Raw genomic sequence first — 278237 nt, forward strand, 5'->3', positions numbered from 1 at the left:
GCACATACCCAAGCGCGGGTCAAATCTCCAAGCAGGGATGTGATCATTTTCCTTCAGGCCGCTGTCAGCCGGCAGTGGAACGGACACCGTGATTGGCTCATTCACCTGCAGCTCTGCACCGTCGCTGGCCAATAGATGAACAGAGATGGCTGCTACAGGAGTCAACTCAAACTTCTTCTCAGTGCCTGTGAGAGAAGCAGGAGAGTGTAAGAGGGAAACATGCAGCAAAGAGGAAAGGCAGTGGGAGTAAGGTGCACAGGAGGGGGAGCAGGGAAAGGAGCGGGCAGCAGGGGGTGGGGAGTAACATAAAACAGCATAGATAAAGGCGAGTTGTCAGGGGAAAGACAGACAAGAAAGAAAACACAGAAAGACAGGAAAGAAGGAAACAGGGTGGAGAGTGAAAAAACTGAGTGACTAAGGTTGAAAAGTGTCACAAAGCACAAGCATGCTTGTGTTGCCCGGAGGGCAGAGATACGTGCTGTGGGGAGGGGGAGCTTTTGAGGGGTATTCAACCTGAAGGAGGAAGGAGGACACACAAACTCATATGACACACACATACACAGAAACACACACCACACACACACATACACACGCACCAAGACGAGGATGCCTTAAAAGCGTGCGGACACGGGGCTTGTGTTATAACGAGAGCACACACACAGGGGTTATTGTGTTTCAGGAGGTCAGATAGAGAGGCCTATCCAGGGTAGTGTCTCTCTGATGTACCACTGCTTCTACTCTTCACTCCCCGCCCCCTCCCAGCAGCCTTCTCCCCTGTCATCTGTGCCCCGATTCTCTTTAGCCCTCTTTCTACTATGATGTCTTAAAACTTCTATGTGCTGTTACCATTCGTCAGTTCAAGCCTTACCTGTGCCGTTGCCACCGAGGACCTGCAGGTGGGGAAAGTGCTGGATGTGTGAGGGCGAGCTGGCCACGGTGAGCAGAGCAGTCAGGTTGGCATAGGAAGTGTTGGAAGGGAGACTCAGAGCTCTGCGCTGGAAATGAACACTGGGCTGTCGTCTGAAACCTTGTGGAGTAACAGACATACAGAAGTCAAAAACCATGACATCTTGAATACTTATCCTGTGTTGTTAGATTTTCAGTATTGAAACAATTTCAAATTATTCTTCAAAGATTTTTTCTTTCATGACACAAACAAAGATGACATGAACAGGGGTTACTCACTAAAATCAAACTGGGAATGTGTGACTGCTTTGCATCTTAGACTGCAGTGCCATAACAATGAACCTAATTGTCTCTCAGTTTTTAAGATCACCCTGGTGGCCTAGGTGTTAGGGCACCGACCATGAATCATGACGCCCCGGGTTCAAAACAAGCCGAGAACCTCTGTTGCATGTCGTTTCCTGTCTCTCTGTCCACTTGTTTCCTGTCATCTCTCTACTGACAGCTCTATAACAAAAGGCATAAAATTCCCCATATACATTATCTTACTATGTGCATATATGTTAAAAATAATTTTGGAAAGTTTGTTCTGTGGGTTGTAAATAACAACATTAGTTATGTATTTAAACCATTTTCTGCACAAGATATTCAAGAATGTAATCTTCATTTGTGATCGAGTTATCACTTCTCTTGTGAAACTTTGTTCTGTGTTGCTGATCATACATTGGTCAGAGATGTTCTTATAAAATGTGTATAGATTTTTTCTTTATTAATAACAAAGCTGAGGCAGATCTCTTAAGTGCATCTTAAAGAATTAGGCTGAAGTCAAAAATTTTTGGGCAAATCCCAGAAACTCCACTGTAAACACCCACAAGAACAACAAATATTCTGTGGCTAAAATACATATGTGCATTTTTCAGTATGTATAATGTACACAGTTGTAAAGCAAACTTTACAAACAATAAATATTGTAAATACATAAAACAAATTCAACTTTCTAGTTCATTTTTCCTATTAAACCCAATAGAGAAATCTGAATTTAAAACCCCAAAATCCTCGACATAACAGACCTTGTTGCACACGATGTTTGTTTCAAGATGTTTAACAAGGTAATTTTATACTCCTCGTCTTTGCCTTATGCCTATTTATAAATTCAGCCATCAAATTGGTCTTAATGGAGGTTACTCTGGATCGATACACTAAAGACAATGCCTCCTTCATCTTTTTCTCTCAGCCAGTGTGAAGCCTCTTTCTGCTATTTTGCCCTGCAATTAATTGTTTCTTCGTCATTTCTCCCCGTCACTGCATCCATCCAGCCTCTGCCTGCCATTAACGAATTATGGATGTGCAATAAACAGTAAAAACTACATGTGGCTGAACTCAGCAAGGTGAAGTCATTGTGGTTCGACTGTGCCGAGCGCACATTCCTGAGCAGTGAGACACAGATCCAGCTGTATACGAGTGTTCACTGTGTTTGTGTTTCTAGTCGTACTCGACATGATTTTTGGCTCTGCAGTATGAGTGCATCTTTTTAACTTTCATGTTTCTGTCTAGAAGCTTGTTCCTGAAATTCAGGTGTAAATGTAATTTCCATTCTGTGGCTCTGTTTTTGTGAAAGGAAACGACCCTGTTTCTATTCTTTGTGTGTTCGCTTCCTCAACTCTTCTTGTCTTTTTTCCCTCCACTTTTCTTTCACCTCATCTGTTCCTCCTTCTGTTGGACACTGCTCTGCCCATCCCCCTTTCTCCCTCTCTCCCCTATTCTCTCCAACTACTCCACCCACAACCCCACTTCCCAGTACCTACTGCATCATCATCCTCCTCCTCCTCCTCCTCCTCCTCCTCCTCCTCCCCCTCTTTTATTCTTTTTCCTAGTGCCACACGCCAAGGTTTATCACTCCCCCGGGCATCCAAGTTCACGACATCATGACAAACAGTGTGTGTCGGACAGAGGGCAGAAATAATGCTCCACTCAGGCACGTGCTATAGGCAGTGTGTACTCAAGAGGTTTAACATGTTAATGGTGTCTGTATATTTATGTGTGTTGTGTCTCTGATGTTTTTTTTTAGTCAGACAACACAGCTGACACATTAAATTACTCCCTTGTCAGTCACAGACACACAAAAGACCCAGCAGACAAAAAGACTAAATTGATTTTGCCTGAGTGAGAAAACCCTATCTAATATAATTACAGGCACCTTAACAAAGAGGCTGACTAACAAAGACAGATTTGTGATTTATATTTGTGCATGTGTGGACGGAGGAGGGTGGATTTGATTATCTAATCTATGAGATCTTACTTGACAATAGGTAATTTAATGTATAGGTGGGGCTAATTAGCTTAGGGTTTTGGTAAAAACAAAGGAATGAATATGAATTTCTCAGTATTCAAAACGGGTAAAAATCTGACTTTAACAAGATTAGAGTCTCAAGCCATGCAAACTAACATGTGACATGTCAGGCAGATAAAATCTTTGCCATCTTAGTATAGCGTGTTGACATCCTGATATTTCTGAATTTACACTGAATACAAAGCCCCTCTGAGGGTGTCAATATTTTTCTTTGGACATTTTTGACTTTATTGTGATAGAGACAGGAAGGTTGAGGAGAGAGAAAGGGGATGACATTTTACACATTTTGCTGCACAAATACACTGTAGTTTAAGTCTATTTTCACTTACAAACACAGAAATGTAGAATACTCATTGCCATGTTCTTCCGAATGTTGTCTTCACTGTCTATTTCCTAAAGCATGCTCTGAGCAGTCCTCTTTACAAGAAGGCCTAGTTAACTGTAAACCACAGTGAACAACGTCTTCTTGCAGCTAGTAGCTTTTGGATGAATGGAAACACGAAGTACAATAAAAATTTGTGAAAACAGGCCTTTTCACAGCAGACATGTCGACTTGTTATAATAGAAAAAAAGAACAAGTGTAACTAATAACATTAACAGTACAAGTGCCCCAGTAAGACATGATGCTGTGATAGTGATTGAGTATGCATAACAACAGGACCCTAAAACTGAAGCAGCTTAATTTCGAACTAGCCATCTTTAATTTCATTATCTACGCCTGCGCTATCGTGAATGTGACATTTCAAATTGTCTCCTTTGAAAAAATGCCTATTGTTAAAAAGCAGTGATATGTATAGTTAAATATACAGACACAGGCAAACAAAAATGTATCAACATATATGCAAAACACTGCATTTACCTTGTAAGCCTGACACAATCTCCACGATATCTTCATACACCATCAGCGTAGCAGCCCTTTCTGGTAGCAGGACCAGGCTGATGGAGGAAAATACTGGAACACAAACAAAACCACACAGTGCACACACACTGCATTAACTGACAGAATACATTCACAATCAGATAGGAAACAAACTGCAATTAACCTGGCCACTTTACTGATCACTATCAGACATAACAAATCATTAATCCAGCTTTATACATTTTTAATAGTCCTGCTTTCATCCTGTCTGCTGTGCGGGACACAAGTCTGACCTAGCAAACTACACTTCTCTCCTCTTCCTTCCTTCCTTTCACTCCTCCATTGTTCAGAGCTGGTAAGCGTGATAATCCAATTGGCTGCCGTTCCGTTGGCTTATAATAACCCCCCTTCAGTTCTACCCCCCCACCGCAACACACACACACACACACACACACACACACACACACAACACACACACACACACACACACACACACACACACACAGTACTGTTGCCTCTTGGGAGGTATTTTGAGTGTGAGTGTGTGTTAGTGAAAGGGAAGCTTAAGCAGCCCCCTTGCTGGGTTTTGGCAGCTCTTGTAATAAATTAGTAATGGAGCACTCCACTTATTAGCTCACACACCTGGCACAAAGTCACACAATTTATATTTTACACACACACACACACGCACACACGCACACACACACACACACACACACACACACACACACACACACACACACACACACACACACAATCTTAGACACACATACACACATAACTGGCAGCACACACTGAAATCAATAACCTGCAAGCCAACACTCCCAATCTAAATGTGGGTATTTCATAACATCCCCTCTGTATTCGTCTGAAAATATCTCTCTCACTCACACACAGACACACACACACCTACCAGGTAATCTGGAGGGAGTCCAGGGCACAGAGTTTGGCACATATCCCTGCTTGGTTGCGGTGACGACCAGTGGTGTCCCAAGGCGGTAAGGGAAGCGCAGGTAGGTGTTGCCATCAGCCGATGAGGTTTCCGTGGTTACAGATGTGTGGTTGGCGAAGAGCTGTATGGTGGCTCCTCCCAGGGGCTGGTGAGTGCTGGCATCGCTCAGGTGAACCTTCAGAGTCACCTCTGTGAACATACAGAGCCTTTAATGAGCCATGGATACAGTATCTGTTGGTGTTTGCATGAGGAGGCAAAAACAAATCTGCAAGGAAATTCTAAACCACCACGACAGGGAATGATATACAGACATAAAAACACAGTGGTGTTATAATTACAGTCATCAAAAATACAAGCGTCTCTTTAACTGGGGTTAGTTTCAGTGCCAGGCCCTTTGCCTCCAATCCACGGAGACGACATTCCACATCTCGGCAAATCACAAAGAAACGGCCATCTGACCATTTCCTGGACTCTTGCCAATGGCACTTCCCCTCTAAAACAATGGGCCATTTCCCTCTCTCAAAGAAGCCTTGGACCAGAGGGGAAAAACAACTGTACATGTGGACACCTTCTCTAATGGAGATGAGGAACATCAAAATCTAACACAGACTGCCTGTTGATTGAAGAAAGGCTCACAGAGGCGCTATAGACTTCAGGATTACAACAATCTTACATTCATTGCCTGATACACTGACCGAGATCGGTCTAATAAAATCTTGTTCACAAATTGTGACTTTATGATATCAATTTTGAACTTTGTTCGATGTTGCAGTGAATGCCAGGTGAATTGTAGTGCTACGATGTCAAAAGAAAAAAAATTGCAAAAACTTTTGTCAATTTATCAATTAATCATCAATTAATCATTTTAGTCATTTTACAAGCAAAAATGCTAAATGTTCCGTCTTCTCAAGTGTGATGATTTACAACCGTTTCGTACAGAAACGGGCAGCTCACACACTGAGGTTCAATATATGACAAGCTGAAGAACGAACAAAAAAATCTATTTCAGTATCATATCCCAAAGGTATGAGAAAAACAAACTTGGTCCAAAAAGTGTATAATTTAACAACCGCACAAACCCACGCTGACTCTCTGTTTTTGGAAAGACAACAACATGAGCCCTGTTTGATCATTGGCTGCTGGCTGACCCATGGTGACCTTTCAATTAAGGCTGAAAGAGTTTCCACCTCCCTCTCCCTTGACCTAAACATACCCACCTCCCCCATACTCACTTCAACTGAATTTCGTTGTAACTCTTTCTTGTAACCCCACCCTCTGTGACACACACGCTAACACATACATACCCTGGCTAGACTAATCCCCCTCCCCCCGACTCAGGGATCCTGCGGTCAGCGAGGAACCACTCTGACAATATGTGGTAAGATAGAGAGTTAGAGAGTTCATCTTGAGTGCAGGCTCCACCTAAAAACAGAGCTATGCACCAAGTGAAACCTTTGAATGGCTGGAAGTTGTATGGTGCATTTGTAGGCGGTGAGGTTTGGCAAGGCAATGTGTCTCAAACCAAACACATCATCACCCTGAGAGGTCTGGTGCGAAGATCTGCTCTGAGACTTCACTTCATTCCTCCTCTTTATTATATTATTACTGTCACAGCAGAGAAAAAGAAGGCTGGATTTCCCCTCCACAGAGACTCCCGACTGCATTGAGTTTTGGTGTGTGCGTGCTGGAGAGATCATGACCTCACTTCCTGTCCCACTCCCACTGATATGTTGTTAGGGGTACCAGCTGTGCTCACTTTAAAAGAACTCCCCTGGGAGAATCCAGACTGACATGCACACACATAAATGCAACAGTCCCCTCCCAGTCCTCATCCAATAAATCTGTACTGTGGTGACATCATTGTTAAACAAGCTAGGAGTCTCCTCTCTGCTCCTACACACAGGAGAGAAGAAGACGGTTAGCTTGAATAATGACAAAGACTTTGATTCTGAGCCAGTGTCTCCATAACTGTTTCTCACTATATTGACCCATTATCTGTGTGTTGTATTGAGTACCATATGGAGGATGAAGGCATCAAAGAGAGTTCTGCCTGACCGACGCAGCGATCTCAGACCAATTATCTCAGCCAACAGCAGCCAAAGCAGCAGGGTGGTTGTGTGTGTTTGTATGCAAGTAGGTATACCCAAGACGAGAAAACAGTGAGGACACACTGAGTGTGTGCGTGCCTTTCAGCCCACTATAGCTTGAATTAATACGTGTTTGGTGTATTAATCAGAAGTTACACAGGGGCAAAGCATTTCTGCTCCATAAAAGTGAGGTGTGATAAACTGGAAATGCATGGCATGGCTGGCCTCCACTGGGTGTGTGTGGAGGGCTTTGGTGTTCTTCCAAACAGAGGACGGGGAAACAGATGCGTTCTGCACACGAGGCTGAGTGGAAAGCTTGCGTGTACACAACATTTAGTACTGTAGATGCGGTCACACTAGCGCTCACGCTGCTCAAAGATCTGCTCATTATTTAGTGCAACTTCTTGAGTGACATCTTCACATGTCTTATTTTATCAGATCAACAGTCCACAACCCGAACATATTCAGTTTACGATCCCATAAGACAAAAGCAGCAGCCTCCTCACAGTTTAGACGCTGGGACCAGAGAATGGTAAACTACCAATAGATTATGAAAATATTTGCAGATTAATTTTCTGTTGCTCTAATCATTTATAAAGTAACTGTTTTAGTTTTACTATTTTGATAGTACTGATATTGTAGTATGTTGATGCACAGTATTTGTGTCATGATTACATACAGCAGCAACAACAAGCATAGCTCAAAGCGAAATAAACATTGCTACCAGCTCATTTATGCTGCATATTGGTTGAATTGCATGCTTTAGTTTTCAGCTCCATAGGAAATTCCTTAGTTTTTTGTTTCAAATTGATAATGAGCAAAATATAAAACACATATGCTTATATTGACGGTCAAATTCGGTAAATATTACCAAATTGTGCAGGCCCTTTTTGGAAATCGCCTAGTAGTTTAACTAAAATCCAGCTGATTATTAGAAAATTACGAAGAAAAATTTCCAGGAAATGATCTGGAAAACACAGGACCTGTAAAATTAGCCGAGAAGCCTGTAACAGCAAAAGGGACAATGTCACCGTCTCAAGCAGAAACACATGGTTGATTATGAGAGGAGCCAGAAATCATGTGACAAAGAGTGAAATAGCGGTCTTCACAATGAAAACACACAAACTACACCAGCACAGCCTCGAATAGCCAAAACAGTGTGAGAGTTGTCTTAATAATTAAGGAAACAAATAATAAATATATTTAAATATATATATTTTCTGTATTTTATCAAAGCATTATGAATATTGTTACTGGAGAATTACCCAGCAATTTCAGATTATTAAAAGGCAGTATTATCCATACCTGCTGTCAAACAAACAATTCACCGTTACAGCGCTAAAAAAAACAAAGCAATTCAGTTCAGTGTTCAAGACTATGAGAACCACATCATGCCTTTTCAACCTTAAGCACCAACAGACTGTTGTTTGTGTTTCTGGATTTAATAACTTGTTCAGCCACAGCAAAAGAAAACACAATGACTGGAGCTATTTATTTACCATTCAGATGGATAACAAACATCTGATTTTCAGGCCGTTGATCTTACAAAAAAAAAAAGAAAAAAAAAAGCAAATAGAAAAAATAGACAAGAATAGACAAGATAGAGTATGAATCACCAACAGGGACAAGGGACACACAGAATGGCAAAACAACTCCTGAACATGCCACTGCATGAAACACAGGTGTTGAGACGAAATAAGGAAAACTAAAAGGAATACACAAACAGACTTATATCTGTTGAACTAAAGCGCCGCCATTATAAACAGACTATCAATAGGTGTTCAGCCTGCTATTTTCCCTCATCTGGATTAAAAGTAAGATTAGATTGCACTGGTCAATCCCATTAACTCAGCAGGGAACACAGCAATTAGGTTACATGTTTAGGCTGAAGAGCAAATGGACTCTCTTCATCTTACCTCAGTAAATATACCAGTCTAAATACTGCTCACCATTACTGGTTCTGCTCCTTGGCTAAGGAGCTAGTTGACCTCATCCCTAAATGCATTGCTTTCTCATGACCTGATATATCCTCCTCAAAGTGGGCTGCTGTAGGCGCTCACACCAGCATCCCATGATTAAAATTAAGCTCGGCTAGCTGGTGACAATATGATTTGACTGGTCTACTTCCTGGTAGCCTTTGTCCAGCATCAGCTGAACGTTTGTCTGTTGGAGATGCAGTGCCATGCCTATTATGGGCAGCAGTTATGTGAGTGAGATCTATATCTGCGGGTAGATTTCTGTCTGGCTCCACTCATCCATACAGACTGCTGGACAGACCAGGAGAAATCCTCAGTATCGACCTGAACAACCCCCCCTGGGGACAAGTGAAGGTCAGTCTGAGGCAAAGCGAACACCAGAGAAAGAGAGAAAGAAAGGGAAAACAGAGAGCACACAGAGGCTGGGACAGACTTCAAAGCATTGCAATCTTGTGAATTATCAAGGCATTTATACCTGGTTTTATATCTTCAACAGAGCTGCTTCTTGTGATTTTAGGTCATTTTCATGCTTGACGACAAGCCTTAAATATAAAATATCAGGGACTATCTCTACAATTTAGTCAAAACAAGTGTCCAGTGTTGTATTTTTCCAGCTCTGGCTGATTTACAGTGATAGTTACTGCATGTTTACATTCATACTGCTACTGTAAACACAGTTGCAGTGTGAGGACCAAATGTGGGTCGGCCAAAAAGTAAGCGAACACAGACGACTGAGTATGTGAGCATGTAAGAGAGAGATAAAAGTGAACGATAAAACAAATGTGGCTCCACTTTAGTAGAGAATGTGACAGAGCAGCTTTGAAGTGAGTGACTGAATGAGATGCCAACAGATTATCGTGATTCATGCGGGCTTTCACAACTTTGCATGTGTCTGCTGCTGCTGTGGTGACGGAATACCCTCTGACAATCAAATCTCCAAAAACTTTGTGTAGAGACCTGACTGAGGGGAAATCGCCCGCCACATCCCTGTTTCTATGGCAGCTTCTTTGTCTCCTCATTGTTTCTCACTAAAATTGTGTCAAGTAGTTACTATTTCTGTTTAGTGCGTATCAGGGTCAACTAATCATTGCAGCTCTAGTGTGTATATCTATTCTTTGAAGTTTTTCCTGTACTTTTGCTGCTGTGACACTTAAATTTTCCTGCATGGCGTCAATAAAGTTAATCTTTAGGGCTGCAACTAAAGATAATTTTTATTATCAATTAATATGGTGATTATATTCTCACTCAACCTAATATTTTTGCCTATGTTATGACATGAGAAAACCATCAAATCCTGACATTACTATGACTAAGACAAAATAGCTCTAGAGTTGAGTCGAAACAATTAGTCAATCAATTAATTAATCAGCAACACAGAAACAGAAATTTAATTGGCAAACGTTTTTATAATCAAGTCAAGTAATTGCTGAGATTATTTGTAATGCAAAGAAGGATTTCAACTTTGATTTTGATAAATGATGACAGACACTTTTATCTATTCTCTTACATTTTATAAACAAGATGGTCAATCAACAGATTAATAGATCATGAAAATAATAATTTGTTGCTGCCCTTGCACAAATGGCACCTATGAAGTTGAGCTTTGTTGATATTTATCTACTTGCTGTGGTACACCTGAGCAAGGTGGATGGTTGCAGTCATTGTGGCTTGAACCAGGACCAATCAACACACAGACAAAAATCAACCTCCTTAAACAGTGCAAGCTCTGCAGATTAGAGGAGCTGTACATGTACTGGTCATGGTGTTCAGTGTTGCCGGATGGATACTAAGACAGAGAAAGAGCTTTTTGCTGAAACGTAGCAACGCCAAAAATGACAAATCACAGCAGCTGGACTCACTCCTGCTCCTGCTCAGTTATTCCGGACATGAGGGCATGTTTTCAGTCTCTAAAAATCTGTTTTTCGCACATTTAACTGCAGTAGTTTGAAAATGGGTTGGTTTAAAGTGTTTTCCAGGTGCAGAAACCCCCGGTTTTAATCCAAACATTTCAGAGACGTTGAAGTTTTCGTGCTCTCCCTCTCTCTGTGACACCAGCTAACTCGCTAACGTTAGCTAAGTTTAGGTCACATCAGCATCCGAGCTGGCTAGCGGCACCATTAGCCACAAAAATAGCCTGCTAACTAGCAGTTTTCTCGGACAATGCGGGTAGACAAACACGTTAAATGTACTTTTACCTTCTGTCACTGTGTCCTCCGGTAACGTTTTGGTGACAGATTTGGAGACAAGGTATCCCAAAAGGCAGAGTACAATCGCAGCGGTCCTGCTCCAGTCCTCAGCCCGCATCATTGCAGATGTGTGTATCAACGCAAACGATTAAAAAAAACAAAAGTAGAAACCAAACCTTTTGCTTTTACTGACTCACTGACCGGACACATCAGCTAACAAACGGTTTATTCCGCAAAGGAGGCCACACTCCATGTTTAGCAGCTTCAGCATTCCTGTTTTTTTGCCTGCAAAGCTGCGATTCCTCTGTCCCGTTGTGCATCCCCAGCCCTTTTACCGCTCGGTCGGTTTTTTCATCGACTGGCCAGGGTCAGGGAGGAAGACGGCCCCATTCCTCTGAGCCACATGCCCCAAAACAGCACCAACAGGCGGCTTCTTCCACACGCAGCACCGCTAACATCTGCAGATCTCCAGCGCCACCTGCCAGCCAAATAATGGAAATATTCCTTACAGCTTTAAATTGGTGTTTTGGATCAACAGAGTGTTTCAGTCAGTGTCAAAACTCTTCATACAAAATGCCATCTCCTAATTCTGGCACTGACAAAATATAGAAAAAAGTTTATTTGTAGGCCTACTGTAACTGTAAAAAAAATATAATATATATATATAAAATGAAATAAAAGAAATTAAATGATTACATTTCAGAAATTATAACCTGGTGTGAGTCAGTTTGTATGGCAGACAGACTAACATGTCAAAGAAAGGGAAATTACATAATAGTAGTATTATGTACAGGTGTATAATAAAATAATTGGTGGCTGAATTCCCTTTAGCTGCTTCAGTTTTAGTGTATGCACACTGCCATGACTCACTGTGACAGCTGAGTAGAAGCTGAGCTATTGTTAATGTTAATATCACTGATGCTTTTCCCACTACGACAAGGTGAAATGTCTGCTGTGAAAAACAGACAGTGTGTAGCACACTGTCTGTTTCCTTGGCATGACCAGATTAAGATCTCCCACCTGTAATGTCACAGTGTGTTGCACATAGGCCAGATATGGTTTGCAGCTAACCTGTCAAGTCCTGAGCAGGTACAATTATTTATTATTTCACGACAAAAAAAAAAAAAGCGAAGACTAAGTTTAAATAAAAAGCCCTAGTCCCCAGGTTGCAAACCACTGCTATACTTACAATCCTTGTCTCAAATTACAGATCTGAACTGATTCAAAATATGTTACCTTCAAAATTTTAAGGACAGTGAAATTAGAGACTATGCAGAACAATAATAGGAAAATGTGAATTTTTAGTTAGGGCAGCATTATGGCTCCAAGGAAGGCAGTGTATAACTTTTAATTATTTTTGTATTTATGATTTTACTGATGATAACTTTGGTATTTATTGCCTTAGTTTATTGATGTATGAAACCACCTGAACTCATGAATCTTTACTCTTTTTAAAAAAAAAAAAAAAAAAAACTTTCTTGGTCATTCTAGACATTTTACAGTTGTTTGTGATTTAATTTCCTCCTTTTCATTATGTCAACCAAAAATCATGATGGAAATTATTTTGATGGAAATGCACTGAACAAAGAAAAAGTGTTCCACTGTTATATTATCTTTCAGCAATCTGGTTCCCCCTCTCTGTTGAATTTCCTCATACTGTGCTTTGAAAAGATTTTTTTATCTGGAAGATTAAATGTCTTTGCAGCAAAAAAAAAGTTAGACTACTATTTTAACATCGACATTTACATAATGGAAGTTGTGGCCAACCTCTCCTCTCTGAAAATGTTTTTATTTTAGATTTGTATCACTCTATTCCTTCTGCTAAATCACAGGTACATGGGTACAGTTTAATGATGATTCCCCTAGGACCAAGAATCCACTGCACTTTTCCTTTCATTTTACTTTACTCAAGCATAGCACCTGATTTGGTCATGTGATTGGGTGTGAGCTTTCTTATTAGCTACATATACAAGGAAAATAAAAATATGGTCCACGAGCCGTTCAATGTGATGCTCAGACATGACGCACCCTGCTGTTATAATCCTGATGCTCAACACCTTCTGTGCCTTTTCACAAAGTAAGAATGAGATTCAAACTTACTGCCTTTTGTTGTTGTTTCCAATGTTGTTTCCAAAAAATTCAAGGTAGTCTTGAGTGTTTTAAGTGTCTGTATGCCTAAAACAAAAACTATTAGAAAGCAGTTGTAACTTTTTCAAGAATAACATTGCATTATATGCTGTTTATTCATTTATAATTTTCTTGATTTCCATTGTTTTTCAGTTCCCCATGAAATTGTCTATATTTTGGGCTGCTTTGTGATTGGCACAACTGAGGTACAGTTTGAGTTGGACGCAGAGGAGCTTTTGTGGTGGTATGTGCATGTATGTATTTGACATTGTATACACTGTGCCCACTTTTTTTGATCTTGATCCAAGTCAGATTCTGGCAGGTTTGTCTATACTTAGAGATGCTCTGACAAACAAACAACTCTGTTCAGCATTTACAGCATTTGCTGCAGAGGAAGAGAAAATCCACCAGAAGCAAAAGGTACATTATCTTCAATATTAATCTCTGTGGTGATATAATTAATGAAATGCTGACAAATATCTTTATTTGTCTTTAGACCCACTAAAAACCCTCCAGACAGTGTCCTCTACCCTGCAGAAGAAGTTGAGGTGGGAGTTGAAAACAGCCTCAACTGCTTTGTGAATCATTTCTACCCACCTTCCATCAAAGTCAGCTTGACTAAAACTGATCGTCTGGTGTCAGAGGGGGACAACATACACCAGTGCTTTTTGCATAATCCTGATGACAGATAAGCAGACACTGGTGAAAACATAACCCGAGGGCTCTTTAAGGTCACCCTCCCCTCCCCGAAACTGACTAATCAGACCCCAGTGTGCCCTGATTGGTCAGTTTGCCGTCAACTACTCCGGCCCCGCCCACATCTTGCTTTCTGCACGCTGCTCTTAACAAACTGTTGTGGCTGTTACAATGGCGTCGGTTTGTTTTACAAGTTTAAGCCATGAATGTATTACAAAACCACAGTTTAAGACAGAGACAAATTTTGAACACGAAGATGATAGACCTTCGCACCTTTTGCTAACCCTAACCCTGATAAATTGGAGCATGAAAACAAGCATTCCCACTGCCAGTCTGTCAGAAAGAGGGAAGTGGTAGGAACAGTGAAGAGAAGTGCTACAAACAAAGTTGCTCCACAGTCTTTTATGAAATACCCCTTTGATTTTTTTTTTTTTTTTTTAAATCTATGGACTTCATTACCACTCCAGATGATTCAACGGCTAAGGCTTCAACATCTTGCTGGTAAATCTGAAGTAATTATACTTTTTTGCTCATAGTTGAATTGTGGATGATTTATCCGAGCAAACGATGTATAGCATGTCAATCTTGACAAACGTTCAAAGGATTTATCTTTGTGCATGTTGCAATGCTTCTTCCCACTAACATGATGAGGTTGCCAGCGACCAGATTAAAAATCACAAATCTACAAATAGTGATAGGCTACATACTTCTAGGTTGTGAGCCTGAGTGTCCTGTTGGACGACATGTGGGAACTGCCTAGTCCTTGAGAAATAACCATTAATTTAAAATATATAGTGTTGAACTGTGCACAGTGTTTGAAGCAGTTCCAGTTCTTTGTGTTTCTGTCTGTTGGCAGAGCATACAAAATAGATTTCTCCAAGCAACTGAGAACAAGGTGTCTTTTCAGCATGACTACAAAATTAAACAGTTTTTTTTTTTTTTTTTTTACTGGCCTTTATTTTAAGTTAAACCGTTTAAACCTTTGTCGTGTACTATGAGCCTTGCAATTTTGTGGACCATTACACAATTACACATAAATCTACACATAAAACACTATAGGAAAGGGAAAACTCGGAAAAGCATAATAGGTACTCTTTAAATTCATCATGAGGTCAGAGACATGACTTATAATGAAAGATAATGTTGCTCCATGTCTGCTGGATGTGAAATGATGTCAGTCAATGTGTTGTAGGTTTGTTAGGGGTTAGAGCACCATTTTGTTTGCCCAGATAGACTAACTCCTAACTAAAGCACAGATACTTAATAAATAGATAAATAACAATAAAGTTGTTAATGATATTTAAGTGTTACTCCCTAAATTAACACAGGGCTCTTGCTCAAGAAAAAACAAAGAAAAAACATTTGTGTTTAATATATAATTGGCCCCTCATCTGTTTGCTCAATATTGACAACAAAGCTGCTTTAAAACATTGGAAGCTTGTCAAACTTGTCCTGCTTTAAAAAAATGTGAGTGAACTGAACTAAACCTGAATATTTTGTCAAGTCATCTCATAAGTTCTTATAATGTATGACAAAACAAATTAAGGTCACTGAACTCAAGAACTCCCCAAGACCTGAAAGCAGACCTCGTTGTGTAAATTCTGATCAGGAAACATAAGTGAAAATTCCTGTGTGGGTGGACTGTGGGGCTCTGTTGAGTTAAGTGAACACTTACAGCAGTACATTCATATGAATAATCATTTAAGTCGCAAAACTTCAAGCTAGAAAAACAGATGTTTATATATATTTTTTTAAATGAATCTGAAAATGAAAACTACAAAGTTGAATTTACTTGTCAAGTCAATTTTTATTTGTATAGCGCTGATTCACAACATAAGCTATCTCAAGGCACTTTCCAAATAGAGCAGGTCTAGACCTTCTCTTATGATATTATTTACAGAGACCCAACAATGAATAAAACTCATCTATTTACATTGACATGAATTGAGAGTATGCAGAGAATGGCTGATTTAACCAAATTCGTGTAGGGTGTTTTACAGTTTATTTATTCCTCTACTCCTCTATTCCCCCAAAAACATTCACAATATCTTCAATAACTAAGGAGTCACAGAGTAGCTTTATGTAAAAATGCTCAAACACTGTCTAGTTTCGCTTTTCAGTGCTTGGGTATAAAATGCCTTTGCTCCCCAGAACTGGACTTCCAGCACCACCTGCAGTCTAACATGGGAAATCATGTTCCCTGTTCTTACATAAGTTGCTCTCTCAACTTGTCCATTGTGCCCGCAGCCTCTGTCATAAAATCAATAATATGTGGCCCGCCAGCTGTTGACCACAGTATAAAATACACGCGTACAAAAAAAGCTATTTTACATTTCACCAGAAGATGGCAGTAGACCTGAGGCCGTACTCTCGCCGCCGTGACCCTTGTGTGATCCTTTCAGCCCATTTCTGACATGGCGACTGTAACTAAACAAAAGAAAAGTTGACAGCGAGGGCCGCCGCTTCCAGGACAAGTGGAGATTGGAGTATTTTTTCGCTGAATTACGAAGCAGTCGCACCAACAGCTCCCTCTTATCAACTTCTACCGCCAGCTGCTAAGAAAATGCTGAGCTTGTTTGGCTCGACATACTTGTGCGAGAAGACTTTCTCGGTTATGAACATTAACAAGAGCCGCGTGAGGACGAGACTAAGTGACTCTCACCTGCGTGACGTCTTGCGCGTCAAAACCACTGTTTTTGAGCCAGACCTGGACTAGGACTACATACTGCAGTAGAGATCTCAGTATCACCCTTCACATTAGTGCAGGCAAGATGTGTGTTTAGTTCTCTGAGGTGAATTAATTATAAAATCTCAGTGAATTGATTTTTTTGTGATGATCAAAACCACAGTTTTGAATATGCACGGACCACTGTTTTGAATTTAGAAGTTTACAGTGAGCATTTAATAGTGAATAATATGTAATGTTTCAAATGAACCTAGATGTTTCACCTTCCAGAAAGTTTTTTTTCCAGACAGACTTTTTCTTCATTTTATGTGGTCTTCAAATATGAAAGGCAGAGTGATTTTGGCAAAAACTTGAAAATGAAAAAAAAAATGAAGTATCCCATTTGCAATAAAAATTTCATAAAATAGTTTGTTTGTATTTAATGTTAATGGTTCAAAGAATGTCAGGCTGAATGGTCGGCCCCTACACATTTTCACCTTACCAAATCTGGCCCTCTTTGCAAAAAGTTTGGACACCCCTGATCTACAGTCTTGACTGTTTTCTCTAAAATAAATGAGATGCCAATTTCATTTATGGCTCATATGAATAAACCAATCGCAACAAGACGTTTAAACAAAGTATCATGGAGTCGTTGTTATGTGCTTCTGAGTTTCCATTTGTGCCCAAGCTTTTCAATGCCATTATCCAATTTTATTACTTTCATTTTTCTCCCTCAACATGGGAGGGCCCATTGGCATGCTCCCAGTGCACACTGATTACAGATCAGTCTGTGCTTAGAGAGTGAATATCAACTCTCTTATAACAGCAGATGCGGAGGATTGTTAATTTTAATTATCTTAGAAAACAATACAACCTTCAGTGCTGTAGATTAGCAGTTTCCAAGCGAGAAGAAATATTTCTGCTTCACAAAATTATGTTGTTTTTTTTTTAAATCTTTGCTTTTTCATTGTTGGCTACTGGATAATTTACCTCTTGTGGCTCTTAAAAACTACTAATATGAATAATCACTTTGGATGAACTGCTTGCAACTCATTTACATATAATTATGTAATACACAAAGATGTGCACTACTTAAAAAATGTTAAAACTCCAAGTGGGAAATAACCTTTAAACAACACTGCTTGATGGCTAAAAGGTTAACATATTTTCTGCACAGTGTGCATTTCTGATGATGCAGGTACAAAAGCTTTATTCATCTACACTGTCATTTCTCAACAATCTCTTTAATGCACTTAAACTGGTTAAACTGCTGTGTTACAATCAACATTAACATAGCACAGATGCTGTGATCTTATTTCTTATTATTTCTCTTATTTATACAGAATAATAAGAATAATTTTGTTAGTTTTATTGTTCATTGATTTTTTTTTTGCTCATTTACCAAGGATTGGATTAATTTTGTTTTTCAGTATAGGTTAGTTATTTTCCTGACATTTATAACACTTTTATTGTGAAAAATATGCTCTTAAATCATGGTTTGTTTACATTTTGGTATTTATGATTTGACACTTAAATTAATTATTTTTATTTTCATCACACACCAACCTTCCCAAGCTTAAACAAAGGCAGTGCTGGTCAGACAGACCTGTCTCTCTTGGTAACAGAGAGACCTGCCTACCAATGGGTGGCACCCTCCGTGAGGCCACCACCACTCACCACATTACTTCCTCTGGTTAGTTTAGCATATGATCTGGTCATGTGATCTAAGGTTCTTTCAGGAAACAGAAGTGAAGATTTTTATGTCCTGTTGTCGAGTCTCCTGTCAATGCTGACGATCCTCTGCTCAGACATGAGGCACTCTGCTGTTATACTCCTGATATTCAACACCTTCTGTGCCTATTCAGAAAGTAAGAATTTCTTTAAATGTTCTACTCTGTTCTTGTAAAGATTAATTAGTTACACTTATGGAAACATTAATAGGGGAGTTTTTTAAGTTTCTGTTGAGAATATAAATGCTTGAACGAAGAAGCCACTTGTTTCTTAGTATATACCAATATTCATAATTTTCTTAATTTCTACTTTATTGTTTTTCAGTTGCCCATGAAATTGCCCGTTTTGTGGGCTGCTTTGACAATGGTACAACTGATGTGCAATTTGAATATGATGCCCAAGAGATTTTGTACATGGATTTTGAAAAAAAGGAACTTGTATACACTGTGCCCAAATTTCTCGTGTTGGACCCAAGTGAGATGTTAAGTGGCTTACATGTATACAGAAATGCTCTAAAAGGCAAGAGAATATGTACAGCAGTTCTGGCATACGTTACAGTGGAGGAGAAAAATCCACCAGAAGAGCAAGGTAAAGGATAACCTGTATACTGTATTAAGAAAAAAGTAAATTAACCTCAGCATTGATCTTCGTAGGGATGTGATTGATGAAATGCTGATAAAGGATTCTATTTGTTTTTAAACCCACTAAAGACCCCCCTGAGTGTATCCTCTACCCTGCAGAAGAAGTTGAGGTGGGAGTTGAAAACAGCCTCATCTGCTTTGTGAATCATTTCTACCCACCTTCCATCAAAGTCAGCTGGACTAAAAATGGTCATCCGGTGTCGGAGGGGGTGTCGCTCAGTCGATATTATGCCAATAGTGATCAGACCTTCCACCAGTTCTCAACCCTGACGTTCACACCGAGGGAGGGAGACATTTACAGCTGCACTGTGGCGCACTCAGCCTTGGAGATGCCTAAAACAAGAATCTGGGGTGATTGTTTTTACCTTATTAATGTACTTAAATATTAAAATAATACACTGATCTATTGTAAATTATTTCCTTGTAATGATGCATATTTTCTCACATTCCTCCACAGGACCTGAATTTAGCCATCAAAGTCTCGGACCAGATGTTTTCTGTGGAGTGGGCTTGACTCTGGGCTTTGTGGGGGTCGCAGCTGGAACATTTTTAATTGTCAAAGGGCACCAGAAGGTAACTTCTCATTCTTAGAAATATTATACACATGAAATTGATGATGATGGTACTGAATATTGCACAAACATAATAATATTCAAGTCCAATGCAAATTTGCACCATTGTCTAATAAACTGTGATTTGGTTCGAGAGAGATATGAATATCGAGCCTGTTATGGCTCATTCAAGAACAAATTAGATGTAAAGACTTAGTGTGGGAAATTTAAATTCATTTGTACACAAAATATTTCCTGAACACACAAAGAAGAGAGCCACAGCAAACAGGTTCATCAGCTGTATTTCAACATGGAATTTACATGAATACATACCTTAATGCACAATTCATATGACAGATCTATACTGTCTGTTTGGTTTATTGTTATTTGTAACTTGTATATCTGTTAAGAACATTGAGGTTTCTCATATACCTTTTTTTTGTATATTTTTATATTTGTATAACATGTACATAGAGACTTCTACTGTAAGTAGTATTGATTCTTTATTGTATTTACTTCACTGTTTCCATTTACTGCTGCTCTGTATTTCCACTACTGAGGTATGTGTCATTAGAAACTGGGTCAGAATCATTTATGTTTGAATTGTTTAACTTGAATAATTGCATTGAAAAACTGAATCTGAATAGCATATATTAAAATTGAATTATACGTTTGGAAATGAATTCCAATAAATTTGAAACTGAAGGTAATATGAAATTGAATTAATTTTCTCAGAAACTGTAACCTAATTGATCCTCACTGAAAATTCTACCCTCCATGTACTTCCACAAATACTTCTCACTATTCAAACTCACTTCTCGTAATTGAAATTCGATTTACGATAGTCACACAAAGGACCCATTGTGGATTGTGAAGAGTGATTTTGTTTCTGAAGTTCATATCCCTGAATGAGGGAAAAGGCCACACATGGCCATGAAACTGATTGTCAATCAATTGTCCAATTACTTCTGAGCCTCTGAAAATGGAGGGACTATGTATGAAAACGGCTCTAATTCCTAAACGGTTAATGAAATATTTTTGTCAATTAAAGTTGAATGTAAAGTTGATGGCTTCTCTTCAAATCCATTTTAGGGGTGTACAAATGCAGAACTATGAAAATTGCATTTCTGTCCAAATACTTATGGACCTGACTGTATTTGGTTTTTGAGAACTGTCCGTTAATAAACATAAAACAGGAGTCAGAGGGATTGCTGAACCAAACTAACGACTCTGGGCTTCTACAACGTTGAACCAGAATGGTTTTGTATATTCCCATATACAATGTAGAAAAGTTCCCACTTCCATCTTTCATTTCCAACACAAATTATCCTTCATCAGGTTCATTCTGTGGAATCTTACTGGGGTATGATACTATCTGATGATCTGATGTTCAAAGTTCCCTTTTGAGTCATTTACTTTTTTTTTTTTTTCACATTCTGTTATTATATTCAGACATTTCCCCTGTTCAAAAGATGAATTAAAACACTTTACAAGTGAATCAGTTAATCCATCAATACTAAGATCAAATAGTAAATCACTTCAATAACTGATATGAAATGGTCACAATAGATAACCAGAGCACTAACTATTTTGACTGGCATGTGACAAGCAGAGCAAAATCAATTTAGTGTGTAGAAAAAAGAAAATGTTATAACATAGGTGCCTGTTAAACCTTCAGGCCGTAGGAATCCATCATGAAAATATTAAAACATAAATGTACCACACCTGCTCACGGTGAAGAAATGTTGGGCGGGCTCTACTTTAGCTGATTCACTTCCTCCTTTTCCCTGTGTGAGATCAATTTACTTCCAGTTCTGCATATGTCATTTGATACCAGCCATGCATGCTCGCAGCTGCTTTTCACTACTCTGTCTGTTCCTGTCATTTTTAAGAGCGGGTAAGTAACATTAAAACAGCACTTGTCATTATCCTATTGTGTTGTTGTTGCAAACAGATACAGCCCAGGATAGAGCCAAACATTCAGTTGCTGCTAGAGGTGTTATGGATTATATAAATTAATCTAGCATTAGTCTTTAGATAGGTGAGCTCCTGACAGGGAGCTGCACTTTGAGGCTGCTGAGCTGTTCAACTAATGAACGGTGCTCGCACTGATCTGAATTACAGCTTGTTATCGCAACAGACTGAATTTACTCCTGCAGAAACTGACGACGGTCTGAGTCAATTACCGGTCCATATTGTCTCGGAGACTTTCCCCGTCTGTGTGTGTTTTTAACCTTAGGTAAATCTGAACCAAAACGTATCTTTAACCCCAAACACGAGGGGAAGGGACCCACGCGAGTTTAACATGCAGGAACGGAGCTGCCGGCTACCTCCCGTACATTAACATTGGGGAAGTGGGTAGCAATGTCACACAAGTTAGAGCGAGTTTTGCTGACTATTATTATAAACATTGCTTATTGTGTCACCCCTTACTTAAGTACCATTTGTCTGGTGGTAAAGAGGTGTGAGACATGACCTACATGTAAAACTCACTGGTTGCCATGGTCACACAGTGAATGGCAAGTTGATAAAAATGAGGAAGGTTGGGGTCAGGTGAAGCATTAGGGGCGGGATGACGGTGTTGGCCAGGTAAAGATGAGGGGAAAATAGCATCGGCAGGAAAACAGACTTCACCGTCCGGTTGCCTTTTGCGCTCACGTACTGTTGGTGATAAACATTGAGGGGTGCACCAACTAAAAATTCAATAAAATTAAACAAAATGAAAATATCATTCAAGTAAAGTTCAGGTACCTCAGAATTGTACATAAGTAGAGAACTTGGTAATCGATATAGGTCATTTCCACCACTCTGTGTCAACACATTTTTGAACTGAATGAAGGTATTTGAATCAGCATTGTGATTCATGGTTTCCACCTTTAGTTACTACAATGTAAATAAAACAGTTGTCAGTTTTAGAGTTTTGAAACACAGAGTAAGTGAGAACACCATGAAAGAGAAAAGTCAACTTATAATGCTTTGTGGCTTTATGTTACAGGTGCTCTCTTCGGTTACGGTGTAAGTCGTTGCCTGTTGACTTCCACTCATGAAGCTGTTTATCTGGAACAAATCTACTTTAATAAAGTGCTTCTTGGCCAATACAACAGCACTTCAGGAAACTTTACCGGCTACACAAAAATCGCAAAGGAAGTTGCAGACGACCTTAACAAGAACCCATCTTTTTTGAAACAAGAACAAAAGAATGTAGAAACATGCAAAACCAAAATGCCACCGGCAGTTGATCTCCTTTCAAAACCAGGTGATTTTAATGTGTAAACTCTGGTAATGCTTCAGATTACAGCCTGCACATGTATTTATTAAGTATATGTTGATAAAATACTTACTGGGTACCTGTTGCAGGACATTTACTGAATGTTAAGTACAAGGGAAGAAGACATGAGGTTATAGTGAATGAAGGTACCAACTGTACATGACTGCACATGTAATTATTTACTAAATTACAAAATGGAATAATTATGGGGCAAGATAACAAATTGTATTGAGATATATTACTGTATAAAGAATCAGTTCAACGAATGGCATGCCAATGTTTTCACCAACTTTCTTTGAAAAGCATGCATGAGGAATGTCGGTTGATGTAATGGCTGTTACATCACGACAAAGCATTGACAATGTTTGAGAGAGCTCCCTTATTACAAGAGCTGTAAAATAACACAGTCCTTTGTTCACCCCTTTTACACTGAATTACAGAGTAGTTAAGGGGTATATTGTTTGTTTGCTTATGATTTGTGGCTCTGGATTGGGTTGTACCAGCAATTCTCCACTGAAACATTTAAACTTTAAGACTTTCCTAAGTTCTCACTATTAGCTGTGATAGTTTTAAACTAGTGAATTACTAAACCAGGTTGCACCATTAAAACATAGGATATGTCTTAGCAGTTAAGACTTCAGTAGGAAATATCTGTAGCACTGACTCAACAACAATCAACATGACAGCATTACAAAAAATACATTTTTAGAGACACAAAATATATACAGTGAGGTCCAAATGTCTAGTCATATGACTCAAGGGTCATATTAGCAAGCTAATAGCTTTGTCAGTTGTTTCAGTTAACTATACAAAAGTTACACTTGGCAGTTGTAAATATTTAGTAACAACTAATCTAAGTAGTTTTAATTTCAAATATATAATTGACACTGCGCCAAATTGCACTGCATGTCTATGGCCCTTCTATAACTCCAAATTTGTTATTCTTTATTCCCCTTACTTCTTCACTTCTACCTATCGTTACTACCCAGTAAGTATTTTATTGGTATATCATATGTACAAAATATTTACACTGTATTCATGGGCTGTAATCTACAGCATTACAGAAACTCAATGTTACTGGTGTAATAATACGAGGAGTAATACAAGATCTATGATTTCATCATCTGTTTTGCCTTTGTTCATTCTCCTCTAGTCAAGCCCTACGTCAAGCTGCGGTCAGTTGAGACAGTGAGCAGCAGACATCCAGGCATGCTGCTCTGCAGTGCGTACAACTTTTATCCCAAACAAATCAGAGTAACATGGCTGAGGGATGGGAAGATGGTGACATCTGATGTGACGTCCTCTGATGAGTTGTCCAATGGGAATTGGCTCTACCAGATCCACTCCTATCTGGAGTACACACCCAGACCTGGAGAGAAAATCACATGTATGGTGGAGCATGCCAGCCTCAAGGAGCCCACACTTTATGACTGGGGTAAGGGAGTGACAGGAACCTTTGAACCTCATCAATAAGAAACACTCAACGCAGGAATATTTGTTTGAGAAGAGTTATGATAGAACACTTTTAATAGATATGAAAATTTGTGTTTGTGATAAATGTGTTTTCAGATCCCATGCCTGAGTCACAGCGGAATAAGATTGCTGTTGGGACAGCAGGGCTAGTGCTGGGTCTGGTCCTTTTTCTTGTTGGGGTGATTTACTACAAGAGAAATGCTACTGGGGGGGGGGTAAATCAAAGTCTAAAGGCCTCAACGTTAGCAGCTGAAGCAAAAATTGTGTAGAGATAAATAAATCTGTCACTGTATCTGTCACTTGTGTAATCACATATTAATGTAAGAACTAACAGCACAGAAACAGAAAGAAGCATGGCAGCACTCTTGGGACTTTTGAAGTGAAACTCAGACGTCATTGTATCGATGCGTTTCTGTGAGAAAAAAATGTATTGTCTCATTACTTTTAAAATCATAGAGCAAGAAGGTGAACCCCACCAGTGATTATTTGTAGGAATCTGACAGATTTAATGCAACACTTGTAGTTTGACAAGAGCCTCTAAGGAAACAACCTGTTTAGATTTGAACACTTCTCAACTACCAAACTCAAAATCAACATTGTTTGACTCGGTTTTTCTTTTTGTTTTTCTTCTAGATCGGGTGTTGGTGCCATCAAGTTAAGGTAGTCAGCAACTTTTGGCCGAAATAGTTGTCATATAAGCAATAATGTGAAATTATCCAAACCAAAATGGTAGGAAATAAAATGGATAAGAAGGTTTTTATGAGGAATAAGAGCTTTGCTCAGTTCCTGAGGATATTGATATGCTTTATATCTGCATCAATAATATATGTTTTAATATTAATTTATAAAAATTAAGCTTTTATTTAAGTTGTAAATATCTTGTCAACACCTAAATTAAGGACATATAAACACAAGTTTGGCCCTAAATCATATGTAATATTTTGATCAACTACAATCAGGTTGTGTGTTCTGTGTCAGTAAGGTAAAGTGGAAAGTAAGTCCCATTTTCTTTTGTAATGTATAAATCCTGATGACTTAAGAGAGCTAATCTTTTGGTTCAACTAAACAGAAGAAGGCAAGATAGACTACTTAACTGGTATTTACTTGAATTTGTCAGTGATACACAGATTTTGTTGTAGATGGTGAAAGTCTGAGGATAAGACTGTGAAAATTGTTTTCTTGTTTGAGAACATATACTGTACACTGCACTTTGGTTCTGGTTCTTAGGAACTGCTGGTATCTTGTAAGGCCTTGCAGGCTGGGCATAGTTGTATGCGTGACAAAATAATAAAACTTTCACTCGTTCATTACTTCAAGTTATAATAATCACATGATCTGATACATGTTGAGGACGAAGGAAAACTCACAGGCTCCAGATTATATTAAAGGAAAGATGCAAAGGATCTGTGTGTTATCAAGAAAGACAAAGGCACTCCACATGAAGTTACTCTAAATAAGATTATTGCCATGTATCTTATTAACATAAAGGAGATAAAACTTACTTTGACAGCACTTTTATGTTGTGCAAATTTTTGGCTTATATTAGATTATTAGTATTATGGTTAGATTATTTTGACAAATAAAGATGTTAACCATCACAGTAATATTCATTGTAAATTTCGGTAAAGTTTTTTCAAATTTCGATTATTGTATTTTAATATAAAACTGAGCTTCATTAAACCTCTGTAAAGAAGCATTCAACTAGAGACTAGAGCAGATATTTGCCATATAATAACAAAAAAGAGAAATAATTTATGTGGGTTGCACACATGTTTTTTTTTTTTAATCTTTCTTTCCTTGTTTGAGTTCACTTCTCCCTTATCTCCCCCATAAACATGTTAGCAGATCTCTTTAACCTCTTTTTATATCCTGTTAGTGCATTTTCTAGAGAGGGTAACATTAAAATTTGAAGAGACAGTCATTGTGTTGCTGTTCAATGTAGGACATGGACATTATGTAACCAAACCAAAGGCAGCTAAAAGCTTTTTTCAGGCAGGGACATGTTTTCAGCAGCTGATCTCTTTCAGCTAATTCACTGACTATAAGATAATTTTATCAGTTAAGACATTACATTCAACCATCTTATCCCATGTGTATACTGTAACTAATAGTAAACAGGAGTGTTATGTCTTGGCTTTGTTCAGTCTTTTCACTTGGGATTTGTTATTGCCCTTGTCTAACAAGATGTAGTTTGGCAGGTAAATTGCTTCCTAGTACACCCACACCAGTTTTATTTGCCAAAATAAACAATGGAGAGAGCTAACATTTGCTGATTTTACTTTGCATTATTTCTCTTTGCTCACACTGCAACACACTGTTGGTTTAATTCCAGTGAAGGTCATCATGCTGTGCACTTGGAGCAGTACTACTGTGACCAAATGTTAATAGGACGATACAACAGCACTTAAAAACAACTTCAATAAAAATGAAGTTAGATGTGAAATACTTCAGTAAGTCACTGTGCCAAGAAATAGTCTGTCACATAAACATCCATAAAACATCAAATTATCGTCTTTATGCTTTGGCTTTTGTATAGATAAAAAAAATTAGCTATAACATGTTTATTCATGTTTATATATCACAAACTATTACTTCACTGCTGATGTTAGTCATGATTGAATACATTAAATTAATTATTACCACCAGGAAATACTTGTTAAATCTTTTGCCAATCTTAAAGTGTATGTAGTGTGCTGTGGTGTCCTCGGCCTCTGGAATACACACAAACTGGGTAGGGACATGTCATTTTCCTCACATTAAGCAGCGCTGCTGCTGGGTCTTCACTTTTCACTTGCAGGGCTGATTTCCAACATGAGGGAATCTTCTGGTGTGAGATCATATCAAATTAAATCAAATTAATTTAACAAATGGTTGAATTTAAATTTGCCCTGTGGTAACAGCTGGGATGCATATACTGTATCTGACGAGCATCTGGAAATCTGATGCAGATGTTTTCAAAACCAACAAAAGGAGTTGTGTTCATTTTAATCTAGAGTTAAAAGAATAGCCTACCTCAAGTGCTGTGTCCCAGAGCCTCTTGAATGCAACAGAACAAACAAACTATCCAGTAAAAACTTCTCAATTTGGGGCAGAAAACTAGCAAATATTACAACAATTTTTGTATTCCTACATTACACAATAAGATCGTGTGTTGTGTAATGTAGGAATACAAAAATTGTATTGTATTTTTTTAAATTCCAAGTCAGGCATTGGTGCCAACAAGTTAAAGTAACCTAGGTGCTGACATTTAATAATAATAAGTTTGTGTGAAGCATTTGTAGTAGATAATTTATCTGCCTCAACAGTCACCGTCTTATGGGTTTAAATACAGAGCAAACACATAAAGTCAGAGGAAGTCTGTGGGAAGTCACAAGGTCTCTGGTTGAATCCAAGGGAGTAATTGATGTACTGATTACATTCGTCATATGCGACTGTGCAATTAATGAACCTGAAAATTCAGCAGTTTTAAAGAATAAAAATCAAGATCTTTCTCTATACACCCCTACACTACATAACATGATGTGACCCACTTTCATCTCTGCTCTCCTCTACTGGGTTGTTTGTGTAAAGAAGCCCTCATTACTGTCTTACAGTCAAGAGATAACGTTGCTGCTACAATTTTAATTTTATGCAAAAATGTCAAAGTACAGGTTTCATGTTTTGTTCTTGTTCAAAATGTGAATATTTGTTGATTTTTCCTAGTCTTCTATGTGTGTGTGTCTATCTGTGTTTGTGTTCATGTGTCTCTGTGTGTGTGTCTATAGTGCACTATATATCTTTGGGTAGCAAACTTTTCAATACTATTAAACATTGTCCTTTAATTAAAACAAAGCCTTAATAAATTGATTAAGAAAAAAACAAACAACATGATTAATCAATTACTGAAGTGACATGATTTAATATATTCTGATATTTTATAGAACAAATACGTAATGGAGACAGCACCCACAGATTAATCAGTAGCCTACTGCCGTCCACAAATAATATGTTTCCATTACAAAAATCACCTGTCATTATAGGCTGTCTATCTACAAATCTCATTTTGAGTTAAAAGTTTGGACCAAGAAGTAGAAGTGTCTGTAAGACAGCGCGCGGGGCTCAACACTTTGATTTATGCGCCTGCGCTCCTCGGAATAATGAGCCGCTTTGGATTCTATTGTATTTTTCTCTTCTTATTGATTAAAAGCCCAAGTTTGATTCTCTTCTTATGTTTCGCTATTTTTGTTTATATTCATTACAGAACGCGATAAAAAAAAAAAAAAAAGGAAAGAAGATGAGAGGGTACAAACAGAGGGATACTGATGAGGCTGGACAGAGAGCCTGCCTGTGATAAATCAGTGGATGTGCTATAACCTGCTCCAGTTTACAAACGCGTCACGGGATCTCTCGTCCTTGTCACTGCAGCTCTGGATGGCGTCAGTCTTGACTGAAGGACTGTGCTGTTCTTGTCCCGGAGGTCGTCCCGAAAACCAAAACACCGGAGCAGAGACAGAGCGGTTACGTTACCGAGCTGCGATAAGACGTAGGAGATGCTTGATAAGAGAGTCTTAAAAACACAGATACGGACACAGAGAGAGGATGTGTGGAAACAGCCTGTTTGTAACGACCAGAGGGAAGGATTCGTCAAAACAGCTGGTAAGACTTAAAAGACTATTTATTTATACTGATGTGCTCCAACAGGTGAAATCATCTTAACCATCTTTAAATGTGTAGGGACTTTGCTCTATTCTAACTTGCTATATCCCTTTATGTTACTTTATTCTATTCTACCTTACACTGTGGTGGAAACTAACACTAACTAACACTTACTGCATTCGCTCATTTAATCGTTTTAATCTCATGCTACTAGTACTGCACTACCTTTCAGAGGGAAATACTGTATTGAGCATATAAACTGAGATGTACTGTAAATTCAAGAACAATACATTTAAACTACCAGTATGTAAAATACTTAGACTTTGCTTCACCTGGGCCACAACAACATGATACTGCAAATACATCTGTATTCAACAAATAGTATCAAGTTTTTGTCTGAACAGTGGGTATTTTAACTTTTGTAGTTTAAGTAAATTTTGCTCAAGTGAAGTTTTTAATGCAAAACGTTTAAAGGAGTATTTTTACAGAGTGTTACTATGACTTTTCCTTAAGTGAAAGATCTGAATACAATCAAGGCCTGATTCAATTAATCAATTATGAAAATGCAGATACATTTTCTGTCACTTAACTGATTAATCAACTACCTATTTCTTTCAACTCTGCTTATACTTAACTGTACCATACCGGTTTTTAACACTCCTTTGTTTTCAGATACTTTACTTTCTTCTGCCTTAGCATTCAAATTCTTTACTACCTGTTTTCCTCTGCTCTACTGTACTCAATTCAAATTTACCTTACAAGCTGTACTTATTTCAATCTATTCTACTCCACTTCACCTCACCTTATTTTACCTTGCTATTTGCTATTTTAAACACTCTAAACACTCAACACCACTTGATCTACTAAAAAACCTAACCTTACTTTTCCTTACCTTACTTTACTCTCCTACTGCACTCTAACAATGTATGAACAAAGTGTATACACTTATAACTTGTATAAACTTGTTTTGTTTTCTGTCTTCTCCCCTTAGCACTGAGCCTGCCTGTGTCCAGCTCTGTAGACTACTGTACCAATGGGTCTCTCGCTGTCAGCTTGGTTGTACAGCAGGGCAGCTGACAGCCCTCCCTCCTCTTCATCAGCTTTCCCTCCACTGGCTGTTCCGACCTGCTCTCGCCTCGCTGTCACTCTGAACTCTTCACCAGTTCCTCCAGGAGACAGTCGCTCACACTGGAGCTCAGTCCACCGCTCTCCTCACTTTTTGCTCTCTGTCTGCAAACAGAAAGTGACACGTTCACCTGTTGAGCTTAGCAGCGATGGGGTGAGAGCAGAGATGGGGGTGAAAAGCGGGCTTCATGTCTGGGAGGTGCTGTGGACCCCCGACCACAGAGGGAGTCACGCTGTCATGGGCATTTCCAGGCAGGATTGTCCTCTGCAGGCCTCAGGTTACAACGTGCTGGTGGGTGGAGACGCACAGTCCTGGGGCTGGGAACTCAAAACCAATCAGCTCTGGCATGGTGGACAGAGTCTAGGACTTTACCCAGGAAAGAGGAGGAAGTGTGACTCTGAGGCTGCAGATTTTAAGCCACAATCTTCCTCTCCACCAGACACAAAAGTGGCAGAGACACCTCTCCACATCCCTGAACGTGTCCTGCTGGTCCTGGATGCTGACGCAGGGACTCTGGGATTCGTTGTTGATGGCATTTTTCTTGGCGTAGCTTTTAAAGACCTTCCTCGTGGAGTGGATCTGTTCCCAGCGGTGAGCAGTGTGAGAGGGGGAGCCACCATACGACTACGCTACCTGAATGGTGCCACATGTGAGTATCTAGTCATTATTAAACAGATTTGAATTGGTTAGAATAGCAATGTCCGGGACAATTGGGGTTAGTGTAACTTGGCTCTTATAAAAAACATACTATGAAACTAATACTTTTTTCTTCTCTTTCATTCTCAGGTGATCCCCCAGCTCTGATGGCTTTATGTGGACTGTCAATTCGTCAGTTTTTAGGGCAGCAGAGGCAAAGTCAAACTGACAAACTGCCTCTACCCCCTTTTCTCCAGCACTACCTGCTTTCTAGTCATTAATTTGCACACACACATGGACACAGTAGGAATGCTTTTGTCAATTATTGCACAGTGTACCGAAAACTTATGACGCATTTCTTTTTATATGAAAAATTATGTAAGTACATGTGACATTATGGCTAGACAAGTGTATTTACTTTTCATATTATTTATTACAATGTGATGTATACATAGTCCATTTATAATATTTTGAAACTTATTTGTAAACTGTGAGAGCACTGTTGTTTCACAAACTAAAGGCGTATATGAAATATATTCTGAACATTTCTTTATTTCTGTATAAAAAAATGACTCCTATTTCAAGTTGTCATTATTTCTGTTTTATAATTTCCATTCATTTGCAAAAGAAAAGTTTGGCAGTCTGGTGCTGTGGTGTGGAGGCTGTCCTTTCAGAAATGGAAAAAGGAGGTAAGAAGGAAGAAATAACTGTTATGAATGATTCTTATTATGACAATCCTGAGCTTCCCAAAAAATGTTACACAGCCAAACCTTTTCCTGCAGAGGGGTCAATATAAACTTACATCTGCTTTAAATGGACTTAAAGCCTGCTGGTTATAGGCTACATATGGCGGTGACACTAATAATAATTTAAATCATGGTGATGCCTGGGAAAATATGGTTACTTACTTAATTAACTAATTAATTACTCCTAAACAAAACTCTTTAATGATGCTTTAAATTAGCACCATGACTTGACGATTAGATTAGAAGCACGGATGACTTCAGAAAATGAATAATAAACGTGATTTTTAAAATATGATATGGTGATTATTATAGATAACACAATCCAACAGTACGCAAAGCAGTATTAGCTCCACCATACTGCCTACATTTTAATGTATGTATAATGATAAACCGCTAGTAAAATAGCTAACAATACAATGTTGAAATAAATGATTGATTTGATTGATTAAATCAAAAATATATTGAAGACTGTCCATGTTTCATCCTGTGTTAAGTCTTTGTTAAATTCCGTTTATCTACATTCACATCACTGTTGCCATGACAACAGAAGATATGAAGCCTACACAGCACGCAAAGTAGCCGCGCAATAGAAGAGTGCTAAAGCTAAAACCTTTATCAACCTCCTTTCTGTTATGAGTCGAGCCTTACCATCGATAAATAACTCTTGTTGGCTTTATTGTAATAAGTGGCAACCCATCCAGTGAGTATATGTTAGCTAACTAAATGCAGACTGCAAATAATACTGTTATTTTTCGCTAAACGGGGCTAACTTCCTTAAATTGACTCACCGAAGGTTAGCTAAAAGCGGCTATAACATTAATCAACTTTTTTATAATAACAGTGTGACAGGGTTTAATTGCAGTGGTGCAAAATAACCAAGAACATTTACTGATGTACTGTACTTAGTGCTAGTGCTTTATTTATGTATCAGCTATTTCCATTTTGTACTACTCAATACTTCTGCTACATCACATTTCAGAGGCATATATTGTACTTTATACTCCACTACATTTATCTGACAGATTGAGTTAATAGTCATTTTTCAGTTTAAGATTTTACATGTACATGTTTTTTTTGCATTATTATAGATTAAAGCACTCAATTGTATATGAAATTGTTCAATTGAGAGGCACTTTGACTAACTACACCGTTGAGTGCCGCTTTTACAGGTCATCATACAGACACAGATAGTGAATGCAGGAGACCAAAAATAGAGCTAAAAGACAGTGAATATTGCACTTACATTCATCAGGTGGACATAAACAGGACTCTGAATGAGTGATAATTTCACCCTGTAACTGCTGCATATGTAAATAAGCAACTGTTTGCTGACTTGTTCACCATTTCAACTTAAAAGGCAATGATATACCAATGTTGTCATCCCAACTTGTTTCCACTGCCCAACAGTGGGCAAAGAATTATTGCAGGATTGAATATTGTGCCTTTTTGTATTTTCAAATGACTGATGTTGAGCAATAATTACCTTAATTTGGCTGGTTCTTAGACCTAATTGTTCATGGCAGCACTGAAAGGTCTGAGAGAAGGAGGACGAGGGCGGCTAGTTTTTGATCCTCCAGGTATAAATGGAGATGAAGAGGAGGAAGACTCACTTATGGTAAACTGAGGCGTCATACTCACCAGCATAGTAGTAGATAGTTGCAACAGTCAGATGCACACTCTTGCATTTCTATCTTTATTTCTAGGTTTTACTGAGTGTTTTGGCCCAGAATGGACAGGTGGGCCTCTGCTTCTATGACAGCACAGACTCCTCTTTACACTATATGATAGACACTCCTGACAACCATGAGCTTCACCTGCTGGCCAGAGGTAAACACTACACCTGTTATTGACACGAAAGTCTCTTTTTCAAACAGAATTACGTTCATGTTTTTATGGATTAAATTGCCAAAATATTTGTCCGTAAAATGACACTTGTGTTTGTCACGCTCACACTTAATATACACCTCTTCTAATTTCCTTTGTTTAGTTATTCAGGAGGTTAGTCCCCATGTAATCATTACCAGTGCAAAGCAGGAGCGCTGCATGACCCGCTTCCTGCACAAACTGGGTGAGCTCTGGGACATTATAATCTATGCATAGAGAATGGGAAAAAGAAAAATGTCAAAGAAAGTTTTGTTTTGACATGGCGTGAGACAAGAAGTTTCTGGGTCAAGGCACTAAAATGAGATTGGGGACACTGCAGCCAGCTAGTTGTGATAAGGGAGAAAAGTGATTGTATAACTGTTAGAAAATGCTTTGCTTTTTCGAGCACACTATAGTTACAGCTTTACCATTAAACCACAACGATGACAATAACTTTTCCATTCAAACGACTAACTATTAATTTTCACTTCTGTTATATCCCAGGTTCAAACCCAGACTACAAACCAGAGGTGGTTACTTATCCATATGTTGACTTTGGTAAAGAAATGCCCATCTATAATATCCTAATATTCTCATCAATTTTTGGGCAGTCTGTTTGTATTACATTTGCATGATTTTCCATAATGAAATGCTTAATTTTCAATATTGCAGGCCTGGAGGTTGGTAAACAGAGGCTGCTCTCTGCCCATCTACCTTTCCTTCCTAATTCTGTTTCAGAGAGAGAGAAAATGTCCTACCTCTCCTCCTGTATCTCCTTTGACTCTCCCCTGATGGTGAGCCAACAGTTTACCTATCATCCTCAAACTGCCAATCATTTTCTTGTGCTTTTCTGCTCATTTCTGTTTGTGTGTGTGTGTGTGCGCGCGCGCATCTGTTACGTAGCTGAGGACAGTGGGTGCACTGCTAAAATGTCTGGACAGGAGGCGAGTGGGAGTGGAGCTGGAAGACAGCAGTGTTGGAGTTCCTATCCTACAGTTCAACGCCTACACGCTGTAAGACACACACACAGACACATATACACATGCACAACATTGTGATTACACATTTTCCATAATGAGGACACTGAAAGAGTTTTTTCAATGAAGAATGACTTTTTACTTCTCTGTGTTCAGCTCCACCAGTTTTAGTCTGTGAAACATGCAGCAGTTACTTATAGCAAGTTTTCAGAGTATATGCACATTTACTACATTACATTTTCCCTATTCTCTTTATTTCCTTACTTCTCTCTTCTTTATATAAGAGCAAACCAAACCTCTCAGTTTTCATGAATGAAAATTGTTGCTTAGAACTGATCAAGGCGCAATTGGCTTCATCCTAATACAGGAAAGGTGTGGTGTGTATTGACCGAGACACATACAGGTAAGAAGGCACAGTTTGCAAATGTCTATAATTGTGATAATTATATAAATGATCTCTGTTAAATGTGTTTGTTAGATTGTTCTAACTAAAATAAAAACTAAAATTGTTTCTAACTTTCTTATGTTATATCAGTCATTTTATGTCTGCTGTTCTTATTTTGTTGTCTGATGCATTTTGCTATGTACACTATGTACTGCATCAGATTGTATGAAATACCTTGTTTAGATCAGGTTTATCATTAGATGAGGCAGACAAACAAATACATAAAAAGAAGTGGATGAATGAGAGATCACAATGGATTTTTTTGTATTGTTCCAGTGTACTACAGATCTTCAAGTCAGAACTTCACCCATCAGTGTACAAGCTCCATTCAGGCGAAAAAGAAGGACTCAGTCTTTATGGTATACAGCTCAGACAGTTGCATTTCAGTTTTATTTCTTCTCTTGCTAATGTAATGGTGTGACCACTAACTACTTGTCCTATTGTTTATTACAGGTATACTAAACCGCTGCAGGTCTAAGTTTGGCTCCAGATTGCTACGGTGAGAATCAACTTAGTCCACAGAATAACACACAAAAGTAATAAAGGGTTCTTTACTCCATGAAAAGAAAATATATATGGCTGTTATTTCTTTGGACAGGTTTTTGGTTCCCATTAAAACTTAACTGATAACAGTTGTGCTAAATTTATTCAACAAAATAATTGTGTCATCTTTTCCAACATACTGCATCATTAATTCCTTGCTACATTATTGTGGGAATGTACATTAATTTAAATCTGCAATTTTTCTTCACACAACCATTATTTTTGCATACACACAAGATACTTTGGTTATTGTAAGAGATAGGATGGTGTAAAAGTTGTAAGTTTGCACTATTTACTTTATAGAAGTAAAATAGGTGTAAGTGTCTTCTCTCCTGTCAGCCAGTGGTTTCTGCGGCCAACACAGGACCTGGCCGTGTTACACAGAAGACAGGAAGTGATACGTTTCTTCACATCACCTCGGAACTCAGACGCACAGAGTACCCTGCAGTCCTTGCTACGCAACATCAGAAACATACCAGTAACAACTGTGGCCAATTATCTTCTTTTTGTCACATCTGTTTACCACCTTACCTGATGTGTCACCACCTGAACATTAACGTTATGTCATCTGCCTACAGCCAGTTTACATGCTTGTGTGTGTGTGTGTGTGTGTGTGTGTGTGTGTGTGTGTGTGTGTGTGTGTGTGTGTGTGTGTGTGTGTGTGTGTGGGGTAGACTCTTCTGCACAGGATGTCTCTCTCTCACACCAAAGTGACTGACTGGCAGAGTCTCTACAAGGTTGGAGCTACAGTATTACCATGCACACCTTTTCCACATGACAGGTTCTTTTAAATGTGTACAAAATGTTTTGTGTGTTGTGTGTCAGACGGTATGCAGTGCAGTGTGTATTAGGGACATGGTGCAACACCTGCCTCAATCCATTCAGCTCTTTCATGATATCAGTGAGGGGCTCTCTGATGACCTCCACTATATCTCCTCCATCATCAGCCGAGTTGTGAGTTCTTCGTATTATGTTGTGCCCTCAAATCCCACCCCAGACTTGTATGTTTTGCTGTTTTTTGTTTGTTCTTTCAAAGTAATATTTATAGCCTTTTGTTCTATTAGATAAAAGAAACAAACATTTAATAAAACTTGTTCTTATCTTTTTACCATTTTATCCTTGTCTCTTATCTGCAGTTTATAAATCTGGCAAAATATGTTTTCTGCTTTGTAATATATCCCTTTTTTATTGTTCTATGTACACAGGGCATCCATGCAAAAGAGAGTGAAATTGCTCTCATTGGACCACCCTGTATAAATAAACATTGTATGAATGACTGAATGAAAAGTATAATTGAGATTGATTCCATCTCTAATCTGGGACATAGGTCGATTTTGAAACCAGCATAGCCGAGAACCGCTTCACCATCAAACCAAACGTGGACCCCGCAATAGATGAGAGTAAGTACAGCGAAGTGTCAGTTTAATTTGTGGACCTATGTGACTTTACATTCTGGTTGAACTGAACTCTTAATTACTCTCTCTCCCTCTGTCAGAAAAGAGGAGGATGATGGGGTTGTCCGACTTCCTGACAGATGTTGCCAGAAGAGAGCTGGAACATCTGGATGCCCGCATCCCGTCCTGCTGTGTCATCTACATCCCTCTGGTCCAGTCTTTATGTCTATACATCTACTGGCTTATACACATATAAAAATGTTGGAATGATATATATATATATATATATATATCATTCCAACATTTTTAGTCACTTTGCTTTTGCTGCATGTAGTGTATTATGGGTGGAATTCAATATCAGATATGGAGAAAACTCTGGGGCTCCATATATCGTATAAAGGTGCTCATTATTTGATTCTTCTTACAGATTGGATTCCTTCTCTCTGTCCCTCGACTGTCCAGTATGGTGGAGAAGGAGGATTTTGAGATAGAGGGGCTTGATTTTATGGTGTGTTTGTTAACTTGTCATTTTTGTTTGTGTGTGTGTTTTTTTAAAATGACAAAATTGCTCATGTTTTTGTCATTTTTAGTTCCTGTCAGAGGACCGTTTGCACTACCGCAGCCAGAGAACCAAGGATCTAGATGACCTCCTAGGAGACTTGCACTGTGACATCAGAGGTATTTTTCCCACTAACAGAAAACACCTGAGATCTGTGCATCTGATGGCTTTACAACAATCACTGTACACCTCCCAAGATACTTTCCTGATGGTATGCTTCCTGTTTCTCAGACATGGAGATGGCAGTAATGACACAACTGCAGAACACAATCCTCGAGAGGAGCAGCTCCCTCCACAAGGTTGGTTTGCGTCATTGTGCACTTCCAGCCTCCGAGTGTTAAAAACATGACTCCCACTCTGATGAAATGACTGTTGGTGTGGAAGTAATGCTATAAATGTGTGTAGGTGGATTTGTTGTGATTAACTATGTGTTTCCTTTGGTTGGGATGTGTTGTTCATTTTGATTATGAAACAGGTCTTGATCCCATCACAAGTTCTTTTCAAATGCTGTCATATTTGCTACATGATCCATTGCATTCCGCAACTGCAATTTGTATTGTTATTTTTGAGGGCAGAATGAGCATTAAGGTCAGATGATGAAGTATTGTGTTTACGGTATTGTAGCTGTGGTTAGACGTCTCTACCAGTTAAGCAGATTGCATCTTTGCAATTAAATTAATCTAAAAGAAACACTGAGTTTTATTTGAAAACAGCTTTGTTAAAGTGATACTTCACTCAAAGTCTCTCTCACACACCCTCACTGTGGTTAAAATAATTTCTTAAAATAAAAAGTTTTTCAATTATCAAAACATCCAATGACAAATTGTGAACCTCTCCAGTAACATAACTATGCTGTGCATTTGCTCTTCATGTTCCAAATGCTCCTATTTTTAACAAAATATGATTAAATACACAGTTTCCAAATGAATGCTCATGAATGAATACTTTCATCACCCTGTCAAGAGTGAGAGAAGGAGTGTGTGTCTGTTTGTGCATGTAGAGCACATGCCGCCTGCTTTGTCACTAGTAAGAAGACCTCTCTTTAGGACATTCAGCGTATTTAATGTGTGTTGTGTAGGTCCTGGATCTCACTGCTGAGCTGGACTGTCTGATGGCTATGAGCAGTGCCTCCCAGGAGTACGGCTATACCTCACCCAAGCTTGCCAGCCATAGGAAGATAACAGTCATGCAGGGCAGGTAGACTCGTATACATGAGATGGAAATAATTATTGGAGTACAAGATTGTACATTTCTGTATTTAATCATTTTTCTAGACACCCGCTGTTGGAGCTGTGCACTCCTGTGTTTGTTGCCAACTCCTTCGAGAGCTCAGAGTTGCAGGGCAGAATCAAGATCATCACTGGACCCAACTCATCTGGCAAGAGCATCTATCTCAAACAGGTCAGGACAGTCAGAAAAAACTATCTGTCCCCAACAAATACGTATAAGTTTTATCAACTCTGTAACAGGTACAATGATAAACAACTTGTCATCACTAGCTCACTCATACTCAACCTTCTGTGTCACTTTGCTGCAGAATCAGTCACACCGTTTTGACTTGTGTATACACCTCAGTTTCCTGTTTACCTGAAATTGGCTTGTCATTGATGTTTGGGAGATTTTGGGGCTAAACAGACTTGTAAACAGTTACAAAAAAGTAAAAGCTATATAAACAGGAGATGATACCCATTCAAAGAAAATGTATAATTGCAAATAATCTGCCTTCAACATCTGTTTCTTCAGCACCAGTAGTTGCATTAAGGATACTAGTTGCATCAGCATGCTGCCATCAGATGTAGATATATGAGATATATAAGATACATTTTACCTTTCCAGACTGTAATTAACTTAATTAGTAGAAAAAGCCTCTCAAGTGGGGGAGGTTTGCACTTGTAAATCATCTTTCTTTCTGATTTGGCAGGTAGGTCTGATTGTGTTCATGGCTCTGATTGGCTCAGATGTGCCGGCGAAGGAGGCAGAGATTGGTCTGGTGGATGGGATCTTCACCCGTATGCAGAGCAGAGAGTCTGTGTCTGTGGGACTCAGCACCTTTATGATTGACCTCAACCAGGTTAGATACCTCAACTACCTCACACTCACACACGTTAACACATGCAAGCTTCTCTGTGTGTGCAGTATGTGTGTCTGTGTATGTGGGTGTGAAAATAAAAGACATCAACCTCTAACACTCCTGTCCTCCACTCCCACAATCCACCTGTCAAGACCGTTTTATAAAACAACTACTGCCTACAACCATAACACACACACACACACACACACACACACACACACACACACACACACACACACACAATAAAACAACAAAATGTAGTATACTGTAACAGTTTATGTCTTTATTCTCCAGATGGCCCAGGCTCTCAACAGCAGTACTGGCAACTCATTAGTTCTCGTGGATGAATTTGGAAAAGGAACTAACACAGTAAGAGGGACTTGCAGCACTTTGTGAATTAAATCCATATGGATACTCATAACGAGGACACACAGTGTCATTAATGTGAGGCACCTGAAACCAATTCCAGCCAATATTAGCTAATTTAGAGTTGCAGCCTGAACCAACACGTACCACCTATCAGCAAGAAAATTGCAGCAGCTGTAAATATAGAAGTCTTGATGTGCACCATCTACAGGCAAGGGAGGTAGTAACACTTAACTTCTATCATTTATTAGCAGTATGAACATTTAATAAATAGTTCGTAAGGAGATGTAAGGGCATGAAATTTTTTAATTGTTTGTTAGTGTTCAGCATTTGTCATTACAACTTATAATTTCTCCCTATGAACATACATTTTATATTATTACAAATGTAATTTACTTTATTGTGAGTCATTCTCATACACCAGTCTCCACTTGGTGCATAAAGGAGGAATAATAGTTGATGAATACATTAAGAAACACTTATCTGCTTACAACTACTTTATAATAAGTTACAAACCATTTATTGCATGTTTGTATACTTCATCTATTTGCTAAACAGGGACTTGAAATAAAGTTTTGCCAGGAAATAACAAATTACATTTTAGGTCTGGGGCAATGTCCATGTAAAGAGTGTTAAAATACCCCTTTTTTGTTTTGGTAACTGGAGCATATTTATTGCTAAATAGTTAGAAGAGTTCATACTGTTCTGGGTTTCATTATGTTCTCTACCCTCCATCACTGTCTGACAGGTTACTCTGGAGAGGAATGGAGTAAGTCCAAACCAATTTTGTTCGTCTAAAGAGGAAAAAGAGGCGTGGGATGCAGAAGCCAAACAAAATAAAATTACAAGTTTAGTTTGAATAAGTTCTGTCAGACATCCAAAAAGTCAAAAGTGTACAAACATAATTAAAAAATAATACAACTCCAAAAAAGAAAACACTCGTATTAAAATTGCTGCAGCTATTGCTTTCCTTTCCTGTAGGTGGCAACATGTACTATTAAAAAAAAAGGTCTACATCTGCATATTGAAATTACTGCTGTTAATTTCCTTTCCTTTAGGTGGTTCAAGTGGTCGACAATGACAGAACAGCTACAGTGTTCAACCTGTTTATACAACAAAAGTTTTAAAGTAAACAATGATTTCTGTTATCATGGCATGGATTCATATATATGTCATAAATCAATACATTTAATGAATTATTACTGACTTCCTGTAATATTAATTAGGTTACTGTGGCATGATTATCACCAGTAAATAGTAAGTCATTTGCAAAGATGTATAGATATGTATATATCTATAACATTAGTATCAATTAAGTTTACATTTTTCTTCTAACATAATGTTGCTCAATCAGGCTATCAAGGTTTAAAGAGCTGAACCTGAATTGAAACTGAAAAGTTTGGCCCATAGCATCTTCCTGCTTGTTCAGAAAAACAGCAAAACAATATAATGTTCCCCCTCAGGTGGATGGACTGTCTTTGCTGGCTGCATCGATCTCTCATTGGCTGAGAAAAGCTGCGGTAGATGTTCCTCACGTTCTGTTGGCTACCAACTTCCACAGTTTGCTGCAGCTGGGCCTCCTACCCTCCTCTGTCCTGCTGTCTCTTCTGGTATGAGAGATACTTCGACTGAGATTGCACAATAAGCAAAGCAATTGTGTGAATGTTCAGAACTAATGTGCTGCAGAATAACACTGACAGCAGTTGCAATGACCAATTAGCTAATGAGGCTGCATTGCAGATATGTGTTACGTCAGTAGAAATTTATTTTGTATTTATAAGATTTTTGTGTGTGTGTGTGTGTGTGTGTTAGACTCTAGAGACAGCAGTGGACGGGGATGAGTTGGTGTTTCTGTACCAACTGAAGGAAGGGATCTGCCAATCCAGCTATGCTGCCAACATCGCTACACTGGCAGGCCTGCCAATTAGCCTTGTACAGAGAGGGGTGGAGGTAAACATACACACACACACACACACACACACAGTGGTACACAGAAGCGTGCTCATATAGACTGACTGCGGGTGTGTGTTTGGTCAGGTGTCTGAACTGTACAGGACAGGAAGGCCCATTAAACGCGTTGACAAAGCATCATCGGATGAGCAGGCAAACAGGTTAGCTAAACTTAAACTGCACAGAAAGACAATAAAACCCCACACTATAGAGCAGTGTGTGTGTGAAGCAGACAGGTGTGTACGTGTGTTACTGACAGGTGCAGGTCTATGGTGGAGAAGTTTCTGAACCTTGACCTGGAAGACAAAGATTTGGATCTGCAACGCTTCATGAAAGAGGAGCTCTTGCCCTCCGCTGGTGACCTTCTGAACCGCAGCTGAACTTTTCTGCTTCTGCGAACTTTTTCTGCAGCTCAGTGGTCAGTTTGTCTCTTCATTCCTGTGTTGTCAGTCGGTTTTTGAAGCAGGCAGGCTTTAAGTGCTGTTCTACCAGGACAGGATACATTTATCTACACATGACTACAATGCTGTTACTGTAACACTTTAACATTTAATACCCTGCACGTGTTACAAAGGTTTATGTTGTAGCAAAACAAAATACCCAAGTCATTTTTTTCTTGTGTTTTGTTAAATTTAAACACTGTGTGTGCGTTTCAAAATATTATATGTGACAGAAAACAGATTCTTCTTCACGATATGGTTGAAGTCCTTTCAGCATCACTTCACACAGTCTTTTGAGATCAATAAATAAATGCAGGTTGTTTATTGTGATCCCGTTAAGGCTTCAGTGATGTGCCAGGTAGTTAGGAAAGCCACTGTGAGATACAAAAGAGTATAGATAGGGAGATTGTGAGCCGAGTTGCAGAATGGTGTATCACAGCAGTGTTTGGTCATGACAAAGATGGTTTTGTTAGGAAAGAGCTCCACCGTGGTCTCCACATTGCACTCTTCTTCCTTCACACAACCTAAAGTCTTAAGATCCAGAACATCAGCTAGGGAGACAAGATAATGGTATTTAGTCATTGAAGTACATTAAAATAAAATAGATTAATCCTGATAACCTTTCTAATGCTTAGGTATTAATTGATAAACTTATACTGACTAAAAATACAGTCTTATCCAACACACCTGCCTTCCCTCGGCCTGTGTAGCATCGCTCGCCGAGGCTGCAGTTGGTTTGAGTGGTGTAGCAGGCGTCCCAGAAGCCCAGATCACAACGGAAACACTCCAGCAACTCTTCCTCCTCCACTAATCCCACAGACTCCATTTGCAGTTGTAGCTGCTCCTGCTCTTCACCTGAGCCCAAAGAACATCACAAACACAGCACTGTTTAAGGTGGGAGACTGTCTCTAATGACAAAATAATTAGCAAAAGAATAGGTAAAAAAAATAAATACTGTCCACTATATTGAAAGCTGGAAAACATGAATGTGACATATAAATCATATGTGTTAATTTAACCGTTATTTAAAGTCCCACTGAGGTTGGAAGATGGCAGACTAAAAAGCTGCAGATAGAATTATACAAAATCAGGCAACAGAAAAATTATACAAAAAACACATGAAAATATTAAAAACACTAAATTGTGAAAAGTGAAGGCCAGAGAATATATAGTCATAAATAGTGCACAGTGTATGTCAGATTCATGAATAAAATTCTTTTTATTATTCAGATTTTGAGGCATTTATGTAATAGTTTGTTGGACACATTTATTATTCAGGGGTTGCAGAATGTGTGAAGTGTTGGAGCGCTGCTGGAGGACATCAAGCCAAACTGATGAGCAACATTCTGCCGAGCTCTCAAGCATCTCAGAAATATTTTGTTTATTCTGCAGCGGCCTGGAATTTGTTTCTTGGAGTGGATGACTTGTGTTATTCAGAGAGTGCTCCAAGTCTTAGGGCAGCATTGTGGTTATTATTAACCAGACAGATACTGGACCTGGAACTATAAAGGTAGCTTATTTGGACACAACAACATATTACTATCCAAGTAGTTCTGGATCACTTATCTGAGATTTAGGTTTCGGGTTTATTGTGAGAACACGCTTCACTGCTGCAACTGGTTGCTGCTGGGAAAAGGATTAATCTGTTCATTAGGTTCTTAAGATGTGTTTCAGTGAGACTCACAATCCTTATCCCCTCTCATCTCGTTAGCTAATGCTAGGTCAGGTGAACAAGCAGACAAAAGAGTAGTGAAGTTGGAAACATTGTGAGACAAAAACAGACTTACTATCCAGTGTCTCTAACCTGTAGTATTCATTGTTTAATTTGTATGTCCTAAATCTATACTCAGTTACCACTTTATTAAGTACACCTTGTCTAATGCAGTTGAATGCAAAAGTCCTGAAGTAAATCCTACTTTAATGAATGGTTAAAATTGTTTTGTTTGAGGTGTTGATTTTGGAGGATGCACAGTAGTATGTGCTGTTGCACTGTGTTACATAATATGTCTCTATTATATTTTGTACCTCATTTAAATCAGTGAGGGTAGACAAAACTACAGCCTCAAAAGTGACCATAAAACAACACCTCTTTTAAAAGACTTTCAACACAAACATAACCTTTATGAAGGGAGGATTCATTATAGAGCTGCAATGATTAGTCAACTAATCAGCAACTATTTTGATAAGCAAAAATGCCAAACTTGATGGTTACAGCTTCTCAACTGTGAAAGATTTCTGCTTTTAAATATACATTTAATATACATATAATATATTAAATAGATGTGTTTTAGAGTTTTATAAAGCAAATAATGACTGGATTAATTAGGAAAATAATCTGCAGATTAATCAATAATGAAAATAACCATTAGTTGCAGATCCTATTTATTGCAGGGCTGTTGTATTTGACAGTTAGTTAGTTAGACTTTATTGTTCCCAGGGGAAATTCTTTTTGACAGCACTGTACATCACAGCACTGCATTGGATTTATATTAACTAATCAAATCCTTATATGTACATAATTCATAAATTATTGAAACCAGCAAGAAACTGTTCATGAATAACAATCAACCAGAAGTTAATTACATTTTTAATGCCCATTTGTATTAGTTGTTGTTGTTGTTGTTGGAGTTTGAGGTGTAGAATCTACAAGTTCTAGTATCAGCATTAGCTGACAACAGGATATACTGTTGGGTCAACGGACACTTACTATAACCCCGGTAATAGGTAATCTTACCTTGAGTAGGTGCGAGCATCATAACGGCAAAAACACAAAATATTAGTTCTCTCATTTTCAGCACAATACTTCCTCCATTGACTGCACCATGAGCACTGCTGAGGAGACCGGAAGCAGGGCTGATATTGGATTAGTCAGGAATGCACCTGCTATTTGTCCTGCACCAATCACAGCTGCTGAAGGCTGCAAATGATCAGAGAAGAGACGTTTTTGGGGAACAGCTGCAATACAAGAGAGGTGGGATGTAGAGTTTGGCAACCAGGAAGGATTTTATGCCTCCCTAAATGTCAGAAAACATCATTTGGTTTAATAGCTGTTTTAACAGAAGTTACAACGTGAACGTCACATATAAAACGAAGCTGATAACTCGTCTCTCTGTTTCTAAAAAAACTACTGAATTTCAGATGTAGACAAAAGTTAAAACTCCTCAGTGGTGGAAAACATTTCTCCATCTGGTCATGAAGACTTCTTAACTCAATCCCTTTTCCTGCTGTAACAGGTGTTAAAAAAAAACAAAAAAAACACTTTTTCAAACTGGTGTCTTCAGGCTGACTGATCCTCAGTCACTCTCATCTTTTTGTGCCAAAAAATGTTGATCATAGCTCCTCTCTCTCTTAAGGAACAGAGAAATTGCATGTGTCCTGAGTCAGCAAAGGGTTAAGCAGCTTACAGCCTCCCGTCCGTCTGCTCAGATATGTATCAGTGCACACACACACACACACACACACACACACACACACACACACACACACACAAACAAAGCCCTCTCTCAGAGCAGGGGATTCAATTCAGTTATATTCTCAATGCAGCATAAAACGTGTGTCACTGAATTATGTAACACTGCTGTTCACACAAACCTCACAGATTTCTTGAATTCTCTGTTGCTGCAGTGATGTGTGCAGGTGTGTAAAGATACTGAAATTCCCTCTGGTCAGATCACTGTCAGATTCAAAGAGATCTCATATCTAAATCAGGATTAATGCCTGCTAAATAAAATGTTATATGCAGCATGTATAATAAGAAACAGGAGCGACATTATTCCTGCAACTGGTTGAGTTGTTTGGCTCAGGTAATTTGTAAGAATTTTGATAAACGATTAATCGTATTAATCTTCTTCATTGTGAGGATGTCTTGCTTTTCTTAGTCTTATATGTTGGTACACTCAATATCTTCGAGTTTTGGACTGTTGTTAGGACAAGAAATTGGAAGACGTTGGTTTGGGCTCTGGGAAATTGTCCTGCACCATTTACACTATTTTCCGACAGCTTTCATCTGACATTATCTTGGAGGATGTAGTTCATGGTGCTGTTGAATTTACTATATGAAAAGGTGTTTCTTTTATTTCACCTGCTCTCATTGATATAAATGGGCTGGATGAAATAATAAAAGCCTCAAAAATGATCCTGCAGTTGAGTCAAAATCTCTTTGAAGAAAAACTGAGGATTATAACCTTCATGAAGGGAGGATTTACTACAGGACTGTCTTTAAGCTATCAGGCGTACCTAATAAACTGGTAACTGAGTATAGATGAAAGAAAATTGACAATAATCAATAAAATAATCTGCAGTTTAATCACTAATGACAGTAATCGGTTGCAGCACTATAATCGAGCATCTTTCCTTCTAAATGTAAACACATCAGGGCATCTCACCCTGAGAGGGACTCATGTATGTGCGAGAGCGAGGAGAGAGCTGCTTCTCTAAGCGGTAAGTGCGAAGGAGGCAGCTTGTTACAAGATTCAGTCAAGATTCAGACACAACTCCCCAGCTCATCCCTGCCTCTGAAATATACATCTTAGAACAGAATACTGTACCTACACAAATCCTTTCACTGAGCGTGTGAGAGGGAGAGATGGGTGCTGTTTTTAGCGAGTGAAATGTGTGGCTGAAAATGACTGTATCTTCAGTCTCGGTCGTCATCTGGATGGCAGGATCCCAGCATGGGCTCAAACAACAAGGAAATACTGTAGTCCTAAAGGCACCTATAAAAACCTTCAGACTGATCCCCTGTGTAATTAGAGGCTGCAGGAGAAAATGCTGGCGATAATTAAAATCCTACCCCCGTACCTCTCTTACTGTTCAAACAGGCTCACTTTTAATTGTACCTGATAACATTATACTCTGCATTGTTTTGCCCTATTTTGGCTATTTTACTGTTTCGTAGAAGCCGAGGACTGAGACGGAGGATGGAGGACATGAATAAAGCGTAGGAATCAGATTATGATGAGAGAGGAGATGAAAGGTCGGAATGGTGGGAGACTGAGGCTTCAGTTACTCGAATCACAGGACCGCTTTTCTCAGTTAAGCTGCGTCAGGAATAACTCATACCAGCCTCACCAGATTTTGCTGTTTTTTTTTAAGTCAGTGCTCTTTCTTTTCATTCTATCCAAATTGTTTAAGATCTCGCCTCACTGCACTTGATAAAAGCTAAAACTGAGCCACTGACACTGAATTAAAAAAAAAAAAAAAGTTGAATTACAGAAAAAAAAAATTTAAACTGAAGTCCAAGCTTGCATGTGTACGAAGCACCAGCTGGTATTTATAGCGTGGCTGTAGGAGTCGAGTGAGAGGAGTGTGGCCTTGTGTGCCTCTCTTGTTTATACCGAGACACAATTTCCTCAGATAAAGAGCAGATTACAGTATGTGTGAGATTAGATAAAGACTCATTCGAGACCTAATCTTGCTCATCCACTTAGCTGAACCTCTCCAGCGAGGAAATGTAGACGCTGTTCCTCTACAGAGATGTGTGTGTGTGTGTGAGAGAGAGAGAGGGAGAGGGAGAGGGAAAGCCAAGACTGAGTATGGCACCCAAATAACTTTTCAACAATCCTCCTCACGTCCAAATATGGTCAAACAAGCCATGGCTTTAAGGATTTTTTGGGCATGGGTGAGTTCAAAGACGACAAGATGGCGAGTTGACATCAAACAGCATAGCTCCAATCTTTCAAATGTGGGTGAGTCAGAGAACGATGTAGGACAAAAACACCCTTCACAGACAGTGACTCAGAGACTCTGCGCCACTCAGAGGCACTAAAACATACCAACAAACATTTCATCTGTTTATTGAGGAATGCATAGTCTTTACTGTCTTTACTGTGTGTTGGCACGTGAAACTTTAAATTGTATCTCATCATGCATATTTTATGAGACAGTAGAAGTGGAACCAGTAGGAGGTTCAGTGTTGCGGTGGCAGAGGAGAGTCTGTCCGTATGTTAAAGTGGATCTCACTAGAGTTGCAGGAGTCTGAGTAGATGGAGGAGTGTGAGATGGACAGGCAGGGGGAGGGAGGGTGAGGAATTGGCTCCTTGTGGTGCAGAACTCGGGCCAGCAGGGTTGACCTTCCCTCCTTCTCCTCCTCCTTTCTGTCCACTTTCTCTTTATCTCCATCGCCTGCATCCGGAAGAGGTGGCGGTGATGGTCTGCTGCTCGTGTTGTGTCTGTTCGTGCGAGGCAGAGAAGCAGGGCCACAGTTCTGGTTTGAGAGGGGGAGTGTGTGGGCTGGAGTGGCCCAGGATCCCTGCTCTCCATCTTTACACTCCCACTGCTCCTGGCAGCCGAAGCTGGACTGCTCCTGCGAATCCTCCCAGCCGTTTCCTCCCTTCAGATCCTCAAGATCATCAGGTGTGTCACGTCTGAGGTCCTCGCGGTCCCGGTTCTCGTACAGCAGCGTGGCGGCGCAGATGAAGATGAACAGGCCCAGTCCCATGATCACGGGCCCGGCCAGTTTCATCCTCTCAGCATGGGTGCTGCCGCGGCCCCCCACAGGCCTTGGTGTTGCAGATACATAGCCCGCCACTGCTACACACATCCCCACCAGAACCACCACCACACCCAACAGAAGCCACACACCTGGGGCAGAGCGCAGGTGCAGCTTGGTCTGGAGGGCTTCGCCTTTCCTGAGGTGTCTGTGGCATACTGGGAGGCAAACAGGTGAGGACTGGGTAGAGTGGGAGGTGGCGGGGCTGCAGACTGGACTGGCTGCTGTCATCCTCTGGTTTCAGACTGAACAGAGAAGAAGAAGACACAGAAAAGAGGACTAAGAGCAGAAATATAAGAATTACGCAAGAAAGTGTTGCATCAGGGGGAGGAGGGGTGGGGGTGCTGGTGGTGTTGTAGAGCATTGCACACAACAGGAAATAGCTGCTTTAATAAGACATGTGGCTGAGTTAATGAGATGCCAACCCTTCTGCAGCTCCTCCAGTGTCTCTGTGGAGCAGCACACAGACTCTCTCCACTCAACCCCGCAGCAGCCCCTCTGAACCCGGGCTGAACTGTTACTGAACCACTCACTCACCATCATGGCAATAAAACACGACTGACCCCTTTCAGGACCTTGTGATTTCACTTCACGATCTCACTGCAGTCATGAAAATGGAGTCACATTACTACGACAATGGCTCCAACTGAACTCATAGTTTAATTTCCTCCGAGGCAAGTGAACATAACATAACGGGTGACTGAACAGGAGGCAAATGAAGATGATAAATTAAATCAGGCTTCGTAAGTGCTTTTATGCATGCATCTTTTATGTTACATCTTAATTCAGTGCTTCGTTCACTGCAGTTCACTGTCCGGTTATCTGAAGGCAGTCAGTAAGAAATCAGATTGGATACTTGCCTTGTTTTGGACGTAAATCCGAAGCACAAACTGGCTCCTCAGCATTATCAAAATAAATCACCCTGAGTTGCGTTGTTCCTCCCACTCCTCCGTGTATCTTCACCACTTTGATTCGCGGGTAAATCCACACTTTCTCTTAATCCCTCCTCAGATTAAGACGTTTTTCATCTTTGGCTTCACTGTGTGAGCCAACGCAACAGCGGGAGCCGCTGAGCCCGAAATGAAGCTTTAAGTGTGAATAGCAGTCCTTACTAAAAGTGGTGCAAAGCTGCTCTGCTTCTCTGTCTCCCCGCTGCTTGTGCGCCTATGCAGCCCCGTGTTTTGGTTTGTGTGAGTGTGTGTGGAGGAGGGGTCGTGGGAATCTGTGGCTGGTCCAGGGCAGTCCCACGCTGAGCCCAGTTATTCTTAGTGATCACCAGCCATCTAGTGTTTTTAAAATGACTAAAGTTCGTGAAGGAGCAGCCGCCGTGCTCCACCAAAAACCTAAAATTAAGTTAAACATAAGTTAAATATAATTGTTATAATTCATACCGCTTACTTAAAGGGACACGTTAGTGTTTTATATCTCAGTAACTACTCACCCTGTACACTTTACATTTTTGCTGTCTATTCTCAAATACATGTTTAAGATTTTTGGATGATTATTTTTCCCACTGCTCTAAGCAACAGTTGTGGTTTCCATTGAGGTCAGCATTTGCATATTGAATCTTACTTAAAGGGGATTTCCACTGATTTCACACATCAGTCTGTTTATAGCTCTTGGCCAGTACTGCTGCATATGTGGAAACATTTTTTTGCATTAAGTCTTTTGTGGCTCCACAGGGACCTACACTGAAAGCCGATAAATTGCCTCAAGTGATGTCACTTGAGTCAGCATCAGCTGGGTCTGAAGCATGGATGCACGAGAGAGCTGGACATGTGCCACCTTTCAGCCTTTCATCAAAGGTCTTCTATTTCTCTACTGTCTCTGCTTTCATCCTTTCATCCCTTCAGCCAATTTGTCCCAGTGGCCAATCACAGTATTGCAACAAACAAATCTGCCCTTTCCCAAAAAGCATTTTCCCCATAGACCACCATTATAAAAAAGATCTATGTAAAACTGTTGACAGGACACCTCTAGCTACGAACAAGAAAAGCTTTTTACAATGTCTTTAGTTAAATTTGAATAAATGGAGGATTTGTATTTGTAAAAATGTCCCATAGTCTGGAAAAGTGATTTTAATTTTTTCAGTGTAAAGTCTGTGGGCTGAGGGGTCGTGTGCAGGCAGTGCCAGCGAGGGAAACACTAATGTTCATGTGCAGCGAAAACAAGCCCAGAAGCTAGTAAAGTTCTGTGGCTTTTTTTTTTTTTTAAAAAGTCTGACAATGTTTGTGTAGTGCAATGTTAAACTTGTGTGGTCCGTTAAGTTGTGAAATCCATCGCATTGCATATCACATTTGTGTTCATTTTTTTTGTTATCCATGCTTCATTATTGTTTCCTGGCCCACATGGCATGCACATGTGTTTCAGCCTGTTCCTTATGGGCCAGGTGTAGTCAGTACACAGCATGATGGTTTCACAGTGGTGGTTGTTGCATACACGACCAGATGTGTGGCCCACACAGCATACTGGTTTGTGGGTGGGTTTTTTCTATTTGCATACGGGTCATGTAAAAGCGGTACACAGCAAACCAGTTTTCAGTTACATGATGAGTCGTGACCACACTGCAGCATGCCGTCTAAAAGCAAAGCCAACTTACTATCATTTTACAGTAAATGTGGGTCACAACCCTTGAAATATTCTAATTTTTAAGTTTAGAGCTTTTTAATTTTAACAAACATTATGACTACATAGATGGGTCCAATGTTAAATTACCATCGTTATATTTTTGAGGTGAAAAATTCCATCTCTAATGTTTTAAAGGTTTAAACTTTTTTTTTTTAAATGAATGAAAGTGAGTATATATATTTTGTTTGCTGAATTATTTTTAGACAATTGCACTAGCTTAAATCCAAGTGCCTCCTTTTTTACCTTGGTCTTAAGTCATTATGGGAAGTTCACGTGCACATTGATTTGAAGTCTATAGTGAATTAGCTCGTGATTATAGTGTAATCTAATTCAAACAATGTTCACTGTGATGGATTTGAGAGTCTGCAACCTGATTTTCATGATGTACAGAGATGAACATTTGTCAGTGGCTGCATGTAACCATAAAAAAACACATTTACATTTTTAAAACACAGAACATGGGGTGCATATGGTAATTTGTAATTTATATGGAAACAATACCACAGTGTAAAAATACTGAAGTACAAGTCTTAGTGAAAATAAACACGGACAAAAGTCCTAGAAGTGCTATTAATGAAATCGTCAACAACTACTGAGCTAATATGTCAATAGATAAATGTTGAAGACTGCAATACAGGTGAAAGCTCTGGAAAAGGCAAGTAAGTTGACTTTTAGTTGAGATTGTTTTGTCAAACTACCGACGGTGGAAGAAGTATAAAGATCCAGAGTGAAAGTATCAAAAGAACAATCTGAAACTACTTGTGTTATTAACAAAATGTGTTGACAGTGTCACTGTAAAAGAAATCAGAAAAAAAGGCCCGTGTAACGGACATATTATTATGTGACGTTAACAGTCATTGAATAGGTATCATTTTACTACTGTATCTGCTCAAGGTGGCGCTAGTTTTAACTCCTTGTGTATAAAGTAGCAGTCAGCTAGATTAGTCCAGTGGTTCCCAGCCTAAGGGCCGGACCCTTCCCAAGGACCACAACATAAATGCAAGGGGTCATGAGATGATTAATGAGAGAGAAAGAAGAAAAAGTAAAGCTCTAATACATGAGTTTATATTTATTCATGGACTTCGGTCTCCAGCAGTTATTAAACCACCAGTTTAAAGTTTAGCATTGCATTATATTTACCAGGCTTATCATTTATTATTGTCGGTCCAATCTGAAAAATAACTAGTAACAGCTGTCATAAATGTAGTGGGGTAAGAAGGGCAGTATTCCTCTTTAGTGGAAGCATAAAGTAGCAAAAAAATGAAATACTTAACTGCAAGTATTTTGTAAAAAGTAATTGCTTTTAAATGCAGTACAAAATTGCTTTTAACCCAACACAGATTACATGTCCTAAAAGTGCTGTCAATTTAACTTCAACAGATACTAGCTCATGTCAACAGATCTGTCATCATAAAAACTGAGGAAACTCCATTTGCTTTTGAAATCCATGATTTGGTAAAAAGCTCCAGAAAAAGCTCGTAGGTGAACCCTTAGATGTGACTGTTTTATAAAACTTTTGTACCTAAAAAATTAATTAAGTGGAGTACTTGAGAGTGAATGCGTTTTCCACCATTGAAAATACAACAATGTAGAGATAAAGACCATAGTTTCAGACCATGTGTTTGCGTGTCTGTGTGTGGTGAAATGACTCAGGTCAGTTGAGGACAGAAGGAGGTGTGCATCTCATTTATTTTCACCCATTCACACATTCCGTCAAACAGCCACAGCTACCTCGGAGCCAGGAGAGCGTACCATTACCCCTTAAATTAGAATACATAAATAAAAGCTGTTTGCATATAAACAGTTGCTGATGTACACATTCCAACTTGCTGAAGTGCACATTGATTTACAAAGACACTGACTTGACATTGTTTCTTTTCTCAAAATCTCTGTATGAATTGAGGCTCATTTTTTCAGTTCACTGTCACAATGTCCTTCCCTGGAGACCGATGTCAAGGCTTTGCATAACCAAGCAGGAGTAAACCCTTGTAGGAAGCAAGGACAGTCCTTTTGTAGCTGTATACTATTTACAAGGTGAATGACGAGGTTATTTGAACCAAACAAGATGATCAATATCAACGAAACAACTAAAAGCAGTTTTTTTTTTTTTTTAAACATTCTTATTCATGTGCCATTCCCCATAAAAGCAGATAGATACAAACAGAGCTGGTTCATAGTTTCATTCCACCTTAAAAGACTGCAAGTTTCCTTGATTCAACAATTAGCCCTTAGCCCTGCTCGTCACAAAACAATCCCGACCAGTAAAGCAACGCAAATGGGCTGGTGGAAAATTACATCCTCATTTCTCAAACACACTTGGTCACATCTGGACACACGCACACAGACACACAATTTTAACCATCCCCCACTCAATCTAAGCTTCAGTCAACCAAACTAACCAACCTCTCTTGCCTTTGGGCCTGAGGAGCGGCCCATGTTCTCCATCTAGAGGAGACAAGCTGAACTACATAGTGCTTTTGCTCCACTGGGTTTCACATTTAAAAACCTCTCACCACCTCACGATTGTATTTTGCAGCTTTAAAAAAATTTTCTGTTGCTGAATAAAAAGCAACAATCACACTTGTTCCATCTGCTCTGAGCTCAAGCACCATTTCATTACAGTTCAAATAAAACAAGAATGCAAATGCAACTGAATCAAGACACTAAATCCAATTCATAAACTGTACAATGTTAAGAAGCCTTAAAGGTGCTGTAGTTTTTTTTTTTTTAATGATTCAGTAAACAAACACAACATAAGTTAAGGAATCCTCATGGTATCATGTAAAACTCTCCCTCAGGTTGAACAGTGGTGTCCATCACAGAGAGAGGAGAGGAAACGGGGAGATGGACGTTTTTTTTGAGATGATGGCTTCCTCTTCTTCCTGTTCTGTAGCTGCGTCGTCGCAGAGATCGACCGATTAAGCTCATTCAGGTTGATTTTGTCAAATGTCTTTAGCTGAGTGTCGATGAAACCGGAGCTGAGGGACCTGTGAGGAGGGAACGATTCCTCGTGGAGTCAAGTCTTACTCTTCATCGGCGTTCTTCAACATGAGGATGGAGTTGAAAATCTTCAGGGCAGGTCCCAACTTGATTGAAAGGATCTTGACAATGTCCGCTTGGGTGAGTAACAGGAAGGCCTCGCCATCTATTTGCTAAAGAGAAAAAAAGATTCAGCTCCATATCACTGTTTTTACAGACTAATACAGAGTTGGATACTTTTAACTGAAAACCCAAGATTCTTTTAGCTGAAACTGCTGATTCATATTAACCATCTTTTAATTCATTAACCTTTTTGACAGTTACTCATTTATACATCCAGCAGTTACAAAGCAACATTATCATTCATTTGGAGTCGTGTTTCTGTCCATCTGATGAATCTAAGCCATATTGTCTCAGCTTCAGCTGTTTTTGGTCTCTACCAACTCCTGAGGGAAAATGTCTGGCTGTTTAGTGGTTAAATGTTCCGCACTGTTCCCTGGCTAGTTGCTAACTCTCTGTCCCCTTTTAATAAAACAACAAAAGGTTTGTTTCAAACCTGAACACAGAAAATATTGTGAATAAAAATCTTGCGAAAATACATGTGGTTGCTGTGCACACTGATGCTGACTGGTAGAACTTTTAGATGACTTAAATCATATGAAAAACTTGTTGATCTTCAAGAATTGTTACAGATACAATCAGAGTGAATGGGGGCATATCAACACTTGTGCATTTCTTGGGCTGTAATGAATTTCAATATATAATTAAAACCTTAAATAATCATACTAGGCTTGATGGGGAAATGTGAATTGACTGTATATCTTCAAAGATTTTTGATATATGAATCGTTTGGTAACTTTAAAACTGCAGAAGTTGTGAATCAAGTGTTTTTAAAATCACATTTTTCAGAAATGCCTTCGTGATATGAAAATGTATGCAAATTGCAAAAGAAAAACACAGTGGAACTGCATAAAATTACACGCGTCTGCACAGCAAACACACTATGTGTAGACACGTCAGGCTTTTATTTGTTTGCTTTATGTCAGACAGAGGACCAAATACAGATGGCAGCAGCACACACTGAATCGATTAATGTCACTAGATTGAAATTGGAGATAGTTATGAAATGCTCACCTCTGTTTTAAATGTAGCAGCATGTTCTTTGCATCCAGGGAGTCCTTTGACAAAACTGGCCACCTGATGAACAAAAAGAGACAACATACAGAGAATACCTCCAGACAGACTGCCAAATATAATACTCCAGTTAGTAAATGTTTATTTACTGATCAAAGTGGTTTATAAGTCTTCATTGAATCTCAGTTGATTACCTGGCAGGCAGAAAGAAAGCACCACAGCTCTACTTGATAATTCATGCAGTTTCTCTAAACAACTAGGTGCCTTCATGTTGGGTAAGTGAATGAGGAGAATGTCTGCTTTTCATGTGTGAGCGAGTAAGCATGTCTGACCTCCTCAGCACTCCAAGTGGCCACTCTCTTGGCAGTCAGCCCCAGGACCTCAGGCAGCAGCTGGCAGTGTTTGTCCCAGCAGAGAGCCACCCGGTGGGGGGGGGAGGCAGAGATGCCGGGGGAGAACACAGACTCGTGGAGGGCCTGCTGGAGAGAGATGGCATCTGGAGAGGCTGAGGAGAGGGAAGAGGAGGAGGAAAGGCAGCAGTCAGTGGGGGTGAGGTGGTGATTTACATATTTAATCTCATCCCATTTTACACACATTCACACGTACCTTTACTGTCTCCAATCTCCTCTTTAACATAGTGCATTTTCAGGTATTTAGGAACTGGAGCAGTCCTGAAGGAGACATCAACATACAAATTAGAAGGTAGTCGATAACACACGCCAACATCCTCTGTACTGAACTTCTGCAGCAGTTTCTTGCGATGGTTTCATGACTGGTACCGTTTAGGCCTTGTTCCATTGTGGCCCTGCTCACTGGCTCCACTCGGTGGATCGGGCTGGTTGTTGCGCCCTAAACGCTCAGCTTCCACTGTCGCCGGTTTCCTAGCAACACAGATAAGCCCCTCTCAGGTACTGACCACTGGATAGAGTTGCATGCAAAACACTGATAGGAGTCCTCCTGGGAGTGTTAGTGGCTGTTTTAGTGATCATGCTGTTTTTGTAAAGTGTTGTTTTTGTACATGTTCAGCCTCAAACCTGTTCTGGGAGTCCTCGGCTCCTTCAGGATGCTCGGGCGTTGAGGAGGTCTGTGTCGTAGTGTTCGTGTGAGGATCAGGACGTCGCCCACGAGGATGTGGACCGCTCAGGGTGAGAGGTCGTTCTCCACTGAGGCGGTCTGGCAGCAAGCCCTCCTTGTTTAGATTCATCTCAGAGTAAGGGCAGCTCACCTGACTGCACACATGAAGACACACAAACTTTACCCTGGCATTAAACAAACCTTTCAAAGAAAAACATTCATTCTATAGCTGTGAATGAGACAATTAAATAGGGTTTGAGAAATAGGAAGGAAAAGCAGCTTAAAAAAAAAAAAAAAAAAAAAAAAACACCTTAAAGACTCAAAACTCCCACACACACACACACACACTTACACTACGAGCAGCCCACACAAGTACAAATGACATTTAAGAACACAGTCAAACTGAAACACTATCTTCTACTCCTGTAGTTATTGCATTCATACTGATAAAATATATAGACATGAAACGTTAATGATCTGAAAATAATTCTCATTAAACCGCTGTTAAGAGCAGTACCAATGGAAAATGAAAAGTAAAAAAATTTGGATCACTTTCAAAAATTGAGATTTAAATTTATTTTTTAAATTATTTAAAAGTAGGACTGCATCATTACGAGGTGCATGAGGTAAAAGTAGTTGACTTCACTGAGACAAAAACTCATGTATAATATATTCACCGTGATAAAGGGGGGTGGAAAATATTTATACACCATATGAAATGAAAATGGGGAAGTAATGTGAAACAGAGTAAGAAAAGAACAGGAGACTGTGACAGCACAAAACTGGGTATATGGTACTGACGTGTAGTGGGTCCCATAGCGAGGTCCTCTGATGTGGCCAACCCCGTTGCATCCTGGGGTAGGACATCCTTGTCCTGGGGCAGTCAATAAATCACTGGAGCCTGGAATATACACACACACAAGGGAGTGTTAATAAAACTATGCAAACAACTGCAAGACCATTTCCATTTTGAATTCATTATAGATTCCTCCCACCACCACATCCAGAAGTTAAATGAAGGCAGAGACAAACTCTGCTGACTCATCTGTTGAAATTACAATTTTGGATCCCTCTCCTAAGAAACCTTGACTGACCTCACTGAGTAGAATGCAGGACAGATGTGTGTCTCACCGTTAGGGTACTGTAGTGGGTGTCCTGTTTTCTGACACCACCCTACAGGGTGCAGATCAGGGCAGTCTGTCTCCACCCAGTAATCGTACTCTGAACTCCAGCCATCAAAATGGATCTAGATGAGAAAACCAGCAAATTAGACACGAGCTGAGTCGAGTCAAAGACCATCTCGACAAGGCGACATGTCGTACCTTCAGTCGGTGGTCCTCTGTGTTTGATATAGTTGCAACACGGATGAGCATGGGGTTCCTCTTATCAACAGCTTCCACTTTCATCCCAATCTGGAAGCCATGTGGAGGTCGCTGAAAACACATAATAAAAATCACATGACTTTATACAGGCTACTGCAGCGCATACATCACTATAAAGTTTGATGTACTTGTATTTGTGTGTGTGTAAATCATACTGGTTTGAAAGCCCGAGCAGGAGCTGCCTGTGTGCCTGTCTCTTCCAGGTATTTCTCCCATGAGAAACTCTTCGGTTGCTTATATTCTAAGGAGATGAAATAAAAGACTCATTAGATCCATCATCAGTGAAGACAGTCCACATTAACACAGACACTAATATGTTCTCATAGCTTAAACAATAGAAACAATCTGGTCATCCACAGGAAGCAACAGCAGCATGCATTTCACCAGCACTATAAAATTAGCTTAATATATTTGCTTAAGAAGAGTTTTGTCTCATTTCTTTCTTGCAGTAGTAACACAATTTGGAAAATACTACAAAAATGTAGAATACTTTCTATAGAAAAATACATCTATAGCACAAGTTAGAAGAATCAGCTTTATCAATAGAATCTAAATCTTGATTAGTGACTATCTGACAGTGTTAAATCCTACATTAATTGGGCCCTACAGTATATTAAAGTAGTTTATACTGACCCACATGTGTCTTGGTCTGTGTCTTACCAGCTGGCGTGGTCAGAGTTAGCTCAGCCTCTTCGCAGTACCCCACAGGATGGATATATGGACTGCTGGCATCGCACCTTCCACAACACAATATGCAGGTGAACGCATGCATGAAATGTGTATCTTTCCTACTTTTCCAGGAATTTTGTTCAATTCCCAAACCTTATCACATTTATTTCCAGTACCTATTTTCCTACCCACACTATAGCAGCATCGCTAAGAAGGCGTACAGATGTTTTGCTCCAGATGATTTCATTTGATTTCTAGCTACAGCAGAGCTCGAAGTGGACTAGGGAATATCTTCAGATCACCCTGTTCTTTCAGTCTTTGACCAGGCTCTCACCAGTAATCATATGTATCATCCCAGTTGTCAAAATGAATGAGCAGGCGGTTGTCGACAACAGCAGCAATGGTTGCTACACAGATCAACGAAGGGTTCTTCCTGTCGACTGCCTCCAACTTCATTCCTGCTCTAAATCCAGATGGAGTCACAGACTGAAAGAAAAAAATGAAAATACATATTTAGCCTTTGTATACACAATGCATAGAAAGCCCCTGAATGAAATAACCATCTGATGGTTTCAGAGTGCGGTTGTGTGGTTAATACTCACTGTGTTTAGGCTCTTGAAAAGGTGTTTTGGAGCAAGTTGACCCCTACAGTTCTTCACATACATGCTCCAATTAAACTCTCCATCTTTACAACCTAGAAGACAAACTTTGTCATGAAATTTGCCACTAATATTTACAAAAATGTTTCATAGCCAATGTTTTTTTATTTATTTGTAAAATCACATGGCTACCTTTAGGCAACAATAACTTGTGTCCATTCTTCTCACACCAGCCAGCTGGTTTCATATCCCACGAGTCAGCGTTGGCCCAGAAGTCATAGCATTCTGGGTAACCATCAAAGTGAAGCCTTACCCTGTAACCTTGGATCTGCGAGGCAAAGAGACACCGGGGACATATTCAGGTCAAATAAACAGTGTGATATTCCTTATTATAAACAGAGATAAAGACATACACGCTCTTCATAAAAAACCATTAGCACCCGTACCTCTGCAACAGAGAGCACACAGAACAGAGACGGGTGAGACGGGTCCAGTCCCTCCAGCTTCATCCCCACCTTAAAACTGTTCCGGCTCTGAGGAAACGACTGGTGCTGCAAACATCACAGCCCAGATCAGTTTCACACATTGGATAAACAAAAATAAATATCTGGTTATACTAAACAACATTAAGGTGGCAGGTGTATGTACAGAATTATACCTCTTTAAATAGTTTAACAGGAGCAGAGATTGCCCTCTCCTCTTCAAGGTAAGCAGGCCAGCTCCATGCCCGCTTCTTATTGGGAGGGGCAGTCACTGAGGATAGGCCAAAAAAAAACAAAAACATCATTCATACGGTATGTGCCTCTTCACCCAGTTTAAAGTATTATTTGACAGTTTCTTAAATCGTGGCATGAAAATTCACCAGATAATTAGTGAAAAAAATGTATTTATAACTATATACTTCACGTACATGTGAAATTGCTCATAATATTAATATGTAGAAAATAACCCAGTATATATCAGCTCTCATTCATTCTTGTCGACTATCACACTTAGAGACGCAGCGTTAAACTAGAATTAAGACATTTAAATGTCAATTAGAAAATAAGACTAATGTTTATCTAATCTAATATTCGAAAACAAAGTTACTGGTGATACATCAGAGGACAGTCTTCACTACTGGGTTATTTTTTCTCCAGTACAGTGCAACAACAAACTGCGACATTGTTTTTAGATGTGTCGAAGACTCTTTAAGGCCTTGAATTTAGGCAACAATGTCAGAGATTTACAGATTTCCATAGGATGTAGAGACAGAGACAGGAAAACAACTCTCTCCATCCTTCCTTCCCCTTACAGTGGTAGCAGTATAACATACCCAGTTTTGCAATTTTGGCACCTCTCCTGCCTTTGGTAGTCTTGGCCTTTTCCTACAAAAGGTGAATTGAATGAAACATATCAATAATCAACACCATAAGCAAAGATGAATGATAAGAATAAGAAGAAGATATCTTGTTTACAAAAACAGTTCTAAACACTTGAGTGGGCCAGTAGCTCTGGAAGATAACAACAGTGGTGACGAAACCTAAGAGAATCCTCCTCCTTACCTCTGGTTCCTCTTGGTTGTCTTCCTCTTCGTCACCAGAATCCATGTAGATCTTCCTCTTTTTGCGCACACGTTTACCAAGTCTCTCTCCTTCCACTGCTTGACTCTCCCGCGCTTCCCCTGGAGACGATCTTTAAAAAAAAAAGAAAGATTTGGCTTGTGGCGAAATTACAAACCAAAATAATCTGAACAATGAAAAGGCAAAGTGTGGGGTTTTACCTGCCGCTGGAGGGCTGTGCACAAATGGAGCTACAGAATTTACCCTGAAAGAGGGCATCCCGGGAAACACGGCCACCACAGGCCCGGCACCTTGACAGCTCCCCATTTGGGCCCATGTCAGCATTAGAGCCAACTTCAACACTGGGACCAACCTCCACACTGGGGCCCTCCTCTAAAGACAGAAGCACAGGACCAGGCGCTAGAGGACAGAGAAGAAGAAGAAAGGGGATGAAACTGAAGCTGTTCACTGTACAAAACATGGGTAGAGCATTAAAAATAATCACTGCAATTCTTTATTATAACAGTGTTGTAAGGGTTAAACACGTGCTGTCATACTTTTGCCTTGGGACGACCCTGGCTGACTCTGATTGGCTGGAGCTTTGGCTATGCCGGTCTGTGATTGGCCCTCCGGGGGAGGGGTGGGAGTGTGAGAGGGAGCTGGGTCCAAGGTCTCACGGTTAGGCTCTGCCACCTGCCCTTTGACCTCTAGGTCTGTGACAATCTCAAGAGTCCCAAACTCTGTCATGCGGAACTGAAAGACACAAAGGAAGAAAAACAGATATGCTCTTTAGGTTTCCTCAAAGGAAACTGCAGAGCCGAGGTGGTAAGCCACCATGATCCTCATTCAGCTTGTCTCCAAATGACTGCCTAAGCAATACACACTCCTTAACATTGGCATTTCTTCTCTTTTTCCCTTGAAGGTTTACATTTAGTCTTTAACAACAAGTTAATCGTCTATGATGCTTGCAGATGTGGTCTTTACTTCAAGGTAGCTCACCTCTGCTATGAAACATTGCATGAAACCCTGCTCTTACAAATCTGAGTGTATTCAGAGCTATATTAACATTTAAATACTGAAGAATGGACAAGAACAAAAACAAATCTCTCGTACCCTGATGTCGCTGCCTGGCAGCGTCGCGATACCATCCTTCCAGTCCAGAGCACCCATCATGTCAAACTCCGCTCCCTGGGAGGGGCCATCACTGGGTGGAGTGTCAGTCATTCCCACTCCTCTAATATCCCCAACCTGCAAAAACATAAGTCAGATAAAAAAAACGCTGTCATATATTGGCACAAAAGCATTTCAAATCTCCAAGAGATATAACACAGGTGAAATAAATAGGTTCAGTCCACAGCATTGACTTTAATTAAGACACTGTTTAGTGTCTATTGCGTTGACTGCGTGTGAGTATCACTGTGAAGCAGACCCCCCCCTTCCGACGGGCTAGTGTTTTACCTACAATGTGCTCCCAACTACAAATGCAGTTTCTTCCTGCACTTGTAAACAGCATCGCGCAGCATCACCGCCAGATGGCGACTGTGTGCTGGCTTGCAGGATACACCATGCACTTCGATTTCAGACAAAACAGTCAATAATAATATTGTTTTGCTGGTCAACTAACCGGGAAATACATGCACAAACGGCCTCATTAGGGTAAATCTTCATCAAGATCATTGACAAACATGAGGAAAGATGTCTCAACTTTAAGTTAACCACACAAGTTCATCTTTTCCTTGTTTTAACAGTATCTCTTAAAACCGGCTGTTTGCCTGGCCATGAACAAGTGAGAGGGTTATTTCTTTATCAATTTTAAGGAGAACACTGTTTTGTGCACTGACTGGCCAAACTTAAAAACGTTTCAATTCGACTAATATTATGATATAACGTTTTAGTGTTGACGCATGATCAACAATGAATTAAGGTGGTATTTTCTGTTTGCACGGTAGCCATAACCATGTGAAAAGTAAACAAAAGCCCGAGCTAATGGATCTTGATTAAGTTTGACTTTGCACCTCATACCTCAGTTTTATTCTGTCCATAAATAAAGTGTATGTAAGAGCGCCCATGATTAGCATTCGTCTTATACAAAATGGCGGAGCATAGGAAGAGGCCACCAACACGTTTAAACTATGTAAATTACTCAAGTTACCAATTTAAACAAATCATGCAAAGCCGCTATGCGTCGAACAAAACCAAATGCGTGCTGTGTAATTTCCTGACTTGGTGTTTTCCTTCACTCTGGTTATTTTCTTCACTTTCCCCTTGTCACGGAATGTCAGCCCAGGTTGCTAGCTAGCGCTGACATGAAGCTAACAGTCAGCTAGCTCCACTCCGTCCAGCTGAACGGAGGATAGCTTCACGGCTAGCCGTAGCATTGTGACTGGATGCAGCCAGCTAAGGACAATCTGTAATAAATAAGTTTCCCGGTTAATAACAATAGGAAAATGCATTTTACCAAACGCTAACGTTTCGCAGAACATCGCACACACTCGCAATAACACGACGCTCCTGTTACGAGCTTCAACATTGTTGCTTGATTAATTTCTTCAATAGAAACTTGAAAAAAACGATTTATTCTCGCCGTTTTAAATCAGAGTGGAAATAATGAGAACTAACCCCAATTGGCAAAACGAAGGTCGGTTTTTCAAATTTCGCCACTGTTAAGTGCAATAAATGAGTATTAGCGCCCGTATTGTTTAAAAATGTGGAACTCACCTCGTTTCTGTTTTAACTCTTATTTAGAGCTGGATAGAAGAGGGGTGCGCATGCGTGTAAGATGCGCTGCCTGACAACTTTGGGTCTCGGAAAAGTTCAGTACACTATCGGTGGTCAATACCAGGCCTGTGTGCACTCATAACACGCCCAAAACTCAGTTCACTGCCGATATAACCAATACTACCAACGGACTGGGGGTCATGTTTCAGCCTTTGGCCGTAGCAGCCTCAGAAGTGCCCCCCCCCCCCACATAAGAAGTACGAGTGTGTATCAGCGGAGCGCAGGGACCGCAGTCTGTCTCATTAGCGTCCAGGAGCGTCCGGTTCATCTGTGGCGAAAAACCGGCTGTTTGCTCCTCGGTTTACAACCGTCTACGACCGTTTGACGGCCGGTTTATGAACACACCACCCGAGAACAGGCGATAATCAGTTTGTAAGCGCCAGTGTACAAGTGTAGGATTAAATACTCAGGCCTGTAAAAATCACTCGAAGTAACAGTTTCAAGCAAAACCACGCGTACACGTCGCTGCACTAGAGTCCGGACTGATTTGGCTCTTTATACACATCTAGAGTTATGTGGGCTAAAATGTGAAAAAAAACAGCAACGTCGGGCAAAATAAATACACTCATTCCGTTTATCCGTATCTAACATTATCGAAGCACTACGTCTAATTTATTTAATTGCGACAATGAGATTATATTTTAACTGGCATTCATCAGCAAAGAATCTCCTGCGACGTTTTACTGTGGTACCACCTCTTAAGGCACTTCAACGCTACTTGATGTATGGTTTATGATTTTAATGTGACAGCTATTCCATTTAAAGTCAATCACGTAATTACTATAGGGCACTTATTCCTTGTCTGCTTGGTGTTAAGTATTTGTTGGGTCGCTGTTGGTCCATATACTAAATATTCAACCCAAATTATCTCCAGCTAACCTGCAGTATTCAATCCCTCCCACATAGGGCGGCTATGGTTTCTCCGGTAATAATACGGTACAGATTTCGCCGTTTTCTCCTTCAATTTTCTGAAAACAGATAGCACCCGAAGCTCAAAATTGCTACAATATCCACAACTATGAATTCTATTGCTGGTTAACAGGTAGATGTTGAGAAAAGTCTTTATTTCAGTCAACAAAGGCCGCCTTGATACGAGGTGAAATGAGTTCAGGCTCGGCTGTAAAAGCGACGGCGCTGCTTCGTATCTTGCGTTTGTCGCTAGATGGCAGGAGAAGTCCAGTTTCTGAGGGATTAACCGGGTCGTTCAGCCTGCTGCAGCCTGGATTATTTTTGTTGTATTAACATCAAGCACAAACCATGAGATGGCATTCAAAGGCAAAGCGGTCGACTCGAAGGTAAGAGGACAAGATACTGTGTCATGATTTAACCTGCAATAGGCGCCTCTGTGGACTCTCAGTCTGTCTGCGGGACCGACTGTAGGGAAATCATGTGCGACAAAATAACGAAGAGGATATGACAGGCTCGTGTTAAGAGCTGTTTTTTTTTAATAATATACAGATACATAATTTGCCATTTATCATAATCCAAACTGTATGCAGCAGGTCAGGCTTTGCAGGCGATAAGAGTCGCTATCTGCCTGTTACAGTGCACATCCCTCCCCCCTGCAGCCTGGTAGCCTATAATATGTAAGACTGCATACAGCTTCAGGTTAGTGTTTGGTAATTGTTGCTATACCTTGAGAATATGTGGTGTTGCCTACTAGACAGATTAGATACTGTATTGTGAAATAATGACTCCTTCTCTGTCTCAATCCCACAGACCGTGCTCTTCAATCTGCTGCTGTGTTTGCTCATATTTTACTCTCTTTTCTACATGATTGGGAGTGTGTGCTTCGGTGCCTTCAGGTGTGAATCCCTCACACGCATGCGCACAGGCACACATGCAAGCACAGCTATACTCTTCAAAGCACCCCCCCCCCCCATTTCATACTTAGTTACTAGTTTCCTTACCAACATTTTTCATATAAACTATGTAGTGAGAATATAAGGCATAGTCATACAGATTAAACAACAGTATACAAAGTAATTAAAAAGAGAGGTTTTAACACTTTTATTTTACAGGTCATATTACTTCCCAGTAATTTAATTGGAATTACCAGCAAATATTTATATGTGGCCATTTTGTAGAAATTATAGTAAATTATAGACGATATTTGGAGACTGTTGTTTCTGTGTTTCATAAGTTGAGTTGAAAATATAAAGACAACTACAGTAAAATCTTAATGACTGACTGTAAAACTATTTGGGTAACATAAGCAGGTCAGTCTAATTAATTAATTGGAAGGGTACAAGTTGAACAATGTGCCTGTTTTTCTTATAATTATTACCAAATTACATAGTTATTTCCATGAATCTTCAGATTAATTTGTACTGGTGTCACTCCCTTTCAAATAAATAACCGGAAGCTGAATGATCTGTACAATAGAGTTACCAAATTATACAGCTACAGCTAGTTGCACATTTATGGATCAGCAGTACATATTTAACAGTATATAATATTGTTTCGCTCATGCAGTCAATTTTCCTGTGTCGAGTGCTTTTACTAATTGATACTTCTAGGACTAAATATCTGTGACCAAATTTCAAGTGTATCAATCAAAATAACTGCAGAGTTATCTAATAAATAAATCAATAAACTGTCTCAGAATTTGTGATGTTTACCAGATTCTGCAATGACAACCACAAATCACACAAATTGAAACTATAGAAGGCAAGAAACCTAATGTGATGATGATCATAGCTTCCAGACCCTCATCCCCAAGAGCTGCAGGTTCACTCTACATCCGAAATTGATGAATTGCAATTTGGTAATGGTAAATGGTAATGTTTTTTTGTGTCCTGCATCTTTCCTTCAATGTGACGCCCTTTTGTAGAGGGTTCTCCTGTCAGAATAGCCTTTTAGAAACTTTTATTAACTCTATTTATTGTCATCTTTACAAGGTGAATATTATTAAATAAAACTGTCTAAAAATAAACCAGAGAAGAAAGTGTTTTGTTTTGTTTTTTCTTTTCTTTTTTTTACTGGATCATGCGTAGTTTGAACTTTGTATTTAATGGGTACTTAAAGGTAATGATATACATACACAGTGCACACAGAGCAGCAGCAACAGGGGATCAATAGGGGCCCAACATCTTATTTTTGCTCCAGGGCCCCAACATTACCAGATTAATCTGACCATGGAACCACCTTTGCAGCGGTATTTGACTTGACCCAAAATACTTAAAAATCACTCTGGTGTTTACAACATACATATTGTCTGGCCTATATATTGAGACTCCCCTGACCTGAGGCCAGGTAGATAATACAAGAGCAGCAACTGAAGTAATTTCTCCTCATTTAGGTTGGATCACTTTGACGGACTGATTCCATTTGACTTTAAGACGGAACCTGCTGAATCCAACTCCAAATACTTGGGTGAGCACACTTCGTGCAGCCAACATAATAAACAATGAGTGTGAACTTTGTACAGATAATGTATTGTCCTGCTGTGTTGGTCTCCCTCAGTGAACCTCCTGTCCTTGGAGCTCACCTACTTTTGTAGCGGCCTTTTGTTTGCTGCAGTGGTGAGGAGGCGGGTGTGGGACTACGCCCTCACTGTCACACTTCTGCATGTAATGATCACCAGCCTTGGTGAGCAGAAATCTAACAATGTATCCACCCAGATTACTCAAACATATTACTCCATGTGTTGTGAAACTGTATAGTTTGTTTCTGTGTTGCAGTGATGTTGGAGTTTCCCATGGTGTGGCAGTGGTGGCTGGCTTTGGGTAAAACAAACATGACTGGCACTTTATCTGTAAGTTATTGTATCTAGTTTTGTGAGCTCAGTTCTCTTAAATGCTCTACCTTTTTGTTGTTCCATAGGTAGCGGCTTGTTTCTGATGATCTGCAATGGTCAGCTGATAGCTTATTTCACCTGCCAGAGTGACCAGAGCCACGCCTCCTTCAGCATCTACTGACACACAGACAAGTAACTGAATAAACTGTTTCAGAAACAGCCTTGTGAAGTGGAGTAGTAAGGATCAGACCAGATGCTCTCTTCTGTGAGACACCCATTAGATTCTCCGTGGTGATGGGCTTTCTCTGTTTTCAGTCACTAAAAAAAGGTTTCACCATCACACATAAAGTCAGCGCTGGGTCTGATTTGTGTTTAAGGGTTGTCAACAGAATACCATCCGATTCTGTCATGTAAATACCACAAGGAGTCGTTCACTGTATTTCTCTTGTGATGCACAATGCCTTAGTCACTATGCAGGATTTCAAGGCAGCCTGTGAAGTATTCACAGTACCTTTGTAAGCTGTGAATGTAATAGCTGAATGGGAATGTTGCAATACATGTTTGAAGTATAATTTAAAGATATAAATATTAAGTATTAAACAATAAAATTCCTTGAATTAGGTGTTTATTGTTTCATCCCTTTACACATTAAGGTTGCAAGGACTTGTGAAATAGTGACCAGCCTATTTCACATTATGAACTGATACCAATACTTAAAATAACAGTACCAAAAATATACATACATATAATTTAGTGTAACCAATGGAACATACAGTGGATTGCAGCATTACAGTAAGAAGACTTTTTTTGCTCGTGTTTAAAAATAGATTTTGATTTAATAATTTATGACATAAAAAATAAATATTTGAACAAACATGCTGCCAGAGGATTTGGCATTGTTATGAAACCAGCTGTGCTGCCATGTACTCCGTTGGGTTCATGAAGGAGAATCCTGGGAAGGCCTCGCTGACCCCGCCCGCCTGGCACCGCTCATTTACGGAGGCAGGGACAGGTTGTAGCGTGAACTCGGGGTCGATGTGGCTGATATCACAGGGACCAGTCTGGAGCAGAGAGAGGAATACACACACACTCAGGTACACTGTGCATTGATTAAAAACAATAGTGTTCTCCACTCGTTTCTGAATCACTCGTACCACTTTTGGGATGAACGGGGGCTTCACTTTCCTGGCCAGGAGGTCATCCCAGTTGATGGAGGCAAAGAAGGAATGTTCCTGCAGCTCCACCTGCAAACACATCAACATTAGATCCTCTGTGGTTATGTGTGTTTGTGTGGATCACAGTTTGTCTCTCTGCTTTGTGTATGCACTTACAAAGTCCCAGCTTCCCCCTAAGCGTTTGGAGACATCCCTCTCCAGCAAGCCCTCTAACAGTGAGCGTGCTGCCTGAGAAACCCCACCACGTAGCTGCAGGGGTGCGTGAAGTATGTTCTTAAACATCTCTGCTTTGATGCAGTTGTAAAATGGAGGCTGAGAGGGAGAACAGAGAGATGGAGTAAGGTGAAGCTGCTGAGGAAGGTGAGATGATGAAAGGGAAAAAGATTATATCACCTTTACTTACCAGTCCATAGAGCATCTCAAAAAGCACAGCACCGAGCCCCCACCAGTCCACTGCTGGACTATATGTGTGGCCTTGTAGCACCTCTGGAGCGAGGTACTCAGGAGTCCCACAGAATGTATGCATAATCCCACCTATGGCCACACCTTCTTTACAAAGCCCAAAGTCAGTCAGCATCACATGACCGCCACTGTCCAGCAGGATGTTCTCTGGTTTCAAGTCTCTGGAAGAGAAACAGACGGGAATAAAAGTTAGTTTAGTCTAAAGGTTCTGGCAAAAACTTATATTAACTAATCTTGTTGTTTTTCTTTCAGTTTTCCCTTGTTTCCCTTCCTTTTCTTTACTGTTTACTTTTTAATGTGCTGCTGGAGGCCATTGGTGGCTGGTGGTATTTTTGTGAAATCATTTTCTATGCAGTGCTCTCAAAGTGAACATTTCATTGGGATTTCCCTGCATAGATAAATTAAACATGCTGAACATGTTTAAATCAAACATGAGCAAAGAAAGTGAGCAAGCAGAGAGCCGAGGAAAACTTGGAAGAGTGTCTCTGCAGCGCTGTGTCTATATGCATGTATATGTGCGTGTATGTACCTGTAAACAATGTCAAGAGAGTGGAGGTAGCCCAGCGCCATAGCCATCTCTGCGGCATAGAAAGCAGATCTGGGTTCAGGAAATGATCCGTCTCTCTGAAGGTGGTAGAAAAGCTGAGGACAAACCAATGAGTGGTTAAATACACAGATACCATACAGCAGAACCATAGAGAAAGAGGTTACAACAGGTTGACCCCAGTTTTGGTGACTGCTGGTTTCTTTGTAGCGTCTTAAACATTCAATTATATATACAGTCTTGAGAAGTATGTAGCTAATTCTGTTGTTTTTATTCTTGAGATGTATACATCCAACTCTGAGTCAAAACAACATTATGTTTGAATTTTCATTAACCATCAAACGGGTTGACAGAGAGAAGTCACATACCTCTCCACCATTTACATAGTCAAGGACAAAGTAGAGTGTATTTGGGGTCTGGAAAGAGAAGTGGAGTCCCACCAGGAATGGATGTTGCAGTCCCTTCAGCAGGACGCTCCTCTCAACCATCACATGCCTCTGCTGCAGAGACACAGATAGAGTGAGTATATAGATAGAAAGATAGATAGATAGATAGATGATAGATAGATAGATTCATAGATAGTTCTTAACCTCTTTCCTCTTGACAATCATATGTTTCTGCAGCACTTTGACAGCATAGTAGCCTCCTTGTTTTCTATGTCTTGCGAGCAGCACCTGTAAAAGTTTGAAATATGACATTCAGTGTTTCAGCACCAAACTCTGGAAGAAAAACAGACACCTTCAAGGATAGACAACTCCTACCTTTCCAAAGCTTCCTCTGCCAATAACTTTGAGGTAGTCAAAGTCTGATGGCTTCATCCTGATTAATACAGCAACAGAAAACATTCAGATCTACGTTGTGATACAAAGATACACAGGACTACATAATAAGGTATACTCTTCAACTGTCACTAATAATTTAATTATAATGAATGTATTATTACAGTAATATGAAGCAAAACAGCAAAAGCTTTCTTCTGTCAGTGGGAAAAATGACTTACTGAGAGGTTTCTGTGTTCACTGAGCTCTGAGGAGAAAGAAGACACAGGGGGACATGAACGGTCAGGAGGTCAGATTTGGTTTCATCTTCTGTCAACACTCAGCACAGTCTTTTAAAAACCTCCTCTCTGTACTCACCACAGAGCTTTTCTCGTCCTTCTCCTTTCTCAGTTTGCTCTGTCGCCGCAGGATTTTCTGGGTGTCCAAGCTTCAGATCAAGTGGTCAAAAACAGGACATGTTACTTGGAGTTTTTTTTTTTTCTAACACAAAGTAATACGTTGTACAAATGATTATTTTTCCTAACTTACTGTTGGCAGAGTTGTTGACTGGAAACAAGTTTGTGTAAGAGGTCACTGAGGCCAACTTTCTTCCCCTTGAGCAGAGCTGTGACACAGGCCGAGGGTTAGCAGTTCAACAGCAGTATGTAGGCTACTTAGTAGGTCAGCTTCATGACTTGAACATACTACAATGAAAGTATTATATTATTAAAACAAACGTTTGGTTTATGTTTTCTTTTTTCTTTTTTATATTTTAAAGAGAACAAGCCTTGATTAATCACTAGAATAGGCCTATGATATTTTATACTCATTTTGTCTCTTGTAGCAGGATTTTTCTAACTAAACTTCTCTGTATCTGTCTATGACGTATGATTTACTAGTTTACAGTTAACGGTTTAGTTGAACCTCACCTGAGAAAAACGACACAAGCCCTCTCATTTTGGAGTAGGTCATCGGCCGGTCTTGAGTCACGGTCATCTGGATGAAGGCTGCCTGACTGACTGAGAAGTTTCGTGAAGATTTCAAAGCGGGTAGGACAGGTTGGTGACCGGTGAACACGAACTGTCCTGCAGCAGGGCCGTCCCGCTTGTCCCACACCGCCAGAGTCCTGCTACTCAGTTAAAGACCGTTGACGTAAAACACACGCAGAGTACGGGCAATGTCGCGTTTACGTACCCTCGGAGAAGTCATAATTGTGATGTGTGCGCTCATAGCCGACAGTCAGTTGCTCACTCACCCCCACATCGTTAAATTTTCCATGTCAGCATCTGGAACAGAATCTAGGACAGTCATTCTTAGTATTGAGCTGTGTCTAGGAGCAGAACTAGGGCAGCTTTGCAGCAGAATCAACATCTAATGGGAAACAAAGGGAGCTCATTTGGAAATGGTACCACTTTCAGATAAGGCATCAATTTATTTAAAAGATGTAACTTATGAATGGTTGATAAATCATTTACTACTGCTTTATAGATCGGTTATAAGCCATTAAGGAGAAAACCTTTTGGGATGCTATGTTGCAGAAAATTCCCACCTCCCCATCGCCCCCCAAAAATGCCATTGCTTTGGCACTTACATGTTACTTCATGGACCTGCAAGCCTTGTGCCACCTCAGTCAGGTGGGACATGGAACTTAGTATTGAGGTACTTTTTGTACCTCATTAGTATATCAGGACTTCGGCCAAATATGTTGGCCGGTTGTTTAGTCACCTGCAATTATGGATGTTAGTAAATGGTTAATAAAAAGTACCTCAGTCCATCACGTCTGCAGCTGCAAATGCTAATAAGAAGTTTATCAATGGATTCTGGTCATGCAGCTCTTTTCCAGATGATAGGTGGTCAAACGGTCCATTGGTGAGGTCTCCCTGATGAACTAAAGAGATCACAGAGAAAAAAAAATCGTTCTTATTAATGGCTTATAACTGATCTATAAAGCATTAGTAAATTATCTATTAACCATTAATTAATCCATAAATTACAGTTTATAAAGCTCTATAAATGGTGTCCTATTTGAAGGTGGTACTGAAGTTGATTTTTGTAACTGATTGTTGATAACTTCAGTTTTGAACATTTGTATTTATGTTAAAATGCAAATGCAAACACTCACCCACCTTAAGTATTATCTTTATTTACTTTTCATTTTCTTTATTTATTGATCTTTATTCTTGGGAGATATCATTCAATTACTATGAATAAATCAAATTCTATACTGCAGTATAGTAAGACATAAACTACTGTCCACACATATATTTAAGGAACACATATAGTTCCTTAAAGCCTGAGAAACAGAAATATTTGTAAACAATAATATTTGTTTGCTTTTTAAAGTGGAAACAGGTGTCAAAGATCTCCAGCGAGGACCAGAGTAACAAAAAGCACCTTTTGGCCAGATGTGGAACTTATTTAGTCTCAGTTAGAAGACCACTACCTGATGCGACTGAAGTGTAAGTGAGCAGGTCAGAAATATATCAGTGACTCAATAAGTGCTTGAAAGACAAAATAGGTGTTAAGAGGCCTGCAAAATGAACTCCTGTACTATTATGTGTCATTTTTTTGCAGTCAAAAGAGAGGGATGGGAAGGTGAAAAGTGTGGTCTCTGAATGCACAGCAAGTTGTAAAATACTTCAGCTCTTTAGGTGACAAGCTGCTGGCACATGAAGGCAACATAGTGAGTTCATGCTCCCCTGTGAAAAGTGGAACTGGGCGCTCATGACCTGACAGTGCCATGTGACCATGCGGTCTGCAAAGTAACCCAACTGACTTTCTTGTCGAGGGAACTTTTTTACGACTTTGTAAAAAGTCTTGCTTTCTTTCTTTCTTTCTTTCTTTCTTTCTTTCTTTCTTTCTTTCTTTCTTTCTTTCTTTCTTTCTTTCTTTCTTTCTTTCTTTCTTTCTGTATCTGGTGGCGTATTTGTTACAGGTATGGGTTTCTCCTCACATATTCCAGTCACAGGTGGTTAGAGGGAGGACTGCATACCACCAGTAAGTCTGTGTGTGGGTGGCAACACTGATAGTAGGACATCTACTGAATTAATGTGTGTGTGCATGTGTGTGTGTGTGTGTGTGTGTGTGTGTGTGTGTGTGTGTGTGTGTGTGTGTGTGTGCGTGTCAGCCTATATGACTAACAACAAAAAATAAATCAACAGTATAATCAGCAATAGATAATAGATTCACAGACTGGTTTATGTCATTTTGGGGGCATTTCAAACACACTCCAGCATACATAGAAAATCCATTTTATGAGAGGGGTTTTATGGAGCACACATTCCTCTTGAAGCCAAGGATAGTTAATGGGTCATGGAAACTATACTACGTGTGTTCATTCATGACAGCATTCAAGCACATGACAACTCTTTATATGTGTCTTCCTGTGTCATGTGGCAGCCGCCCAGCCTGTTGGAGAAATGGCATGGCCTGTCCAAACCAGACCCAGTTTAATGCCTGTGATATACGACCAAACTCCTGCAGCATATCACATACAGTCATAGTGACCTGTCATTTTATATCAAAGCTGTTCCTACACTCATTCTAGGAAAGTATGAGATTACATTACATAAGCAAATTTATATGAATATGTAATTATATAATAAGTGGAAATAGAAATAGGAACTTGAGTTTGGCACAGTTAGTCGTAAACAAATTCTTTGGAAAGCGATGTAGTGGAACAAAATGTATCTCACGCTTCAGTGAAAACAAAAGATGTTATAGGTAATATACACATATGGGCAATTAAAGGAGTGACTGGGCTTTGTCACAAGATAAATTAAACCCAAAGGTTTAACATGAAGAATCCTCATAAATTGGAAATGAGTGCCAGAGGAATTGAGTGTGAGATCAGAGTAAGCGGGTGCGAATCAGATTAATGAGACTTGAAGTGCAGATACTGAAATAATGCCAGGTTTGTCCTTGTGTCATGGTGTCTAAAATTGGAGCCACTGGGTTCAGGACAGAGTTAGCACAGGGTGTCTTGGTTACTGTTGCAGAAAGCTGATCCTTGGTACAGCAACAGGGGGAGGATCCTCTCTGTTACAGTGGTGGTGGGTTGGGAGAGCCAGAGCCCCTGCCACCCTGAAGTGAACCGGTCTCTGCTAGTCTGACTGCCCGCCCTCAGACTGCAACCTCTTGTCCCATCACCCTGACAGCATGCAAACTGGTTGTGGCTGGTTTTTGGCTTCTGCAGGCATGCAACAGGTGACATTGAACACCAAGCACACATCTCAACAGTCAAACAGTGTTCAGGAAAGCCACCAAAAAGATACCAGATCAACCAGGAAGAAGTACTCAGTAAAGGTAACAATATATTAATATAACAAATATGAAAGTAGAATACAAGTAGAATTCCTGAAGTTAAAGTGCAGAATTACTATCAACAAAATGTACTTTAAGTATCAAAAATAAAAGCACTCATGTGTATGACATTATTAGATGTGTGTGTTTTAATCACTTTACATGCAGTTGGATAATTTAGTCCAGTGGTTCTTAACCTAGGGGTCACACCCCTCCAAAGGTTCATGTTATAAATCTGAGGGTTTGTGAAATCATTAATGGTGGAGTAAAGACGAAAAAACACTATGCACTAAGCACATTTGTATTGTATTTTCCTTTTTAATTGTTTAAATTGTTTATATGAAACCCTCTGACAAATACTTTTCTTTACATACAGTATATATAGATATAGAGTAATTTAATATAAGCAAAAGCTTGTGAAACATGCTTTATAAAATAACAACATTTCCATCAGCTTGTTACAGATCACTAAAAAGGTCATTATTGGAGTTATTACTGGTGATTTAATGATATAGGCCTAATGCAATAGTCTTCATACAGTAGATTTTCTGTGCTGGATACAGTTACATGGCAGCAGTAGTACTCCATCTGTCCTGAAGATGGTGACAGCAAACCAGAGGAACTCCTTCTATTTTTCCTATTTCTTTGGGGTTTCTATATCTTCATATAAATGGACAAAACCAGCACCATGGCCTTTAACCCCAATCACACCAGTGAAAAGGACAAATAAATGTCTGTAAATCTTCTGATCTGAAGCAGATGAAGGCTTCACACACTCAATTTTGATTTTCTATCACTGGTGTTCCTCTATAATAAATTAGATAAAACTATAAAGTATAGAATGAAAATAAAATCAAAACAAATAAATGGTAACCCACTGTTACTGTATGATAAACTATAGGCTACTATTTCTTATATAACAATATAATACTGAATAAAAAATAAAGGAAATAACAACAAGCACATTAGTACATTTACTCAAGTACTGTCATTACTTGATTAAGCAAAGTGTCTTGATTATTATCACCTATCTTTATTATTTTCTTTTCATGCCACTTTATACTTCCACTTAACTATAATTCAGGGACAAATGTTGTACTTTTTACTCCACTACAATTATTTGAGAGCTTTAGTTACTAGCTACTTAGAAATTAAAACATACTGTATCAAGACCTTATGAAATATGATACAAAGTTATAGATTGGCTTGAACAACAATAGCCTATGTAGTATATAGCCTACAAGTAGAGCTGAAACAATTGATTAGTTGATTGACAGTTAATTTTCAGCTATTCTGACATTTTTCACGCAAATGCAAACTTTTCATGGCCCAGCTTCTAAGATGTAAGGATTTGCTGCTTTTCAGTTTAATTGTTTTGATAATTTAAATTGTTTTTTAATGGTTTTGAGATACTTACATACTTTTACATGATTATAATTTTCAATGTAGGACTTTCACTTGTAATGGAGTTTTGTTTTTATTTTAGTTTTTAGTTTTAGTTTAGTTTGCATTCTCTAAGCTTCGGAGCGCGCCCCCTGTAGCGCGCATCCCACAGGGAGCGCGCGCGCGCGCGGCGGTGGAGGGGCGGGGCCGCGCGGAGCCAGCAGCGCAGCCAGGGATGAGAAACTTGTCCCGGATATTTACCTAACTCTACCTGGCTCTTCCAACGCGCCCCGTCCCGAGGTTTTCACAGCGGACAGTCTGAGGAATATGACCTGTCTCTGAAGCGGGACGACTGAGGTAGACATGCCTTTTCCTTCTTTTAAACCATTTCTTCCCCCAGAAAAAAACATTCAGTCGTAGTTACGAGGACCGTCGTGGTTGGAGGAAAGTTTGCCCGTGCTGAGTTCCTCCTTTTGGGTGTAGCTGTAGAAAACTTCAGGTAGTCAACAGGTTCCTTGTTCGCGCTGCGGCTCAAAGTACAGCGAGATCACAGCATAGTTTATTATCGACAGGCAGGGACGGAGGGAGAACAAAAATATGGGCCTCATACTCAGACAGGCCCTGGTTATTTATTAAATTAACAATTTTGGTGAAGCAGCAGAGACGAGGCTGTAGATCTGAGATTTAAAGTGGGTGTTTTCTATCCTTCATCGTACACTTTTAACGTGTACAGATTAGACTATGACAGTGAAGTTTTTATATGTTAAAAGCATCATAAAATAAGTCTATCTTCATTTCCTCATCTGTAGATCCAGAACGTCTAGTGTAGTCATAGCCTCCACATCATATTGAATCTGCTTTTAAACGTAGCATTTACTTGTAAGTTCATTAGAGGCTGGCCTGTGGGGGGGTGGGGGGGGGGGGGGGGGGGGGGGTATTATGGAAAACCAGTCATCAAACTGGGAACAGCTCTGTTTTTAATGTATTCAGACTGTGTTGCTGTGTTCAAACATTAACTCAAACACCGTGTGTGCTTTCAGAAACGGGAGTGAGACTGGCTGGCCTGGATCCATTAATTGTTCACCTGGAAGTCAACACAGGACACATGTACGTACTTATACTTGGATGCATACAGATGCTCAGACACACAGACACACTCATAGAGAGATATTCTCAAAGTTGGGGTAAGTTCGAGCGCATACGTGCATGCATGCATTAGCAGTGCATGTGTGTGTGTTATTGTGTTCATGCATTGCTTCCAGTGGCTCGTCTGAGATCAGTTGCTGTGCTGTAGATGGGCGTGCTCAACTCTGAAAATGTTTAACATTCTTATCATTCAGCTGCCTGCAAAAGGCGGAGAGATGCAGAAAGAGAGCAGCAGGGAGAGGGAAGGGACATGTTCAGACCCAGGCCAAATAATAAGGAATTACACAAACTCACACACACACACACACACACAGTCACTCCTTCGCATTCACGATGCATTACTCACTGCAGCCTGATGCTCCATCTAGCACATATATTAGTCACCACACAATGTCATCCTGAGGGAGGTGCTTTCATTGGAAGACAACAGCCTGGAAACATCTGACACTGTTTTTGTGGTTGTGTGTGTGTGCACGCGCGTGTTTGGGTGTGTATCTGTGTGTCTGTGTGTGTGTGTTTTCAGGTCCCCTCTCAGTGACGAGCTGAGGGCAGGGTGTTTGTCTTGAAAGGGAGGCAGAGTTACCGTGGTAACAGACATGCCAAAACCGGACCTGCTCTGCCTAGTTCAGCTGCTGGACGGCACTATCGAGACCTTCAGAGTCAGCGTGCGTAACACACATAAACACGCACACACACACACACACACACACACACACACACACACTGTTTCCTGTCTGTAGTTGAGAAGATCATATGTTGCTCCTATCTGTCTCGCTGCTCTGCTAATGATCGTAATGTCAGTGCATGATATAGTGGCAGACTATTCTTTCCTACTCGCATTGATCCACATCTCTCGTTCAACAGTTTGACCTTGGTTTGAAGGACACTTTGAGCTCCTGCAGCTCACAGAGCTTGTCACACTTGGGAGCCTGTTGCATCATCAGCCTTTCATGTCATACACAGCTCGACGATCTGCATTCACACACATGCAGAAAGACAGTCACAATACTGCTTTCTAGGACAGCAGCTGTGCAGCATCTTTATGTGAACAGTGGGAGAGCGGGGAGTATGCTGTGGTTGTAATGTACGAAGAATTTCCGATATTAAACTCCTTGCTCTCTTTATATGACACCTGCACTTCTTGCCTTTAGATAAGGCTCATTGTTTTCATTTTTCGCAGATCTACACTGTAAAAGAACCAAAAGTTTTTTGAAGGGTTGCGAGGCCTGTTTGTACTGATCTTCACCCAGATTTTTTTGCCCACACACATCAAAAACTATTGTTTTTATTGCTGCAAGAACACACTATTTGCGGCAGTTTACAGTAAACATGGTCCTCTTGTGATGTGAATATTCTTCCTGCAACAAAGAAGTGGAGAGCAAAATTGGGTAAAATTCAGATGAGCTGCAGGTTATCCCTCAGAGAGACTAATACAACAAGGAAGAGTTAAACTACAGAGTATTATGCTGCAGATAGTCTTTTGGAAATCAGATTCTTACCTGGAGGATTGTATTATTGATTTTGTTCACTGCTGTTTTGAAAGATAAAGGCCTAAATAAGCAGCCCTATCTATACATTGAGCACTACAGCAGCATATGGCGCAGTATAATTAAATGTGCAAATAACCAACTGTTAAATGTCACTCACAGTTTTGGCTAGTAAAAATGTTGTTTGTTGTTTCCATCTTTCAGAAGCAGGATGAAGGTGTGGTACTGTTGGACCAAGTATGTGACCACCTGGGCCTGCAGGAGAGGCAGCTCTTCAGTCTGCAGATCAGAGAATCCAGCACAGCCATCGCCTCTATCACAGCCAACACATACTCTCCTGTGAGCTCACTGTTCATCTGCTGCACATTTGGGCTAAGATTGTAACGTATTGCACTCGCTGATTGCTGTTTAGACAATGATAACCACAGGGTATACTTACATAAATGTTTTTTTTTAGCCCCGGTTAGCCATTACACTTAATGAATTTCTTTCTCTCAGAGATGGTTGGAGCCTGAGAAACCCTTGAAGAAGCAGATAAAAGGTATCTGAATCCAGAAAGTTCACTGTCTTCACCTAGAATTATATTTCTAGTCAAATACATATTTTCAAATTAATTTGAATGCATAGCTAAAGAGGAGGTGTAAGAAGAAGGAAGAGGGACAGTAAAAGATTGAGGTAAACCTGCTGCCATAGATTTAGTTTGTCATTGTTTTACAAGATGACATTTCTCTGCAGGTCTTGTGTCTCCCTTTTATCTGAACTTCAGAGTACGATTCTTCATCTCTGATCCCAACTCTCTGCAGCATGAACAGATAAGGTGAATGGGTGTGCTTCTCTGTTATATAGCAAACTTACAGTATATCACTCTGTTTGATCTGAAGAAGCTATGTGGCACAGATAGGGGTTGTGGATAAAAACAAAGGACTGACTTGTTGTTGTCTATTTATGTTTGACATTTTTTAGTGCACTATCAATGTTTGGCTCACGCATAGGCCGAACAAATAAATCCCTGTTTTTGTTATGCAGTGGAAGCACTAATAAAGTAAAAATCACACAGGCAGCTCTGTTAGGCTGTTCCTACCGCATTCATGTCATATTGTAATTATGAGTTTCAGACTTGTAAATACCAGCACTCACATCAACTTCTAACTTGTAATTGCTCCTTGGAAACACTGATTTTTTTCTGAAAGCTTGACTTGGCACAATACAAAAGTGATGGGAAAAAAAAACAAATATGGACACCTCACATCAGCCAAAGACTGTGACTGTTGTCAATGTTTTTAAACCCAGATTCAATGGATATGGTGCAAAATTGTCAGTACACAGCGTTTTAATTCTCACACCATCTACTCTGTAATCATACAACCATGTTGATGACGTGAACGCTCATCATCATGGGAATCATCCACTTAGCTACTAGAATGATTAAAAACACCAAAGTAACCACTTTCTGCATGACATACACAATACAGGCGTTGGATGGTAAAGTTCCTGTTGTCTTGTCCCTGCAGACACCTGTATTTCCTCCAGATCAGGAGTGACATCAGAGAAGGACGGTTAGTAACTCACACAAACACAAAAACGCCCATCCCTTTGTGCATCGTTTGCATTGAGCTGTTACAGTGTGTAATCATGGAGTATGATTGCAGGTTGCAGTGCCCGCTGAGTGCAGCTGTAGTGTTGGCCTCTTACGCTGTGCAGTGTAAGTCCCGTCTCTTAGAAACAAATGATTAATGACTTAATAATAACTGTGTGAGTAATCACTCCTGTTGAGGATGCTCTCAATAAGCAGCAGCTCTCTTACAATACCCCAGATGTCAGTGTGTGCATATGTTGTGGATCTGGTTATTTGTTTCTGTGTGGATGCTCAGTGTCTCTTTCCACCATCTACAGCGGAGATGGGGGATCACTGTCCGTCCCGGCTCCCTGGTTACCTCTCAAAGTGTCACTTTATCCCTGAACAAGATGAAGACTTTCTGTTTAAAGTGGAGGACCTGCATCCACAGCACAAGTAATTTAGTTTATTACATCTACAGTAGCTGCCGCTGAAAAACAACTTTTTTGTTTTGCAGTTGGTGCCTGTTGTTGCGTGTGACTGTGTGCGTGTGTGTATTCCCAGGGGGCTGAAGCAGAGCGAGGCGGAGTTGTGTTTCCTCAACACCGCACGGACACTGGAGTTGTATGGAGTGGAGCTGCATGCAGCCATGGTAACGTTGTCTACTTTCTATATCATGTTCCGTTTTAACAACCCCACATCCTTTTGATTCATCTCTTGTATGGCACTTCATGTCATTCCCTCACACCTTCTTTCTCAGGACGTCAACAATGCCCGCCTGATGGTGGGTTTGGCCTCAAGTGGTGTTGCAATATTCTGTAATATGATTTGCTCCAGTTTCTTCCCCTGGTGAGTAATGATGCTGCTAATTAGATGGCTGGTTCTTGTATTTTCTGAGCCTCTCTCTAATTGTATTCTCTGTATTCAGGGGGAATATAATCAAGATTTCATTCAAGAGGAAACGCTTGCTTATACATCTGAAACGGAAACATGTGAGTCCCTCTGCCATTTGTTTGTTCTGAATAGTTTAAAGCTCTGCAAAGAACAAACTCGCTTTTAATTGCTGTCCACTGAAAATGAGTCAGTACAACATTTTTTTGATTGTTTTTATATTGAGCTGTGTGTTTGTAGAGCTAAAATTAGAAAAGTTTATTTTTCTTTGTGGGACAAGTAATAAATCATTCATGAATAATATGAAATCAGGCAGTTTTTTATTGCCAGCAACAAAGCAACATGAGCAGCTTTCAGAGATGATGCATTTTAAAGAATCCCAAGGGATCTAAAGTCTGTATGTTGTAGGGGGAGACCCAGGACTGTGAGGTGTCTCTGATTCTGCCCTGCCCCAAAACCTGTAAGAACCTGTGGAGGTCCTGTGTGGATCATCACTCCTTCTTCTGCTCCAACCGAACTGGCAGGAGCCCCAAGCACAACAACAGCACAGTTCAGTCCTACACAAAGCTGATAACACAGCACCTGGGCCTCGGCAACAGTAAAACTGAAAGGTGAGCCTCCACCTTTACGTTTATATTCAATTATTCTTGTCATAATTACTGAACTTTTACAAATTTTCTGCGTTTTACGTCTTAAATTGGTAGTGGTCCAGTGTGCCAGCGGGTGGTGGGAGGGATGGTGTGGAACCCAGTCCTCCGGAGGTCGATTTCATCAGAGCATCTCGAGACCAAGAGTCTGCCCTCAAGATCACCCCCATCCACCCCAAACTGGTATGACCTGCAACCTTGAAAAGGCAGCAGCTGCACTCTGCAATAAACTCATCATCGTTTTCCCTCTCTTGAACTCAGACTGTGTCCTGTCATGTAACAAAATCTTATACTGACCTGGTTCAGATTAAAATCAGGAATCTGCAGGTCATAAAAAGCATTGATTTCAGTTTCCTCAAAAAATGGCCTAAAAAGGTCATAAAAAGAGTCTTGAAATAATTTACATAAATCTTATTTTTAATAGTCTTCCATATTCTTCTTCTTCCAAATTTCTTGAAATGTCTTAAATTCATTCTGGTGAATCATGCAGCAACCACCTGAAAACTGTTGTTTCATCTCTCTGGCAGGCGAAGTCCTCGAGTCCGTCACGGCATCCGTAAACCCCGTCCATCCTCAGTGGAGCTGGCCAATGATCTGAAGGAGATGTCAGAGGGGGAGGATGTCTTCTACACTTACAGGGCGTCTGTGAGCAGCAGCAAGGACAGTGAGGGAGAGAGTTCACCACACAAGTTAGTATCAGTTACAACAGAAACGGTGTCTTTCCACACTCTCAGTCTCTCTCTCGATTCAGCAGGCTTCAGTGGCAGGACGTATGTTAGGAGGTAGTTTAATCATTTTTGTGATGAAATTGCAATCGGATTTATGTTTGAATGGAAAGAGCTGCTCAGTATTAATGTCTCACCAAGATGTAAGAGGTTAAAGTTTTAGTTGGTGTCTGTTGAAAGAAATCATATGACGAATGTCGCCACCAGATTTACTGAGATTTGGTTTCATTTTGTGAGTTTATTTAGAAATGTATTTTTTGCATTTGCCTTTGGGTGAACCTAACACTACTGAGGTTTATTAATGAAGGTTTATTTAAGAAAGAATAAGCCGCACCCTGTACCTGTGCTTTAGGAAATACCAGCCATTTAAATCACAGTCACAATGTTGTGTAATAATGTGTGCATAATTTAAAAGAGAGAAAAGCACAAAATGATAAAGATATGAGTAATAGTTAGAATAGTTAGAATCATATTATCACAAACATGAAAGTCATGTATTAAGCTACAGATCAGTGAAATAATCTCCTCATTTAATCTCTTTCAGCCTCTCCGGCAGTTATACCCGAGGCCCAGATGAACCTTTGTTCCAAAATGATGACAGTATAGGAGAGGAGGAAAGCTCACCTCAATATGACAAGGTCAGTTTTCTTATTATCAGCTCTAAATGAGTGTGTATCCATTCATGTGTGTGTTAACTCGGAGTACTTGTGTCTACGCAGGGTACTCTCGGCGATGGTGACTTGATGCTAATATGTATTGCTCCTGATCATGAGGGCAAGTTTGGCTTCAATGTTAAAGTGGGTCTCTCTCGCTCTCAATTTTTCTATGTAGCTCACACTCAGCACACAAAGCAAAGTTAGATTTTCTTTTTATACACACAATGTGTTAGTGTTGTGATTACTCTACTCTGACTCCATTCTGTTGTTCTTAACTCCTCCCAGGGTGGGGTGGATCAGAAGATGCCTCTAGCAATATCGCACGTAAAACCAGACTCTCCGGTAAGAAGATGTGTTTGTGTTTTGACTGTCTGCTGTTTCCAGGTTGTGGCGAAATAACTTTGTGATGAAATGTGAGCACAGCATGGACGTATTGATAGATATTTAGCCAAATGTACTGAGCTGAATAGAACTGCAACGGTTAGTTGATTCGTTGAATGGACACTGTTTTGGGGTTTTGAACTGCTGGTCTCACAAAACAAACAATTTTTACTGTTGACTTGAGGAAATTGTGGCAGACATTTTTCATTATTTTCAGACATTTTTTCTTTCTTTTAAATAAGCGATTAGTCTATTAACTCAGACTGATTAACTGATAACGAAAATCAATAAAAATGTGCTGTCCAATAATGTATTTTTGAGGCCCATACTGTTTTTTTGTTATTTGGGAGATTAAAAAATTCAGTAATGATATATTGGATGATAATATTTTTTTTGGCATAAACATAAAAAGTACACAAAATATCTTGATACATCCCCGTTGTTCCTTAGACTTGTTTTTTTATATATATGTGACCAAGATAAGCACTGAGTGGGATATTTTACAATTGAAAAATCAAGTTATCAGTGATCCCTGGTGGACGAACTATGTAATGGAGACACTGGCATTTCTGTTGGGATTTCTTATTTATCAGCTGACATATACACAGATAGTGATATCTATCTGTCTAAATGACCCTGTGTTGTTTGTAGGCAGGCCGATGTGAGCCCAAACTCCTGGAGGGAGACCTGGTGGTCCTCATCAACGGTCGAGACATTTCTGAACACACACATGACCAGGTTGTCATGTTCATACGAGCCAGCAGAGAGTCACACTCCAGAGAGCTGGCCTTGCTCATCAGACGTAAAGGTGAGTGTGTAGCTGAGAAAAGTGCTGAAGCAGCACGTGATCCAAGCGTGCACTCTGTCCGACATGTATTCATGAATATTAATGACAGCCTTGAACCGTCCTTGTGTTCCAGGTCCTGGCCGGGCGGCACCCCTGCTGCAGTTGCCTCCCGCCCTCACACTCACCGGCCAATCGCAGGGAGACAAAGTGCAGTCACCTGGCCAGTCAGAGCGCGTCACGACTCTAGAAGAATCAATGAGAGAGCTGGAGAGAGGAATACAGTCTGGCACACTCTGTTTCCATTTTGAGGTATTTAAAATGCAAGTGGGAGCGAAACAGTGAACAGGTGTTTAACCGTGTATATATATGTATGTATATATGTAGAACTAAAACACCCAAACGGTCGTATTTGTCTTTATTTTAAGCAGGATTTAGCTTGGATTATAATGAGCCTGTTAAGTGCTGTTTTTGGGACAGATGTTGGCCCTAATCTTCACTTGGACTCTGTTCCTGACAGTCTAAAACAAAGAGGGGCCAGGGCCTGGAATTTGTATTTTATGTTTGTGTATGTTTCTGTGTGTGTTTATGCGCGCATGTGTGTTTGTGTGTGTTTGCATGCTTGTAATTTCTAGAATTTATACAGGAGGAAGCCTGGTTTGTCACTAAACTGTGCGCGGCTCTCTGAGAACATGGACAAGAATCGATACAAGGATGTTTTGCCTTGTAAGTGCTGTTTATCCTGACTATCTGTTTTTTCTGTGCCCTGTTGTTTGCCTCTTCTCTACCTGGACACCCCCTCCCACATCTTTGCTCCCCTCCACCCCCAACTCTTTGCTACCTTTCTAACATTTATTTGGAGCACACTGCTGTGGCACGTCATAAAATTTAATTGGCTGAGCATGCGGTGCATGGACGGCTCTGTTATGACCCCCACACGCTGCTGTCCTGCTTTCCTTTCAGATGATACTACCAGAGTGGTGCTCCAGGGCCAGGAGGACTACATCAATGCCAGCCACATCACGGTGAACATCAGTAATATGAAATTGTGTGTCTTGTCCCTGTCTGGCATTTTATGTAAATTGATCCTCTGTTTTGTGTGTGTGTATGTGTGTGTTTATTTGTCTGTCTCTTAGGTGGCGCCCCCAGTATCTGGTGTATGTTTACGTTATGTTGCGGCACAGGGTCCATTGCCACAGACCTGCACTCACTTTTGGCAGACTGTTTGGGAGCAAAAGACACACACCATCATCATGCTTACAACCCTGACAGAGAGGGGACGGGTATACATACTTCTACACCTTCATACTTCTATACAGTAAACAGCCACACACATACACACACACACAGGAATGGAGAACGAGTAAACAGCGAGGGAAACACTCGAAATTACACAGCTCAGTATCATCTGCGCATTAACGTGATTACTGCAGCAGCAGATTATTCCATGCTGTTTCATTTGATAAATGATTAATGTAAATAAAAGGTTTGATGGTGATGTTTGCACACAGAAATAATCAATTGGCACAGTTTTGAGTAATTACAGGGTCTCACTGTGCAGAGAATAGCTAAATGCAAAGAGTGTGTGTGGTGCCAGTGATAAATAATTCGAGGGTGAAGTCACATCCACACAGAGACGGAGGCAGCGAGATATCAAGGTCTTGTTGAATGAAGATGTTTCTGTCTCCGCTTGCCTGTTGCTTGGTAACCAGATGCTCTCATTAATTGATCATTTTTCTGATATTCGTCAAGTGCCCTGAGATTCTCTCTACTTGAGGATCACACACACACACACACACACACAATTTGACAATCAGTTCACATCAGGCTTCTGATGAATTGCCTTTGTTCCTCAGACTGCTAGGTTGAACACACCATGCTGTTGAATATGGGTTTGATTTCATGAGAGCGGAGCACAGCTCATGTAGCAGCAGTAATAAAATGTATCCCGACTGATGACTCATGTTAGAAGTCATGTAATTTGTTGGTGATGTCATACACTTTGCAGACCAAGTGCCACCAGTACTGGCCGCATCCCCCTGAAGTGAAGGATTACGGGCACATGCGGGTGAAGTGTCACTCAGAGGAGTGTAACCTGGCGTATGTGACGCGACAGTTCACTCTGACACACACACAGGTACAGTAGCAAACGAGGATGCACTGATTAATTGAATATTTAGTCGACTACTTAAATAGAAAATGAATCAGCAAGAGAATATTAAGTACAAAATCTAACTCTGTCTCTTGTTTAAGCTTGTCTTATGTGAAAATTAGCTGCATTTCCTTGTCTTAATATTAAAGTAAATTCAACATTTTTTAGATTCAGACAAAACTAGACTTTGGCATCACATTGGTAAACTGTTTTCTGATGTTATACAGGCCAAACAATCTGATCGATCAAGAAAATAGTCAACATATTTCATATCCACATGAAACATGAGCAAAGCATGACCACGGTCACACCACACGATGTTTTTCTGTTTGTATGTTTGCAGTGGCATGTACCATGTTTGTGCCATATGTCACATAACAGAGCACACCACAGGCAGCAGCCGCTCCTGGCAAACTAACTGCTGCTAACATACAGTCACTTCCGTGTGGGCAGCACGGCCTGTATGTGTGCGTGGGTGGGCATGTGCATTAATGTGTATTAACAAATTTTGAAGCACACCTGTGTGTGGGTGGATGGGCAGGTGTGTTGGTATTGCAGGTATTTCTGAGAAGTTAATCTGATCAAGTTTAAAACACTTGATATGGTAGATGATCAGATATAAAAGAGCTGTTTTCCACATAAACATCCATAGCGAACAGGTAAATAAATAGATAATGCTCAAGGAGGCATGAAGCATGAATGCACACACATGCATACACAGATACTGCTGTGTGGGCCCATCTGTTCCTCTGGCGGAGCGAGTTAATCCCTGCATGGAGTCACAGGCCACATGCCCATTATAAACTCTAAACTCAGTCGTTCTCCTCCCCGCCTCACTTTTTTTTTTTTTTTCTTTTTTTTTTTTCCAAATCTGGTCTTTTCCTCTATCATTTTCCACCCCACCTGTTTTTCTGTTTTCATCTCTGTGTCCCTCTTCACTTCCTAATCTCAGTGTCACCTACTGGTCACGTGCATGTTTTGTTCTCCTCACCTGCTCTGTTTTTCCACTGCACCCTCTCACATAGTGAGTAATGTCAGTGTCTGAGCCTGTAGCGCTGCAGCGTTCCTCTCATGTGGGTGATATGTTTCCCAAAAGGTTACCTGTTTATTATGTTAACTAGTGGGTATGCAGTACTTTAATTATCTCTCATTATTGGTCTCTTTTTGTCATTTGTGTGTTCTTATACTGTATGTACGTGTGTGTGTGTGTGTGTGTGTGTGTGTGTGTGTGTGTGTGTGTGTGTTTGTGTGTGTGTGTGTGTGTGTGTGTGTGTGTGTGTGTGTGTGTGTGTGTGTGTGTGTGTGTGTGTGTGTGTGTGCTCGCGTGCTTAGCGAGGTGAGGAGCGTGCAGTCACACACCTGCAGTATGTTGCGTGGCCGGACCACGGTGTACCTGATGACCCTTCAGACTTCCTGCTGTTCATCAGCTCAGTCAGGGAGAGGAGGAGAGGCGAAGAGCCACTAATGGTACACTGCAGGTAACACACACACACACACACACACACACACACACACACACACACTCTCACATACACAGGTTATACTCTAATTGAACACCGCCAGCATGTACTGTACCCGCCTCTGCTATACACCTAATGCCGTGTTTGTTTCAAATTACATTTTCAGCGCTGGGATAGGACGGACAGGTGTTCTGATCACCATGGAAACGGCGCTGAGTCTGTTGGAAAAGGGTCGGCCGGTGTTCCCGCTGGACATTGTCAAAACACTGAGAGATCAACGAGCAATGATGGTTCAGACCACGGTACAAAGAAACAGAACAAGATTTATGATTCGCTCGTTAGATGATTCTTTGTTTTGTTCGATTACATCATAATAACTTGTAACCTGACAACAAGATTTTATAGCTCTGAATATCTTGTGGCGGATAGCAAGACAAACTTTTAATTATCACAAGGTCCAGCTGATTTGTCTTTCTACATGTGGTCTAAAACATCTTCGCATTTTTGATTGTTTTATAGGAAAAGCCGTCAGGTGGAGAAATCTTTTTTTCTTAGTTTAAAGGCTTGACATATGGCAGGATGTGACCACAGAGAATATTAGGTGACGTGTGGTATGCTGCATGCTACAATGACATCGTAGCCACATGCCTTCTCTTGGCTCAGTGCAGGCTGTTCAAGTGCGTGTATGAATTAAATAACAGGTTGGTTTTTATATTTCATTAAACCCACTGCGATTAGTTTGAAATTTCAGGAATGTGGTTTAATAGAGGGCTTCTGGAAGATTAAAAATGAGTTGTGTGCTCAAACTTTTTCTGAAAATATCTTGTAAGTAAACGGAGAGGAAACTTACTGTGAAATTCACTGTGTCCAGAATAACTTTTTAAAGGCCAATGTCATGCCGATATTTTGACATCTGTAGAGCGATGTCATCTGTAACTTTCATTCATGCATTCACAGAAACCTGACTGCCACAGTTTTATACTAATGACTGATGAGGCAGAGCAGCAAGCTGAGTTTGGAAGCCATGCTCTGTGGCACCTCTGTGGTAGTTGTCGAAGGAGAGGAAAGTGTTACTGCTTTGATAGGAGGTAGTGCTGGGAATTTGGCAGCCCTCGAGTCACATGCCCACTTCTAGGGCACTGCTGCTACCACTATCACCCTCATTTTTGAAAGGAGATCCGGCCCTTACGGCTTCTTCTCTCTGATGTTTTTGTTTCTGCTGTGCAGGTTTCCCCTCATATGTTTGTGTCTCAGTTATGGAAACATGCATAGTCAGAGGACACACCTTCTTGTCAAGGGTCCATGTGGCACAGGATAAGGCTGGCATTGTTCTGTATTTGTCTTGTTGCCAAAAAAATCCCATGAAAACAGTGTATGAGTCCAATCAATTTCAATCCTTTTTGACTTTATAAATGTTAAATATTCATATATGCAGAGATTCAAGGTTCCCAAAGGTTTGCATGCTAACATGATAAACTACTCCTAGTCTTGTCAAAGAGGTTTGCTGGGTACTGCAGTTTGCGAAATTTTCCCCAAATAGTTGTAAAAACAAGTGCATTTTTTGTGGGACTATTTTCAGCCACAAATATGGATTAATCTGCGGCAGGATGGTGTATGTGGGATTGATTTAAAATACACCACAGTGCCCATGTTCATGGTAGTGAAGGAGCACATCACCCAGCACAACCATGTGGCTCATTCATGGGTTTTTAATAGATTTCAGACACCATTGGAGCTCTATTACAAGGAGGAATACAATATATCAGCACACAGATTATACTTGTTTGTAGGATCAGTTGATTGATGGTTTGTTCTTTTCATGGGATCCGTTGACAATAAGCAAAATATAGAATATCACCAGTGTTATCCTTTAAAAACAGCACTGTTTTCCAATAACTAATAACACTTGGTATGTTGTGTGTTTCAGTGTCAATTCCAGTTTGTGTGTGAGGCCATTCTGCGAGTCTACAAAGAGAAGCAGGGGGGATCTACAGCACCTTAACTCAAATCAGCAACAGGACCAAAACAGACACACTTACCGTTTCAGCCTCATCTCATAGAAAGCAACTTCCACCGAGTGACTCCCGGAGCTATAACAGATTAACCTCTGTCATGCCTATGGGACTGGTACAAAGACTGGAGAGTGAAAGTATAACTGGCTTCAGAGCACAGCTGTCTGTGATCTGCGTAGCCTAGAGTATGAATCTTAAAGCTAGTCGGCCTTAGTTTTTGCTGATCGTGCATTAAGCTTGTAGAGGCTGTGGTCTCCATAGAGACTGATGTAAGACTGACGTGAGCTGCTAATTTCTGTCCACGAGGCCACTCAGGAGTGATGCCTCCACTTATTAAGCTATGTGTGCCTTAGACTCGTGCCTCCCAGTCGATGGATCGAAGAGGGCAGCAGAGGCAGACCAGGATGGTTGTAATCTGTAGTTTATCTGTGTGTCCAGAGACGAAGAGCAAGGCAGGCTTTAGATCACTACAGCAGATAATACTGTAAAGTCGAGGTGGTGCAGCACCGCATGCTGTCCACCAGAGGAGCACCAAATCCACTGCTCATCACTCTTAAATTATTAAGACACTAAATAAACACACTGATTTATACTGATGTGTCCGCTTTGTCATTTCTTCTGATGGTGAACGTTATGAATTGGATCTTTAGGAGAGGATGTCACTTTCTGTCTAAGGCTCAGTGATGTCTTTTAGGCAACACAAGCCTTTTTCACACTTCCTTGCAGAATGAGGCTGCTCACTGAAGCGAGGAGTAGTCTGCTTATTTAACCTTCAGCTGAGCGCCTTGAGAGCTGGCATCATTTCAGTGACACTATCTCAGCATCACAAATCAGCCCAACCTGTCTGATTATGACAAAATATTGGCTTAAAGAAAGACACTACAACAAAATGTCTCTGCAGGTTTATGTTGATGATATTCTGGAAGAATGTTGTGTATAATTCACTGTGTTGTACAGTATATTTGTGCACTCCTTATGCTGTGGTTATTTTTTCATAAGGATACTAAAAAATTCGGGCATGTAGAGTAGGTAGACTATTCCCAATGTACCCGATAATACCAATAAGATATGTGAGAGAATGCTACAGAATCTCATCACCTCACTCATAAATTAGATTCACCATACCTAGAACCAGAAGGCTTCTGCAGGAAAATCCACATTTATGAGAAGTCTCACCCAGGAGATGCATCTGTGAGGGTTTATGTTATGCTGAAGATAAGCAGCTGGTTTGTAAGGTCATGCTGGAAGTCCACAGTTAAAAACTTACACATGGACACGATCCAGGCAGCAATGTTAATTGTACAGAAAATTATTCTCAGGTCCTGGGAGACACCAGGAGAGTCTTCGTTTCACGACTGAATAACAGAGTTAGCAAAAGTTGCTGGGTATGAGAAAATGTCATACAGGATGTGGAATGGTGCAGAAAAATATTTATATTTCAAGTGTGAAGTGAAAAGATGAGGTGGGAGTTTTGCTTTGGCTCATTCTCTTAGAATTGTATTGTTTCTTTTTTCTTTTTATTAATAAGAAAGCCACTTTGTTACTTGGTTGATCCCTCTTGTTGCAATGTGTGTGGGTGGAGATGTGATATGGGAGAGTTTTGTGTTTGGAAATATGCTGTATTTTTTTTTGTAAATGAGCAGTGCTGATGTTGTGCATGATTGTAAAAACGACACATGGTGGATACTTGACAGCAGATTCCAGTATTTGTAATGTCAATATACTGTGATTTGACCACTTTTAGCCAACAGAAGAATAAAGGATTTAGTATTTCTCCAAGAGAATTTAATTCCTGGCAGTGTGGAGAGGGCTTTTAAGCCTTCGTGCTGGGAAATATTTTGCAGAAAATGCAACTGATCAAAAATTCAAGTAGTTAAATAAATGTATGATGGGGTTGTTTTGGGAAGACTGACTCATGATCTTTTTAAAACCTACCTCTTTAGCCTTGCCTTTGATTAGAATGTTTTATAGCCTTCATATATTATCTTCAATATAAAATACTTGAATGGTTTAACCCTTCTTATCAGTTTGTCAGTCATCTATAAAGCATTATTGATACTGATTATCTCAGTATTTGTTCATTCCTGGGCATGACCCAGATGAATAAAGTGACATAAATCATCATCATCATCATCATCATCATGATGCTGGGACCTCTTGGAAACCCTTTGACGACCTCAGGGGCACCCCGGACCCTACGTTGGGAACCACTAATGATCTGCCATAATCTATATACTCCGTATAGACAGGCGGGTCCCTGGCAGACAGGTGGCGCTGGTTGACCGGCAGTGATGGGTCGGCCAGTCGGGAGGAACAGAAGTTTGTTCTGCGCTGTGTTTTTACGCAGGCGCAGATCATGCTGTTTGTCCAGTTTCGCTGGTTGACTTTTACCTGTGAGAGAGAGGGAGAGAGAGACTAGTTTCGGTTCGCCGGTGGGAATAAAGAACAACGACCTCCGAACTCCGCTCCGGTCCAGAGGTGATAAGACTTCCCTCCTCCCTTCCCCGGCCCCGTGTGACTCAGGGGTTCCCGTTGCGGAGCGTCGGACGGGATTTCTCCGGGATTTTAGAGTCGGTGCGCAACAGCGAGCCAAGTAGGAGGCAGGTGCACAGGAGAGGACAGGACAGGGGGAGGAGGAGGGCTGCCTGTATTTCCGTGACAGAGTCCTGTCGTCCACACCGGACCGAATGACTGGAAATCAACTGGTTGGCGCCTCTGTGGTCGATCTGTGTTAGTTTCATTAGTATGCGGCTGGAATCCCCACGCTGCTGCCGACATCCAGCCTGAGGACTGATCGGCAGCCCTGAAGTCTCCGCCGTGCCTGCTGAGTGACTCCTCGCCCCGGGGAGGACGAGGAGGAGGAGGCGGCGGCAGCAGAAGCAGGACCCCGGCTTCAGCGACTGTTGAGTGGAGCAGTCTTCACGGACACAACACGGACCTCCTCGCCTCGTGGATCAGGAAGATGATGGGCTTTCTGCGCCGGACGTTCAGCCGCCGCTCTCGGAGCCGCTTCCAGGCGAGAGACAGGGACGAGCGGGACGGTAAAGGGGGAGGAGGGGGAGGAGGAGGGGTGACCGGGAACCCCCTGCTCCTGGCCCATCAGCAGCAGGTCGTACACGCGCCCGCCGTGGTCGCCGGGGGGGCGTCGGTTCACATCCCTGCGGCCGGGACGGCGAGGACCACCATCACCTGTCGCGTCCTGCTGCTGGACGGCTCGGATGTCAATGTGGATTTGCCTGTGAGTGCGCTGAAGCCTGTCTGGTGTCCTGACAGCGGCTCTGTGTGTTTACACTGGCCGGCAGAGTGTGTAAACAGAGTACATGTAGCAGGACCAGGTGGTAGCCTAGATCAGTGTGTGTCAAAGTGTGGCCCGGGGACCGCGTTGGGACCATACGGTTCCTGGTGGTCCCCTGGAAAAAGATGACAGGGTTACAGCACTTAAATTTAATTTACTTTAATTTATCTAACTGAGTCTGGAGTCAGGGTTGTTTTCAGTTTACGCTCAACTTTTTTGAATTAAAAATATGAGGAGAAACTGCAACTCAGGACAGTTTTGATACTAAATACTTAATTTTTCCATAATAAAAGTTGAAGGAAAACAATCCTGATTCGAGAATATGTTAGAAAAATATACTCTGTGTTTTGTCCTGTTACACTTTTTTATTTCCCCATTCATTTGGAAGACATGCAGTTCAACAATTAGCCTAGTCCTTAATGGATTGATGGATTGACAGTGAAGTTTGATGCAAAATTCTTTTCAGCTTCTCAAATATGAGGATTTTCTACTTTTCTCTGTTTCTGTCACATTAACTGAATAATTTTGAGTTTTGGGCCCGTGTTCAAACAAAATGAGTAACTTGAAGATCTCATAAGGGATCCAGGGCATTGTTTTTGACATTTTGGTGACTAACGAAATAACTAAGCAACAGATTAATCAGTAATGCAAATCACTAATAGTTGCATGCCAAGCTCAAATCAATAACGACGTGTCTGAAATGTGTCAGTTTGGAGTTTGGCACAGATAAGTTTGTCCTTACCAAAGTTTCATAGCCTGTAGTATCATAGTGGCCTATATAGTATGAGTGTGAGTATAGTGTGTGTGTGTGTGTGTGTGTGTGTACACACTGAGAGGTGCAGCTCCAGATGGTGGTATGATCAGCCAGTTCATCACATTACTTCCCCGTACTGACTGTTGGGAAATCTACAGACCTGAAGCTGCCCCCTCTTTTTTGTTCTTTTACAGCATCTTTCTTTCACGTGCTTCTCTCTCTCTCTCTCTCTCTCTCTCTCACTCTCTCTCTCTCTCTCTCACTCTCTCTCTCTCTGTCTCTCTCTCCCTCAGTCTATTTGCCTGTATCTGATCTCAAGCAATCTCCGCTGCCCCCCCCCGCCCGACTCTCCCTCCTAATCTTCTTTTACACTCCCTCTGAGGCCTTCTCCCTTGCTCATCATCTTACTCTTTCACACTCTGCCTCCTCATCCTCCCTCTTCTTCTCCGTTTTCCCTCCTGCGCTCCATGTCTCTCTCTATTCCCCGACTCCCTGATCTGATTTACCAAATGTGGGGACTGTGTGTCACAGACAAGTGCTACGAGTGTGTGCAGGGGTAGGTGGGATGATGAGCGAGTACGTGGGCACTCATGCGTAAGTGGCTTCTTGTGAGATGTTTTCATTTTGAAGGTTGTGTGTGTCACTGAAGCTGTTGCATGCATGCGTCACCTCTGAAAATGCTCGGCCAGTAATAGTGGTATAAGGGTGGAGAGTCTTTCTCTTGTCCTACAGAGAGATTACAGCAATAACACAAGGCCATAGCTTCTGCTGAGGTATTACAGCTCCAGCAACAAAATGACACATGGCTTTTTAAGCTGGCAGCTTAGTCACAGGTGTGTTGGAACAAGTTTGTTCATGTCCACTTGTTTTCCCACAGGCATTGATACTGGTGCGCTAAACCGAGCTGAAACTCACCTATTAAAGCTTATTAGTCTGTCACTTCAGGCTGAATGCAGCCAAGACAAAAGGTACAACAGCAGCGGTGAAACATTCACTTCACTGTGAGAGACCGCGTGAGGTCAATTTTGCCTCGTTCCTGCTGCTGGTGCATGTGCGCCCATGTGATAGAGGCTATGATTTCAATCAGCCTCTCTAAACTACATGCAGCAGAATGAGCGAGAGCGTTTTCTGTTCCCAATCCCTTAATACCACTGATTTCCTCACACATTCATACACTCACCAGGAAGTTTAGACTGGTTATCAGGATCCAAAGTACAAGGCTGTCATCTTCCTGCGCACCCACCGTGTGTAATATGGGTGAGACGTGGGTGAAGGTCTTCATGTGAGGCGATGACACACATCTGCTCGTAAAGTGTTTACAGATAAAGTTTGGGACATTATGCTGAAAGTTGAGTTAAGTGCCCTGACTTGTGTTGTGTGTGTTAATGACAAAAGGCCTGAATAAGGGCCTTTCCCTCAGGGGCTTGTCCTTCTCTTTTTGACCCAGATGCACATGAGCACACACACACACACACACACACACACACACACACACAAACAGCCACTTTCACACCTACTACCTCATTTTGCTCCTGTTACAGACACCTGGTCTTTTCCTGAATTACCGGGACATGTGTGAGCCACCTGAATAGTGAAACTCAAAATTCAGTTTTAAAGACTCCATTCATCCAGACAAGATAATGTTAGTACAGCAGAAGAAATAAAACAATAAACACACATGCAGCTGGGTTCAAAAATGATTAACCTTTCATTCTTTTGTTGTAGAGCAAATCCAAAGGCCAGGACCTTTTTGACCAGATCATGTATCACATAGATCTGGTTGAGACAGACTACTTTGGACTGCAGTTCATGGACACAGACCAAGTCTCAGTGAGTAACAAGTGCTTACTCCTATCACAGTAGAGCACAAGCTGATATAACTCTCACTCTCACCTTTTTTTTATTCTTCTCTCTCCTTTAGCACTGGCTGGATATGTCCAAGCTTATAAAGAAGCAGATCCGAGGTGAGTCCCCCTGTTTGTTCTTGTTAGGCCCACTTGTGCAGGAAAGGTGCAGTGTGCATGTGGAAGCAGGTAAGTAGGGAGCAGGTGGCGCATTATCAAATGTTGACATGGCGATTAGTATCTGCATTAGAAGGCGTACCCTTGTTTGCTCTCCAACTTGTAACGGTGATAAATTATATGGTGTGTGTGTGTATGTGTGTTATAGTTCAATGGCTTAAAAAAATCTGATTGATGTTGAAATTAAACAGGAAAGAAATCAAGATTTATGGCTGTGGTGAAAGTGATAGATGGACTAGATGAGAATAATAGAATGAACGGATGAGATAAAATGAATAAAGAAGATTTGATAAAATGAATTCTCAATAAATTACATCTCATCTCTCTCAACCTCTTTCTCTTCCTGCAGAGTCCTTATTCACACTTTTCCCTCTGTCTTCACTTCTTTCAGACGGGCCTCCTTACAGACTCTTCTTCAGAGTGAAATTTTACTCATCGGAGCCAAACAACCTGCGTGAGGAATTTACAAGGTAAGAAATCACGCACACAAATCAAACACACACACGCACATATACATACACACACACACACAGTTTTCTCTGGAGCCCAGTGTAGAGGTCCAAAGGGGATGTGAGGCTAATTACTTTGCTGCTGTGGGCAGATTCAAATCAAGGCCGAACGGACAGAGACTTGTTAAAGCAAATTATGTGTCAGTGATGAGGAGAAGCCTGTGATCCATCAATTGATTTATGTTCTTCTTCAGTGTAAGGCTCTCACTCTGTTTTTTTTGTTTTGTTTTGTTTTTTGACACCAACAGGTATCTGTTTGTGTTGCAGCTTCGGCAGGACATTCTGTCCGGCAAGTAAGTTTCTTTGTCACCGTTTATGCGCACATATGTCACATGCAGAAATTGTTGGGAAAACACTGTGACAGATGTTTATTTACAGACATGTAAATATACAATACACAAACACAGTATGGAGGTTTCTTAGCATATTACGAGCCCAGAACAAACAGTACCTGGAGATGGGAGAGATGGGAGAGGTGAGCTTGATGTGAATAAGTCTGAACAAAGAATCATGACGATCCATCCAGTTGTTGTTGAGAAATTTCACACAAAAAACCTCTACAGGTGAAGTCAACGGATGCCCCAAGTCAGTATGATTCATCATCTGGGGACCATGAATGTCTGTACAACATTTCATATCCATCCATCTGATAGTTGTTGATCAATATGGTGAAGTCAGGTCATGTCACATAACCAATGTTCCTTAAAAAAAAAGATGATGCATGGTGGACAATATGGAGTTAAATTGAAATGTAAGATCTAATCTCTATCTACTGTAAATGGAAATTTGACCTTGTGATGTAAGATGAAGCTGCTCTGTGGAGTATGAGTGAATGCATTTGAAAGAAGCTCTGAAAAGTCTTAGCTGGCAGTGAGTACTGACATAATTTTGTGAATACATAAATATACAAGTCTGTGGTGCATTAATAGCAAAGACAGTTAAAGCAATAAGTAAATGACAAGTGCGGTATGAATGCATGGCTTTTTATTCTCGGACCGTAACCTTAAATTCTCATGCATATAAATGAACCCACCGTAACTGAAACAAAGGAGAACCTTCACCTTAGATTATGTGTCCCTCCTCATGAGGACAAAACAAGTTCCCGCAAGTCATTGTCTGGTAATTCCCCCTCATTTGTGAGCACATCTGGATCTCACAAGTAGCATTAAAACTGCTATACACACACCCACCTGTGGGAGTGTACACACAGGTCACCTACTCTAGAGTTTGGGGGACTTCTGTACAGTGGAGTCTGCTTCTTCAACAAAAACACAAACCTGTGTGCACAAGCACATACTCAGACAGTGTGTTACCCCTCTCTCTCTCCTCCTGGCTCTATCTGGGCCACAGATCCCCAGAGTCCAGCTCTATTATAAAGCTCAAGATCAGGAACAGCAGAGTGCTGCCTATTTTAGGAAAAGGGTTGCTCCTCTCCTCCTTGACGCACACACACACACACACACACACATACACACACACACACACACACACACACACACACGCACGCACGCACGCACGCACGCACACAAACACACACACACACACACAGTGTAGGTCATTCAGACGCTGTTATGTCTTTCTGACACATGATAACATGTACACATCACTCCATGGATAGGCCCGTGTGCTTGATTTGGGAAGTGTGTGTAAATGCACTCACACTGAAAACAGCTCATCATCTGTGTCTCTTTTTTTCAATCTTCAGACTGAAGTGTCCGTATGATGTCTCAGTAGAGCTTGCTGCCTATTGTTTACAAAGTAAGTAGACTTCACATACTCATTTATATTATTTGTATCATGTTATTCATTTATATTTACAGTTATAGTAAGAGATTTCTCCTCTCACAGGACCACAGGTTACATGTTTAGCCCAGTAACTACAGATAATTCTTATTACTGCTACCTGTTTTCCAAAGGATATACAAAGCTTTTACATTATGTTGGATTTTACCTTTCTGGAAGCACTTCATTTCCATGCATCTCATTTGGATATGAAAATCTTGCATTTTTGAAACTTGAAACATTTATTTACTTCCTTGCTGTTGCAGCAACCAAAAAGTAAGACATCCATATCTCAAATCAAACCCAGGAGACAAAAGATAAGCAAAAATGGATTCTGTGAAAAGTACAATATGAGTTTGTTGGTTCCTTGCATTAGAAAGGTTGGCCTTCTGTGGCTTGTTCTCAAATCTAAGATGTCAACACTTAAAAGCACCAACAAGGACATTTTTTCAAAACACTTAAGTAAAACCAATTACATACTCCGAGTAGCTTATTCATGTCAAACATGTCTTTAGTCTACAATTAGATGTTCATACACTGTGGTGCAGCTGTTTGAAGATGCAGGAATTTGCCGCGTTAAAGTAAGACTCTGTTCCTGCTACACAACCACTGTGACCACAAGTGACAATTATTGCATAATGGTAAATGGTAAAACAATTAAAAGAAATACCAGCACAAGTAGAGAAGAGCTTTATAGATCTGCACTAAGAATACACAAGCTTTGTTGTAGACTTTATAACTTTGACAGCATGTTGTGTGTGTAATGTCTTACAGGTCTATGCTCAATATGTTTTTGTGTTTACCCTCATTCAGGTGAGCTGGGAGACTGTGATCCCTTGGATCACTCTCCTGAGCTGGTGTCTGAGTTTCGTTTCACTCCCAAACAGAGCGAGGCCATGGAGGCGGACATCTTCAGCCAGTGGCTGGAGCTCAGGTGAGACATAACATTTCCTCACATGCATCTGGATTAGTTGCAACGATACTTCTGCTGCATTAAAGCAACTTACTGATACGGCCTGAGCAGTTTTCTCTCCTCGCTGGGGCGAACAGATGAGCACTGAGTAGAAAAGGAAGTCGGTGTGCTGCTGCCTATCAGTGTTTCCACCGATGATGATGTCTAAATTTCACTGTCCCTCCGTTCTACTCCTCCTCCGCCTCGGCCTCGCTCTCACTGGTTTGTGTGAAGGATTAAAGGATTAATCCCTGGAGGGTCTTGATTGATTCCAGGCAGTATTTAACCCAGCCGCGCTCTGATTGCTCCCATCTCGGATTAGATTACACACACATATGCTACGCTTCACCAAGCCACACAAGGACGAACCCACACTGAGTTCACAGTCATTCTTATGCACAAAATCAAGACTGAGTCAAGGATGATGCAGCCAGATAGTTACTCACCGAGTATTTCCCTTAGAGCTAACGCCAGACACCAGTAGAGTACTGCTGTTAGTGATAGTTTTCTTTTTCCAGGGTGAGCTGCAAGTGTCAGAGCTGCGGTGATGGAGGGGGGTTATATTTTCGTTGTGACAACTCATCATGGTGTCTTATTTTAAATCTTCAGGGGAAAGAGCCCGTCTCAAGCAGAGATTTCTTTTCTCAACAAATGCAAGTGGCTGGAACTTTACGGAGTAGATATGCACTTTGTCAAGGTGTGTGAGTGTGTTTTACTGTCACAAATATCACTTAATATGTGTCAGCTCATTACAAGAGAGCTAAAGGTGTGTGTGTTTTGTATTCAGGGCAGAGATGGAGGAGAATATGCACTAGGTCTCACTCCTACTGGTATCTTAGTATTTGAGGGCTCCAACAAAATCGGCCTCTTCTTTTGGTAAGTACATCAAACATATCTGGTGTGGGGTGACAACAGATGTGTGAGGTGTGGGGTGACTTCCAATTTTTTGTACACTTAAGTAAAAAACAATATTTTCATTAACAGCATTATATGTTACATTTTCAAACTCATCACACACAATGATAAAAAAAAATATGCAATAAACGTAAGAATATTCTTCTTCTTCTAATAACATGACAGCATGACACAGTTAGTGGCTGTTAGTAGTAAAGCAAGACGCTTTCTGGCTCCAGGGACACAGCAGTAATTGTTTATGTGAATTACAACTGAAATGATTAGTCAATTAATCAGTCATCAAAAGAATTACCTGCAACTATTTTGATAATTGATAAATAGTTTTAGTTATTTTCGAGGTAAAAATCATAAAAAAGAAATGTCAAATAATATCTGGTTCAAACCTGCAACTAGAAACTGTTTCTGATGATGATAGTAAACTGAATATTTTGGGTTTTGAAGTCTTGGTTGAACAAAATAAGACGTCACTTTGGACTGTTTCTTTTTTTGACATTTCATATCATTATATATTGAGTATTGAAAAAATAATTGGTAGATTAATGATAATGAAAATTATTGTTAGTGTCAGCCCTAGTATGAAAAAATTTAATATCAATCTGCAGCAACATAATGTACAACTGCTTTTTAATTGTTTTTTATGATGGTTCACTTTGACGTTAGTTGGTTGGTTTGATGGAGGCAGACATGATGGTGGGGTATCATGACAAACAAAAGCCCTTTGGATGAACAACGCCTTGTCTGTTTGTGTGTCTTTGTGTGTTATCTAGGCCCAAAATCACTCGCCTGGACTTTAAAAAGAGTCGACTCACGTTGGTTGTGGTGGAGGACGATGATCAGGTTCGTATCCTGCCACCAACAGATGCCTAGACACAAACATCCTCAGGCGCTCAGCTGAGAGTCGACTAACAGTCTTTGTTTGTTTATTGTTTTTCTCCTGATTGTGCAGGGGCGGGAGCAGGAGCATACGTTTGTGTTCCAGCTGGCCAGCGCCAAGAGCTGCAAACACCTGTGGAAGTGTGCTGTGGAGAGCCATGCCTTCTTCCGACTAAGACAACCAGCCACAGGCAAAGCCAGCCGCAGCGACTTCACACGACTCGGGTCCCGCTTCAGATTCAGGTAGCGCACGGCGACCAGCTCCTTAACAACTGAACGTTTCTCACTGACTGTAAATACCCAACTGAAAAAGGATAATACGAGTTGGCTCACTCAGGGAGTTGTGGCCAGCACTTGTGCCAGCATATGGGGAATAGTGTGTCACATAAAACAGAGCTTTTGTATCTATGGTTACAGTGTATCTATGGTTACGTGGATCTGTTCCTATGGCGACCGAGATATTCCCTTCATATTGTTTGTTTTCTTCTGACTATTATCAGAGATGGTCAGAGCAAATTCTCACACTTGAAGGGCACTTCCTGTCATTTGTTGGAGAAGCTGAACAAAGCAGTGTGAAGTCTGTTTCACATTAGAATAAGTGGATAAACACTCAAGTTACAGGTGGTAGAAATAAAAACAGGAACACATGTACACTGTAATGTAATCCAGTATCATATACATACCAATGTCACTTATGTGGAACTTCAAATTAATTTCATAACAGAAATTAAATGAGCAATTGAGTATGCTCAAGAAAATATATTAAAAGCAAAAAAGTAATACATTTCAATAATTTTTCCTGATGGTGGCACAATAACATTTGTCTACATTTTAAAACCTTCAAAAGTATATATTTCTTTACATCCTTAAATAGAATAAATTCTTTTAGCTTAAATTCCTCGGCAGAGAAATAAACCCTATAACTGCAGCCAGCCTGTGGTGTGTTCCCTGTATCGTAATAACGTCTGTACTTTTCACACTCCTCTGTGTTTCTGTGTCAGTGGTAAGACAGAATATCAGGCCACTCACGGAGGCAGACTGAGGAGAGCCAGCACGTTCGAGAGAAGGCCGAGCAAGCGATACCCCTCCCGCACACACTCGCTGGGCAAAGGTGGGTCTTATCAGCGCGTACAAAACGCTGATGACTAACAGCGCATGTTTATTTCCTATACGTGCTTGCACATTAGATAACTTCAACTTGCTGTGTCACGTTCGTTCTTCGTCAAAAACGCCCGCTGTACTCTTCAGTCCTCCATAATTCCCACCTTCTGTCAGCTACAGTGGCCTCACAGGCGTACATACATAACTGATCGAGTGCAGACTGCATTTACTCTGAGACCGCCAGTGTCCATGTCCAAACACCTTTTATTTAGTCGATGTCTGAACAGCCATTCAGACCTGGAATACAAAAATGGATGAAGAATGAAGTGAGGGCTGAAAAATCAGACTTAAACTCCGTAACCCCTGAGAAAAAATACAAATAAATGAAGTTAACAGACAAACTTACGGTGCTGTTCTCCATTTCTCTCTGTCAGTTGCCATTTCTCCAGCCAAGCCCCCACATATCAGGTAAAACGCACACACACAAATACACCCATGAGTACACATAATACTCACATGCTCATTCATGTTACTGTACTTGTGAGGACATTCCATCTATTTCATTCATTCCTTATCCCCTAACCTTGACCTTAATCCACATAACGGCTTGGATAATCTTAACGCTAACACTAAAATAGCCCTTTGTAAAAGAGAAGTAAAATGTCCTCACTTTGTAGCTTTTTCCAACACCGCTACATAAAGAAATAAACCTTTTCAGTTAGTTTGTTAATCTGCTATTAATGATTGTTGTCATTCTTTTCCCAGCTCTCACGCCAGCCCTGATCCCAGCCTGCATCCAGTGAGTGACCTCAGATAACCCACTTTCATGCAAACACACAGACACACATGCCGCAGCCACTGATCTGGCTTCGCCCTTGTGACAACATTTAATTTCAGCATCTCTTCAATCCCTCTCCTCTCCTCTCCTCTCCTCTCCTCTCCTCCCCTCTAGTACCAACGCAACATTCCTATTGGCCACGAGCCGTGGCACACGCCCCACCCCGCTCTCACACCTCCAGTTTACCTGCAGCCCTCCGGACACACGCCACCACACAGGTAAGACGACTGACCACACACACACACACACACACACACACACACACACACACACACACAGAGGAGGGAAGGGTTTAGAGATACCCGAGGACGTGGTCTTAGGACAAGTTTCTATTTTTAGACAAAGTCACTCATCTCACTGTCTCTGTTTTGGTACTCCACATTATCTGTGTTTCATCACACTCCATGTCACTCATACACCTCATAAGTCTGTTTATCTGTATGTCTACCCCCATACTCGTGTATGTGTGTGTGTGTGTGTGTGTGTGTGTGTGTGTGTGTGTGTGTGTGTGTGTGTGTGTGTGTGTGTGTGTGTGTGTGTGTGTGTGTGATGTCCATCTCCTTGTCATGTTCAGGCCTTCTGTTGAGGCTGCGAGTCCTGTGTCCAGTCACCCTCCCATCCCGGAGCGAAGCAGCAGCACCGTTCGGGGACCCATGAGTGTGGTTTACAGGGACAAAGTCATGACCGCACTTTGACCTCTGTTTGTTCTGGGAATCTGTTCCAAACCCAGACTCATAACACTAAAGCTGACACAGGCTGGTGCCCCAAAGAGAGAAGCTCTGTTGATGGACTCAACAGAAAAAAAAAAAGTTGTCCCCATCACCATCATCACTTCTGTCTCCATCCATTTGTGACTTTCCCTCCCTCTTTAAACAAAACACCTTTTCACGTCAACCAGAGGTTTTCAAACTGTGAGGCAAAGGGCCGAGACATGAGGCAGAGATACTGTGTGAGGTGAAAGGGACAAGTGCGTACATGCTGGTGTTCTGAAAACAACGGGAAGTTATTTATTTTAATTTGGCCCGATTATCAACACGCAGCAGTGGCTGTGACGCACAGCTCATGGAGGCAGTTGAGGTACTTTAAAAACCCGATATCTGCAATTTGCACCAAAAGTCTCAATGACTCAATGGACATAATACACATATTTTTAGATTTAGTGTGACTATAATTTTCTGATGATATCATTATCTTCTATTGTGAATTGAAAACTTTAAATGCTTATAACTCCAGTCTATCAAAGTAATCCAGTGATAGCTCTCTGTACATACATGGGCACATTGCAAACATGAACCGCAAATGGGGAATTTGGCGTAATCTAATGGTGCCAGAATGTAAACAAATATAGGCAAAAAACCCCCCAAAAAACAGTGCTCATGTTGTAGCCAACCGCTAACTCACTCACTTAATAGCAACTTTGTATTTCCTGTTAACACCCTGGAGCCCCATAATTGTGTGAATTTTCCAAAAGTTAGAGCGTAATTATCCCCCAAGTTGAAATAAGACAAAGACTGATATTAGTCTTTGGTTTTTCATGTTGCACTTTATTGCTCAGTGTGTCTTAACATGGTTGTTATATTTCTTAAATGCTGACTCTCTCCTCTATCCATTCACACACACACACACACACACACACACACACCAGTCAGCCACAACATTAAAACTGGTAACTAGCTTTAATGTTGAGGCTGATTCTTTTAAAACTGCTGATATAGACTAAAAGACAACAATGGGACACAAATAAGATAAATAAGGTTTAATAGCTTTGTGCCTTGGTTTGCTTGTGAACATTTACATGTATTTGTGATTTGTGTTTCAATTGCACTCTGTTTACTAGAAGTTCGCAAATCTGCCACTAGATTTATCCTTATGCCTTAGAAATCTTATGACAGCTAATTTATCCAAATCACTTTATATAGACTGGAATAAAGTGATGTGAGTGTTGAATAGGGTAATTCTCTAACAGGTGAAAGGGGGTCCAGTTAAGCACATACTGTATGCTGGTTTAGGGATTAAGCTGCTTTGTGTATAGATCAGTGTGAAATAGAAAACCTGCGTGTGTTGTGTTTGTGCTTTCCAAGTGAGGCTGTTGAATAAACTTTACATTAATTGTGTGTCAGGTTATGGATTAACTAAATCAAACAACTGTTTACAGAAAATGTGGCCAAGGTTTTCTCGTGCGTTGCCTTTTACTTTTTTTCACATGATGCCTTTAGGGATATCTCTTTATTGCTTTTCAAATAAACAAAATGTTTGTAATTGCAAAAAATCTAACATCTGCAAGGATCTGTCTTTCATTGTTTTATAATTTAAGCCCAGTTGAAATGGTCATTTACTGTCTTTTTCAGCATCTATAGTGGGATGATTCTTGTTGATGAGTAAGCTTTAGAAACTTGAGTCATGAAGTCAGAATGATTGAAAGTTAGATATTAATGATTTATTAGAACTATTATCGTTGGTAGAAGAAGTGAATGTTGTTAGGATGGGGGGGGGCTTGTTTTGATTAGCCTACATGTCATCTTCAGTTTCCCTCTGAGTGGTCCCGCCTCAGACCATCAGTTCAGCATCGAGGAGAATGAGACTTCGTATTCTGGCAAGATCCACCACCATCACCGACGCCACACACACAGCCACGACACGCTCTGTCACACACACACCAAGAACAGTGAGTACTCTCAGCCTGAGGAGGAGCCGTCTAAACAGTGTCTGTCTGCAAATCTGTCATATGTCTAGATCGTACGCTAATGCTCTTTTCATGTTCAGCGCTGTATGTTGGTCAGCAGGCAGCTCATCCAAATCACAAACTAAAGCCATAGTTTCCCACTCACATTTTTTTCAAGATAACAGTCATGTGCCCAATATAACAATGGAACAGGTTCTGCTTGCTGCAATCATCGCTCCCATTCAAAGTGGCCATTAAAGGACCCCTCCCCAGTGCAACACCAGTGTAAGTGATGGAGGGACAAATTTCACACACAGTGGTCAGTATGAACATGAGAAATGATAACAGTGAGAAAAACCTGTTTCAATGTTCATATGGGTTCCAGAGAATTGTTTTAAAGCAGACTTTTAAAAAAAATGTGAACCTGTCAGTTAATCCTTTATCCTTTAGTGGCATCTAGCCATGTAGATAGTTTTGGTTTTGTTTGGACACAGAAATATCCACAACCTTGACTTCTGCCATTAATCAAATAGATGGATATACATACATATATATATATATGTATGTATATGCCATAAGTATATAATGTGATTATCCTCAAACCTCAGTGTGGACAGTTTTCACCAAGACAAAATTGTAGAAGTTGTTGAAAGTAAGATCTGTTTATCACCCAGAATATTTGGGAAAATGTCTCTGCATAGTGAAATTTGCATTTGATTTTTTCCATTCATTCACCTCTGTTGGACTGAGGTTGTGGCAGATACAGTATGGCTAGATACCACAAGAGTACAGTGGGAAACTACGTTTTTGTGATTTGTATGAACTGCCCCTTTTTATTAACATATTTTCTTTCTTTCTTTCTTTCTTTCTCACTTCTCTTCTTTCTCTTTGAGTCTGAAGAAAGAACAAAGTTGCCTATAAAATATTATGTGTGTACAATATCATTAAACTTTGTGTATATTAGAACGCCGAACTCCTCCCTGCCCAGCGGATGAGTTGGACATCTCTCAGTCTCTGCTCAAGGCTCTGGAGTCAGACAGCGATTCTCCTCCCTGGCCCTCATTGCACATCAACATGGACAACAAGGTCAGACACATTTCCAACACACTGTTGTTCTATTCTGCTTACGTAAAGAGGCATTACCCAGGTCTTCTTACTGCCCTGCTTGTTCCCCCTGGCAGGGAGAGGAGAAGCAGCTGTCTGAAAAGTCTTTGCACCCTCCTGCCTCCCCGGTGATCATCCCTGACCACCTTAAATGTAACATCCTCAAAGCCCAGATGGAGGCAGCTTTCAGGGTGAGTTGATGGAGCTCTGTGTACTGTGCTGCGTATCTAACAACAATGCAGGCAAGAGGCTAAATATTTTCATCCTTCTCTCCTCCAATATGAAGAAGGAGGCTCCAACAACACCCAGAGGAAAGAACTCAAATGAGACCCTCAACGACAGGTCAGTGGTCTTACACTACCTTCACATGCTTACGTTTCTACACATGAGTAGCTGAGACTAACTCTCCATATATTAATTGGTCTTCAGGTACCAGAGCTCATCCCAAGACTCAGCTGCATCCAGTCTGACTGCAGACAAGACGCCCCACCGGCAAGACCGCAACCCAACGCCAGAGAGGCTGCAACCCAAAGCTAACCCAAGCAGCAACCGCAGGAAACGACTGGTCAGACAGTTCAGCTTGTGAGTACACACCACCTTTGATTACTGTTGAAGGGACAGAGCTCAGAGAGCAACACTTGAGCTTCTATGAGTGGGAAATTGCACTCCTGAAACAAATACTCCACTGAGTACTTGAAGCAAAAGCATTGCTATCTCCGCCCTTTGAAAATTACATTTTGTTCAGAGCAGTCTGCAGGTCATGTAAGTCATTCAGTCTCTCAATTTATTTTGCTCGTCAGTAACCATGAAGACGAAGATAATCTGCCAGAGGCACTTGCAGCCATCTCCTCCCAGAGTACAGGAAAGTCAGGCTCTAGCAGCTCATTGGACAAACAGATACAGCCCTCCATATACCCACAGGTAAATACACACACACACACACACACACACACACACACACACACACGTTTGTTTAGTGCACTTCACTCCACTTATGGGGGGATTAATTCAGTCTTTCAGTGTTATCTGTAAGTAAACAGAGATATGTCTTTGTGTGCGTATATACTAATGTGTATTCCAGGTGGATAATATGCCAGCACTGGAGCTGGGTAGTCCATGCTGTCCCTCTCCTTCACCTTCCCCCCACTTGTCCCCTTCTTACTACCGTAGCTCCATTCCTCACCTGGCCCCTTACCTTTCTGCCCATAATGACAGGTAACACACTTCTACTCTGCTCTTTGGGACACGTTTATACACTAGTAGAAAGAAACTATGTACATTTACACTTGCATTTACTTGAGTATTTTCCATTTCCATTTCATGTTCCTTTATACTAATTTAATTACTCGACTACATTTATTTGACGGTTGTAGTTGCTTTTCACATGAAGATATTACATAAAAACAAATAACTAGTTTAATGAAATGCAAGGCATTGTTGAATATAAACCACTGGTTTCCAGCCGGTGGTTTCATTTAGATAACTGCTTGAGGTCCAAATATTTCACAAAAATGAGGATAACCCTGTGGTGCAGACATGACATAGAAATGTGTAATTTTGGACAGAAAAAAACTATATTTATGTCTAACTGGTGAGGTAGCATACCCACTTCTTATAACAGACAAACAATCAGTTCTGATGTGTCAACATTTTAGTAACAAAGTCTGTTACTGAGCCTGTAATCTAAATAAGATAAATTACCAAGATAAACTAGTCCTGCTGAAAGCTAATAGCCTATAGCTTAGCAGAGAAGCCTGCTGTCTCTGCTGCCTCTGACTGCTGAAATTCACATCATTTAAAGTGGTTAAGCATTTTAAAGATTAATTTACTAAATTAGCTCATGAATTCAAATTCAAAATTTTACAGTTTTTTAACTTCTTTGTCTCTGTAGTTACTGCTTATTTCCTTTGTGATGCAGAAATGTCTTACCTTGTATATGTTGTTTATATTGTTGTACAACTGCTTTTATGCTGCCATCTCCCTTGAAAACTGTATTTCATTCTCAATGAGACTTTTACCAGGTTACATAAAGGAAACTTAATTGTTTAAACTTGTTGTAACGATAAGTTTGTATGCTTGTGTGTGTGTTTAGCGGAGAGGAAACAAGGTTGGACAGAGAGAAGATACTGAGAGCCCTCCTGATGACGGAGCTCTGAGACCTTGACCCTTGACCCCTGTGACAGACAAAAACAGGTGTTAACTGGAAGTGTAAAAAGAAGTCCCAAAGTCGTTGGCTGCAATCAACATTTGTATATTTGCATAATACGTTCAGCAGTTATAAATATATATTTGCATAAAGCCGATTGTTATATTTGCTTAAATGTTATTTTAGAAGAATGGTTCTTTATATTCATCAAACTGAAACTGTATAAACTATAAGTGAGACAGAATCAAATGGACTCACTAGTTAACTGACTGACTCACACACACAATACAGACAAGCTACAGATATGACTGGTGCTGCCTGCATGATACCTATATCACAAGATGAAATGTTTATCTGATTTGCATTGGGGTTATGTTTAGGTTTTTCCGTGATTTCATCATCACTGTGTCCACGTTGATGCCTAAACTGTGTTTCAGACAGCGACTGTTGAAGCATTGAGCTAAACACTTTAAAAAAGCACTGCTGAAGTGGAAAGTCACTTCACTTTCTAATCAGTTTCTTCAAAATGTAAATAGACATTGTAATAAATATGCTGATACTGTAACAGAGCAGGCACTGTAAATGCTTACTTCCTTATTGTATTTATTCTTATTCTTCAGACATCCACTTTGACATGCCAAAACATGCGCAGCATTTGAGGTTGAAGAAACTTCCTGAACAGAGTGAAAATGAATTGTGACGAGGTGTTGAGACTGGATTGTACTGCGACTGTGAAGCTGCAGTCCCAATCTGTCCACTAGAGGGAGACAAATGTGCAAACACTGCTCCTGTAGCGCCTGTGTTACAGGTTGTCATGACAAACAGATCACGGATCACTTTGCTTGATTTTTTTTTTTTTTTTACATGCCGTTTGTGTTTTCATTACAGGTCAAATGAAAAACTGTTCTCAGATGTCAAGTTCCTGGAAATTTGGTATCAGTAAGCACGACCCTGCTGCTCGGCTTTCTTTTGTCACAACCACATCTGAGGCAGCATATGATCTGCTGCTGTACTGTATGTGTTGAGTTGTTCCTGCCCTCAGTTGGATCTTAATAAAAGCCACATCATCGGTTTGACAACTCTGTAGCAGCATCTTTGGTCTCTGCACTTACATGGGAATGTGGATCGGCCTCGCCCTGCGTAGCTAAGTGTGGATAAGTGTTAAGGGTGTATGAAGGCCTAACCCACCCAGTGAGGGAATGTTGTTATAAAGAATATAACTGATTTATCTGCCTCTACACACCTGTTAGGTACAGAACAATGAGTCAGCCAGTAATTACACCTCTACTCTGTCCTTCAGTGAACCACTGAGTGCTAGATAATTCATCTTCAAGTCACAGTGCAGCAGCAGAAAGGCTCTGGTATTAGCAAGAGAGTGTGAGTTAATACCTTTATAACTGAACAAATTAATGTGGATTTGACAGAAATACTCATGTGGGCAAGACAGTAAACAAGATAATCAATGGGAGGGAGCATAAACCTCATGTTTGGGGTTTTAGAGTTTATATTGACCAAATCACACAGGAGTGGAATAAGCAATTGCCAAAATGATGGTAAACATTATAAATGGTGCATCTGGTTTCTCTATTTTTTTTAACCAAAAGCTTCTAAATCAACATTTAAAACCAGAGTCACTGATTAAATAAATGAGACACAAGCTCTGTGGCTTCTGACTTTCATTATATTAATTAACAGCTAAGGGTATATGACACTTAACTTCACCGTGGTACTATTGTAACTTGGTATAAACTATAAAGCACAGACAACAGTGAAAAATTGTTTTGGAGGGACAATGTTAAATTTGACTACACTCCCTTTAGCAAAAAGAAAGAATGAATAACCACCCCCTCTGTCTGTCCACACCTCCCCCACAGCTCTTAATATCCTTTGGATTATACTTAATCAAAGACGCAATTATTTTTCAATTCAAATGCTTCTTCTAATCTATAATAAACTCAAAATTCTAATATGCAAATTTTAATTTTAAATGAAACAAACACTTTAAACTGGGATAAAGTGGTTGCACTTATCCCAGGATTAGCACTTCACATGGGAACAATTTCTTAAAATTATGAAACTATATAACATGTTGCTTTTTCCCCCACAGTAGACAACATATATCAGTAAACTCTGATAAAGGTTAAGGACAAAAAGAAGTATTCTGGGCTTTGTTGCATGGATACTAATGGTGTTGCTATGCTGGTTTAGACCGTGTTTTTTGTGAGTGGGAGAATGAGCGAGTGTGTTTAAAAGGGATCAAGTTGGGTGGGGTGCACAAGATTGTATTACACAATGCCAAATCTACCCTGAGGGGGTCTGACATGGTTTTGTCTGCCTTCCTTCTCTCTCGCCCCTTCCTGCACTCTCTATGCTCCACTTTTCCACCCTGTGAAAAAAAAGGCCATCGTCTCACATAATGTGTTTAGTGTGTCTGAGTGACAATAGTTTCTTTGCCATAGCATGTGTGTGAATGTGGGAAACACAGTGTTAATCACTGAGGACAGTGTGAGATCCCCCAGTTTTGCCTCGAGCCACATTCTGTCATCACCAGCTCCACCTGTGTGTTTGTGCTGCTGCACTTCACAAACCCTCCCAAAGTACAGACAATGAGTGCGCTGCAAAGTGAATTAAGACACACTGAAGGCAAATAGTGAAATCAAACAGCTGGAGACGAGCAGACTTCACGTTGTGTTTATTGTTTTTTCAGCATTACCGCAGCAGGACGTCCTGAGCTGGAGTTTAAAGTCCTACTGTAGGACGTCGTACAGCAACATGGAGCCCAAACAGCAACTTTTCGGGCTACAAATGGCAATTAAATCCACAAGGTACATATCAAAACAAAATATTCTCCCTCATAGCTACTCTCCAAAAGATTTAGTTATGAGGGGAAATAACAAAGGGGTGAATCTCTGTTGGTCCTATATGACCAAAATATTAATAAAATCTGTCAGAAACACCTCTGGCTCCTGATATCCACTCGGTAAGGTGAGAGCTTGTGACACAAGTATTTCTGAAGAATGCAATCCTGTGGTTAGGTTTCTAGAACTGGGGCTGTCCTCTGCTCAGGTGTTACTCCAAAACAAAAGGCAAGACAACATTGGCATTACACAACAAAGAAACGGACCCATATAGGGTGCCTAAAGGACGAAAGGAGGGGGCTAATGAGGTGTGAGATGTCACATTTTTGTAAGTGAAGTCTGATGCAAGGACCGGACTACTTGACAACCTCACAGTGTAACATATTGTCATTCAGAGATACTGCTATTATATTCATTAATAGTCTTATTGATTAGCAGTGCATTGATATTTGGCATTATGTAAACATCTTAAAGTTTTACTACTAACTTCTTCATGCACTAAAGCTTCCAATACAATCACTATGTACTGTATCAAATGTATATAAACACAAAATATATTGCATAAACAGATTAAGTATTAAAACGTATCAACACAGCCATGCATAATACTCATTCTCATCTTTTTCACACTCACACACACTTTCACTCTTCACAGAAAAGCTTAAGGAAAGATTTAGCTCAGTTGCTACTAGGTCTTTCTTTTCTAGTTTGGCTAGCAAATATATCATAGTCGATAATAAAATCATAACATGTTAAAAAATCTCTATAAAGCTTTTAAAATACACACTGTGCAATATAAGACAAAACTGCTATTTTTGGCTAAGGCCACAATGATTTTGGTATAAAATACATTAATTTCTGTTCTTAAAGATATAAATAACACATCTAAAAGACTATTTTTAAAAACCTAACAATACATTACGAGTCACTGTCACATGACCTTTGTATAATGTGTGACCCTACAGCAGGGTCAGGTCCAGGTACTGTCCCGCCGGCTTGGTCATGAGAGCTGGGAGGGACATAAGAGGAGCATCACCTCCGCTGGACTGACCAATCAGACTGCTGCTCAGGAGAGACACAGACTCTGCGGGACTCTGGAGGGGGACAGGAGGGAGAGTTTTGGGGTAAGGAAGGGGGAGGAGGGCAGAGAGAGAGACAGAAGAGCATTATCCCAGAGTAAAAGCACAGAGTAAAACACAGAGCCCTTACACCAGCACCAGATGTTACCCATCACCTTCTTAACCGCTTGAGGGTCACACCTGTAATTATCCAATATTGTACTATTACACTACAACACCACCAACTGACCATTCAGTAAGCCACGCCCCTCTTAGTTACTGTTGCTATGCTTGTCAAGCTTTTCATTCTCACACACAGGCAGTTTACAACGATAACAGATGACAGCAGTAATAAAAAGCAGGCATCTCATTTATAGCTGACAACCCAACTGTTGCTAGCCGATTTTATCAGCTGTAGCTAGCTAGAATAAACTATTGACACTAAAAACTAAAGGAATAAGAGGAAATAAAAGTGATTTTGGCAAATGTAGTGCTAGGATAAACTTCTCAAAACTGTTTCTTAGAGCTTTACAAAGGCAAATGGACTTGCTTGAGGTTCTTGAAGAAATTTCACCTCTCGCATGAAAGGCTTCTTCAGTTCAGTTCTTCTAGAAACTAAAATAGAGCTGCTAAAATAATCAAAACTTTGCTAGCACCTTAGTTCCCACGCAGTGGATGTTCCAGTTCTGAATAAATATTGTATTTCTAACTATTATGTAACCTGTAACCTCACATAATAGTTTGTTCACTACATGTCCTTTTGAAAGTAACGCTTGATTAGTTTTAATAAATCCAGTTTATGTCAGAGTAGAAAAACAAATAGTTTAATATCTTCCTTACAGATTTTCCTCGTGTTTTTGTTTTTTAAAAAAGTGATTAAGAAAAACACCACCATCCAAACTCATGAGATATCAAGTAAAGCTCTTACTAGAGACACATTCTCACTGTTTTGGCATATAGAGAAATCCAAAGCTTGACAGGTCTGCCATGCCTAGTTCTAGTTGCTAAGCTGGGGCAGGGTTTAGTGAACGGTCAACTTTAAGCTATTGCTGTATCCCATAAAAGACTTCTTGAGATGACAGCAATAGTAGCCAGTATTTGATAAAGCAGACTTCCATAAAAGGATCCGACAGTCGGTCAGAGCAGCATCCCGTCAAAATGATTCAAAACAAAACCCAAGGATTGACTAAAATCCAAGAAAAATTCCTCTAACCACTCATCTCAGTCAGCCGTTGTTGCTACCGTGTGCAGTTAGTGGAAAATTTTCTGTTTTCACAAAAAATATCACTGTTGTGTCGAGACCTGTACCCCACGGGGACCAGTTAAGACCCAAGCCACAGCTACAATCACTGTCTAAACTAAAACCCCCTTCACTGAGCCCTCAGCCAATCCTTACCTGCCACCTGCCTCAGACACCTTAAATACACACCCATTCTTTGGGCTGCGTAAGCAATGTCCTGGTCGGGTCGTGAGCGTGCAGAGGCCCATGGGCGTGCACGAGAGCATCCTCTGGGGCGTACTGTGGTTCGAGGAACGGGGAGGAATGACAGAGACATGGGGCTGAGATACAAGCAACCACAGAAACTACCCTAAAGACCACATGGATCTGTAAAACCTGTCATGGAGGTGAAAGAGTTTGCTCATGAGAAGAAAAAAAATTCATTCCGACTTCATATTTAATTAATTTCTCTTAATTTGGTATAACTTTGGTATAAATCCACTTATTTGTCATACCCCTGGGATTCTTCAATGTCTTCCAAGTTTAAATAAGGTTTGAGTTCCTCCAATTCAAGTCTAAGCAAGCAACAGTGCATGAGTGACAGAACAGGGAGAGTAGACAGGATAAACTAGTTTGATAGCCTCTGGGCAAACACGGTGGATGCCTGACAACATACACCCACAATAGAAGGAGATTTGAATACAACACATGGATCTTACAGTGAATGTGCATGTGAACTCCGAGCGCACAGATCATTTGCATATATAAGGACTGGATTAATGAGTAATTGTGTTTGAAGAGAACTGTCTCTTACCTGGTATCCCTGCACTGCATTAATGAGGTCTTTGACTCCATTGCTGTTGTAGGTCAAACCTGGCATGCGCACCAACCCCCCTGGGGAGGAGAGGGAGGAGGGGGAGGGGAAGAAACCTACGGTGGTAGGTGAGCCAGGTGGACTGGAGGAAGAAAAGAGAGAAGGTATGGACAGACTGTTATCCTGAAAATATCTAAGAAGCAACAAAAACAATGTATTGTCAGCTGCATATTTCTGGGCAAACAAAGCACATAAGAATCACAGAAGTGGGAGTAACTTTGGGTGTTGTCTATGAATGGTCTGTTTTCTCAAGGACACAGGGCTGACAAGGGAGAAACAGAGGTCACTGATGTTTACCATGTTCTCTGATACCGCAGTGTTCAGTTATTAACTACCCTTGTTCCAGTCTTTCTCCTTGGCAAGATGCATTTAAATCAAAGGCGAACTGTTCCTCCTTTTCCACTTTGAACAAGAGTCTATTTTTGGTGAATCAAAGTGAATCAACAATACAAACAAAGGGATGCAGAAAAAAACCCACTAATCTACAATCTCTTGCCTAATATTAAACATTGCAGCCAAATGGATTAAATTTGCGGAAACACTTTTAGACATTCTTTGTGTTATTCTGCATTAAAAGTCTGGGAATATTTAACAAAAATGGCAAGTGATCAATGAAATTATATTTAGTTTTCAAAAGGAACAACAATCAACAATATATATTTCATTGGTTCTAGTAAATGTATCTTGAAATGTTTTAGTGCACTCATGTGCTTCAAGTTACCATAATAATACCCATGCAAACAGAAGGTTAAAAAAATCAAACATGTAAACAATATTGGTCTAGTTTCTTATTTGCTTACTCAGCACCACACAGCCTGCAAGTAAACACTGTGTTGCAGGCTCAGTTCAGGGCATGAAAATCTGTTGGCTCTTAAATTTATTTGTATTGGTTATGGAGTGGTTTTTTTTTATGTGGGAAAGTGTGAGCACCACGTACAATAAATTTGCAAACATCTCTAGAAAGACTTCTGACAAATTTGACACTTTTTTGGACAAATGAATGAATTATCGAATGATTATCAGGATTAATCACATCAGTATGCTACTCTAGTTTTTTATATCGCTATAATTTTTTGTCTATTTGTTGTCATGATATTATATGAAGAGATGATAACCCTGCGTATTGAAATACCACATAAACCTACAAATAATGTGAGGATTGGTAACAGTTTTGAAAGAAGTTGACTAGAATCAGAATTAAAGTCACTAGACTGACGAATCAGGTAATTAACATGAATGGCTGTATTTTAATGTAATGTGTCTGCCTCTGCTCATCTTCAATGATCACTGTCTACCTGGGATAGTAGGCTGTGTAGTTCATGTATAGCTGAGCTGTGCTGGGGTAGTAGGCGTGTCCTGGCGGCAGGGGGCGAGGGGCCAGTAACACCTGACCAATGGGAGGGTAGAGGGCAGCAGCCTCTGTGGGCAAGACAGGCTGTGCAGGAGTGAAGGAGTAGGATGGAGGGGATAAACCTGGAGAGAGGAAAACAGAGGGAGAGACACAAGACTTAAAATTTGGACAAACAGCAACAGAAGTAGACAGAGTCACAATGGTCTGGACATTGTTTGCTTTAGAACAAGATGCTCATGCAAACTCGCAAACAATGACCTCCGTTATCGTTACTCAGCATCTGACACATGTATGTATGTGTTAAAGAGTGAAAGTGACTTTGTGCAGGATACGTTGAACTGGACTGTGAATATGTTCTGCAGTGGCTGTTGATATATTCTGCAGAAAAACAAGTTTTATGAAGTAATACCCAATTTATAATATATTCTACATGCCATTTTAGGCCTGTCATTAGTTTTTGGTCACTTTCCCCCTCCCCAGAATATCTTTCAGGCCACAGGCTCAGTTTGTTGTTATGAGGAACAGGGAATTCCTGTCCAACATGTATTTCTGCTCAAGAATCATACTACCTCACTACTACCCACACACGTCTCGCCTTGAATCCCTGTGCTGTATCCTTTTCACTCGTGTGTACATCTGCTTTCAAAAACATTGTTTTTATAGTGAAGGACTACAGACACGGAGAACAAGGCACATCTACGCACCAGCATTCAGCCCACTCTGCCCACCTTTCCCACAGCTTCTGATTGGACAAGCACAGGAGACGCACACACCTGAGGTGCGTCAAGTCTATTGAGGCTAAATCCCACAACCACCACTACCAATCTGATAAGACTGGAGAGTCGTAAGCGATTTTGCCTTATTGTAGGCTAGATGATACTGAAGCTGTCTTGCTTACACTTTTCCAACCCTTTCAGATCTTTATGAATTACTTAAGCAGTGGTAAGGGAGTAAAATTAAGAATGAGTAACAAACATGCTGCTGAAAAGATGTACTACAAGATTCAATCAGAATGTGTGAACACAGGTGAAAATTGAAAGTGTAGAATAAACTGTTACCCCGTGAGGTTTCTCAGTGCATGCAGATGGGTAATTTAATCACACTAAATTACAAAGAGGTACCACACTCTCACAAACGCACACACAAACACGCACTCTCACACACATAGTTTTGAATCCTCCTAGTTAGACCAGATGTCCTCATCCTCCCACAGTACTAGATTGGAGAAAACCCAGCAACACTGCCCCCACGGCAGGAGCCCACCTACCCTGCAGTCCCGAAGCACCCCGAGCTCCCAGCAGCACTTACGTCTGGACTTACATGGCGGCGGGCTGAGCCCTGTCCCACTCCTGCTCCGGGTGTGTGTGTGTGTATGTGTGTGTGAGAGCGAGCCTCCCATCAGCACCAGGCCCATCTCCTCGGCGCTGCATGGGAACACCTCCACATAGCGGCTATTCGCACCACGCTGGCTGGACATCACGTGCTTGTGGAGCCGCTGTGAGGCCTGAAGCGCCCGCTCTGCTGAGGTCATCTGGATGAAGCAGTCACCTGACGGACGACCCTGGAAACAAGCACAGTCAAAAATGACTGAAAAATGTCAGACAGCATGGTTTATTGTATGGGTGTGTCAGTGCGGTTATTGCATGTACCTGCTGGTTGAGGACCATGTGCACACCATGTGGTCTGATGTCGTGTGTAAACTCGCCCAGGAAGGTGAGGATATCCTCTATAGTCGCTGTGTAAGGCAGCCCCCTCAGCCTCAGGCAGTCCCTTAAACCACCAGGAGGGGGAAGGAGTGACACCGCGGGTAGCACTGACACCAAGGGGGCAGGGGCCACGGGGATCAGAGGGGCTGATGAGTACCGGTTCAACACCTAAAACAAACAGTTACAAATTATGCAACTGCCTATAGCAAAGACTGTTAAGCAGAAAAATGCTGTTTTTGTGAATTCTCTACAGACTGTTTGAGGGAGTCATTTCTCCGCTTGCTCAGATAAAATTTAGGAAAAACTCAATCATACACTTAAGCACTATGACTTGACAGACATCCTGTGTACAACAAAGACGTGTCCACATTGTGTTTGAATGTGTTGCAGTATCAGACCGGAGCGGGCTTGTTGCCAGCAGGACACCAGCATGTTTGCATTTCTGGAGAGGGCCAATAAAACTACCAAGTCTGACATACATAAAAGCATGACGAAAGGCCTCAGCATAGATATGTACGTGGGTGTATGCTTATCAGTCCGCAAAGATAAGAAAATTAGTCCACATGTGGTCAGCTCACGAGTGAGGTGGTGGAGTGGAGGAAGACAAGAAATACTGAAAGAACAATAAAACTACAGAAAACTACACAAGAAAGAAAGACAGACAGGAAGAGTATTTAAAGTAACTGTGTGTACCTATCTATTTAAAAAAAATACACACAGTCCCTTGTTATGCAGGTCCCCACCCTTAAGCTCTACTCCAATTATTCCCTCAATTAACTGTGGAGAAAAGAAGCACACCCACACATTGTCACTCTCCGCTGTGAGCACACAAACACAGAGTTCCTAAAAACCTTCTATTTGTCCTTAGAAAACAAACAAGATAAAAAAGTATCAGAACAACAAACGTTAATCCAAGATGATGAGACAAATACAGAAAACATTTTATAAATCAAAAATAAATACAAAAATGAATCCACTGTGCAAAAGTACACAATGTACAAAGAAGCACACCCACATCCAGGCGGACACCTTGACATACCTGTTGGACTTCTGCTGCTGTACTCTTAAATAGCTCAATATATCTTCTCCCCAGGATTTCCTTGTGTTTCCTCAGAGCACACTGGGCGTGTTCCTCACAGGCAAATAAAACAAAGGCATCGCCCGTAGGGCGCCCGTCCGGGTAGTGAACAAATAGGATGCCATCCTTCCCTCCACTGACTGGACACGTCTCTTTAAGACCATCTCCAGGGGAGAAGAAGGCGAGCACCTGCTCAGGTGTGGCGGAGAAAGGAAGACCTCGCATCCTCACTATGATCTGATCCTCACGGGATAGGAACATCGCCACCTCATTTGAGGTACCTGGCACACACACACACACACACACACACACACACACACACACACACACACACACACACACACACACACACACACACACACACACACACACAAAGACAGAGACACACCTATTTTAACCACAAGTAAACAAACAGAAATGATCACACTGTAGATTTCAAAAGCATCAAGTATTTCTTCCGTGAGTGTTTTCCATGGCTGTGACCTTCTTATTCTATTATTGATGATGGGGATGAATTTTTTTAATATGAAAGTCGAATAACTCAACTAAAAATCGAACCAGGTTAGTATTACAGTACATTCAAAAAATAGCAATAGCAATCTGTGCATTCTTCATCCTGAGAAAGAAACAAATAGTCATAGCGAAGTTTGGTCATAGTAGCTAACTTCAACTGAAAGCTGTCCTGCTCCCTTAGAGATAACTGGACTCCTCATCTCCTAATGGATGTACGACGTGCACTCAAAATATTCCTTCTGGAGCAGCAATAATTCTGATCTTCATAAATCTAAATGTATAAATGAAAATAGATAAATACAAACTCCTACATGCAACAAAAATTCTGGGTAATTATATTGGGTGAGTGAGTTTTCATTCATGTTTCTTTAGTCAGGTGACCTGAATCTGGTTCCAGGAATCTCACCTTCAAACCAGATCATTTTAACCAACTTTTACTACACACACACAAACAGGTTACTGCTGGTAAGGAAGGCTTGATTATTTGTACATAGTTTTATTGCCTCACCTCCAGCTATCTTCAAGAAGTCCTCTCCTGTTGCTTTGTAAACCTGCCATTAGAAAGAAAGGATTTAATGATGAATGATTATCATTATTAGTGGAATGTCATCAGGTGTATGAAGGGAAAATATATAATCAAATATAAAATAAATCTAGGTAGATTGGCTGAATCACTTCATTTGTAACGGCTAGCCGGGTTCAGACAGGTTACCTCTATGTATCTGTTGCCCATGTGGTGTTTGTGCCTCTGCAGCGCCAGGTCTCTGTGTTCTTCACTAACAAAACGAACAAGAGCTTCTCCGTTCCTCCTCCCCTGAGCGTTAAGACACAGTGCGGCCCCTCCTCTATACAACACAACATACAGAGCATTATAGCACTCTGATATGTCAGCAGCAGGCCTCAGAGTATTATTAGTATGAATGATGCTAATGAATGAAAATCAATATGAAAACCTGTGTATATGAGCATGCCATAACAACGTACTTGGCGATGTTGAGTCCTCTGAAGAATCGAGCAATATCCTGGTCAGAAGACTGCCATGGCAACCCTCTGGCTCTGATCACCGTGTTGTCGCACACTTTCTCCATCTTACTGCTACACACACACACACACACACACACACACATACACAGACACACACACACATTAGCTCGGCAGGAGTCAAAGTGGGGTTGATTTCAGAGGCAGAGAACAAAAAGAATATTTATCTTGTCTTGAGCAAACTCTACTCACCAAGTTCCAGACTCAAACTTCTCATTAACTCTCTCAGAGTTAGAAAACGTGTGACCTGTGATCGGAGAGCAACAGAGTTTGGTTCCCAAAATTAGATAACTGACATTTGAAATCAAATCACAGTTGATAGCACATAAATAAAACAAATTATGTAACTTAGTAATCTACATGACAACTGTCTAAAGTCTTGGGCTAAAATGGAAACTATATTTTGGATTTATAAACGGAGAGTTTCCTTTTACAGTTATCATTCCAATTGATTGATTTATTGTTTGTTCCGCAACAGGTGAGTTTTTGCTTAAAAAATGACAAAAACAACAAATACATTTTCAAAATAGAAAGGCATAGCATTCTGATCTAAACACACAATAGGTCTATTATTCAAACAAACTAACTCATTCCCAATGTTTCACTCTTGGTCTCATAGTGTAAAATATGTATGGTACTCACAGAATGGCTCAGAAAGCAACGCAAGGACAATGCTGGTCATTATCTGGACCTGCTGTACTGCTATTTCTGCAGGCAATATGGCTGATGGATCAGGAGATGCTGAGGGATCCCACATGGGGGGCACATCAACAGGTATACTAAGAGCTGAGGAGGAGGGAGTCAAGGAACACAAACAGGGAAAAGCCAAAAAGATAAAAACAGGCAAACTCTAAACTCAAACTCAAACAAGAGGAAAAAAGGGATTATTGTGTAGATGGGTGTCTGACAGGTAAAATGAAAAGGTTCCTGTGTGAAAGAGAAATAACAAGGAAAAGAAACTGAAGAAGAGCTCAAAAAAGAAACTATAGCAAACACACAGAGCGAGATGTTAGTTTTCCTGTTCCAGAGGGTGTGTGGGATTTGCTCTGTTGGTTAAACACACACTCTTTCACTGAGCACTTGGTAAGGTGCAGCCATTGTTTTCCTATTTGCATTTCAAAACCTCTAGTCTTGCAGCCAACACCCCGTGGCTTATAAAACTTCTAATAAAAGTGTGTTCTGTGTTTTTGAGTGTGATATGTGACACACAAGATCAGGTAAAACACACAGAACAGTAACCAAAACAAAAAATGTCAAAAACATTAAATACAATACATACATAATAAAGTCACAAGCATACCGAATGTAAACATTGAAGGATACACTCTGACATGTTGTATACATTCAAAGTTTTGAGGTCAGATGTGGGGAAGTTCTTCTTGAACTCTTTCCGAAGGTCAAAGAAAGAGTAGAAACTGTCTGGCACCAGGATGTTCTGCAGAGGGAAGAGATTAAATGAAAGGATGTGAACGTGTGGCCCATCAACAGCTGCCATTTTATTGCTCTCATATTGCTGTTTGTTCAAGCCAGTAGAGTAGCCTGTGTAACACTTCACATGGAAGTAAGACATGTGGGAGAATTTCATCAGCTTCACTGTGTGGCTATGTTTTATGTGTACAGGTACGGTATGTGCACGGGCATGTGACATAAGACAGGTTTGCAGCACTGGCTCTCAACTCTCTCCGTAACATTAAATTGAACCAGGAGCAAAGTGCTGACACAACACATCCCTTCGCTGCTGTGTGAGCGCTCAAGGCTCCTGCAGCAGTTAGTGAATATCCACCCTGGCTGCGAGGCATTCACCCACCCAGCTGCTCACTCACCTTGCTCGCGGCCTCAGGGTGAATCACTTGGCGGATGTGGAGCTGCCCGTCTGTACACAAACACACTGACGTGCCTGCGCCCGCACTGTTCACGTCGTTTGTCAGTTGTAAATGAAACTGAAAAGGTAGACGTCAAACATTTAGAAAAAAGAAATTAAAACATTCATAATCTCGTCCCAGCATCTCAACCAGCTGTGTGTTAATAATTACTGTGTATGAAACAGCTAAAAAACTTATTTCAGTTGACTTCAGAGAGATTATTACCAGGTTTAACGCCTCCTCAAGACTTGCAGCTGTAGAGGAACAATCTGCTCCGGATCCATTAGGCTCTTCAACGCTTTCTTCCACCACATCCTCCTCCTCTTTTTCCTCTGTCAAGTCTGAGAGGTCAGGCTTAATAAGGAGCTCATGCACCCTGCCCAACTAGTCCACAGAAAAAAAAAACACGTCAGTCTTGAAAGAGGCCTATACAGAAACTCCCAGGGTGTAGGACATATAGTTTAATTGCGCTGTGACATATAATAGTGCTAAATGGCCGTAAAATAGATGTTTATTACATAGATAGTATAACACGGAAGAGCAACAAAAGCATGGGAGCTGTTTACATTACATATCATTTGACCTAATGTGATACTTGATGACTCAATTTGTGGATGTTTTCAGAACAATTGTGTATAAAGAGGAAAGTCACCTTGCTCACCATTTTATTTACGATTTAATAAAGATTAACATTATCATTTATGGCTGTCGTTTGCACTTGCGTCTATTCCGCTTGGAGTTCAGTTTACCTGCTCACTCCTTTATTTACCACTACATGTCCTTTATTAGAGTAACGATACTTAAGTATAACAAGTGGTGTAGTAATAAGTTATTACCGTTTTGTTCTTTACATCCACCAGCTGCCAAACCAACTGCACGAGCTCCTTCTCGTCAGATCCCAGCAGCTCTCCGCTCGCGCCAGATGTGGCGGTGAAAACCACCACCAGGTAGTCTACCTGTGCCGTCATCTGAGCACAAACACCGCCAAACAAAAACAATATAATACTACACAAAACTTAAGCACAGTAAGTTAAGATACGCCGGAGACAGGACACACGCGGGAGAAGAGAGGTATAAACACCTTTACTTTGACACCTGAACGCAAAGGTGAGATCCGTAAGTCCAGGTTTCGTCGCGTGTGAAGTATTACGCTAAACCTCCCGCAGTCACCATTTCGAAGTAATGGCTGAACGTCCCCCGCTTTTGTAGTGCATCTACCTGTGTGACCACGTGACTCTCTACCTGCCCCCTCCCTCCTTCAGGTGGTTTACACATTAGGACGTGGCAGAGCATGGAGAACAGAAAAATATGCACTTTTCTTTGTGTAATACATTTCATGTGTTTCTCTGGGTAATGATTTTCTGGCATGAGGTATAGAGGGTAAAATGGTTACCTGTCACCTAATTTAAATTGAATAATCAGCGCACAAAACATCAAAACGTTTATCCAAATTTCTCTTTTTTGTGTTAAATACTTTTAGAAATTAAAATAAATAATTTTGTTTGAAAGGTTAGAGTATATTAAAACAAGGACAATAGACAATGAAATAACAAATTTACATTTTGTCTTGAAATACAGAAAAACTCAAAAATCCATGCAGAAATATTGCAAGAATAAAGTTGTGGCCATGTTTTGTCATTTAAAAAAAGGATAACCCAAAAGCATAAAATTATGCACTAAATAACTAAAACAAACAAACGAACAAACAAACAAAAAACAAAACAAACAAACAAACAAATAAACAAACCCATAATCATTACAATTAGGCTATATAGTCCCAGAAGAATCAACCAACTATCTTAAATATATAACATACATAATAGGCCTACATATAAAATTATACAGCTAAAAAAATATTTATGTTATTATCATTAGTCTTATTATTTAGCCTGTAATATAACTTGTAATACAATATTATAAAGAAAAAACGTATCTTTTTGCTTTTGAATAATATTATTAACTAATACTTTGGTTGTGTTTATGTATATGTTTGTTCATGTATATCGGTTTGTTCATGTTTATATGTTTTTGTTTGTTTATGTTTACGTCAGACCTCTCTCGCTGTATCTGAACTTGCTCCGGAAGTGTTCACCGTCCCGGAAGTTTACTCCTGGCCCGACCCACAGCAAGAGAGCGATGGCGGGGGACATTTCAACGGAGCTTCTTTTTCTAGATACGTTTAAACATCAGAGTGCAGAGGTAATATATCTGACGCCTCAACATGTTGTTGTATATTTACTCCAGATCTACCTGCTTTCAAAACTTACCTCTTGTTTATTCAGGAGTTTTCGGCAGTGATGCTCAACTTCTAGGCTAACGGTGGTAATCTGGCTAACAGTAGCACTAGTGTGTCATGTTGTTTTGATAACGTTGCAGTTCACAGTTTTTATTGAACCACACACAACTGCATACTTGAGTGCACCAAATACACACCCTAAACGATATTTTACAAAGTCATTTAATCATTTACCTACGTAGCTGTTTTCTTTTGCATCCTTGTGCAGTTTGTTTGCTAGTTAGCCAGGTGGCTAATGCTAATTTTATACTCTCGACCTGTCCATGTTTACCTCAGAGAGGGCAGCAAAGTGACTGCTCTGGTCAGTTTAGTGTAAATGTTTGTACTAATTATGATAATTGCACTTCAGTTAACCAACGTGGATGTGGTGCGGTTTCCTTACGGGGTGCTGATCACAGAGGTGCGGGTCATTCCTCCAGGGATAAAAGCTCACAGCAACTTACCTGACAACAGAGCATTTGGGTAAGTGCAAAAATGCACTCACTCACAGACACTCAGCTCACATCTATTGGGCACACTTATCTCAAACTTATGCAGTCTAATATAACAGTTCTGCACTAAATCTTATTATAGCTGCCATTATAACTTTTTAGAGAGGTGTTGATTCAACTTTATGGTCCTTTTGCAACAGATGAAATATAATATGCCATACAGAGAGGTGTTTATAATAATTTTTCCATCCACTTTATATTAACAAGGGTTATTTAGATGTAGGCTAATGACCAGCATGGGGAAGAGCCTAAAACTTTTGCTCTGTACTGTAGATGCGGATAAGGATGCACCAGTCCAATATGCTGGATCAGTATCAGTGTTTAACTTTCCAGTTCATAATAAATTCAATCTCTTTGTCATTATCATGATGAGGTTTAGTGTTTCCACTGACTGTTACATTTATTCTTAGTTTTCAGCAACATGGCATTCCCTGGCCTCATGTGTATGACTACAATGTCTGCTGTGCAGATTTTAAATTTGGGGAAATGAGAGCACTGGTATTGGTGCTGAGACCAAGTATCAGAACTGTATTGGTTCATCCCTAGTGGCAGGAAATATTTAACCTCAGTGTTAATGATATGTGACCTCTGGAAATGTTTGTTTGCTACGGATACCTGAGATATATAAGATATATATATATATAGATAGATAAACTATATCTACTACAGCATAAACAGTAGGGAAAATCTGTTTTTTGTTGACACTGTCCTAAAGCATTGAAGTCATCAGTCAGTGGTGGTGTTGTAATAGATTGCATCATATCAAGAGGTATTTCTGATATTCGGGTTCCCGCTCATGTATGTAATTTGGGAAGATAAGAAAATAGAAACATCTCTCATACCTAGTGAAGGCTTTTATATAAAAAAGGGTACTGAGCCCTAACTGTCTCATTACTGTACCTGTGTTTCTGTGCTCCCAGGGAGACGTCCCCTCACGCCTTCCAGCTGGAGCTGTTCTTCAATAATGTCACTAAAACCAACAGCCCCACCTTCCACAGACTGGGCAGGTCAGAATGATGTTCACTTTTTGTTTTGTTTATCTTTTCCTATGAGCCTCTCCTCATTCTCCATCTCTGTATATCCTGGTCAGATCTTAAAAATGCTGAAGTCTGTCTCACCTGTAGAACCAGTCACAGTTTTGCAGGCCCTGTTCTCAGAGGCCAGACTGCACCCACCCATATTCATGTCTCTTTGTTTCTATCCTGGCTAACTGGTCTCTCCAGAAACCCAACCCCACCCACACAGTAGGTGAAAGCGACACAAAAACTTGGAGGTCGCAATGAAATAGGTGAATAGTGGAATGTCTGAGTCAAGCATATTTAATCTAACCTCATAATAACAGAGGTGTGCACAGTAGCATCAGAGCGTAATGACACACCCAAGTTATTATCTCTGCTGAGAAAGATGGGAGGAGATTTTTTTTAACTTGTCTGATTGCTATTAAAATATCTTCCAAATGTTATAAACAGATGTGAATGAAATGTTTTTTTGACAAATATTTCTTAGCCCAAGATTGGTCAAGTGGGTGTTGTGATCTGGATAATCCAGATTATAATGATAATACTGTTTTGTTTTGTTTTGAAACAAGATGAGTTTTGCTGCTTTTTTTGTGACAGAAAATACAATAGTAGTGGTGTGTTTGAAGGCATGTTACAAATATTGTTGGCCAAATTTGAAACCAGGATATTACACTTACATGGAGTGTGATTAAGACCAGTGTTTCCCAACCATAAAACAATGATGTGTACTTTGAGTCCTTTGCAATACAACACCAGGTTGAGACCAATTCAACCAAGGACTGAATCTTCCTTCTCAGATCATTTTATGTGACTAATTTACAAAGGTCTGAAGAGGTAACGTTGATCGGTAAAACCAAAAAAAGCCAAAATAAAAACAACAACATTTCTGCACAGAGGGTTTCTTTTCTGCAAATGATGAGGTAGTGCTTTTTAGACATAATTACACAACGGTTATTTGCTTATATGCTGGTTAGAAAGTGCTTTATATTGGACTTAACGGAGGACTCCTAAAATATGCAGTTATTTTAAAAATAAAATCTAAAAGAGTAATGATAAACATATGCAATCTGGAGAGTGGTTCAACAGTTCAGTTTATAGTTGCACTGATATTTTAATCTTCCCTTTCCTGATTTCTTCCCTCAGTCTGGAGTATGACGAGAACAAGTCCATTGTATTCAGACCCAGTGGAAAGGTAAATGGTCGTCCACAAACAAAGTCAGTTCAGTGTTTTTTTCCCCTTTGATTTGTGAATAACTGAATGTTTTTTTGCGTGCAGGTGAACACAGACGGTCTGGTGCTGCGTGGCTGGTACACCAGTCTGACTGTTGCAGTGTATGGTACGGCAGAGCGCTCACATGGACATGACCAGGACTCGCCCCCTCCTCCGCCACCCCCACCCCCTCAACAGCCAAGCGGGCCCAAGAGGATCATTAAACAAGGTGGGCATCATTAAGCTGAAACTAACCCAACGCTCTCGCCTTCACACCCACCTCCTGAAACTGAAACCATCCATTGAATAATTAATCTCCCCTTTTTGCCAGATTTGCTTGTCACATAAATCTATTGTACTGTTTTTTTTTTTTTTAAGAGTGGGAAAAAGACGACCAATACAATGGCAGCCCACCCAGACCAGCACCTAGAGGACCTCGTACTCCACCTGGACCTCCACCTCCGGACGACGATGATGAGGAGCAGGTCCAAGTGACAGGTCAGAGCTGCACATCTGTGTGCTATCACAACATGCAACACCAATATGATCTCTAAACTGATCCCTAAGTAGGCCTTTATTTTTGTAGATAAATACATAGTTTACATATTTATGTGTGCCTTGTGCGACGTTGGTTAAACTGTGTCGTTCTCCGGTCTGTGCTGTGACATTTACAGTGGGCGTGGTCAAAGACGAGCCGTGTGAGGGTCGTGACGACTACCTGGAGGCCGTGTCACCTGAGAGATCCCTGCCTGCTGATGAGACGTACTCGGATGCTGAACAAGAGGAAGAAGGTGATGAGGAAGAGGAGGAGCAGGAGGAGGAGGAGGAGGAGGATGCCCGGACAGAGGGGAGCGCTCCTGAGGAGGAGGAGGAAGAAGAGGAGGAAGAAGATGAGGGTGAGGACGAGGAAGAGGAGATGGAGGAAGGTAGGGGAGTTCTTACGTGAGAGTAGGATAGGCTACATTTTCAAATGGACTCTCGGCCCTGAACCCCTTGGTACTGCAAACACATCAGACTTCCCAGGGGGCCACGGGAGAAGGGTCCATTTGGGACTAAGTGACAGTTGGAGAGAGTGTGTGCTCTGGCATGCTGCTTCCATCCACAACCGCTGGATTCTCCAAACTCTCAGCTAGCCCGCCCTGCCCTACTCTGAAGGCTTATGATCAAGTTTCATAAGTCTGTCATGTGCAGGCGTACCTCACACATCTTCACAGCCATGGCTGAGCTTGTGCTGTAGTCTCATCCTGCATGTCCAACTAACCCTGCATGTGTGAAGTGATGCTGTGCCCTGTGTGAGTAGGTTTGTCAGAGTATGCGTTTATGAGCAAGAAAGGGAATATGTAGAAGTCATTGGCCTCCTCATTCTCATCCTTTCTCATGCATATTTTTATGACCTAGATATTGTTTGAAGCATTTTTAGAATTTCTATGCAGTAAATTAACTTTTTCAAATTTGCCCTCTCTCCTGTCTCTGCCATCCTACCAGGTGATGACGGCTATGAGCAGATTTCCAGCGATGAAGATGACCTGGATAATGGTAGCTTCAAGTTGCCCACCTTTGACATGGACTACACTCCTGAGGACCTGGCATCTGTCCCGCCCGTCCAGTATGACCCCTTTGAGCGAGAACTCAGACCCCTGCTCTACTTCACCCCTCCCTACAAGACTCGTTTTGATACCCAGTTTGAGAAGGCCAGTGTGGAGGAGCCCAGGGATGCTGGTGGTACAAAAGGACCAGCAGTTGGAGAGGAGGCTGAGGCTGTTGCCCAGCTGAAAGAGTTACTAGTTAGCACAGGTGACGAGAGAGATGCACGCTGGGTCACTGCTCTGGAAGAGGCACCTGGACTACTGGCCAAAGGGTTGGCTTATTTAATTAAACAGGGAGAGGGTGAGGTGGAGGATCCTGTTGGAGTTTTAGTCAAGTGGGCTCTTCAAGCTCTGAGTATGGAGATCGCTCTCACACAGCCCATTGCTCTTAACCTCAGACAATTGAAAGCTGGTGCCAAGCTAGCATCGCACCTGGCAGAGTGCCCACAGGGCCTCATAGCGCTGTTGCGTGAGGGGGCCCTGGGTGTGCTATTGGAGCTGCTCCATGCGGACCACGTCTCTTCCACACTGAAGCTCAGTATCCTGAGAGCTCTGGATGCTCTGACTAGCGCTCCTGATGGGGTGGAGGCTTTCCTACATGCAAAAGATTCGGAGAAGAGCGGTTATCAGGTTAGCAGCACAAGTACACAAACAGAACAGTATACAAACTTCTACACTTGCTTTTTCTCCCGGAGCTAGAGAACAAATGTGCAATGAAAATGATTTTCACTTCCACTTCAAAATGAAAAATATAATTGCAAATGAGAAAGTGTCTACAGTTTCTACAAAGAGTGAGAGCCAGCACATATTGAACTGATCCTGTTATTGAACAAGAAGCTAATCCACCTCACAGACTCAGGACTCACTGTCCATCCTTCACATTTGCAGAAAACAATCAGGAAACACTTAGTAGTTGAACAAACAATATTATTTATTTTAAGTATTTTTTCCTAATTAAGAGAAGTCACCGAGCTTTATGTCTTTTCCAGCATCTAGTCCAGCTTTTCCTGCGTGAAGAAACGGTGAGGGTCATAACCGCTGGCAACGCCATACTACAGAAAAGTCACATGTACGAGGTCCTGCTCGACCTACAGCGTACAGCAGCAGCATGGAGTGAACCACCGCAGGTACTTACACACTCACACAGGTCTGTGTCTGCCACATCAATGATTAAGTATTTTTTGTGCTGATCACAACTATCATCCACAGGAGGAGATGGAGGATGCTGACAGTCCCATGGAGGAGGAACCATCGCTAAACTCACCCCCTGTGAGCGAAGCAGAGCTTGATAGGTTGGCAGGGGTTTTGGAAGAGTTGCATCACCTGCTAGAGACGGCCCCTCACTGCATGGTGCAGCCACCTGGGAAAGCCTTCCCAACTTCTGCCAGAATAACAGGACCACAGGAGAGAGATGATCCATATCCAACACTGTATAGGTACATGTTCATGACAGACATGATCTCAAACCCCACGTAATGTAGAAACTCAGAAAGAGAGTTGAATGTAGTTGTGACTTATCCATTGGAATTATAATATTGCACTTTCTCCTTTCTCAGGTATATGCATGCATGCCATTTCCTGGAGAGCACGACAGTGGTGTTGTCGGCCGCTGCAGCGGCCGGGCACTTAAGTGTCACCCAGGCAGTCAGAGAGCTCCTGCGCTTCCTGTCGCTCACTCAGCCAGGTCTGCTCTTCCTTCTCGCCCAGCCCACTTCCACCAACCTGCTGCTGCGTCTTCTGGCATCGATGGCAGACGCCGAGGGTGAGGAGAGCACGTTGACCGGAGGAGAGGGAGCTCTCACAGGGCCAGGGTTCGGTGAAGAGGGCTTTGGCGTGTGGCTAATGCAGGCGCTGCATGCTCTGCAGGGTGTGTCAGAGCTCATGAGCCATGTGGCCACAGGAGGAGACGGGGGAGTTGGGCTGGAGGAAGGTGACAACGCAGAGGTACTGGGCATGCTCCATGCACTCTACCTGATGACCTTCACTCAGACTGGCCGCAGTGCTGTGGCCCACATTTGCAGTTTGGACAACAACCTTTCCTGTCTGGTCACCCTGCTCCAGCACCACAGCAAAGATGGACAGGGGTAGGGCTGTTGTCTTCTCCTTCTATTGTTCCTCTTTCTGCATCACTTGGTTACATATCAGGCAACCTTGCATTAATGTCTGAGTATGTTTTCACTTTTTTGTCTTCTTCTCCTTCAGTGAGGCGAAGGCTCGCAAAGCAGTGACATATAATTATGCCTGTATGCTGGTTTTACTGGTCGTGCAGAGCTCTAACGATCTGCGGATGATGGAACAATTTGCTGCTCCACTACTCTCCTTAGCCAAGGCTGATGACACCAATGCTAAGTTACAGGGTAACTATTACCAATGTAGCACTCACATATCAGGTCATGTAAGAAAGTTTTGGCACGAATGTTTGTGCTTTTGTTCTTCAGAGCTCAGTAAATGGCTGGAGCCTCTGGAGAAACTTCGCTTTGAGATTGGCAGCATTCCCACCCTCATAGACTACATTAAACAGGTACAGATATCTCACGTAATGTTTTTTATTCAACTGATTTTTAAAGAACTTATTCAGTATTATTATCAGAGGAAAACAGTACAATGTTTTCACTGCTTATAACCAGACCAGCTGACTAGGTGGCTCATGGCTCTGAAAACCACACAAGAATACAAACTTTCTAAACAGCAAAACTGTTACAAAAGCCTGCGTCCTGCAGTGCGTCACTGACAAGTCTGAACTGCTCAGTCATATACCTGCTGTGTAGCATATTTGAGTCAAAGCTATATGCAAATGAAGAGTGCTGTATGCCTTTTTCAATGTGTGTTTTCACTTGAATTCAGAATGTGGAAAATGTTTTGACCGCTGAGGGAACTGGACTGGTCACTGCGCTCAGGGTCCTCTGCCACATTGCCTCCCCCCCTCCTGCTGTAGAAGGTAAAGACACAAAAGATGATTTTTTTTAAGTGTTCGTTAAACTAAAAAACTAACTGCTGGAGCTCCATTGTCTTTTCTTTCTTTAAAGGTTCATTTTAGATTAGCAATATTAGGCTAAAGAGTATTCTCTACATAGCCATGAATTGAATGCAAAAAAATATCACTATTTTCTTCCTTTCTGTAGGTCAGCAGAGGGATCTTAAGTGGAGTCTTGCAGGAGTCCAGCTGTTCTCAGGAGAGGGTCTGGACACGTGTGTGCGTGTCCTGCAGAAGCTCTGCAGCGTGTTGCTGCAGCCATGGCGCGTACACGGACACATGGGGCCCACGCCACAGCGCTGCATGATCCTCAGCATATGTATCAGCACACTCAGGTTGTTGCGCACCATGCTGACAGAGCTGCTCCGTGGGGGAGCTTTCCAGTTCAGGGACACTCGTGTGGCCAGTGTGTTGGTGACGCTCCACATGATAGTTTGCTCCATCCCTGCTACTGGGCGTCTGGACGGGGAGGAGACCAGAGTGCAGGCACTTATTGTTGATGTGCTGCTCACCTTCACGCAGGGTGTCAATGAAGAGGTGTGTGAGTGAGGCAGGACGAAGGCGTCTTTGTTAAGCCAATAAATATGATACAGAAAGTGTCACTGGTAGTCATTTTTCTGAGACGATGTGTGTGTTTCCTGCAGGTGACCCATACAGAAGAGACTCTGGCCAGTAACACCTGGTCTCTGATGCTAAAGGAGGTGCTGGGCTCACTGCTCAAAGCTCCTGAAGGTCTGTTCTCTGGCCTGACGCTGCTGTCTGAGCTCCTGCCTCTGCCACTGCCAATGCAGAGCACTCAGGTACCTTAACTCACTAGCTATGTTGTCCTTTGTTTCACCTAAAGATTCCAGTCACGGTAAACATGTTTATGTTGACATACTGCTCTCTCCATAGGTGATATCAGTCCAAGATGTGGCTGTAGCCTTAAACACGAGGAAGCTGTGGAGCATGCACATACGGGCGCAGTGGAAAGTGTTTTCTGAGGCGTTGAGGTGTGTGTGTGCTACCAGCTGCCCTCCTCTCTTAGCCATGCTGAGGAGAGTGTGTGTTCAGCTGGCAGACCTGTCTTCACCCACTGCAACACTCATCATGAAAACCCTGGTGGAGCTGCTGCTGGAGGAGCTGCAGCCGTGAGTGAAAGACACACACGCACTTAGTTATTTGTGTTTGTGCTGTAAATTGTATTTTAACTCTAAGTAATGTGTGCTGACTGCAGGGTGGAGGGTAAAAGTGTGTGCTGGGGCCAGGCCCTGCGTCTGCTGTCTTTGATGGATGCCCTGGTGTCACAGAGAGCTTGTAAGAGCGCAGCGTTACACCTGCTCTCCGGGTCAGTATCGGGAGATGAACAACTGGCTGAGCTGTTCCCCTTGCTTCTGTCCCTGTTGGTTCCTCCAACTGACCACTCCTTACAACAGCAGCAATGCAGCGAACTAGTGGGGACAATATTACAGTCACTGTGTGACCAGGTAAGAAATGAAGTGCACAGAAAGGCAAACAGCACATTTAAACATTTCTGTACACGAAGAGGGATTGAGCCTAAAATGTAAATCTGTGTCATCCTCAGGACATTTCTCTGGTGGTATCTCCACCTGGTGAAAGCTGTGTGTCAGAGGCTGAGCAGCTGGCTAATGCACTTCCAGGGCGAGAAATGATGTCATCAGTGTGCAATGCGTTGTTGGAGGTTTTGGGGAATGCAGAGAGCAGTGTGCCGCTCCTGCTCACCTGTATCAGGACATTGACATTCCTCACAGAGCACGACTATGGACTCTACCACCTCAAAGTGTAAATGACAATGTTCTTTCCTTTTTGTTTCTTGGCATTACCACTGTCTCCCTTTTATGATTCGTTTTCTACCAGGCATAGTGTCCTTATCTTAGTCAAACATGACGTTGATTACACTTTATCTTTGTTTCAGTGCTCTGAAGAAACATGGTGCAGGTCTGTGCTCACTGTTAAAGAGGCTGGTGTTTTCATTTAACAAGGACTCAGCAGATCTGCTCTCAGCTCTGCTTGACTTCCTCAGACAGATCCTCAACACAGAAACAATGGTAAGTACTTGGTTTTATGGCTGGTTCATGTTTTACATTGAAGTAAAAAACATAAAACCAAGAGTGAAACTGTAGAAAGCTTACACCTGACTTTTCAGAGACTTGTTTTTCCGCAGACTTGTTTCCTGTATCTTTTGGAGAGTGTTTTATTGTTAGATCTGTCTGTGTTCTAATTCAGTGTGTTGATGAGGGTCAGGGGTCTGGCGAGGAGTCTTCCTTTTCTCCTCCTCCACGGTTGCTGTCGGGCTCTGAGATGAAAGCTCTGCTGCAGTGGGAGGAGTCTGAGACACATCCGCTCCCCACTTTAGAGAAACAGATTACGGTACAAATGATGCGCACATAGCGTATATTTTTTTTTTTTTGGTTTGGTTTTTCTGCCTTGACATTCAACTTACTGTGTGTGTGTGTGTGTGTGTGTGTGTGTGTGTGTGTGTGTGTGTGTGTGTGTGTGTGTGTGTGTGTGTGTGTGTTGTGTGTGTGTGTGTGTGTAGAAACTATGTAAAGAAGATGAGTCCCTGGAGACCATGTTGGAAAATGTGATTGTTCTGAGGCAGACACTGGAGAACTCCACAGACACGCCTCCAGCAGCTGATACTGAGCCCACTCTGCCAGCGCCTGAGACACTTGGGGCCCAGTTTAATCACAGGTATGGATAACACGGAGCAAGGTTTTTTTTTTGTCTCCAATTTTTTTTTCCTGCTTTTTCTGTATCCTTTTTGTCATCCACACTACTGAAGCAGTTACGATCCGAGTCAAGGAAAATATTCATTTAAAATGAAAGAATGATCTAATCAGATATTCATAACAAAATGGTGTAAACCATGACTTTTGCTGTGAGATAAACTAATTATTACCTGTGTGCATTGTTATCTGTAGGACAGTGTTCATTCTGTCAGAAGCTCTTGATGAGCAGCTGAAGGCTCTGTGGTTCTCTCCCTTCCAAACTGATGACATAGAAACAGACCTTGACATGGTAAGTGCGTGGGTATATGTACATACTGTACATTTATAATCTCTGGGAAATGCATTAGGGCTACACGATTATGGCAAAAGGTATTATCCTGATTATTTTGTATGTTTTATCCCTGTTATTTAACTTGTTTTATTACCATTTGAGGGAACTATTATTTTTTGCTCCTTTGCACATTATTTTTTCTTAGTCAGTGCAGTATTTGTCAAAATAATAGCAGCCTTAATAATAATAATTACTTTATATACAGACAACACAAAGCTACAAACAACATGGTTAGACAATATTACAACACGAAGAACTATAATTTAGGCAGTAAAATGAGACATTTACAATAAAATAAAATACCCCAAATAAAAGATGAAAACAATAAAATCAGCAGTAGCAAAAAAAAGGTGAATGTCTTTTCTACTACTACTGAATGTCATTCTTAGAAATTCAAATAATGCATAATTGCTAAATCACAAGGCAACTGGTTCAAATCAAACCATGTCCAAATGTGAGACACCAATCTGCTTTAAATTAAAATGTTTTATGATCAGACCTGACCAGACTCCTTAGATTCATAGCTTAGTTTATAACTATTTCTCCATTTTTACAAACAGTTTATATAAAGTTTCATTCTTTCTCTGCGAAGATAGCTGGCGCTTTAAAGGCTATCAAGCCTGTGTAGCAAAAGAGTATGATAAATCATATTGGGCTTAAAGAGGAATAAGAAACATCGCAAACATTTCACTGTTGATCTCTTACACAGCTGTTAATTTTGGAAAATAAAATAGTTACGGACTATGACGAAGCATCTACAGTTGTGAAGCTCTGCGTCTTATCTGTGTGTGGCTCTATAGTTTGCAAACGGTCACAACTCTTCTCTCTCTCTCTGTCTGACAGATGAAGGTGGATCTGGTGGGTCTGGCTCAGGAGTGTTGTCCAGAACTGGACCTGAAGGCAGAGCTGGAGCGCTCCTTCCTGTCTGAGCCCTCCTCTCCTGGTCACACCAAGGCTCCAAAAGGCTTCAGACTGGGCAAACACAAGCATGAAACGTTCATTACATCAAGGTGCAGTTTCAGTGTTTGGCTGGTTTTAACGTTGTGGGGTATTTGTTCATATCTGTACTGTAATCTTTTCACAGAATCTTGTTTCAGTAAACTTACCGAATGTCATCTCATGCATCTCCCTGCAGCGGTAAATCAGACTACGTTGAGCCTGCAAAAAGAGCCCACATCATGGCTGCTCCGCGGGGCCGTGGGGGTCGAGGAGGATTTGGACAAAATGTCTCCCGTCCCCATGATATCTTCCGCCAGCGCAAACAGAACACTTCCCGTCCCCCCAGCATGCACGTGGATGACTTTGTGGCGGCAGAGTTTAAAGACATTACGACCCCGCTTGGGCTTTTGCCCCCTAAACGACCACCCAAGAGTTCCCCCAAACCCCCCACCAGAGGACTGTTCACTGGCAACAGAGGCAGAGCCACCTTCCATAGCCAGACTCGCTTTTTTACTCCTCCACAACCGAAAGGCGTTCTGCTGTCTGGTGGGTACACACAGCAGACACACATATTCAGTCACAAACACACTTCCTGCAACCATCATTTATAAAACCATTGTCTTGTGTTATAAGACCTGTGTTTATGATCGTGTAAGTTTGTGTAGTTTAAGTATTTATAGGCTCATACATGAGACATCCTGTAATGTAATATCATTCTATTTAAGTGTATTGTTGATGGACACTATGTTTTCACAATGACACAGTTGTGTAATTGCTCAGGTAACTGCACAGTCAACCTAATTAGTTCTCTTTACCAACTATTTGTGTCATTAATACACATAATGAAATTAGTTTAAAAGTGAACTTGATCGATTTCTCAATTTGCAACCTGATCAATGTCTGTCGCCACATGCATAACATTTCACTAATGCTGTGTTCATACGTATGCTGAATAATATTTATACACTGTATACATGAAAATGTATTCATGACCCTGGAAACAGCAGTTTGACACAAAAATCTAAAGTGAAGGTCCCCTTACTGGCTTTTTGCAGAGCTTTCAACCACCTGTCAGGGGCAGATGAGCTTAATGAGTCGATTAAAGTTGCTCAGTTGTCATCCCTCCCCTATGTTGTATATACAACCACCTTTTCGTTCCATACTTCGGTCACGTGATGACATTACTTCATGAAAATTGAGCAGATTTCACTCGCTGATATAGATGAAGAGATGTGGTCGAAAGATCTGGAAAAAGGTAGTAAGGGAACCTCAGGTTTAATGTTTAACTATTGGTATAGTGTAGAGTAGATAGTAGTAGTTTGGATTTTTTTAAACACAGTGCAGGTCAAAATCACATCTTGGCCACTGGAGGGTGACAAATGTTTTCCTTTTGGTTCGGTAGGTAACTACACACGAAGAGAAGGAGGCAGAGGTTCATCATGGAGCGGCCAGGTTCCAGCTGTCACTCATAGAGGGACCTACAGTGAACCTCGCGGTGGCCAGAGCAACTTCACACGAGGACCGCTGCCTTCTAGACAACCGCCAGCAAGTATGATATACACGCACACACGCACACATACATTTGTCATGAGTTTGCAGTATGAATTTCTGAACATGTAGTTAAAAAATATGGTGCTTTTGTGTCCTCTCTCCCAGGTGCGTATCGCCTGGCTCCTCGGGACCGAGCTCCACGGGGCAGAGGAGGCACCGGGCTGTCGTGGCTTAGCGGAGGAGGAGGTGGCGGCAGTGCTGGAGGAGGAGGCGGAGGTGGTGGGGGAGGTGGAGGAGGAGGAGGTGGGGGGAGAGGATCTCAGGGGAGCAAGTTCAGTGGCGGGGGAGGGAGTGGAGGTGGGAGGGGCAGACATGTTCGCTCCTTCACCAGGTAAATTCACCTGGGCCATGACTGAAGCCTTTAATGGCGACAAATGGACCAATCAGGATGTTATATACACTGACTCCATGGCAATGCGGCGAGATGAATTTGTCACAATGACGTACAGACTCTGTGTTGATGTTTTTTTTTTTTTGTTATCTCGAGTTGTGATCAGAGAATAAAGGTGTTCGTAATTGAGTTTTTACTTGTGTTTTTAAGCAGCACCTAATGTGCTGACACAGACATTAAACAGGGTTACCTGTTTTGAGAGACAAGGTTTCCTTAAAGATCTTATTACCCATATGATGCTTTATAAAGTGAAACTTGCAGAAGTACATGATGTACAATTTGACTTGAAACTAATATAGCCTTGATCAACTGCAACACCAGAACATCCAGGTCCCGACTCTGATGTCAAATTTTATATTGTTAGTGATACATGCAGCCCTGTCGTCTTGACTATTGCAGCCAAAACACATTACGTTTTCAACATTATATAACATGAAAGCTACACCAGCTGTCCTCCAAGAGTTGCTTTGTATTTTTAACATTTTAGATTAGCTTAGACTTCAAAAATATAATATAAGAGTTTGGTAATGCCAAGTCCTTCCAAGAAACTCCAAAAAAAGAAATTCTCCACAGAAACCACCTGCACATGATAGATCAGTAATGAGAACACCGGAAATAATTTAGTCCTGAGATCAAGAAAATTACTTTAAGTAACTGTTTTTAACTGAAAACTGATGAATACAAAATTCAAGGGACATTACACCATGATCTGTTTGCAAAAAGGATAAGGGGTGAGCTGAGTATGAGTCTACAAAGTAAAGGATTGTCTGATCACTTTCACTTTTTCAGTCCACAGCATATCAATTTCTTTCTACTTTAACAAATCCACACTCATATTTGATTAAAAAAAAAAAATCTACCAGAAACTACATGACTTACTGCACATGCACTGTACTTGTTGTTTTAATGACTAAACCCTTGTTGGAAATTATTGCCGGGCATTAAAAAAATAAAGATTTAATCTTTCCTCATCTGGCTAAAATCCCATCAGTCCTGTCCACTCAGATGACCGTCACCTCCCGGCTCTTCCTCTTGATGCAGTCCAGAGTCAGACTCCGGGTACCACCCTTGCGTGCTCCCTCACCCAGCTGCGGTGATGGCGGTGGACCTGATACAGTTATAGCCTGAGCTGAATGCAGAGATAGACTAGAGGCGTGTAAGGATGCCTCCCTCTGCTGGTGTCTTGTCGGTTTTGTGTGGAGCTCCCACCCGGGTGTCTGCTGCGCTCCCTGATGCTGGTCTTTTGCCGCCTGTTCGACAGGATGCTGACTCCTGGTGGGCTGCAGGTCTTTGAGGAGCTCCAACAGTTCCCTCTTCTCCAGCTCTGCTTCTGCCAGTTCCTGTCTCCTCAGACGCTCTGCTCCTAACAGGGCTCGCATGTCACACATCACACGGGACAACTGACCCTGCGTGGAGAGGACACACGATAACTCAACGTACATCAACATGATAGACAGTATTCTAACATAGGACTCTCGTATAATGTTGTTCTCATGATTTGAGTGTGAAGCCTCTAGTGTCACAGTATTAGCTAACCATTAAATATAGAGAAAGAGCTTCAGTAATGTTCATGTACCTCAAATCTTTGCTTCACTTCTGTTCTTGAATAAATGTATTTTGTCTAATGTTATCTTAAAACTGAGGTGTTGCAGAATTGACCCATCACCTTGAGCTCCTCCACCTCATTCTTCAGCTGCGATTCTTTCTGCACCATATGTCTCCTCTGTGAGTCCAACCGAGACTCCATCTCTCGCCTCACCTCCTCCACCTTACACAGCATCTCGGCCCTACCGGGAACATCACATGAGACTGAAGTTATGACCTGCAAAGCTAATTCAAACTGCTCAGTTGTAGTACAAGGGTGAAGACATTTTCCTCGCCACAGACATACACAACCTGAGCATCTCCACTTCGGTGCGCAGCTCTGCTACACAGTTATGTTGTGATTGATCAGTGGAGAGAAGTGTATGGCCACAGCCGTTGGGACACTCCCTGCTGCGGAAGTTACATTCTGACAGGTGAGCCTCCAAACCCCGCCTCTCTACCTGCACAGGACAACCTGGGAAGAAAGAAGTGCAGTGATGCATGAGCCTCACGTGAAACAAAAGTGGGCTTACCAAACATTTTACAAAAGGAAATGGCAGCACCGAAATATTACTCAGATAGATCTTTCACTTGACTTAAATATAGCTCACACAGATTCATTGTGTTGGAAATGACTCATGCAAAATGACCAAATTGCAAAGATTGATCATACATGATGCACAGATCCAATATGAAGACGCAAAAAATATCTCAGATTACCTTAAAAGGTTAAAAGGTCCAACTTATTTTTTCCAAGATAGATTTTCCAACAACATAATATTTGGCTATTCTGTCATTCTTTCGAGGGAAAATCACTGAAAATCTGCTTTCTTCTTCATGTGACAGTAGAATGATTTATTTTACAATGTACACAAAGCAAAAGAATAGGAAAAAGAGTACTCATTTACAGTATAAAGAGAATATTGTAATTATTATAATTATTATTTTATGCCTCATCTTTGACCAAATGTAACAAACGTCTCACAGATCACAGCAATCACAGACAGTGACAGATATATCAGGTTCACTCTTGTGTAAAACTGTATGTTGCTCTTAGTGCCTGTAGTATTTAACACTGCAAAAAAGTCACACTGCATGCACACACTCTGTCACTTGTCACTATACATACCACAGTGGTAACATATGTATTCTCCACCTGCCAATGACAGGTCACAGTCACAGTTTGTGAGCACCAGATAGCATGTTTGTATATACTGTAAATACACTTACACACTTTGCTAAAATGCTTATTAAAGAATGATGGGAAGTCGACCCTCAGTGCACTCTGTGTGTGAGGTCTGTGGGAGCTTTGAGTCCCATCGGTGCACTCGTTTGTGGAGTAGCCATGACGACAAAAGAGCCACCTGTTGCTCCCCCACACACAGGTGTCACATTACCTTTGTATAATTTTTTGATTATACAATTACTCTCAAAGCAAGAAGTAAAACAACACATTAGATGACAGTCAGTGTGAGGTGTCATACCTGTGTTGGAGCAGGATATGAAGGCAAACTCACACTCATCCTCATGTGTGTGCAAGCTCTCCAGGGTGCAGACCACCTCACATCCCTGTCCTGCATTCACACAACGGATCTGCAGACGGTTCAGGTCATTACGCATGTACCTGTCATCAAACATACAAAGACAGTAATACTATCAGAGAGAGATGAGCAGTACAAGTTTATGATGCCACTGAATAGTAAAGCTATAAAACTTAAGAATTAATTATGAAAAACAAAGACATAACCAGAGACAATGACGCACGGCTGCAGAGATGGTGACACACCTGTACAGTGGTTTGAGACTGCCCACATCCAGCGGCAGTCTGTCCTCTGGACAGGAGTGGTGATGGACCAGCCAGCTACTGATGCATGCGCTGCAGTAGGCATGTTCACAGGGAGCCTGAAGAGGGCGTTCCAACACGTCTCGACACACACAGCACAGCAGGTCCTCGTTCACATAGCCCACAAACCTCTCAAGATCATAGCCCATCCTACAACCACACAGATAGATTATACAAAACATGACAAACACTGGGAAGAAAGTCCAATTTCGCAACAGTTTTGGCTCATTGGTTTGTTTACTTTTTTGATAATCAGCTCTGACAATAATATCCCTACCTGGCAAGTTAACTTTCACTTCATCCAACTCTTCTGTCTTCTTTCCTTCTGTTGATTTCCACTCCACTGGTTCCTCCGCAGGTGACCTTCTCTCTTAACGCTCTACCACTACAGCTTTTCCCTCTTCATCCTCTCGCTTGACTTGCTGCTCCATCAGGGTGAGGGTCTCCTCTCTGTTAAAGCCCTCCCTTGCATTTGGGACTGTGTCTCCATGGAGAGGTATCCCTGACAACAAGGTTTCAGGACACAGGCAGGGCAGCTGTCAGATGAGATCAGATCAGAGAGACAGAATTACAGGAGAAGAAACACTCACACTCAAAGACAGACAAATTCTGCAGCAGTGTGTTTTCCTCACTGCCTTACCAATAAAACTGGGTTGTGGTGCAGCCTTCAGAGATTACTGCTGTCCTTCAAATGTTTCTGTCTCTCTTAATGACCCACCCTATCCTAGGTTTCTCTTTCTGCCTCTCCCTCTCTCTGGATGTGGGATTAACATGGATTACACTCTCTCTCTCTCCCTGATTGGATTACAGACTGCACGACATCAGATGGCACATACTCTCAGACCACAAACATCAAACGGTGACCCAAACGCCTGGTCTCATCCCAGTCCCTTTATAGTCCGTTAGGTTAGACTCAGTGATGGAAGAACAGATCCTTTACAAAATAAAAATATTCAATTACAAGAAAAGATCTTGTATTTACCATATGTTTAAGTAAACATATGTTAGTATGTTTTGTATTATTGACTATTATTTATTTGGATGCAGCACTGTAAAGTTACTGCTGGTTGGTGTGCAGCTGATTTAACTATTTTATGTAATACTGTAGAGCTAAATGCATTGAATAACCATGTTTCTTATGTTTTTATGCTCTTGATGCACACTATTCCACTCTGAACTCTAGTGAAATTGAAGTAGGCAATAAAGCATTAAATCAAAATACTCAAGAGAAGCCCCTGTACCTCAGAATTGTACATAAGTATAAATTAATGTATTTAGTTACTTTTCCAACAACAAAAGACTGTAAAACTGTTTAATATGATTAATTCAACTAAACATCATTAGTGTCTCCTTAACAACAATTTTGCAAGGAACAGTGCGGAACTATAATCATATTCGAAGCCGAAATAACTAAAGATCCCCTCAAATTCACAACAAACTCATCGTATTTACATTTCCTAATCATTTCCTCTGTGTACGTTGGTGCTGAAGGGATGAAGTGAGGTCAGTTGACTGGAACATGCTAGGTGCGCTCGATTTACAATTCAGGGATCGGCGGGTTGCTGAAAATCCAATGAGGATGTCAGCGCGTAAACTCTGGTGACATTAGATATCAAACACATCCCACTCTCGTTGACCACGCCCCTTGACGGGGGCGCAACCAATCAGGTTCTTCAAACCATTCAGCGGGAGAAACGGAACAGAGTCGAGTGCTAGGAAAGAAAAAGTAAGATGAGTTTAGTTGGAATTAAGTGAGAATTTGTGACCTTAAATGTCTTCATCAAACTTTTAGTTCGCCTGGGTATGTATGACACGTTGTCACACGTTATCTAACATGATATTACAGCCGAGTTTAGACCGTGTCAACAGTGTCAGCGAGTGTTTGTTGCTAGCGAGTTAGCTCGCTTGCTAACCTGCCAAAGCGATGTAACAGGTTAATGTCGCTACAGAGGTTGATGAGATATTGTTGTTAACCTGCGGTCGCCGGCTGTTTTTTTTCCATGTTAAAGATTGTTGAGACATGTTGAAAGGGTACAAAGCCTTTGTTTAGAATCGCTCTATGAGAAAATTAAGATTGAATGGGTCGCATTAGTTTTATCTCCAAAAAAAATCCGTGGTTGACTTCACGGTTCACATAGTACAGATTTTGAGACATATTTCTCTTTTATACTTTTATAGAATGTTGTCACTATAAATAGGTTTTACTTTTTTACTTTTTAAAAAAAAAATAAATACTGTCATATACTGTATGTGTTAATAAAATGTTAAATGCTAAATAAGATAAGTGGTGTCTATACAGTGACACGAAATAGGAGAGAAATGTATATATGAGTTGTATTTTTGAAGATGCAACAAAAACAGCGTTTGGTATATGTGTGTGATAAGTTGTTAAAGAGATCGAGCCTGTGTCGAAGTTGTAATCAATTAGTTTTTCGTGAAATAATACCGCACATTAACTCTAAATATTAGGATGTATCTTGATTCTCCTGTGTCTAAGCTAGTTAAAAATGTATACACCACTAAACCTTATCTCTGTTGTGGACAAAGGTTATTAATATCGAATTATTACAGAGGAAACACCGACTTAGATGGGTGTGAACAATAAAGAGATCTACTAGTCTACCTTATACACAGCTCACTGTACTGATTAGTAAACGGAAAACGATGTTCTTTCTCATTTTGTCAGAGCCTCTTAAAAAATACTTGGATGTTCCTGGACTACTGAGTTAGCAGATATGATAATGGGTTTGTTATGATCTAATTAGCTGCTACAATTAATTATTGTGTTGATAGTCATTGCTTTCTTTCTTTAGGAGACAGATTATTGTGGGATACCATTATAAGAATGAGGCGCTCAGCAGCTCCCAGCCAGCTCCTTGGAAATGCAGTGAAAAAGCCTCGATTTGTGCCTCCTGGAGCGTCTACTTCATCTCACGTGGCTGAGTCCAAGCCCCTGACCCCGAAACCTGGATTAGTCAATGCTCTGGAAAAGGTAAATTATTCACAACGTTTTACCTGCAATCCGATCTTTCAGTATTCATTTGATTCCCATCATCTTCATACATCATCCAGTGTCGTTTCAAATTCCCTCCAATTATAAATTTTTTTTTTTTCTCCTCTTGTCATGTAGGTTCAGAGAAGTCTAGCAGCACCTGCTCAGAGTAAGACGGGCTGTGATGTCCAGCTGAAAGCTGGACAGGCTGCTCCGGCCTTGTCCAGGGCTCTGGCTCGTATTCTCAGTGCAACAGAAAGTAAGGAAAATGAGGAGGAGACAGAATATTCTGACGCTGGCACCAGAGACTACGCAGAAGACAACAGACCAGCAGGTAAGACGCAATGATTTATGGCTGAAACAATACCTGCTGTGTGCAACATTAGCTATTTGCAGATTGTAATGCACCAACAAGTTGAGGCGAAGTTGGTGTGTGCAGGATACAAAAAATATCTGAGAAAATAGAAAGGCACCTGCAACCTAAAACTCCTTTATGTTTCATTGAGTGGCATTTTGTCCCAACACAAGTCTTCTTCAGGCAAATAGCAATGCAAAGGAAATGAAAGTTGTGTATGTAACAAAATAACTGGCATGATAATCACTTTTCAAATTTGTATTTGCGGGAACTTCAGGTGCCTGTTACAGTAATACTGATATCACATGGTTGTATGAAGTACCGTTTGTGAGAGTTGGGGGAATGCATATTCACAACTCATATTGATACCATATTAACACTCAAAATGTCATGCAGAAGCTGGAAAACATCATAACTGGAAAAAGTTGTGACTGATCTCACGTGTACTGACATTGTAAATATACGTTTAGTTCTTTTAATTTCTCAACAAATGTGTATATTCTCTGTCACAAGTTATCATTTCCCTCCCATGATAGCTGCTGAGTGTCTTCAAGTGTTCACTAAAGACATTTATATTCAAGAAAATATTAAATCGCCAGCTCTGAGACCTTAACAAGAAATGTAATTTGCAATCAGTTTAATGGAGGGGGGGCTAAATATCATCCAAGCCTGTGTGTTTAAAAAACAATGCAAGCATCAACTGTAAGATGAATATATAGTGTGTTTACTGCTACAAGTGCTTATTTAGAGCACCCAGGAACTAGTTCATTTCCAATTAGATGTGGGTAATTTAGTTACTAATGTTTCTCAGTTGACTTATGCCTGATTTATTACCCATTGTCTTTATTTTAGGTTATTTACACTGAGTGTACATGTACATTGCTCAAGAAAAACCCAAATATACAATATAATACGATAATTAATGCTCTAATTGACACTGTATCACTACTCCATGATGTTTACCTACATAAGTGTCTTCCACCTTGTGCTGTGTAAATGGAGGGAATGTCATCATAATCATTGACATGACGTATATAATATGTGTTTGCTCTGTTGCGTTTTATTTCTTTACTAAATTCATATTTCAGCTGTAAACTATTTGATGCAAATCACTGCATACATTGTAGAGAAACACCGTTACAGAATCAGAGAAATTAGAAAGTAGCTTTATAAATAGCCTACATGTGCTCAAACCCTGACAGTTTTAAATACATAGCCACAGCCAAGATCTGACCACTTCGTTTTTATCCTCACACAGACAGATTCTTCTATTAAACATTAACTACATGGTCACAACAACATAGCGTCGATGTTGCTTTGAGTTGATCTGAATGCACGGTAATGAACTGTATTTTAAGCCCCGTGTGCTCCAGTTAAATGTCCCTCATTTCCCTCGTTTGTCACCATTTTCTTTTTTTACACAAATAACGGTGTGTTACTGAGAGGAGTGAACCGGAGTGACAGCGCTCTCTCATTTCTCATTGCTTGACTGTCCCGTCTCTGTGGCTAATAATAAAACACACACACACACACACACACACACACACACACACACACACACACACACACACATACACACATACACACACACACACACACACTGAATATAGATGTTAAACCAAGCGGTCTGAGGTTGAGTGACAGCAGGTCCAGCATTATGCAAATTAGCGGGGTAGTGCGGCGGCAGCGCCGGGCAGATTAGGACTGTGCTCGGGATCAGTGAGCCACCGCTCCCTTCGTCTGCAAGAGCAACTAGTGCCTCTGTTTTCCACCCTGAAAACACTCAGCTCACACACTTTGCGTGTGGCTCGGCACGGTTTCCACACGCGCCCTGAACACGTGCTGTGATAATATCAATCGGTATTTGTAATTCCGAGTTGCGACGTATTGTAACCATCCACCAGACTGTTTTGACGGGCATGCGCAGCGCCGCGCGCTCACAAACCCCTCCCCCACTCAGTTAGTTAAGCCAGCGCTATTTCAAAACCTCACTCACTTTAGGAAAATATACTCCTGACCTCCAATAACCTGTCACACGCTGTCAGAAGACTGTTTCCCCCATTTGTGCAGGACACAGAGCCGCAGCTGCCATCCTTGCCTTATAATGTAGAGGCAGTGTGGCCGTGCTCTGCTCTGTGCTGTGCTTGGTTTGGGGTTTACAGAGACCGAGCTGTAAGTAGGTCGGGCTGGGCTTAAGCGGCTTAGCTACGTCAGCCTAAGCTGGGAGGAATTCATCCAAAGCCCTCCGCGGTAGGCGGGGGCCTAAACGAGGCTGGCCTAGTTAAGCCTGATTCTTATTGTGTGCTGCACAGCCTGTTTTTGTTTTGCAACGTAGCTGAGAGGGAAGCCAGAAGTAGTGTATGAATCCATGCACATGTTAGACATAGCTTACTCTTGATTTAGAGAAGAAGAAGAGAAGCCAAATGAGACATGCATGGGAGTTAGACCAGTGGTAGCTTTATCACCGTGGACCAAGAGAAGCCAGCAGCAGGGACAAGAAAAGACAGGTGGGAAGAGTGGAGAGCCACAGTACCGAGTGTGGTTACCGAGGGGTGACAACCATAGGCCTGACTTGGTCTGTGTGAGTCCGCTATGCTATAAGATGGCGTCCAGCTCTGTGTTTCTGTCCAGTATGGTGGGTAAAGCTCGCTCCTCCAACTTCACCCTCTCTGAGAAGCTCGACCTGTTGAAGCTGGTCCGTCCTCACATCCGCATCCTGGAGGAGCACACCAACAAGCATGCAGTCATCGTGGACAAGAACAAGTGCTGGGACACTGTGGCTGAGCAGTACAACGCCTTGGGAGGGGACAGACCCCATCGCACCGCTCAGGGCCTCAGGACTCTCTACAAGAGACTGAAGGAGTCAGCCAAGCAGGAAGTGATGCAGCGGAGACACGCCCAGCCAGAGTATAGAGCGAGCATCTCCGAGCCAACCAGGAGAATTATGGAGATGATCCCTCACCTGTTTCACCATGTGCCCATCCACGAAAAGGACCAGGCACTGCGCAGGTACAATGTGATATATGCCTACGAACACAGGAGCACATTTTTAATAAAGAACCTATAGGATAACACAACAGTCAGGCGAGACTTTAGTGAATGCAGACATCCATCCTTAGCTCCACACAGTTTGTAGTCATGACACTGATTCAACTGTTAGAGGATGAGGGAGGGGAGGGGCTGAACTCACCCTCCCCAAGCCCACTCACTATACACACACTCTGTACATCGTCAGGCTGAACGGGAAAATACAGCATGTCCTGCCGTCACTTACTGGTAGCTGGTTAGTAGTTTGTGCTTTGGTTAGTGTACATTCACACAGAAAATACTCAGCACTTGGTATTGATTAATCTGTCAATTAGTATTTTTTGTTGTGCTGTTTTGAGACAAATACTTATCACATGTTAGAACCTTAAATTATGTTTTGAACTTGCTTACCCACTGTTACGAGCAGCCCAAAAAAAATTAGTAATATATGCGTCCACTCTGATTAATAAATTAATCCTATGATTGATTTATTGAGTGTGCATTAACACCAACAGATGTAGACACTCAGTAAATGTAGTTTAAGTACTGTAGTTTCACTTATTTTTACCCTTCTTTCCATTTGTAGATTAATATACAGCAAGCACAACTCTCCAATTGAACATCCTGGCAGCAGCTCTTCTCTGGCTGGACTCCAGGATTACTCAGCAGCTGTCCCAAGTATCCCCCATGAGGTGGTCCAGCTGGACCCTGAAGAGGATGTAAAACCACCGCCAGATCTACCCATCCTCTCCACGCACACAGGGCCAGGGCTGGATGGAGGCCAGGAGCAGGAGGGGGAGCAGGACTTGGGCAGCATCCACGATTACGAAGCATCCCTGTCTCCCACCCCTTCCTCTGTTAACCTCCCACTCTCCACCTCGCCGCTGCCCTTACGCCACGACCTCTACCCCAATGACATCTACCCTCACCACGAGCCCGACAGGTTTCGCCCTTTGCACCTGGCCAAAGAGGAGCACGAGTTGGTGTTAGCCAATCACAGAAAGGTTGCCTTGTACCTGGAGGAGAAAAGGGAGGGGCTGAAGAGGAAGCAGGAACTGGAGGAAGAACTTCTGAGAGCCAAGATCAAAGTGGAGAAACTAAGGGCTGCGCGACTGAGACACGGACTGCCAATTCCTCTATAACAAGCATGAACACACACATTTGTTGCCAGTGTTGGAAAGAGAGAGAATCTGAGCAGCAATCACTCTCATTAGTTTTGTGTTTGAGAGCTGTTTCAGAGCTTGAATTTCTTTTGGAAACATAGTGCCTCGTACAGACACTGATCGCCTGTTTTAATATTGAAGGACAGGGCTGTCTTCTGTTGCCATCAGTCATCATGTTGCTCATCAGGGTTAGATATTCATCATCATTCCTGCACTTATTGACAGCAGAGATGACAAAATGTGTAAATGCTCACATTACTGACACTGTGACGGGCCAAAACAGGTAAAATAAATGTTAAAGTCCAGCTTTTGGAAGGGAATATATGTAGTAGTGACTGACTTGTACCCTGCTGGTGCTTTTTCTCCCATCTGTATGCACCATATCATATCAAGGAGATTGCTTAGTGCCCTGTTGAAAATCACCACCTATTCTGGTGTCTGTAGAAATAAGACTTAAAAAATGTAGGCATTTTAATTTTGTGAGTTAAGAAAAAAGAAAACTCCAGATCAATTGAGAAATTTTCAGACGTACCAGGATTTGAGCACAAGTTAAACTTTCAAAGGCCTTAATGTATTATGCTAATAACGACAAATTCAGTGCATCAAGGTCAGTCAGAAATTGTTTTTGGTTACTGAATTGGACAGTTGGGTGAACAAAAGAAGGGAGATGTGGTTTTGGTTTTGTGATGTTACTGTTATTTAAAGTATGTAATTACAACATTGATTCTATTGTAATGTTGGTATATAAGTGTTGTCAGTTTCTTTTACAGTTTGTCCATATGTTTGCTATTAAAAAGATGTAAGGTCAGTATTCTACTGTTGTTGTGTTTATTACATGTCAGACATCCCTGATATCAGCTGTTCTGTCTTTTGTCTTATTTTTAATAATTGTTACAGATGTTAGTAGCAAAGGATTACATGGTAACCAAATAAACGTACATTTGCACTGTTGCATGTTGCTACAACTTCCTCGGTCAAATGTTGTTGTTTTTCATTCTGAGCCAAGCACTCGTGGCTCCAGGTGTTTGAATGTGAAGGGGGACTGTCATCCTGGTTGAAGGTCTAGTGTGAAGTGTAGACTCAGTGCAACAGTGACCTCTGCTGATGGCTTCTGTGACTTGTGTCTAAGTTCATTCTGATGTTTTTTTTTCACTGTCTTTGTGCTGCAGGAGTGAATGGTTCTCCTCAGTTGACTCCCAAGTCTCCTCAAACCCCGCAGCCTCCTGCACGCTCAGCCTGTGTTAATGGAGCTGCAGGCTCAGACTCTGCCTGCCTTCAGGATGGAGCACGTTACCTCAGCGTGATGTGGTGTAAGGCCAGTAAGAAGAAACACAAGCGCTGGGAGGGTGATGCTGTCCTGGTGACAAGAGGGCGCACAGCCACACTTAAAGACATGGAGGGGAAGGACATCGGAAAAGGTGAGACCTTTTTTGTTTGTTCAGTCAGTGTGTCAAATTTTGTGTGATTATTGAAAAAGCATTATAGCTGCTGCTTCATGTTGCCTGCAGCATTTGAGCAAATCTTAATGCCAGAAGTTGTGGTACAGTAGTAGCAATTAAGTTGTGTAAATAAAACTTTTTTGTTCCATTGTGAGAGGACACTAATACTATACAGTATAGTACATACATTTCACACTCAGAATTTTGACACTCACTTGATCTTGATAAATGGCTGACAGTAAATATTGTGCACTACATCCTATTGTGGTTTTGGATTTTACTAACCAAACCACAATAGTATGTAATGTAGTGATGTAGCCAACCAATCACATTTTTTATAATCCAGTTGTTCTAAGGAACTAACTGTGTTTTACTGTGTTGTACTATTTACAACATTATTTGTTTTGTTGTATGTTCTAATTTACAGCTTAATCAGATTCATTGTTCATTTGTGCTGTTGTCATTCTTGAGGAGATGCTCTGCTTGTTTACTGAACCTATAACACCACTGAGACTAACAGTGACAATACACATGACTGTTCTATGTTGCTATGAATATTTTCTCCATGGCTATCTGTTTCTATGACTGCTCTAACAAGACTTGTGGATATGAAAAATAATCAGTCAGGCATTTAGTTTAACCCTCATTTAGAGCGATATAATTGCTGAGAAGAGCAGTAGTAGGTCATTTCTCCCAATATACACAGTCAATTCAGTGGGGATGTTTATGCATGTTTGTGTGCAGGTAGTGGCTATAAGGTGTCAGAGTTGGCCTCTCTCTCCGAGGGACAGACCCTGATGATCGGTGGGAAGGAGGTTGAGGTGATGGGCATCATTTCTGCTGAGGACTTTGCCAGGGGACGTTGTTTCCAAGAGGTCCAAATAGAGAAAGAGGAGCCACACATAAAGTCAGCTCCACCCCCTCCTCGTTGTTTTGCATCCAAACCGTTCTGCCCCCCAACCCAGGTAGGAAGAGCAGAGCATCCAGGAACCAAACCAGAGGAGGAACAAACCTCTAGACCTCGCCATGACCCCCTTGCACCGGGTATGTAGTCTAAATCAGAAACTTGAAAAAGATGTTATTCTGGATGAATTAATTATTCTGGATGCACAAACTCCCATCTGTGGTTTTGCATAGATGCATATTCTGAAAGGGTCTTAATATCATTTGCCTTGCAAATATGTGTCATCACATTAAGCTTTTTGTCAAATTTTGCTGTGATAGAAAACTTTTAATTTAGAAATATTGTGTATATACTGCACATCCTCAGGTGCACTGGTGATGCCTCGTCCATCCCCCAACCACCAGTGGTCTAATAACAAGTCTGGGCTTCCTGTAGTTGATGTTGTGGTTGACCCATACCTGACCACTCACCTGAGACCCCACCAGAGAGATGGCCTGCTCTTCCTCTATGAGTGTGTCATGGGCATGAGGTGAAGGAGCTGTTCCTGTAACATGTATTATCAAATGCTTGTTTAAAGAAACATCTAAATGAATCAGTTTTAGCCTGACAGCTGGAAGAGTAAACACAGGCCATTATCAGCATTCCTAATGGATTGTGTTGATCTGTTTGGTGTATGTGCTTCAGGGCTGTGGGTCGCTACGGTGCTATCCTGGCTGATGAGATGGGTCTGGGGAAGACCCTGCAGAGCGTGGCACTGTCCTGGACCATGCTTAAGCAGGGGCCGTACGGTGGGAGACCAGTTGCTAAGCGTATCCTTGTGGTTACACCTGGCAGCCTAGTTCAGAACTGGGGTGCAGAATTTAACAAGTGGCTGGGCCGTGAGAGGATCTGCGTTTTCACTGTGGATCAGGTGAGGGAGGGGGGGGGTCCTATTTTTTGGATTTACATGAAGATGTAGCAAGATAGCAAAGTGAGCAGAAAATTTTCTAGTAGATCAGAAGTTCCAAAGTTTTATTTATATAGCACTTTTCATTACAAGTAAGCTAATTATGCTTTACATTTAAGAGCTTCTTCCAATTATTAACTTTTTCTTCCATTTACAGTTTTGTTTTATGTAATAATCCACTGGTCAGATTTTTCTTGGTTTAATTGATTTACTGGAGAAACCTAATACCTTTTTATAAATGTGTCAGAATCAAGCATTTACCTTAATCTAGCATGCATTAAATAATTAATATCCCTTCTTGGTTGATGTATAGGACCACAGGATAGAGCAGTTTGTGTTATCTCCTCTGCACAGCGTTCTAGTGATCAGCTATGAGATGCTGCTGCGCTGCCTGGAGCAGGTATGTTCACCTCAAGTCCCGCTTTCAAGCTCGTTTCAAATGCACCAGTTGAGACTTTTTTTTATATTTGATTTTTCTTGTGTTTCCAGGTACAAAAAGTGGAGTTTGGTCTTGTAATTTGTGATGAGGGTCACAGATTAAAGAACAGCAGCATCAAAACGTCCTCTGCTCTCAGTAGCCTCAGCTGTAATCGCAGGGTCATACTTACAGGTACACACACGCTGTGACTGAAAGAGATGGGAGGACTTCTTGTAAAGGTTTTCTAACAAATTGTGTTTGTGTTTTGAAGGCACCCCAGTACAGAACGACCTGCAGGAGTTCTATGCTATTATAGATTTTGTTAACCCAGGGATTCTCGGGTCATCAACTGCTTATAGGAAAGTGTATGAGGAGCCAATTCTACGTTCCAGACAACCGTCCTGCAGAGAGGTAATGCTCCCTCTGTCTCTTTTCTGTGAATCTGCATCCCTTGTATAGAGATATCTCATATCTTTCTTTGCCAATAGGAGGAGAGGATTTTGGGAGAAGAGCGCGCAGCTGAGCTCTCACGTCTGACTGGCATGTTCATCCTGAGGCGGACACAGGAGATCATCAACCGCTACCTGCCTCCTCGTCTGGACTGGACGTTGTTTTGTGACCCGTCCCCTCTGCAGCTAGAGCTTTACAGGCATCTCCTATGCCATCGAGTCTTCAGAGCCTGCCTTCAGAGCTCCACGCAAACTCACACACACCTTGCCTGCATCACTGCACTGAAGAAGCTCTGTAACCACCCTGGTCTGCTCCACTCTACTGTCAAGGTTACATGTTTTTTATTAGTCAGAACGGGAGTGTCAGTAGTCTCACAACATAATGATCGTAGTCGTTTGACTTATGTTGTAGTTATTTATTAAACTCTGAGTATCATTGTGGGCAATACATTCTGTGGTAAAGGTAATAATTACATTTGTGTGTGTGCCTGGAGATTTGGCCGAATCCCCGTCCTAACTGTGAGTACTCTGATGTCCTGTTTTCAGGAGAGAACAGACCACGGATCAATGGAGAGCTCATTGTACGACGGTCTGGTTGATCTCTTCCCAGAATCCTACTCTTCAGGAGGATTCAGCACCGCTGATTCTGGAAAACTGCTGGTTCTGTCAGACATGTTGACTGCCATCAAACAGCTCAGCCCTTCAGACAGGTGTGTGTGTGTGTGTGTGTGGGACAGATTTGTATTTACATGAGTGTAGAGTGTAGTTTTGTATGTATATACTGTACATCTGCAGATTTGACAGTGTATCTCTGCTCCTGCAGGGTGGTCGTGGTGTCTAACTACACTCAGACACTTGACTTGCTCCAGGACTTATGTGTGCACATGGGCTACACCTTCTGCCGACTAGATGGACAAACACCCACCAGCCAGAGACAACGGCTGGTTGATAGTTTTAACAGCCCCTATTCTCAGAACTTTGTGTTTCTGCTGAGCTCTAAAGCAGGAGGGGTGGGGCTTAATCTGATCGGCGCGTCCCACCTGGTGCTGTATGATATTGACTGGAACCCTGCCAATGACATTCAGGTAACACGCACACATGAGCACAGGGTCATGCCAACAAAGTTCAAAGTCTGTAACACTGTTTTCTTTGACCTAGCTGCTCTGTCTTTCCTACACACAAATATTGATTATGCTTTTACACCAATCTGTCTCTCTGTCACTCTGGTGTGTTTGTCTGTTTAGTGGGGTTTGTTGGGCTGTTGTGATAGCTGTTATTCGAAACAATCAAACTGAAGCCGCCTGTAAAGGTCCACTTCAAAGCAGTATGAAAGCAAATCAATCACAGGATTTTATGATTTTAGATTGAGATGTGATTTTAGCATGAGTTCTATGCATACAAATAATTTGGTAACCATAGTAACAAGTACTGTATGTGCATCGCCTGGCGAGTATGGGGATTTTACCCGACCAGTTGGAAAATAGAAATGAGTTCCAACAGAGGCGTGTTGTTCTAATCGATGTATTTTGGAAGTTTCTCATTAAAAATTGAGTGAAAGATCGTGACCGCACACCCCACCCAGGTATTATTATGATGAAAACCAACTTTGTTTGTCCTTTTTTGATCTCACCTACTAGTTATTGTTAATTAAAAAAAGGTCCACTTGCAATCTAAACTAATAAACTTTTGTGACACCGGAAAACAGACAAACATAAAAGGCAGTAAAATGCAGAATAACTAGCTCTTAATTACGACAGTTTGATTTCCCTAGGTGTGTCCTGACAATGACATCACCAAAACTGTCCAGTTAATGAGTTACCTGTGAGTCCACTCGACTTTATGCTCAGAGCTCTTGATGTCTTCAATGTCAATGTTCAAAGTCAATGTGAATATGAACAACAGTAGGTCTTTTTCCCTGGTCCAGACCAAATGAGCCAAACTAAAGGTGTGAAAGCGCCGTCAGACTATACAGTAACACGCTGATATATATCTCTATCCACCAGGTGGCACTGTGTACATGTGTGTCATTCTCTAATGCAACTTTACCTTCTGTACTGTGTCTAGGCCATGGCGCGAGTATGGAGAGATGGACAGAAGAAGACTGTGCACATCTACCGTCTCCTCACTGCAGGTCAGAATACACCAACATACACAATGAGCCAGAAAATTCAGCATAATATAAATCAGACTGATTTGCAGTTTTATGTCCTGGGTGTGTCACTTCCTCATAGGTACCATTGAGGAGCGTATATTCCAGAGACAGGTGTCCAAACAGGGGCTTTCTGGGACTGTGGTTGACCTGGGCAAAGGGGCGGAGCACACAAGCTTCTCCACCAATGAACTGCGGGATCTTTTCAGCCTGACGGACACTCCGTCTCTAACTCACGACCTGCTGAACTGCAGCTGCAGCATGGACGGCTCAGTCCAGGGTAGGCTCATAAACATGCCATTTCACACCATTATTTGACTTCACTGAGACTCATTAACTCACTTTTGTCCTCATTCTCAGCTGTCACAGAGGAGGAGGACCAAGTCTCTGATAGGTCATGCCAGCTCGGTCGCCAGGGTGACCGTAGAGGGGGTACGGCGCAGAAGCATCTCAGCATGTCCGAGTTGATGCAGTGGAGACATTTCTCTGGTGACACACACACCTTCTCAGACCCTTACCTTGATCACGCACGAAACCACATCACATTCGCCTTCCAGACCACCATTTCTCACACAGCTCAGTAAACACATACTAGATTACACTTCAGATATACATGAGTCACACACATAAATTTCTTCTACATGTTTGTTTCCAGCCTCTCTGGGCTCTGTCTGCAGCCTGGATACAATATGTGGTCAAACACTCAACAACTGCCCCATGTTTAACAGTTTGACAACAACTGCAATACAGTTTCCAACAGTTTTAAATGACATTGCTTGTGAGATTCTGTATCTTGTCTCGAGCGTCTTCGTTTTTCTTTATTTATTCAAAGACATTTGCTGTAGAATGTCATTAAATAAATGACATTCAAAAGAAATGTGTGTAATAAACAGGTTTTTAAAGAGTTGAACATTTCTTATTGACTGATGAATTCTTGCTGTGAAAAGAAGAGCTGGTATGTTGGTGTTGGTTGGTATTTTATATCCACATACTGTAGATAAACATGCAGGAGAGGCACCTGTTTGTCCATCTAGAGTGATATTTTCTGTGTCAGAAAATTGATGTTGTTCTGAGACATGATTACATGACAGACGATGGGTGATATGGAGACAAAGCGTATACAGCCATTCATTGAAAAGGATGTAGTTTCTGGCTGTCTGCATAGTGAGTATTCTATCTGATAGAAGAATGAAAGTTGACAAGGACAAGTGCGTTTACCTGACTTTTTGTGCTTTGATATCACAGTTTATTATCTAATGACTTTACGCATTAGTGTCTGGTAAATCAGCTGGGTTTTAGATGTGGGACATACTGCAATCTGTTCAGTCTGTTATTTTGGATAACACTAGTCTGTTCATGCTCTTCAACACAAAGCTGCTGCGTGGGAGTTATGTAGTTGTGTGTTGCTGCGCGTGCATCCGTGTGTGTGTGTGTGTGTGTGTGTGTGTGTGTGTGTGTGTGTGTGTGTGTGTGTGTGTGTGTGTGTGTGTGTGTGTGTGTGTGTGTGTGTGTGTGTGTGTGCGTGCCCTGAATTCACATGTGATTTGTGTTTGGGTCTTTCAGATTGACTGAGCGCCAATACAATGTGTGTCTTTACATAAAAAAGGTAATTATTAGTTATTGGATGATTGCCACTCTGTGATTATTAAGCAACTTTGTTGTGCAATAACTGGGTCTCTCGGGTGTTAAACTTTCCCTTTATGCATATGACAGTTGAAGCTCTGCTCCCTATCAGGGTGTGCAGTGTGTTGGAGACAGTGTGGCGGTTATGCAGACACATGCTGTTCCTCTGTGGCCAAAGTGTGAACTTAAACTGTTAATGCAAGTTCTAGGCCAAGCTTCAAAGTCTCCAGCCTCATGTGAAGTTTGCATGTTAACCAGCGAGCCCTGGATCACCACGGCTCATGATACTGCTTTGCGATAGTGAGTCACTGTAGTGTCCAGTCTGCCCTCGGTTCAGCATGAGAGCATGAAGACGTAGTGCTGATGGGAGGGTGTGTTCTTACCTTGTCTTTCAACGATGGCTGAAGCTCTCGGTCGACGACCATTATCACCACCACGCGCTCCTGCCAAGAAAACACATTTGTCGTCACAGACAACTTAACATATAGCACCTTTAAATATTTCCTAATATATTAATTATGTCGTTTTCTGTCCGGGATCCAATGTAGGCCCTCAAGAAGCTCATCGGTTTAGGTTTGCCTTTGTAAGATTGTACTTGGGTACAGTAGTGCTTAGCTAAATGCTAATGTCAGCATGGTAACATGCTCACTAGTGCTGCAACTAAGGAGTATTGTCGTTATCAATTAATCAAATTCATTTAAATCGTTTGGTCCATAAAGTTTCAGCAAATAGTGAAAACAAGGCCCATTGCGAATTCCCACAGCCCAACGTGATGTCCAGAACCCAAACATATTCAGTTCACTATCATAAAAGCCCAGCAATACCAGAAAAGAGTTATAATTGTGACGTGTGAATTGTGTTTAAACCAGTGAATGTTTTTTGTCCTTTTCTGCTTAAAAAAGGACCCAGGGATCCCACATGGTTACGTAGTCCTTGGTTCAGATCCTGCTGGGGATCTTTGCTGCTTGTCATTTCCCTTGCCGATGGACTAATGGACTAGTCAATTCAGTCCTAATGCTAACACGCTGCTATTAAGAAGGTACAATGTTTAGCATGTTCAACATCTTAGCTGAGATTGAGGGAATTTTGTTTTGCAAGCATTTAGTCAAATTGAAGTATTTGATAGTGGTGTAGATGAAAAGTGAAGGGATCATCAAATTGATTGCAATTTTTCCTCAGGGGAACATAAATATCTGCACCAGATTTCATGACTGTCCTTCCAATCCATCACACAAAACCACAAATGTGAACCTCATGGTGGCAAAAGAGGAAACATCAGGGATTCATCCACAGTTATTTGGATTCATGCTCTAGGCACCTTGAATGTCTGTAGAAAAGTTCATGCTGTTGAGGTATTGCAATCTGGACCAAAATTTTGGACCAACTGACTGTCAGACCATCCATAGAGCCAAGCAGAAAGCGTGGCTAAGAAACACATCTTAACCACGACACAAAGCCAATGAGTCCAGACATTAAAGAGGCTCAGACTGAAACCAGTGGTGGCATAGCAACTGTCACCAAGCAACTTACTACAGCTACTGCCCTGGCCTGGCTTTGGCAATGTAAGATGCTGTTTGTTGTTTCAGAGCAATCACATTTTGTGTCCCAGCTCTTTGTTATTGGTATGGGACACGTGCCTGACAGACGAGTGTCACTCGTCCAAGCAGGATATTGATCCAAATCACTTCTCTAACAGTCTCAGAGGCCATGTGATGGTGGGTGCATGAGGCGGAATTTGTCTGTCTGTGCAAAGCTCTTAGGAGCCGCTGCTGGCCGCACCGCCAATCCCTCTTTTAAGCCGTACGCTTTAGCCGCGTCAGCTCAAAGACCTGGCGTATGGATTGAATGAATGACTTTCCACTGCTGGAGGGGGAGAAAGGGATACAGTTGTTTTGATGGCGAGACTGAATTGAACAGATTGGAAGTTTATTCCCTGTGATCCCAGGGCCTCTGTGGAAGATCTGAATGTACTGTAGATGTTGAAACATCTGGTATTAACCTTTAATGAGGTCACAGTTCTCCCATTTCATTCAGTATCAGTCTGAGAATCATTGACACTCAAGCTTCGCAGGTCTTGAGCAGACCTGCTGTTTCTGTACTTTAGGGTTTCGAGACGTAGTCTCCAGGATTGATAGCACTGGACTGGATATACTTAAGTGTCAGCAGACTGATCTAGCTGTTTATTAGGGAGAGAGAGTTTAGATATCCTCAACAGCACAGAGGATTTCATGTCTAACATCATGTTCGTATCTGCACTGCTCTCTTTATAGATAGTTCAGAGGTTTATTGATTGTACCACCATTTCATTTTAAAATGAGGACAAAGACTCTTTGAGGACAAAGACGACCGTTAAGATTACTCTCCCTTTATTTTGTTTTCCCTTTATCTCACTACTATTCCAGCTTCACTAATCTGAGTATTTCCTTTTACTTATTGTTTAACCTCATAGTAAACTGAATATTTTTAGGTTTTATATTGTTTGTTGGACAATAAAAGCAATTTGGAGACATTTATCGACCAAATGATTAATCAGTTAATCTCAATAAAATCAATCAATAATGAAAATAATCAGTTGCAGCCCTAGATTTAGCTTGCATGGAGAGTGTAGTTTTCATTTGCTTTGGAATTTTCATGCCTTTTGCATTTTGTACAAAACAAAGTTTAGGAGAAGTTAGGTGCAAGTGAGGCAGTGTCAGGCTAGGTGTTGTTGGCACAGAAAGACATCTGGCCTGGTATTCAACACAGCTGCGGTCATCAATAAGTGCAATCTGTTGCCTGAAATGTGCAGCATCTATAGAAAATTGAATAAAGTTTAAAAACACTTCATCTACATCAAAAATACAAAATTCAATGCGACTGTGGCATAAATACTTTCTGCACTGAGCTAAACATTAAAGCCCCACGTGCTATAGGCTGTCATACATCTATATATATCTATATATATATAGATATATATATACATATTGTATAGGTGGACCTGGATTGAGCTTCCTTGAACTTGCTGTCTTGTGCTGTTAAAATAGTACCTCTTGCTTTGATTGTGCTTTGACTTGATTGTATAATGAACTACTTCGCCCACATGTGAAAGAAGTCTGAACCAAGGTCACTGCAGCTGAAGGTTAAAGTCCCAAACATAAAGTTCCTCTGCTTCTTCTCAATGTTGATATAATAGCCTTCAAATGGCCTCTGTCTCGAGCTTTCCTGAGACTGATGTCTGGATGATGAATGTCAGATGAATGTGAGCAAAAGTACAGACTCTTAGTTGCTGTTTTTTTAAAATTTATTATAGATTTATTTACCCTTTAAACCTATTTAGGAAGTGGTTTCTCAATTTAAACTGAAGTGTTTGACAATATAGTATCAAGTAAATTAATTTAAACAGATAAAGTATGTGACCCTTTACTACTCTTCCTTTGAGAGACGGTGCCAAAACGTAGCATTATTACTTGCCTTACACACCATCTTAATGGCTTTTCCACTGTTGAATGGGTCGCATTAAAAGCTATGAGAGGTCTATTTTACACAGGGGAGTCCCATCAGATCAGACTGGGGTTGTTCTGAGCAGCTTCTATGTGTGAATGTGTAAGGGCCTTCTTGAAAAAGAGATCATTACTCTCAACAAATCTTTCCCTTGGATAAATAAAGTTATTGATTTCTGCACAATGTAATTAAATAGTGAGCAAGCTGTTGTCTCTGTTGGCAGTACCTTGGTTGTTGGGTTGCAAACCACTACATTTGAGCTTTGCTTATTTTTTGAGAAATTAAAATGTTGTTCTTGTTGTACATGTTGCTCCTGTATTGATCCAGAGCATATATTGATGTTGTGTGTGGTCTTTATAATAGCATAAAGTTTGGAGGTCTCGTCTCACTCTGCTACAACCCACAGCCATCAACATCACCCTGCCAATATGCTGCCGTGTCAGAGCACAACCATCCCTCCCTCCTCCATCCTTCCATCCCCTCCTCCTGACCCTGGTCCTGCTCCAGCACTTAACAAGGATTTAATGTCGCCCAATCATCTGTCAGGCAGATCAGATCGGAGCTGTAATACACAGCAGCAGGTCCCGCGGACGAGGCCACAACCCGATACAGAAGTCCTGAAAAACAACAGCCGAAAAAGCAGCATAATCCTACAATTACTGTAATAACTCTCCCTGATCTCAGTCGCTCTTTCTCTCACACACACAAAGTGCTTTGCCGAATGAAAATCCGATGTTTACGAGTTGAGCAAGTACATGAAGTGAAACAAGGTCGCTCTGGGCATTTGTGTACATTGTTAGATGGTTTATTCACAAAATACCAACTGGTGGCCTCCAACTCATTAACAATATACTGGTGGTGCTGACAGTAGATCTCAGGCTTACGTGTTAAGCCTCTTCGCCGAGCTTTCATTCAGTAACACCTGGTAAGAAGCTATGTTTCAATATTGTCAGAAAAGGTCGACACAAACTAATATAGACGTCAGGCATAATAGATTTGACTTTTGACTCGCAAATCACAGCTAATGATTGTGTTTTATAATGTACCCATGTGGATTCATTTGATATAAAATAGTTATCAGCTCTGTGCCGCTCCTTACCTTTAGGGCTCTTTCTGATAATGCTTCATTCACTTCAGTGTTGGTGACACTGAGATAGGAGCCATGTCTTCATAACAGATTACATGATTCCAACCAGTGTGAATATTTGTTTTTGTCTCGGAGATGCTCCTGAAGTTGTTGCTTGTGTCCTTGCTGAATGGTTTTGTAGTATATGAACCTTTCTGGTACAAAGGTAAAAAGTGTTAAAATGATAATCCAAGTTGTGTAAATCAAAATTAACCTCCATAGATTCTAACTCCTAATCGGTGATCTTTAGTAGCTTTATGTGACGATAGATGTGAAGATTGGATTGAAACTCTGATCTTGGAGTATTTCTATTCTTTCTTTACAGCCCTAGGTTGTAATCTGTCTGTTAATCATTTGTCACGTTGAACAGGCAGCAGCAGCAGCGGTTTGGATCAATTATTTTCATCAGCTCCCACATAGAACTCTGCCAACATTTATAAATTAAATTGAATTCTTGTGAGACACAATTTCAAATATGTTTTAATAATTCATATTCAAACTAAATTGGCCTCTAATTTGAGCAGATGGGAAGTTAATGCAGTTTCCCCTTATCTTATCTTGTATTGAAATAGGGCTACAACTAAAGACTATGTGATAGCACTGGATTGCTTGCTTGTTTGACCAAATCTAAAGATATTTAGTTTACTACCATATTACACAAAGAAAAAGCAGCAAATCGTTACAATGAAGGATCTGTAAGTAGGGGGTGTTCGGCATTTTTGAAAGACTGAATAATAGTTATTTCAGCTCTAGGTTGTGAGAATAAATGAAAATTCCACCTGAAACATCTTGAAACACGACTCCATAGCCAGTGATGTTCAAAAAAAATAATTTTGTTTATAAAGTTTTGTAATATCTCTTTATTGGTGTACCACTTTACCTCCAACTCTTTTTCTAGTTGAAGTCATTTAGTGATTTCAGAGTTCCTCTTGACATCCTCATGCTACATTCAGATGATTTTTACAAGTGTACTTGGAAAGAACAATGCTGGTAGCAAAACACGTCTCTCCACTTGTTGCCGATCATTGCTGTGTACAACAATTTTGCTGCAGGAAAAAGAAATTACATTGACACTAAATCTCAATGGAGCCCCCTTTAGAAAGGTAATATGTCCGAAGTAAGAATGCCTTTGTGTAGATGTGTTCACATAAACATGCAAAGAAAACGAAATATTGAGAGTGTTTTATGTTTCATAAGACGGCCTGTACAAACTAGATGTTTTTCCCACAGACTAAAAGTCTTTTCACGCTAGAGAACAGCAGATACAGGATGTCAAGGACTCCCCTCTTTATCTCTCTCCTTCTATCTTTCTTTCAATCAACATTCACTCACACTATTGATGCTGATCTTTTAATGCTAACACTACACCCAGCCCACATCAGTTTACATGACACCACAAATGAATATGAACAACATTCAGAATGCAGTGGATGAATTTTCAATGTAAAGGACAGAAATAAATGAGCTTGTAATGCATAACTTACATCATCAGATTTTCCGTCCTTCATGTCCTCAGCAAAATTGATACATTACAGATAAAACATGTTCTATAATTATTATTTACTGAAGTAATCAACATACAGTCTAAAATACTCCATGTTGACCTATTTTCCAAGCTTTTGAGACATAAACTAAAGGACCTATGTGTAAAGTAATATGCATTTGGGTAGTGAAGTCAATGACAACGGATCATATTTTATAAACTTGTCATAGGTTTTTTATCTAAAGTCTGACTCTGCAATGTAACGATACCTGTTAAATAAGTGTAGTGAAGTAAAAAGTAAAATATTTCCCCTTAACTGTTCTTAAAACAAGACTGAATGTGGCCTTACCCAGCAAAATTTACCTAAAGTTTGGTAACATTAGCCACCATATTGGTTATACCAGACCAAGTCAGACTGTAGCGTTGGATTAATCAACACCATGATGGATTTCTTATAAATTCAACTTTTCATTTCTAAGTAGTAAAATATGGCATTTCTTTCAGAAGTTGCATAGTCCTGCTTTAACCACAGTAGCCTACTTGAGTAAATGTACTTTGAAGATATTACACCGTTATCCAGCACGTCTCCCTGCAGTACTGCTCATATAATTACATATTAAATTATTTATATAGTCTTCAGTTTATCCCTGTTGCACAATTAAATACCCTTTTGCTGTAAATATTATCCAAGCAGTAGCCCATTCCCTGACCGCGTGCACATGAATCACATTAGTAAATACCCACCACACACCACAGTAAACATCCACGCTCCACTTGTGTGACCCCCACCCTCCTCCTCCTCCTCCTCCTCCTCCTCCTCCTCCTCCTCTTTATAAAAACCGCAGGGAAACCCCATCAGAGCATTACAGAGACACACTCAGCGTGAGATCCCTGAGACAGACGGCAGCAGACACATCAAGGAGACACGAGCTCTAAATGTGGATCTACTAATCAAATGTTTTTCCGCTGCCCGATTTAATCTTTGTTTTTATTGCGAGTTTTTACATCTGAACTCTTTCGTAGAAAGAGTTTGATCTGGTTTCATCAGCTTCACTGAGGGTGCAGTAAGTTACTGTCGGTATAACTGCAGTGGGGATGTAGAGAGCAAACTGAGACTGACTTTACTCTCCTTTATTGTATTATAATTCTGGCTCAGAGTTCAGGCACTTTTGGTTCAAGTTTTTGGTTTTCAGAATGAAACAAAAGGACATTCATAATGTTTATCTGCAGTGATAGAAAGGCTTGACGCCGTGAACTTTAGTGGAGAAATCTACTCGTTTTACTTTATTTTTGACTTTTTTTTGTGGTAAAGGAGGTTAAAGCACCACCCTGCAAAACGGTTTATCCCACCGTTGTGGATTAATCCAGTTCATCCTAATTTTGTCACCGGCACCATGCTGTCCACTGTGCGCCGCCACAGCCTCCGCCTGCAGACCGAGCTCCACCGCTGGAGCATCTGCGACCCGGGCAGCCACCTGCTCCCGGACAGCCTCCTGGCCCGGGTCCCCGCATGCATCTCTCGCTCCAAGTCCTGCAACAGCTCCGCCGGGGAGTCGGACGGCAGCCGCGGGAGCTGGTCTTCCTCAGACTCGGTCATCTCCACTGACTCCGCCTGGGAGCCGGCGGAACCCGGCAGACCGTACCGGGTGGTCTTGTTAGGGGCCAGTGGAGTCGGTAAAACGGCTTTCGCTAGCATCTTCGGTGGGGCGGCAGACAGCATGGACAGTGATGACTGCGAGCTGTGTGAAGGTGAGAAAAGTATTTAACTTTACTGAAACATTATTGTCCAACAGATCTTTATTTATTTTTATAATAAAAATGTGAATGTACAAACGGTCCCGGAGACCACTTCTCTAAACCATAAAAAATTCATATTATGTGAACATAGACCTAAAGAAAGAATAAATGAAATATCATAATGTTTGAAAAAGTGTCTACAAGATCATTATTAAGAACCACACACTTGTCAGAATTATATCATGACACTAATAATTTTTAAAGTTTGATTATGTCCAACGCGTTGATGTCAAAAGGACTATGATTTCACTTTTTCTTCATGTCTAATTTCAGACGAGACGTGTGAAAAGACGATTGAAGTGGATGGAGAACCTGCCACTGTAACTCTGCTGGACACCTGGGACGCAGAGGTGAGATGAAAAACAGACTTGACTAATGAGGATCAGAGGAGAGAGCACATCACTCTGGATGCCTGCACATATACCATCCTCTACATCCTTTCTCTAGCTCTGTGTATGTGTGTGTTTTTCAGACTGACGGTGAATGGGCTCAGGAGTGCTACATGCAGACAGGTGATGCCTACCTGTTGCTGTACTCTATAACTGACCGGGCCTCGTTCCTGCGAGCTTCTGAGCTCCGGATCACCCTGCGCCGCTTCCGTCCTGCTCAGCACACACCAATCATCCTGGTGGGGAACAAGTGTGACCTGGTGCGGCGCAGAGAGGTGTCAGTCACTGGTGAGGAGAATCAATCCCTGTGTGTTTGTGTGTGATGAACACTAGTCGCTCTGAGTTTTCTTCTATATGCAAGTGCTGACTGTGAGTTTCTTCCTCAGAGGGCCGTGCCTGTGCTGCTGTGTTTGACTGCAAGTTCATCGAGACCTCAGCTGCCATGCAGCACAATGTCTGGGAGGCCTTCCACGGCATAGTACGACAACTGCGTCTACGCCGAGACTCCAAGGAAGCCAACAAACGTCGCAGGCACATAAACTGTAACACACGCCGCGAGAGCCTTCCTATGAAGGCCAAACGTTTCCTCGACAAGGTGGTGGCAAAGAACAACCCCAGTATGGCGTTCTGGCTAAAGTCTAAGTCCTGCCATGATCTGTCTGTGCTGTAGGGGCCCAACAGAAATTCATTTTAACTCCACACCAAACCCATGAGGAGGTGAACGGCCAAGAGAGCAGAATTCATGGACATGGGCTGGAGAGAGAAGACTGCTTCTAAAGGGCTGAAAGTTGGGTGATTCAAACCCAGTCCTCACTGGGTTCACATCCACCCTCAGCACAGCCAGGAATGGTGTGCAACACATTTGTACACTGACATTCATATGTTGCAGTCAAAACTAGACTGAGTGGACTGAGCTCAGTTTGTCAGCCATTGTAATGGACTAGACTCAGTTAATGAAATAGCGTTTCTTGTCGTGAAGACTTCCCATGTATGTGCGGCAGAAATGTTGGAGATTTGAGATGAACTGATGGGAGGTGATGTAGTTCAGACATTAGCCTTCTCTCTCCTTTCCTCGTTTTCCTCATCTTTGCTCTCATCCCTGACAGGTTTTGTTGACTGTCAGTCCCTAAGTGCTAAGATGACCAGTTGTAAGCTACTGATTATTAAGTGTGATTACTGTCTCTGATAATTTTTTTTTTTTGTAAGATGATCATTGAGTAGTTCCTTTGACATTATTTATAATGTCTGTATTTTGCACTTATTGTAAATAAATACCAGATTGATAATTTACCGTATTTTGCTACTTGGACGTGGTTTCAGTGTTGCTTGATGAAATAAAGTGACATCATCTGATTTTGGGGGTAAAAAAACAGTTCCCTTTGTCTTTTTGTCATATCAACCCTCACTAATGAGCTATCGCCATGTGTGACTCATCTTTGACACAAGAGAGACTCACTTACACAAACAACTGAGCTGATAAAAGATGAGTCAGGTAGTGTCATTAAAGCTGAACTTAGAGAAACAAAGTGTGTGTGTGTGTGTGTGTGTGTGTGTGTGTGTGTGTGTGTGTGTGTGTGTGTGTGTGTGTCGGCTAGCTGATTGGGTACAACGATTTGACTGCTCAGGGACTGATCAGAGATTTGGGTCACAGTGTGACACCGAACATCACGCTCAGACGCTGCTCAGATCCCCGACTCAGTTTTGCATGAAAAGTGATAATTTTTTTTTTTTTAAATAACAGGAAAATGTGTTGCCAAGGTAACATTCAGAGCAGCTCAGGAAGTGTGTGTGTGTGTGTGTGTGTGTGTGTGTGTGTGTGTGTGTGTGTGTGTGTGTGTGTGTGTGTGTGTGTGTGTGTGTGTGTGTGTGTGTGTGTGTGTGTGTGTGTTCAGTCCAGGGAGCATCAGTCAGATGGTGTTGGTGCATGTTGGACACAATATCTCTCAGGCTGCCTGCACACAGGATCAAGACAGAGCAGTGTGCATGTATGGACCCATGCCTTACATAATGGGGTCACTTCCATCTGAATTAATGGCTTCATCCTCTGAACTGTCAGCACTGCAGTCACAGGTTCTGGTTAAATAGCGGTCCTGTGAAACTGTGACTCATTCACAGCCTGTTTTTCTACAGTTTCAGATTCATACAAATCTCTGCCTCGTCTCCAAACAGCTTTCTGTAGATTGTAAAGCTCACCGCTCTCAGCCCAGGATGGCAGCCTGTGCATCAGGATGTATGGATGATAATCCCAGTTTTATGTGAGGGCTGGGGCACGAAGGTACAGATAAAATTCAGTGACAAAATTACAGACAGATGACAAATTAAAGGGAAAACCCAACATAAAGTGTCTTAGTAAGGTGTTGGGCCACCAGAACAGCTTCAGTGCTCCTTGGCATTGATTCTGCAAGTCTCTGAACTCTACTGGAGGGATGAACACCATTATTCAAAAAGATATTCCCTTATTTGGTGTTTCGATGATGATGAGGTTGGAGAGCACTGTGTAACATGTCTGCCCAAAATCTCCCATAGGCGTTCAACTGGGTTGAGATCTGGTGACTGTGAAAGCCATAGCATATGATTCACTCCTTTTCATACTCATCAAACCATTCAGTAACCCTTTGTGCCCTGTGAATGAGGGCATTGTCATGTTTCTCCACTCACTTTTCAGCTATTTCCTTTAATGTGTTACCCGTCTGTAGTACAACCTCTCTTTAAGTCACCTTGAAGTCATAGTTTATGGCATTATGTTACTTAAAGGTGGAAAGGTTTATTAAGAACCAAAGTCATGAGCAGGGATCAAACCCACTGCTTAATATTATGATGCTTTGTGCTTTGACCTGCTGAATCACCTGAATGACCCCATAGCTTTGCATTCTTGTGAGGCAATGGATTGTCAGTGTAATCTGTTAGTCCCACTGTCTACACACACAGCGTCTTATCAGGCACACAGCTACTAATGGAAAATCTGACAGGAAACGGTGTAGAGGTCAAAGTCTGAACTGAAATTAGAAACTTTGCTGAACAGCATATTTTTTAGTGAAATTTCTGCCATTATTATGCCCCTTTTCGTTCAAATTTTTCTCCTTTTGTTCACAATTCACACACATGTATGACAAATACTGTGAAATTCCTTCAACCTGTTTGCTTTTTGTAACAATAACACACCAATAATGTTCCACCTTTGAGCATTTGTGGTAAAATCAGAAGTTGATATTAGTGATAATGAAGTTGTCTTTTACAGTACTAAATGTGTGATTGTTCTGTTCTTCCTGTCTCCTTCTGTCTTGTCAGCTGCTTGCCTATTGGCTGAGCTCGACACGAGGGCAGGGTGATTAGACAATCATTAGATCCAATAAAACATTGCTGGTTAGCCCTTGGTTAACGTTTTACCAGACAAGGATGGGACTGCTCGATCACTCTGAAGTCTGAGGAGTGACTCACTCGATCTCTCCTGTAAGGTAAGTCTCCTCACTCTCCTGGCTCCAAGGTTTGGATTTGTTGGGTTTTTGGAGAAGATTTTTGGGATGTGAGTAGGGCACAAACTGGATTGCATCTGTTGGTTTTCACAGACTGTGTTTGATGTATCGGATGCTTTAAGTTTGTTGAAGGAGTGCTATGATCTTGACTTGACTTTGGCAGGGCCCTTTTGTCATGTTTTGTCACGTCTGACGTATGAACATTGCTTCTTTTTGGCTTCCTTGGGTTATTCTCAGCGCCTGGCATTGGGCTGAAATTACCTGCATGGGACACTAGATTTGGTATCAAAGAAACGGAAAGCTAAACTGTCAAAGGTCATCCAGTCATTAAAGGAGAAAGAGAGGGCCTGCACAGCCCAAATCACTGTGTCATACAGCTCTGCCACTTTGTCCATTAATCCTTTGTTGGACAAATATAGTAAATAATAAAATTTATAGAATATTTCTCTCACTGGAAGTCAGTTAAATAATTGTAAGTGGACGTCTGTCAATTGGTAATGCCAAGAAAGACTTTAGTTTAGTTACAACTATATCTGTCAGAAGAGGTCATGTTCAACGTGGTCCCAGAAATTTTAAAAATGTTAGTAAAAAATTCTAATAACAAAGTAAAATTTGCATTTTGCTAATAGGTAGTGTGAGTTCATGTTGGTGACATTAAAAAGAGTGGCGTGCTGCAAAAAGGTCATTAGCCACCACTCAATGTCACCTTCACTTTTCTTTGGCGGCTGACTTCACCCTTTTCTCTTGCCAAGTCCAGGACACCTCAGACTTTTTCATTTATCAATATATTCCTGATATATTTTCTAAATATGGTCATTTTATGCGTGTTAGGTTTGTCTTGTTGACATTAATGAATATCAATATCAAAAGCAGAAAAAAGTAAAGATTATTCTTTTGGGTAGCTGTGTCACATCCAGGCTCTGAGTTACAGAAAGAGAAACCAGCTTGAAAAAAGTCACCTAAGTCTGGCGTTGTGTTTAAGCTCTTACTTTCAGTTAGGTTGAACCCTGACACTCTGGGTTCAATGATTTCTGGATTAATTGAAAAATAATAGTTCCTATCCAGTCTTCATTTTTTCTATAAGCATGTCGCATGAATTTAACAGCTGAGCAAAGTGAATATTACGCTTTGTAAAATTTAAATGTGTAATTTAAATCCTCCTCTTCGTGTCACCTCTCTGCCTCCTCAACCTACTTCCTCCACTCCCATCCCCCATATCTCCTCCTCCTCCTGCTCTTCCTCTCCCTTCCCAGCCTGTGATCATGACACCCATGGTGCATCTGTTGTTGCTCCCACTCCTGTTCAGCATTGTGAGTACATAGCGCTGCCAACTGCTGCTGCAGTTCTTCAATACATATTCATAAGTACTCAGATACATGAACCTGTTAAATGGTCTGTGGAATAGTCAGTGTGGATTAATTCTTAGATATAATCGTATACAATTTTTGGGACAGGTGTGGAACACAGGAAGAATAAAAAAGAAGATTTTATTTTTGGCATTTGCAGCATCCTGTACAAAGAAACTGTCTGTAAGGTTAAAGAAACGTGTCCAAGAAAGCCTTTCATAACTTATTTGAAACACTAAAAGGAAGTGAAAGTTGTTGCTAAACTAACTGTTAGTGTGTCTGTAGACTTTGCTCTCCCGTCCTCCTCTGGAATACATGAATTCTTCCACTTGTCCTGTAATTTTGGTTCAATAAATAACTGGCCCTCGATACCCGACTGCTTTCAGCTGCAGTTTCGCTAAAACGAAAAGGGCGAATGTGGGCGTGAGTGTGAGAGGTTCAATTTTACCTCACCCTGTACTGTATTCTGTGACCTTTGACCTCTATTTCTGTGCTCTGATAGGCTGGTGGGAAGGACCTGGAGGAAAAGAAGGGCCCATTTGAGAACAAGGTGCTGAATGTGCCAGAGGGGACACCAGTGCCATATCCCATATATCAGGTATTACACAAATGCCAGCAGTGGTGCAAAGTAACAAACTACATTTACTGAGTATTTAAATTTTCTGCTGCTTCATGCTTCTACTCCACAACATTTCAAAGGGAAATATTGTACTTTTTTACTGTACTTCATTCATCTGACAGCTTTCTATTTTTCAAATTAAGATTTCATATTACAAAACACATATGATAAAGTTTTAAAATGCAACATGAATCCCCTCTTCAAAAACGCAGTGTCTAGTTTGGTTCCCTTGTTTTCATAATGGAGTTTTACTACACTGCTGTATTATTACTTTACCAAAGTAACGTTTTTGAGCACTTCAAGCATAAGAGGTTTTAAGGATTTTAAGATGTCCGGTCTATTAACCCCCACTTTTAAAAGAATGTTTCCCTCAAATGAAGTCTTCAAAAGCGATTAATGAATCTTATTTTATCTCTTCAATTTTCTCCCTCCCATCTTTCACTCCATAGTTTCAGGTGACCCAGCCAGGTGTGAATAATTTCAGGCTGAGTGGAGAAGGTAAGGACTACATTCATATTTCAAAGGATGGGTGGCTCTACCTGGAGAAGCCTCTGGACTGGTCTCAAGATAACCATTACGCGATCATGGTAAAGTGCTCTGTCTACATATAGATAAACATACAGAAAAATTATACTCATACACTGCAGTAGCTAAAGCATATATATTTATATATATACTTGTGTGTGTGTGTGTGTGTGTGTGTGTGTGTGTGTGTGTGTGTGTGTGTGTGTGTGTGTGTGTGTGAACACATACAGGTGGAGGCACTGGCAGATGAAACGTTAGTGGAAGGTCCAGTTGATGTGACCATAAATGTGTTGGACATCAACAACAACGCTCCGTACTTCAACCAGAGTGAATACACAGCTGTGGTTAAAGAAAACCAAGCAAAAGGTGTGTGTGTGTGTGTGTGTGTGTGTGTGTGTGTGTGTGTGTGTGTGTGTGTTATAAGTACTTAAAGAAGAGGAGGAGAAAACACTTCTAATGCAAAAAGAAAAGCGTTAAAACTAAAAGTGGCATAGATGAAAATGTGTTCAGAGGCCAGGGAATAATTGGTGTCACTATAGCGTATATGCAGATCGAAGGCATTGATGGCTTCTTCCTATTGAAGCGATTACTTTCCACAAACTTTTTTTTTGCCTTTTAAGAGACCCTTTGTACTGTAACGTACATTTGAATTAAGGTATTTTACATGTTTTAGCCTATGAACTGCAAAGCATGTACTTACTGGCAATACTTTTTTCAAAGCAGACCAAAGACTAATTTAATTCTTACCTTCATGGTAACCCAAGATTTCACTATATTATGAAAACGAACCTGCAGAGATTAGAAAATGTTTAGGTCAGGGAATCCATCATTGTGAATTTTTGGTCTTCTGTTATTGTTTTGCAATAATCTGCAACTGCCTGGTGCATTCTGGGAATCTCAAAGGTCTGATTTTTGATAGCCTAATGCCAAAAAGTGTTGTACTCAGAAGCTACACTGTCAGAAAACAAGAAGAAATGAATTAATTAATTAAAATAATTTTAATTAGAACAAGCATATATGAACCAATATATATGTGATAATGTTAGGCTGCATCAAATAAGAAACAGTTCATTCATAAAGCTATTTAAGGGGAAATCAAAGGTTAAAATGGAGTTCAAGAGTTCAAATGATTGTTGGGATCGAGTATTGGGTGAAGTTCCTTTGTAGAATGCATCAACAATAAAGACTTGTTCCCTTGTTACAGCTGTATTACTATGCAATAAAAGATAAGATACAAAACAAAGGGTTATAAACCCTCATTGTGATGCACAGCTCAAACAAATTTACAGTCTCTCCAAACCTATTTTTATACTGTGCTAAAATGAAAGAAAACTGGTGTATTTTGAAATATGATTGACAGCTAAAATAAGTACAAACAATGTGTAGTTCATTGGTTCTAAAATATTTCTGACATGCATAAGGGTTAAGCGGTATTTCTGTTTGCTCTGTGTGTAAGAATGGAGATCCAGTCGTGTAGCATTTATGCTTCCCTGTTGTGACCCACCTAGTGCAAAATCCTGCAAAACATCTGTTCGGTCTGTTGTTCCAGGTGTCCCATTTACCCGTGTGTTTGCGCTGGATCAGGACGACCCCGAGACTCCTAACGCTCATCTGCGCTACAGCCTGGTCAGCCAGATCCCCGCCAAACAACACGTCCTCCTGTTCCAGATAGATCCCATCACAGGCGAGATCTCCACCACAGAACAAGGTGCCACACACACACGCCAATTCACACACAACCAAATGCACAGACATGAACCCAGACATAGACGCACAGAAATGGTTGGAGTGTCCGTGGGAAAGTCTATAATCCGTCCATCTCTGCCTGTAATCTGGCAGTATAGTGACACTGTAAATCCAGATTACAGAGCTCATCTTGTGTGCTCAAGATTAACACTGATTGGAGGCAGATTGCCTAAATGTGTCGCGTGATTTTGATTACTTTGAGTGTGTGTATGAGCATGTGAATGAGTCTGAAGATGTCTGTTCACACATCTGTGCACTGTGAGGCAAAGTTATCACATTTCTCAGACAGGAGCTCCTTGTGAGAGCAGAGATGTTCTTTTTGTAGACCTCTTACTTGTATGAAAATACATATGTGTATATATGTGCATGTGTGGAAGCATGCTCAAAGATATTTGATGTATGTGTGTCTTTCAACAGGGGAACAGATGCTAAAGGCCAGACAGGGCATCATGTATGGCAGGGAAGAAGATCAGAGCATTGACGCTCTGAAGACAAAGTTTAACGACTACTGTCCAGGCCAGACGGTCCCCTATGAAAAAAACCCCTTCTTCACCTGTGTGGAGAGAGAAGGTCTGTGTCCAGATGTGTCTAGCATAAAACTACAATGATAAACACTGACTGTAATGAAGAAACGACTGTTAAAGATTAGTGCTGGCTGTGTGATTTGTTGTTGGGTGTTGAGTTGATGGTTGTCAGCCGAACAGAGTTGTTGAGCCAAATCCATGTGAGAACCACTGAAATGTTTTTGTGATGTTATCCCCATAATCTTTCTTTTTCTTTTTTGTTGCCTGTACAATGGTTCTAACTGCCACCTTCATCTTCCTCTGTGGTGTCAGAGATGAGGAGGAGGAATGTGGACCCTCTGGGGGACCCAGACTACACCCTGTATGTGCGTGTGCAGGACCAGGGAGGAGAATCAGAGACTGCGCTGAGTGGAAATGCCAGAGTTCACATTGTTGTGCAGCAAAACCTGTGGATCAATCCTGGACCCATAAGGGTTCAAGAAAACTTGGCAGAAACTTATCCTCTGAAAATTGCACAGGTGTGGTGGGGTAAACGCACCAACTCTGCACAAACCTCACAAATGTAGACATGTGAAAGTACAAACACTCACTGTAGCTCTATATCCATAAAGTAAACCCCCTACTGCGGGTTCTTCCCCTCTCTCTGGATCCAGGTCCAGTCCAATGACCCTGATGCCAAGTACAGCTTAATGCAGAAAGAGAGAATGCTGATATTCCCCTTCCAGATAACAGGAAATGGAGAAATACTCCTGAATGAGCCGCTTGACAGAGAAGACCACGACATGGTACATGACGCATGATTAGTTTTCTCATTACATCTCCCTTTACTCTTGTAGAAGACTAACGTCTAGGGATTGTTCTTGAATGTGTGTTGGTTCTGTTTTTAGTACATCCTTGTGGTATTGGCAATGGATAGTGATGGCAAAGAGGTGGATCCGCCCATGGAGATTCAAGTCTTGGTGCAGGATGTGAATGACAATTCACCAGTGTGTGAAAATGAGGAGAGCATATTTGAGCTTCAGGAGAATGAGCCAGTAGGTAAGTAGCATGTGTGATTACTAAATAACCCAGTTGAAGGTTTGGATGTGGCATTAAACACTTTGGTTTGGTAGAACCCGCTCTACAGAACAAACTTCAGAGTTTGTTTGATGAGTGCGAAGAATAACACACATTTATCACGTAACTTACTCCTACATCCATTCAAGTGTACGAACAACCTTTAAGAGCAGCTCTCAAGTTATCACATGATTAACTGCATATATACTCAGAGCAGGAGTAGCCATCTGTCCCATTGTTCATAATCTAAAAAATATTCTTAAATTGTATTCAGTGATATTCTATCCTGCAAAAACATGCATTTTTTTAAGTTAATTTTATTTGTGTGAAATTCCAACTTTTGTAAGAAACTGACTGAAATGGAAATAAGAGGAAAACTAAACTGTAACAGGAAAGAGATGCATCAGAGAAATTTTATAATAAGGAGAATTTAGTGCCACATTGACAAGACAGACAATAATCATACATGAAAATGATTTCAGCTAACATATTAATATCAATGATATGTGTTCACCTCTGGTTCTGTACTGCAGCCATCTAGGACTTTCTCTTGACCAGCTTAAGAGACCTATGGAGCTCACTTAAAAGTATTTATCTGTCATGAGAAAATTGCTAAATAGCTTTTATTCTTAAATTCTGGCTCATGTGGTTCCAGGCAGCCTGGTTGGAGAGCTGGTGGCCCATGATAATGATGAAGAAGGGACACTGAATGCTCAGTTGACTTACGCCATCTTGTCCCAAAATCCACCCACCACACCCAATGTCTTCTCCATCGATTCTGCTTCCGGAAGAATTCAGGCATTGCGCTCGCTGCAGCGAAAAGAACACCAGCTCTATCACCTCAGTGTCAGAGTCAGCGACCCAGGTAACACACACATGCTGTATGATGTGGCAACACCTGAAAGAACTGTGGAGGTCAGTCAGTTGTCACTCCAAGCTGTAGTACTCACAGTATTTGTCTCACAGCTTTCACCACAGATTGTAAGGTCGTCATCAAGGTCATTGATGTCAACAACGAGATGCCTTTGTTTGAGAAGAATGATGTGAGTATTTGAACTTGTCACCTGCCTCTCATTTCTCATGCTGTTTGGCTGATTATCTTCACGTTTCTGTGTCGTTGTGCGTCTGTGTGCAGTATGGCAACCACACTCTAGCGGAGGACACCCCTGTTGGAAGCACAGTGGCGACCATCAGAGCGACAGATGCCGATGACCCAGACAGCGGCAGCTCCCTTATCGAGTTCCACATCTCTGCTGGCAACGATGATGAGGTTTTTGCTGTGGAAACAGACGGCAAAGGCGTCGGCCAGCTGGTCATAGCTAGGGTACGGCATCTCCATTCTCTACATCTCCCACATAAACATACACACATGATTTCATGCATTTGTGTGCATGATCTTTAAGTTTACTTGCTGTAACATTTGAGGTCCCTTATACCTTAAGAAGTTCACAATTTTCTCCCATGGTCTATGTTTTTTATTTGTGTGATGTACTCTTGTGTTTCAGCTCAATTCATTTACAATATACTGAGTCATCTGACAATTATTCTTTAAATGAATAAATGTACCATTTAGTCTATAAAATGTGATCAAAACATCCAAAGTGATGTCGAAGCTGTGTGAAATAACTTGTCAAAACTCAAAGGTATCAGATTTATAACCATATAAAACAGAGAAAAGCTCCTCACATTTGAGTTGGAACCAGAAAATGTTTGTCTTTTTTGCTTGATACATGATTTAAACAATTGATTTATATTCAAAATAGTTGATTCATTTTCTGCTGACTCACTAATTTTTTCAGTACTACTTAAGTTTCTCACAAAAACACTAAGAGCAGCCCAGCTATTATATGTCCTGCTGTTACAGATTGAGATGCATGTCACATGACCAGGAGAGATCAAACATTCATCATTTTCTATTATATTTCTGAAAATTGTCGTAAGAAAATATATTTGGCATCCCTGATAGCTACTGTTAATGTTATGGCTGACTGCCCTGAGGTTAATGTAAAAAGCCTGCTCAGTCCAGTAAGTGTATGTTACTTCTACTAGCAACTGCACATTTTTCATGACAACATACTGTACAAGTCCAGTTAGTAATGATTAAACCATGACTGTTCATTATCTTTCACAGGCTGTGACCAAAAAAAATCCTCTCTGTCTCTCTTTCTCTGCTGCTTCTTATAACCAGCCTGTTTCTCACCCAACAGCCTTTGGACTTCGAGTCCTTTTCCACCTACAACCTCAAGATTGATGCTCGTAACCCAGAGCCGCTCATGAAAGGCCTGGAGTACGGCAGTGAATCCACAGCCGTCGTCTCTGTGTCTGTCACTGACATAGACGAGGCCCCGGAGTTTAGCCTGGACATCCTGGATGTGACTGTGCATGAAAACACCACCAAGGGATCAGTGCTGCTCAAAGTGGAGGCAAAGGACCCAGAGGGCAAAGAGATCGGGTAAACACACACACACACACCAACAGCTGCTCAGCATCCCAGCCAGAACTGCTTTTAGTTCATCAGCTGCATATATGAGACTTGACTTAGTAATGTCAGTCCATAATACAACACATACGTACAATGGCACGAAACAATAGTAAGGTGACACAGGCACAGACTTTTTGATCCCCAGAAACAAAACAGTAAATAATAGAATAAATATGAAATAGCTATAATTACACCATATATATTAAAACAGTGAAAAAATACAGTTATGAAGGAATAAAAAATGTAAGAATCTTTATATGAAGTTATAGTACAACCAGTCACAGCCTGTAGGAGGAAGCTGTTTAACAGACTTCTGGTTCTAGCTCTAATGCTGCAGAACCTCCTGCCTGATTGTAGAGGATCAAAGTATTTGTGAGGTGGGTATGAGGGGTACCTGACAATGTTCAGTGGCTTGTGAAGGCATGGGTTCTGGTTCCGCTCCCCTGACTACCGACTTCACTGTCACTGTTATTGCAGCTTGTGTACTAAGTGAGGAAGCAATATGTCAGCACCCTCTCAACTGTGCCTCTGTAAAAGGGTGTGAGAATATTAGGGGGGAGTGTTGAGTGTTGGTCGCTTGCTTCAGTTTCCAAAGAAAGTGCAATCTCTGCTGGGCCCATTTCGACCAGGTGATTCCATCCGAGCTCTGCACCTCACTGTGGAGCCGCTGATACTGAGGGAAGTCGGCGATCATTTACTTAGTATTAGTCGACGTTGAGCACCTGATTATTATCCATACACCAGGGTGTTTGACCTCCTCACTGTACATTGTCTCGTTATTTCTGGTGATGAGGCGTACCAGTGTAGTGTCATTCGCAAATTTGATGATCTGGTTTCCCCTGAATCTGGCAGTACAGACGTGTGTTAGCAATGTAAACAAGCACACAGTCTTGGGGGGTGGGGGTGTTAGGGCTCAGCGTGATAGAGCCTGAGATTCTACTGCCAACACAAAATGGCACTCAGTCAGGAGATTCATAATTCAGCAACAGGTAGAGGTATTGAGGCTGAGCAGGGAACGTTTCTCCTGTAGTCTCTTTGGGATAAGATTAGATAAGATAATATAAACTTTATTGTCCATTAGACTTGCCTAAACTTGAAATTTGTCTTTGACAGCCGTGCAACACAGTAAAACCATTGATATATGAAATACACAAAATACACAAAAATACATAGTATCGTTGATGCAAAACTGAAATCTATGTACAGAATTCTAGCATAGGTGCCTTTAGTATCCAGGTGAGTGAGTAGTTAACAACCTAACTACAGAGCTATTACATTTCTTCCACAATATTATGGTCTAAATATGAAATTATATTTCCTCTGTAGTGTTCTTTTAAAACCAGATTATAAACCCTGTATGTTAGGAATCTCTGAGTTACACTTAACCTGAGTCCCTGCTTATTTACGTCAGTTCCATCCAAAACCTTCCCTAACCACTTGTTCAAATGTTTTAATTAATTAATTAATTTATTTATTTATTTTGGCTGCGGTAACTTCTAAAATAGCGGCAAGCTGTTAACCTAAACCCAGACTTTAAAGCATCCTCTTAGAAACATATTGGAGACACCCTGTTCATGCGCTCCTATAATTTATGAGCTGGACTCTAACAAGATGTCCTGAAAGATAATGAATACAAACAGCTCACACACATGGCTTTCGTATCTTAGGAAATGTACCGCTAGATTAGCTCTGGCTTAGTTTCTAAAGTTACTGCTTCTGTTTGGACCATCAGGGTTACCCAAAACAGACTATCGATTTCTTCTGGCTACCATTATTTCCTCTGGCCATCAATTCAGTGTCTGCTGTATTATGCATGGTTTGTCACTATGAGTGTGTGTGTGTTTGTGTGTGTGGCGTTGTGTGTGTGTGTGGCGTTGTGTGTAATTCCTGTTGTGTATTGTGCAGTTTCAAGTTGGATGGTGACACTCGTGGCTGGCTGCAGATCGATGCTGCCACAGGAGAGGTCAAGACCAAAGGAAAGCTGGACAGAGAGGCCGTGGAGACTTTCGAAGTCACTGTCACTGCATTTGAGAAGGGTGAGATAATATAGAGACACATATCACAGCTTTTCAGTTATTATATAGGCCACACAGTTTCTCGGTCAATACTGAATCAAAATATTGTTTAAAGAACGAGCAAAAACAATGTCAAAGGTGAAACCAAGAAAGATTCTGTCCTAACTAAAACATTTTTGGAACAGAAATGGGTTCAATCCCTTTTAATAGCATTACAGTGTATAATAGTTATTTGATCACATGACAAAATTTAAATGTGTTGTGGCATTTAACCTCCAAGATCAAACAATTATATATATATATATATATATATATATATATATATATATATATATACTGTATATATATATATATAAATACTTATGAGCCAGTGCACCTTTTTTCATACTTGCTGATCTCTCTCTACAGAAAACCCTGAGAAGTCTACTGAGCGTGTCATGTCTGTGAGGCTGCTGGATGTGAACGACAACGTCCCCAAACTGACAAAGACCCAGGCCTTCATTTGCATAATGAAGCCCGAACCTGTCATCCTCCAGGCCCAAGATGGAGACAGCGCCCCCTTCTCCCAGCCCTTCACCTTCACCCTGGCCCACACCAAGAAGTCACCCAACTGGGAACTCGTCACTCTTGACGGTACGTTGACATACTGCACCAATAAAGTCACAGTGTGTATTACAAGATGGGGCACAACTGAAAAGGTGTAAATTCAGACTGTCACATTCTCCTTGTTTCCTTTTGTGTGTCATGCAGGCACAAGAGCTAAACTGATGCTGAAGAAAAGACCAGCTGAGGAGAAAACCATCACACTTCCCATTAACATTAAAGACAATGTAGGCCTGGGAATCACACAGCCGTTTGAGGGTGAGTCGGCTCTTTAAGTTCAGCTTCTAGGATAAGTCTGACAAACAATACCATGAAAAGATGAAAACCAACAACGAATGAACCACAACGATGATTCAAAGATTTCCGGGTAAAGCCCCGGAGCTCCACTGAACCTATAGATAAACCTGCAGAGAATTATCACCCGGATCTACAGCAAGTTTCAATTCATTGTTTCATCGCTGTCCAGCACACAACTCTCGCTGCTGTCATAGTGTCGTTAAGGGCTGCAGCAGGCAGAAGAAAACTGTTGTATTGACAGATGGTCTGACACATTGTTAATTTTGATCTTTTCATGGGATTTGTTGACAGTAAGAAAAATAGATTAACACCAGCTTTATCCTTTAAAGTCAATCCCTTCGCACTCTACAGCATATGACTGATGCACGTGTGGGTTGATCTCTCCTTTCTACATGCCAGTGAAAGTATGTAACTGCACAGAGCTGGGCTACTGCTACATGGCACCAGAACAGCGTAGCTTCAGTTACGGAACGGGAGCCACCATCGGGATCCTGGCTGGCACCATGGGATTCTGCGGTAAGTCTGACAAACATTGTACTAGAGTCGTACCTGAAGTTATTGTCCAGTTTTATGTTGCTGTTGCTGACTCCTGCTATAAATAACTTCTGTTTCTTCCTCATTGCAGTTATTATATTCATCATAACGATCAAACAAATTAATAAAGGGAACAAGAAGAGGAAAGCCCAGACTGATGAGGAAGAGAAGAATGCCATAATGTAGAGACACACACAAAGTCATTTACTTTAGCTTATTTTATTTTATTTGCAAGAGAGCTTGATAAATAGGTGCTGTGCATACTTAGTTAAACTGTCATGCGGTCCCATGCTAATCAAACATTAATGCACCTTCCTGACTTAATTTATTAAGATGTGAGTCCCAGAATTTGGTTGTTTCATTAGCAGTTTCATCATCTCACATAATTGAATTAGTTTCTGGCCCAGAGCTTGTTTTGATATTGCCTTCTGCTTCAATGTAACAGCCTACTGTTGAATGTTAAGAATATCTTAAAGGTTAAGCAACATCTTTAACCCAGAATGTCACTGTTGTCACAGAATAATAAATCATGTGTTTTGTAATGAACAATCACTGCTCTGTTTCCAAATAAACAAACTGGGAACAACTTTGGTTTTCACATCATCCTTGTATGTGTGTGTGTGTGTGTGTCTGTTTGCATGGGTGCACGAAAAATATGTTTAAATTTGTGTTCCCTGAAGGGTTGCAGTCTTAAGAACTGGTTACTCTACTGAGCTACTATTGTTATTATTTTGCTGTTATTTCTTATCTACCATTTATTGCTGATTGTGCATCTTGCATATTAAATTGATATATGGAACAATCGGATCGATTTTTTGGATCATTTAGGTATTATCTTATGGGTGAAATTATATTTTGTACATGCAGTGACCGGGCCCTTCACACAAGCTTTTGAAGCTTATTGGGGTGTCCCATTTTCACCCATTACTATTACTATGTTTGTATACTTGTATTTTATTCTTTATTTCTGATTTGTGTGTGAAAAAAAGAAATGAAACGCACATGTCAGACCAGACTCGTGGTGCTGCAGGTGATCTGTAACATGAGACACAAGCACACCTCAGCTTGATACTCAAAACTTCCTGTCCGCAGTCTTTTCTCAGGAAGTCTTCTTTTCAGATTTCTGATGAGCATTTACTCTGAATTCATGGTCCTGTCCATCTTTTTCTCTCCTCCTTCCTCTCTCCCCACCGGTCAGCCGCTGAGCAGTCGAGTCCACAGTGCTGCAGCAGCAAGTGATGCTTTGAGTCATCTCTGTGACAGTGGGAGACCATGGGCCACAGATTGTTAGTGGTGCTGAAAAGAGGATGGCATTATTGCGGGCTTTTGTGCAGGACAATGAGGCAGCAACACAAAAAACACACTCTGAGTGGCAAAACAGACACATGTTGAATGTGGGTGCCACATGTGCTGCCACGACCATGCATCCTTCCAATCCATGTGCCACGTTTGTGAGTTGCTGTGTGTGCGTGTGTGCCAGTGTGTGTGTGTGTGTGTGTTTGGGATGAGTCATCGAGCGGCCTGCTGCAGCTTTCAAAAGCCAAACAGGAAAACAGTGTCAGAGGCAGAGGAGCACACTAAGCTACAGCCTCATAATGATAAACTCAACATGGAGCCTCTCCAGTGTTTATGTCTGCACTCTCTCTTCGCCTGTATCCCAGCAACACTTTCCACAACAACACACGCACACATGGATAGTCCTGGAGGGCTGGTGGGAGAAGTTGAAAGGTTGAAGGACTGAAGAGAAGAGGTGGACAGGGAGAGTAAACTGTGTGATGGATAATGCCACAACCTCAGCGTATCAAACCTCACTATCCCCACTGCACATGACTGTTTCTGTCTGTGCTGGAGAACCCTTTTATCCTAATATAGAAATACTAAGGGAGTATATTGACATCATAATCACAATCAGCAATGATCACTTGATGTGACATCAGGCCAGATTTATTTAAAGGTCACCTGACAGAATTTTATTGTATAAAATGTCCATGTTTCCCAAAAACAGTCAGGAATTTATCAGCTTATTAATAGTATACACATACACACACATACATACATAATAGGATACACACATGGGGTAATTGTTTTGCTATTTTCAACCTTTTTTTTCAAACAATATATTGTAATGTTTCTCAACATATAAACATTATCCTCTTTAATGATACAAGCAAAACTCAGTGGCCACAATAACTAAACATCTGGTTTATAAGAAGGATACATTAGTGTGGTGTCCATAGTACATAGCATATGACATATTCAAAGAGAAAATTACACACTCACGTAAGTATTAATTTGAAAATTGCAATCTTTCATTCCTTTTATTACAATATTTAAAAGTCTTTGACCTGTGTATTTGAAGAAGGATGCCCACGTTTTTTTAATGTAAAAAAGGTAATCAATTCTAAATTTTTAACCTGTATGTAAGATTATTGTAAAGACTATTTTTATAATTGCACAATGTATTTATAGGTTATTAATTCATCATCAACAATAATTAATTTCTGTTTTTATTGTTTATTGTCACTTTAGATATCAATAAATTATATGATTTGTAATATTTCCATGACACTTGTGGTCCTCCATAGAGGTCAGCTCAGTTACCCTTTTCTCTTAAAGGCAGAGCACTTGACTGAAGTTCAGTGCAGAAGAAGTGAAACTTCCTCCGATTTATTACTGACATTTTGCTTCATGGAAAATAGAAAACACACTTAAGATAAAACTAGAGCATTTCTGTATTTTGTAAAATGTAGAAGTTTTGTCAACTGAGGACAGATTTAATACACTGCTTTAGAAATTATTAAAAGCTATCAGTTTTTAAATAATAGTTTCTAATCTAAACCTATTAAAACCACAAATACATAGACCTACATGTTGGGGGATAACTTTGATTCCCTCTGTTGTAATATTTTATATCAGAAAGCGTTGGTTTGGTTGTGTGGGATGATTTTTGTTACGCATCCTGCGTCATAATCCCAAATGTAAATAAATTCCGCAAGCAAGTGACACTTTGCTTTGACGACCTAGTCCTGGAAAAAGCACCCGTGCTGCAGCGGAAATGAGGCATGCAATTTACCAAAATGTGATGCGGAGCTGTTTATTACCATTAAACTGTCTGAGCGTCACCTATAAACCAAACACATCAGTTGTTCTGGACACTTACAGTATATGTCAGTATGATGACCACGAAAAAGATGTTTAACTCTTGAAGTACAACTTACTTTCTCTTTTCTCTGTGATAGAATAGAATAAAGTGAGATTACTCTATAGTTCCCTCTATTAATAAAAAATAGAAGAAAAGGTGCAGGTAGGTTAGATTAAGTATTCCTCAAGTAAATGTGCAGGACTACAGTAAATAAAAGTATTTTTGTCAACAATCTTGTATGACGATGATTTGTAAGATTTTTATTTTATAATGTTGCTGTAATAGTTTGAACTAGGCTGATGATGTCTGCAAATACCGCATGTTTTTAAAATGACTAAAAGTTCACTTGGGTATGTTCACCAGATGTTGAATTTTATTAGATGTAGTTGTGAAGAAGTTGCAGCTTGTTGGAAAACCGACAATTTATATACAATTTACATAGTCAGTATTGTTTTCCCATTATGTACAGTATTAAAATTCATGCTTTTCTGTCTTTAGAGGTTTAAAGAGTGAAATTAAAACTGAATGAACTTGGACCTGATTCCAAACTCACAGTTATATAACATAAATAAAATGAATTGTTTAATCGTTTAAATCCCTACTTTTATGGAGTACCTTACAAACTATAAAACCTAGATACATGGTTAAATTCTAAGACCAGAGATATAGTAAAGCTCAATAGAGAACGAAAATACATGATCTTTTAAGATAAGTTAATGCTTCACACCTGGTCACACATAGAGCATTTATGATCTCTATGTAAACATTGCATTAAAGTGTGTTATGACCATTTATTTATGTTTATATGAATCCCTATTAATGCTAAGTAGAGGGAGTTACCAGTTTGAATTTATTTTATCATATAACTGAAGGTTAAAGGAAAAGCACTGCATTTCAATTATTTAACTATATTATTTATTGATGTATTCAGTTATATTTTGTTATGCACATAATACACAAATTGTCCAGTTATTGGCAGTGTTTTTCCAGAACTGGTATGTGTCATAATTTAACCTCCATTGGACACTTATTCTTTTTGATACTGCAGCATCATCTAGTGGTGGTAAAGTGACTCACCAGCTGCCTCACCAGCCAAGGGTCATACTTAAAAGCCTGGGACATGCTAACCTTTCAGGTATTTGTCAGTTACTGACAAACATGCTTGTCAATTACTGAACAACACCTGACATAAAAGGCATGAATAAGTCATGGAAGAAGAAGAAAGAAATAAAACTGTCTAATATAAGGTATTACAGTCGCCAATTTATCTAATGTACATGTCATTGGATTGCAGGAGGAAGCTGAAGTAACCCTAGAGGTCCTAGAAGATAGTAAAGCATAAAAACGTCATAGTATATTAAATCATCACAAAGTCATAGTATAGTAAGGCATAAAATGTTTAAAAAACATCAAAGTACTGTAAGGCATAAAAACATCATAGTATAATAAGGCATAAAAATGTAAAAAAAATGTACTGCATAAAATCATCACAGTATAGTACTTTGTAAAAATGTCATAAAAAATCATACTATAGTCAGGCATGAAAACATCAAATAACGTCACAGTATAGTAAGGCCGAAAAACGTCAAAAAAAATTTGTCAAAAACGTTATAGTATATTATGGCATAAAAATGTCAAATAACGTCACAGTATAGTATGGCAAAGAATTCTCAAAGAACCTCATAGTATAGCATGACATAAAATTGTCATAATATAATATGGCAAAAGAATCTCAAAAACGTCATAGTATAGTATGGCATAAAATTCTCAGAAACCTCATAGTTTAATATGGCAAAAAATTCTCAAAAAATTCATAGTATAGTATGCGATAAAGTTGTCATAATATAGTATGAGATAAAAATGTCAAAAGTCGTCGTAGTATAGTGTGGCAAAAAATTCACAAAAACGTTATACCAAAGTATGACTAAGAATTCGCAAAAAACATCATAGTATAAGGTGCCAAAAAGTTGTCATAGTATGGTATGGCATAAAAATTCTAAAAAAACATCATAGTATAGTATGGCAAAAAATTCTCAAAAACGTCATAGTATAGTATGCCATAAAGTTGTCATCGTATAGTATAGCATAAAAATGTCAAAATTCATCATAGTATAGTATGGCAAAAAATTGTCAAAAACGTCATGGTATAGTATGGCAAAAAATTCTTAAAAAACCTCATAGTATAGTATGCCATAAAGTTGTCATAGTATAGTATGGCATAAAAATGTCAAAAAACGTCATAGTATAGTAAGGCAAAAAATTCTCAAAAACCTCATAGTTTAATATGGCAAAAAATTCTCCAAAAATTCATAGTATAGTATGCGATAAAGTTGTCATAATATAGTATGAGATAAAAATGTCAAAAGTCGTCGTAGTATAGTAAGGCAAAAAATTCTCAAAAATGTCATAGTATAATATGCCATAAAGTTGTCATAGTATAGTATGGCATAAAAATGTCAAAAAACGTCATAGTATAGTATGGCAAAAAATTCTCAAAAATGTCATAGTATAATATGCCATAAAGTTGTCATCGTATAGTATAGCATAAAAATGTCAAAATTCATAATAGTATAGTATGGCAAAAAATTCTCAAAAACCTCATAGTTTAATATGGCAAAAAATTCTCAAAAAATTCATAGTATAGTATGCGATAAAGTTGTCATAATATAGTATGAGATAAAAATGTCAAAAGTCGTCGTAGTATAGTGTGGCAAAAAATTCTCAAAAATGTCATAGTATAGTATGCCATAAAGTTGTCATAGTATAGTATGGCATAAAAATGTCAAAAAACGTCATAGTATAGTAAGGCAAAAAATTCTCAAAAAAGTCCTACTAAAGTATGACTAAGAATTCGCAAAAAACATCATAGTATAAGGTGACAAAAAGTTGTCATAGTATAGTATGGCATAAAAATTCTCAAAAAACATCATAGTATAGTAAGGCAAAAGATTCTCAAAAACGTCATAGTATAGTGTGGCAAAAAATTCTCAAAAAATTCATAATATAGTATGTGATAGAGTTGTCATAATATAGTATGAGATAAAAATGTCAAAAGTCGTTGTAGTATAGTATGGCAAAAAATTCTCAAAAACGTCATACTAAAGTATGACTAAGAATTCCCAAAAAACATCATAGTATAAGGTGCCAAAAAGTTGTCATAGTATAGTATGGCATAAAAATGTCAAAAAAACGTCATAGTATAGGATGGCAAAAAATTCTCAAAAAACATCATAGTATAATATGCCATAAAGTTGTCATAGTATAGTATGGCATAAAAATTACAAAAAAACCTCGTAGTATAGTATGGCAAAAAATTCTCAAAACATCATAGTATATTATGCCATAAAGTTTTCATAGTATAGTATGGCACATAAATGTCAAAAGTCGTCATAGTATAGTATGGCAAAAGATTCTCAAAAACGTCATAGTATAGCATTCCATAAACTTGTCATAGTATAGTGACATATAAAATGACAAAGAACGTCATAGTATAGTATGGCACATAAATGTCATAAAGTTGTCATAGTATAGTATGGCATAAAAATGTCAAAAAAACGTCATAGTATAGTATGGCATAAAATTCTCAAAAACGTCAGAGTATAGTGTGGGAAAAAATTCTCAAAAAACATCATATTATAGTATGCCATCAAATTGTCATAGTATAGTAAGGCATAAAAATGTCAAAAAACATCATAGTATAGTATGGCACAAAATTCTCAAAAAACCTCATAGTATAGTATGGCATAAAAATTTAATAAAACGTCATATTATAGCATGGCATAAAAATCCCCAAAACATCGTAGTATAGTATGCCATAAAGTTGTCATAGTATAGTATGGTAAAAAAAATGGCAAAAAACGTCATAGTATAGTATGGCAAAAAATTCTCAAAAAACGTCATAGTATAATATGCCATAAAGTTGTCATAGTATAGTATGGCATAAAAATGTCAAAAAATATCATAGTATATTATGGCAAAAATTCTCAAAACGTCATAAAATATTATGCCATAAAGTTGTCATAGTATAGTATGGCACAAAAATGTCAAAAGTCATCATAGTATAGTATGGCAAAGAATTCTCAAAAACGGCATAGTATAGTAAGGCAAAAAATTCTCAAAAAAGTCATAGTATAGTGTCGCAAATAATTCTCAAAAAACCTCATAGTATAGCATTCCATAAACTTGTCATAGTATAGTGAGATATAAAATGACAAAGACCGTCATAGTATAATATGGCAAAAAATTCTCAAAAAACATCGTAGTATAATATACCATAAAGTTGTCAAAGTATAGTATGGCATAAAAATGTAAAAAAACGTCATAGTATAGTATGGCAAAAATTTTTAAAAACGTCATAGTATAGAATGGCAAAGATTTCTCAAAAAACCTCATAGTATAGTATGCCATAAAATTGTCATAGTATAGTATGGCATAAAAATGTCAAAAAACGTCATAGTATAGTATGGCATGAAATTCCCCAAAACGTCATAGTATAGTAAGGCAAAAAATTTAAAATATGTCATAGTTTATTATGGCAAAAAGTTCATAGTATAGTATGGCAAAAAATTCTCAAAAACGTCATAGAATTGTATGCCATAAAGTTGTCATCGTATAGTATAGCATACAAATGTCAAAAGTCATCATAATATAGTATGGCAAAAAATTATCAAAAACGCTATAGTATAGTGTGGCATAAATTTCTCAAAAAACATGATATCATATTAATCCATCTAATTGTCATAGTATAGTAAGGCATAAACATTTCAAAAAACCTCATAGTATAGTATGACATAAAATTCTGAAAAATATCATAGTATAGTATGCTAAAAAATTCTAACAAAACCACATAGTATAATATGCCATAAAGTTGTCACAGATGGTATGGCATAAAAATTCTCAAATACGTCATCGTATAGTATGGCAAAAAATTCTGAAAAACGTCATAGTATAGTATGGCATAAAATTCTCTATAAAGTTGTCATTGTATAGTATGGCATAAAATTCTCTATAAAGTTGTCATTGTATAGTATGGCAAAAAATTCTGAAAAATGTCATAGTATAGTATGGCATAAAATTCTCAAAAAACCTCATAGTATAATATGCCATAAAGTTGTCACAGATGGTATGCCATAAAAATTCTCAAAAACGTCATAGTATAGTATAGCAAAAAATTCTCAAAAAATATCATAGTATAGTATGCCATCAAATTGTCATAGTATAGTATGGCAAAACATTCTGAAAAACGTCATAGTATAATATGGCATAAAATTCTCAAAAAACCGCATAGTATAGTATGCCATGAAGTTGTCATGGTATAGTTTAGCATAAAAATGTAAAAAAAACGTCATAGCATAGTATGACATAGAATTCTCAAAAAACCTCATAGTATAATATGGCAAAAAATTCTCAAAGATGTCATAGTTTAGTATGGCAAAACATTCTGAAAAACATCATAGTATAGTAAGCCATAAAGTTGTCATAGTATAGTATGGCATAAAAATGTAAAAAAAACATCATAGTATAGTATGGCATAAAATTCTCAAAAATGTCATAGTCTGGTATGGCATAAAATTCTCAAAAAACCTCATGGTATAGTATGCCATAAAGTTGTCATAGTATAATATGGCATAAAAATGTAAAAAAAAAACATCATAATATAGTATACCATAAAGTTGTCATAGTATAGTATGGCATAAAAATGTAAAAAAAAACATCATAGTATAGTATGGCAAAACATTCTCAAAAACCTCATAGTATAGTATGCCATGAAGTTGTCATAGTATAGTGAGGCATAAAGATGTCAAAAAACCTCATAGTATAATATGGCATAAAATTCTGAAAAATGTCATATTATAGTATGGCAAAAAATTCTGAAAAACATCATAGTATAGTATGGCAAAAAATTCTCAAAAAGGTCAAAGAATAGTATGGCAAAAAATTCTGAAAAATGTCATAGTTTAGTATGGCAAAAAATTCTGAAAAATGTCATAGTATAGTATGCCATAAAGTTGTCATAGTATAGTATGGCAAAGAATTCTACAAAACATCATAGTTTAGTATGGTAAAAAATTCCCAAAAACGTGATAGTATAGTATGCTAAAAAATTCTCACAAAACCACATAGTATAATATGCCATAAAGTTGTCACAGATGGTATGGCATAAAAATTCTCAAAAACGTCATAGTATAGTATGGCAAAAAATTCTCAAAAAATATCATAGTATAGTATGCCATCAAATTGTCATAGTATAGTAAGGCATAAAAATGTCAAAAAACGTCATAGTATAGTATGGCAAAACATTCAGAAAAACGTCATAGTATAGTATGGCAAAAAATTCTGAATAATGTAATAGTATAGTATGGCATAAAGTTGTCATTGTATAGTTTAGCATAAAAATGTCAAAAAAACGTCATAGTATAGTATGTTAAAAAATTATCAAAACATCATAGTATAGTATGGCAAAAAATTCTAATAAACGTCGTAGTTTAGTATGGCAAAAAATTCAGAATAACGTCATAGTATAGTATGGAATAAATTCTCAAAAAACCTCATAGTATAGTATGCCATGAAGTTGTCATAGTATAGTAAGGCAAAAAAATTCTCAAAAGGTCATAGAATAGTATGGCAAAAAATTCTGAAAAATGTCATATTATGGTATGGCAAAAAATTCAGAAAAACATCATAGTATAGTATGGCAAAAAATTCAGAAAAACTTCATAGTATAGTATGCCATAAAGTTGTCATAGAATAGTATGGCAAAAAATTCTGAATAACGTCATAGTATAGTATGGCATAAAATTCTCAAAAAACCACATAGTATAGTATGCCATGAAGTTGTCAAAGTATAGTATGGCATAAAATTCCAAAAAACTTCATAGTATAGTAAGGCAAAACATTCTCAAAAATGTCATAGTTTAGTATGGCAAAAATTTCTCAAAAAAACTCATAGTATAGTATGCCATAAAATTTTCATAGTATAGTATGGCATAAGAATGTCAAAAAAAAGTCATAGTATAGTATGGCATAAAATTCTGAAAAACGTCATAGTATAGTAAGGCAAACATTTTTCAAAAAATTCATAGTATAGTATGGCAAAAAATGTTCAAAAAACCTCATCGTATAGTATGCCATAAAGTTGTCATAATATAGTATGATATAAAAATGTCAAAAACGTCATAGTATAGTACGACAAAAAAAATTCTGAAAAATGTCATAGTATAGTATGGCAAAAAAAATTCTGAAAAAGGTCACAGTATAGTATGCCATAAAGTTGTCATGGTATGGTTTAGCATAAAAATGTCAAAAAAACATTGTAGTATAGTATGGCAAAAAATTCTGAATAACGTCATAGTATAGTATGACATAAAGTTGTCATAGTATAGTATGGCAAAAAATTCTCAAAAACGTCATAGTATAGTATGGCAAAAAATTCTGAAAAAGGTCATAGTATAGTATGCCATAAAGTTGTCATGGTATGGTTTAGCATAAAAATGTCAAAAAAACATTGTAGTATAGTATGGCAAAAAATTCTGAATAACGTCATAGTATAGTATGACATAAAATTCTCAAAAAACCTCATAGTATAGTATGCCATGAAGTTGTCATAGTATAGTGAGGCATAAAGATGTCAAAAAACCTCATAGTATAATATGGCATAAAATTCTGAAAAATGTCATATTATAGTATGGCAAAAAATTCTCAAAAAGGTCATAGAATAGTATGGCAAAAAATTCTGAAAAAATATCATAGTATAGCATGCCATCAAATTGACATAGTATAGTATGGCATAAAAATGTCAAAAAACGTCATAATATAATATGGCATAAAATTCTCAAAAATGTCATAGTATAGTACAGCAAAGAATTCTCCAAAACATCATAGTTTAGTATGGCAAAAAATTCCCAAAAACGTGATATTATAGTATGCTAAAAAATTCTCACAAAACCACATAGTATAATATGCCATAAAGTTGTCACAGATGGTATGGCATAAAAATTCTCAAAAACGTCATAGTATAGTATGGGATAAAATTCTCTATAAAGTTGTCATTGTATAGTATGGCAAAAAATTCCGAAAAACGTCATAGTATAGTATGGCAAAAAATTCTGAAAAACGTCATCGTATAGTATGCTATAAAGTTGTCATCGTATAGTATGGCAAAAAATTCTGAAAAACGTCATAGTATAGTATGGCAAAAAATTCTGAATTATGTCATAGTATAGTATGCCATAAAATTCTCTATAAAGTTGTCATTGTATAGTATGGCAAAAAATTCAGAAAAACGTCATAGTATAGTATGGCAAAAAATTCTGAATAATGTCATAGTATAGTATGGCATAAAATTCTCAAAAAACCTCATAATATAATATGCCATAAAGTTGTCACAGATGGTATGCCATAAAAATTCTCAAAAACGTCATAGTATAGTATGGCAAAAAATTCTCAAAAAATATCATAGTATAGTATGCCATCAAATTGTCATAGTATAGTATGGCAAAACATTCTGAAAAACGTCATCGTATAGTATGCTATAAAGTTGTCATCGTATAGTATGGCAAAAAATTCTGAAAAACGTCATAGTATAGTATGGCAAAAAATTCTGAATTATGTCATAGTATAGTATGGCATAAAATTCTCTATAAAGTTGTCATTGTATAGTATGGCAAAAAATTCAGAAAAACGTCATAGTATAGTATGGCAAAAAATTCTGAAAAACGTCATAGTATAGTATGGCAAAAAATTCTGAATTATGTCATAGTATAGTATGGCATAAAATTCTCTATAAAGTTGTCATTGTATAGTATGGCAAAAAATTCAGAAAAACGTCATAGTATAGTATGGCAAAAAATTCTGAATAATGTCATAGTATAGTATGGCATAAAATTCTCAAAAAACCTCATAGTATAATATGCCATAAAGTTGTCACAGATGGTATGCCATAAAAATTCTCAAAAACGTCATAGTATAGTATGGCAAAAAATTCTCAAAAAATATCATAGTATAGTATGCCATCAAATTGTCATAGTATAGTATGGCAAAACATTCTGAAAAACGTCATAGTATAGTATGCTATAAAGTTGTCATCGTATAGTATGGCAAAAAATTCTGAAAAACATCATAGTATAGTATGGCAAAAAATTCTGAATAATGTCATAGTATAGTATGGCATAAAATTCTCAAAAAACCACATAGTATAGTATGCCATGAAGTTGTCAAAGTATAGTATGGCATAAAATTCCAAAAAACTTCATAGTATAGTAAGGCAAAACATTCTCAAAAATGTCATAGTTTAGTATGGCAAAAATTTCTCAAAAAAACTCATAGTATAGTATGCCATAAAATTTTCATAGTATAGTATGGCATAAGAATGTCAAAAAAAAGTCATAGTATAGTATGGCATAAAATTCTGAAAAACGTCATTGTATAGTAAGGCAAACATTTTTCAAAAAATTCATAGTATAGTATGGCAAAAAATGTTCAAAAAACCTCATCGTATAGTATGCCATAAAGTTGTCATAATATAGTATGATATAAAAATGTCAAAAACATCATAGTATAGTATGACAAAAAAAATTCTGAAAAATGTCATAGTATAGTATGGCAAAAAAAATTCTGAAAAAGGTCACAGTATAGTATGCCATAAAGTTGTCATAGTATAGTATGGCATAAAAATGTCAAAAAACGTCATAGTATAGTATGGCAAAAAATTCTCAAAAACGTCATAGTATAGTATGGCAAAAAATTCTGAAAAAGGTCATAGTATAGTATGCCATAAAGTTGTCATGGTATGGTTTAGCATAAAAATGTCAAAAAAACATTGTAGTATAGTATGGCAAAAAATTCTGAATAACGTCATAGTATAGTATGACATAAAATTCTCAAAAAACCTCATAGTATAGTATGCCATGAAGTTGTCATAGTATAGTGAGGCATAAAGATGTCAAAAAACCTCATAGTATAATATGGCATAAAATTCTGAAAAACGTCATAGTATAGTATGGCAAAAAATTCTCAAAAAGGTCATAGAATAGTATGGCAAAAAATTCTGAAAAAATATCATAGTATAGCATGCCATCAAATTGACATAGTATAGTATGGCATAAAAATGTCAAAAAACGTCATAATATAATATGACATAAAATTCTCAAAAATGTCATAGTATAGTACGGCAAAGAATTCTCCAAAACATCATAGTTTAGTATGGCAAAAAATTCCCAAAAACGTGATATTATAGTATGCTAAAAAATTCTCACAAAACCACATAGTATAATATGCCATAAAGTTGTCACAGATGGTATGGCATAAAAATTCTCAAAAATGTCATAGTATAGTATGGCAAAAAATTCTCAAAAAATATCATATTATAGTATGCCATCAAATTGTCATAGTATAGTATGGCAAAACATTCTGAAAAACGTCATCGTATAGTATGCTATAAAGTTGTCATCGTATAGTATGGCAAAAAATTCTGAAAAACGTCATAGTATAGTATGGCAAAAAATTCTGAATAATGTCATAGTATAGTATGGCATAAAATTCTCAAAAAACCTCATAGTATAATATGCCATAAAGTTGTCACAGATGGTATGCCATAAAAATTCTCAAAAACGTCATAGTATAGTATAGCAAAAAATTCTCAAAAAATATCATAGTATAGTATGCCATCAAATTGTCATAGTATAGTATGGCAAAACATTCTGAAAAACGTCATAGTATAGTATGCTATAAAGTTGTCATCGTATAGTATGGCAAAAAATTCTGAAAAACATCATAGTATAGTATGGCAAAAAATTCTCAAAAATGTGCCATGAAGTTGTCATAGTATAGTTTAGCATAAAAATGTAAAAAAAACGTCATAGCATAGTATGACATAGAATTCTCAAAAAACCTCATAGTATAGTATGGCAAAAAATTCTCAAAGACGTCATAGTTTAGTATGGCAAAACATTCTGAAAAACGTCATAGTATAGTACGCCATAAAGTTGTCATAGTATAGTATGGCATAAAAATGTAAAAAAACATCATAGTATAGTATGGCATAAAATTCTCAAAAAACCTCATGGTATAGTATGCCATAAAGTTGTCATAGTATAGTATGGCATAAAAATTTTCAAAAACGTCATAGTATAGTATGCCAAAAAATTCTGAAAAACATCATTGTATAGTGTGGAAAAAAATTCTCAAAAAATATCATAGTATAGCATGCCATCAAATTGTCATAGTATAGTATGGCATAAACATGTCAAAAAACGTCATATTATAATATGGCATAAAATTCTCAAAAACGTCATAGTATAGTACGGCAAAGAATTCTCCAAAATATCATAGTTTAGTATGGCAAAATTCCCAAAAACGTGATAGTATAGTATGCTAAAAAATTCTCACAAAACCACATAGTATAATATGCCATAAAGTTGTCACAGATGGTATGGAATAAAAATTCTCAAAAACGTCATAGTATAGTATGGCAAAAAATTCTCAAAAAATATCATAGTATAGTATGCCATCAAATTGTCATAGTATAGTAAGGCATAAAAATGTCAAAAAACGTCATAGTATAATATGGCATAAAATTCTCCAAAACGTCATAGTATAGTATGCCATAAAGTTGTCAAAGTATAATATGACATAAAAATGTAAAAAAAACCGTCATAGTATAGTATGCCATAGAAATGTAAAAAAAAACGTCATAGTATAGTATGGCATAACAATTTTCAAAAACATCATAGTATAGTAAGGCATGAAAATGTCGGTTGCAGTTTCAATTAATCTATTGTGCATGTCACTGGACATGAGAAACCATGCAGTCACAGGGATATCATGCAAACTCCAGAAAGAAGGGGCAACTGCTGGGATTTGAACTCACAATTTTCTCAATATGAAGCATCAGTTCTAAACACTGTACTATTGTGTCTCTCCTTATATCAGCATGTATTGAACTATTAGAACATCAAAGTATCGTATGAAATGAAAGTATCACAGTGTACTGAGGCATAAAAATGTTGAAAAAAGTCATACCATAGTATGGCAAAAAATTCTCAAAAATGTCATATTATAGTATGGCAAAAAATTCTCAAAAATCCTCATAGTATAGAATGCCATAAAATTGTCATAGTATAGTATGGCATGAAATTCCCAAAAAACGTCATAGTATAGTAAGGCATAAAAATCTAGAAAAATGTCATAGTATAGTAAGGCATAAAAATGTCAAATAATGTTGTACTGAATGAAAACTTCATAGTACAGTAAGGCATATAGTGAGGCATAAAAACTTAAAAAAACGTCATTGTATAATATGAGGCATAAAACGTCATAGTATAGTATGGAATAAAAATACCAAAAGATTTTTTATGGCATAAAAAACATTATAGTATAGTAAGGCAAGAAAACGTCATAGTATAGTAAGGCATGAAAATGTCAAGTAATGTCACAGTATAGTAAGGTATTAAAATTTCGAAATACTTCATAGTACAGGAAGGTATAAAAACTGCCAAAAATGTCATAGTATAGTAAACAATAAAAGCGTCATAGTATATTAAGGCATAAAAACGTCATAGTATAGTAAAGCATAAAAATATCTAAAAATGTCATAGTATAGTAAGGAATACAAGTGTTAAAAAACATAGTAGTAGTAGTAGTAGTATATAGTATAGTAAGGCATAAAAACTGCAAAAAACGGCATATAGTGGCATAAAAACATCAATAACGTCATAGCATTGTAAGGCATTAAAATATAATAGTATAGTGAAGCACAAAAATTTCAAAAAACGTCATAGCATAAGAAAGCATGAAAATGTCATAAAACGTCGTATTATATTAAGTCATAAGAACTTCAAAAAATGTCACAGTATAATAAGGCATAAAAACATCATAATATAGCAAGGCATAAAAATGTTTAAAAAAACGTCAAAGAATTTTGTACGGCATAAAAAATGTCATGGTATAGTAAGGCATGCAAATTTCGAAAAACTTCATACCTGAAGGCATGAAAAACATTATAGTATAGTAAGGCATAAAAATTTCATTGTATAGCAAAGCATGAAATATCATAAAATAATAAGACCTAAAAATGTCAAAAATGTTATTTATTAAAATGTCGTAGTATAGTAATATAATATAGTATAGTATGACATGAAAATTTCAAAAAACATCATAGTATAGTAAAGCATAAAAAAAGTCATAGTATAGTTAGGCATAAAAACATAATTTTATAGTAGGGCATAAAATGTCATAGTATAATAAGGCACAAAAAGACATTCAGTGAAGGTGGTGTGTATTCAGTGTTTTATTAAACCATTCCATATACAAAACTTAATCCACATAAGTTACAATTTATACATACAACTGTAGATATACATGTGTAACATAATGCTAAAGCTGAATAAATAACCACAATAATATTCAAACAGCTTGTTTCAAATTTACATTCTGCTCATTTATTTCGGCGTAAATACACATAGTCACGCCCCCTTGAATAGTGTTTGACTGGAGAGTATGAGGAGAGTTTTCTGCTTTACTTTCACCATTACTGTCATAAATAAAATAAAAATCTGTAGGAAACTGTTATCCACACTGTTAATGACCTGTCAGAAAAAGAACATAAGGCAAGATGAGCATGCTTCCCTTTTAACCCAACAAAGCTTGGAAAAGAACTACAGGCAGTCATTTTACTCCGACCCCTGAAAAACAGAAGCTTCACAGCTGCAACTAGCTGGTTCGACTGTGGTAAAGTTTAGTTAGTATGTCTGCTTAGAGGAGTAACACACATACTGACATCTACCACTGTCTCTCTAGCTTAAGTAGTGCTGGGGAATGGAGAATACTTCACTTTGATATAACTTCTTTCAGCAAAGAAGCACCACAATAATCAAGTGATAGTGACACAGAAAAACCCACTAAATATCAGTCTACCTGTAGTGGTAGAGCTCATAACTTGATAAAATAAATCTGTAAATATTTGCAGTTTTGTTTTTGCTTTGTACTCCAGCCAGCAGACTAGGTTTGAAATGAAAAAAAGCTCTAGTTCAGGGGTTTACCAACCGTTTGTGGCTTGTAAACCTTTGAAATGAAGTGTTGTCTGTTTGTGTTCCCTCATTCCAGGTTACTGCCTGCTCAAAATACAAATAGCAGCTAAACCACATTCCTTCTCAGCTTGTTTAATTTGAAGAATTTTTAAAAGCCAGAAGAGGAGACTGCTTGCAGTATTTTTAAAAGAAGCAAATATTCTAAAGAAAAGTTTGAGAAAATAGATACAATTTTGTGTAACAGAAATATTTTCTCTCTTCCTCACGATCATATGTGACCCTTTATTTTGAGACACGTTGGGGGTGCCACACAGAATGGGAACCACTGCACTATGAAGTCCTGACTTTCAACAATCCAATATGGATGGAAATGTCCTATGGATGTGAGCTCAACGTCTGCACTTTAATTTGACAGCCAGTTTCACTTGAAATCTAGTGTGCTGGAGTAGAGTAGATATCACCATCCAAATACTCACTGCAAGGTAAATACTGAACACGATGTGTAGGTTTGGACAGTACTAAGAATATCTCATACAACAAAACACACAAAGACGTAAAAACAAATGGATGCAATAGTCCTCTGTTGTAACATCAGTCCCTCAGATGCAGAAACAGTCCAAACAGTGAAAAAACAGAGTGTGATGTTATCTTGGCACAGACCAGTTAAAAGTCCACATTAGAAAAAAAAGCAAGTCAGGTCAGTTACTGCATGGCCTCTTCACTCATGAGGTCCCAACCTTCACCCTCTTTGGAATTTCTATAATTTCAACCCCGCTGAGTCGAAAGTGGTCGAATGTTTTGGCACAAAAATCAGTTAGTAACAGCATCTTATCAGCCTTGCAGATAAGCATGTAAGAAATGTTGCCAGAGAATATTGTCATAAATAACATGTTATGTAAGAGACTTCGATCCAGAGATTTTTAACTTCATAGGAAACTGGATCTTCTGGAGCATCGCATAAAAACATACAAATTCTGAACATTAACAGAGTTACAGTGGCAAGAAAAAGTATGTGAACCCTTAAAAAAATTACCTTTTTTTCTGCATTGATTGGTCATGACATGTGATCTGATCTAAGTCACAAATGTAAACAAACATAGTGTCCCTACACTAATATTACACAAACAATTATAATATTTTGTGTCTTTATTGAACACACCCATTAAACATTCACAGTGCTGGTGGAAAAAGAAAGTGAACTCTTGGATTTGATAAGTGGTAAAACCTCCTTTGGTACCAATAACCTTAAACAAGCTCTTCCAGTAGCAGCTGATCAGACCTGTACAATGTTCAGGAGGAACTTTGGACCATTTTTCCTAATAGAACTGCTCAGTTGTATTCTTAGGATGGCCTGGGCTCTGACTGGGCCACTCCATTTTGTTAATGCCATTAAGCAAGGGGTTCACACACTTGTTCCAGTCTAAATTGTCAGTGTTTCAATGTTTTCGATATGGACAAGACCAACAAAATAATTTGTGTCTTATTAGTTTAAATAGAGTGTGTTTGTGCATAATTGTAACTTGGATGAAGATCTCACTGTATTTTAAGACAAATTTATACGTAAATGGAGATCATTCCAAAAAGGTTCACTTACTTGTTCTTGCCACTTTAAAACAAATTAATTCAGATATTTTCTTAGTATGGCCTGTTTGTCCAGAGAGTGTGCTTACATGTCGATCTGCAGTGCACATTTACAGAAGTGTGTGTACTCATCAGCGTGAAACCAGTGAATGGCTTTTGACCAGCTCAGGGCTGCCCTTCCTGTCTCTGTGCTCCAATCACATGAGGGTTGAACTGAGCGATGATGATGGTGATGTCATCACGGTACATGCGAGCCAGCTCCTCAGGCAGCGACAGCATTTTTGACAGCCTCTCGTGGTCCACTGTGCCAAACTCGTTGTTTCCTACTGCGTGACGCATCAAGTGGGTCGACACATTCTGATCCTCGAAAGCCGAAGACACACGAGCCTTCCTCTCTTCGAGAAGCCCCTGCATCTGTCCGAGGGTGACCCTGTAGCCTCCGACTTTGAGTGGCTGATGCTGGTGCACCCCTGTTAAATACTCCCCCACAATACGAACGACCTCTTGTCTGTGGAGGGTCTCCCAGAGGCCGTCAGAGCCGATCACCTGCAGGGACAGACAGAGAAGAGTCCATAAACACATGAGGATTAGGTCAGTACATGAGATTCATTACAAAACACCATATCCATTTTGAAAAATGGTGCCACTGGAAACTCAAAGAAAAACTTTTTTTTTTTCCAAATACAACCTTTGTCTGAAAAGGTTGTTGAGTTCTCATTTCAAACCAACCAGAAAAAAACCATACAACATGAAATTATCAGCCCAGACGCAAGACAGATAGTTTCATTTTGTAATTTGGGTTAGATCTCAGAATTAATTAGCTGTGAGTGATAAAATCTGCTGGTCATGGTTGTTATCAAACAGTGCATTCAATGTTTCCCATCTTAGAGTGAGAGGCCAAGTCTGTAATGCGTCTTACTTTTATTCTAGCATTTTGTAGAGGGTCTCCATTTTGTCAAACAATTCAAAGATGTGTCGTGTTGTGCTCCACAGTTATGCTGGAGAAACAGTCTGCCAACCAAAGCTTTATAGGCAGTATTAAGAATGGGGACTTCATCTTCTTAAGCTAAAAATCCCCTAATTATTTACTTTGGTAAATAATGTAATGCAGCCTTTATCTTTTGGTAACAGATATACAGAAGATATGCAAGTGATGAAACTGTGTTGCTGCTTCTTCTCTCACCAGGAAGCGATCCTGTGGTCGCAGTTTGTAGTATGTGATCTCAGGCTCAGCGGTCAGATAGGGTGGTGTGTGATAGTTGGGGGGGATGAACTTGGTGTGTTCGTTTTCATGGAGCTGATCAGGTCCAGACTCCAACACGCACTTCTGCAATTCAATACTCCACTTGAACTTCACATCTCCGAATGCACGGAACGGCATGAGCAGGCCGAGCAGCCGGTCCTGATTTAACAAAGAAGAAAAAGAGGTTTTAATAAATGCTATAATAACAACCACACTGACGAAAAATTAGTAGGTGTAGTACCTGTCGTATAACCGTCTTTCTCTCTGATGGAGGATGTTCACCCCGAATCCGAGCCACCTCATCATCGTTCTGAGCGCTGTGGTCATTAGAGAGTGTGTGGGCGCTGAATGTACCATCCTCCTCCTGCACCCCCAACACTGCTCGAGCATCTCCTGCATTGGCTATAAACCTTTAGGAACAGAGAGGGGAGGAGCAAGAGCACAAAAATGCTTAAAATATTTGACAAAATATTTTACCTTTACAGAACAACTCTTTTACATCAGGAAATATCAGTTTTCTTAAAATTCATGTGTGTATTCATTCTACGTACAGGTCTGATCCATCGATGTGAGCCACACAAGCCGTTGCTCCAGAAAAGGCCACTCTAAGAACCCAGTAGTGCAGGAAGGCATTCGGGTCTCCAACCTGCATGGCAAATTTACACTGTGAGCCTCCACACAGGATACATCAGGGGTATTCAATTAAAATTCAATTAGTAGAGTTTCCCTTTTCCTTCTTTTTTGTTAACTCCATTTCAGTCTTAAAAGTCTTAACCATTTTTATAATAAACACTCTCACTCTCAACACATCTTAACAAAAAAAACTTCCTTTACTCTTTCCTTCACTCTTATATCCCCTTGCCCCACTCTTCCCACTTATTTCCCCACTAATGTCTCATCCATAGACTGTATCATCTGTTTTGGCTCCCTTCTGTGTGTCTCACTCACTGACTGGAGTTGTAAAGTTTGGCTGAGTAGCATCACATGACCAGTGCCATAAAGGCTACAAAAGCTGCGCTTGTGTCATTATTCTCAATAATTTATAGGTTATAAGTCTCGGTGCGGATAGGACGGCATCTGGGTCCAGGCCCGGACCACAGACCGCCTAGTAGTGACCTTGGTGGTACATAGTTTAAATTACATGCAGGTCCAATGACACCTGAGCTCGTCTTTAGACCATTAAAGTTTAAATTTGGATGCTCACAGTTTTTACTCTGCTGCCATGAGGCAAAGGTGTTATCCAATATGTATCTTAAGAAACTCAGAACTCAAGTCCTGCACTCGGAACAAATTTAATGACATGCAATATGATTCAGACTATCAATGCTTGGGAAATATAATTCTTTAACAGTATTGAATTACAGTAGGCTATGAAAATGTACCTAGTGGAAGATGTGTGTGTGTATATTGTCATAGTGCACTGGCTTCAGGTAAGAATACTGTTAGTAAAGTAGCAGATAAAGCCTTGTGAGCTTCATTTACATGTATTTTACATTAATTCATGTTAAAAGTAGGTCCAAATGTAAAACAGGTAAATTAAAAATAAATGAGAACCATGGCAGCCCTAACGTCAGAACTTTAAGTCTGTTGTAGTCTTAGATAAGGTTATTGAGGAGAACATCGTGAGTTCATCATTATAACAATATTCTTTTAGAGGACCTAGCTTCACTGTTTCACAGCACATAGTTCTGACCTGAGCCTCCAGAGAAATGTCATTGTCCAACCTCTTGAATGCACTCAGGAGGGCCTCGCGGGTGTCTGGAACTTCGCCTGGGCTGAAAACAGACAGAGAGAGCAATATGTGTGAAGCAGAGGGAGGAAGCCAGAGGTCGAGAACAGAGACCAACAACAGCCCTATTGGCAAAACAACAGATGGGCCAGTGTGGGCGTCTTGTTACAAGGTACAGATGAAGAAACCAGGAAGTCCCGTTTAAAATGTTAGCAAAAGCTAAGAAACTGGGCAGCAATTTATACTCCACTAAAGCAGGATTGGTCACAGCAAAGGGGTCACAAGGTACATTATGAAAGATATTACATCTGTCATTTTTGATTGGTCAAAGTAGTGCTTTGCACAAAGGCAAACACTGAGGTGTGGCAACACAGTGGTGTAACTGAAATGAATTAAAAGATATGCATTTTTTTGCGACAGCACTGCTGCTGAACCAAAAGGCCTTTAGACTCTGTCATATATCCTTCATTTTGTTGTCCAGCCCTCACCTAGTGAGATCTATTAACTCCTGCCAGTAGGTTCGGAGGCTGTTGAAGTAGAGCTTCTGAGCCTCCCTGCTGAAGTAGTCATTGGGGTGTTTGTGCCACTGCAGGATGGGACTGAGGGCCCTGCCTGCCTCTACTGCTGCCTCAAGATCACACAGTGTGTTGTGGGGCAGCAGAGACACTGCTATGTAGTAAAACAACCTCTCACTCAGGGCCTGGCAGAGAGGAGGACAAGAAGAAAATAATGTTGATGAAACACATGATACACAAGCTAAAAAAAAACAACATAGAATCCTCTGTATGCTAATACTTACAGCCGTTTACAGTTTATAGCCTGAAACTTTACAGAGCATGACGTTGTACCTTAGGTCATTATTACTCTGCCATACACAGTGGTAAATGTGACAGTAAATGTTTAATTATTGAGGAAAATATGATAATAATCTGGTGACAAATGGATTTGAAATGTATGATTCATTTCCAGAGTATGAAATGAAAGTTCAAATTACTAAATTTCCCGATAACCTCTGATGACTAAATGGGAGAAGTTCTTATATTAATACTACTGTGTGTGAGACATCACTGGATGAGAAGTTCTAATATAACATGCTAATTGTCAAACAACTCAAGAATCTTTAAAATAAAATCACAGTAAACAGAACATTTAAATGTCAAGTAGCATATAGTAACACAGTCAGCTTTACCTGAGCGCAGGCACAGCCAGCATGGCCATCAAACACACCCAGCAGCATTCCTCGTGTCTGCAGGCATGTGGCTGCGCTGCGACGATCCTCTATAGGGGCGTTGGCTGGTAGCTGATTGCTCTCAAAACCCATCACTGATGACACATTCTTTCCATCAAACTCTGGCACCTATGATCACAACACATACACATGGTGAGATGGAAACTTGAATGTAGAATGGGCGATAAGTGTTTTCTGCATGCATGAACGACCCACAAACCTTGAAGCTGTACTCGTTGGCTTTAAGAATGGAGTTGACCTGTGGAGGCGTGAGGATGTAGCTGCGGAGGATTGAGGCTGTCTGGTAACTTCTTGAGTGCTGGTGACTCTGCCACATGTGGGGCAGCCGTCTTGAGGCAGGTTGGTGAGTGACAGGTGCTAAATGGGACTGGTGTTGTTGGCATGGTAACAGACTGGAGGCCAAGACCTTGGTGCGGGGCAAAACCCTGAGCAGCTGCGATGTCACAGGCATGGCTGACGGTGCACAGAAGGCACACACAGAAACAGTGCACCACAGATGTATTTACACCTATTGAAGAGGCAAGTACACACAGAACTCTGAGGCACAGCAGGCAGATAGCAACATCTGGATGTACCTTTAACCAGATCAATTTAGCTACTGAGGACAAAGTGTTCACTCTATGGACCATTAAGCAAACAATGTGCAAACGGAAAGATTATGTGATGAGGTTTTGAAGTTGGGACAGATTGACGCTAGCAGTGCCTTAAATAACCCCCTGCAAAACAACAAACGCTGGTACATTTCGTGTCTGAATAACCTAACAGTAACCCATTACACTGGCAAGTAACGTGAGCAATTCAGATTAAATCAGATCAATGGTTGTTCATTAACTCCATGATGTAAGGGCTCTGTAGAAACCTAAACCTCTGGAGACTTGCATCCTATTTCTCTGCCCCTTGGATGGTCATCTAGCCTAACTTTAGATGAAACTTGATATCATTCCAAAGTGGTGAAATACAGAAATAAATGTGCATAGATATCAGTGGCAGCAAATCAAGTGAATTTTCTCACACCAGAAAGGAAGGGTGTGGAACAGGTAAAAAGGAGAGATCAGAGTTGGACAGCACGTTGGTAATGGTTGTGTATGTGTGTGGAGAAGATGTTTTCATGCCTGTTAAATTTTTGTGTTTTTATTATCATTACATTAGTGCTGCATTTTGTGGCAATTTATATACAGTATACTTACCAACAATGTATATCCACTCAATTGCTAGTTTATTTGGTTTTATTTGACACTTTAAATCAATCATGGTAGGCTAAAAAACTGAAATATCTCTGTATAATGCAAAACAGCTGAAGAGCACCACAAATGACATCCTCCAAAATGATTATAAAGTTGAATCAACACTTCTCTAAAACAGTTTCAACAAAAACTGAACATCATAACCTTCATGAAGGTAGAGTTTATTTCAGGACTGTTGTATTAGACTGGATTAGTTTTGGCTAAGTGTATCTAATAAACTGCCAACTGAGTGTATTTGTAAAAGGACACTGGGAATGAAAACCCTTGGATGTACTATTATAACTGTTGTTGACATGTCATATTAGATCCTTATGCAAAAATACATGGCCGACATTTGTGATGACTTGGTTTCAACAAAGTTCACTTTTGTTGTCCTCAAATCTGAAGAAAATGTATAGTAGAGACAGCACCGCCAGAGGATGTACCGGCTTGAGTTACCACTCTGCACTCCTCCCTAACGATAGGTCAGCAGTGTTGCACGCCTTGCTAAAAATAGCTTTGGCATGAATTTCAGCCCTGACATTTGGATCTTGAGAAATGTTCTGTCTGGCCATGGCCTACTGAACTAGATCCTGGCTGCGTCTCTCCATATAATGTGTCCTTATTGCATAATCTAAGTATATCTGCAGCCACTCGGAGTGAGATCTACTTTAAGTCAGTCTCATGCAGTAGCAGCACAGATGATGACAGCTCAGTTGCTCAAACGTTTTAGTCAAAATATCCTAAAAGGGCTGACCCCGCTGCGTTGAACTAAACTAGGGAGTGAAAAATCCTCCCAAAAAACAGTGTATGAGTCATAGAGAGCAAAGGGGGCCCGTCCCAGCTCTGAGCTCTGCAAGAAAGTTGCCATGTTTATTGACATCACTAGCCTCCCCTTGCTAGTAGCAGAAGCAAGTCTTTTCAACGCAAGCTAAACTCAGACCTGTTAGCGGGATTTGCAACATAGAAGATCAGTCTCAGAGCTGAGCTGACCGCATATAAGTCTCATAAGCGGTGCCACGATATGACATTAACAGAAAATTAACAAATTAGCTCTTAAACGGATACGACGTGCGTCTGTCAACTGTGCAGAGCAGCCAAATTCATGCTAACGGAGGCTAGTGGTGCCTGGGTTACACCCACCAACTCCCGTCAAACTGGATAATGTCTGCTCACGTAGGAGATGATTACACCAGCTGAAAGCCCACTAGACTAAACTATGTATGAATGCAGAGCAAAAACTCAGACTCACCTTAACTGATGGAGGTGAAGAAGTTACTGAAGTTCATGTCTTGACACCGATCCTCCAGTTCGTGTGATTCTGGAGCGCTGCACCGCAAACTGAACGCTGATTGGCTGAGCGCTAACAGCCGCCGTGACGTCACTCCCCATCCCACACGCACGGACCGATCAAAATTCAATTTTTTAACATTCCACAAGATGTTTGGAGATGTGGCAGTGATACTGTGAAATCATGCAATATGAAAACACATTTCATCGTATCATTTATCTGTCCTATCATTTCCCATTAAAGGGAAAGATGGACTTGAAATCAGCTAAATTATGATCAACCACAAAGAAAACATCTACTTTTTTAAGTGTGCCCTGCCTGAACAGACACAAAAGCCGAAAGGCACAAGATAATTTATAAATAATGTTCTAACTTGTGACTACAGTAAGCTTGTGATATTCAGTTGTTGAATGAGAGATTGTATTTTATTGTTGTCTGGATATTGCTTATTTGCACAGAATGCTCAATTGACTTGTGCACTTTAACTCTTACATATCGTGGCCATAATGTCGTATTGTCTGTTGATGTCCATATGTGCTATGTGTGCCTTTGTATAGCCCTGCTTCTAAATCAATTTCCCTGTAAGGGACAATAAAGATACTTTTAACTTTGACCTCTGCTCCAAGGTATTGTCTATCACAACATTGATATGCTGATTAAAAAAATAAATAAATAAATAAAACAAAACAATATGCAAATATGCTAATATGCAAAATTCAAATATAAATCCATTGCTGCCATGAAACAGTCTTGCTCAGTGCTTTGCAACACTATTCATAATGGCCTAATTTAAACAGAAATGTTAAAGGTAGTTAAGATAATATAAACTATATGGAATAACTGACAGTTGACACATTTATAGTCTCTCAGTGTATGTTGTTGCACACTTGCAGCACATTCTTTACTTTTTGTTATCATAAGAATTCCATATTTATCATGACAAATTTGGAGAAGTAAGTGTATTGCATTTAAATGACCTCAAAACAAAACACAAAACAAAACTGTCTTAATATCAAAAAACATTTTAATCAATAAAAACATCAAAAACTTTACAAAAATTACGATGTCAACATCATGACACAGCAGTGAAAATACTGTATATGTAAAGAAAAGTACAAAAAAGAGCTGCAGAAGCTGTGAACAGTAAACATTTGAGAGAAATGGGTCTAAACAAAACATAAACTAGCAATTACTCAGCAGGGAATTTTATATCAGAAACCTCTCATCCACCAGAGTCTTGTTGACGAGGTTCTTCCTTCCAAGAAAGTTACGGATCAGGCGGAATAGCTGTAATGAATGAGATGGTTTTCAATATATGCTTTTCTTAGCGTAGTAAGGGCAACATACTATATACACACCATATACTGACCATTTGCTGTATGTATGTAAGCACAGCTGCAAGTACAAAGCTCTGAGATCCAAGGTCGACAACACAGAAGAACAAAGTGTCGAAAATCAGCAGCGTGGCCTCATTTCCATAAAACAGCATGTCACTGAAAGAGTGGGCCTCATCTGAAGAGAGAAATACAGACATTTAGGACATACACATACTGTACCTATATCTAAGCAAACTGAAATTTACAGTTTTTCTAGGCCAAGGGGTCATTACCATTGTAAAAGATACTTTTTTCATTGGGTTCAAGAAACTCCATTCCTATGACCCTCTCAAACACCAGCTTGTCTTTCACTATATAGTCCATGTCAGGGTGGGCCTAAGGTAAATAGGGCGACATGAGAGACAAATGTGTCAGTACAAAATATTTCAGGTCAATGAAAACAACTCATATACTTTACAATCTAACGAGTTTAAGGATATACATTCAGATCAAATCAAACTGGACTGGGTTCATTTTGATTGTGTGAGTTTATTTAAGTGCATTTGTACTAACATGGTCTATAATGGATCCCAGGAAGTGGTTCATGGTGTGGTAGGCTCTGATGTTCTGATCAAATGGGTTTGCCGTCGATGCATCCATCAGCCGTGATGGCCCGTTCTTCTAGAGCACAGGAGACAGTCAGCCAGATAAACTGATTTTCATTTTTTTCGAGAGCTTATAAGAGAGTTACAAAGATGACAGAGAAAGAACACACCCTAGAGAGTGGCTCCCGAATCCTATCATACTGTGACCGCAGACGATTGGTAAGAGACACCTGAAAGGTCTGGACATCTGTGTTGGGTAGTAGCCCCCTTTGCCCACACAGGGACTCCTTCAGACAGAAAAAGACAGAAATCAATAATTCCATAATTATTCTACAGTTACCAAAACAATGTGTAGTCTGTTGGTGTACATACAGCTTCTCTTTTCAGGTTGTTGTTCATTTCCTCCATGTTTGTATCTGCATGGCCATGTACTGAACGCCCATGGATGTAGTAGCCAAAACAACGATGAGATAACAGCAGCACAGAAATCTAGAGAAACAGGGACAAACACACAAACATATGAAAAACATTCCAGACAGATGAACAGTTTAATAGAAATTATGCCCATTGCTACTTACATTACTGATGGAGCAGAGATCTACAAACTGACGGATTTTGTCCTCCACAAAGTGCTCATGAAACACAGTGAAGAAAATCACCTGTAGGAATAAATGATTATCTTTTAAAAGGAGTTCTCCACACTTTCACTGTATATGATGTGAGAGATCAAAGGGAAGTGAGAGAAGGAGGAGATAAGAGTAAATGTTGGCAGTTTTACCTGCAGAAGTCCAATGCAGAGCCACAGTGTGGCTGCCAGACCATAGCGCAACATCAGGCTGTATGAAGGGATGTACGCTTGTGAGGATCGCTGCAAAGTTGGCCAGGGGTCCCTCAGGGCCAGGTTAGAGAAACCCAGCACCTGTACAACACAGGGTGACATACCAGTTATGAGGAATGGGGAAATAACAAAAGTTGCAAAAAAGAACAGTGTATGAGCTGGTGTGAGATGTACTTCAAGGAAGAAGAGCACAGCCATGATCTGAAAGGTTGGGCTGATCTTGCGGATGGTCTGGATCTCGTTCCATTCATTCGCCACAAAGTAGGTCCTCCAGATGCTGACAGGAGAAGGGTCCCGTTTCGTCTCACCAGTAGCTGAAACAGTAGTGAATATGGTGACTGGAATAAAGCAGCTTGATAATTACTTCTTATAAAAACTGCAAAATAAAAGCTCAGAGTAAATATGTTTGTACCTTGCACAGTTCTGCTAGCTTTGCTTCGTGGCCTCTCCCAGTCAATAAAGAATATATCAACTGACACCTGAAGGATCAGCTTGTGGAGAAACTGAACAGCCTGGAGACACAAAAATACACAAAACCATAATCCTTCAACATTCCTAATAGAAGCACACCACCTAGCTTTCAAAAACAGTACTGCTCATTTTTACATCTGTTCCTCAGGTGTCTAACCTTGAGAGCGAAGGCACAACCAATGTACGTCACAAACTGCTCCTCCTGAGCAGGCAGTGGTAACAGCACTGATACAAACTGTTGGGCCTAAACAGACACATACAAAAATGAATCCCAGCAAGCAGCCAACAATAATCACACCTACATCTATGCATTCAAAAAATAGTTGTGGCAAAGAAGGTAAAGGAGGAAAAAGACTTGCCTTTAACGTCTAAAGAGTGCAGAGAGGAAAAAACAATTAAGAATCCATGCAAAGTCAAAAGAAACACAATGGGTTTGGAAAAGCAATAAAGTTTAAAAGGGGTCAAAAGAAAAAGCTACAGCAAGGAGATACTGGTACAAATGTTAAAGACCACACAAGTATAAAAATCATCGATCCTATAAAAGAAAGTCCCAAAGGAATGAGACTAACCTTGTAAAAGATGAGCCAGTAAAGTCCAGTTCCCACGGTGACAGCAAAGAAAACATTGGCCAGATCTCCAGCATAAAACAACAAAAACCTCAGCATTGTCTAAGGCATGAGAAAGAGTGTCTAGCATTACTTCTGAGCTTTACACCAACATATTTAAATTATGACATATTAGAGACACAGTACCTCCACATCAATGAGTGGCGAGGCAATCCTTCTCTTCCAGCTGACTGTCTTCAGCAGAGAGTAAAGCACGGCCATACCACCCATCACACCCAGAGCAGTCTGTGCACACATAAGGCATTAGAAGCCACAGCTGATACTATTTCATTGAGTGCTCTGACATACACAAGAACTTCTCAACATTTCATTCATGCTTCTACTCACATCTGTTTTCATGCGAGCCTCACTCTGATCCATCTCGTACTCCACAGCAAATGTTGTCTGGAAACAGATAAACGAATTTAACAAATAAGGAACCCATAGCTTGTTTTTTGGATAAGACAGTGACTCATTTAGCCATTTTTGCTCTGATGATCTGAAGGGGTGTGTGTGTGTGTGTGTGTGTGTGTGTGTAACCTACTCACAGACACAGTTTGTGTATTGATATCCATGATGGGAACATCTTTGTAGGTCACAGTCATTAAAGGGGGAAATACCTGTCCTTCCTGGGTTCGTGGAACCAGCTGTAACCTACCAAACACACATGTTGGATCAAAAACATCACAAAGCAGTTACAAAAATAAAGGTTTCACTTTCTTTATTTTTTATCATGGTGGTGTGCACATTGGAAGCCCACCTAATTTTAACACTGCTGGCTACACGGATGACTTTAGGCAGGGAGCTCTCCTTCTCTCTTCCACTCAGCATGTCGACAAGAAACATACGTCGAGACAGGTACCAGTTCTTCATGCCCTCTGTACAAAGGCAAAATATATTAAAACAACACAGGCGCACATGCACTCACATATGCACATGTACACACTAATAAATAAATAAACTGCACCTTGGTTGATGAACCGTCCATTGTATTGCTGGTTATACACTAGTTGGGGCAGGGGGAGAAGTTTTCTGTTCTCCTCTCCACCAAGTTCCATGAACAAATCATAGAACAGCGGCTCAGGATGGGTACCCCACAGCTCTGCTACTGAGAGGTCACACTGCACACAAACAAACATAGAGCTTATAATACAACTGGGCATTACAAGAGAGTCTGTGCACCATCTGTGAGTTAAAGAAAGGCAGAAACACTCACACTTTCATGGTAAGCGGTTCCAAAGCTGAAGGCTGACTTCTGTCTGGTTGCTGTTTCTGGACATAGCTAAAAGACAGGAGGAGAAGAAGAGAGGTGGTGTGGAGTGATTTATCAGCATCGTATATATTTTATATTTTGTATGAGTCACATGAAAAACTGTATAATTTAGTCTGGCCTGATCACACTGTAAAATATACACGGATACATAACTTGGTATCTGATTTGGCTCTACTGCCAACCTATCAAGGTGAACTAAGAAGTTGTATATACATTCTACTTTATGTTACAATTCTCTTGCATATTCAGACTAATTATCTAATTTCATCATCACCCATTTGACACCTTACCTGGAGATTACCTCCTCCTACTGGTTCCCATCTGAGGAACTCTCCTCTGACATTATAGACAGCAGCATGCAGCTTTATGTCAGTGTTCTGTGAGATAAACAGAATGTCAATTAACAGAACATTTTCTGTACTGTTCTTTATTTGGAGTTATTTCTTTGTAATAACAAAGATATAAGTGAAAATGGTTTATCTGTTACCTTCTTTTTTCCTCTGAAACTGAATCCAATAGGAACTGGGTCAGTCTGAAGCACTCGACTGGCCAGTCCTGGCTCGTCCCCATAGTAAAGCCATGGTAGATTAGCTCTCCTGGAGACAGTGTAATCAAAGTACTTCATGTCTACTCAGGGTGAAACTAAATTGCAGTATAGGGGATTGAAACCCTTTTTGTTTCATTCCAAATTAGCCAAGATAGCACAGTATTATACATATATGTAATGATAGTGTTTATTACCAATAGGAAATGTCTTGAGTTGAGCTTGCAGCAGCCCTTGATCTGAAAATGGAGTTAAAGAGACCACAGGCATCGGCGGACACACCGCTCAAGGAGTGCATGTTCATCACACACATGTTCCCAAGAGCCTGGCATGCCGTCAGGTTGGAGAAGACCTGTAACCACGCAACATATTTTCACAAAACAACTAATCACACACATAATGCCTCAGAATAATCCTAATACCCCCTAATAAAACCATGGCACATCCGTCATTATGTGCTACAGTCTCACTGCTCAGCATATTCCACTTGATTTAAAGGTGAAAAAAGAGACGTAGAATTACAAGGCAGGCTGCAGCTGATGAGTAGAGGTTTTTCACAAACCAGGCAGACTGGACACTGAACTTCTGCAAGGTGAACAGAACAAAATACAAATTAGATTATATCAGAATGGACAAAAATAAAATGAGTAAGTGAGAGAGAAGGAGACTCACCAACTGAGCATAGTTGACACTGGGATTCACATTGGTGGAGAGGGTGCCTGAAGGGAAACATAATCCTCCTGCCTGGAAAAACAATAGATGAACCATTGATGATACATGTTCCGTTCAGTGAGACTGTTATTGAATGGTGTGTGTGTGTGTACGATGTTTAAGAGGGTACTGTGGGAAGGGGGTTGGCTGAACTCACCAGGACATTAGGAGTATTACACTGACAAGAGGTGTTTATGAAGGAAGCCTGACATCTCTTACACCTGAAAGACAATTTTGGAGACTGTTCCATCTCTCACATAGTTTACAAAGAAAACCTGTACTCAAGTCAGCTTTTCTTCTCACACTGTGTCAGAGGTGCCAAGAGAGAGTAAGGCATGGAAACATAGAACAAATAATGTCCTGGCAATAATGAGGGTTATGGGCTAGTGCTTATGTGAGACACAAAGGAATTGAGACAGGTATGACAGGTGGAACAACAATAAGTCAGTGCTCAAAATGAGAAGGAGACAACACTGCCAAATTATCTATTACAGGAATTTAAAAAATGTTCATCAAGTGGCCAAATTCTCTCAACAACTTTTGACCTTCAGTCCATATCTTATTAGAGGATTCTGCACTGCTTTAACTTGCTGAGCTGTGAGTTTGCTGTATAGGGGCTCTTATCTATTAGACATGATAACACCTTAAAGGGGACCATTCAATCTTCTTAAAGTGTTGTTAACAAGACCACCATTGGTTTGATTTTTGAACATATTTATTAGCATAAAGATAATCATCAATATTCAAAATTGTAAAATCCATATTACTCCCTTCCAAACTTGTTTGTGACTGCTATGCTACACTGCTACATATTGATATTATTGATACTGTAACTTTTAATATATAAATATAACAAATGTCACAGAACAGTACTATAAATTGATTTGTACTGTCTATACTTTTACTAGCTTTATTCATTATATCCTGATGATCTTCTCTTATGTTCAGAGTATGAAATATGGATATTTCAGGTAGAAAGTTGCATCATAAAACAAAAATATTTTTGATACATTTACTGTTCCCATTATAAAATTTTTAAAAGGTATAACCTCAGATGCCGTGGTCAACTTCTTGAGTGTGAATCTTTATGAAACAGCTGAATATATTGTGTATAGTGTTAATATATAGTGTTTACATTGTATGGTAATGATTAGTACCTGTCTCCATTGCTGTTTGGTACAGAGAAAGCGGGGCTGTTTCCATTACACGTTTCACACCTGGCCTCAACCAAAAGATTTCCATTGACATCTCTCTCCACTGGAAAAAAACAGGTCATATTAAGCCATATACACAATTATTCACACCGTTGCCTAATTGTGGTTATTCAACATTAATGACTGTTTGTTAAATGCATACTTGCAATTCCTAAATTAGTCCTGTCATTAGTCACTTACCCAGGACATCGCCTTTTGGGCACTTGCACTTCCCCTCATCAATGAGACTGCCTGGACAGCGGATACACCCAAACCCATCTTTTGTTACTGCCTGTAAAAAAAGACAGCTCGTCAAGAAAGCATCATAATAAATAAAGTTAGAAAGTGTGTAGGGAGTGTGACAGCAAATAAAGATATTAAAGGTAAACTCTACATACAGGCTTGTCAGTGGGACATTGCTGACAAGTAAGAGATGTCTTGTCAGTGGTGAGACTTTGGTACCCAGTTTTGCAAGTACAGCTCAGTCCTGCAAAAGGAAGGAAGTCAAAACACAGTTAAAGTTCACACAGGATGATGTGTGTTTCTTCCTAATAGCAATAAAAACTCAGTCACTCCCATGAGGATGTAACCCACACAGTGAAGTCACCTTTTAACATCTGAAACCAGTTCCTAAGCTCAGTTTGAACGTTTGGTACAACTATTGTTAAAATATCTGACCTGACATTGTAAGTGCTGTTTTTATATGAGATCAGAGAGTATAGGTAATGAGACACTTTTTGCAGTAGAGCCTCACAGATAAATAACGTGTAATGCAGCTCCTTCTGTCAATTAGGATCATCCTAACTTTTCATATAAGCCATTCATATAATGGTGAGTGAGGAATTTATCACCTGGGAAAAAACGCAGTGCGCTGTGATACATAGGATCAAGAGGCATGGGAAATGCTATCATTATCATAATATATAATATCATCGATATTATAATACTCCATGATAATCCAAACAGCACAGTTTTAGGGGAAACTGCCCTTTAAAGATTTTTTTAACATTTACTCTGGTTCTGAACCGATCTCTGTATTATCTGCCATTTGTACCTAGCTAACTGTTACCCAGCTCATTGTGGCTTCTCTGCGTCGTGTACGGTTGACCACACAAAAGACGAAGTTAATTTGTTTAAAAGTAAGACTAATAACACTTTTTGTCGACAAAAGTATCGTCTATGAATCAACTCTTGTGATGTGGTGTGATGTTAACCGACCTGTTGTGCTCCGTCGCTGATTTGGACCGCACCTCACACACGACAAACTCGAGATATCGAAAAATTCTTCCACACCACACTCTGAAGGAGCCTTAAAGGGTATAACAAACAGCTGACAGTGAAGTAAATCTATGTATGTTAAAAGAATTAACGTTAAAGGCACTTTGTGTCTGTTAACAACAAATGGTAGCGTCCCCGTCGCCATGGTAAACAACGGTCTTCCCTCTTACCCACAATCCTTTTCATTCAGCGTGATGACGTTACGAACAAATGTATGTCTGCGTCGCAACCCCCCCCTAAAAAAAAAAAAAAAAAAAAAAACTGTAAATATCTAAATAAACATTAATACTCATAAATGAAAATAAGGAAAATAACAATTGAGAGGTGACAGTGAAATTTAACCAATTTCTGTAATTAGTGAACTTCAGGAGATGCTTTTGCATGACTGAAAGACCTTTTTAATAAAACACAACGGGAGCTAATTTCTGTGTAATGTTAGGGATTATAAAAATAAAATAACCATGGTAAATTGAATTTATGAGATACCACGTCTGATTCTATAATCCTGGCACCCACACAGGTGCTTTCATTTAGTTTTTTAGTCTTCATTTAGTTTTCCTGATTAGACCTTGTCTGTGGCCTGCCAAATGAAAGACACAGGAGGACAGGAAATGTTATAATGAATCACAGTTAATTTTCAAACAAAGAGTAAAAGTACAAATCTGACATCCAAAGGGTCTACAGAACCAGAATCTTTTCTCCAACATGTTAATTTAATTCTCTCACTCCATGGTCCCCCTAGAGGGATGCAACATTATTTAGCACACAGTTTTGCCTGACTGGTCTAATTCTAAAATATTGCTGAGTCACCACTATAGCGGTTGCTATGAAAAAATCTTATCTAAGTTTCCACCTGCACACTGGTACAATAGTGTACTTGTTTCTATTCCCCCTAGCTAACCTTGAAAGATAACAAATTTGCTCACCTCAAGCTAATAAGAATCTAAAGGCCAGGATGATCTCTCTCCTCCACTCTGTGCACACTTATGATTAAATGTACCACTTCTGTCTAACTATAGTAATATGTTGGTCACACGAATATCACAGTTTCCTTCAACACAGACCTCACATAAATTCCAGCATATCTCTCCCCACGGTCAACCTGAGCAGAAGTCTAATTAGCCACAGTAAGTGAAAACACCTGTGTGGATGTGCAGTGCCTAGTGCGCTAATTCCCATAAGGATACCAGTGCTTGCAAATTCATGTGCACTTACATACAAACATGTAGGTCTATGGCTCAATGCTTTAAAACCCTAAGCAGTCTTTGTTGGGAGGCATATAAAGTAAGCATATTATATCCTTCAGAGCAATATGCCTTTTTCAGCATACATTTTGACTTGTCATAGCAGGAAAAGCACAGGGAGCTATGACTAAAAACAATGTTTGTGTCCCATAACAGTGTGACATTGAGACAGCATGCACAATGCCATGACTCTGAAACTGAAAGAGCTAAGTGGAATTCAGCCATCATTGATTTTATTATTTGCACCAGGGCTTGTGACATGTCAAAATGTCTTCTGTGAAAAAGGAGGTAAATGACACAGTCCCTGCAGATGGCGGAACGACGCCAGGGAATTCATGATTAGATATCACTGCACCTAAAGCATTACAAATCCAACCAGAGAACACCTTTCCACATAGCTGTGTGCTCCCTATTTATCAACAATTCCACCTGTGACCAGAAACTATGCCTCCCTTTGTCATGATGACAATAGAAAGCAGATACGCAACACGACAGATGGGCATCTTGGAGCAGAGTGATATGTAAAGTAGATAAAAAGATGACTTCAAGTAAGATATTTGAGAACATGACTGGGAGGATGAGAGGAGATATAAATAGAGTACCCTTTTGCGGCAAAGGCAAAAGTTGCAAAAGCATATTCATGTAGTTACAAAAATGTTAGTTAAACAGAATATATAATCTTTCTTGAGGTAAGTGAATAATCTTTTTTTTTTTAGAAGAGGAGCATTTTTAAACTGTGCAGTCTGTAGAAAATTCCATCTTTGTAATGAAACAACTGCTTATTTTATTTTGGGTTATCTGAGGCCATCACAGAATGTGAGTCAGAGGGGACTTTTGGCAGGAAACCATCTGCCATGGCCTTGCAGCTATATCTGACTCACTTCCTGACAAAGGAGGGTAGTATATTTGCATAGTCCTCCAGGGAGAGAGAACCATGCACTTTAATGATATCAAGTAAGTAAGTAAGATTTTAAAATGCAAATATTTAAATGAAAATGAGTTCAGAGGAATGGAAGAGACCAAAACCGGTGTATTAGAAGTGTTACAAAGCCAGTTGGACTTTTTCCATCAATGTGTGTGGATCACTGACTGTGACCAGGGGTACATGAAGAAGCTGTGAGACCAGCATACTGTCTGGGTAAGAGGGCTAAGGAAGAACCTTTACTCTGCTTAAAATCTATTCACCATTCATTGCTCAATTTTTTTGAATTGTTTAACCACAGTCCTTTTTTGGCTGAGGATTGTGGTCAGTTTTTGGCTCATGGATCTAGCTCTTGTTGGCTGAAGAATTTTGGCTTTTTATGGTGATTCTCTTCCTTACTTTTTGTTTTCTCTCATAATGTTTTTGTTTAATCTGAAGGTTACATTATGTTTATTGTGTTGAAAAATCACATTTTTGTAGAGAGGGATAAAAAAATTCAACTGTTGCTGAAAACATGAGGGGTTGGGTATAAAGGTTTTTAATAGATAAGACAGTGGACGAATGACAGCGCAATACAAATGTATGTAAACCAGAATGTCCTTGCTGGCACAGATAGGATACAGTAGATTCCATGTGTAGGTTTTTAGTGCAGCGCTGATTACTGAAGGGATCGACATTAAATGCAGTTGAAACCAGAAAAATTGAACAGGAGTTACCGTACAGATGTCCTGCGTGTAGCTCACACTCCGGTCCATCAGGGGGCGGTAATGCACCTCCATCACATTCCAGAGCCAGTGAACAAAGAAGGAGGGAAAGTGCGCACTCTGAGCGTGGGAAGATAAAGACGGAGAACAATAAGAAGAGTGCGAGCAGCGAGATGTGATCCAAACTTTCTGTATGTATCAGAGCGAATTTGAGACAGTGCGACAGCAACAACACCGCTCGCATAAAAAAACCCACCATTTATACTTTTTTGCCAGCTGTGGTGAGTGTTTGCACGTGTTTTATTGAGACAGAAAACTTTTCTTTCTATTTTTCCTCTTTCCTTTTCAGTCCTCCTGCACGCCGTTTTTCTAGCTGAATATCCTGTTTAGCCTCATTCTAAATGTAACCCTGCTGTTATTGCTTTTTTTTTTACCTCATGTTTTCCTCAATTTTCAGAAACCACCTGGCCTGATATGACAAAATGACAGTAATCCTGCGATTACAAGGCCTTGATGTGAAAGCAGGTACAGAAGATATAAGGAAATTCTTTGAAAGTTTTCACATACCTGATGGTGGAGTGTACATAGTGGGGGGGAGTCTCAGAGAAGCTTTTATTGCATTTACCACTGAAAGAGATGCTCGGCTTGCCATGCGGCACAATGATAGTTTCCTGAAAGGGTCTAAGGTGACTTTACACATAAGCAGCATGGCAGAACTGGAGCACAAATTAAAGACACTGATAAAAAAGAAGAAAGCCTCCCCCACCCAGCTGACTGCCAAGAGTCAGCCAAGTCCAGATGTAAATCTGCCATCTTTGAATGCATTGCCTCATGATCACAATAATGCAAATCCATCACCTACTACTGCACGGCCAGTTGATCCCCGCACTGCAAATTTGCCACAGCCTCCTTATCCCAAAAAGTCTTCTACAAATCTGCACATTTCAGCTGTGAACTCACTTGATTCCAATACTGCCTTTCTTCTTGGGATTTGTACTGTCCTTCAAGGACTCCAGTCATCCCATCAAAGAGAAAGCAACGAGGCAGGGCCAAGAGTTGATTTCCCCAAGGCTGATAGCACAGTTGAATTTTCCGATGTGGTGAGGACACCAGAGCTAACTCTGAACTCAGAGCCTGGCTATGTCAGGCTCTTTGGTCTGCCAGCCTCAGCTACAAAAGAAGACATCTGCCATTTTTTCAGAGAGTTGACGGTACAGGAAGCCATAGTGAATGTGAAGTTGGGTCTTCGCCATTGCTGCCTTGTGAAGTTTGCAAACACGCAGGATGCATGTGATGCTCTTCATTTCAACCAACAGTCACTGGGCAACAGCTGTGTGGAGGTACGTGGAGCAACTGAGAAGATGTGGACCAGTGCCCTGCAAGAATGTGAAAGTGCGCTTGGTGATGAGGAGAGTGTGAAACCCTACAAAAACCCTCTTAGGGAAACTGCAAACGACAAACAAAAATCTGCTTCTGCACTGCGGATGAAGAGGCGATCTGTCAACCGATTACCATGTAAATCACCAAAGAAGCCAAGACCAGAGTATGACTCAGCAACTACCTTTTCACCGAGTATGGAGTACATTGTCATGGTCAGTAATCTACCCAAAAAGATGACCAAGACTGAAATAAAAGAATTGTTTGGATGTCCAAACATTGTACACAAAAATGTACTCCATTTGCTTGACAAGGAAGGCAACAGAACAGACACAGCTTTTCTTATTTTTAACTGCATTGAGGACTATGAATATGCAATGAATCTCAGTGGGTGCCATGTTGGCTCTGACACCATTAAGGTATCATCAATCACTAAGAAGCTGATGAGGGACATGATGGCCAAAACACATCCCATTAGGCTTAAGCATCATCTGAAGATGGACACAAAGAAGAAACCAAATGGAAAGAGGAAATCAGGTCCAGTTGGGACATCAGAAGAGAAACCAAACATGAACCCAGACTCAGCTGTTCAGGCGTGCCTGTTTGTTAGAAACATGCCTGGAAATGTGCAGAAGTGTCAAATAAAAAATCTTTTCAACAAATACAAACTGAAGGAGGATAATATCATCTTGCTCCGTGACAGTGGTGGCAGGAGTACTGGTGAGGCTGTGGTTAAGTTTAAGTCACAGAAGCATGCGGCTCTGGCTCATGGGCTCCATGGACAGGACTTCCTGGGGACAGAAGTACTTCTTACCCGCATAAATGTGAAGCAGATGGAGGACATCTTGGCAAGAAGCGGTGGGGAAATTGAACATTAATTCTCCAATGCAGACACCGTGGCCAAAGCGTCATTTTGAGATCTTCATTTTATCTTGGAAAAAGTTTGTTTTCCATCCAAGATGTTTAACTGCATCGACCTGCTGACTTACTAAATGTAATTATGTTCTGTTATAACCGTTAATGACTTCATATTCTCTCTGTGAATATTCTGTTCATTTTTTAAATAAATATTTAAAACACTGTTGTATGGCTCATTCATTAACCCAAGAGCACTTAAGGGCAAAATCCCACTGATGTAGTTGTATATGGCTGTATCTCTGCATCCAGTGTTGGAACAGGACTCATGTTGAAACTGCAGCAGATATCAAAGGACAGGAGGGAATTAACCCCAGCCGTACACCCACGAGTCCACTGACACTTCCTCCAGCAGGAGAGTTTTCTTACGTCAAACATTTCTGGAAGTCCATAACCTACTGAAGCATCCCCCATTCTTGTCTATGCAGCACAGGAGCTGAAGAACATGTTGAAAGAAATAGTCTTTTGATTGAATGGATTTCACATTTCAAAACACACAGCATTTTATACACGACTTTTAATAGAACTGGACCATGGGAAACGAACAATTGTCATACACTGAAATGATCAGTTAAAGCTGCTCAAAACATGCACATTTTGTGTAAAACTTTACAACTTATGAATCATACCATATTCTATAGTCAGAAAACATTTCAAAAATACTACTAGGTAGCAACAGAAAAAAAAAACCTGCCTAAAAGCATAAAAACCAAATTTTCTAACTCTTGGATGTCATAACTGATGCACACAGAACATAGAGTTGAGAAGACTGAGGTGTCACGTCATCTTCTGATTGTCATTTATAATACCTGGGTGGAACATCTGAGTACCTGGATGGACCTACAGAGAGACATGCCAGAAACGGATTAAAAAGGGTATAGTTAAGAAATACGCTCTACTCACATTTTGAGTTCAAAGTTATTTAAAATATGAACAACAGGAACGTGAACACTTGATGGTTGTTTACCTGAGAGACTACTTGAGTATCGGTCACTACTGCTTGACAACCTGGAAGGTGTTGAGGAGAAACTTGAAGAGCTCATTGATAAGCTGTTCAGACTAGAGCCCTGAGGAAGAAATTAAGACAGAAAATTTTGTAGGAGACAATGCACATGCACACAAGTTCCTAGAGGAAAAATCTAGACACATGCAAATATGGTTTTGCTCATATTGTTTTCAGATATTAAATAGCAGGTGCTGAAATTGTCAGACTCAAAGTGATGGATACTATGTAGAAAATATTCTAATAAAACATGGTAGGCTAGATCAGCTAGATCAGATCTAATGACTGCTCTTGAATTTAAAACAGAATATTAACAATTTCAGAACACAGGGGTTTTCTTACATACCGCTGATACACTTCTCAGTCTGTACTCCATTAGCACATCTGTTAGTTTCTGAGTCACCTTCAGCACCAGCTGTGCGTCATTCTCATTCTCTATCCGGAAAGTATCCTAAAAAAAAAATATTTGTGAAGTTGCTGTAAGTTTGAACATAAATAACAGTAAGTTAACATCATAACTAACACTTTTCTCAAGTTGGGGAAGAAACTATTGTGAGAAACGAGACACATACCAGGTAAGTGAGCAGTGTATTAGGAAGGTTGCTACTTTCTGGAGCTGCTCCCATTAAGCCTGGCCTATCCAGTGGCTTGTCCATTGGTCTGTCCATTAAGCCACTCCCCATTTGGCTGCCTCTGTACTGGTCAGGATACACTCTACCTGGGTTCTCCTCCAGCAGTCCACTCCTTCCATATCCATCTCTTCCACCAACTGGTCCAAACCCTTCTCCACTCCTAGCTGGGCGATGGCCCATACCATCTGGGAAAGGTCTCCGTTCCATACCAGGATCAGGGAAATCTTGCCTGGCCGAGTACCCTCCAAAACCAGGCTCCCCATATTCTCCCACTGGGTAGTCGGAGAGAGGACCAACCTGGGGAGGAAACTCCCCTTGAAACCTCGGGTCAGAAAACCTGGGAACTGCAAGAGAGGTGTGTTCATTAGATTCAAATTCACATGCGACATATTAGAATAAGGGCTTATATGCACACTATTACCCAGAATATTTCAAAAATACTTACCAAAGGATGGTCCCTTTAGTCCCATCCCCGGAGGTGGCGGAGGCATAACCTTAGGAGTAGCAGAACCTGTGAGACAGGAAAGGACACAGACACATACACAACTCAAAAAAGCAACCAACAGAAAATCTGCTATTACCAAAGTAAGTCATAGCAGAGTAACTCACGGAGTCCTTTGAAAGCAGGTACTTCACAGGGCTCCTTCAGGATAACCTAAAAACAACAGTAACATAAAAATATCAAATCTGCAATCATGATGTACAAAATATGTAAATACACATCTCAAATATAAAAATGGATGTTCTTTGGTATTGAATATACATTTTTTTAACTTCCTGAATCCTAAGGAAGGCCAGACTTGATTAACTGAAATGATTAATGCTCAGGGCGCCTCGGTGGCTCACCTGGTGGAGCGCGTACCACATGGACCCTCACTATCTCTCCCTGACTACCTCTCACTGTACAATCAAATAAAGGCAAAAACACCCAATGTAACAATAAAAAAAAAGATTAATGCGCTGATTGGAGTTGTGAACTCCTGCCTCATAGAAGTATAAATCAAGCTTGTTTAATATTTTTGCTTAGGCTTAAAGTTCATTGACATTGCACTTAAACTTCTCAGTTTTAAAACGGACCTCCTGGATTGTATTTCATCTTCTCACCATTACCATTTTGCAACATCCCCAATCCAAAAAAACCCTTCTGTTTTTAAATGTAGTGCTATTCTGGGTCTGACTATCCCAAAACACTGCCATGACACAAAATTACATGTCCACTGATCATTATAGCAGAGAAAGTCTCGTCAGTATCAGAATGTTTTTTGACACAGAAGAGTCTGACACTCACCTTGATTTGTCCCCTCCCCTCTGATTTCTCCACCTCAGCAGCAATGTCTTTAATGGTCTTCCTTACAGCAGGGTCTTTGATGGCTTCTTCCTCTTCACAGGTGACCTTGTCAGGGTGGACCTTTTTCTGTGTACAAGGTAGACAAAAAATTTAAATATCACAAATAATTTTGCAATATCACATCTTTGCCACAAACTAAGAAACCAACAATACTCACCAAGTATCTGAAGCTGTGTTTCCAGCCTTTCACATGAGCAACCATATCATGCTGCATGCGGTACACGGCACAGAGTTTGCACTGGTAATGTGGTGGGACAGATTTACTGGGGCTGCGGTACTCCCACACATACTGAAGACCTGCAGATGTGACGATTATTGATTATGCATTTCAATATAGGAACGAAAGGAAAGGAGGTAGATGTGAGGGAAATAGCCCTTCTGCTTACCAATGACACACTCTGTGACCCCCTTCAACTGTTTGCTGAGACAGGGCACGGTCTGGATAGATGTCCCTTTCGTGAACACTGGGAAAACACAACACAAAGCAAGCCTAAATGATGGTCTACAACTGAGAAACAAGTGAGACAACAAGGTTCATCTCCAACAAACTAGTTCAGCGAGCCACTTCTGTTATAAATTTCTGGGGAGAAACCTGTAAACAGAATAGTCTCTGCAAAGCAGATAGAAAGTGTGTTGTGTTCTTACACTACTAGCAGTGTCTGATGGCCAATATATTTTACTGTCTTTATTAATTGAGCCACCATTACAAACCCAAACTCCTCATGTGTGCTTTTGTAGGCTGGGGGAAGAAGGGGAGCAGCAGTTCTCAGCTAACCCCCCGCCCCATTTAGGCCCGAAATGGGCTGCAGCACACCAGCTCCTCTGCTGCATTGCTTCTCATGTGCTCAGCCACAGATGTATCACTTCTGTGTTGCACTGATGCAGTCCAGCTGCGAACATATGGTTAAAAAAAAAAAAAAAAAAAAACCTGCATAATTTAAAATACTTTGGTAAGCAGGTAAGGTTTACTCAGATTAAGGAATAATGTAATACAACACATTATCACCCAAGCCAGTGTAGCACAGGCAACTGAATAAAAAAAGGAATGCTGCATCCAGCAGTGTTAAAAATGTTTTATGGAGAAAATATAGTGTTAACACAACCATCACTGCACAAAAAGTGCATTAAAACTTCATCAGCAAGCATTGCAGATGTATGGTTGCATTACTATATGTCCCGCAGTTTTAAGACCATGTGAATCACTAGGGACTAATGGAGCTTATGGTGCTGGTCTTTAATGTAGCAACACCTTAGGAGAATGGGTTGACATTTCTAAAATTGTTCAGTATATTTTTAAAACCACCTAAATGTTGAAAATTGGATTTTCTCAATAGGACACTTGTGGAAAATGTTTTGCAAGATTATTTCTGCAGTGGCAAACACTGATTTCCAAAGACCATAACCATGGATGGCACCACAACATCCCCATCTCTGAGAGTGTGAGTCTCTAAGAGTGGTGAACATGCCACCGCCCATGACATGAAGCAGGGAAATCAAGATCTCAAGCTTCAACTCTCAGCACTGGCAGGAGGACTGTGTGTGCAGGACTTACCTATATCAGCAGAATGCTGCGGCTGCTTTCTCTGTCAAAGAAGGGAATAAACCCACATGAAGGAGAGAGACACATACAGGCATTAGTGATAGGATGACACTGCGCAGAGGACTGAACTCCTCGTCCATGTCCGCCACACTATAAATGCCATACAGCCATCATTTTCCTTATTCTCCATGACCCCTGCATCAAGCAGTGGCAGTCACAGACAAAAGTGTATAATAGGTTTTTAAAAGTTGTAGTCTGGATTGGTCTAAATTCTCATAAAATGAGAATGTAGAACAGCAACACTTAATTACTTGTTTAATAGGGAAGAAAGCTAAATAGTTGATACACTGAATGAAGGAGAAAACACACAGTTCAATGTGCAAACATATCTACAGTGGTCACAATTAAGAAAACTGAGATCAAGACCTCAGTAATTCTCCCAAAAAAATGAAGCTGAAACGTTTCACCAAGTCTACCACTGTGTGCTGTGGCCTTAGACACAGTGTGGTGTGTTTGGGAGCCCTGAATCTAAGTTTGACAAATGAAATCAGCAAACACAAACAATGAGATAATATTGTTATTTAGATAACATTCACCCTCCTTTTGGGAAGAACAAAGAGGAGAATGATGTCACTTTGAATCATAAGCTGTATAAAAATATGGAGATTTTGACGTGGCAACTACTAGGGCTGGGGGCACCTGTCGAACAAGACCATACGCTCCCAAACATACCCTTTCTTGCAGTAGACGAGTGGAGACAGTAGACAGAAACAAGTTGCTAATCACAAGGGGAATTCAAATGGTGCATGTAGCTCATACATGTAAATTATCTGAACTGAAATTAAGAGTCCCTTGTGTATTTTACCTCGAATTTCATTGGTGTGTATCAATCACTGCAGTGATACTATTTCGCAGCCAATTTACATATTATCCAACAATGCAAGTAACTGCTTTTAATACAAACAAGGAGACCTGCTAAACATAGGGTCTTTTTGGTTTTGAGCATGACAAAACTCAGAAATAAAAACTGAGTAGTATGCCATTAGATATTGGTTCAGAGAACCAAGTCCACATCAAACATAAAGCTCAATGTCAAGTTTAAAGAGTGGTGATACAGTTTCAGAACAACAAAGAAATGCTTGCAGCCAAAGAGTTGGTGCCAAGAAATACCTTTAAAACACAACAGCGCTAACAGGCTGCAATTGAAAGGCCCAGACCACTGAGTTGGGCCTTCAAAAGCCAAAGTGCAAATACAACCAAGCCTGAGAGCACAAAGGCTGGCATCAAAGTCCACCTGCCAAGGACTGCTGCCACCTGGCTCCACATCAGGCATCACATCAGCCAGTGAACAATATAAATAACAAGAAAAGATGGGAAAGAAATCACAGGTTTCCTTCTTGAGCGACCAGCATCACACGTGTGAGGGAATACAAGTGATATGATTTTAATGTATTACTCGTGATGTTTTAAGAGTGCATGGTCTAATACAGTGTTGGTACAGCCTCGCTGTGAGATTTACCCTGGGATTCCTCCGTTGGGTCTGCTGCGGCCCATTCTTTGGTGGAGGCTGGTTCGCTGAAGCCTGAGCCTCCATATCCTCAGTTTCACCTCTATGGGACAAAGACGGTGCAACAATAAAAACATAGTTCACACACCAGTCATTATACGTGAAGACACAAACACGCTGTCATTAGTGGGTTAGCAGTTTGTTTTACATGCGTTTCGTTTCGTCTCAGGCCCAGCCGAGCTTAACTTTAGACGACTTTTTTGACACTACGCTACCTGTCAGAAATGTCGAAGCAAGTCCAAACACCTAATAACGTGAGTATCTCCACTAGCAAAAAAAAAAAAAAAAAGATAATATTACCTAACTTACCCGGGATATTTTAATAAAAACTGTAAACTCTTGGCAGCACAAGGTCGGGAGGATGTGTTAACTAGGATGTACAAACACAATACCGAAAGCAGCTTCGGGAGTGTGGACAGCGGCGCTTTCGCCAGTTTAAAAAAGGCCGACTAGTTCTCCGCTTTTCAAACAGGTAATATAAAAAAAATTAAAAAAGTTTGATTTAAACGTTATTTAAATACACTCCCTGTATAAAACGGAACCAAAATTAGTTACATTAAACGGTGTACTGTCGGGCTTTAGAAAGGAATGATAATGATGCTTTTCTTAAGGCACTTGTGCGGACAACTATAAGGTGCGTTCGTTTTATACGCCAGAGTTCACAACACTTTGCTAAACTAAACTGGCCAAGTTGTTGATATTTCCCAGGACACCTGGGGGGAAACCTTTATATTTCATTCGGTTTGGTTTCAAGTTGGCGTTTTTTTAATTTATTTTATTTTAGTTTTTTTGGTTTCTATGGAGCTCAAGTCATAAAGGTTTTACATCCCCGCCGCCGTTGTGCTCTGCACACCCGAGCGACGAGATCTCGGCTTTGCAAACATGTACACACACTGTTAGAGGACCCACTGCACCAACACGAGATTGTATACAGAATATTTTCTTTTAATATTTATTGGTATTTATTAGCAGGGTGGCTATTCTCTAGCTCCACACACCGCTGATTATTTGATGCCAGGGCTTTTTATTGTGGTAAGTAAAAGAGCTTTCATCCATGATGCTGAACTAATGTACGAGATAGTTAGCTACAAGCTAGCTAACTAGCTTCCCTTATATGACTATTCAGAGCAAAAATATAGCAGTGTGTTTAGTTTGTCATGCAAAATGCATGTTTTAATGCTTCAGCAGCCCAGCACTACTGTCCAAACATATGGCAGCGGTCAGTATGTTTTTAACTGAGATGAAAACTCTTCTGTCATTATCTCACCTTCGTGTCTGGTAAAACAGACAGCAGTGTAGACAGCAGAGATGAAGGCCAAGAAGAAGAAGAGACAGGATGACTTTCAGAAGGTCAAGTTAAAGGTGGGGAAGAAGAAGCCCAAAGCTGATAATGCCACCAACACTAATTTCCGCTCAAAGGGAATCCATCTATCTGAACAGCTGAAGAGAGACACAAGTGGCCCAACCACACACAGACAGCTTGGAATCAATGTGAGCCACTTATCTCTTTCCTCTCTCTGTTTCACTTTGTCCTACAAACATACCTCTCTGAAAGTTGTTTCTTTTTTAACTCTACAATTTGTGTTCTTTCTTTCCCTTTCCCTGCACTTCACCAGGACCTCCTGTCTCAGCTCCACCATTACAATGCCAATGTGAAACATAGTGCCTTGTTGGGTTTGAAAGAGTTGCTGTCCCTTAATCCATCTCTGTTAGAGCAGCATCTCTCTCGGCTGCTCTCTGAAGTTGCAGCTGTTTTCACAGACAAGGATGGCAACGTTCGTGTGGCAGCTACACGTGTGCTCAGGTTAGAGAAACAACAGCGATGCAGCAATATAACAAACATTAGAACACATCTCACCTCTGAATTTTCCTGACTGCATCTATTTTGATTGTGACGCAATCGCAGATAGATGCACACAGACAGACACACATATATTATAAACACCAATTTAAAAACAACAAAGTACTTAAAATTGCTTCTGGGGTAGTTCCTGCCACAGTAGGTGTCTCCAGGATCATATTATGCCATGATGATGCACACACTGAGACACACAAGATGAAAACAATACCAGCCAAATGCTGTCGCAGCTGGTAATAACACTCAGCTTTTGTTTATTATCTCATATAACACTTTGTCTAAAATTGCTTCCAGGTTCATTGCACAGTCTGTGCCTGCAGAACGAGTGGCCCCATTTTTCCCTCTCCTCAGTGCCCACCTGTCTTGTGCCATGACCCACATTGAGACAGGCATCCAGGAGGATGCAATGAAGGACCTTGATGTGTTGCTGGAACACTACCCTGCCCTGCTAGCAGCGCGGCCTGCAGTACTCCTCACTAACTTCCTAGAGTTGATCTCTCACAGACAAAGCAGTGGAGGAGCCAAGAAGTCCCAGGATGCCAAGGGGCGGACCTGGGCATTGTCAGTCAGCCTTAACAGGGCTGTGACTAGCCAGCAGTGGCGGCTATCTGTGCTCCTCAGGTACGGAAGCCACATGCACACAGATTCCAAAAAAAAAAAATCTAAAATCATAATTGTGGCTGCCAACCTTGTGGTTTGTTCCACTTGTTTCAGGCTTGGGCGCTTTCTTCAGGCAGTAGTTGAGGAAAGACCAGTCGAGGAAGGTGACATGTCTGTCGCCACTGAGGGAGTGTTTGGTTCCAGTGGAGAGGGACGGCTTTCACCTCTGTTTCTCAACTGGGAAGAGCTCACCTACAGTAAGGTTGGAGTTAAGGTGTATGAGCATTCTGGGGCCAAACCAACTCCACGTTCCACTTTTAGGCTCAGGTATGATACCACAAACTACTGTCACCATCCCGAAATGAAAATCTCAACCAGAATTTATATGAAAATAAGTATTAACTAATAACTAATTATAATTTTCTTTTATCATCTCACTGTGTAGACCTGAGGTGGATCCTGGGGCTACAGTGGGTGAGAGTCTGGACTCAGCTGAGGCTGTTCAGAGCTTTGCAGCTACACTGGTACCTCTTCTGCTGGAAGTTTGGGTCGAGGCCAGCGCTAGTGACTGTTCCTGGAACAGCACTGAGGGCGCTCACCTGCTCACCCCAGATGCTATGTCAGTAATGTTCCAGGTGTTGTCTATTCTGCAGCTGCTGAGAAAACTGGCACCACAGCAGGAGCACCAGGATTCACTGGTGAGATGAGGAATGCACACATATCAAACAGTGTTTTTTGGACAAGAAAGGGTTTGCTAAAAGTGTGCTTTGTGTTTGTGTAGGATGCATGGTTCCGTAAAGAATACCTGGGAGATTTCAAGCAGCACTTCATGAAAAACTTTCCCTATGGTGCTCAGGACATACCCAAACATAAAAGAAAGGTGGATCTCAAAAGGTAAGGAATATCAGTTTTAATGTAAAGCAGACATTCATCCTCCTTCTGTTGATACATATATGTATCGTTATGTTTATGATGTGAGATGTGGTAAAAAATAATTAGAAAGTTGTGGTAAGATATTCCTGATTTGTGATCATTAACTATTGTATATGAAGATCTAAACTAGCTGTGATTATCTCGTGTTACTGTCCTCTCTTTAGGAGTAAACAAACTGCAGCTGTTCCAGGTTTGACTGTGGAGCCTCTGGCACTCAACATCACACTTTGCCAGGTCATGGTGTCCCTCAGCCAGAGGCAGGGACTCATCCGAGAGGCAGATGGAGACTGGCTGGCGCTACTGAGGACTTTTGTCCGAGACACTCTGAGCAGCGGAGTGAAACTGAGCTACAGGCAGCTCCACATGCTGCTTGGGACTGTGTGGAAGATGGTGCTCACACAGAGGAGCAAAAGTAAGCACGCACAGTGTACTTGTACTTGAAGAAATATTTAATGTTCAGTCATTTTTTATATTAAATCAATGTGTGTGAATGTATTTGTGCAGCAGTGACAGAGGACCTGTTGGCAGCAGTGTACATCTACTATAAGCAGAAGCACCTGACTCTACAGACACGATCTCTGCTGCTGTCTTTCTACAGCAAGCTCTACCTGCAGGAGCAAGGTCATACACACATAGCCAGGTAACCTCAGTCACTGTTTTTCAGCACGTGGAATCTTTAAACTGAAGATTTACAGTTCTTGTATACATCTAAATGATGGTTAATGGTAAATGGACTTGCACTTATATAGCACTTTTCTAGTCTTAATGAGCACTCAAAGCCCTTTACAATGCTTGCCACATTCACCCACACATTCATACATCACACTCATACACTGATGGAACAGTCATCAGGGGTGGATCGAACCACCGACCTTCTAATTAGTGGACAACCCGCTCTACCTCCTGAGCCACAGCTGCCCTGATCTAGCCATAATCACAACAGTAGCCTCATATTATATAATTTTGAATATTAAATGAGATTTGTATGTACTAAAAGTAGGAGAAAACGTAATACCCTTGCACAGTAGTTTAATAGCACAGCCGGACCACTTGGCACAAGCTCAGTTTTCACTACAGGATTTAAGAATCATTTGAGAAAGAAATAGTACCAGCTGAATCAGTGAATATTTAGAAGATAACAAAACAAACCTTGTTCACAGTTGTTAATACTAGCCATTTGTGATATAAAATACAGCATGATTCTGCAGCTGCACTGCTTGTTCATCACATAGAATTCATCTAGAAACTAATTTGGGTGGGTTGTTTGTGATAAATTTGACATTTTCAGAACACCCACCATGCTTTTTCCTGTTGAAAAATTCTAAGTACAGAACAATGAGAGAGCTTGTTGTTGTTCATTCAGCCAAGAGCAGGAAGGATTTATGATGACCATGTGTTGTACTGTCAACATGAAATGACGTCTTACTCGAGCTAATTTATCTGCAACACTTCTGTATATCATCCCTCCCTCTGTCTCCCTGAAGGAGTAAGGTGCTGTGTCGGTGGTTGGCTTCTCTTCCCGTGCAGTTGTCCCAGCTTGGCCACCGTAACCCTGCACTCTCTGCGCGACTTATCCTGTCCATCCAGGCTGCTGCTTCTCGGGGAAACAAGGATCTGCTCAACAGTCTGCAGACACAAGCCTGCAAGCTCTATGGTACGCACACTCAATTAGACAGAACGAAAAAGAAATCGATCATAGAGGTTTGGGCAACAACATCTGTTGATGCGACATCACCTCGACATCATCATATCTGTCACAGCCATCCTTGAAAATCAAATTACTACCAATTCAGACAGGACAGAGAACTGCCATTGCACATATCTTTGTAGTTTGAAACCTGTCTTGCCTCTGACCACACCTCAGTCAGCAGTGGTCCATCAGGTTTCAGCTGGTTAATACCTGATTTGCAAACCCTGATTATTGCTATAGTCTGAGGTGGAGCGTGTTTCCAAATTTCAACCCACAGAGAGCAGTGCTGCAGCGATTTTCTGCTCTGTGTTTACTTGCTTTTTTTCTGGCTCATCAAACGCAATTACTGCTCAGTTCCAGCTTCTAATTTTGGAACATTTAATTCAATGAAGATACAGTAAGAGCAAGCTTTCTACTTAGGTGTTCACTATCTCCAGCATTGAATGAAATAAAAATAAATGTATTCAAATTTTTGAAAGGCACACAATCCTTTTCATGAATGCAGATACAATATGGCCTGATTACGAAAGGGAAAAATCTTTAACACAAGGTACACTCTAGTTTCCCTAGGAGGCGATATAACTCCATGTTTCGCAGCCCAGACAACATTGCGAAATTTAACTGCAACCAGAAGTGGAAAGCAGTAATAAGAAAGTGCTTGAAGCCTGTCCATATCCACTGCTCACAGGATGGTCAGATAGTTAGGCTGGTGTGTGACAGAGGGGGCCAGGAGAGGAGGGAGGAGAGAGGAGGAGGGGATGTCAGTGTTCTGATAGAAACTGCCGCAGAGCCAGCAATTCACCATCACAAGACTCCTTTTGTCTGAGGGCTTCTGACATCAGCATGTGCGTCAGAGACAGACAGAACACCACACACACGCACATTATCTGAGCCCTCACTGTAGTTGCCATGTCTGTCTGTCTTTCTCTTTTTTACTAGTCCGACATTGTCTGGTTTTCGTGGTATCACTGTAATTTTCTTGATAGAGCTTTATGTTATTTCCCCAGAGGCTGTAGTGCATGTGCTGCCTAATATGTGTAATAACATCTGAAGATTGCATCTGTGTTCGTGTGTGTCTGTGTGAAGATCCACAGGAAGGAGTTGTGGTGCTGTTACCAGCAGAGTCCCAGCAGCGAATGGTACAGTTACTCTACTTCCTACCCAAGATGTCCCAGTCTCTTCTGGCCAACCTGAGCTGCTGCTGCACTGCTGGACGAATCTCTGCTGGACTCGCTGCCTCTCTGATTCGTATTGTACATCTCAGGTGAGCTTGGAAGCCCCCAATAGACCTAAAGAGAGCACATGAACTCAATTTATTGCCATGTGTGTAAGAAGACATTCCTGTTAAACAGCAGATGAAGGCCCCTACTTTTGGAATCACAAAGTTAAACCTGTCAGGCAATGGTGTTGGACACACAGAAAGCACTCCAGACAGCTACCATCAGATGGCAGTGTTGCGCTTTCACAGAGGAATCCCTGACATTTTATCTGGCTTCTTCCCTGTCTGTTGACAGGTGCTGGTGTGGATGTCTTTTATATTTGATATTCAACTTAGAGGTGACAATAAAAGCGTTTTTTTTTGTTCTATTAGTCACCCCCAGACTACCTTTCTACTGTTATAGTGTGTGTGTGGTTACGTGCATTTGTGTGTCTGACCTTTTGCCTGTGTCAGTGGGGCAGTGTTATATATGTAATTTTAGTGGAGGGAGTGCTGAGTTCATAGTGGATTGGATGTGTGTGTAATGGGTATGATACAAAGAGCTCTTTAGGAGGGTGGAATGCAGCGTCGTCATGGAGTATTGAGAAGACTGTCTCCATGTGCCTCCTGGGCTTCACAATACACACTGTTATTCACACATATTTCCCACTGTTACAGATCTATCCTCCCCTCAGGACAAGGAAGAATTTTTCACAACTGTGTTTCTGTGCATTTTTACACACAATATTATGCTCTCAGAAAACGCAGCATCACGATTTATCCTAAGAAATGTGATAAGGAATATATAAGAAAAAGTATATTATTTGAAAAATAAAGTGGTGTGTCCAAAAGTTGCATGAATTACAAGTTGTAAAATCATCAGAAAGATGTGACTTTTCAGCTTTGTGTTAAACGCACATTTTGCATCAATAATTGTATAAGGTATATGTTCTCCAGGTCATCTCTGAGTGGCTGGTCAGTTGGGAGCCAGGAAGTGGCTCTGCAGGACGTGGACTACATCAGCTTCCTGTTCTCCACCCTGACGGGCTTCTCGTCCGACAAGCTCGCCTCCCTGCAGGAGGCCGGCGACGAGAGTGCCCTGCCTTCCTCCCCTCTCTCACCCCTCAGTCTCTACCCCACCCCGCTGGAACAGTTCACACACCACTGGGACATTGTTGAGGTGCGTTCTCTGCACAGTCTTTCCTACAATTACGCCAAACTCACATACAGTGTAACTTTTTTACGAAACTGCTGCCACTAAGCAACACTTGGACACAACATTAAAAATGAGTCTAGAAGGGACGGAGACTAGGAGGTGAGGAAGAAAAGACATTGTTTTGAAAATTAAAAAGTGTTGATATTCTGGACACAGCCGTGGTCTTTCAGTCCCCCCTGGTCTCTCTCTGTCTCTCATGTAGAGCTCAGAGGGTGGAAGCTTTATCGTGGCACTCCGGCTGAGAGGGGAACCTTTATCGCGTTGCGCAGGTTGGAGATGCGTGGTTATCGGGCATAGCGGATATGCACAAATGCTAATGAGAGCCCATGGCATGATGGGAGTGTGACATTTCTGCACAGAAATTACCGTTAACGTAACTATGCCCTAGGGCAAGTGTGTGTGAGTGTGTGAGCAAGTGGGGGGCTTATAATCACTAATTCAACTCCTCAATTAAGGCCTCAGATCCTGCCTCTCTCATCTCCCTGTCTGAGTCAATCACAGGCAAGTGGCGGGAAGGAGGAGGGAGGGCACATGTGGTGGCGAGGGGGGTGGCGGCATTAAGGGACGGACTGTGTCAACTCTGGTTCAACTAATGAGACTGTTGGATTGTTTTTAATGACGGGGAGAATGCCAACAGGTGCACAGTCCCGACACACACCGGCTCGCACTCAGTTCTGCACTGCAGCACACACACACCTCAATTTGATAAAAGCTAATGAGAAATTTGATTTGGATTTGAAGTTAATGAGGAAAAGCTGAGCCTTATTTTTCACTTTTAAAAAGTTGGTGGCGTGGTAGCTTCTTAGGCCTGAAACCAATCTTGTCTCCATCCCAGCAAAAAAAAGAAAAGAAAATTTAAGATGTTGTTAATGACTCATGTCATTGGTAAAGGCATGATGAGCCGGGAAGCCTTAACTTAATCCAGACAGGAATGCAGAAATACTCTAATGCTCTGTTCATGTACAGCAGGAATGTGGTTTTTCTGATAAATGCAGCTTAAAGCGGTTTTAGACGGAAGTTTTTCCTTAATTTGCTCCTTAATCTTCTCTTCATAATATCATTTGGGCGGTTTCTTTTCACTGCCTGCTTTGTTTTCCTTTAAAACGCTCTTGGAAATGGGAAACGGGGTCTTGGACAATGTATCAGTTATATAAACATTATCCGCAGCAGTGTGACAGAAACCTAAACTTAGTTATGGGCTTACATGCTGTTGTATACAGTAAAACAGAATACAATTTAAACTATATTTTAAACTGTATTTGCATACAAATATTCTCCCATGCAAACCTTTTATAGTCCACCGCAAAGGGTTAAAAGAAAGAAAAAAGAAAAAATCAGACTAGGAAACCGATCTTATTTACCAATTGCTAAGATAAAAATTTCACCTTTTTATTTGAAAGCAGTATAGCAGTTAAGGATTCCTAAACACAGGGAATCTATAATATTTGAATTAATATTTCAGTAAGGGAAAAAGCTATTTTTGGTTAAATAATGTGCCTGTTTCATTCACAGGAGGTGTGCCACTGTCTGGAAACTCTGGGTTCCAAGTCTCAGTGCTTTGACATCTTGCAAAATGGCATTTGCAAATATCTGGTGAGGAACTGCTTTCATTGATTGGTAATCATTTAGTGCCATTTCCTATGCTTTATTCCTTCAACTTCTTTTCTGCCCTCAGTGGAAAAAAAACAAGCATCCTGAATATGCTGTGTGTGTGTGTGTGTGTGTGTCTCAGACCAAGTTAGGAGTGGTTCCTGACAGTATGGCGGCCGGCCTGCTGAGAGCGGTGTCCAGATTATTGGACCTGTCCGTCCTGCCCATTGAACCTGTGCTGCGCTTCTTGTCTCAGTCCTGCCTCAGCCTGCTGGCTCTGCTCATCACCCTGCAGCAGGAAGCACCAGCCGAAACCAACCATAAAAGGTGTGTGTTGAATGGCTGCAACCGTTTGCTGATGTGTTTGAAAAAGATCTCTTGTTGATATAAAATCTTGATCTTAATAGCAGCAATGTGCCATTGTGATAAAAGTCATGAAGATTTACAATAATTTGGGTTAAAACATCTTTGTCGCTCATTTGCAGGGAGGCGATTTGGGGTGCTTGTGTGTTAGCATTGAGCACCGTTCCTCGCCTGCTGCGGATGGTTCTGCAGTTATTGCGTGTTGGGGATCTGAGTGAGGACGAGCTGCCACAGCTCGGGCAGATCCTGTCAATGCTGCTGCAGCACGCGCCACTCCACAACCAGCTGCTGGCCAATGCTGCTCTGCTGCAGGAGATCATACAACAGCTCACGGTAAACACAGCAAAAACATGTAACTGATAGCTGCATTTTAAGGCTTTTGTAATATGTCATGTCTGTGTTAATCTCTCATGATTTCTTTGTGTGTGTGTGTGTGTGTGTGTGTGTGTGTGTGTGTGTGTGTGTGTGTGTGTGTGTGTGTGTGTGTGTGTGTGTGTGTGTGTGTGTGTGTGTGTGTTTCAGAGGTACTCCCGAGCTGCAACCAGGGAGCAGTGGCTGACGGATTTACTCTACTGTTACAGCCTCACTGTGGCTCATGGCTCCTCTGCTCACCGTGGAAACCTGGGCCTTCGAGACATGTACTGACCGATGCACCCACCAGACAAGTACCTGGTGTGTTCCTCAGTTCACCCTCTGAAACATCTTACAGTCACATTGTCAAACGAAACACTCACAGCTCTCAGCACTGACGAATACATCAGACGATCCTTTCAGACACATAAAATGGAAACATTTTTTTTATTGTGAGTGACAATGAAAAGTCCACATAGTTTATTTAAGAACTTTGGCTGTTTTTCCTGTCTTAAGCTGCCTCTATATTGCTTCATTCTTACCCTGTTAATTGACATTTTGCCTCTTCTGAGCACTGTTGTTATTATTGTTGCAGAACATTGCCCAGTTGTTTTTGGGGTACCTGGAGACTTTTGATTAAAAAAAAAACAAAACTAAAAGAAAAAAAAAAAACAGAATAAAGGCAAAATAAAGTTAAATCAAAGTGCACTGCCCCTGTTTCAATTTTATTTTTTATTTCTTATGATGCAATTAAAAAGCAACAAACACTGAGGTATATTTCTAAAATTACACAACGTGGATTATTTTTGTGCAAATGCATAAGTAAATAAGAACTGCATAGTTCAGAAATACACCTTTCTCTTGAGAGGGAAAGCACTTAAAGACCATACCGATGTGTAGCAAGTAACTTATGTGTGTGTGTGTGTGTGTGTGTGTGTGTGTGTGTGTGTGTGTGTGTGTGTGTGTGTGTGTGTGTGTGTGTGTGTACGTGTACGTGTACGCATGTGTGGCTGCAGGTGGGCTATCTGTATGACTGGCTGTTGATAGACTGCCTCATTCTCCACAGCAGGAGGAAAGGTTATCTCAGTGTGTGTGCGAGAGCGATGGAGAACGAGAGAGATGGAGTGTGTATGTGTTCCTTCCACAATGGATGAAAGGTTATCTTTTACACACACCATTTCTGTAGACTTAACCCCACCCTGTGAGGTCATGGCTCTGATGTCATATGGCTTAATTTTAGAAAGCTTGGCACATTGAGTGAACAATGTGTATCGTAATTCTATAGAGGTAAGGCTGCCAGCCAGCTGAGAAAACATCAAAGCGCATGAGGTGTGTGTGTGAATGTGTGTGTGTGAAGCTTCAATGTTTTCCCCGTCCTCTAGTCCCCTGTCCAGCACTATGTGGTCTCAGGTGGTAAGAGAACTGCTTGGCTTGATCCATCGCATCCGTCAGGTGTACACAATCTATACCGCTCACTGTAAAATAAGCACACAAAATTACCTTTTTAGAGTCTTTTATTTGATTTAAAGTGTGTGTTTGTGTATGTGAACACACACTTACACTGGCTCTGAGTGCGTAGTGGCATCTCCAGGAGCAGCTGAGACTGAGAGCCCCGAAGTGAACGCCCTCGTCTGGCCATAGAGTTGCCTAAAGGACAGTAAAGAAAAATGTTTGGAAGACATCTCCATTAAATTACAGCATTTGAACAGTTCCTGAATTCAACTAGTTCGTGTTGCATAACAAAGCTCAGGACACTCCTGTAACTAGTCAATCTAGTCAGGTCATACACACCCATGCTTGTTGAAGGTGTTGTCTTTATATGATCACCTGATGATAGCATTTACAACAAAGGCCCTATAGCTCAGTGGTTAGAGCACTGGTCTTGTAAACCAGGGGTCGCGTGTTCAAATCTCGCTGGGGCCTAAAACTATTGTTTTACTGTATCTTTAGTGATCACAGACAAACTAACCCTAACCCTACATGAATAAAACACTGCCAATGTTATTAAGGGACTGATTTATCACTGATTTATGATGCTTGCAGGTATTCTACTAGAGGTACTTGATCAGATTTAATACTGTTTCACATAGAGTTCAACCTGTTTTCATTAATTGTTTTATTCTGCGGCAATACAATAGAATAATCCTCCAACAAGTTTGAAGTTGATCATGTCACAGAGCTTAAAAATGATCTTGGTAACTTGGTGCTTGTTTTATGTTATTGAGAGAGCTTGGAACATGTAAACTTCACCACTTAAATTTGTGTGTACAGTCTAAGTGATTGTCTAGTATTCAAGTTTACGGTGGAAATAAATAATTTGGCTTCATTGTATTTTTACAACAAATATTTGCACTAATTGACATATCAATTGATCTTGCACACAGCCATTCTTTGACAAAATTTTGTTATCTGTGATGCAAAAATAAATTTCTCTCTCTCATGTGTGTTACTACAAATAGATGAAGCAATATTAAAGATATATTTAGAATAAAATAATTAAAAGGCAATCTAACAATGCTTTATGATGATGAAGCAAGCGGTGTGATCCGGTGGAGTTGTGTATCAAATCTCTGTCTACTTCTCCGAAAAAATGAGGGTGCAAATAAGAGCGTGTGTGTGTGTGTGTGTGTGTGTGTGTGTGTGTGTGTGTGTGTGTGTGTGTGTGTGTGTGTGTTGTGTGTGTGTGTGTGTGTGTGTGTGTGTGTGTGTGTGTGTGTGTGTGTGTGTGTGTGTGTGTGTGTGTGTGTGTGTGTGTGTGTGTGGTGTGTGTGTGTGTCCTGCAGATAGCTCGACGCAGTCGTTTGACATTCCCCCTGACAGCTCTGAACTTTTCACAGTGCCAGGACTGTCAGAGAGAGAGAAGGAGAGAAAGAGGGAGGTGAGGTGAGAAGGGGGAGGGGAAAACCACGTCAGAAGGTTGGGACGGAGGGACGTTTTTTTTTTTTTTGGGGGGGGGGGGTGTCTAGTGGTCTATCTGTCCATCTCTGGGCTGAGATGGCGTGTGTGCTTATATGTTTTGGCGCAGCAAGGTTTCTGTCCGTCCTGCCATCATCACCTGGTGATGTGTGATGAAGGTCAGGCCTGTCTGTGGGGCAAAAGCCTACCAGAGGTTCCACACAGGCAACCAGGCTGCCTCTGTCCTGGTATTTGGATTGAAGCATCATCCAGACATTTACACTAGTTCCTGTTCCCGGAATTAGTCACTTACAGCGTCCTCTACACTGGTATGACAACCATCCTGACTTCCAGCTTTTATCCCACAAGATCTCAGTCTGTTTGGGGTTTTCATGCAATTCAAGAGCCATGGTTTTGATAAGGACAGAAACTGCTGTTGCTGAGTGTGTGATGCTAAGAGTTTCACTGAACACCCTAGTAGCCTAGGGGTTTAACAAGCCCACCATGAACAGCAAGGTCCCTGGTTCAAATCCAGCAAGAGACCTTTGATGCATGTCATTCTGCATCTTTGTTTATCCTCATTTCTGTCACTGGTCCACTATCAAATCTCAAAATGTTGAAAATCTCTATGCTTAAATCTCTAATAAAGGCACAAAAATACCACCAAAAAAGCGATTCTCATAGTTCTTTGACGTTAGCACCTGTGAGCAAGTTTGTGCTCCGACTCCCTTTTTACTTCAACTGAAGCCCACTGGAACTGAAATCATTATTCTAGCAGTGTCCCATAACCCACATTAGTACAATATTACACTAAATTGCAGCATTGCTCTCAGTTACTGTTAACAGTTGTGCTGAAGTAATATTAGTGCAATGGTTCAGGAGGGGTGGGTTTCTTGGAAAGGGGGCTCTGTGCGCTGGGGAAAAGGTATGTGCATGTGATGATACATGTGATGTTTTGTGTGTTATTTTGTTTTAGTGTCTAAGGTTGTTTTTCCTTTTGCTCCAACTTCCTGTTTTCTGGTTTGTTGAACATACCGTACATATATATATATATATATATATATGTATGTATGTATGTATGTATATGTATGTATGTATGTATATGTATGTATGTATGTATATGTCCATCATAAATATGGTATGCAAATTATCTCACCATAGATACTTTGAAGCACAGAGCTCTTACTCATAGCCAGTTTAGCAGGTGGAGCTCTGATATCCATCTTCTTCCTGTTTTGGGCATAGCTCAACTCCACCTCTTCGCAGACCTTCACCTCTCTCCGTGTTCGTGTGTGGAACCTGCCGACAAATATCCATGCAAGCGCACACACATGCACGCTGTTCAATAAAAAACATCTCAGACAGCGTTCAAAGGTCCAAAAGCTGGCAAATCCTCACACTAGTACTCACTAAGCATAAACAAAGTAAACAGAGTTTATTCAAGGCAGTTAATAGGCAGCACATACAGAATATAATTGTGAAGCTGAATGGAAACAGAGGGCCTCCTGTGGTGTACTGGCAGCGTCTAAGAGAAACACAGAGTGTGTAAGAAGGGGAGAAAAGCAAAGAGAGGCTGCTGGTAGCTATTAGAGCAGCACGGCTGAACTTTTAGCCTCTTGTTAAACCAGTATGAAAGCTCTAGATTATAGCCCGTCTGTCCCCTGCATCCCTGTCTCACCCATCTCCCACGCTCTCCCCCCCACTGCTCAAGTGTTGATGGCATCCAGACCGAAGATGAGGCGGTGTTAGAGAAAGATGAGAACCAGTTGGCATGTATGAGGGTGAGGGCACATGTGGGCACCACATGGCAATCTTCCACAGCCACAGAAGCTTCAGCTACTGAGCACCCCTCCAGGTACGAACATAAAATGCAAACACATAAACTCACCTTCGCCAGGCTCGCTGGATGATACGTGCAGCCTCGTTCCTCCTCCTCCGCTGCTCTTTGTCGTGTCCCCTGTGTGTGCGTGTTGAGATCGGTACATGTGCACCAGTCTTTCTTGAGGGGCTTTTGTGGTCTAAAGATGAACTACTTCTTAATGAGGGAGTGTGAGTTTGGTCTTTGGTGGCAGCCCTCTCTGAAGTCTGCTCCTTGTGGTTTCTGTGCTTTTGTTGAGAGGTGTGGGCATCAGTTTTGCCGGGGGCAGCCTGCATACTCGTGTGAGTGTCTCTCTTTTTTATAGACATGCATTCTTTGGAAGTTGCCTCAGTTTGGTCCATAGAGGAGACACTGGTAGAAGGAATGCTTGTGATTGAGGAAGGTCGTTCCCTGACTTTGGGCATGGAGGGGGGTCTGGGTTTGAGGCTGGGTGGCTGGCTGCAGCTGGCAGGAGAGAGAAGTTCCTTCAGCCTGGTGGTCTGGGGAGCACCGGGCACTGTGTCACCGGTAATGTGAGTGTGGTGTCTCGAAGCCTGAGGAACCTCCTGTAGATCAGCTGCTTTACTTCTTCTGGAGGATCTGCTCTTGTGGGCTGGTGGGGTGGATTTAAGAGGCATATTAATAAACAGATTAATAAAAAATCCTCAAATCTCTGTAATCTCTAATGCTGAAACAATATCATAAGTATCAAAACATTATTCACAATTCAAACTGCATTTTGCTTCTGCATTTGTACCTTTGTGTCTCTCCTCTTTGCTCTTTGCGCGTTCAGCTTTGGATGATTTCTTTGTTTCCACCACATTGTCATTCATGGATAAGTCCTCCATCGTGCTGACAAGGGAGAGCTTTTCCTGCTCTGCTCTCATCAAAGAGACCTTCCGTTTCTCTGCAGCGGACACTGAAACCTGTTGCACGGCTTCTCTTCTCCGTTGCTCTTCTTCTCGTTTCCTAAACACAAAGAAGCGTGAGACCTAATCGTGGCATATAGCTGTGTGTGAAATGCACCACATCCACAGCCAAAATTGTAGTTTTTTTTAAATGTGTCTATTTTTTAATTCTTTTTAAAAATTTGATTGCTATAGCGACACTGTTGGGCATATTTAGTTTAATGCACATCATCATCGTGGCAACCTTTGGGTACTTGTCAAGACAATTTTTGAGTTTGGAGCAATAAAAAGTTTATCCATTTTGGTCACAACTCGGTTTTCTATTGGGGGGGAAAAAATGATTAGAAGGCAAGATGTGGTAGAATATTTTTAGTGCTTTGCAAAAAAAAGATCTCACAAGATTTACGACTCAATAAAACTGCCTGTTTAAAATACCAAGAAGAAAAAGTGGAAGTCAATGTGCCCTCTTAAAACAAATTTACTTCTCAAAAGCATCGTGTAAGACAATAAAGGTGAGACTGGTGAGCAAATGACAAAAGGAGAACAAGCTAAAAGGGAAAGACAGGGGGAAGACATATGTGTGTGCAGGGATGACAGAAAGAAAGATAGATATGGAGCGAGTGTGACTGTTTCTGGAGAGGTGGGAGAAGGAAGACAGAGACAGATAATGAAGAAAGAAACAGGAATTAGATGTGAACACAATGCATGTAATGGTAAAATGCAAATGGTGTTGTCACAAAGAGAGGGATACAAGAATACAAGCATCTTCAAAGCACAGAAACAATCACAGAGGCTTCAGTCTGTGTATGTCTTTGTTTATGTAAATATGTTTATGTGTGTGTGTGTGTGTGTGTACTTGTCACTCACTTGGCTGCATCCTTGCGCAGCTGCTCGTGCCTCATGAGGAGCTGCTTTCTCTCCCTGAATGCCTTGCGGACGGTGTAGCCTTTGTAGACAGCCTGGATGGAGGCAGCAGCGATATCCTGGATGGCTGCTATGGACAGAGCGCCGTGCTCCAGCATGAACTGAGTCACCTCACTGTGCCCCCCCAGCAGAGCGTAGTCCAGAGGGGTGTACCTGCTCAACACAAACACCAGTGTCATTCGTGGATCTGTTTTCCCACTTCCGCTTCACCTCTGCCGCCTTTGTGAGTGGCTCGGCCCTCACCTCTCCTCAGTGTGCTCCATGTGATTAGGAAAGGCGTTGTAGCCCAGCAGAAGTTTCACAGCATCCAGGTAGCCATTGTTACATGACCAGTGGAGAGCAGTCCGCCCCTGTGCACCCATAAAGAAAAGCATCCAGTCACACTGCAACTGTGTCCAAAAGCAATAGACAGAAATGTTGTTTCATTTGTGGACATATGAAAAGGTCCTCACCTCCTTGTCCTGTATGTTTGAATCAGCATTATTCTCCATGAGAACAGCCATGCAGGTGATGTAGCCACCATAAGCAGCACATTGCAGAGGTGTCCGTCCTGCCTGGTCCTGGTGCGGCAGGAATAAAATTTATTAAACAGTCAAGTCCAGAACAATTCAAAGTAGCACAGCATTTATGAGGTCGATCCTGATTTTAGACTCAATGCTATTATAGTTGCAATTAATGGTGGACCAATCTACAGTTCTGGATAGAAAGCTCTCCACAGTTTAGCCAAAGCTAACCAGCTGTGTATCATAGCAAATGTGAGTGTATATTTTAAAAAAATATATATGTAGTTATATTTTTGCCATTCTTTGCTAGTGTATACAGATGGATGCTGAGAACAGATCGCTTCTGACTAAAGTGATTTGAAATGACTTCTCTGGTTTATTACAACAGGCCGCTGTTGTATCATGTTAGGGAGATCTTCTAGTGCGTTAAACGATGATTGTGGATGGAAAGCTAGAGCTGCACAGCCCAGAGAAACGTAGGGACTGTTCACAAAAGAAGAGTTTCTGTTGCTCTGCAGGTGAATAATTGAGTATGCGCATGCATACCTGCACATTAGGACTAATCCCATTCTCCATCAGTATCTGGCAGACCTCAGCATTTCCTCCCAGGGCAGCCCAGTGCAGTGCAGTGTGACCATCCACGTCTACCAGGTCCACATGTGCAGAACCTTCATTCAGAACATTTACATTTCAGTTGAGGCATTTAACTGATGTATGTAAAGACTTCAACACTCAAATCATTTTTATTTCCTTTATCATGGACAACAATATTGAATACTCAGAACACAGTGTCACTGAAAATGAGGGTGTATTATTATTGCGATGCTTGCACATACAGTGGCAAGAAAAAGTATGTGAACCTTTTGGAATTTCATGGTAAAACAGAGTAAATTGTCATAAAATGTGATTTGATATTCATCTAAGTCAAGGGTATTGACAAATATAATGTGTCTTAAATAAGACCACAAAAAAAATGTTGATTATATTTTATTGAGAATAACCAAAAAATCCTCATAGTGCTTGTGGAAAAAGTATGTGAACCCTTGAATTAATGACCTCAAAAAGCTAATTGGTGTCAGGTTTTAGCAGAGTCTCGTTAAGACAATGAGTTTGGGGGTGTGGACTAAAGCTAATTTGACTGATAAAAACCTCTCAAACTTTTGGAGTTTGTTTTGCAAAAGAAGAACACATTTATGTGAGCCATGCCTCGCCAAACAGAGCTTTCAGAGGATCTACGATCAAGAATTGTTGATTTACATAAAGCTGGCAAGGGTTACAAAGTGATTTCAAAGACTTTAGAAATTCACCAGTCTACAGTTAGGCAAACAATCTACAAATGGAGACACTTTGGGACTGTTGCTACTCTACCAAGAAGTGGACGACCAGTCAAAATGACACCAAGAGCACAACGAAGACTCATCAATGAGGTAAAGAAACAACCCCGAATGACAGCCAAAGATTTGAAGGCATCATTGGAACTGGCTAACATCTCTGTTCATGAGTCTACAATGCGTAAAACATTGAACAAGCAGGGTATCTACGACAGGACACCACGAAGGAAGCCACTGCTTACTAAAAAGAACATTGCTGTAGCCTGAAGTTTGCAAAAGAGCACATTGACACTCCACAGCGGTATTGGCAAAATGTTTTGTGGACTGATGAAACTAAGACTGAACTATTTGGGAAAAAAACACCCAGCACTACATCTGGAGTAGAAAGGGCACGGCACATCGTCATGAAAACATCATCCCAACCGTAAAGTATGGTGGAGGAAACCTCATGATCTGGGCCTGCTTTGCTGCATCAGGGCCTGGCCAGCTTGCAATCATTGAGGGGAAGATGAATTCCCAAGTTTATCAGAGAATTCTTCAGGATAATCTGAGACTGTCTGTACATCAGCTGAAACTCTCTAGAAAGTGGGTGATGCAACAGGACAACGACCCAAAACACCGGAGCAAGTCCACAACAGAATGGTTCCAGAAAAACAAAATCCGCCTTTTGGAGTGGCCAAGTCAGAGCCCAGACCTCAACCCAATAGAAATGCTATGGATTGACTTGAAGAGAGCCATACACATGAGATGTCCAAAGAATATGGCAGAGCTTAAGCAGTTCTGCCAGGAAGAATGGGCAAAAATTCCTCCTCAACGATGTGCAGTTCTGATCCAGAGCTACAGGAAGTGCCTGGTTGAGGTTATTGCTGCTAAGGGGGGGTCAACCAGTTATTAATTCTAAGGGTTCACTTACTTTTTCCACTGCCATTTTGAATGTTGAATGAGTGTTTTCAATAAAGACATGAAAGATCTGATTTTTTCTTGTATTGTTATTATTTTAGACACATATTTGTCAATACCCTTGACTTAGATGAAGATCAGATTTTATGACAAATTTATTCCGAAAACCATGACATTCCAAAAGGTTCACATACTTTTTCTTGCCACTGTATGTACCAATTACACCCACCTTTGATGAGTGTGAGTATGACATCCCTGTGTCCCATCTCGCAAGCTCGAAACAGCGGCGTGTGTTTCATCACGTCCAGAGAGTCGACCATTGCTCTCTTCTCCAACAGCAGCTTCACTGTGCTCACATGGCCTGACAGGGAAGCTGCATGGAGTGCTATGTGAACATACACACACAAACACACTTCAAATATACCCTGAGATAAGAAGATATGGTCCTGAACCTATCTAGACGACAAAAAACCCTCAGGATCACTGCTCCTCCCTCATCTGCCTCCCCTCCGTTCATTCACCCCCTCGACTGCAGGTTCTCTCCGGCTGTAGCTAAAGTCTGGTCAATGGAGGGTTAAACAGACAGAGAAATATAATGAGGAGCAATACACTTAAGCCTCCTCATGGCTACTGCCCCAGCCCCCTCCAGTCCCCAGACAGTACAGACTAGAGTCAAGTGCATGGAAGTGATCTGGGCACCAGTCAGCTCCACTGCCCTTCACACCGTCTCATTAGCATGACACAACCATTGCATGTTATGCATGCATAAACAATGACCGCCTGGCTGAGCAGAGGGGCTATCGCCATGGAGATTATACGTCCAAACAGCCCCGGGGGGTCAGAGTGTGTCTGCATGAGTGTGTGTTTGTCAGAGTACAGTCCTGGCAGTGGTGGGAGTCTATTCAGCGAGCTCACACTAATTTTGCTGACAGTATCACTTCCCTCTCTCCCTCACTCTCGCAGTCTCTCTAGCACCTTGGGGGGAATCCCCTGTGACATCAGCATCATCATGCCTAGCCTAAAATGAGAGGGAAGGCCATGCTCTGAGAAGACAAACAGAGCAAGGGTAAAGGTGCATGTGCGTGTGTGTGTGTGTGTGTACAGTAACATGACCACGCTGGTTTATGTCACCAGGCCCTGGAAAAAGACAGGTCAGGTCAAAGCAGTTTAGAGGAGCCTCACTTCCCCCTCTTGTTTCTCTGGTGCTCACCGGTGCCTCCGTACTTGTCAGCCATGTTGATGTCAATGTGAGGGGTGAGGGTCAGCATGGTGCGGATGACATCATCACTGCCCTTCCCAGCGGCCCACATGAAGGCCGTCCGCCCCTCCAGATCAGGTTCATCTTTCACCGAGGGGTGGGACAGAAACACACCAACTGTCTCCTACTCGCAGACAGACAATTACATTTAGTTTAGTTTATCTAACTGGACATTATGAGAAGGGAGACACTCAATCACACACATCAAGGATAAGAATTATTTCCATTGTGGTCATTGATGTGAAAATAATAATTATGTGTCATTCCACTCCAATAAAATAGATTATCATAGATTATCATCACTAAAATCACCTAAGCCAAACTGCAAAGAACTGTATACAAAGTAAGAGAGAAGAAAAATCAACTTGCTTTTCTAAATTTCCCATAAGCTATAATTTGACCTTTTTAAAATCATTAGAAGTTTAGAACCTTAACATATCTTGCTTTTGCGACCCTACATCAGGGTTGTCAGGAGGACGCAGAAAAAACTCAATGAGACATTGTGTGACTCACAGCATTGTTGCTCTGAGCTCCATAGTGCAGAGGTGTCGCTCCTTGGCTGTCTGAGGGAATAGTTCCTGATGTGTTTCTCTCCAGCAGTAGGTGGACGATTTTGGCATGGCCTGAAAAACACATGTTTACATTACTGGGGTCAGAGATAATGACAAAGACATAAGTAAATAAGGGGCAATTGCTCAGCTATACAGTCCTACACAGGCACCTATAGTTAACTTTACAAAGAAGAGAAGAAACTCTACATCATGTCAACATAAGTCAACTGTCACTATTTGCTATGCAATTATTAACTATTTGTCTTTCTGAGGTGCTATTAAATGGGTTTTAAGATCAATAAACCCAAAGAAATAAGACTTTTTGCTTTTTGAATTAAATGCTAACATCACCATGCTAACATGGATACATAGATAGATAGATAGATAGATACTTTATCTTATTAACATATTCATAATGACAATATCAATATATGCTGATGCTAAGCAGGTATGGTATCAGTTTAGCATTTTAGCATGCCAACATCTGCAAATTACTATTTACTAATTACTATTATTACCACTACACACAAAGTACAGCTGACACTGATGGGATTGTCTTTAGTTTTCCAATATTTGGTCATGAGCCAAAGTGTTGGACAAATTTAACTTTTCAGAAAACTTTAGCAGGTGGCACCAGAAGAAAAGTCAGGAGACCAGGCCACCAGAGTCATTAGGAGTCCTCCTCTGGGTACAATGAATGTCTTTATAAAATTGCATGGCAATTCACCTAATAGTTGTTGAGATATTTCAGTTGGGATCAAAGTGCTGGACCCAAAGACCAACACTATTATATCATGTGGGTAATAACTAATAACTAATAACATTTTTGGCTTTGATTCAACTCACCAGTGTAAAAATTCCTAAAATTTTAATTTTGTTTTTGGGGAAAGGGGACATAAATTGCATATAGTTTGAAATCTTTCATCTCAGAAATACAGCTGTCATTCCGGCTGCAGCAGGTCACACTCAGTATGTGTGCTCACTCACCGAGCAGAGCAGCCCAGTGCAGCGGTGTCCTGAAGAGGTTATCATAAGCTGTTACATTACAGCCCTCGTAAGATGTCAGCACCTCCACCACTGCCTCGTTACCGTCAGCAACAGCAAAGTGCAGGGGCGTCCGTCCCTCATAGTCCTGCCAGTTCAGCAGGGACTCAGTGGGAGCTGCCTCCTTCACACATGAACACACACACACAAGACAACCGCAGAAAATAAAAAAAGACATGCAGACTGACAGGTGAGGATGGAGGATGATGACAAATTCAGTTGTATGCATGCATGTGTGTGTGTGTGTGTGTGTGCACAGTGGTATGTACCAGTATACAGCGGACAGTCTGTGTGGCGCTGGGCTCCTGACTGTGTGCGGCCCAGTGCAGGGGGATCTTGCCCTCGCTGTCTGGGATGCCGATGTTGGAATCATGCTTGATCAGGAGGCGGACGTGTTCTGGTCGGTTATAAAACGCTGACCAGTGTAGAGCAGTTTGCTATAAAAAGAGAGATAAATGAATAGGGACAGATGGAGATGATGAATGGAGTTACAAACAGAGGGGCTGTTGTAACACAAGGTTTTGATTTACGTTCACAAAATTACTCCACTACGACATGCCCGGGAAATATTTGGGCAACGTGCTTCACAAAGCTCATACTGAGCTATTCTGAGATTTGCTGCTGAAACCACTGTCATCTGACATGATGATGCATATTGGATTATTACAAAACTAACTACTGATGTCAGATACACATCAGCTCCAACAAGACAGAGGAGACTGTGTGTTTGTGTGTCTGTGGTCATATCAGAAGAACACAGGACAAAGCCACAGATTGTTACATCGTTCACTGCTGTGTGAGTGCGCCTGTCCGTGTTCATGTGTGTATGACCTCAAATTTCTGCTGCTTCTAATGAACTATTTTCAGTCAGTCAGTTATCTCTTTGCACGTTATTGGTCAGACGTCCTGACTGGCTGGTTTCTGACTGAGGAGAAACTATGGGCTTTTGTTAAGTCAAAACATTTTTAAAAAACCTGTTTGTGTGTATTTGTAAAGAAGCACCTTGTTCTTGTCTTGTGTGTCAACCTCTCCAGGTCCGATGTGTTTGAGAAGCAGGGCGAGGGCTTTTGGGGAGGGGTGTCGGGTGGCCAGGTGGAGTGGGGTCATCTCTTCTAAATCTTTCTGCAGCCAGTTAGCACGCCTGGACAGCAGCAGCTTCAGGAAACGCAAATTTCCCTGCAACACACACACACACACACACACATGCACGCGCGCGCGCGCACACACACACGCACACAGAAAAAACTGCTAAAAAGTAGCTCAGAAATCACCAATTCTCCTCAGTATTAGTCATGAACCAGCAGCAATGACACACACACTCCCACACACTCAGACTCCCCAGGCTTTTAGCAGTGTCTGGTTCAATCTGCAGGTCATCCATCTTCGTTCCCTCCTCCTGCCTCTCTGATCAGCGTGTGAGATGAGCTGTTAAACAGTAAACAGCGGCTCTGTGGCCTGACAGAGCAGCCGCTCTCCACCTGTCGTCCCCTCCACATCATCATCATCATTATCCTCACTTTTGGTTGCTCACCACCAGGCTGTTGGGTGATGTATTGTGCAACAGCTGTCAGAGGACGGCGGGGCACGTGTGTCCATGCAGTCATGACTGCGTACACATGTGAGTGTGTTTTGTATATTTGCCATCCTGTGACCACAATGCCACAGTCTGACAGATCTATCTTGTGTGTGAGCATGCATCCAGACTGTGTGTGTGTGTATGTGTGTGTGTGTGTGTGTGTGTGTCTGTGTGTGTGTTTCAGTCCTCCCTATTCTCAGTCCAATTAGATCGGTAATCCCTGCCCTCTCTCGCTGTCTCAGCCACTTATTGATCAGATGTCAAAGAGACAGGGCTTCCCATCACTAGCATCCCCCAACACACACGCACGCACGAACACACACGAACACACACACACACACACACATACACACACACAACCACACATACACAACCACACACACACTCCCCATCTATGAGACAGACCCCAATAACCTATTACCTCCCCTCTTTCCTCAATGATATTATGATCCTGTATCAGTACACTCTCATAAAAGAAGACACCGATAAATAACTGAGTTGTAAAGACATATCATTAGTACCACGTCCCACTGTTCTCCTGCTATGTCCCTCTAGAGAGACCAGACCACCCTGTCTAGAGGTGTTCTCATTAATATTGTCTCCTCTGACCGGTCCTAAATCTAGACTCAAGTAAAAAGCACATTAAGCCCCTCTTGTCTCTGGTTTCAGTGGTCAAAATGCTATGAAACACTTTCTTACAGTAGAATAATTGTTTATTTATAAGAGTGTGTGGAAGTGAAAGTCAAAGCTACAGTGTTTGTGTGGCAGGCTTATAAATAAGTTTGATATTCCCCACCACAAGCCCTAAGGCCATAACTACGACCACTAGGGGGCACTGCCTTCCCACTGGAGCTTGTGCTCTGTCAAAATTTCTCTTGACTGAGATCAAACATCTACATATTCATTCAACCTTTACATTTCCACCCACATCAAACTGTCAACTTCATGCCAAATGGATTACTACAGGTATAATATTCAGCATTTGTGTGCTCCTTTTTTTTTTTTTTTTTTTACATCTGTGTGTTTATGGATGTCCATACCTTTTGTGCAGCGAGGTGCAGAGCGGTACGCTGGCTGTGGTCAGTCTTGTTGACCGAAGCCCCAGCCTTCAACAGAATCTCTGCACAATCCAGGCGGTCAGCCAGCACACAGTACATCAAAGGGGTCCGGCCAAACTGGTCCTCACGGTCCCGCAGCGAGGGCTCTGCTACACACACACACACACACACACACACACAAAGAAAGCACAGTTTAAGGTTCAAGTCAGAGGGTAAGTGTTAATCGAAACAGCCCACCATATGAACATAAAGTATAATTACAGCATGTGGCTTATGTTATAAGTTATAAGTCTTTTAAAACATCAGTTTATTGGGACCCCCACTTCTACTTTTCTAAATAAATCAATTTATTTGGAGCAGCTGGAAGTAAGGAACTACTCTTACACCGATAACCTGGAGGGCCATGCTGCCTACTTGTGAAAAGAATTTGCAATTATGATATTAAGTTCTTCATGTTTTTTTTTTTGCTGAATGGCCAGATAATGTCAGCACACCCCACAGAGGGGTAAAGCATCCGTTAGCAGCGTCCATGCTGATGAGCACCTGCTCTGCAGTAGTTTATCTGTGTAAAACCTAAAACGCCAGCTGCTGCAACTAAACCTCCACTCTAACATTTCTGCGGATGGCTTAAATGCAATGTAACTTATAGAAAACAATAAAGCAACACTTTACGACATATTAATATGAATTGAATTTGTGTGCTTGGGGTGAACCAGTTAAATTCCATACCATAAAATCACAATGCCTCGCCCTAATATTCTGATAGAGATGAGACAGTGAATGAATCTGTTATATGCTTTAGAAGCTCATTACTTGTCTGCTGTTTACCTGTGATGAGTTTGAGGAGGGCGCTCCTATCTCCGTTGACAGCTGCAGCATGAACCTGGGAGCCCAGAGAGGCAGGTCCCGAGCTGGATGTCGCTGAGGCCTACAACACAAACAGATGGAAGGTCACAACTCAACCCGCAGCAACGTACACTCAGCTTACTTATCAAGTGTTTTACACAATCACATTAAGCTGAGTCTGGACAGTTTTCTTTCCATTCATTTAGCCACAAGCACGACCCACAAATGGACACACTTACACTTAAGTAGCATATTATGGGCTATAAGAAGTCAGGTTTTAATGGATACTCCTAATGAAATAGGGTTAACTGAAAAATCCCTTCTGGTCGTCATAAAAATAAAAAAACTAAATTAAAATAAATATTTGGTAAGTTCCACAACCACAGAGCCCATTTTTAATTTTGCCAAATAGTGTACACCTCAAGCTCAAGAAGTTAGTTTACATTTTTTCTGTCGCCTATGTTAATAGATAAGAGCTACAAAGGAGAAAACATAAAATTAATATTCTTAAACATAGATCATATTTCAGCCAGTTAAACACCTGAAGCTCTGATGGCAGTCAACTCCACAATAAAACAGATACTTTCTGATAATGTAATAAGCGAGCTAATATTTCCTGACAGTAGGGAGTGTATGTGTGAGTGTGCATGCTTGTGTGTGTGCGCTTGTGTGTCTGCTCCTGCTGAGGGGGTTAAATCTCTTCCTGGCCCCACTTAACCAGAGCCCAGTGAAAGCTGGGTAATCTGCAGACAGGAAGCAGCTGGGGAGGGGGAGACCCTGTGTGAGCGTGTAAGAGGGGGGTCTCTCTTCATGTCTTATTCATGTCTCATTAATACTGCAGCATGCCTTGCTGTGCGTGTGTGTGTATGTGTGTGTGGGTTTAGAGATGTGGGACAAACCCTGCGGGGCACAACACAGAAATCAATTATTGCCCCTAAACACATAAACGCTGGAGGCACAAACTTGCACCACAATCTGCGAATTCTCCGAGACATTTTCATTAACGGTCACACAGATAGATCTGATTCACTCCCTATGAAACTTACTGTATAAAGACATTTCATACAATGCAATAGATAGGAATTATTGATTAAGTATTGGCAGGTTGATTACTTCAGTTTCACTCTTGAGAACTTTTGAACTTTTGGTAGAAAACTAAGCGATCTAATGGGAGGAGAAAATACTCCGGTGTCCTCCATCCTACCTTCTCATCCCCCTCTCCCTCCCCGCCACCACCTCATAAAGAGTGCTCCTGTAGACACTGCGTGCAGCATGGCAATTACCCATCATACTCGCTGCTTTCTCACGCTCTGCCAAGTAGTGGCGGAGACTTAAAACAGGTTAGTTACTACATTTACTGCTGAGTAGGTCTATATGTGCGTAACGGAGGGTGGGAGGGTTAGATGGTAGATGCGGCACTTAAAGGTGTGTGTGAGTGTGTCGGTGTGTGCGTGTTTGGCACATGTGCCACGTCATGGGAAATGATTTTCCGTGAGAGAGTGTTTTTACAGGGGCTTTACCAAAACCAACCACAAACATCTCTAAACATCTCTAATTTACAACAATTACTCAGTCAGTAATGCACGTGCACGCGCACACATAGAGTCTTCAAATACTAATATCTAACACATGCAGATATAACAGAGATGCCATAGCTACTCTTCAAAAAGAGTAATATCCTGTTTCTGGCGATAACATCCTGTTACGCAGAGAACTAAATGAGACAATCAAATATTTTCTGAGCTACTTTTCAATCATGTCCAGAGCTTATTCCAAACTTTTCCTTCACGTTTGTTGACATATTTTGATCTTTTTCTACATTTTTGAGTCAATACGCAAGCCCCCAGCGGTCACAATAAAAATATGAATTGATTTATGAATAATCTTAGATTCAGACAAAAAGTTATAATTTGGCCAAACACTGGCAGGGAGGGACACAAGTCGATATTTGACCCTGTGTGAGGGACATTCATGTCACCAAGAGCTGGCAATTAGAGTTTCATGAGGGCGTGAGTGTTTTGGAAACACCTACAGTGCGTCCAAATTTGGCTAAAAAGGCTTTTGCGATGCAGTGTATGAAATCAAACAAAGGATGGTGTAAAAACAACACCAGGTCCTGTTGAGAGGTGTGCAGTGGTCTCATTTAGCCATTCATACGAGTTCCTCAGGGAGCACTCCACTTGTTAATATGAAGACAATAACTCAGAGAAAAGCATTGATCACGGGCTGAGGTCCAGACCAAGTGATTGTACATCTGTATACGTATTGATTCATGCTGATGCTGACATTATTTAGTCTTTATTCATATTCGGCCTCATATAACCACAGCGAGTTTAACAAAGAACCTAGACACTCCCATGAAACCTTTCAGCAACACTACAGGAGAGCTGCGCATGCACACACTGCTGCCTCCTGACACACACACACACATACACACACACCAGACACTTGCTGTAACTAACACTTCAGTTGATGCTATTGAGACAGACAAGCAAAGAAACCAGGGAGTCCAAGTGTGTGTGTGTGTGTGTGTGTGTGAGATTGTGAGTGGTGTGTTTGTCTATATGTTTCTCTAGCTGTCTGTAACTCTGAAGCTGTCTGCTTTTGATAGAGGACATAGCTAGGGCATGCTGGGTAAGCAGTGGGGAACAGAGCCTGAGCCTGTGGCCTTTATTTCAATTCTAGACAAGTGCACGCACACACACACACACACACACACACACACACACACACACACACACACACACACACACACACACACACACACACACACACACACACACACACACACACACACACACACACACACACACACACACACACACACACACACACACAAACACCTTTTTATATATAGTATGTTTTTATATCATTTACGCAGTTATAACGTCAGCGTGTTTAGCGTCCACATGGGGTTATTACAGGTGCCTATACCACCTACATGTCTCTCTGCGTGGGTGTGTGTGTGTGCAAGTGCGTGTGTGTGTGTGTGTGTGTGTGTGTGTGTGTGTATGTGTGTATCTATGTTTCAGATACGAGATAGAGGCTGCAGGGATCGGTCCCTGGGTTTTGACTGACAGGTAAAGAGGTGGGAGGAAGGATAATATCAGCCCACAGGGATGCCCAATCTGTAAAGCCCTATTTCTGGGGGACTTCCTGGATCCCCAAGGACCAATGAGCTGGCTCCCTCAGCTGGGGGCCGAGTCCTGGGGCACAGCGGGGCCAATCAGCAGGGGGGGAGAAGGCTGAGTGACACATAGATCTGCTAATTTACATCATTACCACAATGCATTCTGACAAATGAGCCCCCAGGGTGTGAGCCAATCACCTGGGAGAGTAATGCAATTAGGCGGGACCACAGCTGTCAATCTCATAGCCACGGGGGTCAGGTAGTGACGCCTGTGGCTAAAACACCCCTGCTTGCTGCCTGTCGTTCACACAGACCATCTATATATGCACACACCTATACGTACATAGACATAAAGAGAGGGAACACGCAAATTAGTGTTGGATGTATAAGTGTGTGTGTCTGTGTGTGTGTGTGTGTGTGTGTGTGTGTGTGTGTAGAGTAGGAGACACAGTAGTCTGGTATCTTTCTCTTGCGGGTGGAGGGTAGGAGGGGTGTGTGTGTGACTGCTCCAGGGACACCGAGATTGACTCGTGTCCTCCGAGGACTTACACCTGAGCGTAAGTGTGTGCATATCCGCGTACATCTGGGTGTGTGTTAGTGTGTGTTTACATTTGCCCATGTGTTTTCACCCACTGGGGCATAGTGTTGTTTATGCTTTGAGTCTGAGCTCTGTGCAAAGACTATGGCAACAAAAGGGGGGAGAGGGTGGAACCATAGGGGAGCTAAAACTGGTGCAGAATAGCCCTGCATTTGACTAGCATGTAAGGGCGCGCTGCTGGTAATGAGGCTTATCTTAGTCTCATTAGGTGTAGTGATATCATACCGGAGCACTCCACTGAGTCGATAGGGTTCTGCTCAGCATGTCCTTAATGTTTGTGGTGTGTGTGTGTGTGTGTGTGTGTGTGTGTGTGTGTGTGTGTGTGTGTGTGTGTGTGTGTGTGTGTGTGTGTGTGTGTGTGTGTGTGTGTGTGTGTGTGTTGGTCGATGCTGCTGTGACTGGCAGACTGTCAGGCAGTGCTGGAGATTAATCAGAGGCACTAATAACACCCAGGATCTGTCTCAAAACACTTTTGCTTACCCCTTCATGGCTTCAGTACCAAATGGGAGGAAGAGGGCAAGAGTTTATAACGAAACACTCCCTTAAAACAACCACACAAGTTCTGCAACAGTGAGCACATACAGTTCCTGTCAACTTGTGTGTGTGGGCGTGTGGGCCTGTGTGTGTGTATGTGTGTGTGTGGTTCAGCTGCTGCTAGAGACACTCTGAGAATTAGGGGCTGTGTGTTTTGTGTCATCCCATTATATCACTAATGAGCCGCCCTCAGGAGGGAGGGGGAGAGAGACAGCGAGGCGGACAGAAAAAATCAGATGAAGAAAAAGAGTGAGGAGGGGAGAGCGGGAGAGAACGAGAAGGAGGAAGGGAGACAGAGAGACCAGCTTGGGGACTTTTGCCTCTTCTCACCTCCATTCCCCCTTTCCACCACACTTCTGAGTCTAATTGGACTAAAACTGTGATCTAATTAAATGTCCAATTAAAGTGCAGAGAGCTATGTGCCCATCGGCGAATCAGAGTACAGGGACATAATCAGCTGGAAAAACAAACAAAAAAATCAATGCGAGCAATGAGAAATGGAAAAAGATGGAGAAAACAGAAAAGGGAGGAGAGGATAAAATAGGGTGAGGATGGTCAGATGAAATCAGAGTGCAGGGACAGTGGTATGGGTGTGTACTGTGTGTCGTGTGATAGGACACAGTGCATTACTTCTTCAGACAAGGTTACCTCAGAAAATAGTGTATTGGACAATGCACACACTGAAGACATCACATTAATTTGTCAAATGCATCTGCCAGTATTTATAGAGATATTTATAGACTAAACAACCAGTCAATCAAAAGAAAATCATTACATCAATCAGTAATGAAATAAATTATTAGAGCCCTTTAAAACTTATCAGACTCCTGACAGCTTTTTGGCTTCATTTGTCTAATTTTCTATCTGCAGCTATAAAGGCTTCTGACAGAATTATACACTTCAAAATCAGAATAAAGGCCTTTATATGAAAGTTTTAGAAAAAAAATCAGCCAGAACAATGATGAAAGATCTATGTCCACTAATTAAAGTGCAGTTCAGTACAAAGAAAAAAAAAAAAAAATTTCTATAAGAACAGTTCTAATTCTCAGTTCTAATAATTTCAAATTGGCTGCTTTTTACTTTGACTTAAGTAGATCTGAACGCCAATACTTTGTTTCTACAAGTAAAATAAGAGTGAACTTATAGTACTAACATACTGCCAGTTTAAATACACCAAGCTAAAACTATTGCAGTGTAATGCAAGAGCCCTGCAATAAATGTACTGCTGAGTTTTCAGAAAACAGGTGTTGATTAAACTATGTGGTTGTTTCGGAGGATGTACTTTCTGTTGCTGTTGAACTGTATTGCTTTATACTGACGTGTTTCTATCAATTTGTCCACCCCATTTCACTCAGTAACAATGGGCTGAATATCAGAAATACTTCTATATATATTGCAATACAGCAATATTACTCTATAACAGTTTCAACAAAAACTAAACATTATAACCTGATATACTGGCAGCTGGGTGTAAACTGTAGGTCAGCTGTATATTTGTATTTGTCATCATCTATCACAATAATCATATTTTGTCTTTCATTTTATCTTTACTTGTGACATACAAGTTTGTAGTCTAAAGTAAAAATAAATGTGATTCCTGAAATATTTAAGAACTGCACCTAAAAAAAATGTTCCAATTTGAATTTAAATAACCCTTAACTTAAAGGCAATAACTCAACAAGTGATTTTTCATACCTCAGCAGCTTTAATGATTTAAATAAATACTGGAGAAGGATTTTCTGGCTGCTGTGATGTTTATTTTGTTCTTATTTCCTAGGATTAACAACTAAAGAGGGACATTCTGCTCCTCTGTCTCTCCATCCCTGATTTTCAGACAAGCAGAGAGAGATCTTCCTCTAACTCCATCTGTGAGTTGCACACACACTGTGAACCCCCTATGGACAGCTTTAGCCCATAAAATATTAATGTCGGGATTCAATTCAACATTACACCTTAATCTCCTTAACAATTAGGCTGTGTTGACTCTTGAGGGAGAATTACAAACTGGTAGAACAGGGGAGACACCAAAGTAACCAACAGATACACCAAGTAACAATAGAAAATAAAACTCCTCTGGGATTTATAACCCTAAATGGAATCTGGGTTGCTGTTCTCCGTGTGTTGGATTCTTACCATGACTGTGTTGAAGGGGACACTTCAGCAGATGTTTCCCAGTTCAGTGCATCCTTGGTGGCTATGGATGCACGTCCAGGTCCCCTACCTGCCCTGATCCTGGCTCCTGCCAGGTTAGAGAAAGAGGATCACTCACATACTGAGACCGGCCCACCTGTTCACACAAATAACTGCCAGCATAATACTGCTACTGTAGTGGTCACAGACAGAGGGAGGATGCCTCAGAATGATGGATTGTTTTCGTTCGTCAGTCTAATCTAATCTAATGAGGTGCAACAATCTTTTGTTTAAGTATTAGTCTTTGTTTTGAGCTATGTTTCATTAAGAAACAACTAAACAGTGGTAGAAAGTAACCAAATACATTTACTCAATTACTCTACTTAAGTACAACATTTAGGTACTTGTAGTTTACTTGAGTATTTCAAATTATGCTACTTTCTCTGTTACATCTTGGAGAGAAGTATTGTACTTTCTACTGCACTACATTTATCTGTTGACTTTAGATTTTACATAGAAACCATATGATTATCTTATAAAATACAATGCATCATTATAGCTACAGGCTTGCACACTCACACAGGTGTTTTCAGTTATGTTTGATGCTGAATGGACCTAGTTAGGGTGGAGTGGTGGAAAGCTGTGCTGTGATTTACATGAGCTCATAAATAAGTGAAAGTTACAAAAAGCTAATGGGAGCTCTCTTGAAAAAGAAGTCCGGAGAAATTACTCTTGTTTTACAAAAGTAATATCTCGTGTGCACATTATTTCTAAACAATGTTCTTTCAGGATCTTTGGACCGTTATGCATAATGCTGGCAATACAATTATACCTTTACTCAAGCAGAATTTTGAATGCAGGGCTTTTTTACACTGCGTTATTGCCACTTTCACTCAAGTAAATGATCTGAGTACTTCTTCCACCACTGCAACTAAACATGCAATTTTGCTGGATTTAGGGATAAAATGGATTTTGAGAGAGTTGTGCATCAGAGTACCTCAAGGTTTTTTAACTAACACTCAGTGCCATAAAACGCATTGTTCAATGCTGAAAATAGGACGAAGAGAGCATTACAAAAAGTCATAATGATGCAACTCCCCCCTGTTCAAGAGAAATCAGTTATTCATAAGCGTAGTAAAGAACTACAAAGAGTGTGACATTGAATAAACTGAATATACTGTTTATGTTATTGTATTTTGATGAAATGTTCCTTCCACTTCTCCTTCGTCGGTGTTATATTTACCGTTTGATTATCTTTCCTCCAGATGAAAGTCTTTGGAAAGTTTTCTTCCCAGGCGTCCCGTTGAATCTCTCCACCGTCTGGGTCACAAAATACTACAACTCCCATCACAGCTGCACAGCAATAAATCGCCATTATTGCAGTTTTCCACATCGTCCACCTCAGTCCTTTCACCTACTCCTTCGAACTACATTACCCATGAAGCCAAAGGACTAACAGGAAGCATCGCTCGCGTTTCCGTGGTCACAGTCAGATTGGTTCGCCGTCGGTTTCCTGCTGCGGTGAGAAGAGCGGCGTCGAGACAGACTGGGAAGACTCAACACCACCACTACCACCTCCAAAATAACGCTACTGTACAATGAAACTGTTAGCAGCATCTCCCTCTCTGGATACCCGCTTCGTCACAGTTATACTGCTGGTAAGCCTCCGTGCCTCAGCTTTGTACCTCGCTCTAACAGTTAGCCGCTTTAAGCTAACGCTGGTTAGCTGCTAGCTAACCGATGAGTCTCTGCTGGCATGAGACGTGGCTTTTAAAGTGGCAAAGGTGACCAGAGAGCCGGCTCACTCTACGCTGGAGCTGCGGGCATTTACCAGGTTCACCGAACAGGCCTTTGAACCGTGTTTCACCTAGCGACCTCCATAACTAATCGAGTTATCCAGCTGCAGTGTCAACTCAGCCGGTAGTGTTGAGTAACGATAGCTGTGGTGTTATAACCAGCCATAATCCATCTTATATAATTGACATGTTTCTCATTTGTATATTCTAAACTTTGAAAAATGAGCTGAAGTAGGACAAACTTTGTTTGAGTGAAGCAGCTAGCATTGAGTGCCATGACATACTGCCAGTAGGTAGATGGGCAGATAGATGCTAATTTCTAGCACGGTTAGTTAAAAGCTTTTGATAATTGAATGAGTTGACCTATTGTGTTCGCTCAGGCTTAACATTTACTGTTGTACAGATGCATAAAGTTATTGTTGGACTCTTCGTGTGTCTCTGAATGATGCTCGCCGGTTGGTGAATTCCTCTGTTGTGGCTCATTCTTATTGGCTGACAACCCGGAACTAGACAGAGCGCAGTTTGGGCCTGTAATGAAAACTTAAAACTTCTCTCTGAGCTGCAGAAAAGTGTCTTCACGGGTTTAACCGCGGTAACTGTGACATTTAATATCAGTCTGCAGCTGTGTCATACTGCATGGTGAATGGGGACCTCACAGGCCTTTTGTCCTCAATGTTGAGAAGGTTTAATATGAAAAGGTAATCAGGAAGCATTCTCTACAGAATTGCAACAATTGCTTAGTTGATCAACTGAATATCTATCAGCAACTATTTTGTTAATGAATTACTTGTTTTGAGTCATTCTAAAGAACAAAATGGCAGTATTCTGTAGTTCCAGCTTCTCAAATGTAAAGATTTGATGCTTTTCTTCATCAAGTATGACAGTAAATTGAACACCTCTGGGTTTTGGACTGTTGGTCTGCCTAATGTGACGATGTGAAGACAAAAGAAGACATTTGAAGACATCGTCTTGGGTTTTGGGAAATTGTGATGGGTTTCTTTCACCATTTTCTGATATTTTATAGACCAAACATCTAACATATTAATCTAGAAAATATTCAACAGATTAACAGATAATTTTGGTTGCAGCCCTAATTAAACAACAAATCAATTGACAGAAGAATAATTTCTAACTATTTTGACAATCTATTTATTGTTTCACCATTTTCAAGCATAAAACATGAAACATTCATTTGCCCTGCTTCTCAGGTGTGAAGATTTACTTCCTTCTTTGTCGTATATCATTGAAAATTGAGTATGGCCCTTTTTTTGGATAAATGAAGCAAGCTGAGGACGTCATCCTGAGCTCTGAGAAACTGTGATGAACGCTTTTGAACTATTTTGAAATTTCATAGTCTAGATTATGAATCATATAATTGAAGACATAATCAACAGATGAATTAATAACCAAGTTAATAGTTTGTTCCTGCCCTAATTCTATATCAAGACAACACTAAACTAAGTAATAGTTAAACTCTGACTACTGGTTTGTGTGTGTGTGTGTGTGTTAATGTGTAAAAGTTCAGTCACATATTCAGGTAACCCATAAACGCATGAAGCAGCACCAGCTCAGCTTGTGTCACTGTTTGATGAATTGCTGTCTTACAACCTGTATTGATATTTGTGTTTGTCACACCCTCAAGGAGGAAGACTGTCTTTGTCTTATATCCTGTTTGAAGAGGATCTCAGCAGATCACTACAGATAAATAGATAGTGCAGGCAGACGTTTAAAGTATTGTAATGTTATAGGGCAGTGGGGTCAATTTGAAGCAGAAAAACATGGGATTGCACTTATAGCCATGATGAAATAATTTGCCAACAGAGTGAAGGTTGTAGTAATACAGTCTTCTTTGGTCTTCTTCTGTCATGGTGCCAGCATTGTTAAATGTAGGCTCTTTTTAATAAAAGAATTAATTCAGACTACAATTTCCCTGTTTATTTGTTTTTCTGTGTTTTCAGTTGGCAGTCAGAACTTCTCCATCTTTGGTGTTCTGTCCCTCATTTCATCCTCCAGTGAATGCCATTTTAGGCCTTAAATTTTCTTTATGCCGATCTCTTTCATATAAGATTCTTTTACAGCGCTGAAATCAGAGAAGGAATTCAGAAATCCCCACTTGGTACATCATAATTACAACCTTATTCTTGTTTGAGTGGTCCAGCGAGGGAGATACAGGAAAGATGAATGGATGTCTGCAAAATATTATTTTCCTAACACAAAAAATAGTTCCCCAGGCAACAACTAATGTTATGTCAGTGATATATGGCAATGGAGATAGCAACTGTGCTCTTTTATTTACATTTTTTTCTGTTTTGACATTTACCACACAGGAGATGCTGTGGATTTAGGGCCATGCTATGTTGACCAAACCTCAGTTTATTTTTGAGGTTTTGATAACAGTGTTAAATAATTGGATCTTGGAAAACTCTTTAGCACCCTGCTCAAGGTGCAAATTGGAATTCCATTGGAATCCCATTGTTTTTGGTAATTAGTATTTGACATGTTATATTTCTAGCACATGTATTTTAAAAGATAAGAGAAACTGACAAAAAGAGGATGTTCTCAAGCATGTGCGCAGTATCATGTGTGACTGCACAGTAATGACCACATTTTGAGAAGAGTGACTTAAAGAATGAGAATGCAATTCTCCATTACAAACCTACATCACTGCATGTTGCTGGAGACTGGATCTGTTTGCTTTCACTGTTCTACATTGTTAGAATTGCATGAAGCAATACCTTAGTTTCCTATTGGTGCCAAGACATTAGTTCAGTACTATTGTTTATTTGACATAGCAAAAGCTGGTGCTCAGCTGATTCAGTTTGTAGATATGCTAGTTAACAATATGCCGACAGACGAGTTTGTGCACTGTCTTTAGTCAACTATCTTCAGAGTCCTTTGTCTCTGTGTTTTATGGTTTAATTGCTGATCTGGTTTAACTGCTTTTATCTGTGTGTCTGCAGGTGATGGGCCTCTCTACTCCAGGACTAGCAGAAATCACCAGTCTGGACTCGGGCAACATTGATGACGTCCTAAGTAAGAAGTCACACTTTACTCTTTGGAGGTGTCTTAAAGGAATTAGTTTGACATTGGTAAATGTGCGTATCTGTTTTCTTGCTGAGAGTGAGAGATGTGAGAAAATACCACCACCACGAGAAGCTACAGGTAGCAGCTAGTTAGCTTAGCTTGATACTCATTTCCTTGTATTTCTTTGTGATCTAACTGTGGATAGGAAAGCAAATTATAGTATTTCCCAACTATTCCTTTCAGGTGTTCTTTCACTTTCACTATTTTTTCTCAGTTGTCTTTAAGAGAAGCCCATCCATTTCTTCATCTTTTGTAGCTCTGCTAAGGATGTTATGTTTCAGTGCAGTTTTTCAGAATGTTAACATGTCTCCCTTTTAGTTAGCAGGCTATCACAAAAATATCATTTAACAGACTTAAGTTAAATTTGTCTGCTAAGGAAGATCTTGGACCATAATGTAATTAGTTGTTGGTGTGGATAGCACCAATTTACCTGATGCTTTACATTTTCTTGTAACTCCTAAACTATGAGGTCAAGAGGCAGAGCGTTCCTTTTGGATGACCTGAAGGAAACTTATTCATTCATTGGTTTTTGGTGTACTGTTTTCTTATGATTGCCACATTGTTGTAGATGTTCACATTCCACCAGTCTGTGGTGTGATGGATAAATTTATGTGGCCATGAGTCACTGGTCATGCTCTATGTGCTTTTCTGTTATCTTTTTTTTCCATTCATAGACAGAAAACTGGGCAGTTTAAGATTAATTAGTCTAATTAATTAATTTTAGTAGCAAGATATACATAAATGAGTGTATTCAGTAATGTGTAGTGTGTTATATTTACCTTCTGTTTGTCCGTGTGTTTTCTTGCAGATAATGCTGGGGTGGCATTAGTGAATTTTTACGCTGACTGGTAAGTGTGTTGTTTTTCTGCCACCTATATACGTATATTATGTAAGTGACGTTCAAACATTTCTTATTGAAGCCACATGGTGCCATAAATATGATTAGATTAGTGTCATTTGCGTTGGAGATTTTCTTGATTTATTCTGAACATTTTAGTCTAGTGGAGTAAAAGAAAATTTACTTAATTTACTTACAAATTATGGAAAGCCTCTTGACCTGACACCACTACCCCATCCCCCCCTGCAGGTGTAGGTTCAGTCAGATGCTCCATCCAATTTTTGAGGAGGCATCTAATGTAGTGCGGGAGGAGTTCCCTGATACCAAGCAGGTGGTGTTTGCCCGCGTCGACTGTGACCAACACTGTGAGTTTAACTTACCTTTTTGTCAGTATTTTGTTGTCTTTCTAACATTGGCAAGAAAAGCACCAATCAAAAACGTATAGATGCAAGTAATACATACACTTTTATTGATCCTTTTTAACTTAAAATATGAAAAAATAATGAGACACGCTTATCACAAGATTTATGTCATAATGATCTGAAACAAAGAAAGTAATATTAGTAGTTTTGAAGCTGAAACTGGAAAATGTATCTATTTTTACATTCCAGCTGCTAAAATGATGAGTCTGTTATCCAAATTATTATTATTCTTAATATATGTATTCTATGTATATATGGTGGTGGTTGTTGATGGTGATCCAATGCCCTCAACTGCTATAACATCCTAGTTCTATATACAGGAAACAAAAAAGACACACGCACACAGTCTTACTATATTTGATGCACATATGTACACATAGATGCCCAGCACACCAAAGCACAGACACATAAACCGCCAGCCTCAGCCTTTTGAGATAAAGCAAATTAAAGAGAATTATTGATGACCCGCAAACTGTTTGAAGACTAATGACAAAACTGCTGCTTCCTGTGAAGACTGGAGGCTTAGAGACGCCCCGCAGGGAGATTGACACCTGCCACATGCACACACAAACACACACTCATTCACTGTGTGCAGAGAGAGTATTTACTCTTAGCGGGGGGCAGCTTTCATGTGGGAGATCAGAGCTCCGAGCTGACTGAAGGCAGTGTTTTCAGACTGAGGTTTAACCGCCATCTCTGTCACTGCTCTGCTCCTCATCCACCCATCCCCATGTGTTTTTACTCTGCTTCCTCCTCTTCATCAATTGATTTGTCCTTCTTTACTTAACTTCTCCTCTGCCTCGGTGTGTAGCGGACATTGCCCAGCGGTACCGCATCACCAAGTACCCGACGTTGAAGTTGTTCCGCAATGGGATGATGATGAAGAGGGAGTACAGGGGTCAGAGGTCGGTAGTGGCCATTGCTGACTTCATCCGCCAGCAGCAGGTTGACCCGGTGAAAGAAATGCACTCAATGGAGGAGGTTAACACTTTGGATGTAAGTGGGAAATACACAGGCTATAAAAATACAAATTTCCACATCATGAAATAAAATTGTATCAGTTATTTTCTTAACACTTTTGCTTTCTTATTGAACAGAGGGCCAAGAGAAACATCATAGGTTACTTTGAACAAAAGGACTCTGATAGCTACCGCACATATGAAAAAGTTGCCAACATTCTTCGAGATGACTGCACATTCTTGGCTGCCTTTGGGTGAGTCACATACCATCTTTAGACCCGTGTGGAGACCATATATTATCCATTGTTGTAATGTTCTTCCTCTGTTTATATTTGCTATGTTAAAGTTTTCTTAACCGCTTTGTCTTCTAGCGCCATCTCTGAGTCTGAGCGCTTCAGTGGAGACAATGTGATCTACAAACCTGTGGGCGAGAGTGTACCTGACATGATCTACCTCGGCTCACTCGCCAACTTTGACCTGACCTACGCTTGGGTCCAGGACAAGTGTGTGCCTCTGGTCAGGGAGATCACCTTTGAAAATGGAGAGGTTTGTTTTCTGCTATTGCTTATAAAGCATTATCAGCATGAAGATAATCTGGCTTTTTTGGTCTGAGGTTAGATGCATAAATATGGATATGTAGCTATACATAGATCTTTAAACTGAAAAACAGCCTACAGGATATCCATGGGTATCTGTGGATAGTCCATCTGCTGAGCCACGGAAAGGCCCTGACTCCATCTGTTTTCGAAACTTTGTGTGTTTATTGGTGTGTTGTGTGTTTTCCAGGAACTGACTGAAGAAGGGATCCCTTTCCTGATTTTGTTCCATATCAAAGAGGACACAGAGAGTTTAGAGAAATTCCAACATGAAGTAGCTCGCCAGCTCATCAGCGAGAAAGGTGAGCGTTTGTGAAATTATGTACCTGTCAGGATTATGATTTTTAGTCTAGAACCAAAAGCCTTTTGTACAGAAATGGTGTTTGTGACATCGGTGACAGTGTTTGCTCTCTCCTCCTCAGGGTCTATAAACTTCCTTCATGCAGACTGTGATAAGTTCCGCCATCCTCTGCTCCACATCCAGAAAACCCCAGCTGACTGTCCCGTCATTGCTATAGACTCATTCAGACATATGTATGTCTTTCCTGAATTTAAAGACCTCTCGTAAGTACTACCTTTCACTTTGTCTATGAAATGATATTGTTCTGCATGTGGATGCACAGTTTTTGTGCAGAAATGTAGTACTTAGAATAGATTGTTGACTGCATGCAGTATCGTTTCATGTTATTCCACTACACGTGTCCTCCGTCCAAACACTAGAATTATGGGTTGGTAACCCTTAATTGCAAAAAGAAATACCCAAATATAAATGAAAACTCACCACAGATGCAGCTGTGATTAACAACATGAATCATCCACATGTCAAATAGTTGTGATATATTCAGTACTTTTGGACAGTTTTGAACAGTTATTGCGTGATGCTGATGAGCTAAATTATATCACTTACCCCTATGTGGAATTGTTCATAACAGGATCTCCTTAAATAAAGTTAATTTCATTACAGACACACACAGACACACACACACACACCACACCACACCACAATCCACTGTGCACTGAACACCAGTGAAATGTCACACCTCTTAAAATCTGTCCTTTATGAATGGGCCAGGACACCAGAGCTAATGTGACGTGATTTGGCACGTGCAATAAATGCTAAACTAATCCAGTCTAATCTAATTTAATCTTATTTATTCTGCCCCCCTCCACTCTGCCTCCCCGAGTCCCCAATCAGAGTCTGATCAGATAGACAGAAGCCCCGAGGACTGACCAGCCTCCACAACCTAATTGCATCACATCACCACTGCATGTGGCACACAGCTTGTAATTACATTAGTGCAGTGTATGTTATATATATATATATATATATATATATATATATATATATATATTTATATATCTGTGTGTGTGTGTGTCTGTGTGTGTGTCTGTGTCTGCATGCGGTCCTGACAGACAGGGTTAGCTGTGATTGGGGACCAGCTCCGTCTGTGAGATATGACAACAGCACATGACCTGTCGTTAATAAGCACACTTCACAGGACACCGTTGATATGGATTAATGCTTCTTCGTGACACGTCCGCAGGGACTGTCCTCTGCTGCTGCCATAAACTGTTTTGTCTCACATCAACGGTTAAGTCCGACCTGCTCTGTAGTTTGCAGGAATGTCTTTGTCAGACACATAGTTAATGCGGCTCATGCAAGAATCACTTGTACAAATGACTTAGCTTTTAAGTAGCACGCACAAATGATAGTGACTTTCTTGGTCTTTGTTATTCACAAAATTCATTAGTGGTCCAGACCTGTCCATGAGTAATGTACACATACACTTGAGAATAAAAACACCTAAGAATCATAATAACATCTTAATCTGAATGATTTTGGAGTCTAAATTTGTTACAGAAACCTTTTTAACATGAAAATAGATACTTAAACCATATCATCATGGCTTGCTAATGTATTGGAAGGTTTGACAACATCCTATTATATTGTACAAACTTGCATGTTTTGACATGATGACTTGTAAATTTCAGTAGTTGTTCAGGAAAATTCTCCCAGTCCAACAGCTGCCAAAGGATCTTCATGTGGATTGTTGTCCAAGAGAACATCCTCTGTACACCTGACAGCGTAGCATAACCTGCTGCTTGATACGCTGTCGTCCATCTCCTGACTATCACATCCCCATGACAGTCTCCTATTCTGCATTACTTTTGGTATTGTTGGGGGAAGTGAGGGCTCAGGGGGTAGAGCAGGTTGTGTCCAGTTGTTGGTTCAGTTGGGCCAGTGCCTTGTACTGCAGCTCCATCACCGCTGATGTGTGAAGGGGTGAATGAGATGTTAAATTGTGAAGTGCTTTGTCCAGTAGTATAGAAAAGCACAAGCAAGCACATTAACCATGTCAAACCATTGCCTCTCTGAAGCTCGGTGGTGTGAAATTTGTGTTTTTACTCGAGTGACATTTTTGTGAATGAGACTCACCTTGAAATAGAGCAGAACATGTGCACATAGTTGGGAAATGGCGTCACTCAAATGAAATGAGCAAGTTTTTGCCATTAAGAGAGTTTGATGAATCCAACTTGTTTGTACAAACAAGCCTCAAGAAAAAAGTCTGGGAGATTCATGTGTTCATTTTCTTGCATCATGTCAATGTATGTTTCTGTGTGTTTTTTGCAGTGTCCCTGGCAAGTTGAGACAGTTTGTGTTGGACCTTCACTCCGGAAAGCTTCACCGAGAGTTTCACCACGGTCCTGACCCCACAGACAGCACGCCTGGACAGGTCAGACAGCAGCAGACACAACGGAGTCGATGAAAGTTGGGTTTGCTCTGTCACACAAAATTTGACTGTTTGTTTTGAATTTGACTTTTACCCTCAGGAGGAGACGGGAGGAGAAGTGGCCAGTAGCCCTCCAGAGAGCTCGTTCCAAAAGCTAGCGCCCAGTGAGACTCGCTACACCATCCTCAGACGGGACCGTGACGAGCTGTGACCTCTACGGCCTTCCAGTGAACCTGTGACTCAATGCCACGCCCCGGGGTCAGGGAGGGGGTTAGGGTTGGGACAGGCCAACGGGACAGAACAGCAACACCCAACACCCTTACTGAAGAGTGAAAGATAGGGAGATGGAGATGAGGAAGAGGAGGAGGATGAAGAGGAAGAAGGAGGAAAAAGAAGACAGGAGGAGGAGAAGAGTGGAGCACAGTCCATGACACAACTATGTTGGAATAACCTATATTTTCATAACTCTTTCACGTACAGTTTTTATTTTGGATTAAAAGAAAGGGGGATAAAGAAGAAACGTTTGTGGGCAGGGGGTTAGGGGCATTAGGACATCAAGAGAAGTGTTTTTACTTTTATTTTTTGGAGCTTGTAAATATGTTTGTGCTACATGGGAATCTCATTGTTGGTCTAAATTAAATGCAGAGTTTTCTTTATTTTATTCTTTTGTTTTTCATCACCCTGCTATTTGTAGGAAAAAAAAAACAGAACAGTTCCCTCACTCCAGTTGTACGGTTCTTATCTGTGGGTAGTCCAGTTCAGCCTGTCTGCTAGGAGACACTTATTTCGTCTCACTGACCTCATGGCTGCATCTCAATATGACCAACTCTAGTCTAATTCATTTGTATAGCACAAGTTATAACAATATGCCTGTTTGAAGTAGCTTTATCTCCATATCTTCTCCACACACACACACACACACACACACACACACATACACACACACACCTACACACACACACCTACCTGAAGGAATAGAAAAATATTTTGAAATATTTGTTAGGGTCAACATCATTTCAAAATATGACTTGAGCAAGAAGATATAGACAGAGCTACTCCAGCCTATTGAGATGCACCCCTTCTCTCCCTGGTACTAAATGATAATAGATATGATGTCTCTTACAGTGCTTGTAAAAAATATTTGCCCCCTTGGATCTTTTCATATTTTACTTTTTTACAACACTGAATCACAGAGGATGTAATTAGGATTTTTTTTTTTTTTTTGCCACCAATCAACAGAACACTGTAATGTCAAAGCGAGTCAGGTTTTTGATAATCTAGCACGGCACATTATCAAAAACACTATCCCCACCATGAAGCCTGCTGGTGGCAGAATCATGCTGTGTGGAGGCTTCTCTGCAGCAGGCTCTGGATGGCTTGTGATGGTAGAAAGGGTCAGATGTAAGCAGCAAAGGGAAATACTAAAGTAAAATCTTTAAGTATATTACTCTATTTAAGGGGGAGACATAAACCTCAAAGGTAAAGTGACATGAAAACAACCCGGTTAATGTTCCAGATGGCTGTTCATTTGTTATTTCACTGAGAAAAGAAAGCTTGAGACCACATAAGCTCAAGGCTGAAATTTTAGCCAAAGGTGCCTCTTCTGAGAAGTGTCTTGAAGGACATGAAACATATGCAATCAGAAATGTTGCCAATTTTGCCCCCCTTCACTAATCTCTAGAAATTACATTTGATGTGGAAATTAAAGCGTGTGATGATCAGTGTCTTGAAGTTTAATTATATCCAAAGCTAATAAACAGTAAAATATGAATAAGTCAAAGGGAGGTGGGTACTTTTCATAGGCACAGTATTTGCCATAACACCTCTTGAGTTGTTTTCCTGGGAATCAAAGTAGAGGAAAAAAATGTTTTGAAATGGTGTACTTTAACATGATCATGAATTATGAAATGGCTGTTGTTTTTGCTGTCACCTGTTGTCAAATGTGTCATCATGCTGGGGGAGAAAAGACTGCATCCTTCCCAGTGTTTCAAAAAGTCGAGACAGGGGAAAACCCATGTGATGAACGGTGGAAATTTACAGTCTGCCACTTTATACAAGTCCTCTTAAAACTGGTTTTGTCTCTTTATATGTCTTCGAGGTTTTTGGTATAAGTCTAGATCCCTGGGATCCACTGAATGAAATCCAGAAGTGGAAGCTAGATTTAAAGAGTACAGGGACCCATTGCTAAGTTTGTACCGTGCGTCCTGCCCTTCCATAGAGGCCAACAGATGCCTGCATAGTGACATATCAGCCTACATACAGGAGAGCAACAGGGGGTAGTATGATGCCATTTCTAAACCAGTCATCTCAGAGGGGAAGGAGAGTAAAAAAAACGAAAAAGTAAATTAAAAACCATTTTACAGGATGTTGTCTCGTCTGATGCTTTGTGCGTCCGTTTCGCTGAACTTTACTGCTGTCGTTTGCTGTTCTCTTTATCTAATGAATGACATTACTGTTGGAAAGAAACATTTTATTTGGCAGTAAACCAGCAGTAGTATAATCAATACATGGCAGGTTCTTAACACTCCAGTCATTGAAGTGATCTGGACGGTGGCACTTTGGCGCTTTTTGTGCAATGTTTGCTCTCACGCTTGCAAACTACAAAAACAGGTCTGTATGTCAATATATATAAACTCTGAAGCAGTACCACTTAATTTAAATTATTAAATAAATGTAACACCACAGTTATGTTAGGCCAAAAAACTATTTTCTCCACACATTCTTTTTGTTGTCTCAGTATTACAGCTGTTCATATTGGAACTTTATTTTCTTTGTAAAAGAATATTAAGTCATGATTATATTATATATATTATATTATAATTGTAACTAGCAAACCCTGGTAAAAAAAAAAGGTTTAAGCTTGACGAACACACTAACTAGCATTCGACAGAATAATTGGGTTACTCTTACTGTTACACTGACTTAATTTATTTGGTGCCAAGGAATTCTTTTAGTAAGTGGTGCTCACAGCTATGTCGGGCTGACTCAACCATTCACCAACAGCTGTAGTGTAAATAACTGCTTTGCTGTATTCAGAATAAAAAAAAAAAAAAAATCAGTTGTACAAAATTAGCTTCATGTCCTCACAGAAACGCCATTCACACCCAAACATCAAAGTATCCATGTCCCAAGTAAGGCTGTTATTACATAATTGTTTCACGGCAGTGCTTGGTAACAGCAAAGCGTGGCGTCAGTGTCAAATACTGAGTCTCTCTGAGTCTAGTTTGTGCTTCTGATTGGTCAGTCAACACAGAAGCCTCAGTGATTAGCCAGCAGTTGAGGTCAGAGGACTAACCACGACAGTTAGGTCATTTGTCCTTGCTGGACTCTGGTTCAGCTGGTGGTTCTGGTGGTGGTGCTGTCAGTTGTTTCATCTGTAGATCCACGCGAGCTTTGCGGTGTTTCTGGACCAGGTTGCCCCCCGCGAACCCGAGGGCGCCCCCTCCCAGAGCAGCAGCCACCCCTGCAGCTTTGAAGCCAGCCAGCAGGCCAAGTGGACCTCCTAATACACCGCCCAGCAGCGCCCCAGCAACCGGCAGCACCGCCAACTTGTAGCCCACCGCCTGGAGAGACAGGAGAAAGAGATATGTTCCAGTTTAATTTATTACACACACACACACACACACACACACACACACACACACACACACACACACACACACACACACACACACACACACACACACACACGTTTTAGAGGCATTAGTACTTTGTGGCTTCAAGACAGTCTGAGATAGAGTTTGGATGTGTCTATCCTTTCATGATCACACATCGACCCACGGCAGGAAGAAGAAAAAAACTACACAAACAAGGCTGCATGTGTAAATGTAAACCGACACTTCCATAGCTGCATCAAAGCGTTTTCATTATCTTCATTTAGGAGAAATCAGAGAGATGTGGCCTGTGTGTTATTGCAGCTGTTATCATCAGAGTGGAAGGTGCTCTTTGCTGATGGCAATTAATGACTGATTCTCTGACCATCCTCACACACACATGCACACACGCACAGGGACACACACTTGATTAACACTTCACCATTAAATTAATCTAGTTCAAAAGCTAGCATTCCTTGTCCCCACCCCTGTGGCAGTTGAGGGAATTTAAATTTCATCTGAGCCGAGTTAAAAGGACTCTGGGTACAGGTTGTAGAAGATGGTTGGAAATGCGGGTTATGTGTGACTGCACACTGCGCGTGTGTGTGTAATGCTGTTTGACCTGATGACAGATTACAAGCTTTCAAACACACGAAAACATCTGACATCCCTCTCATCTGCTTTATCTCTCCACACGCCCCTCGTCTAATGCGCAGCTCACTACATCTACCAGCAACCTTACAGAGAGGTCAACCTTTGTTTGTGTCACCATTTGGGCAAATTTAATTTGATTTAACCATTTAAAAAGAATATTACATTATTTGAGGCATTTATTTTATAAATTTTAGGAGTAACGCAAACACTGAAGGCTGCGTGTACATGAGAAAACAAACTGCCAACCAACAATAACCAACCTACTCTACCACATGAGCCACAGTCATCAAAAATATTATATTGAGAACTGATAATAATATACAGTAGACTAACGTCGCTCTTTAGAGACCTTGGACAGTTTTACTGGAACTACTTTCTGACAAAGAAATAGTCCTTATTTCACTATTTTATGCAGCATAATATGAGGACAGTTTCTAGATGGGGTGTTGCTGTTAAATTAGTAAACTGTCATTTTTGATGCTTTGAGCATCACAAAAGAAATGTAAATCACCATTGTACTTTGGTTGTGGCAACAAAAGAACCAGCATGTTCAACTCAAATGTCTTAAAAGTATAATGGGCGTCAACCCAAAAGTCACAAAACTGGCAAAAAAGCCGTCAACACTCATAACTAATTATAAATCACTTTTAATGTTCACGGCTGCAAACAGAAACAAACGTGTTTCAGCTGTGGGGTATTGAGGGGGTCAGGGAGCCATAGTGGTGAGGAGATAAGGAGAAGAGGCTTCTCCAAAGAGAGGCCTATTGGATACATTATTTACAGACTGTGTATCCTTGGGGCTTAAATGACGAACTGTCTCTAGCTTGTTTTTTATGAATACACACAGACACTATTAAAAGTATTTAATATCATATTTTCTAGGAATACTCTGCATAAGCTGTGTTTTTGTGACTTATTGTTGTATTTTTCTACTACTACTGTTTTACTTATTTTTGACTCTTGATGATGTTTCAATGAGTTGTATCAGGTGGTTATTTAAAACAATATAAGTGATTTATACTTGTTTGCGTGGTGGCAGAAATCTTACTAACCAGCATAAATCAGTATCTGCATGGCTAGATAACACTAGAGGTGAGTGAGAAAATATGTTTCTTTTTTTGTCATTGGTATAAATTGAACACTGTGGTAGAAGACAGCTATGGAAATACTGTTTTTTTGAATTTCAGTTGTCCAGTGTGTTAGCATTTACAGGTTTTTTTCATCAGCACACAGGAATCACATCTCTGTCATCATCATCTCAGAGTGTCTGTAATTACAGTCTTAATGCTTCACACCTCCATTATGTTCCTAAAAGTGTGAGCAAAACAAAGATCAAAATAGATTCCTTCATCTAACACATTAACATTTCTTTCCTTTCCTTTAATCCCAAATGAAAAATATCAGAACTTAGAACAAGCTTTCTTTAATAAGCACAATGCCAGAAAATTGCTTGCACTGGTGTGTGCGTGTGTGTGTGTGTGTGTGTGTGTGTGTGTGTGTGTGTGTGTGTGCGCGTGTGTGTATGTGTGTGTGTATTGTAGTCTGAGAAAAACAAGCAAATCATTCTGGATATTACAGACAAAAGTTTCAACATCTGAAGTGTGTTATGTGTGTGAAGGGCACTGAAGTATCTTTTTAAGTTACATTCAGAGCAGCGCGAGTGTATTGAATCGACAGTGGAGGCCAAAACGCAGAAATCCCGAAAAACTATTAAACAGTCATTCAAACCTCTCCTTAATGCCACACACACACACTAACACATAGACCCTCTCTTGTCACCTCTCTCATCCTACCTCTCTATCACTCCTCCTCCCCTTCACTCCTCTCTATCCCTCTCCTCTCTCTATTTCCTTAATTGCAGCTTTCCTCCGTATTTGAACGGATCAATAGGGACAAACGCTGTGGAATGGCTGGGAGGCAAAGTGCCATCGATCTCCCTATCTTCCAAACACCACCAACACAAACACACGCACATCAGATCATCAGGACACACACACTCACTGACACACACACACACACACACACACACACACACACACACACACACACACACACACACACACACACACACACACACACACACACACACACCTTCCCCAGGCTCTTGGTCCCCTCCTCCACGTTGGCAGCGGCTGTGTTGACGTTGTCCTCTATGCTGTCAATCTTCTCCTGCTGAGACTGATGCACAGGGGTTAGACACACAAATACATATTAACATACACATACACACACATACAAGCAAGCAGCAATACATACAGTATACACATGTGTGAAAGAGCAACCACCTGTTGTGTACTAAGTTTTCTTATGTGTCCAGATTCTGCTCCACGGCACAAGATTACATGGGAAGGGTGTGTGTGAGTGTGTGTGTGGAGGCTGTAGGTATATTCAAGAGAGATTAACTGGGGGTGGAGCCATACAGTGTGTTTGTGTGTGTGGTATTGTGTAGATCTCATGAAATATTCAGAGTGGCAGCTGTCTCTCTCCATGTGGGGGCTAGATAGACACAGTGACCAAACAACAACTAGAGCACTTTCCTTCTCTTTCTCCTCTTCTTCCTCACCTTTCCCTTAAAGCCGCTTCTTCCTCTCTCACCTCCTCACTCTGATTCAAGTTATTTTACAGAATCAGCTCTGTCGATTCAAGGACTAAGGATGGCAGTTTTGAGTCTTGCGACTTCTTAGATCAGAAGAGCAGCAGTTTCACTGAGACCCATACACCAAATAAGAGCCAAAAATCCCCAATTTAAGTTCAGTTAGGGATCTCTGTTGCACCTCTCCCTCTTGTTTCCTGTCATTTCTAATATATCACTGTCTAATAAAGGTATGAAATACTGTCATATAATCATAATGAAATATGAAAAAATATGACATTTATTCCATTCTAAAAATAGTTAATCACTAATTGTCTGTTGATTGATTAATCGACTAATAGTCGCCGCTCCAACTGATAAACCCGAATGTTGTTGTTGTGTATGTATATGTAGTTTGGTGGAAATTTCAAAAAAAAAAAAAACATTTGTTAAATTGAAAGCAGTCCATTCAGGAGCTGTTGGCTCAAAAAGAGGGGAATTTTACAATTCCATGACAACTGGGCAAACACCATCTACCTAGAAAGATGTGTGACACAAGCAAAAGCTTCATCAGAAATACTAAATGGACGTTGTGGTGGAACTGTTTTTTACCTACATTTGTCAAAATTTTTTATTTTTTTTATTTATCTTAACTTTATGACTGTTTTCAACAGCAGACCTACAAAGAAACGTTAAATTTTTTTCCCTCTTTTTGTGTGAAACCTGAAATAATCTTTTGATTAATTGATAATTGGAACTATGAAAAAGCCTTGGTTTTGAAGCTATGGTGATCTTAATAAATGGAATGAAATTAAATAAATTGAATTATTTTTTAGCATCTTTTGACCTTTTGAGATTCAAGTAACTTGCGATGGGAATTTGCCCACTGTTGAGATTTTACACTGTAAATAATTAATAGAAGAAATACTAGAAAAATTATTAGATAATTTAATACTGTATTTGTGCGTTTAAAGCTCATTAGAAAGATACAGAAGATACACAAAGAAAGAAACTCAAATATAAGCACACAAACACTGGAACCACCACTAACATGACGCATGCAAAGACAAAGATACAACCACGCACTCACACACACTCAGTATTTCCATTGTGGCTGAGCGCTGGAATATTACTCCCCTAACGGCATCTTTCACCCTAGAGACACCACAACAACATGTCTATGCTCTTTCTGCCCCCCCCCCCCCCCCCCCCACCAATGCCTCTGTCTGTTTTTATTCACCCTCACTACATCTTCACTCTATCACACTCTCTCTCTCTTTCTCTTTCACTGTTAATCTCTCCTTTCACCCTGCCTCCTTGCTTCTCTCCCTCCATCCCTGAGGATAGAGTGATAATCTGAGCCGTCTGTTCTCCACCTGCTCCGATGCATCCCTTGTTCCTCTCCTCTCCCTCTGTGGACAACCCGCTGTCCTCCCCCAAATCCTCCCTCTCTCCCCTGTCTACTACTCAACCTCTCCTCTTGCCTGGGTGAAGGGCCTCTGGGGCCCCAGCAGTAGTCCTGAGCTGATCTGTGTAACCTTCTCTCAGAGGAGCCTTACCAGGCAACAAAAGCACACACGGTCAAATACACACTACTTCCTGGAAACGCTATAGGCGAACTGTCTCTGTCACATTGTTTTTGTTCACAGGGGTAGCTGTGCACACACGTAGATAGAGAAATGCACACGATGTGAAAATGCAAATGTAGCAGCCGAAGAAGTAACAGACAGAGTTCAGTTTGTGTACTCACATGGACGAGCAGACAGAACTCCGTCACCAAACCACTCAGCTCCTTCAGATCCTGAGAGGAAAAAATGTCTGTATTTAATTCATTATAATGCTTATCACAAAAATCTACAGCTACAGTATGTCAATGCTGTCAGTATTGGAGAATGACAATAGAATTAACTAAAGACAGTGAATATAACAGTGAAGCAGAGTGAAATAGGTGCGTCTGTAGGAACAGGTAAGAGGGTCAATTGCATTAGACGATCTTGCAATATCTATGAATAGTGTATGTAACCATAGCAACACTTAGTACAGACCGAGGATGGAAACAACTTTCATGTACTTATGTTTAGAGCTTTAATTTGAATTCAACATAGACCTTTTTCAGAGACAGTGCCGCAGTGGGAAAATCACAGTTAAGTGTAAGTAATACGATTAATGATGGTTACTTAAGAAACGCTTCATTCTATACATGTTTTGTGTTTGTACATCACCTACAAATACAGGAGATATAGATAGATGGATATACCATAGTCAGAATATGTGAAACATCGATTTGTTTACTATGTTTAAAAAAGGTACTATGATGGGTGCTGGGATGAAACAATACAAATACAAATACAAACACAGAGGGTAATATTACATCACAAGAAGTAAGATTCGAGTAATCCTGATCAAACTAAACACAATTTACACAAGTTGGTGAAGCTATTTGTAAACTGCCATGGATGTCACGAATACACTGTACACCTTGTATTTACATATATACTAAAAACTAGAATCTATCTAACAGGGTTAGGGCTAACTCTAACAATGACATAAAATAGGTATAAAATAGAGTATGATTGCCAGACTATGTGTTACGGTACGGTACGGTTAAAAAATGTTGTGTAGGGAATGATAGAGTTCACACATGTATACCTCTTCCAGGTTGTCCCAGGACTCAGCTGCACTCTGATCTGCAGGGATTTCTGGAAGGTGGAGCTGTATTTGCCTGCTAGACATCGGCTCTTCACCTGCATCATCAACAGCATGGCAACTGCTGGACACATAGCTGGATGGCTGAGTAGCAGGTGGTGGTGATGGTGGTGGTGCAGGCTGTTGAACAGGGTTAGAGTGCAAAAGCAAGAAGTCTTGTGTGGCAGCTGACGCTCTTTCCCTGACTGGCTTGACAAGCGTTTCCAGTGCATCAGCGTCTTCAGCACGGACCCGAGCGCATAGCTTCTCCATCTCTCTGATGTTAGCTCTCAGCTGCTGCAGGGACACGGAGGAGAAGCAGGTTTCTCAGTGAGATTGAGTTATATATCAACACAGGACATAAAAATTCTCCTTAAATACAAGTAAAATTAATTTTGCCTGTTGCCCCAGTTGGAAAGAAATAAACTCATCTAGTGATGGGAAATGCATGTGCGTGCTTTGGCGGGGGCTTAATAAGGTTCATGGAGGCTGGGGAAAACAAGCCCCCTCATCCCACCGTGCCCTGAGGGTGACAGGAGGATTACATCCTAGCCATCAGCCCTCCAGGCCGCGGCACGACCCGGGCTCAGGGGGTCAATGGGCTGCCAATAATACATTCAGCTAATTACACAACATGAATAAACAAACATGCATACACTTGGCCTCACGTGCATAAAACTGAAAAACACACTGATTAACACCAAGACAGGCAGGTCAGGCACCTGTC

General features: G+C 40.6%; 26 protein-coding genes and 1 non-coding gene across 47 annotated transcripts in view; 16 read left to right on the top strand and 11 right to left on the bottom strand.

Moving 5' to 3' along the window:
- The window catches only part of fam171a1 (family with sequence similarity 171 member A1), a 21630-nt gene extending 9894 nt beyond the window's left edge, over positions 1–11736 (bottom strand). Inside the window, exons 1-5 of the mRNA XM_056381231.1 lie at positions 11323–11736; positions 5026–5253; positions 4113–4205; positions 869–1027; positions 9–185 (exon numbers count right to left, since the gene is read on the bottom strand). Of these exons, the coding sequence (XP_056237206.1) occupies positions 9–185; positions 869–1027; positions 4113–4205; positions 5026–5253; positions 11323–11434 (769 nt within the window). The 5' untranslated portion in view covers positions 11435–11736. The remainder of the gene's footprint in view (positions 1–8; positions 186–868; positions 1028–4112; positions 4206–5025; positions 5254–11322) is intronic.
- A 6784-nt stretch (positions 11737–18520) lies between these two features.
- LOC130172901 (H-2 class II histocompatibility antigen, A-U alpha chain-like) lies at positions 18521–20791 on the top strand. Its single transcript, XM_056381873.1, has 4 exons — positions 18521–18669; positions 18857–19120; positions 19243–19524; positions 19631–20791. The coding sequence occupies exons 1-4, from the start codon at positions 18588–18590 to the stop codon at positions 19762–19764; spliced, it is 762 nt and encodes a 253-aa protein (XP_056237848.1). The 5' UTR covers positions 18521–18587; the 3' UTR covers positions 19765–20791.
- Positions 20792–21371: 580 nt separating this feature from the next.
- LOC130172239 (rano class II histocompatibility antigen, A beta chain-like) lies at positions 21372–28991 on the top strand. Of its 3 annotated transcripts, none has more exons than XM_056380809.1 (6): positions 21372–21621; positions 22720–22980; positions 24146–24427; positions 24562–24671; positions 25098–25125; positions 28870–28991. In XM_056380809.1, the coding sequence occupies exons 1-5, from the start codon at positions 21564–21566 to the stop codon at positions 25122–25124; spliced, it is 738 nt and encodes a 245-aa protein (XP_056236784.1). In that variant the 5' UTR covers positions 21372–21563; the 3' UTR covers position 25125; positions 28870–28991. The 3 variants fall into 3 exon arrangements, with proteins under 3 accessions (XP_056236784.1, XP_056236782.1, XP_056236783.1); XM_056380807.1 differs by lacking the exon at positions 28870–28991 and adding an exon at positions 28706–28783; XM_056380808.1 differs by lacking the exon at positions 28870–28991 and having other exon boundaries at positions 21376–21621; positions 25098–25775.
- On the top strand, positions 28833–31415 carry si:ch1073-228j22.2 (SPRY domain-containing SOCS box protein 1). The gene is made up of 3 exons (XM_056380805.1): positions 28833–29100; positions 30092–30875; positions 31013–31415. Exons 2-3 carry the CDS (start codon positions 30134–30136, stop codon positions 31141–31143), a joined length of 873 nt encoding a protein of 290 aa, XP_056236780.1. The 5' UTR covers positions 28833–29100; positions 30092–30133; the 3' UTR covers positions 31144–31415.
- A 645-nt stretch (positions 31416–32060) lies between these two features.
- msh5 (mutS homolog 5) lies at positions 32061–42546 on the top strand. 2 transcript variants are annotated; one of them, XM_056380802.1, is made up of 26 exons: positions 32061–32308; positions 33113–33223; positions 33312–33435; positions 33596–33676; positions 33976–34029; positions 34144–34265; positions 34375–34484; positions 34816–34851; positions 35170–35252; positions 35347–35392; positions 35776–35914; positions 36111–36173; positions 36262–36390; positions 36764–36836; positions 36932–37041; positions 37258–37338; positions 37421–37508; positions 37621–37688; positions 38468–38586; positions 38664–38790; positions 39311–39460; positions 39755–39829; positions 41290–41436; positions 41639–41776; positions 41864–41937; positions 42036–42546. In XM_056380802.1, exons 2-26 carry the CDS (start codon positions 33125–33127, stop codon positions 42154–42156), a joined length of 2457 nt encoding a protein of 818 aa, XP_056236777.1. In that variant the 5' UTR covers positions 32061–32308; positions 33113–33124; the 3' UTR covers positions 42157–42546. The 2 variants fall into 2 exon arrangements, with proteins under 2 accessions (XP_056236777.1, XP_056236778.1); XM_056380803.1 differs by lacking the exon at positions 33596–33676 and having other exon boundaries at positions 32062–32308.
- A 5449-nt stretch (positions 42547–47995) lies between these two features.
- On the bottom strand, positions 47996–50353 carry LOC130172238 (uncharacterized). Its single transcript, XM_056380806.1, has 2 exons — positions 49567–50353; positions 47996–48951 (listed from the first exon to the last, which is right to left on the bottom strand). Exon 2 carries the CDS (start codon positions 48935–48937, stop codon positions 48125–48127), a length of 813 nt encoding a protein of 270 aa, XP_056236781.1. The 5' UTR covers positions 48938–48951; positions 49567–50353; the 3' UTR covers positions 47996–48124.
- Positions 50354–53005: 2652 nt separating this feature from the next.
- Positions 53006–63595, bottom strand: l3mbtl1b (L3MBTL histone methyl-lysine binding protein 1b). Of its 2 annotated transcripts, none has more exons than XM_056380842.1 (22): positions 63431–63595; positions 61826–61960; positions 61270–61465; positions 60934–61132; positions 60716–60845; positions 60487–60538; positions 59830–59924; positions 59618–59722; positions 59364–59499; positions 59175–59266; positions 58907–59058; positions 58564–58640; positions 58059–58144; positions 57844–57954; positions 57653–57767; positions 57323–57422; positions 56482–56676; positions 56227–56328; positions 56054–56118; positions 55780–55952; positions 55448–55510; positions 53006–54486 (listed from the first exon to the last, which is right to left on the bottom strand). In XM_056380842.1, exons 2-22 carry the CDS (start codon positions 61934–61936, stop codon positions 54358–54360), a joined length of 2484 nt encoding a protein of 827 aa, XP_056236817.1. In that variant the 5' UTR covers positions 61937–61960; positions 63431–63595; the 3' UTR covers positions 53006–54357. The 2 variants fall into 2 exon arrangements, with proteins under 2 accessions (XP_056236817.1, XP_056236816.1); XM_056380841.1 differs by having other exon boundaries at positions 58537–58640; positions 63431–63593.
- Positions 63596–64264: 669 nt separating this feature from the next.
- LOC130172260 (transmembrane protein 244-like) lies at positions 64265–67851 on the top strand. The gene is made up of 6 exons (XM_056380845.1): positions 64265–64785; positions 65210–65295; positions 66792–66865; positions 66956–67081; positions 67174–67218; positions 67316–67851. The coding sequence occupies exons 1-6, from the start codon at positions 64753–64755 to the stop codon at positions 67408–67410; spliced, it is 459 nt and encodes a 152-aa protein (XP_056236820.1). The 5' UTR covers positions 64265–64752; the 3' UTR covers positions 67411–67851.
- Positions 67838–71330, bottom strand: sgk2b (serum/glucocorticoid regulated kinase 2b). 2 transcript variants are annotated; one of them, XM_056380843.1, is made up of 12 exons: positions 71098–71330; positions 70718–70793; positions 70547–70616; positions 70411–70436; positions 70172–70229; positions 70001–70084; positions 69779–69910; positions 69396–69508; positions 68808–69027; positions 68561–68716; positions 68384–68473; positions 67838–68290 (listed from the first exon to the last, which is right to left on the bottom strand). In XM_056380843.1, exons 1-12 carry the CDS (start codon positions 71162–71164, stop codon positions 68129–68131), a joined length of 1254 nt encoding a protein of 417 aa, XP_056236818.1. In that variant the 5' UTR covers positions 71165–71330; the 3' UTR covers positions 67838–68128. The 2 variants fall into 2 exon arrangements, with proteins under 2 accessions (XP_056236818.1, XP_056236819.1); XM_056380844.1 differs by having other exon boundaries at positions 70718–70872; positions 71098–71326.
- A 4713-nt stretch (positions 71331–76043) lies between these two features.
- ptpn3 (protein tyrosine phosphatase non-receptor type 3) lies at positions 76044–90341 on the top strand. 2 transcript variants are annotated; one of them, XM_056381606.1, is made up of 27 exons: positions 76044–76210; positions 76894–76960; positions 77523–77664; positions 78691–78825; positions 78985–79027; positions 79222–79303; positions 79998–80042; positions 80136–80188; positions 80380–80497; positions 80606–80693; positions 80802–80890; positions 80970–81033; positions 81341–81543; positions 81637–81762; positions 82107–82268; positions 82849–82942; positions 83024–83101; positions 83246–83302; positions 83993–84149; positions 84262–84437; positions 84761–84851; positions 85089–85150; positions 85262–85408; positions 86134–86262; positions 87610–87744; positions 87904–88039; positions 89665–90341. In XM_056381606.1, the coding sequence occupies exons 3-27, from the start codon at positions 77596–77598 to the stop codon at positions 89685–89687; spliced, it is 2562 nt and encodes an 853-aa protein (XP_056237581.1). In that variant the 5' UTR covers positions 76044–76210; positions 76894–76960; positions 77523–77595; the 3' UTR covers positions 89688–90341. The 2 variants fall into 2 exon arrangements, with proteins under 2 accessions (XP_056237581.1, XP_056237579.1); XM_056381604.1 differs by having other exon boundaries at positions 76045–76210; positions 87610–87755.
- Positions 90342–90476: 135 nt separating this feature from the next.
- epb41l4b (erythrocyte membrane protein band 4.1 like 4B) lies at positions 90477–109780 on the top strand. Of its 3 annotated transcripts, none has more exons than XM_056381607.1 (23): positions 90477–92987; positions 95524–95628; positions 95720–95762; positions 96211–96289; positions 96577–96621; positions 98034–98086; positions 98924–99044; positions 99672–99759; positions 99850–99938; positions 100745–100814; positions 100924–101093; positions 101852–101961; positions 102386–102419; positions 102717–102750; positions 102904–103007; positions 105315–105454; positions 106416–106537; positions 106633–106746; positions 106842–106897; positions 106985–107137; positions 107356–107476; positions 107637–107770; positions 108648–109780. In XM_056381607.1, exons 1-23 carry the CDS (start codon positions 92712–92714, stop codon positions 108709–108711), a joined length of 2325 nt encoding a protein of 774 aa, XP_056237582.1. In that variant the 5' UTR covers positions 90477–92711; the 3' UTR covers positions 108712–109780. The 3 variants fall into 3 exon arrangements, with proteins under 3 accessions (XP_056237582.1, XP_056237584.1, XP_056237583.1); XM_056381609.1 differs by having other exon boundaries at positions 107726–107770; XM_056381608.1 differs by lacking the exon at positions 107637–107770.
- Positions 109781–111377: 1597 nt separating this feature from the next.
- On the bottom strand, positions 111378–123444 carry esrp1 (epithelial splicing regulatory protein 1). Of its 4 annotated transcripts, none has more exons than XM_056381613.1 (16): positions 123098–123444; positions 122487–122645; positions 122223–122339; positions 121723–121834; positions 121042–121185; positions 120592–120646; positions 120343–120453; positions 120071–120203; positions 119867–119909; positions 118807–119126; positions 117711–117935; positions 117370–117622; positions 116006–116183; positions 114651–114792; positions 114047–114136; positions 111378–112653 (listed from the first exon to the last, which is right to left on the bottom strand). In XM_056381613.1, the coding sequence occupies exons 1-16, from the start codon at positions 123227–123229 to the stop codon at positions 112519–112521; spliced, it is 2349 nt and encodes a 782-aa protein (XP_056237588.1). In that variant the 5' UTR covers positions 123230–123444; the 3' UTR covers positions 111378–112518. The 4 variants fall into 4 exon arrangements, with proteins under 4 accessions (XP_056237588.1, XP_056237586.1, XP_056237585.1 ...); XM_056381612.1 differs by having other exon boundaries at positions 112522–112653; positions 114014–114136; XM_056381611.1 differs by lacking the exon at positions 114047–114136 and having other exon boundaries at positions 117382–117622.
- A 921-nt stretch (positions 123445–124365) lies between these two features.
- virma (vir like m6A methyltransferase associated) lies at positions 124366–137911 on the top strand. Of its 3 annotated transcripts, none has more exons than XM_056381310.1 (27): positions 124366–124460; positions 124907–125019; positions 125969–126055; positions 127211–127259; positions 127344–127506; positions 127656–127775; positions 127952–128203; positions 128763–129493; positions 129853–129990; positions 130073–130299; positions 130420–130947; positions 131066–131220; positions 131302–131384; positions 131708–131801; positions 131986–132374; positions 132482–132637; positions 132732–132967; positions 133054–133303; positions 133402–133619; positions 133753–133885; positions 134064–134207; positions 134377–134531; positions 134762–134858; positions 135744–135910; positions 136036–136385; positions 137242–137388; positions 137496–137911. In XM_056381310.1, exons 1-27 carry the CDS (start codon positions 124398–124400, stop codon positions 137723–137725), a joined length of 5475 nt encoding a protein of 1824 aa, XP_056237285.1. In that variant the 5' UTR covers positions 124366–124397; the 3' UTR covers positions 137726–137911. The 3 variants fall into 3 exon arrangements, with proteins under 3 accessions (XP_056237285.1, XP_056237286.1, XP_056237287.1); XM_056381311.1 differs by having other exon boundaries at positions 134082–134207; XM_056381312.1 differs by having other exon boundaries at positions 127952–128173.
- Positions 137912–138413: 502 nt separating this feature from the next.
- Positions 138414–141931, bottom strand: rnf41l (ring finger protein 41, like). Its single transcript, XM_056381313.1, has 7 exons — positions 141849–141931; positions 141486–141744; positions 141152–141358; positions 140850–140989; positions 139678–139840; positions 139448–139568; positions 138414–139187 (listed from the first exon to the last, which is right to left on the bottom strand). Exons 3-7 carry the CDS (start codon positions 141355–141357, stop codon positions 138783–138785), a joined length of 1035 nt encoding a protein of 344 aa, XP_056237288.1. The 5' UTR covers position 141358; positions 141486–141744; positions 141849–141931; the 3' UTR covers positions 138414–138782.
- Positions 141932–142865: 934 nt separating this feature from the next.
- On the top strand, positions 142866–155954 carry rad54b (RAD54 homolog B). Of its 2 annotated transcripts, none has more exons than XM_056381961.1 (16): positions 142866–142934; positions 144022–144200; positions 144339–144534; positions 149915–150163; positions 150929–151228; positions 151455–151617; positions 151773–151998; positions 152348–152434; positions 152524–152644; positions 152724–152863; positions 152941–153231; positions 153448–153611; positions 153725–153986; positions 154966–155032; positions 155133–155330; positions 155411–155954. In XM_056381961.1, the coding sequence occupies exons 2-16, from the start codon at positions 144054–144056 to the stop codon at positions 155632–155634; spliced, it is 2835 nt and encodes a 944-aa protein (XP_056237936.1). In that variant the 5' UTR covers positions 142866–142934; positions 144022–144053; the 3' UTR covers positions 155635–155954. The 2 variants fall into 2 exon arrangements, with proteins under 2 accessions (XP_056237936.1, XP_056237935.1); XM_056381960.1 differs by having other exon boundaries at positions 142910–143009.
- Positions 145619–149685, top strand: LOC130172962 (fibrinogen silencer-binding protein). The gene is made up of 2 exons (XM_056381962.1): positions 145619–147564; positions 148169–149685. Exons 1-2 carry the CDS (start codon positions 146990–146992, stop codon positions 148722–148724), a joined length of 1131 nt encoding a protein of 376 aa, XP_056237937.1. The 5' UTR covers positions 145619–146989; the 3' UTR covers positions 148725–149685.
- A 7656-nt stretch (positions 155955–163610) lies between the features above and the next one.
- gem (GTP binding protein overexpressed in skeletal muscle) lies at positions 163611–166311 on the top strand. The gene is made up of 4 exons (XM_056381129.1): positions 163611–164511; positions 164833–164909; positions 165032–165236; positions 165335–166311. The coding sequence occupies exons 1-4, from the start codon at positions 164157–164159 to the stop codon at positions 165616–165618; spliced, it is 921 nt and encodes a 306-aa protein (XP_056237104.1). The 5' UTR covers positions 163611–164156; the 3' UTR covers positions 165619–166311.
- A 3372-nt stretch (positions 166312–169683) lies between these two features.
- cdh17 (cadherin 17, LI cadherin (liver-intestine)) lies at positions 169684–180749 on the top strand. Its single transcript, XM_056380526.1, has 18 exons — positions 169684–169731; positions 170270–170365; positions 170836–170973; positions 171142–171277; positions 172461–172619; positions 173075–173227; positions 173494–173699; positions 173835–173966; positions 174069–174219; positions 174893–175102; positions 175204–175280; positions 175373–175561; positions 176445–176689; positions 178625–178755; positions 179143–179367; positions 179485–179595; positions 180034–180150; positions 180260–180749. Exons 1-18 carry the CDS (start codon positions 169684–169686, stop codon positions 180352–180354), a joined length of 2619 nt encoding a protein of 872 aa, XP_056236501.1. The 3' UTR covers positions 180355–180749.
- A 15822-nt stretch (positions 180750–196571) lies between these two features.
- pdp1 (pyruvate dehydrogenase phosphatase catalytic subunit 1) lies at positions 196572–205706 on the bottom strand. Of its 2 annotated transcripts, none has more exons than XM_056381175.1 (9): positions 205612–205706; positions 203336–203644; positions 203077–203244; positions 202376–202587; positions 201852–201933; positions 200710–200804; positions 200400–200568; positions 200099–200317; positions 196572–199461 (listed from the first exon to the last, which is right to left on the bottom strand). In XM_056381175.1, exons 2-9 carry the CDS (start codon positions 203585–203587, stop codon positions 199081–199083), a joined length of 1578 nt encoding a protein of 525 aa, XP_056237150.1. In that variant the 5' UTR covers positions 203588–203644; positions 205612–205706; the 3' UTR covers positions 196572–199080. The 2 variants fall into 2 exon arrangements, with proteins under 2 accessions (XP_056237150.1, XP_056237151.1); XM_056381176.1 differs by having other exon boundaries at positions 203336–203589; positions 205612–205691.
- A 948-nt stretch (positions 205707–206654) lies between these two features.
- tmem67 (transmembrane protein 67) lies at positions 206655–214641 on the bottom strand. Of its 3 annotated transcripts, none has more exons than XM_056379723.1 (28): positions 214425–214641; positions 213605–213693; positions 213408–213498; positions 213171–213270; positions 212171–212234; positions 211975–212046; positions 211825–211887; positions 211500–211654; positions 211246–211354; positions 211049–211135; positions 210702–210767; positions 210453–210606; positions 210246–210363; positions 210034–210139; positions 209834–209890; positions 209633–209731; positions 209450–209548; positions 209038–209124; positions 208822–208921; positions 208584–208723; positions 208350–208490; positions 208150–208230; positions 207944–208060; positions 207742–207858; positions 207540–207644; positions 207260–207362; positions 207020–207162; positions 206655–206937 (listed from the first exon to the last, which is right to left on the bottom strand). In XM_056379723.1, the coding sequence occupies exons 1-28, from the start codon at positions 214627–214629 to the stop codon at positions 206857–206859; spliced, it is 2949 nt and encodes a 982-aa protein (XP_056235698.1). In that variant the 5' UTR covers positions 214630–214641; the 3' UTR covers positions 206655–206856. The 3 variants fall into 3 exon arrangements, with proteins under 3 accessions (XP_056235698.1, XP_056235697.1, XP_056235699.1); XM_056379722.1 differs by having other exon boundaries at positions 207540–207647; XM_056379724.1 differs by lacking the exon at positions 209038–209124 and having other exon boundaries at positions 207540–207647.
- A 2014-nt stretch (positions 214642–216655) lies between these two features.
- On the top strand, positions 216656–219812 carry rbm12ba (RNA binding motif protein 12Ba). Of its 3 annotated transcripts, none has more exons than XM_056381466.1 (2): positions 216656–216682; positions 217812–219812. In XM_056381466.1, exon 2 carries the CDS (start codon positions 217837–217839, stop codon positions 219607–219609), a length of 1773 nt encoding a protein of 590 aa, XP_056237441.1. In that variant the 5' UTR covers positions 216656–216682; positions 217812–217836; the 3' UTR covers positions 219610–219812. The 3 variants fall into 3 exon arrangements, with proteins under 3 accessions (XP_056237441.1, XP_056237440.1, XP_056237439.1); XM_056381465.1 differs by lacking the exon at positions 216656–216682 and adding an exon at positions 216706–216866; XM_056381464.1 differs by lacking the exon at positions 216656–216682 and adding an exon at positions 216910–217635.
- Positions 219813–220145: 333 nt separating this feature from the next.
- si:ch211-197h24.6 (uncharacterized) lies at positions 220146–226184 on the bottom strand. The gene is made up of 12 exons (XM_056381467.1): positions 226046–226184; positions 225689–225779; positions 224182–224212; positions 223016–223093; positions 222787–222926; positions 222570–222695; positions 221891–221936; positions 221727–221792; positions 221222–221625; positions 220996–221100; positions 220614–220713; positions 220146–220486 (listed from the first exon to the last, which is right to left on the bottom strand). Exons 2-12 carry the CDS (start codon positions 225761–225763, stop codon positions 220443–220445), a joined length of 1215 nt encoding a protein of 404 aa, XP_056237442.1. The 5' UTR covers positions 225764–225779; positions 226046–226184; the 3' UTR covers positions 220146–220442.
- A 267-nt stretch (positions 226185–226451) lies between these two features.
- On the top strand, positions 226452–236246 carry tex10 (testis expressed 10). Its single transcript, XM_056381047.1, has 16 exons — positions 226452–226768; positions 227024–227227; positions 227353–227540; positions 227889–228215; positions 228309–228521; positions 228640–228892; positions 228976–229088; positions 229292–229539; positions 229632–229767; positions 230612–230781; positions 231904–232081; positions 232973–233195; positions 234744–234824; positions 234964–235148; positions 235307–235517; positions 235707–236246. The coding sequence occupies exons 2-16, from the start codon at positions 227045–227047 to the stop codon at positions 235827–235829; spliced, it is 2832 nt and encodes a 943-aa protein (XP_056237022.1). The 5' UTR covers positions 226452–226768; positions 227024–227044; the 3' UTR covers positions 235830–236246.
- Positions 236247–236252: 6 nt separating this feature from the next.
- On the bottom strand, positions 236253–258910 carry invs (inversin). Of its 2 annotated transcripts, none has more exons than XM_056381046.1 (19): positions 258823–258910; positions 257583–257688; positions 251170–251269; positions 250324–250487; positions 248710–248883; positions 247977–248144; positions 247651–247831; positions 246626–246735; positions 246065–246236; positions 245084–245239; positions 243170–243291; positions 242573–242680; positions 242364–242470; positions 242064–242273; positions 241046–241257; positions 240319–240901; positions 239587–239729; positions 237096–237182; positions 236253–237010 (listed from the first exon to the last, which is right to left on the bottom strand). In XM_056381046.1, exons 2-19 carry the CDS (start codon positions 257583–257585, stop codon positions 236895–236897), a joined length of 2916 nt encoding a protein of 971 aa, XP_056237021.1. In that variant the 5' UTR covers positions 257586–257688; positions 258823–258910; the 3' UTR covers positions 236253–236894. The 2 variants fall into 2 exon arrangements, with proteins under 2 accessions (XP_056237021.1, XP_056237019.1); XM_056381044.1 differs by having other exon boundaries at positions 250324–250490.
- On the top strand, positions 237386–237458 carry trnat-ugu (transfer RNA threonine (anticodon UGU)). Its single transcript has one exon. It is a non-coding gene; the product is annotated as a tRNA-Thr (tRNA).
- A 168-nt stretch (positions 258911–259078) lies between the features above and the next one.
- Positions 259079–270371, top strand: erp44 (endoplasmic reticulum protein 44). The gene is made up of 11 exons (XM_056380812.1): positions 259079–259237; positions 262336–262408; positions 263268–263307; positions 263547–263662; positions 264531–264715; positions 264817–264932; positions 265050–265224; positions 265465–265576; positions 265697–265838; positions 267907–268009; positions 268107–270371. The coding sequence occupies exons 1-11, from the start codon at positions 259178–259180 to the stop codon at positions 268215–268217; spliced, it is 1233 nt and encodes a 410-aa protein (XP_056236787.1). The 5' UTR covers positions 259079–259177; the 3' UTR covers positions 268218–270371.
- Positions 270372–270459: 88 nt separating this feature from the next.
- Positions 270460–278237, bottom strand: part of stx17 (syntaxin 17) — a 10683-nt gene continuing 2905 nt past the window's right edge. Inside the window, exons 4-7 of the mRNA XM_056380813.1 lie at positions 277475–277807; positions 276576–276626; positions 274345–274431; positions 270460–271569 (exon numbers count right to left, since the gene is read on the bottom strand). Of these exons, the coding sequence (XP_056236788.1) occupies positions 271315–271569; positions 274345–274431; positions 276576–276626; positions 277475–277807 (726 nt within the window). The 3' untranslated portion in view covers positions 270460–271314. The remainder of the gene's footprint in view (positions 271570–274344; positions 274432–276575; positions 276627–277474; positions 277808–278237) is intronic.

The sequence above is a fragment of the Seriola aureovittata genome, chromosome 7 (assembly GCF_021018895.1).
Source record: "Seriola aureovittata isolate HTS-2021-v1 ecotype China chromosome 7, ASM2101889v1, whole genome shotgun sequence".
Lineage (NCBI taxonomy): Eukaryota > Metazoa > Chordata > Actinopteri > Carangiformes > Carangidae > Seriola > Seriola aureovittata.

What these genes read in the sequence shown, in the direction of transcription:
- gem (XM_056381129.1), top strand. Translation starts at nt 164,157, where the DNA reads ATGCTGTCCACTGTGCGCCGCCACAGCCTCCGCCTGCAGACCGAGCTC. An exon ending in TGGACACCTGGGACGCAGAG is followed by an intron (nt 164,910 to 165,031) that starts GTGAGATGAAAA and finishes TGTGTTTTTCAG; the next exon opens with ACTGACGGTGAATGGGCTCA. An exon ending in CAGAGAGGTGTCAGTCACTG is followed by an intron (nt 165,237 to 165,334) that starts GTGAGGAGAATC and finishes TTTCTTCCTCAG; the next exon opens with AGGGCCGTGCCTGTGCTGCT.
- l3mbtl1b (XM_056380841.1), bottom strand. Translation starts at nt 61,936, where the DNA reads ATGACTGACACTCCACCCAGTGATGGCCCCTCCCAGGGAGCGGAGTTT. An exon ending in AGGGTCGTCCCAAGGCAAAA is followed by an intron (nt 61,133 to 61,269) that starts GTATGACAGCAC and finishes TCTGTCCTCTAG; the next exon opens with CGCCTGGTCCTGTGCTTCTG. An exon ending in AATGGAACAAGGCCTAAACG is followed by an intron (nt 56,119 to 56,226) that starts GTACCAGTCATG and finishes TGTCTCCTTCAG; the next exon opens with GACTGCTCCAGTTCCTAAAT.
- epb41l4b (XM_056381607.1), top strand. Translation starts at nt 92,712, where the DNA reads ATGATGGGCTTTCTGCGCCGGACGTTCAGCCGCCGCTCTCGGAGCCGC. An exon ending in AAAATCGGCCTCTTCTTTTG is followed by an intron (nt 99,939 to 100,744) that starts GTAAGTACATCA and finishes TGTGTTATCTAG; the next exon opens with GCCCAAAATCACTCGCCTGG. An exon ending in AATGAGACCCTCAACGACAG is followed by an intron (nt 106,898 to 106,984) that starts GTCAGTGGTCTT and finishes ATTGGTCTTCAG; the next exon opens with GTACCAGAGCTCATCCCAAG.
- invs (XM_056381044.1), bottom strand. An exon ending in AGACTGTCCGCTGTATACTG is followed by an intron (nt 247,832 to 247,976) that starts GTACATACCACT and finishes TCATGTGTGAAG; the next exon opens with GAGGCAGCTCCCACTGAGTC. An exon ending in CATACTCACACTCATCAAAG is followed by an intron (nt 243,292 to 245,083) that starts GTGGGTGTAATT and finishes TTCTGAATGAAG; the next exon opens with GTTCTGCACATGTGGACCTG.
- tex10 (XM_056381047.1), top strand. Translation starts at nt 227,045, where the DNA reads ATGAAGGCCAAGAAGAAGAAGAGACAGGATGACTTTCAGAAGGTCAAG. An exon ending in GCTCACACAGAGGAGCAAAA is followed by an intron (nt 229,540 to 229,631) that starts GTAAGCACGCAC and finishes GTATTTGTGCAG; the next exon opens with CAGTGACAGAGGACCTGTTG. An exon ending in ACAAGCCTGCAAGCTCTATG is followed by an intron (nt 230,782 to 231,903) that starts GTACGCACACTC and finishes GTCTGTGTGAAG; the next exon opens with ATCCACAGGAAGGAGTTGTG.
- rad54b (XM_056381961.1), top strand. Translation starts at nt 144,054, where the DNA reads ATGAGGCGCTCAGCAGCTCCCAGCCAGCTCCTTGGAAATGCAGTGAAA. An exon ending in GGGGAAGGACATCGGAAAAG is followed by an intron (nt 150,164 to 150,928) that starts GTGAGACCTTTT and finishes GTTTGTGTGCAG; the next exon opens with GTAGTGGCTATAAGGTGTCA. An exon ending in GAGTGTGTCATGGGCATGAG is followed by an intron (nt 151,618 to 151,772) that starts GTGAAGGAGCTG and finishes TATGTGCTTCAG; the next exon opens with GGCTGTGGGTCGCTACGGTG.
- LOC130172901 (XM_056381873.1), top strand. Translation starts at nt 18,588, where the DNA reads ATGCTGACGATCCTCTGCTCAGACATGAGGCACTCTGCTGTTATACTC. An exon ending in CTTCTGTGCCTATTCAGAAA is followed by an intron (nt 18,670 to 18,856) that starts GTAAGAATTTCT and finishes ATTGTTTTTCAG; the next exon opens with TTGCCCATGAAATTGCCCGT. An exon ending in GCCTAAAACAAGAATCTGGG is followed by an intron (nt 19,525 to 19,630) that starts GTGATTGTTTTT and finishes ATTCCTCCACAG; the next exon opens with GACCTGAATTTAGCCATCAA.
- sgk2b (XM_056380843.1), bottom strand. Translation starts at nt 71,164, where the DNA reads ATGACCGTGACTCAAGACCGGCCGATGACCTACTCCAAAATGAGAGGG. An exon ending in TGATTGTCAAGAGGAAAGAG is followed by an intron (nt 69,911 to 70,000) that starts GTTAAGAACTAT and finishes GTGTCTCTGCAG; the next exon opens with CAGAGGCATGTGATGGTTGA. An exon ending in TAGGGGGAAGCTGGGACTTT is followed by an intron (nt 68,474 to 68,560) that starts GTAAGTGCATAC and finishes ATGTGTTTGCAG; the next exon opens with GTGGAGCTGCAGGAACATTC.
- si:ch1073-228j22.2 (XM_056380805.1), top strand. Translation starts at nt 30,134, where the DNA reads ATGGGTCTCTCGCTGTCAGCTTGGTTGTACAGCAGGGCAGCTGACAGC. An exon ending in CTACCTGAATGGTGCCACAT is followed by an intron (nt 30,876 to 31,012) that starts GTGAGTATCTAG and finishes TTTCATTCTCAG; the next exon opens with GTGATCCCCCAGCTCTGATG.
- LOC130172260 (XM_056380845.1), top strand. Translation starts at nt 64,753, where the DNA reads ATGGCATTCAAAGGCAAAGCGGTCGACTCGAAG. An exon ending in GTGTGCTTCGGTGCCTTCAG is followed by an intron (nt 65,296 to 66,791) that starts GTGTGAATCCCT and finishes CTCCTCATTTAG; the next exon opens with GTTGGATCACTTTGACGGAC. An exon ending in ATCCAACTCCAAATACTTGG is followed by an intron (nt 66,866 to 66,955) that starts GTGAGCACACTT and finishes GGTCTCCCTCAG; the next exon opens with TGAACCTCCTGTCCTTGGAG.
- msh5 (XM_056380802.1), top strand. Translation starts at nt 33,125, where the DNA reads ATGGCAGCACTGAAAGGTCTGAGAGAAGGAGGACGAGGGCGGCTAGTT. An exon ending in TAGAGGGGCTTGATTTTATG is followed by an intron (nt 37,339 to 37,420) that starts GTGTGTTTGTTA and finishes TGTCATTTTTAG; the next exon opens with TTCCTGTCAGAGGACCGTTT. An exon ending in TTGGAAAAGGAACTAACACA is followed by an intron (nt 39,830 to 41,289) that starts GTAAGAGGGACT and finishes GTTCCCCCTCAG; the next exon opens with GTGGATGGACTGTCTTTGCT.
- rbm12ba (XM_056381466.1), top strand. Translation starts at nt 217,837, where the DNA reads ATGACAGTAATCCTGCGATTACAAGGCCTTGATGTGAAAGCAGGTACA.
- virma (XM_056381310.1), top strand. Translation starts at nt 124,398, where the DNA reads ATGGCGGGGGACATTTCAACGGAGCTTCTTTTTCTAGATACGTTTAAA. An exon ending in CATGGAGTGAACCACCGCAG is followed by an intron (nt 129,991 to 130,072) that starts GTACTTACACAC and finishes TATCATCCACAG; the next exon opens with GAGGAGATGGAGGATGCTGA. An exon ending in GAAACGTTCATTACATCAAG is followed by an intron (nt 135,911 to 136,035) that starts GTGCAGTTTCAG and finishes ATCTCCCTGCAG; the next exon opens with CGGTAAATCAGACTACGTTG.
- cdh17 (XM_056380526.1), top strand. Translation starts at nt 169,684, where the DNA reads ATGACACCCATGGTGCATCTGTTGTTGCTCCCACTCCTGTTCAGCATT. An exon ending in GATCTCCACCACAGAACAAG is followed by an intron (nt 172,620 to 173,074) that starts GTGCCACACACA and finishes GTCTTTCAACAG; the next exon opens with GGGAACAGATGCTAAAGGCC. An exon ending in CCAGAGGGCAAAGAGATCGG is followed by an intron (nt 176,690 to 178,624) that starts GTAAACACACAC and finishes TGTATTGTGCAG; the next exon opens with TTTCAAGTTGGATGGTGACA.
- LOC130172962 (XM_056381962.1), top strand. Translation starts at nt 146,990, where the DNA reads ATGGGAGTTAGACCAGTGGTAGCTTTATCACCGTGGACCAAGAGAAGC. An exon ending in AAGGACCAGGCACTGCGCAG is followed by an intron (nt 147,565 to 148,168) that starts GTACAATGTGAT and finishes TTCCATTTGTAG; the next exon opens with ATTAATATACAGCAAGCACA.
- LOC130172239 (XM_056380809.1), top strand. Translation starts at nt 21,564, where the DNA reads ATGCATGCTCGCAGCTGCTTTTCACTACTCTGTCTGTTCCTGTCATTT. An exon ending in CCTGTCATTTTTAAGAGCGG is followed by an intron (nt 21,622 to 22,719) that starts GTAAGTAACATT and finishes TTTATGTTACAG; the next exon opens with GTGCTCTCTTCGGTTACGGT. An exon ending in ACTACAAGAGAAATGCTACT is followed by an intron (nt 24,672 to 25,097) that starts GGGGGGGGGGTA and finishes GTTTTTCTTCTA; the next exon opens with GATCGGGTGTTGGTGCCATC.
- erp44 (XM_056380812.1), top strand. Translation starts at nt 259,178, where the DNA reads ATGAAACTGTTAGCAGCATCTCCCTCTCTGGATACCCGCTTCGTCACA. An exon ending in CAACATTGATGACGTCCTAA is followed by an intron (nt 262,409 to 263,267) that starts GTAAGAAGTCAC and finishes GTTTTCTTGCAG; the next exon opens with ATAATGCTGGGGTGGCATTA. An exon ending in CAGACAGCACGCCTGGACAG is followed by an intron (nt 268,010 to 268,106) that starts GTCAGACAGCAG and finishes TTTTACCCTCAG; the next exon opens with GAGGAGACGGGAGGAGAAGT.
- tmem67 (XM_056379722.1), bottom strand. Translation starts at nt 214,629, where the DNA reads ATGGCGACGGGGACGCTACCATTTGTTGTTAACAGACACAAAGTGCCT. An exon ending in TAGGAGGAGGTAATCTCCAG is followed by an intron (nt 210,768 to 211,048) that starts GTAAGGTGTCAA and finishes CCTGTCTTTTAG; the next exon opens with CTATGTCCAGAAACAGCAAC. An exon ending in TTCGGGAGCCACTCTCTAGG is followed by an intron (nt 207,648 to 207,741) that starts GTGTGTTCTTTC and finishes CCTGTGCTCTAG; the next exon opens with AAGAACGGGCCATCACGGCT.
- esrp1 (XM_056381613.1), bottom strand. Translation starts at nt 123,229, where the DNA reads ATGACGGCACAGGTAGACTACCTGGTGGTGGTTTTCACCGCCACATCT. An exon ending in TGTATACAACATGTCAGAGT is followed by an intron (nt 121,186 to 121,722) that starts GTATCCTTCAAT and finishes CCTCCTCCTCAG; the next exon opens with CTCTTAGTATACCTGTTGAT. An exon ending in ACATGGTCCTCAACCAGCAG is followed by an intron (nt 117,623 to 117,710) that starts GTACATGCAATA and finishes GCTTGTTTCCAG; the next exon opens with GGTCGTCCGTCAGGTGACTG.
- LOC130172238 (XM_056380806.1), bottom strand. Translation starts at nt 48,937, where the DNA reads ATGACAGCAGCCAGTCCAGTCTGCAGCCCCGCCACCTCCCACTCTACC.
- si:ch211-197h24.6 (XM_056381467.1), bottom strand. Translation starts at nt 225,763, where the DNA reads ATGGAGGCTCAGGCTTCAGCGAACCAGCCTCCACCAAAGAATGGGCCG. An exon ending in GCAGCATTCTGCTGATATAG is followed by an intron (nt 223,094 to 224,181) that starts GTAAGTCCTGCA and finishes GTGTTTTCCCAG; the next exon opens with TGTTCACGAAAGGGACATCT. An exon ending in ATACACTGCTCACTTACCTG is followed by an intron (nt 221,101 to 221,221) that starts GTATGTGTCTCG and finishes TTTTTTTTTTAG; the next exon opens with GATACTTTCCGGATAGAGAA.
- pdp1 (XM_056381175.1), bottom strand. Translation starts at nt 203,587, where the DNA reads ATGCCTGTGACATCGCAGCTGCTCAGGGTTTTGCCCCGCACCAAGGTC. An exon ending in CACATCGATGGATCAGACCT is followed by an intron (nt 200,569 to 200,709) that starts GTACGTAGAATG and finishes CTGTTCCTAAAG; the next exon opens with GTTTATAGCCAATGCAGGAG. An exon ending in GAAAGACGGTTATACGACAG is followed by an intron (nt 200,318 to 200,399) that starts GTACTACACCTA and finishes TTGTTAAATCAG; the next exon opens with GACCGGCTGCTCGGCCTGCT.
- rnf41l (XM_056381313.1), bottom strand. Translation starts at nt 141,357, where the DNA reads ATGGGCTATGATCTTGAGAGGTTTGTGGGCTATGTGAACGAGGACCTG. An exon ending in AGTCTCAAACCACTGTACAG is followed by an intron (nt 140,990 to 141,151) that starts GTGTGTCACCAT and finishes GTTTGATGACAG; the next exon opens with GTACATGCGTAATGACCTGA. An exon ending in ATGAGGTGGAGGAGCTCAAG is followed by an intron (nt 139,188 to 139,447) that starts GTGATGGGTCAA and finishes CTCTCCACGCAG; the next exon opens with GGTCAGTTGTCCCGTGTGAT.
- ptpn3 (XM_056381604.1), top strand. Translation starts at nt 77,596, where the DNA reads ATGCCAAAACCGGACCTGCTCTGCCTAGTTCAGCTGCTGGACGGCACT. An exon ending in AGTGACATCAGAGAAGGACG is followed by an intron (nt 80,043 to 80,135) that starts GTTAGTAACTCA and finishes GTATGATTGCAG; the next exon opens with GTTGCAGTGCCCGCTGAGTG. An exon ending in GCTCACCTCAATATGACAAG is followed by an intron (nt 82,943 to 83,023) that starts GTCAGTTTTCTT and finishes GTGTCTACGCAG; the next exon opens with GGTACTCTCGGCGATGGTGA.